Here is a 255767-nt window from a genome sequence, read left to right on the forward strand (position 1 = left end):
GAGAATATTTGCTTCTTATTTGTGTTTTCTTTGTGCTAAATTACGAACTAATTTCTAATTGTGTCTTCCAAGACATTATTTCATTTTTATCTATTTTAATGTAGATGGTTTTCATGTATTCTAAATGTTGGCTGTGGAATTGTTTTTGTGTTTTTATATAAAATTTGTGAGGCAAGAACTGAACTATTTTTATCTTTTTATGAATCTTATCTGCATATCTTTAAAGACTATGCATATCAAAGGTCAGTAATACCGAGATTACACATGCACAGCCTTGTCATAACCCTCATAAACCATTGTGCATATTTTAGTCTGATAAACATAAAAGGTCCGATTCACTATAGGCAGTTTTTCAAAAAAAGAAAAGAATGCCATAATGTTTCAGAACCAAACAAGAACCTTCTCTAAACAGCTACCTCTTTAATAGCATGTTTAATAACCCGTAAACTAGATTCCTGAATAGGTCCTATAAACTATTCTTATATAAGCCTTTGTTTTGAGAGGTAGAAATGTAGCATAAATGGTGCTAAATATTTTATGAAGACTTTTCCTTTGAATCATATGAATGAAGAACAGATTTTTGCTTGTACATGTTTCTGTGATTTACTGTACATTGCGTTTTCTCAGACTTTCGCAGAGCTGCAGTATATGTGTCCAAACTGGCTGGTTTCTTTATTTCATGTTGAAGGAGGTTAATGAGCACTCCCCCTGCTCCTGTCCAAACTTACCTTTCATACAGTAAAGGGGTCAGAAGAGGCCCGGTGAGGAACTCGCTGGGAGAGTGGGCCGTTTCACTGAATGATTTTAGTAGAAAAGGATCAGATTTAGCAAAGTGCAACTCCCGCCTAAATAAAACCCACCCAACCCCAACACACAGTCAACTGTGTGTCCTCATTCAGGACTCCCAGCCACCCTCAGCTAGTGACATGACCCAGGCCTGACATGGCAGCATTCTTAGAACTGTCTGTATCCCAGACAAGACAAATACCTTTATTGGCTGATTCATTGAAAACCCTAAGATGACACCTTTTAATTAATATCAGTCCATGGGTACAAGGTATATTATTCTTCATTATGTGGTAGAATAATACTTGTCTGCAGTCAATTTGGAGAGAAAATTGACTATTATGTGGAAAACCCACACTATGGAGAAGACTCAGAGTACTGTCCAGTTACATTTTCTCTTTGTTGTAATCTTAGTATTAAGGAAGAGATAACATCTAACTGTGAATGTCAGAAACAGTAATATGTTCTAGATTTATGGAACATACCCTTGATAACCTTGTCTTTATTAGGGCTGAGCTGATGTCAGGTGCATGCCATATAGAGTCATGTTTTCCAGAATCTGCTTTCTCATCGTACTGTGAACTTGTTAGCTTTCCCTCTTTAAAACACACACACACACACATTTGTATTGCTGTCTTTATGTGGACTTTTCTCTTGACTTTCATTCCATTTTTAATTTACTATTCTGTACTCCATTGAACAAATCTCCACAAAGACTGAAAGCCGATCTAAAACAAATATTTTGGGGATTTATAGATAAGAACACTTACAAACAAGATTAGGTCATTCAGCATATTTGGCCTGTTTCACAGTAGTTAATTTATTCTAGGACCTCATCTAGGTCTTTCTTGAAAGAAGCCAGGGTATCGACTTCAACGACGTGACTAGGCCGTTTGTTTCAGATTCCCTAACCATGTGGTGAAAGCCGTGCCTCTTGTTTCAGGTTTAAAAGCACTTTGTTTCCACTTGTCCTCTGGTTTGTGTTTCACTGTTCCTTCTGAAGAAATTTGCTGGTTGCGAGTCACCTTGTTGGATTGTCCCTACATTGTCGTTTGTTTTTGTGGGGACATTTTCTCATCTTATTTCTCATTTTGGTTTGGATTTTAAATGTGCCCACACATTTGCAATGTGCATTTCTGAAGCAAAGAGTGTTTTTGACCTTAAAGTCACCCTGAGTTCATGGGTATTGGATCCATGACATGGCCTTCTGACCCTGAGGCACTCACCCTCTGCTTTGCCCCGACTTGCTTCTCCTGCAGCCTCCTGGAGACCATCAAGCTGAGGGCCATAATCCAGAAAGAATTTTCTGCTCCTCGATTTTCACCACACTGATATGGAGAGGTAAAAACAGACTGCTGGTGGATGGTATGGAATCAAAAATCTCTCAAATTGGCCTATGAAGGACTCGCATAGTGCTCTGCAAATTTCCCACGTCAGTTTCTCATGCGGAGAAAAAAAGCTGGAAAACAGGATGAATGGTGTGTGTAACCAGTGCAGCTGGGACCTGTACATACACCTGCATTAAGCACAATTGCTGTTAACAACAACCATTTCCACTGTTAATTTATATTGTCTTCGTAAAACTAAAGCTCATTACATAGTGCAGTAGTACAGTACCTTTTCATATACAGTATCTCTATTTGAGTGCGAGAACATCTTCCTGTAAATATGGCTGCAGTAGTGGGCTTCTGTTAAGGGGTGAATGGTGGAAAATAAGCAAGAAAGGGGGCCACTTGGTTTACCTGTTAGGGAGTTAGTGGTTTAATCTTTGAAGGATTGTCTCATTTAACCCTTTTTCAAGAAAACATCTTCAACCTCATATTCTGGAGACTCCCACAATCCTATGTGTAAAACAGTGTCTACTGTTCTTAAATGTCTTGAGGAATTAAGAAATTTTAAACTACTCTTCTTTAATCTTTCTTGCTTCTAGGCAAATAATTAAACTGTTCACCTTTGTGCGTCTGCAAGCATCACGAGGATATGTGCTAATTCAGTATGACTAACATGAGCACAACACCTTATGAAACGTTGGCCACATATCCTCATTTCTTAAGCCGTGCTCTAAAACGTATCATATATAAAATGGTTTGTCCGTTAACCCAGCTCAAGAACATTGTGTGTTAACATTTGTTTAGGATATTGCTCTGTGTGTTGTCTACACCGAACTTTGTTTGTTTGTCACACTGTATAAAAGGACTAACTTTATAACCGTTCGGAGAGACCGGCTGGTGCAGGCTGCTCTCCCGTATGCATATGAAATAAACGGCTCTTCTTTCACAGACAGCAGGATGCTGTCATTTATATGACACAACAATCTCTAAGCTTAATTCTCACTTATGTCCTTGGGTCCCTGTGTTGCCACTGATCTTGAAGACAGCCCTTGAGCTGATGTGGTTTATACCCGTAAGGAGTTTGAATCAAGGTGCCCAAAACTGAACAGTGTATTTGAAGTGAGATACTGTATAACAAATGTATTGCAAAATCTTAACTCGACTTTAGCATGACTTCATGTAAATGCTGCACTTGTAAAAATATATCCAAAAATTTCAATGTTCTTTTTTATTGCTTCTCTCACTGTCTACATGAGGGTAATGTAGAGTTTCCATAAACTTTTCATTCTTTCATGTATGATTGTGGAGTAAAATTAACTTGATAGCAGCGAATAAAGATATATTTAATTCTGCAGTGCATTTATGCATGAATGTGCATGAATTTGATAGCCCGGGTGGCTGTAGTGTTGCGGCTTTGTAAAGGGATTTTTGAATATGCGTTAGGACATTGTGTGTTTTTTGTTTAGAACATCTTAGCAGTTTCTCTGCTACAGGTAGGGGTGGCCAGTCTTGGAGGGCCAGTGTGTCTGCAGGTTTTCATTCCAACTTAGCTCAATCAGTTCATTGTTGACCTAATAGTACTTATTTTTTAACAGCTTCTCCCAACTCTTCCAGGTGGTGGTGCGTTGAAGAGACCTCGAAAACCTACGGATACGGCGCCCCCTGTGGGAGCAGAATTACCTCTCTGGCTAAGTGTGAATTCTAATATTTTTCCCGACTATATTCCAAATGCTTTCTATTGAACACAATTATTAATTAATTATCTCTAGGCTTTTTTTTTCTCTCCAGCTGACTACTGCTTTCACTTTTTCTGCCTCAGAATTAAAGTCTGTTTATAAATTTCCAAAGTCATGTGCAAGGGAAAAAAAGCCGTTACTCCCAGTGACTTTGAGAAATATCAGGCTCAAATGTTTCATTAGAAGTCGAACTGTCAGAAAAAGAAGAATTTAAATTTCATCTGGTATTTTTTTTTGCCTCCTGGGAGAGTCACTCAAAGGGCTGTCCGAGAAAGAGTCACAGGCAAGCTGGTCTTGGAGGGCCAATGACCCTTTAGGATCCGCATGAACGTTGGAACTTCTCTCTCCACCAGCCCTACTGCTCTGTTAATAGGTCACCCATTAATCCTGAAGGAAGGCCGGTCTACACAGAAACATTGACACGCCATCAAAATAAAAAGCCCAGCAGAATCCAGATCCTCTCTCTTCTGCCCCTGCTTCCTGCAAGCCGTCAGCCATGGGTAAAGGCTACTACATCAGCAAGACCCTGGGCATCGCTGGGATTGTGATTGGTGCCGGGGCTGTGGCCACCATCATCGCCCTGTCTGTAGTCTACTCTCAGGAGAAAGCCAAGAATGTGGAGAGTGCCAGGCCCACTGACAGTGTCACCACAACCACCGCTAAGGCAACAGTGACTACCACCACTAAGCCAGCAGTGACTACCACCACTAAGCCAGCAGTGACTACCACCGCTACGCCAACAACCACTGCCCAACCCCAGAACCCGTGGAACAGATACCGGCTGCCTGACACCCTGGCTCCCGTGCACTATGATTTGACCATCTGGCCTCGACTCAAGCCTGACACGAATGGCATGTACATCTTCACAGGGAGCTCCTCTGTCATCTTCAAGTGTCTCAAGGCTACAGACCTGATTCTCATTCACAGCAACAAGCTCAACCTGACCTTATCGAACGGGTTTCATGCAAAGCTGGAAGGCAACGGTGGCTCAAATGCACCACCACTGCAACACACCTGGCTGGAGGTGAAGACCCAGTATCTCGTGGTTCAGCTCCAAAACAGCCTTGAAGCTGGGAAGTCATACAAACTCATCACTGATTTTCAAGGCGAGCTGGCAGATGACTTAGCAGGCTTCTACCGCAGCGTATATACGGAGGAGGATGGAACTCAGAAGTAAGCGAACGTTTTTTGTATTCATTAGGACATGTTTTTAAAGCTTTGTTTTGCATGAGAACGACACTTCCACTTTGTATACCTAACATTTTTTTTTTACAGATTTTAATTGCAGTCTAAACTCTAGTAGATCTAATACTAAGCAAATCGAGCTTGCAGCTTCTCTGGGAGACACATGCTCACAGATCGATTCACAGATTAGGTTAACGGTTTTATGTGGAGCCCTGGAGTGCAGAAAAGATGAATTGGCCATTTGGTTACAGAACATGACCACTTGTGGGGATAGATGCTGAAGAACAGCTCCCTCACAGTCTATTTGCACACTCTTAAAGATAGCAGCATAGCGTAAATGTCTCGTGTTTGTATTCTGATCCAAATGTTGTGTTTCATTTAAAGTCACAAATGGTTTTGCTGCAGAGCAATAGGTAGTGGGCACTTTTTTCCTAGAAAGCATTTCTTTTGTCCCACATATTATCAAGACTCATCAGAATGCTTCTGTTGGGACTTTCTGAAGGATTGTTAATGCAATGGGGAGAAGGTCGGGATTTCTCTGCTGAGTGAATCAGTATCATGCAGTTCAGTGGAAAAGCAGTCAAAATAACCTGAAAGTAAGGTGTTGGTTGCCAGCACATATTGTATGTGCTTCCCCATCTGAAAGACTTCTTAACAGATCCAATTTGCTTTTTCCTGTCTGACATAGCTACAGGCAGCAAAAGGCATATCTTATTTTACTGTCCGCCAGATTCATCGGGTATTAAACACCTACAAATCAAAAAGGTCAGCACTTTTTTAGAGTTAAGGCACTGCTTATGTGTAATCTAACCTTTTATTAGTAACCATTCAACTACTCATTAATAGTCCTACTAGGTTCATCACACCCTGCTGACATTCTGTTAATCTGTCACGGGTAATGTAAAAAGATATTAATAGAATTTTAAGCATCTAAGCTCAATTGTTACCCTCATTCTTTTCCCCGATTTCAAACAAGCATCATCTTAGTTGTCTAAACTGCCCAAATTTAAGCGGGAGCATTAAAGGCCTTTGGTAGCATTAGCTGAGACTGTGGTTAAATTTCATGTTAAGTCTTTATCCTTATAGTCACCTCAGCTAACCATGGTTAATCACAATAAAATCGGTTAAATAGTCTATAATTAACATCAGATGTGTGCCCACCACCTCAGAATTAAAAAAAAAGAACTATAAATTGAATACACCACAATGAAAATTGTTGTTTTTTTTCTTTTCTTAGAGTGGTCGCCACTACTCAAATGCAGGCAGCAGACGCTAGAAAAGCCTTCCCCTGCTTTGATGAGCCTGCCATGAAAGCCACCTTCAACATCACAGTGATTCACGACCGCGGTACTGTGGCTCTGTCCAATAGTTTGGACTATGGTGAGTGTGCTGCATGGGCCTCATAAAGCAGGCCTTTGTTGACTTAGAATCAACAATTACTTTTTACGACCTGTACACAGCTGGATGAATGCCCACTTAGTTTAAATAGGAGCCTGGGATGATTGCTGTTACTCAGAATCGCCAGCTGTGTGTTATTTGAACGTGTCTGCTCATAGCGCCGAACCCTGTGACCGCACCGGGGAGATTGTGAAGTGTAGGCGGACTCCTCCGATTTGCCCACCTTCCAGCCACACATCTTGTCACATGGCCCTGTAGCGGCAGATTAGTGCTGCCTGGAGGGGAGTGTCCCCCCCCCCCCCCCCACGATAGCACTGTGTGCATGAAGCACCCTGGAGGTCAGAGGGGTCACCGTGCTGGTGTAGCTGTGATCCCAGGGAGCCCCCGTCCAGCGAATCCCTCCCAGCCTTCAGCGGTGCCGAGCTGGTCACACTCCACTGTCTGGGGACCGCAGTCACAGCCCAGGATCGAGCTCTGAGCTTTTGACCTGGGCCTGACAGAAGTTATTGTGAGTGGCTGCCGGTAGACTCAAGCCCTGCACGTTCAGTCAGCCGGCATGTCCAAATTCCAGAGAATAACAAATCAAAAAGTCTTGTATTTGTCCAAAGTTTACAAAGATGCTGTGTCACTCTCTACTGTTTCTTGTGTTTTCAGAGGTGAAGGATGATGTCGTCGATAGTGTGTCTGTAACCGTCACTAAGTTTAAAACCACAGAGAAAATGTCAACATACCTTTTGGCCTTCATAGTCAGTGACTTTGGACAGATTAATAACACAATCCAGGATGTTTTGGTAATATATGATTAATAATACATAACATTTCTTTTTTTTTTTAACCCTCTGATCTTCACATGGAAAAGCAGGAGAAAGAGACATATCCTGGAAGCCTAGTGTAAATGTGCATATATTTGAATGTATGCCTTAAAACCAAAAATCAGTTTACAAAGTATAACACACAATCACTAAAGGTGTGTTTACTGTATGTTACAGTATTAGACCCACAGTGATCCATCTTTGAGAATACAGGAAAGGTCACCAATGAGAGGGGGGAAATTTAGGAGTCTGAATAAGCTATCCAGTCATATTGTGGGAGCTGATATCTCCTCTTCTTTCAGGAAGCATCTGGATGTGATCCTTGAAATGATCAGTTACTAACTACCAAATGGGTTAGATGGGCCAAATGGCTTTCTCTCATTTTGTAACCTTTCTTATGTTCTTATTTGGCCTGTCAAGATAATTCAGTTTGTCAGCCTCTGCTTCCTGCTTTTTAAACTGTCACATGACCAATTGTCTTTCAGCAACTGGTCAGGTGACTGAAGGCAGCAGCTCCCCACATCCTTCTGGGTAACTTAGTCGAATCATGTGCTGCTGTCTGGTCTGAACCTGTTATACCATCACAAGGCTTAAGCAGTATTTTGTATTTTCAGTTGAATCTCAGTACACCCAATTGAATTTATTTCAGCATATTGTACCTTACAGTTGTACAGACATCTAAACTGTGTTTATGAAAGCTATTTCTTTCTGTGTGGATATGGTTGGTGTCCATTAATAAAGACAGATGTTGCAATTATGTTTCATTTTCCTAAGGAAATCCTTTCCTCTTTACACCACTTCTGGAAATCTCATCTTAATTTCAGACTTTAGTTTGGAAAGTAGCTTGGGAACAAGTTTGTCAAGTAGCAGGAACTCTATTGACAATGTGCTTTTTTCCTTCTCAGGTTCGAATCTGGGCTCGCAAGAAAGCTATTGAAGACAAACAAGGAGACTATGCCTTGAATGTGACAGGCCCAATTCTGAACTTCTTTGAAACATATTACAATGTAACATACCCCCTACCAAAATCAGGTTAGTCTATATACATTTGAAAAGGTCCCACTTGAATTGTGTTGTGAAAGTTGTGGAGTGTTGCCAAAGAGAGATGAAAAGGCTGATTTTCTTAGTTTTTGGGTGCTTGGAACATTTAACATAGACACAATTAAAACTCACTAAACGAATGTAACAAGATCATGCGATGTGCTGCTTAACTGCTTTAATCATTTGATTTTTTTATTAAGCTTGGCAGATATACTTTATTTCAACTTATGTGTCTACTTTTAAAAACTGATAAGCTAGTGTTGGGTTAATTTGAACTCCTCTCACTTAATGCAGTGGATCATTAACATCACATCATCTTTGTCATAAAGGACGACAAAGCAAAAGTAAATCAAAAGCTTTTGCACTGTTTCTATTTCGGATTGCTTTTTTAAAGGCTTTGCGACGGGTATTAATGTAGTTATTGCGTCCTGGGTGGGATGATCATCTGCAAAGTGTTCATTGCTGAACTCCCTTTCTCCTCCAGACCAGATAGCTCTTCCCGACTTCAATGCTGGAGCGATGGAAAACTGGGGCCTGATAACCTACAGAGAAACCGCACTTTTGTATGATGATTCTTTCTCCTCCAATGGGAACAAAGAGAGAGTCGCGACTGTCATTGCCCATGAACTGGCACACATGGTAACACAAGGAGAACTACAGCATGTTTCTGTTTCCTTCTGTTTATTGTGTTTCTCAGTCCTATCTCTCCCTTCTTTCGTTCACCTGTGGGTTTGTGTCCTTGCAGTGGTTTGGAAACCTGGTCACCCTGAAGTGGTGGAACGACCTCTGGCTGAACGAAGGCTTTGCCTCCTATGTGGAATATCTGGGAGCAGATTTTGCTGAGCCTGACTGGAATATTGTATGTATAGGAATGTGCAGATCAACAAGAGGAACTTCAGATCTTTTTGCTTCAATCCCATATTTGCTCCACTTTTTATGATTTCCAGGTTGCACTCAGGCCAAGTTAGGCTTGGGGGTAAACCAAGTTTGAGTTGCATGAAACCATTATATTTACTTTGAGAGAATCTGGAGCAAATGTGTCTTTGCAGCAGAAGGTTCTGAATATAGCTATGGATTTTTTTAAAGATGATTTCAGCTACTCTTGCCTTTTCAAAACTGACTTAAAGATTGTGACACAGTGAATAGTTTGACACTTTCTCTCTTTTCAGTATATACTGTATTTTGACATACAGTGAGATTCTGCTGTTTTTATAATGACACGATTTATCAAATAAGAATTTCTGATCAACCTTTTGTGATTCTCATCAATGTATACAAAATTGATTCACAGCTCAGAACAATTGATATTTCTGGAGGTGGTGTGAACGAGCAAAATAGAAGACTATATTGAAAAAGAGAAAAAAAGTGTTTGTCACATGAAACATTTTCAAAATGCTTTCACTTTCTGCAATTAATCTGAAATTGCCAATAGGAGATAACATTTTTATACTGTTGATCGGTCTGTGCTTCATCAATGGCTGATTGATTATACCTCTGTTTAATTTGTAGTAATATCTAGGACTCTGTTACATGAACTTTCTTTCAGATCGTTTTTATGGATGTAGAGTTTTGGTACAATATGAATCAAACAGATCGCTGTGTGCTCTAGGTGAAAACGCCCAGCATGTGTGACTGTCCCTGTGTCTGTCCTTCACAGAAAGACCTGATTGTCCTGAACGATGTGCACAGGGTGTTTGCGGTGGACGCTCTGGCTTCCTCTCACCCTCTCTCCTCAACGGAAGACGAGATCCAAACGCCGGCGCAAATCAGCGAGCTTTTCGATTCCATCTCTTACAGCAAGGTACAGCAGTCCTCCTGCAGCAGCATGCTCTGAACACAGAGCCAGCAGATGAAGCCAAGCATGTTGAGACTCGCAGTTTGTGTAGGAGGAGGCGGGGAGCCAGGCAGTGACAGGTGATTCCTGTAGTAAGAGTAGAGTTAATCTGCTCTTCCCATCATCTGAGGTACAAAGGGAAGAATGGCAGGTTTGCAGGGTTTCTCTTGAAATGTACTCTGGAGCCATCCACCACTTTTCCTTCTGTGAGCCCCACACCCCCCCACAGGAGAATGAGTATCCACTGGGGGAGCAACAGCCTGTGGGGCAGTGTGGTGACTAAAACCTGTGACCTTCCAACCCTTGGACCCCGGGTTCGAGTTTGGACTAGGTCAACTTCCGTGGGGAGTTTGTCACCCTGGGTTTTCTCCAAGTGCTCCAAAGACATGCTGCCTTGATGGGTTATTTGTTGTCTCTTAACTGTCCTTTTGTATTCGTAGACGTTCAAGTAGGCAGCTGTGTCAGCATGCATAGGCTACAAAGGAACAAGTGAATGTTTTTTCCATGCTAGAAAGAAAAGAGACACATCATTTCGGCCGTGGAGTGGAGCCTTCTTCAGATGTGACACCTGAAGAAGGCTCCACAACTGCAATGTTGTGTCCCTTTTATTTTAACTTGTTCCTGTTCAAGCTACCTTGTACCTTGGGCTTTCGGGATAGTGATGCAGCTCTCTTTCACCTCACTGCCGATTCATAAGAGCCTGAGATGTCGCAGAATACACAGAGGATTCCCTACCTAACTCTAATTTACTGGCTGTTGCATCCTGGACTCAGTGTGTGGACTTTAGTCTGAGCTCTAAAGATGCCTACAGTGGTTGAAACAAGTGGAAATTCACAGACTTTCAGATTTGGAAGCAATGTTGCTTTGTGCTTATTTTCTGTCTTCCTCCATCACAAAGTGCCGTGAAAGAAAATGTGATGTGTTCCACAATGACATACTGTAGCTGTGCTCAGGGCATTGGGACTAACATGGGCTCCCACTTGCTAGGAATACTGCTGGATTTAATGCTTTGCTCTCGTTCTTCCCTACAGGGGGCTTCAGTGCTGCGGATGCTGTCCGATTTCCTGACAGAAGGCGTGTTTGTCAAAGGGATTAACGTGAGTCTGAGCACAGTCATGCCTCACAAATACTTATACTATATGTATCGGTTAATGTATTGCTTCCTATTACACTGTAAATTGGAAGCAGTCTTTTCATTAACACATAAAAGACATCAAAGATCACACTTGATCTGTAGGGATTAGCTAGAGCATTACAGTACACTAGCAAATATTTGGTCATTAAGACACGGCACGAGCTACCACACATATTTTTCCTGCACAGAACATGTGGACCTTTCTGTGATCTGCTCTGTTACAGATATTTTTTTTTAATAATGTAAAATGCCAATTAAATAATTGAAGACAAAGTCTGCCATCTAGACTTGATCACAAGGCCAGTGAATGAGCTGTCCTCTTCTACAGTGAAGCTGTAGTAACTAGTTTTAGAGTTACACTACACTCCCCTTTTTAGCCCTGTATTGTGTCCTGAATGATGTAATAAACATATTTTTATGATGTAATTTCATGAAATAAGCCACTTCTCTAAACTACTCCACTGCTGTGAAATAAACAACCTTTTCTTTGCAGGCATACCTGACTCATTTTTCATTTAATAACACAGTATATACAGACCTCTGGGATCACTTGGAAACAGTAAGTTAGTTTTTCAGTTCCGCAAAATGATTGTGTTGGCTTATTTTGTCACTATACAGTTGAGTACTTCATAGTACAGTGTACACACTGTATGTGCAAGGTCTTTCCAAGAACTTAAAGTACATTTTGATCATTTCAGTCCTGGGGAGGGGCAAACAAGCACAATGAGTCTAGTGATATTTTTGAATGCCAGAGAATTTAATATATTTGTAGTTTTTTGTGGAAAACTTTGAATGTGCAGATTTCGATGTCTGCACTCAGAGCAGGAAAAATCATTCTAAATGTTTATTGATAAACTATAGTAAATAAACATTCAATCCAATGTTCATCCTGTGGTGTATATATTAAAATGCAATGTTGACATTCTGTATGTGCATGACTGTAATTAAGGAATTGTTTCTTTTATGATTGTTATAAACTGGTTTCAACCTAAACTATGAGTGGGAAATGCTCCATTTAAAAGATCACATGTTATAACAGCCAAGGAGATTAATGGACCGGTTTCTGTAAAGAAAGTGAAACACTGTCTTGTCATTTGCAAGGCCGTGGACAACAAATCTTCATTGCCAGCTACTGTAGAACAAATCATGAACCGCTGGGTTCTTCAGATGGGCTTCCCAGTTGTTACCATTGATACCACATCTGGACAGATATCCCAGAAACACTTCCTTCTGGACCCTGACTCAGTTGTCAACAGAACATCAATATACAAGTAAGCTAGCTGAGGAAACTTGGACAGGTGGGAGTGTGCATGTGGGTTTTCTTAAAACTATGAGGCTGTCAGTGCTAAGGCTGGGGAATTTAAAACAAATGACAAATGTCTGAGTGGTATTTAGGCACCATTTTAGTGTAGGGCTGATAGAAATGTAGGCTTCTACGCTCTGGGTTCCATTGAAATTCTTTTACTAGTTTTTGAACTGGAATGTGGCTCTGATCAAACATTACCCACCCACCTCTCCTAGATCGCTTTTCCTCTGTCTGTATCCTAGTCTGATCTTATCCATCCCTCCGTGATTAATCAGGCAGCACTAATCAAATTGGCACAATCTTCCATAGTATGATGAAGAAAAGGCTTACATCAGTCCCTATGAAAAATACCACAATGTGTCATTACTGTTATATCGAGAAGTATCAAAAGTATTCATATATCTGAAGGTGAGCTAGGCAGGGACTGCATGCAGTGGTGTTCAATTGTGTTTTAATTGGAAACTCATTTGTGTTCCCAGTTACATATGGTACATCCCTATGAGCTGGATGAAGAGTGGAGAAATACAGACTAGATACTGGCTGCTCAATTCCTCAAGTAAGGAGTCCCACATGCATGTTGTTGATAGCAGGTAAATGATAAGGTGACTGACACCTGCTATGGTGATTTGTAGGAAAATGTCCTCAGCAGAAGGGGCTGTTGAATTTTGTTGTGATAAAAGTGACTTGATCTCTGCTCCAACAATACACGCTCTTAAGTACCATACTGTGACTGTACAATGGCTACAAAGGTAGGAAAAGACTAAATCAAATATTCCAAAAATATTTTATGTAGTGGTATCATAACATATTGCTAATAAATGCCCCCAGATTGGCACATTTTATTATTTAATACAGGGACAGTTCTGCAGAAAGTGGGTGGGGTGCAGTTTTTGTTTTTCTGTGGAAAAGAGGAAGGTTTCATTGGGATCATACAGTTCTGATATTAATAGGCAAAAATTTTGTCTTTCCTTGCTGTGCCCCAAAGCAGGGAAATATTTGTGAAGAGCAATAAAAAAAATAATGTGAGAAAATGACAGCAGACTTAAGCGCCTGACCGCCTTACCCACAGTGATCTGGTGTTTACAGAGTGGAGGCAGAGGGAGCGGAGTGGATATTCAGATTTTTCTTTGTCTCTTCATTGACTTCTGTCCACACAGACACCAATCAAAACATGATAATGAGCAACACAGACTGGTTGCTTGCCAACATCAATGTAACTGGATACTTCAGGGTGAACTATGATGAGAACAACTGGAACAAACTCCTCAGGCAGCTGGAAGTTAATCATGAGGTAAATCCTGGTGTTCTGGTTAAAATCTGTGCCACGCAGACGACGCACCTGTGCCCAGGTGTGTGTAGTCCTTGGAGACTGTGCAGGAGTTTAGCAGAAGTGGACGTCCTACAACCAGTTCTGAGTTGTTCAAAAGCACCTTGTTGAAGTGGTTGCCTGGCCTTGATGGCTTAGCTGTGTGATCCCTCCTTGGGTCTTAGATACTCCGCAAGACAGATCATCTTGTAGCTGGAGTGGCGATCATGGGCCACTAGGTGTCACTGTTTCAAATGAGTGCCGCCACGTGGTGGCTGGAGACACTGTGCTGTAGGTCAGTGATGGACAGTCCTGGTCCTGGAGGGCTGGGGGCACTGCAGGTGTTTTAGGTACTTTCAAAGCAGCAGCACCTAAAGAGCTGGAAGAGGATGTGAAATTGGTCTGTTTAAGCCAAATCTTGGCCAGTAATTAAGTTGAAGTAGTTCAGGTGGGGAGCTGCGTCAGCATGCGTAGGCTGCAAAAGAACAAGTAATATGTTTATTCCATGCTGAAAAGAGAAGAAAGAAAACACAACATTTCAGCCATGGAGCCTTCTCACACCTGAATAAGGCTCCATGGCCGAAACGTTGTGTTTTCTTTCTTCTCTTTTCAGCATGGAATAAACCCATTACTTGTTCCTTTGCAATAATTAAGTTCTCAACTGATAGAGTTGAGCAGGAAAAAAAGCCTGCAGACACACTAGTGTGTACACTAGAACTGGAATTGCCCACCCTTGCTGTAGGAGCTGCTGTCCTTTGCATGTGTTGTTAAACCAACGTTCTTATTGCTGGTCACTCAAAATCCCACAGTAGTGTTCTCAGGAGCCTTGTTATACAAGTCAGTGTGCTGGCAGCATAAACTGTAGCAATCTGTTGCCTATGACATCATTGTGGGGGATTTCACCAGTTACACCAAGCAACTCGCATTCAGTACAAATTGGCTTTAATCTAAGCAATTTTGAGAACTGTCTCTCATGAGAATATACAAAACCAATGCACCAGAGGGATTGTCTTTTTCTCTTTACTCTTCACCTTAGCAAGTCAAGCAGTTGCCATTTATAGCTAAGCTAGGTGGGTGCATATAAAATACTGTATATGAGTCAGATGGATTCCTCTTTTTTTAACATTTCCCATTCAATATCGCCACTATAATTCACTACCATGTCAGTAAAAGTTTATGTGACTGCTAACCTTGCAGTGCAGTACTTTTTATCTTGAGTCCAGGTGACAGTAGTTTCTGTAGTGACGCTCTTGCTGTTGGGCTCAGAGTCATGTGACACACTTCAGTTCTCTGATTGGATATTGCTCAGCCCTCGTTGTTAGGAGTAGGATCTGCTCTGACCAGCACATTGCCAGGAGGCCAGTAGAACAGTAACAAGAGGCTGCTGGAGGTGTTAAACGAGGTAGTCTTACCAGGATACTGTCACAAGGGTTAAAAGATGCCAGGACACTGCCTGATGTAATGAGGTCTTAAGGCTGGGGTTGTTGACCTAGGTGTTTGCTTCAGGCTTGTTCAAGTCAGTCCTCGTTCTGACAGATTAAGGACTGCTACAGCATGGTATTCTTGAAACAGACATGCTGGAGACATGAACTCACAACAGATGTCAGCCTGTGCCCTCAAGCTGCTGAGAGTGGGCACAGATCTATACACTTGGTGGATGCTAATGAATTACTGTATTGGATGTATGACTTCTTATTTATACTGTAACTTTTAAACCATTAAAACTTTTTTTTTATTTGTAGAACATCCCAGTTATTAACAGAGCTCAACTGGTGGATGATGCATTTAATCTGGCAAGGTGAGTATAGTGGCTTTGAAACACAGACATTCCTGAGAAGAGTCATTCTAATGTGTTCGAGCTTGCTCATCTTATCTTTATCAGCCAGTACACAGTGATAAGGACTGTGCTCAATTTAATTTGAATGGGTTTGTAGTATATCTGTAGCTAATGGTATCCCACTGCAGGAAGCCAGATTCTTTTTCACAGATAATTCATCCCTGCTCCCCTTGAGCTTTTCCTGTAGATTCATCTTAAAGCAGTTAAAAAAGTCTAAGAAGATTACTCAGAGCTCAATTAATTTGGGGCTTGGCTGGTAGCCATAGAATCAGAAGTTGAAGGGTTATTCCATGACCAGGACAGAGGCTGACCAGTGTTATTCAGAGGTCTCATGTTAGAGATAAGCCCTTATTTTCCACTATGAGCAAACCGCCCACTCCAGTGTAAATGAATGAGATTTAAAAAAAAATCAGTTTAAAACATTTTGTTACACGCACACAATTCGGAAAATTCATTTGTGTCTCTTTCAATACTGGGCTCGCAGCTATGAGTCCAGCAAGAGCCCGGGAACCTACAGGTGTGACAGAGTGCCCAGAGAGCCAGGAAGCCTGCAGGTGTGACAGAGCACCCGGAGAGCCCGGGAGCCTGCAATTGTGACAGAGCGCCCAGAGAGCCCGGGAATTCTGTTCACAGTGGTTAGGGACATAACCCAGACTCGAATCTGCGATCGTAGAGCTCGGTCTTTATCACCTGAGAAACTCAGGAGGCCCAAGATAGACCGTTTTCAGAGTTTTGGGGGACTAATTTCAGCTTAGTACCTTTGAGATCCAGTTTTTTTTGCCATTGGGTGTGTGGATCTCTAGTAACTTATTAACTGGCACCCAAATGCTCACAAATCACTTTTTTAATTTTTCATTTTTATTAAAAGGGCAAAAATTAGATCCACAGTGTCAGCGTTGAGTACAACCAAATATCTCTCCAACGAGACAGAGTACATGCCCTGGCAGTCGGCCATCGATAACCTGGGTTACTTCTTCCTCATGTTCGACCGCACCGAGGTGAACGGACCAATGCAGGTTAGTACCAGTGGCTGGAATTGCAGTTTGTAAAGCCCACACTAAGGTCCTGGACCCGAGGAGCTTCCCGACCTTCCAGGATCAGTATGTTGATGCTGATTGGAGCAGTAACATGTTGCACTTTCTTGTTCTCATACTATTTCAATAATGTTGTTCTCTTTACACTCTGTTTCACCAGTTTCCAAAATAAGGATCTTATGTACTTACAGAGGTATTTCAGCAGTGTTTGGATTGAAATACAACTGATAATACATTTATCACTACTCCAATAATTACTGCCTGTTATTACCCCTATTATTACCGTGATAACTGTAGAAGCCACTACTGCTGGTGTTATTGCGTTTACCACAGCTATTGGTTGTATCCCTACTATTGTTACTAGTAGAAGTGATAATAGGAAGAATACGTTTTCAGTTGTTGTCTTTATTTCTGCTTTGTAGGCCTACCTCAAAAAACAAGTTTCCCCGCTATTTAAATACTTTGAAAATATCACTTTCAATTGGACAGTCATCCCTGAAGGACACACTGAACAGTAAGTATTTCTGTAGTTCCATGGTCAGCTTTGTAGATCACACACACAAGCTGATGCCGGATTCTGTATTGATTCGGTTCTTTCAAGGAAGTGATTAAAAGTGCAGGTACATGAAAACACTAACCTATTTAATGGCAAATTAAAAAAAAAATCTGTAACTGGTAGCAGTAACTGGAAAATCACCATGGTTCTATGAAAATAGTGGGTATTTTAAGAAGATAAGGAGTTAAATATGTCTCACATTACAAATAGTAATTTGCTGTTAATGATGTCCTTTTCAGCATGACTGCTATTCATTTTCTGGTATTAGATGTTTTCTAGAGATGAGAGACAAAAAGATTTAATTTAATAATAAGTGGCACCAAAAGAAGACTGCCAGTTTTCCTTTGTTCAACTCAATGAGCCTTGAAATAAACATTATCCACCTATATATCTTTCCTCATTGAATGATGTGTTCTCCCATTCTTCTAGTTTAAGTTATTTGACATTAGTCTGATCTAGGTAGCTGGGTAGCTGTGTCAGCATGCGTAGGCTGCAAAGCAACAAGCAATAGGTTTATTCCATGCTGAAAAGAGAAGAGAGAAAACGTTTTGGCTGTGGAGCCTTCTTCAGGTGTGAAGAAGAAGGCTCCACCCAAAGAAGACTCCACAGCCGAAACGTTGTGTTTCTTTTCTTCTCTTTTCAGCATGGAATAAACCTTTATTTGTTCCTTATTAGTCTGATCTGCTCCTTAGGACTGAAAACACACCTTTACCCTTCAAGCTGTCTTTGTACTGATACTCCATGTTATTGAGGTCTAAGAACATAAGGACTCTGTCAAGCACTGGTTGGCTGTAGTTACTTTTCAAGGATCTTGCTAATTTTCCAAGCCAAGTTGTTGAAACAGATACCCTGTTTTTCTTCCATTAAAAACTGGATGAGATTCTTGGATCAATAATTTACTAACTACCAGATGGCTTCTCAGTAGTAACAATTCTTATGTTTAAGGTAACACAAGGTTTCACTACACCAACGTCTGGGTAGCTTGTACCAGAGTTCCACAAACCTCACTGCTCTTGTTTGGACCAAATTTAGGGTAGCAATATCATTTTGTAATGTGGCAACCAAAATTGTAAACAATATTGTAAATGAAGCCCTACTAATATTTGAATAATTTCCCTTTACAGTCTTTTACTGTATCCGTTTGTCATCACTAGTTCTTTTCTTTGTCCAAGGTACAACCAGGTGAATGCCATCAAAGTTGCATGCAGCAATGGGCACAAGGAGTGTCAGGAGCTGGCAACCAAATTGTATGGGGAGTGGATGGCCAACCCTCAAGTCAACCCGTGAGTTACTGCCCTCACCTAGTTCTAGATCTCACTTCTCAGCACATCGCAGGATCGAGTGGAAAGACTTGAGTCACAACCAGGATTTTATTTCCTTAGAAATGATGCTAGCTCTATATCTAATACCAGCATATTTATAAACAAGAGGGGGTCATTTCACCCGTCTTGCTTATTTAAATGTTGGTTCATCTAAATATCTCATCCTTACGATTCCTAAAAGAACCCATGATCAGCTGCAGTAACATAGAAGGGTAGCGTGTTACACACACACACCACCTTTTGTGTAAAGATATGGCTCCTCACAATTTCCACATGTGCTCTTGGGGTTTTGTGTTTCATTGCTGACCATTGAATAATCCAGAGGGTAGACTTTGTCAAATTTATCATGGCTTTCAATGCTTGTGCCGTTCCATCTTAATCTCCATTCTGTACAGGATAAGCTTTAAAAATTAGTATGACTGAATCCCTTGAATTATTTGTACCCCAATACCAAATTTAATGTATTTGTTTTTGGTCTTCTGTTTGTGCTTCTCAAGTAAGAGCTACCCAAAGCAAGCCTTTGGACGTGTGCAATACTTGAGAGGCAGAAAAAGAAAGGAGACAAAAGACAATGGTTTCCCATGCATGGCCCCAAGAAAGTCAAGATATGCACAAGCGGAGTTTGTCACAGTCACAAATGTGAGGGATCTCAGGTGCACTGAATTTGGTGGAATAGGCCTTTTCTGTTTTTTAAAATATGAGGTCCGTGTTCTGAACTATGACACTATTTTCATCAGGATCCACCCAAATCTAAGGACATCGGTGTACTGCAGCGCCATAGCCACTGGAGGGACTGAGGAATGGAACTTTGGCTGGAGGATGTTCACTAGTTCCACCATTGCTACAGAAACGGACAAGCTGCGGGCGGCGCTGGCTTGCAGTAAGCAGCCCTGGCTGTTGAACAGGTGAGGCAGCATCCTCTTGAACACCCAGCTGAACCAGACAAGGTGTGGGCTGTAATTGCAATGGTGCAGGACAAGTTTATACACTGCTCCTGTGCACAAACACAATCCCCTTTCCCAGTCACAAATACATTCTGCATATTTTACAGTTGCATGTTTTTAGATTTTTGCCTTAATTTTTTTCAGTGTTATTCTTAAAGTGGGAAACAAATATCAAACCTCAGAGGAAACGCTTTTCTTCTTGCTCAATGACTTCTCTGACACCGTTACCAAGGCAACATCATGATTTTGATTGATCATTTCTGAATGAATCCTTGTTAGTTTTTCACCTTTTGCTCTTTTGTCCCTGTGTCTGAGGTGTCTCCGCCAGCAGCAGTATCTCTTGTTTGTGTGTGCCCTTTGACTCTTTGACTCCTGAATGCCAGATTCATTTTTCTTGGTTTCCCTTGGTTTGATGTAGGTATCTGGAATACACCTTGGACTCCCAGAAAATCAGAAAGCAGGATGCCACTTCTACCATTGTCTATGTTGCCAACAACGTGGTGGGTCAGTCTTTGGCCTGGGACTTTATCAGAGCACATTGGTCATTCATATTCACCCAGTAAGTTAGACCTCCTTGTGAATTTCTGCACGTCTTCCCTCTAAGTGTAGATTTGACCTGTGACCTGATTTTTCCTAAAAGCCATGCTTTCTCTACAAGCAGAGCTGTATACTAGACAGGTATCACTGCTATCTAAGAGCAGTTGCAGTGACTTATGTGTGTGTGAATATTAATGACCTCTTTCTTCAATCACAATGCTACAGAAGACAGAACTATCTTACAGCCTCTCTTTCTGCCATTTTGCACATGTACAGTTGTCACAGTTCTCAGTCACAGACAGCAGTTTGGCCCTTACACACCCTGTAGAGATTGAACTGTGCTAGAAGAGCATTTAAGGTGACAGCTGTGCTTTGCCCCTTTCACAGGTATGGAGGTGGATCATTCTCGTTCTCAAACCTCATAAGTGGGGTGACTAAGAGGTTTTCAACAGAGTTTGAGCTCAGACAGGTAAGCACTTTCAAAATCGTCCCATGCACAATTACCATTCTTATAGTGAGGATTCTGACTTAGAGCATTCAGGTTCGGTCATAACCCCCAAACTGGCTGCTTCTCAACATCGGCCCCTCAGCCAAGCACAGACGGTGCAGTTCCTCTCGCACTGAGCAGGATTAGTGCTGCAACAACACTTCACAAGTTTGGTCAAGCTTACCTGTCTCACATGGCTGGGGCTCTCGGGACCCTCATGTCACTCTCAGCCCAAGGTCTTTGAAAAGGGCTTGTGTCAGGAATTTGTTCTTCGATTCTTCCAGCCTCCTTCCTCTAGAAAACTATGTTCCAGACCTTTTCACTGGGACACGTCAGTGAAGTCAGGAGCAGCAGACTCTAAAGAACATGGGAAATGTTACAAACATTAGGAGGCCATTTGGCCCAGATAACACATTTATTACATTCTTACATAAGCATAAGCCTAGGAAGCTGAGTGAGAAGGAACTCTGCACACAAAAACCTATTCATTTACTGCAGGAAATAACTTATTATTAATTTTTGCATGCTCATTCCATCCCCAAAATGATTTTGAAACTAATAATGCAATGCAACATTTCCTAGAGGCGAAATTTGTGTGGGTTTCATCTTAGGTTCGTTAAGGCTGTATTTCCTGCTAAGGGTTACAGTGAGATGGAGCCGAAACATAGGGTGCTAAGCAGGCCTGGAGGCACACAGTACGGACACAGGTCTTGTGTGCTGTGTACAGTGAGAGAAAGAGCAATTCTTTGGTAGGAAGGATGTGGGTGTTGTGTGCTCCTGCTGAAAGTGATGTCACTCAAGGCAACACTATGAGACGATTAAGCAAACGAGCAGCAGAGGATATTAACACAATAAAGAGAAGAGAGTGGTTGATGTTAATATTTGATTTATGACACAGTAAGTCAGTCATCAATTATGTTTCCCGCATTTGAAATTGTTCCTGGGTTTGGAAAGACTTTCTGGTCTAAATAGTTTGATTTTGTACGCGCTGCCCATGGGAAGAGCAGAAGGAAGGGGGTTTGGCAGCGGTGGTGGGGCGTGGGGCGTGGGGCTCGTGGCCTATGCGCCGTGGCAGGAGCAGAAGGCTCTGCCCCCGCTGTCTGACCCGCCTGTGTCACTCCACAGCTGGAGCAGTTCCAGAAGGACAATGCGGACGTGGGCTTCGGCTCAGGCACTCGGGCCCTGGAGCAGGCGAAAGAGAGAACCCGCGCCAACATCAAGTGGGTGAAAGAAAACAAAGACGCGGTGCTGAAGTGGTTCACCGAAGCATCTGCGTGAGCGCCTGATTCCCGGAGAACAGTGAGGAAGGGCGTCCATGGGAAACGGGAACAAACTGGCCTGGTTTGCAAGAGGTTTCGGCAGTTTAAAGCACTGTGCGGAAGGGGTGGTTTTCTTCATTACCCTGCTTGGCTGTGCTTAAAAGCCCAGTTGCACCACTGTTGCCTGGAGACTGGGAGAAACTAACTCCAGCCAAAGACCGTCTCAAATTACTCCCTCTGAAAGCCACACCAAAGTCAAGAGACTCAACCCCAACTTCAGAAACACAGCCCCTGTATAAACCCTGTCTTTCATAATCTAGGCGAGAAGAAACAATTCCAATTTCCCAATCATCTCATCCATCGCAATGGCTGACAACCCCACCCATTACATAACCTATAATTTCACTCCCTTCACTCCCTCTTTGCTGAACCACCTTGTACACTGTGTTAATAATTGTACATATCTGAAGAAACACCTGCTTATTGGAATGTATTTCTCTACCTTAATGTGAAGATTGTTTTTAAATACTTCTTAATTGTTAACCAGAAGTTATGTGAATACATCTTGCACTGAACCCAGAAGTTCAGTTAAAAGGGCACTAAACTCCAAAATATTATTTTTCTCAAGGTAGAAGTTTTATAGCTGGCAAACTGAACTCTAGATTTATTTTTGTATTAATCTTTAAATAATTACTTCAAGATACTGTACATTGATGTGAAAGATAAGGATTTGTGCTGAGTGACTCCTACCGCAATTTGTTAAATTTGTTAAATTTGTTAAATCCTACCGCAATTTGTTAAATTAAATTCAATTATGCATATCCAATCATTTTCAGTCTGCTGGTGTTGAGCATCTTGACTTCAGTAATACACAGTTCTTCTTAGAGATATTAAACAAAAAATGATTGTTATGTTCAGACATACAAGTTTTACTGGAACTACATTCAATACTTCCCAGACGGGCACTATATTTGGGAAGACTCCTTCCATTTATTTTTGTGTTTGGACATCTTCTATGGAGAACTATGAAATGTGTCTGTATATGAATCAATTTTGAAATTCTCCTGCTATTTCCCTGGCATTGAATTTTTTGAGAGGATATGTTTTCTTGTGCACTCCTGGGTGTGAGTTGAAAAACAAAGAATTAAAATGTTAGCTGCTTGAAACAATCTTGTTAAAAAATAACAGGCCGGCTAAGCACGACCAAAATAAAACTAAACTGTAAAAATAAATCTTTCCAATTTTTAAAATGATATTGTTGCTTTTAGATGTTTTGTAAGTGTCTGCTATAGTTCAATTCCTGGGCTAAAAGCACTAAATGACCAAGTCATAAAATGTTTTATATACTCTCCCATAAGCGTTATCTGATTTCAGTCCATAAAAGATGGAATGCAAGTTCACAGTTGTTAAACTTGATTGCAAGATAAAGATGAAGTGTTCTGTTTCATCCATTTTCTAACAGCTTTATCCAGTACAGGGTCATGAGGGAGCTGGTGCCAGTCCCAGCAAACAATGGGCACAAGGCAGGGTACACCTTGGCTGGGACACCAGTCCATCACAGGGCACACACAGACACAGACTCGCACACTCACACCAGGGCCAGTTTTCCCAGAAGCCAATTAACTTGTAAGACTGTGGAAGAAACCCATGTGAACGCAGGAAGAACATACAGACTCCATGCAGGTATCACCCCAGGAATTCAACCCACGAATATTCCCCGCTGCATACGTGCAGTTTCAATGGCATGGCAAAGTTCCCCTCTTCATGTTGCAATGAAAACTGGATTTTGCCTGTGAAATTCTAATAGGATTTAAAAAATATAATAAATTCAATAGGATTCGTCACTTCAATATGTACATGTAAAGCATTTGCAGTGTATTCATGATCTTACTTTGCCTTGGAATATGGGATTTCAATCTTAAATGTATTAAATCAATGCACAGGGTTCTCGCTCAAATTTGGGGCCACATGCTGAGTAATAAGACTGTCCAATCTAAAACATTTCCGCCAGGGCCTGCGGTGTGAAATCACACTTTTACAGGCCACCTTCAGACATCAAAGTGCGGGAGAGCAGCTGCAAGGGAAGGCGTTTCAGAGGAAGCTCTTTCCCAGGCCAGAGAGTGTGACATTTCACTGGCCTGGTTTCATGTCTGTGTATGTAGGGCATTTACTGGGGCAGCAGGGTGACTGTCACCTCAGGGGTAGCCTCACCTCTGGAGTAGACCGTTCCAGTCTCACGCCAGAAATGGAGGTTGTGTGCTCCATTGGTGTAAGGTTCACAGAAGCCTTCCCAGTTTTGATCAGATATACTGCAAGCTGTTAACATAAACAGAATTGAAGCAACAAAACAAAGCCGTGTCATCTCTGAGATGTAACCTACCCAGAGCGGATACACGTTGCCTTGGATGTCACACTGCTGAGAGCGCTATATCTACCCGATTCTCTATCAACAACCCAAAGTCGCTTGAAGTTGGCTTTCAATAAAAACAACATAGATGAGAAAAAATACCCACTGTTGTCAACAGAGAAAATTGCTGTATTGTATTGTATTGAACCAGGGGTCCCGAACTCTAAGTCCTCTTCTCTAGAAAGTCATAGATTTAACCATTGAATCATTATTTTATGTCATTATTTAATGTTGGTAGATATATAAAGATGTAAAGATTTATTTATTATAATCAATTAAGCAGGTCATGTGTTAAATGCACTAATTGAGATTATTTGGAAGTAAACTGAATACCGTTCAGTCCTCAAAGAGATAATTACTAGCTTAATAATAATTATTTGCATTTATACAGGGCTTTTCATTCCAAAGGATCCCAAGTAATAGAGAATTTAGGACTTAGCATAGGATTGTTAATGACCATGTAGCCAAGACCTCATTTTAACAGCTTATCTGAAGGTGAGCACCTCCTATAGCTCTGTGTTCCTATCCATGCGCTTTGGCTTGGATAGTCTGTTCCAGAGGGGAGTCTACCAGCACCACTAATGGCAGTAAAATGGTTTTCCTGAGAAGTCTCACCCTTGAATGGGTGAATGCTCGACAACTTAACTTTAAAATAACTGTACCTGTTGCCGAAATGCAAGCACTTCTACACTGGCTTCTCTCATCCAACCCACACTCACACTTCTGTGGGTGTCTTATATACCCTTTTGTGCAAGGTCAAGGTGCACTTTCAGCCCTATGCACATGTGTACAGACCACTGGTGCTGTTCTTCATTTCTGCAGACGGTTGCTGATGACCACTGGTGGCCAGTATTCTGGAGCTGCAGCCTTGCCTTCCTGTACAAACTCAGTGTAGGGTAATGGGGGCAATGGTCAAGTGAGCTGTAAACTCACAGTGCTCGTTTGCATGTGCGTGTGTATGTGCACAGATTTTGCATGTGTGACACACTATGGAGGATTATTTATTATCTAAGTGCATTAAGGCCTATTTACCAGCACCAGAGTCAATTTGTGTACTGATGTTAGTCCTGTCTAGAGTGAATGAATATCTAAAGAGTGTTCTTGCTGAGCTAATAGGCTTTGTTTGTTTACAAAAGCCTGAAATAAAAGGGGCTTAAGTGTCAATTAGTTTGCAGTTCTGCCTACTTGATCTTTTGCAAGCTAGGAGGAATTTAGAGCCTTTATTTGAAGTGTGATGGCTCCAATTTGCACATCCCTGTCAGGGTGACTGTTTTTTTTTATGTCTCACTAGGACTGCCACTTGGTCAAAGCAATAAGCAGAGCCTGCTAGTGCTGTGAGTGTCCTTGGTCAGGGGCTGTTGCTATGAAAATTGTTTAAAGACAGGAGTGGTAAGGGTTGAAATATCGTTCAGACAAATCTGTGGTGTTGTCTGAAGATTTTAATTCATAGTAATTTGTGGTTAAAACATGCCCCCGTATTTTGATTTGACTGTTGTAATGTGCTGTGATAGAGAATGATATCAACAGAGTGATAAAGCGTGCCCTGTAGTGACTTGGGAAACTGCAGTGCTGAGGCCCCAGGCGATGGCTGTTCAGATTCACTAAATTAGATAGACTGGACAGTCTAATCACCCAGCATGTGGTCCCAATTTTGAATGAAGACTGTGTGCATTGATTTAATGAGCGTGAGATTAAAATCTCATTTTCTAAAATATAATTTAATCTTCAGTAAAACTATGGATGCACAGTGAGTACTTTGCGAGTGAATTTTGTTGTTTTCAACTCTTATTTTGGCAATAGCGCCTAACAATGGAGGAAAAAAAATCTGACGCATCGTCTGAAGGATTTTACCCCAGCGAAGTGAAATGTAAACAAAACATAACGAATTGGTATGACTTGCTTATACTTATGAAATTGTAGCCAACAATAGTGGAAAAGTAAAAGGGTACAGTGTCAAAGCTAATATTTTAAGAACACAATAAAATTGAGAGCTCTAGATGTGAGTAAATTTGGGGAAGAGAAAATAATATTCTTTCATGTATTCAATGTATCATTTGTTATTTAAATATTATTTTGAACTAATGGAAGAAAAGTGAGACTTGTAGAAGATCAATTTGTGGTTGTAAACCTTTGTGTTAAATCCCACACAGTAAATGTATTTTAATGTAAGGAATTGCAAGCCAACCACGATATAGTACAGGTTTCAATTATTTTATTTTTTAATCATCCTTAGTAATAAAATAAATAAACTTTAAATACAAGACAATAAATACATAAATAAAGTACTTTGGGATTCATTTCACAGCTGGAAGTGTCTCACAGTTCGTACCCAGGCTGTTTCTAAAGGAAGGTGTTGCTGCTGTGTGCTTCACAGTGCATGTGCAAAGTCTTAGTTCTCAAAGACTGCAGGCTCCAGGTAGCAACAGCTGCTGTGGTGCTGACCAGTAATCTGCAGACAGGCCCTTGGTCAGGCTGTAATGACCACTGGAAGGCTGCAAAGAAAGAGCAGAGAAAATGTTAATTCATAATGCCTCACAACAAGAGCACGGTCATTATAAGGAGGAGTTCATAATCAGAGTTGTTTCTATGCAAACTTTATGTTTTCTTCAATCTTTAAACGTTGCAAATGTGTAAAATTGTCTTTCTCAATATTACTTTTGTCTAGATTAGGGATATTTATGTTTTTCTCATGCTGAAACCTGTTTATTTGCCTCGTTCTCTTCTATGTACAAATGATTTTAAAACTATATGCCGGAGATATCCCATCTAAATTTATTGAAGGCTAATTTAAATATTATATATGAATATTCTAGTGAATTCATTCATTTAAGACACTGGATGGCATTGCTTAGATTGCAGCTGTGCACAGATGTGCATTTTATTCTTAATGCATATATATATTGTGGTCACATACCTGCCATGACTGCATTGTGCTTGAAGGCTCAGCTGATGTCACTGGAAATTGAGAATTCATATGAACATGCTCTGCCTGAAATATGGCATCAGAGTCCTCCTGGATGCTGATCTGCATGTTGTCCTGTGGAACAGAGGGAGACAGGGATACATCTTTCTGGGTTCTCTGGGCCAGCGCCTCCTCGCTGAGCCCCAGCTGCGCCGACAGGTGGGAGATGTAGCGGATGGTGAGGCGCAGGGTCTCGATCTTGGTCAGGGTCTGTCCCGCCGGAGCCACTGAAGGGGGCAGGTAGGTCCTGAGGTTGTGAAGGGCCTTGGTCAGGTCTCTCATCCTCAGTTTCTCTCTCTCGCTGGCGCTCTGGCGTTTCTTCCCAGGATACTTTGACCTGGATCTCCTCTTGGCCTGGACAGGGTCGGGACTCTGTGCCGGGGCAGCAGTGGTGCTCAGGAGGAGCTGGAGGTCTCTGGGCTCCTGCCTCGCTGCAGGCTGCGGAGGTGGGGGAGAGAAACAGCAGGAGTCGATGGAGGAGGCCGGGGACAGGCTGCCGGTAGCGCTGTAGTAGCCCGAGTCCGACACGGAGCAGATTTGCTCCAGCAGAGCATCGCAGCCGAAGAGTGGCTCGTCCACGTGGAGCAGGAGCTGGGAGAGAGAGGCGTCCATGTCTGCAGGTTTTCTTCTGGAGGAAAGGTTGTGTCACTGGCAGTGCGGCGAGTTCACTGAGGAAGGCTGTGCTGCTCCTCCATTTATCCTGGACAGCAAGGTGTGAGGTCACACCTTCACCGGCCTCATCAGGACATCAAAGCCCCAGAGGGGTGAACGCGGAGAAGGCAGGGGGTCTCTGGCACAGAGGGTCTGGGAATCGGTCTGTTCTTCCACTTCACCCACAGGAGAAAGGGGTACTCACCAAATCAGAATGAGCGAAAAAGCATAACAATAAAATAAATAGAAATGTGATTCTCATTTTCAAATTCCTTTCAGTTTCATAGTATGGAATATTTAAAATATACTACCCCACCCCCCAAGACCATGCAGAATCAATATTCTCTTGAAGGTAATAAAACAACTCAACTTTCCGTTCTGCGCTCACAGGGATAACTTTTTGTGATATTCAATCGAAAATGGAAATGAAGAATGAAAAATACTCAGATGGTATCATTGATATTGATATGTAAGAATAAACAGATCAGTCAAGTGAGTAGGCAGTGTACAGTAGGTACTTTCAGCCAGTATCACCACTCAGCTCCCTGCCTTTCTTGTTCAATTTCCTGATATTACACGCATTAGGACATTTCTCATGGGATTAAAATTAGCTTGTACTACTATACTTTTGGGTTTATTATATATTTATAGAAGACCCATTTATTCATGCTTATTATTTATATATACAGTACTCTTTTAAAAAAAAAGTCTTCATTAAAACCTTGCAAATATAGGACTTTAAAATAATTTAAGACTGAATAATTAAATAATAATTAACGTATTCGTTTTTTTAAACACTGAAAAGCAAGGTTACCTGTATGCAGAAGCATTCGTTTACACTACTAATCTAGGTAACACAAACTGTGCTCCATCAAATACAATGATGGACAGCGTAGTATGACCATGGGGAGATCGAACACTTCGCGGTTTTTATTTCACAACAGCAATGGTGTGTTTCCATTACACACTCGTTGCCAACCATTCCTCTGGTGTGGAATGTAAAACGTTCATAGCCAGGTACGAATGGCTCCCTGATGAGCACTTTAAAGCTTCCTGCGTGTGTCAAATAGGAAATTAGACGGCCGCGCTTTGATCACCGGGTCGGATGTTCGCGTTGACCTAGAGACAGAGACAGTCGCTGTGTGAGGGGTATTACAGCCGATCACAGCTGCAATCCGCAAACAGACTTGGCATCCTGAGGGCCACCGAGTGCTAGCTACAGAAAAGCAGTCTACCGTGCGCATCTAAGTCATACGGAAAAGGCATCACTGTGTCCGCAGGAACACGTTTTTAAGAAACACGCCAGAAACACAGAAACCAAGAAGTCAAAGCTTCACAAAGCTACATATCGCATTAAATGAAAAAAAATAAAGAAATCAATTCACGCTCACTCTGCAAAAAAGTTTAACTTTATATAATATTTAAACTTGAACTAATTTAAATTTCAGATACATTTCCAAACGCACGGAATGCCGTGCTTCAAACTAACCAAATCAAAATACTGCGTAATTGTTATCTGTTGACACTCAGTACCATTTTTGACATATGCAGAATTTGTCAACAATCAACAATGTTCTGTATTTTCTGTGGTTCGTTTTCATCATTTTAAAGTAAAATAGGTTTCCTAGTTTCTACACTTTTATTAAGAAAAACAATAGCTGTCAAAATGACGATTTCTTTACTCCATTTTTGTTCGTATTGAGATTACTGAAATAGACGTGCGCTGAGACTCACACGGTACACTGCTCCGCTGCCCCGATTCTCTCCGTGTTTCATACCCCGGTGTCGCGAATCCTGCTGGAGCTAAAGCAGTGTTTCGTGTTTTGCGTTCTGTGAAGTATTGTTGCCGTTTTACAATCATGAAACAGTGGGATATTATACATAAACACGCAATAGCTTACTCCCATTTTAGGCTTAAGAAAAGGTGAAGATTAAACTAAATCATCATTGAAACTGATCATCAGTACTGGACCTATTAGAACTTAGCGAACAACATCTTTTCTTTCAACCAACGAGGAAGAAGATACATGATATAAAAATGTGTCACAGAAAGTTCCGAACCGGGGTAAGGACGGTGATCGCCTTAGTGATTTGAGAAGAGGAGCGTGATAGTTACCGCTGAGGAACAGACAATATACAGTATATTTGGTGTTTTAAACCAGTTTTTATCATAAAACTGTATGCTTAACCTCAAGCATACACCACTTTTAAAACCAAACATGAAAATGTTATGTAGAGAAAAAGCCGGGACAAAATTACTAGAATAAAGAAATTCATTTATATTAAGATAAGTTATTTTCTCCTTTGTTGGCAGGGTATAGAGTACGCACGTGTTTATGTTGGGTTTTTTTTTACCTCAAAGGGCTACCATCTTCTAAGGGGGTGAGTTTACCGTAATTGATTTTTAATTGTGTCTATTATAGGAGCAATTGAGCACTAATTTCCCTGTTTGAACTCTGGACTTGCAATTACTCTAGAGTGGGCAGTGCGCTCACATGGAGCAGTCTGGACGGTGTTTATTGGGGAATACACAATTTGTATTTTACATTCACAGTCATCAATACAAAATACACTATACAGTATACAGTATGTATAATGTGTAGAGTATATAAAATACATCAATTAGAGAAATAAAGTAATTATATGGCATAATTCTGAAAGGAATAGAGATTAGTACAGTACTGTAGCCCTACATTGTTTATTGTGTAAATCTCTGTCTGCTAGTGCCCTTTTCATGCTTGTGTAGTCAGTGAATGGATTTGCCAAGAGTACTACTCTTCCTTAAAGTACTGTGTGCCATCGAGCTGGACTGTGGTGCTCAGATCTAGAAAATATGCCGATATGTGCTAGGATAGCAAAGCCCAAAAAACATGTCTCTATAGCTTGTTCCATACTCCTACCACCCTTTGTATAAAGTCGTGCCCCCTGTCCTCAGTTTTAAAAGCATTTTCCCAGAGCTTCCCTTTGTGTTTCACTGTTGATTATGAAGAAGTCCAGTGGGTTGACTGTCAGTGCCTTTGGAGATTTTAAATACTTGATTCACTGAATCAAGTCCCCTTATAGTATTCTCTTTTCAAGACTAAACATCCTATCATTTGTCATATATATCACATATACAATTGGATCATATCTAATAGTCATATATTAAAATTGTACCATTTATACAAATAGAGTTGTCTGCAAGCTTCTGTACTGTACCAGAATTTAGATCATTTATAAAAAATCAGGAAGAGTACTAGTTGCAGTAGTTTAGTAACCTTTTGAAAAAAATTAATATGTCATATGACATACTTTGTTTGTATCCATTATGTCTGTTCCCCTTTAAAGACCTTTAACATGTTGGTTAAGCAACATCCACCTTTTATAAATCCAGGTGACTATATCACTTAGAATCATATTGCTTTGCATTTCGTTTTTGTTTCCAAAACCTTGCACTTCCAAGTTCTAACATTTCACCAGAGTTCATTTTACCTGATACGATTAAAGCAAATTTCTACCTTAGAGCGTAGATTCCATTCAGCTTAGGTCGTGAAACATCCCAAAAACGTTTAAGACATTTAATGGTTGAGATATGTTAGATGAAAATAATCAAATCCGACAAAGCTGAAACTGTAGAATATTGGGGATTTGCGCTGTGTCAGCCCTTTGTTGGTGAAACGTGAGCCCATGAAGCTGTGATTAGACGCTGGGGTTTGGGGCAACAGGAGCTCAGGAAAGGGGGAGCTGGGTCTGTTTGTGCTCCCTGCGATTTTCTAGGCTCTCTGATCTAATATCTGTTTCCTGCCGATGTCAGGAGTCACACCTCTGGAGGATGTGTTTGTACAAGTGCCCCAGGTGCCAACTCAGCAAGCCCGAATCAACCGTTCAGCTGCGTGCAGCCGTTTGAGTTGTTTGTTAAGGAAGGATCGTGAATGCTAAATGACACAAATCCCTAGCAGAAGGGTTTTTTTATCTCCAAAAATACAGGACTGCAGTTAAAATAAGTTACGACACAAAATAGACATATCTGCTGTGCTGTTTTGACTAATGCACTATGTGCTATGCGGACAAAAAGAAAACGTTTTGATGTGATTTGAGTGAAAACAAAAACTTATTTATCCTAGTCGGGGCTGCTTTGCTAAATTGACAAGGCATATATTGCATACAGTACTGTATGTGTGTATAATACAGATAATTCTATGACTTGCGATTTAGTGGCAACATTTGCAGAGGGAAAAATAATATCTAAAGATAAAAGCACATTCATAAGACGGTGAATCTAGTTGTCAGATTTACCAGTGTGAAAAAGATAACTGTTATAAAATGACAGAACTAAAAAAGACACTTGTTTCTGGCAGAGTTTCGTGTGTTTAAAGCTTCACGGCGTGATAAAAAAGAACCGCTGACTTTGCAAATAGTCCAGAAAAAAAGGCTGGTTTTAATAAGTGAAGTTATGAAGTCATTAAACCATTTTGCGCTGTAGCTCACTTAAACATTTTCTGTTCTTTGGGTGCGCTGTGAGAAGAGAAAGAAAGATTTGTCTGTCGGAATGTTTTCGCTTGTGTTTGAAAGCAAAATAACACGCCGGTAGTGGTAGTGGGACAAACCGGGATTTGAGCTGCAGCTCGTCTGGGTGAGAGAAGGACGACCAGCCAGGGGGACGCGCTCCTTCTCTGGCTGCATGAGAGATGAGGCAGGTCGGGCTGCACGGCCGGAGAGGAGCAGGGGGAGGGATATTTCAAATATTTATTTCTAACTAGGCAGGGGGAACTGGTCGAGACTAGCGTTTGACACTCTCCGGAGCCTGTGACTCCAAATAGTGAATAAAGCCGTGCATGAAAAAAAGAGATTAAGGAAAAGCAAAAATATAAATGCTATGTTAAAGACAAGTATTCAGAATATACTTTTTATTATATAATACAATATATACATGATATTTAGTATACTTAGAAAAATAAATAAAGAAGCAGACAATTTATAATAAATAGGAATGATTGTGGTACCATGTATCACACGGTGTTCATTTTAAAAAGCTAATAAATTAGACATAACAATTCATAAACAAATGACGTTTTTGAAGGTTGAGGCTCCAATACACTTCATTTTCAATTAGAATTTCAAACAGTTTTCATAAGAAGAACGTGGTGTCCGGCTGGGTGTCGATATAGCCTGTGTCATTGTAGATCTGGAACATAAACAACAAAGGAACGTTAACGAAATGCGGCGCTTTGCATACACAACATTATGGGCTGATGTAAAAACTAGCCAATTTTAAAATTAAAATTTCTCTAGACCTCAGCAACATTTTGAAAAACATTTTTTTTCTAATGATTTACAACAGTTTAATGTTTTACGTCTCCTTCAGCACTGAAGTATATTGCTACAACTATTATTTTTTTCAACTTTGACTAATAAGTCCCCAGTAGCTTTAAAAAAAAACATATTCCAGTAAATAAAATGTGTATTATTAAATACGTGTTGTGGTATGTAATATTGTATCATGAACATGGTGGCATCTTTAACATAAATGTTTGCAATCGTTACTTAGAAGATTCTTCACATACCTGATATGACGGCATGTCTTGAAAGCAGAGGGCTGACAAGGGTGAGCCTGTGTCCATGTCGAGTTTGCTATTCAGGCCTGTGGACTCAGGTATGCAGAACTGCTGCATATTGTCTTGGGGAGACCTCTGTGCTTCCTCTGGCACCCAGTGTGCTGGCATGGAGCTGTACTGGTAGCACCCGGGGAAGGCTGGGGCAGTGAGGCACCCTGGGGTGTCCAGCTCCCCTCTCTGGGCCAGCCCCTCCTCGCTGAGCCCCAGCTGCGCCGACAGGTGGGAGATGTAGCGGATGGTGAGGCGCAGGGTCTCGATCTTGGTCAGGGTCTGTCCCGCCGGAGCCACTGAAGGGGGCAGGTAGGTCCTGAGGTTGTGAAGGGCCTTGGTCAGGTCTCTCATCCTCAGCTTCTCTCTCTCGCTGGCGCTCTGGCGTTTCTTCCCAGGATACTTTGACCTGGATCTCCTCTTGGCCTGGACAGGGTCGGGACTCTGTGCCGGGGCAGCAGTGGTGCTCAGGAGGAGCTGGAGGTCTCTGGGCTCCTGCCTCGCTGCAGACTGCGGAGGTGGGGGAGAGAAACAGCAGGAGTCGATGGAGGAGGCCGGGGACAGGCTGCCGGTAGCGCTGTAGTAGCCCGAGTCCGACACGGAGCAGATTTGCTCCAGCAGAGCATCGCAGCCGAAGAGTGGCTCGTCCCCGTGGAGCAGGAGCTGGGAGAGAGAGGCGTCCATGTCTGCAGGTTTTCTTCTGGAGGAAAGGTTGTGTCACTGGCAGTGCGGCGAGTTCACTGAGGAAGGCTGTGCTGCTCCTCCATTTATCCTGGACAGCAAGGTGTGAGGTCACACCTTCACCGGCCTCATCAGGACATCAAAGCCCCAGAGGGGTGAACGCGGAGAAGGCAGGGGGTCTCTGGGAAAGACTGCTTTAGCCAGGGTGCGAGACGACAGCTACCATGAGGAAACGAAGACAGGGTTATGACAAGAAATCTGCAGAGGTGGAGATTCAGATAGCTTTGAGCAGCTTTATACGTCCTCCTTATTTTTTATATTAAATAATCAAAAAAATATTATTTACAACCGAAGAAGTCTCCACAACCAAAATGCTGGGTTTCTTTCTTCTCTTTTCAGCATGTAATAAAGTTTTACTTGTTCCTAAATAATATAATGTATAGTAACATAATAATGCTAAACCAAGCTCAAGATATTTAAGACATTTACATGTATCCTTTTGCTGCTCCAGTAATTGTATCACTCCAATTTTAATACTCGTCCCCTGTCAACGCCTTGTATTTCCTGTTGGTACCCTGAGACTCCTGTCCGTACCCTGGGTCTCCTGTCGGTACATTGTGTATCCTCTCTGTTTTTGCCTCTGTTGTCTGTGTATCTCTTGGGCAGAATTTCTATCTTTCTCCCCCTTTTCCACGCAGGTTAAGATATTTTGTAGTTTTGCTGCAGATCCTTGCCCCAAGTCTCCTGGTGTCCATCTCCCAGGATTCCTTGTGCTGGGGAGAGCTGAGACTTGGCGCGTCGCCGGGCGCTCTCTGCCATGTGCTGTGTCGCACTGACTCTCCTTCATATCGTGCAGATGGCATCCCGGAAAAGCCACTGATTTGGTTTGTTTTTGTCTTATGTTTTATGGATAGCATTTTTGCAATTGTATTACAACTCAGGTCTTTTGTAAATCAATTTGTTTTATATAGTGAAATCCAGTCACACATAATGAGTTATAAGTTAGTAAATAATAAGAAGCTAGCATGCCAGTAATAAGGAACTAATGGTGGAGCAGTGGTGGTTGTATTGTGTGGTGATTATACGTTAAACTGTCGTATTTTTAAATTAAGAAGTTCTGTTCTCAAAATAAAACACAGAAGTTAATGATGTAAACTATTTTTGAGGAGAAATATATATGTAATGCAGGTCAGGAAAGGTACTGTATCAATATTTTGTTAACCCCTGAAATGATCTCGCATGCTTCACACACGAACACCACAGTCTGAAGTCACACTTGTGGAGATGAAGTGTGCCGTCTGTGACGTGTGAAGAGCTCTCACTTGCCAGTGTTTAGACAAGTGCCTCAGCCTCAGTGTTGTCTTGGGAAACACAGAGAGGGGCTTCAAGTGACTTCATTACACTGGTGATGCTCCAGTAAGCCTGTTTCCAGTAAGCCTGTGAAATGTGTAATTCACCGAATGTCAGTTTTCTGTGTTAATACAGATGTGGCACCACAGTCTTTAATATTATGTCCAAAACCTGTTATTATAGACTAATGTATCTAGAATTGGGAATCCGGGATTTTTATGCAAAAGTATATGCATAACACTACACTACTACTGTTACACTACTGTTAACATTTCCGTTCTGCTGGAAGAGCATGCTTTTGTGGAATGAAAGTAGCCAAGGCTCTTTATTTTGATCATGCTGGAAAACATTTCCTAAATAGAATTAGGAAATATTTGAAATAATGTTTACAGCCCTTTTAATGCTTTAGATCTGTCATAGTAGTGTAAGCGTCGCAATATTACATTTAATTTTAATATTTGCCTTGCAATAATGCATTTACTTTTGCAGTGTTTCTGTGTATATAAAGACCTTGCATCTCTTAATTTGCAAGCTGTAAGTAGGAATAGGATGCTAAATGTCCTGTAGCATGTAGCATGGGGGGGTTTCAGAAACATTTAGAAGGAAGAAAAGCGCTGTAGTGAATGATGTGTGAATGTAGTGCAGTGGAATAGATTGGCCTCATTGTGTGAAAGATCAGGCTGTGAGCCTGCGATTTCCTGGTTGAAGGAGCTGGAAGAAGGTGCTCATGGTGATCCAAGATCAAGGGCAGGAGACACTACGCGTTGGAAGGTCGTCTGGAACTCTCTCTTTAAATGTCCCATCTCAGGATTTATTTGTTGGCAGGTATGTTTCAAACAGCAGTACACCTTCACATCCGGGAGTCAAGGTGTTAAAGCAGAGCAGACATTTCAGTGCGAATTCCTTTAGCAGCCTGATGTTTCCTGTAAGGGTTAAACTCAGGGTGGTATCTCTAATTCTAGCCAATCACTTTTTAAAAACCAGGTTTAAAAATATCATCTAGGAAAAGTAACAAGAAATAGTAAATAATATTGAATTCTGAACTTTCCTGCTCTCTGGCCTCTTCTGTTTAATGTCTCCCTAGTTCTTCTCATCCCTGGTGTTTTGATCTTTCATACACTGGTTGATTAAACTTAGAGCAGTGACTGGAGGGACACTGGAGGTGTGTCTGCAGGTTTTCTAGGTCTCTTTACAGCAGTAGCAGCTGAAGAGCTGGGAGAAGTGGTTAAATTGCCTTAGTTAAGCCAGTAAAGAGCCAACTGAGATTGTTAGGAGACAGATTAGACGTCCAGACAGAGTTGCTCTCCAGGAACAGGACTGGACACCTCTGGTTTAATTTGTCTCATAGGCCACTGCATGAGGTCTAGTCAGTGACCATTTAACATCCAGATGAAGATTGCTTCCAATCCTCTCTGCCACCTCTGTATTTGGTATGTACCTAGTACCTACACATCAAAGCATTGTGGAAGCATGGTACAAACTACCTAGCCATGTTGTTGAAGCTGATACCCTGGTTTCTGCTGATGAGATTGTTGATCCCCATGCCTTAACTTTCAGGCATGGCATCTGCTAGCAGGTCCAACAGCAGCGGAAAATCTATTTTATGGGGCTGGGTGGAACATCAGATTCCACTAAAACGAATCGGGTTTCATACATTTACAGAGGTTGTTCTCCTAGAAAAAAGTACATTTCCCACTATTTGTGCTAGAGCAAAAATAAGAAGATATGATTATTGTATTGAATTTTAACAGAAATGCTGTCCGTGTAATTTTAGTCCTGAAATATTTACCCTTTTCATAGCAAAAATTGTTTTTTAATTCCACAGGAGGTGGAGAAACCTGAATAGTATATTGCTCAAGAGATCTTGCCCGTCAAGATAATATTTTGACTAAAATCAAAACGTTTTTGTGATCTTAGCTGTTTTGTTTTTGGAGGTGCTATGTAGCACCTCTGTCATCCAAAACAGAGGCAGCGGGTTACACAGGGGTTGGGGTAGGTCAGTAGGTAATGTTCCCACAGAAGAGAGTGTGATATTTTACCCCTGATTCTAAGCAGTGGAGATCAACAGTAATGGAACTTAACCTTCCGTGGTTGTTTAACAGTAGTCTGATCCCACACGTTGAATCTTGCTTTTTTAAGGAGAAATATCATGGTTACCATGAGGTAGCATGATGTCTGCTTAAATGTTAAATATTATTTGATCAATTTCACAACAACCCTTAGAAATGTCTGCTAGAAAGTAAAACTGGAAATGTTTTCCCCCAAAATCATGCAGACTGTTTTCCTTACCCATGCTGTTTCATGTTTTACAATATCATACTGAAGATGACAAATTGATCTGTAGTAAAAAAAACGTTGCAAATTTTATATATAAAAATCTAGCTTTTAGAAAATGATTTGTCTTTTGATGATTACAGTAAGACGCCCAAAGGTTTTTCATCATCACTATCATCACTGTCATTCTTTTTCTTATTATTCCTTATTATTATTATTATTATTATTATTATTATTATTATTATTATTATTATTCCTGGAAGGGTACGGAAATGTATAGTTTATAGTTTGATTTGAATGTCTATGCTGCAGGACAGCACAAGAAAGATAAAAGTAATGTCAACTTTGATTTCTGTCCTCTGCAAATGGCATAACATAAAATAAAACTTTTTTTCTTCAAAGCCATCCTTGATGTAAGCTTATTTTAAGTTTAAGAGTTTTCAAACCTATTAAAGATTTTAATAAAAAGTCTGGTGCTTTGCTTCCTGGAGTGCATTTTGTGACAGAAGATACAGCCTTGTCTCAAAGAACAGGGTGTTGGCCTGGAGCAGACACCTTGGTGTCTGATACTTCAAGTTATCCTTGGCTGATACTTAAGTAAAAATAAACTACATTGTCACTCAAATCTTTGAATAACCAACATGAAGGTCAATAAATGATAGAAGTACAGATGTGGAAATAGTTAAACAGGCTGCTTTTAATAAAAATATATTATTTTCATTACTCATTTTTCGTTTTTCCCTAGAAGGGTGTGAAGTGACACCTCCGTGTTGCAATCCCTTGTTTTTTAAGGGGTGGGGGCGAAGGTCAATCGGTAATGTTCCCATGAGACAGTTTATTACTTCATGGAAGGGCTTCTGGGAAGGAAACATCCCAGGTGTTGATTCTCTTTTTATGGCAAAGGAAAGTTCAGTTTTGAGAATTAAAAAAGCAAAGAGAATATATTTTCTCTTTTTTTAACTAGTCTATTCAATTTATTTTTGTTGACACCTTTACTTTTCATTAGAATTGAAAGCTACTGTATCACAGTATTACACTTCAAATGTTCAGGTCTGTACTAAATATTGAGAATGTTTACTGTAAGGGAAACTATCTTTTTAATGATAATGAGCCCGTATTTTAAATAATTGGAATCACATTTATTTTGTGCACCAATAAAACTGTCATTGAGGCAGATTTCTTCAGTGAAATATGCTCTGGCTTAATGGTACTTCACAGGAAAGTGCCAGATTTTCACTTTGTCCCCTGTCACTTTAGATGCTTGAAGAGGAAGCTCTCATTAAATGTCTAATGTATCTGTCTCTACAGGTTTTATACAGCCTTTTAGAACAGCGAGGGGGGTCACCTGGCTGCAGAGAAACTGTGCATCTTGAAAACAGAAAAGGATTTTAAAGTTGCTCTGAACGGAAAGTAACCATTAGCTTTAAATATTTATTTTCCCATTAAACATTTATTTGAAATCTTAGTCAGCATTTAAAAAAGGCCTGAAGGTGGTCTGCTGTTCTTGGACTGATGGATGTCCAACTGTGCCAGTTTAATTTAGAGAATGAAGGAGATGTTTTTAATTTAGAATTAGAAAAAAATATATTAAAGAAAACTATTTTTTGAAGAAGGTGGCACAATGGCATGGTGGCCTTTGCTCTTGGCTTCTGGGTTTAATTCCAAGCTGAGAAGTCTTCTGTGTGGAGCTCGCATGTTCACTACCATGCTTACTTGTAATTTATACAAGTGCTCTGGTTTCTTCCACTCTCCAAAGACAATGCTGTCTAGGTTAAGTGGCTAATCTCCAGATAGTGTTCATCTGTGTGCTTGTGTGTGTATCCTGCCATGGCCTGGAGTCCTGTCCAAGGTCTAGCACCTCCTTGTGTCCTGTGCTACAGGTTTTCATGAGGAATAAACAGCTTCCTGACCATGGATGGAAGTGTGGGAAAATGTTCATTTTAAGGCATCCATTTAACCAAAGTTTAGTACTTATTAATTTCTGATCTAGAAGTTCAAAAGCGTGTTCTGTTTGAACATAGTTGTTCATGAGTCTGGTGTCCTCCTTAATAACAGAAGAGGCTTGCACTGAGTATTTGGTTGCAAAAAATTGAGATTAGGAAATGTACAGATTTTAATTTAAGAAATCTAAAATAAATTTCTGTGAATAACAAAAATAAAAGTTGGAAAAGTTTTAAGCTACAGGTATTCAGGGCATGAAAATGTGACAAACGGGAGTCTGGCAGTGATATAAAGTCTCTAGACTTAAGTTTTGTTTGCATCCAAGAGATCCAGATCCAGTTAGATGGACACAAGGTTTTTGATTATTTTACTAGACCCTTATTTTACTAATTTAAAAGACCTGCATCTTTATCAGTGTCTTAAAGGTTTTCTATCAGGCTCTTGTCAATACTTCATCAGTGTATTACACTTTCCATTTGCACATCAAATACAGTCCACACACTGATAAAACAAGCATTTATCTTTCCTTACATTTCTAACACTGCAGTGTTTCTGTTTGCTCGCATATCTAGCTTCTAACACATTAGTGGATTATTGAGATAAGGGAAGATAAAGTCAGGTCTTTTAAAGGGATCATTTTCTCCAGACAGTTAGGTGTCAATGAACCGTCTTCATTCGCCTGGTGATCATTAACGAATCGGCTTTGTTTACCTCCAGCACTTCATACAGCACTGTGAGAAATGAGGGCAAAGCGATTTGCAGTGTCCTGAAGTCATTGTCAGATGTGTCCTAAAACTAGAGAAAGCAAGCAGCTGAGTAAAGTACATTTCAAGGAAAAAAGAGACATTATCCCCCTTTTCAGCTGAATTTTGTAGGTGACCTGTTTTGTTTTATTTATTAACATGGAATAAACAATATTATACAGAACTTTGTTAAAAAAGCTGTACTTTACAGTTTTTGAGCTTTCCTATGTAGGGCAGTGACCACAATCTTTTGTAACAGCGTTCATTGGTGTGTTTGTGCCAAGGACATAGAGAGCTGAAGTCTTCTTATTGGAAAAAAAAATTAAACATTTCTGAGAAGATGATCACATTGTTTTGAAAATGAAAACAACATATTCCACATGTTATGGAAGCATACAAAAGGAGCCTAAAGCACTCTTATGTTAACATCCTGCAAGAGACAACTTAATTGTTTTTGTCTTTATAGAGACTTAGCACCGTGATAAATGCTTTATGACTATGGTCCTCAGTATCATGTTAAACCCAGTGGTGGGACTTTGGACTTCAGTGAGAGAATATGTTTTTTATAACTAGTGGTTAATACACAACCTTGGTGTTGTATTCCAGCCTGGTAAATCATTGAAAATGAGGAGTAGTGGTTAGGGCTCTGGAGTCTGATCAGGAGGAGCAGGGTTCAGATCCTGGCAGTGATGCTGTTATTACACTCCTGGGCAGGGCACTTGACTTGGAATGGTTCAGGCAGTGCACTGCTGAATGATCGAGTCTCCAGACTGTATAGGTCTGTGCCAGTATGTAGTACACTTTAAAAACAGAACATGATAAAATACCAGAGTGAGATCACCGATGACACCAATTGCAACACATAGAGACACTTTAAACCTTGTTAAATACCTTGTCGTCATGTCCAGTGTACCCACTGTTTCAGCTTTCATCCAAGGTGATGTGATGCTCTGAGTCACACAGCCTGAAAGCTCTTTGTTACAGGTTCACGTCTCTGCTGGTTGCTGTACTTGTGCACCACCATGGAGTAGACTGTGCATCAGATAATACAGACAGGGAGATCCATGCACATCTCCTCAGAGCCTTCCTCTGTTTGAAAGATTTCTTACATGTACAGTACATTCTATCCAGAGATTGAATCATCAAGATTGTCCCGTGAGATAGACTGCTCCTGACCTTGTGTGTTACATCAACCTCTCTAAAAACACTTTATAATTTAGTTTTTATTATGCCGTTTGTCTTTTTCTTGCTTTATATATTTTTGGCAGAATACGTTTTCAGAAATAACGATAAAAGACTTGCAGATAACAAACTTATTACTGGCTTCTCTTCACCACTTAGCCGACCTGTTATCCTAGATGGACTAATATTAACAACACTTTTGGAGTTTGGGATACTCCGTTTTATTTGTTTTATATAATTAGTATTATTGTTCAAAATGGACTGGATGTTTTTACGTTAGGATAATGCACCACTTACCGTCTTGTCTCTAAACTGTGACATGGCCTTGCTGCCTTTCGCATTGCATTAGCATGTCGGTGTGAAGTTCTGTTATCAAGCCAAGGGCAAGAGTGCAATTAAGAGTGTAAAGACCTGAACTGACCACCTTTCCACTCGCGATCACTCCTTTCCGCAGTCGCGCCGGGGCGCTGCAGCTCTTGGCCAGTAGAGGCCCCTGTTTTACTTCTAGTCAGAAATATAAAACTATAAAGCATATACTCGTCCCAAGTTAGAGCGCTTTCTCGGAGGAGGAATTATGTTTGTCTTCCGCTAATACTATTGAATAGGGCTTACGTTGTGTTTTATTGTATGAGGTAAAGTATTTTTTTATTTTGAAATGAAAGCTTTATATAACAGAAACATATTAAACGCACTCAGTAAATCACATAGACAATTATTATACTGTAAATCAGAAGAGAGACGAAGTGTAAAGTTAAATGTTTAACTTTAAGGTAGTACTGAGGCGTCTAGGCAAGTCCATAGATCCTAAAGAAAGCTTTTTAAGTGCCATGGAATTGTTCCTTGGTCATATGTATATATTTTTGTGTTTGTAGCTTTGTTTTTCAACCTGTAAAAAAAATATTTCGATAATAGTAAAAAAAAAACATTCTGGTGATCTTTTTAATATATAATTTATTTCAATATTTACATGAGAGATATTTGATATAAAATATATTATTTTCAGTGTAAATAAATTACAGTTGCTTAGCTTCCATAAATGAGAAAGAAATATACATCTTTACAGCAGTATATATCTGTTATAATTATCTTTCAAACAAGCTGTTGATGAATAAAGTTATTTTCCTTGTTCTTTTTAAGTTCATGAATGTAAAACTTGCTGGCACTTCCGAGCCTGAGGGTATAAAAGTCTTGTCCAGAGTGCTTTAAATCCAGAACTCCTGGGGCAGAATTTGACCACAGAAGTCTTCGCTGTACACCTACAAACAGAAGAAAGAGCACAGTTTCATTAGAAATGCAACTCATTCAATTGCATTAATTTCACACACAAATAATCTTCTCGAAATGCATCTGTTTTTGAGAGCTTTACCTGGCATGTATTTAATTTTGTGTCCCATTTTACATGCATTTCCTGTGTTAAAAAATGCATTGACAAGAATTTGGCTAAAAGTCACCAAAAAATCAGAACCTGTAATTCTGAAATCCCTAACCTTGCTGGTTGATTGTTGGAAGAGAGTGTAATCGTACCTGACATGACTGTGTTGTGTCTCCAAAGTGTGATGACTGCAGCAGAGAGTCTGTGCTTGAGTTCAGCATCTCTTCTCGATCAGAGCTGCCCAGCATGGAGCTGAACTCACAGGACCCCAGGCCTGTTTCCTGCACTGGGTGGGCAGCTGTGGAGGTGTACTGGCACTGTCCTGGCATGGGTTCTGGCGCCCAGTGTGCCGGTATGGAGCTGTACTGGTAGCACCCGTGGAAGGCTGGGGCAGTGAGGCACCCTGGGGTGTCCAGCTCCCCTCTCTGGGCCAGCGCCTCCTCGCTGAGCCCCAGCTGCGCCGACAGGTGGGAGATGTAGCGGATGGTGAGGCGCAGGGTCTCGATCTTGGTCAGGGTCTGTCCCGCCGGAGCCACTGAAGGGGGCAGGTAGGTCCTGAGGTTGTGAAGGGCCTTGGTCAGGTCTCTCATTCTCAGTTTCTCTTTCTCGCTGGCGCTCTGCCTCTGCCTGCTGGGGTCCTTTGACCGGGTCTTTCTCAGCGGCTGCACAGAGAACAGCCTCTCCTCGCCAGACAGAGGGGACTTCGAAGCCTGCAGTCCACGCGGGCACACAGAGTGGGCACCCCTGGCAGAGCCACAGGGCTGGAAGGAGGGAGAAAAGCTAAAGTCCATGGAAGAGGCTGGGGAGACAGTCTCTGGAGAGGAGAGACTGTACAATTCGGAATCGGAGCTTGGACAGTTCCACTGGTACTGTGTCCTGTAGTTCATCTGGGCAGAAGAGATGTCCATGTTGCCTCTTGTGCTTCAGTCTGGGGAATGTGACAGTTCTGCTTGCTGCCCTGGCTGCCTGGTCTTTATGTAGTGGCTGGAGGTGTGAAGTGACACCTCTGCAAGCTTTCTCAGGCCATCAAAGTCTCAGAGCCCAGGACAGGGCACAACATGGGCTCCCTGGGAAAACCTGACCCCAGGATGCAAGTGTGACTTTTTACTCCCATGCAAAACTGTAAACATTTTCTCATTCTGTGTTCGCTATTTCCAGCTGCAGACTAATCTATTTTACATCAGTTTCTTCCGAATCCCATCACAAATACACGTGCTACAATTTTAAGAGGTTTATTCAGGTTCTCCTTCGTCCCTTTCATGCACTGATCTCGTCTTCTCACTTTCTTATGGGAGAATCATGTAGCTGTTTCAGTGAGTGAAAAGCAGTTCAGTCATGAGTTTTTTACACAATCGAGTTAGATAAATACGCCATCACAAAATCTGGTCAATTGTATTTGATTTATAAATTTAAGATATTTTGCACATATAAGTGATATACAGTATTTATTATATTGTGTATATTAGAATGTATTTATAACCAGGGTTACTTTAGATAAATTATGATGTTTTGTCTTGAAGAAATGCTGAGAATAGAATTCCTTTTCAAGATGTTTAAGATCCTTTTAATATGTTTCAAGCACTGATGCTTGACACAGTATCTGCTTTACTGCTTTCTGTGGGTTTCTGAATTTAGTCACAAAACACTTTAAAAAGCTGAATTATTTTAACCACCATATTTGTTAACAGTGACTTGCTTTTTTAACCAGAGCTGCTACTTAAGGTTAATGGGCCAGGAAGAAACAGAGGAGTGCTTTGCAACTTGCTTCTCATTTAAAAGGTAATTACTGAGAAAGACGAGCAATTCTAACAAAAAACATTTTTATGAAATAGCCTAGTCAGTCTCCTAATGAATTAATATGAGTATTCCAAGCACAGAATACTGTGATGCATAAAAGTTGAATGATCTCTGTTATCCCAATTACACTTGTGGCGTGAAGTGCAATTATTGTTTCTCACTGATGAGAGCCCAGTGGCGTCAGGGATGTGTTTCTCTAATTATGCTCATTAGAGGTGACAATTCACACGTCTGCTATGAGAAAATCATTCTGCATCTCAGTCCTAAGGCAGGAGCTGCCTTCCAGTAAGTCACCAGTGGAAAACTGACCACCAAGGCAGAGACTTTGACCTATTGACCATCTTGCTGCCAGGAGTTCACCACCTGAGAACGGAACTTAGAGGTTTTCTAGGTGTGATTCTGCCTGATCTGCTGTGCCGTGGGTTTGCTAGTGCAGAGGGCTGCCACACATCACCCAGGTGGGACCGAACTTGAGTGGAGGCCCAGAGCTTCAGAAATGGTTTTGTGACTGGGGCATCAATGACGTTTTTATCTCCAGGATGTTTTATCTTCTGAGTTGGGCGTGACTCCTGTCTCCAGTTTCTGTGTGGTGAGAACTTCGATGGGATGATGAGAGCCAAAGTCTGTGAGTTATACAGAGTTAATAAAGGTATTTTTTGTAAATATCTGTAATATGTCTGTAGATTTTATTTTATTTTTATTTTTTGTTTTGTTTTATGTTAATTTTATTTTTATTTGCTTTGGCAACACTGATTGTACCCATTGGTCATGCTAATAAAGCACCTTGAATTGAAAAATTGAATTGAATTAATAAAGGAATCACACAGCTGGCCCTAGTCACCCCTTTAGGTGTGCTGATTGAACTACGGAGGCGTTAGCCTTTTCACACAGGGACATGGGATGTTGGATGACTTAGTTTATTAAATAAATGAAACCAGCATCAGTCATCGGTCTTTATTTTTTCAACCCACATGAAGCTCTGAGAACGTGCAGTAGTGAAAATATGCAAAAAGTTAGACAATTCAAAAGGACTGCGATTACTTAGTATGCACTTATATCTGCATTGCTGCTTATAAGAATATGAGAATGGTTACAAACTGTCCTGATGAAGTCAGTAATCATAAACCCATGATCCTTTTTATTGATACTTCTCCAAATTCGGAAACATAGATTTCATATCATTCTTTACTTCAGTCCACCCCAGTGCACTTACATATAGGATCTGGAAATGTATTATTTAAGATTAGTGCAGTTTATACCTCATTTCCTTTTTCATCTAAAACTGTTTTGATAATAAAACTGTCAAGAAATGTCATGGTTTCATATCCCTTCATCAATTGTTCTTAAAGTATTAGTTTCGGATAATGTTCTGTGTCTGGTATAGTCCTCTACCTGTCCAGTCAGGCACTGGCACGTTGTGACTGACCCTCTGTTGGAGGAATGGACAAGGGACCATAGTGTTCTGTATGAAGAAAACTGCAGGGACTTGTTGTAGAGCAGGATTATTCATTATCTTTATTCTCAGTATATCTGAAAAAAAAAATCTTATGCTTTCAAATTGAACACAATAGTCTAAATGTGGTGTAACTAATGTAAAGCATAATAATAATAACAACCAGACCCAAGGATGCTGTAAAACCCCCCCAAAAACAGGAGGTAAAAACTACCGCTCTGACGATTCCCTTGGCCAAACCCCTGCTTCTCCCTTTCTGGCTCTGACGCAGTAAGGATCTGGTGCAGATTTTGACGCTGCACATTAACAGTATTGGAGATAAAACTGGCACCTCTCTGCCTGTCCTCCAGCCCCTTCTCTTACTGGAACTTTCAGAGGTGTCTGCAGCAAGAAACGCTAAGATCCCAGACTGCAGTGGTCTCAGAAGAAGACAAACAGAACAGTTCAAGCAGCAGAGTCACAGAGTGACTTTAAAACAAAGTTGACAGAAAAAACACACTAGGTATGAAATGATGTGACTCAAGATGTATTTGTACGGGAAACATTTTCAAGTGGACCCAAAATCACACATTTACAGCACACACGTGTATTTCTGAACGTAGCAATAACAATGTGAAACAAAGGTCACCTTGGGATCGATATGCAAATATTCTGCTGGGGTTTGGAGAAAAGCAAACATGATCATTTCAGCAGTCTAAAGTTGTTTATAACGATAAATGTTGTTATAAGAAATTAGGGCACTATTTTAAAATGTCTTGTGCTCACGATTGTTGTCTTATGACCATCGTTGTTGAGAGTCTCAAAGCGAACTTTATTTGGCTTACAGTGCAAAATAAAATAACTGGTTCTACAGAAGTCTCTGTTCTACATTTCATCCCTGTATACGAGAGATGCACATTCACATAATGTCTTAAATTTGTATCAATTACATCACTATTGGTTTGATTTTTCGTTGCTTAAATAATGAACAGTCAAGCATTCCTCAGCGATTCCCTTAAATGTCCTTTTGGCAATATCTCACAGTGCTGAGTTTACAGATTTTAACACAGAAAAACATTTTTATTCCAGTGAAGCTTTCAATGGGAGCTTTAATCTGCCACTTTGCCCACTGTCAGATATTTTTAAGGTTGTTTTAACAGAAGCTCCATTTTTAATCTGCAAAGAATACCGGATTTTGGTATTAATAATCAAGATTTTGTTGACTCAAGTCCATTTTGGGTTGAAATGTTATCCCACGTTAAAAAAGTCTTTTGACTTCAAGTATTGATTGACTTCTCAATAATTGTATGATCAGTGTATGTTGCAACATGTATGTGTTGCAGTGGAAGCCAGTTTCTTGGTGGTTAAAGGCCGCTCAAAGTGTTGAGATGTCGGGATCAACAGTGTTTTGTCACACATGCTCTCTGCTAAAGATGACATCCAAGTTGATGAAGCCAGTAACGCTACTAACTACTCAACAGCCCCCTCTCGTTTCCACCCTTTCTTATGTTCTTATCCTGCAGGCTTAAACCTGGAATTGATACTGAAACAGCGAATGAATATAAATGCCTTGGCACTATTATTGATGGTAAGTTATAACACCTAAAACATATTATTAATCTTCAGTGACCCCTCTCATCCACTCTTTTTAGAATATACTCTCAACCCTCTTGAAGGAGGTACCACGTCCCCTGTATAAAGACTAAGACTGTATTAATTTTCTTTATAACTAAAAGCATTAAATTGTTGAGTACTGAAAAAAATGTTTTCAGATAGGGATTATTGTTTTTAGACTTTTTTTAAGCTAATTGCCTATTTTTTTATCTTATAGTACTGGAAGAATTCTGATTGAAAAATGATGTTGTTAAATGTTGTTTTGTATTATTGTTGTATACGATATGTTTTTATGATTTTTTAAATGTATTTCCCCTTAGGGGCAATAAAGCTTAATTCAATTCAACTTTTAATGTAAGAACATTTATTTAGGTTCCACTGATGAGCACCAAACAGGAACAATAAAAACTGGAAACAGAATGCCGGCGTATGAAGTAAAACAGGGCAGGGCAAGCTTCACGAGATATTAGTAAGATATTACTATTACAGATTAACATTACAGTGTTCACTTTGAAAAAGAGAAGAAAAGTTTCAAATGAGAGCACTGGATTCCTTTTAGCCCATCTGCCTCATTTAGTAGTTAGTGGCTAATTAATCTAAGGATCTCTTTATCTAAAGAAGTGCCTCCTGTTCCCAATTTCAAAAATGCTCCTTAATTTCTATCCGTGTCCTCTGATTTGTTTTTCACTATTAATTCTGAAAAATATCCTTTCGGTTGACTTTTTTGGTGCCTTGGAGGATTCTGAATACTTGTCCCCTCAGCCCTGGAAAGGCCCAGTTCCTTCAGCTCGTCCGTGAACAACATGCCCAGAAGACCACATAGTATCTTGTTGCATCTGTCTGGACTGATCCCAGAGGATCAGTGAATTTTTTGAGATGTACAGAATTGTGCACAGTCTCCATTTGATGGCTTGCGAGCACATTATCCCTTGATTTAGATACTGCACTCGAATTAGAACATTGTTTTGTGGGCTGTCTGCCTCTCCTCCCGTCTGCCTGTCCCAGCAGTGAACTGTAGCACCAACATTCCTTGGGAAAATGCTAAAGGGATTAATGAGATTCCTTCACACTCCGGCCAGAGTACACAGTACCTCCTACTAGGTGTCCCTGCCTCACACTTCTGTGCTGGATTGTTTGCACAAGTGCCACACGGCTGTCGGGGAGGGACGTGTGGGGCTGGGAATCCGGTGATGAACCACTGTCCAAGCCAAGAAGCAGTTGAACATGCAGCCCACGGCAGCTTTCTTTCTCTATCAAGATTTTCCATTTTATTGCGTAGTGACGAGAGATTTAACCAACCAACACTTAACACTCTCATTCAGAGTAGTAGCTAGTAGTAGTAGTAGTAGTAATACTTTCAGAGCTTTGACAAAAATATTTTGAGGTCTCTTCAGTTGATATTAGCTTTACTTTCTCATGATTCAATCAATAGAAAACTATCAATTTCATATCTTTTAAAATATCATGTACCCAAAGTAATAAAACAACCCCAAAACAACCAAAACAGAAAAATATATTCTATATTATATATTAATATATTAAAGTCTAAACAGTGAGAAGGTTTTAAACCCAAATGTAATTATGTTGTTTCTTTTAATTGGTAATTGCTGCCAGAGACTCTTCTCCCCTAAGCCACAGCTGAAAAAATACCTTGAAGGTAATAATACAAATACAGTTAAGTATATTTTGATATTTTTATTTTGACTGTCACAAAACAAAACCAAAAAAAGAAAATGAAAGATAGTCGGCACCTGTCTCCATTTTCCAACACACAATCCAACACTTAATTAACATATAAAAACAAGAAAATAATATGGCCTTCCATACAACAGGACACACAGATTGATTAGCTTGAAATAATACACAAACACCTGTACTCATCAGCTCAGTCCTTGATGCTACAGTAAACACAGATTCCTGAGGAAGCTGTGTCTGGGAATACTGTACCTGCTCCCTTACAGAGCAGGCTCCTCTCCTGTGGCTCCAGTCACACTAAATGCCCATGTATTTGGGAGTAATCGTTTCTCCACCTCCCCAGAGTTGATCAAATCTAGTTCCATACTGTGTGAAAGGTTCACACTTCATTGTGGATATCAGTTAGAAAGAAACCAGAAAAGGGAATTTCTAAAAACTGCCTTAATGATTAATAAAGCAGAGAATGCATAAACTCATGATTCCAACACCAAATGCTTCTTAGTGGATTTTACAAACTGCTGTATATGTGGATATAGAGAAGTCCTTTATATTCATATTGAGATCTATATCATTTTCAAATTATATTCATTTTCAAATGTTTTCAGTGGTAGTGTTCGACAAAAGCGTTGGGTTTTTACTTCCTCGATAATTTATAGGACGTTCTCTTCACAACATACTCTTTTTTAAGATGACAAAAATAACAAATCAGAATAATGCACTTATAACCAACATGAATCAATGGTACACAATAATAGCCTTTATTATATAGCAGATCATTTTTTGTTAAACGGTAAAAGGTGAAAGACATGGAATACTCCAGTCCATAAGAGAGGGATTTCTGTATGCTTTACAGGTACTTTTCAATTAACAACTTATTAAACCCTATAACAAATGGTGATGTGACTTCTTTTTCAAACAATTTGTTCAATTAAGTATTTAAGGTCAGAGGATGACCTTCCCTTGAAAAGTGGGTTGACCTTGTCATTCACAGAATCGAGACAATAAAATTGGGATCTATTTCTTTTCCTCCACTCAAGTCGACTGTCAATTGAGCATATTGATGATCAGGGGCTTTCCTATCATTATTCCAATTATTATCTTAACATGAGAGGCCCATCCAGCCAATTATTATCTTAACATGAGAGGCCCATCCAGCCATTTCCTGACCAATTTTCCAACACAGGGTCGCAAGGGAGCCTATCCCAGCAAGCAACGGGTGCAAGAAGGGACACAGCCTGGATGGGACGCGAATCCATCGCAGGACACACACAGACACACTCACACCAGGACCATTTTTCCCAGTAGGCCAGTGAACTTACCAATATATCTCTCAGGTGGGAGAAAACTGGAGCACACAGTGAAAACCCGTGCAAACTGGGGGAGGACATGCAAACTCCCCACAGACAGCACCCCAGGTCCAGACTCAAACCCAGGACCCCAGTGCTAGGAGACAGCAAAGCTAACCACTGCGCCACCGTGTTATACACTTATTCCGTGGTTCCAAAGGGTTGTGTAAATCTGAAACAATCTACCCAGCTGTGTTGTTGAAGCTGATACGCTGGCCTCTTTCAAGAAACAGCTGCACGCAATCCCGGGTTCAATTAGCCAAACGAGCTGAATGGACTCCTCTCATCTGTGAGCTCCCCTACGCTCTTCTTGAGAACAGGGTCCACTGCCTGTGTTCTTATCATACAAGACAATTTGGTAACGGTTCCACAAGGACAATGTTTTCAGACTGAGTTTTACACACGTTCAAACTTTTTTAATGAAAAATCCCCTAGACTGTATATTAAAAGGTTTATCACCACAGAAGCTGAAAGGGTTTTTTTTTTGGTGTTTTAGCATGAAACTGGTTCCTAAAGGCAACTGCTGTAAGACTGAAGCAGAGTATGAAAGCTACCCCCAGATTAAGTAATTATTTAGTAAATTCAGAAATGGCTAATCTTTTACAATTTAACTTTGATGTATTTATTTACAGTGAAACATACAATAAATACAGCAGTAGAGACCATATTTTTTTGATTAATTATAGACATTGAAAAGGACATTTATAGACATTTTGTTGAGAGATACTTGCTGGAAATTACATGCATCCCACCTGTAAGCCATTTAAAGGTACAATTTGAAGCAGCTGAGAGTCTCTCCCTTATGCTTATTTCAGCACAGCTATCATCAATGTTAAGCAAAGATTTTCTCCTTAACATAGTTTTAGTTTTATGTACATTTTGTGTAATTTAATGTACATTTGATAGTTTCAGGATTCACAACTGTTGATATCACTTCATTTAAAACTATAAGAAAACCTTCACATTTCTGTGGTGGGGATCAGAGAACAACATCTAAAGAAAAAAGTAGATAAGAAATTAAAAATGGTACTGGTATCTGTTCTCATTGGCATACTATAGGAATGGCAAACTATTTGATGTAAGGGTAACTGCAGCAAATATACTACGTCAAAGACATTTAAAGACAAAAAAATGTAACCAATTTATGCAGAATGTTTGACACAAATTATTGCATCCATTCAAAAACAAACAGAAAATGTGAAATTTGAATGTTAGAAAAAAGCTTATAAGCTTATAAAAAGAACTTATAACTAAAATCAATCTGTTTTTAGGGTCATGGAGCTATGGAAGGACAGGATTTGCTTTATAATGGAGTTTGTAACCCAACGCATTAATGTCTAATGTCAAAATACAAAACTATACTGTTTTCCAGATCAGCACTCTACTAAAGATCCATAGGTAGATCTAATATATATGACCCTTCTCTTACACATAAGAGCGCATGTCATCTAAAAACACTGGAGAATTTGATTTCTCCCTTTGCTTCAGTAATTTGGATTCTGAAAGAAAGGGGTATTCTAATCCAGGTCTTGTCTCGTATTAGAAGGCCTTGCAAAATACCGAAGAATATCATTATACAGTTACAAGAACTGGCCACTAGAGGCCGTAATATGTTTGCCTTGCGAACTGAGCTGGAGTTCAAGGCTACCTCTGATTTCGCTTAATGCTCCTAAAGGACAAGCCTATATTCAAGGGGTTGATGATTATCCAGAAAAACTGGATGCAAATTCCGCATTACATATTGACCAAACCCAGAACCACGCCATGAAACAGCACTGTGGTACACGACTGCTTGTCGTGACTTCATCCAGGTAATGAGAGGAGCAGTTAGAATCACCAATTACAGAAGGATAGACTTATACAAAGTACAGCACTGTGTCGGACACACAAAACTTTAGATTTTGAAACATTCACTTTTCTACCGTATCTTATTTCACGTCTTAAAGTTACTAGACTAAACTTTAATTTTAAACATAAATGGTTCGATTTAAACCCTGGCTCATATCATCTCTGAATATAATGTAACTTTCTCCGTAACAGTTATATATATATACAGTATGACGATTTCCTGGTGTTTTCCATTTCCGCAGTTTTTTTGGTCGTGTTGAAACGCTAAAAAAATGAAATGAACAGACCAGCGGAGAGAGGAAGAGCGATAATACGCCGTCCTCTTTCACATTACTATTTTAGTTGGGTGACCGAGCTGTTTGTTTGTTTTTTTCAGCTGCTCTGGAGAGGAATGAAATGTCATGAAATGAGACGAAAAGCGAAACACAGGGCACCGCGGGCAGTAACGAGTCTCTGAATGTTATGGCAAAATCCTCGCAGGCCGTCCGCCTGCTCTCGCGTGATTTCCTCCTGCCGCCGCGCTCCGCCCCCTCGCTGCTCCTCAGCGCCGCCTTCTGTCCGGCGGGTGCGCTACATGAGGACCTGCTCGCGGGTCTCGGGCAGCTTGAGAGCCAGCAGGCCGCCGGCCACCAGCGCCGAGGAGGCCATGAGGATGGGGATGACCTTGGTGATCCCCACGAACGAGGCGAAGATGGAGCTCCCCAGGATGGCCGCAAACTTGCACAGGGCGTTCAGCACGCCGAAGGCTGTGGCTCTGCAGCACAGGAAGACACAGATACTGAGGACCTGCCCTGGAACTCCTCATATGGGAAAGACACCACATTTCTCAATAATACCTTATAACATATTGAATTATTCACAAGCATCGGGGATGACTGTTTTTTTTTTAAATCAAATATCTTGACCAGTGAGGTCCCTGCAGTGAAGCTCTTGTTAGCTAATCTAGCTTTCTGCACGTTGGGCGGGCACAAAATAGTTTTGCAAGTTGTGGTGATAAGGATTTTTTACTACTCTGTGAACCCCTGAATGGGATAAGCTCCAGCAGAGGCTCTGGTCGGTCAGGGTGAATATTCAGACTCACCTTTTATTAGTAGGGTACAGCTCCACTGTGATGACCTCAATGCCATTCCAGGCTGCCACACTGGTGCCACAGAAGAGGCACTGCCAGCCAATGATGGCAGACTCACTGCTGCCGAAGAACAGAAGGAAGGTGCAGACGGAGGAGATGAGCATGGAGCCCCCTGCAGGGAGAGAGGGACTGAGTCACTGGGGGGTCACTTCTCAGCTGATGCAGTCATGGACCCCCCATCGGGATGTTTTTCTTTCTCGGCGTGGTACTGCCACTGACCTTTCCCTATGTCATGAGTTTGGAACGCGCAAGTGCCTGTCGGCCCAGGTGGCCGATATAGCCCCGATTCCAGAGTGATGTCCCTGAGACACACGCTGGGGCAGCTTTCATCGATCAGCAGCAGACGGGCATGCTCCTGGCAGGCCACAGGGGCTGCTCTGTGCAGCAGGCGGAGGAGAGCCAGCCCGCACATTACATTGAGGGTTCCCCCCAGATGGGGAGATCCAATTACTACTGCGGCGTGTGACTCAAGCACCGCGAGAGGCCGATCTGCACGGCCCAAACGAGCATCGGCCTCACCGTATCAGAGGAGGGTGTGCCGAAATGTGTCTCTAAGTCCTGAACACTCTGTGAGAGCGCTGGGAATCGGCAGTGTAAGGTCATACATCATGAACTTGTTAAACTGCAAATACAAGCCTTTCTGTTGAATTTAATTCTTCTTTGGTGTGTACTGGACCTGGCATCTGCAGACTGATTCCCTGCTTGTGTGTTTACAAGATTCAATCACTCTATTCCTTTTACCCCGTTTCAAAAACGATGACTTTTTTGTTATCATGATTTGCATCTGAAAAGCAGCACCAATGTGAATTCTTTGTATTGTCTGGGACAGCGATTCCCAAACCAGTGCTCCTGGGAATCCTCACTCCTCCTGGCTTTTGTTCCAGCCAGGCTTGATTAAATCCTTAACTGAACTAGCAAATTACTCAACAGAGGCTTCAGAGGCTTTCTTTCTATGCAGAAGCTGTGGATCTTTAGTTACTTCTAAAACACAATAGTTAAAAGACAACAAACACATTTAAGAATGAAGAACAGTGAAAGAGGTAACATTAATCCTGTTATATGGTGTGGGACATGTTCAGAGCTCAGCTGGAGTGAATACTAGCAGGTATATGGTATGGGATATACAGTGCCTTGCGAAAGTATTCGGCCCCCTTGAACTTTTCAACCTTTTGCCACATTTCAGGCTTCAAACATAAAGATATAAATTTTTTATTTTATGTGAAGAATCACCAACAAGTGGGACACAGTTGTGAAGTGGAACGAAATCTATTGGATTTTTGAAACTTTTTTAACTAATAAAAAAATGAAAAGTGGGGCGTGCAAAATTATTCGGCCCCCTTGCGTTAATACTTTGTAGAGCCACCTTTTGCTGCGATTACAGCTGCAAGTCGCTTGGGGTATGTCTCTATCAGTTTTGCACATCGAGAGACTGAAATTCTTGCCCATTCTTCCTTGCAAAACAGCTCGAGCTCAGTGAGGTTGGATGGAGAGCGTTTGTGAACAGCAGTTTTCAGCTCTTTCCACAGATTCTCGATTGGATTCAGGTCTGGACTTTGACTTGGCCATTCAAACACCTGGATACGTTTATTTGTGAACCATTCCTTTGTAGATTTTGCTGTATGTTTGGGATCATTGTCTTGTTGGAAGATAAATCTCCGTCCCAGTTTCAGGTCTTTTGCAGACTCCAACAGGTTTTCATCCAGAATGGTCCTGTATTTGGCTGCATCCATCTTCCCCTCAATTTTAACCATCTTCCCTGTCCCTGCTGAAGAAAAGCAGGCCCAAACCATGATGCTGCCACCACCATGTTTGACAGTGGGGATGGTGTGTTGAGGGTGATGAGCTGTGTTGCTTTTACGCCAAACATATCGTTTTGCATTGTGGCCAAAAAGTTCGATTTTGGTTTCATCTGACCAGAGCACCTTCTTCCACATGTTTGGGGTGTCTCCCAGGTGGCTTGTGGCAAACTTTAGACGAGACTTTTTATGGATATCTTTGAGAAATGGCTTTCTTCTTGCCACTCTTCCATAAAGGCCAGATTTGTGCAGTGTAAGACTGATTGTTGTCCTATGGACAGACTCTCCCACCTCAGCTGTAGTTCTCTGCAGTTCATCCAGAGTGATCATGGGCCTCTTGGCTGCATCTCTGATCAGTCTTCTCCTTGTCTGAGCTGAAAGTTTAGAGGGACGGCCAGGTCTTGGTAGATTTGCAGTGGTCTGATACTCCTTCCATTTCAAGATGATCGCTTGCACAGTGCTCCTTGGGATGTTTGAAGCTTGGGAAATCTTTTTGTATCCAAATCCGGCTTTAAACTTCTCCACAACAGTATTACGGACCTGCCTGGTGTGTTCCTTGGTCTTCATGATGCTCTCTGCGCTTTCAACAGAACCTTGAGACTATCACAGAGCAGGTGCATTTATACAGAGACTTGATTACACACAGGTGGATTCTATTTATCACCATCAGTCATTTAGGACAACATTGGATCATTCAGAGATCCTCGCTGAACTTCTGGAGTGAGTTTGCTGCACTGAAAGTAAAGGGGCCGAATAATTTTGCACGCCCCACTTTTCATTTTTTTATTAGTTAAAAAAGTTTCAAAAATCCAATAGATTTCGTTCCACTTCACAATTGTGTCCCACTTGTTGGTGATTCTTCACATAAAATAAAAAATGTATATCTTTATGTTTGAAGCCTGAAATGTGGCAAAAGGTTGAAAAGTTCAAGGGGGCCGAATACTTTCGCAAGGCACTGTACTGTATGCTCTAGGATAAACTGAGAAATCTCAGACAGATTGATTTCAACACGAATAGCCACCCGCAGGCAATAGTAAACCCAAAATTTCAAGAGGGTGTTTGTTTTAAAAAAGGGGGGGTCGTTTCAGCAGTTGATTTTTCTATTTTGCTGGAGGCTTATTTACATGCTGATTCCACACTAACCTATCATCTTTATCCTCCCTATCTTGTCCATGAAGAGCGCCGATATGATGTTGCCTGGGAGCACAGCCAGACTTCCCAGAAAGCTGACCAGGTAGATGAGGACGTCATTTTCTTCTTCATAGTCCAGGTGGCAGCCTTGCTTTGGGTGCAGGAACGTAGTGTTCACCATCTTGCAGTCAATGAACTTTTCCTTATTCAGGTCTGTAGGAAAGACACCAGGCACACCAAATTGAGGTGCACTGCAGAGTCTGATTTTAATTAACACTATCAAACATTTAAAGACTGTAATGAACAGAAAATGATCCATGCCTGGAATCTTTCTAGACTTTGAACCAGAATTTGAATGTCGATTTTTAAGCGAATGAAATCCTAAAAAAAAATAAACTTAACAGGTTTTCAGTTTGTATTTGTGTTCAGTAGCACTAATTAATAATCAATTTCCTCTTTTATTCCAATTTTATTTATTTTATTTCAACATAGTTCAATTTCACCAACTTGGAAAAAGTCGAGTTAAACTTACGATCATTTTAGCAGCTAACACTAACTTTTCATTCCTCTATAATGTAGACACTCCTCTGAGCGCTCCTACCTGTATTGTAGAACACATTGTTTATAAGGGTGCAGTTCTTAAAGAAAGTATCTGTAGATCTGATGTCTTCAAAGAAACACTCTTCAAACAAAGAATCCTCAAAGGTGACCGACTTCATCTCTATTTTAGTGAACCTGGAGAAAGCGAATACAAATTCTCTTACTGTGACTTCATATAATCACAGAAATCAAAGAGGATTCCTTGTGTTACACCTGACAGACCTAAACTAACATACACAAGAAAAGCACAGCATCTGTTTCTTTTCCTTGGAGGAACGTACAGATATATGAGAATATACAACAGATGACAGGGAGAGAGAATAGTCTTCAAAGGAATAGAATTAAATTAACTGTAGGAATTATGAAAAGGGGTTTTGAATTACTTTCAGTATATTCTTTCAACTAACGTTAAAGCTAAATGTAATTCACTTTTTTCCTCCTGGCCTCTGCAGTTCTATATGTCTGTCTCAGAATATGATTAAATAAATCAAATTTAGTAGCGCTGGAAAAGGAGTAGACAGTAGCACAAAGCAGTCTGTGGGCAGAGCTTAACCGTGGGCAGGATCAGAGAAACATCGTGCAACATACTTGTCATTGAAGTACTCTCCTTCGCGGTGGATCTGGTTCTCCAGGGAGAAGTTGAAGGTGAAGTGCTCCACGCGTTCGCGACGGATGACCTTCACCTTGGACTCATACTCCTCATTCTGCAGGTACTTAATCATGTCTGGGAACCACACGGTTAACCCATAGTAACTGAAACACAAGGGCAGTGTCTGCTGTTAGGGCTCTAACGGGCCTTTGCTGGGTTATTTCACTGCCAGGAGCACTTGAAAGAGCATGTTTTTCCTGTGTCCTATGACACAAAGAGATATTCAATCTTATTTGCTGTACATTTGCACTGTTCTACTGGAAAAAGCAGAGAAGCAGTGCCACAGGTGTCTCTTTGGCACGACTGGGACTGTTTTCCTGGCCCAGCTCCCTCTCTGAAGGAGCTCTGTGGTTGGGCTGCCGGGGTGTGGGGAGGTGCACCCCCTTGTGATTGCACTTCAGTGTGAGATCGGAAGCCCAGCTGGGGTCCTGCTTGTGATGGAAGACACTATATGGGTGTAAGTTGCTGTGATTTCACACTTATGATAACAGCAGCTCATTCCTTGACAAAAGCAGTATCTTAATATGCACTTAATATTCAGACACTCAATAAGCCACCAAACATGCAAGCAGGCTTCCGGAGGTCTGCAGCTGGGCACCCCCACTCTGTCCCTTACTGGAGAGAGCAGCAGCCTCGCCTGGGGGAGACCCATGTTGAAATTAACCATCCGTCTCACAAAGCCGGGTGTTTTTAGGAACTGTGTTTTTTTACAAGAAAGCCTGAAAAGTAAATTTACCTGAAGGCCATCGTGAACCAAATGATCGCCATAAATAAAGTATTGAGGCGTAGCTGGGGTGAGAACAGGGACAGCACGTTCTGCAGCACCTGGGGGTCATGAGAGCACAAGTCATCAGGCCACAACAGACATGACTACCTCTTACACAACACTGACTACTTTCAGCCTCACTGAGAGAGAGAATCTCAGGCACATTAGCTTACCCTGCTTCTCTGAAAGGTGTTCAGCCCTTTCGGCTGCATGAGGTCCTGGAATTGCTTAGCTTGATGCTATGGAATTATATCCCTTCTTTTGAGTTTTTAAAACATTTGAAGTATAAACATTATAAAAACAAATCTGTATTTCATAAACAATATATAGCATTAACCTCAGGGTATTTGAACATTTCCATATTCCTCAGCTTTCTTTGATATTTTAAAAACTGACAATCATCCGGTCTGTTCTCAGAACTCTAGCAGCCCCTCTCATTGTTCGATCTTTCGGCTCTGTTAATGTTGACAGATTGTTAGCAGACCTGTTTGATCACAGTCATGATTCGGACCATCCACCGCTGGTACCAGGTCCCTGTGGAGCTCTGAATCTCAATGAACTCATCGTCCTGCTTGGGTGTCTTAATATGAGAGACCTCAGAGAAATCAGAGGAAAACATGGAGAATTAGAAAGAGAAAAGCGAATGCTTTCAGAGCACTACAGAGCTGTCGCCTTTCATTCTCCAGCTTTTTATTAATGCTGGATCTTCTGCTGTGCGGAAACAGGCATACCTCCTGATACACCTAGACAGTGGATCTCAGGATTACCCACAAGGCTTTTGCTATTTCTGAACTTCATTAAAAAAATGGTCTTACGGGACACATTTCCTACACAATAACTACACAACAGTGCAGAAAATGTAATATATTCTAAATGCAATTTACCAGTGTAATGCCATATTTTCAACATTTTTCCTATCCTGTGCACAGCAAATGCACTAGAAGGTTAACAATCAGAACTTTGCTGTCTCCATACCCTGACTGAATGATGACGTAAATACACACATTGATTTCTTTTAATAAAATAGACATTGCTTAGCATTGCCCTGGTGGTATAGATTTAGAAATCTTGTAATAGAGGTATGACACCATGATGGTGTAGCACAATTTGACTTCTACAAGTCATAATTTGCTATTGGCAGGAAACATTGATGAGACAGCAAAAAATGTCATTATAGTAAAGCATAAGTACCGAAAATGTAGTTTAATTTAATAGTCAAGTCCATAACTAACACCAAGGTCTACTCACTGTGAAAACCTTCTCTGGCTCCCCCTTTGCTCTCATGTTTGTGTCATGAACCTGCTTCAGAATCATCCACGCCTCATCGTGTTTTGCATTCTGACAGGAAGACGAAAAAGTACAGATAGAAATGCAGCACATGAGGGAGGGACTGGGTAGCGGCTTATCAGAAGTGCACTGCAGGCCAGGTCACTGCCTGTTCTGTCAGGGGAAGAAAACTATAGTTTATCGGACGCTTTTACAGTGCCTGTGTCCAGAGGATTCAGCCTTCTAGAGTCTAGTCCGATATACTGGGTGTGCTGTCAGTATTGCCTGGGTAGCGCCTGGTGCTACTGGCTGGCCCAGACAAATGGAAGGAGAGTGGGGAGAGTGTTTTAGCAGTGGGAGGGATGAGGGATGGCAATGGCGCCTGCTCACCTGCGTTGCCACTTACCTCCAGAAGAAACCGCGGGCTCTCGGGCATGAAGGTGAGCCCGATGAGCGAGGCTATGGCGGGCAGAGCACAGACCAGCACAAAGACGCGCCAGCTGTGGAAATGGTATTCTGTGCCCATGCTGAAGCCCCAGCCTGGAACACAAGCAACACTTAGAGTTAAAGCCGCAGCCAGCCTGTGTCCCCGGAAGAGCCCAGGCAGATGCTTTTCCAAGGTCATGAAAATGATTCGGGAAAAAATAATTATTCCAATAGCCAACTTGATGTTGATTTATATATGCTGTGACAATCGGAGTCTCTGATTATTGCTACCAGACTGTTTGGGCTTGTTTTCTGCTCTTAAAGTGAAAAGAAGTTTCTCTCTTAGAAGATGAGCGTTTTTTTAACACACATGCAGGGGGTGATTTTTATAGGTGATCTATAAGACGATGCAAAAGGCAATTAACTGAATCTCAAATCTCGATTCTTCTTTAAACAGCTGTTTTCAGGTTTGGAAGGGTGTGTCTCACTTTTCAACTGCTCCAATAAAGAAGAAACACAATAAGTTTCACAACAAAGATAGGAGCTTTCTTTGCTACACCCCTTTATACACAGATCTACTGAGATCATTAAAAACACCTGTGACTATCTAACCCAGGGCAAGAGATCAGTCAACCAATTACTATTTCTCATGGGTTTCTGGGAGTTTTAGTTTCAGCAGTCATAGCTACAACTCTGAAGGACTACAAATTCTTCTGACAAAGTTTACAAGGAGTACCTCCCTGGGCACATAATTTACAGTACCTCTTCTACCACCTTGCCCCAGTCTCCATAGCATTTTACAATTGACGTTCATTACTGGAAAAAAAGCCTTTAAGAACTTTGAAGGAAAGGGAGTCAACTTTATTTCAGCCCAAATTATTTATACCCATCTTTGTGTGAATGGGCATTCTGTATAAAGACTATGCTGGGACTAGGGACTCAAGCCCTTAAAAGCTTTTTGGAAATGAGACGGTGACTGAAAAAAAGGACTTGGTTCAGTCAGTTCAGCTTAATTCACTTTGTACTTAGTTCAATTATGCAATTAGGATCAGAGATGAAATGAAGATCTGATGAAATGCCATGGAAGAAAGCAATGCTTTTGAATTTAGATTTACAGAGAGGAACATTTCATCATTGGCAGGACATTCAGCAGAAGGGTAAGAGACAGTTCTGAAGAGCTGTGAGATGGTGCTGGGGTCGACATGCGGGATCATTTCTTTTCTAGTAGCAGTACCATAGTGAGGGATGATGCCCCAGGCCATAGAGGAAGCATAAATGCCACCAATCATCCAGAACATGCAGAGCCAGCTAAGGTGCTCCCCTCTCTTCTCCCTGGACAGGAATTCTGAGAAGTAGGCATAAACAATAGGGATGGAGCCTCCGATCCTGAGGAGAAACACAGAACAGTCCCTCTAGAATCCTTGTTCAGAACACTCTACCCACGCTTCCAAAAGCTAGCCGAAGATCCGAATGAGAGGTATGGTTGTCTATTTCATTACCCATCTTAATGCAGAGTAACTTTTTGATTTATGAGGAACATACATACTGTACTCCGCACATCCTTTTGTGATGTATTTTTAATTACACTAAAAAAAAAGAATACCTCCAAGTGACTAATTTTGGAACTGTGGTCAAATGTCAGTTTAGTTTTAGGGTCCACATGGAGCTTGTTTTCAGTATTGACAAATGGGAAGGAAACTGCTGTTAAGGCTTTTGAAAATAGTGCTTACATTCCAGCCAAAATTTGACCATTTTATTTTGTTTCTTCTGTGTGCTTACTGGTCCTTCACTATAAAGCTCCTGAAAGTTTCCTGTATTTTTGACAATTCAAAGTCCCTACTGAGTGACATTAGTCCATCTGGAGGCCATATGTTTTTTGTTTTTCATTTAGTAATGTTGTTTATTTTATTTGTTGCTGTTCTGCTCTCAAGAACAAAACCTGCTGCTCATGTGTTTCTTTATTTCAGAAGTGGGACATATCATTGCTCAAACACACAAAAACTGAGTGTATTATTCCAGGCTCCTGGCAGGAACTGGTACTCTTGGGTGGAAGACGATTAAGTTATTCAAATTAACACCCATTTAAAAGCAAAAACACAGGCTCAAAGTGTTCGATAGAACAGAAAGCATGTGTCCTCGTTTCAAGAAAGACAATCACAGAAATTATAACATTTTAATATGGTGTTAAATAAGACCCTATAAATATTATTCTAATTTTCTCCAACGCTAGGAGATGTTTTAAAACACCATTAAGAATGATCTGTGTGAGCAGCTTAAAAAAACTGCAATAGCTTTGCATCCTGTGCCACTACAACAGTGTCTCTGCATGACGAAGGAATGGAATGATTCTCTTGCATGATATTCTGGAGAACAGTCCTCACGCACACAAGATGCCCAGTGTCTCTCACCCAATGCCAGAGAAAAGCCGGAAGAAGAGGAAGAGGTCGTATCCCTGGACGAAGGAGGAGAGGAAGGCAAAGATGGAGTTGATGGCCAGTGCAATAATCAGACACCTCTTGCGGCCCATCTTGTCTGCCAGTCCGCCCCATATGAAAGCTCCCAGCATCATCCCCAGGTACACAATCAGACCTGCAGGGCAAAGTCACATCCTAGTCAGCTTTGCACTGTGCCACATGCTAAATTAATTAATTAATTCTGGAAACAAATCAGTTTGTTATTTTTATTATGATATTAAAAGATTCAAAATAACCTTTTCCTATCCAGTAGTGCTACATGGAGTGTATAACAGAAATTTGTAACGAAAGTTAGATTCTAATCTCACCTCTTTCTTCTCTCCTATGTCGTATATATTGATTGTATATACACTATATTGCCTTCTGGACTTCCCTTTGAACGTCTCTCTCACACCCCTCCCGTCACCCCGTCCATACCCCTGCAGCAGCTCCCTGGCTCATTCCTCACAGACATGAGGGGGTTTAAGTCAGCCTCATCCTTAAAGTCAGGCTGCCGTTCTCTCAGCTACAGTCGGTGAATCCCACAATAACCTTTAATACATTTGTCCCTCAATCACATTTTTGAGGATATAACCAAACTACAGCATACAATGTCTACAGTAAGAGAGGAACATTTGTTCTTGTCTTTTTTTATGCTCCACAAAAGATTTTAGGATTTATAACTTTTTATATACCTTTTCAGAATTACTAGTCTAACCTCTCCGTCTCAATGAAATTAATTCTCATGTTTTTTTTTATTTTTCTGTCAGATTGACATCTATTCCTACAATACTGTGGTTCTTAATTAATTACATCAGGGATCTTCAGTGCTCATTCTGATTGGCAAGAGTGTCATCAGGATTTCTTGGTTTCTTTTAAGCAGCACCTCTGAAGAGCTGGTAGTAGTGGTTAGTAATTAATTACCTAATTGAGTCACCTGTTAGTAACTAATTTAATAAGCAATGATGCTATAATGAAGATTTTAGCTTAGTTATAAGCTTTAGAAAAAGACTGACAAATTTCAAAACTGCCCAAATGTCGCCATTTTTTGCATAGTTTATTAATGGAAGATATATGAAGTTCACTCTTTTTTCCTTTAGGTGCTTCATTCTTTTGAGATCCAAAACAGTCTCAGTCAGATTAGATTGGATTTTCAGTGGAGCCCAGCTTGGTGGGTTTGAATCTGAACTGCAGGGACATGATATCCTGGTCTGAGAAATTGTTAGCAGCCTTCACCAGGTCTAGCACACTGAAAGTGGGCAGTGGGTGAACAAATACACAATGTCTCACCCCCTGCAGTGTGAAACTGAATCTTTGTGAAGCATTTGGTGGATTCAGAAGGCTTGCTTTGCTTTGTTGAGACTGTTTTATTAATTGTTGTTCTTTACTGATCCACTAGAGGGCACAAGTTGAGAATCCTTCATTTGTTGCTACATTCCTCCTTTCTGTTTTCTCTCTAGTGTAAACAAATCACACTATGTAACTTGTTTTCTACACTGAATAAGCCTTTCCTGACCTTTGCACCAAAACCAGACTTTGTACTGTGTAAGGATGTACTTCTTTGTTAAAGAGAATTACATGGTTTAGGATAAGAAGTCATGTAGAGAAATCATTACAGAGCTTGGCTCCATTTCTGACCTTTCCTTAGCCCTGAGAGATATGCTCTACATCTGCAGCCTGTGCAAAATGAACCCATCAGGCTCTCTTACCAAAGGGGAATAACAGCCAGATGCTAACAGGCAGGAAAGTGATGTGTATGGATAATTAAAAATAATCAAATATATTAAGCAGTAGGAAAGGATACTCTTTCCATTATATTCTGGAAAATAATGGCAAAGTGGTTTTATTTTTAAATACCATTTTATAGAGCTCTGCTCCTGCAAAGAGATCAATAACTTTCCCAATGGTAAGATGTCAGACAAGTCTCATCTTTACAGCTGAACCTAGGGAGACAGGCCAGCAGAGGGCTCACTGAAATCTCTAAAGTGCAGGGAGAGGAGGATGAAATGTCATTATTCATAAGGTTTATAGATTGAATTGTTGACATGCATGGGATTTCTAAATGACATTTACACATGAAAATGAAAGCAGCTTCCTGCACAAACTCACTGAAAATAATAAATTGGATGACGTGATGTTGTTCCCAGGCAGTCTGCATGAATAATACATAGACACTGAAGCCTGAGTTCAACTCCAAACCAACGAGTAGCAGTTAGCACGTATCCCCGTTACCATACCCTGAACAGTGCCTCAGTTTATTGAGACATATTATTTTATCAAATGAAGGCCAAGAAAAAAACTGTAAAAAGTGCCTTTTAGCTGACAGATTGCACTAGAAAAGTGAACAACAATCCTGGAAATGTCTTATTGTGAATTTATTGTAAAGTATCACTCATTGTGATCTTACTTTTGTAACCTACTGCGCCATGGTGGAAGAGTATATTATGTGTGTATATTTGTATGCATGTGTTTACAGAAAACATCAGTTAATTACTAAAGAAACCGCTCAATCCTTGAGAAGGGATGGGCATTAGACAACATACTGTAGCCCATCAACAGACCAGTGCAATGTCTCATTTGGAAACATGCTGTTGTTTTGATGACATACAGGTTGGGATACTAATGTGGTTCTGAATTTGCAAGATTTAGTTGTATGATCAGGACTAATACTAGATTTGGTCCATTGTGCTGGAAAAAGTCTTCTATGAGGTGCGTTTACATTTGGGAACCCAGTCTAAAAATAACATTCTGGGTTGGCACATTAAAATTAGTTAAATACTACCAAAGTCAAAAGGTACAGATGGTAATAATGCTGGTGTAATAGCAATGAGAGGGCAAGATTATTAATGGTACAGCTGGACTGTGTGAGTAGGTTGCTTCAAGGTGTACTTTAATACAGCTCAGGCTCATGCTTAGATTTTGCTGTTGTGCAATAAAGCCAAGCTGGAATTGTACAAAAGATTAAATGTCTATCTATTATGTCTCTTGAATATAGTGGTTATAGTGGAATGTAGTGGTTTCAGAATACCTGTTTTACTCTGTATAATTCTTTGTTTGTAATATTGTTTAGAACTTAAAAATGGTTAAAGGTTTCCTAATTTTTTATGGGAAAATAAATAAACATTACCAAGTATTCCAAAATACTGTAGGGTGATGCTCCAAGATTTTTGCTTCAAGCTTTCACACAATATTTTACATACATTTATGTTATTTTAAATTTACTCAGTTTATGTCTGATACATATTTTCTGTAAACATATTTTCTAAAGTTGTATTTGTATTTAAATTAATCAGATGAAGTTGCAGAGAATACGTTCGTATACATCCTTTCATGGAAATAAGTTATAGTGGCTTCATTTTTCTAACTGCATCGTTTGTACTATACTTTCTGGGCGTTGGTCACTGGCCTTGTCTTGTGTTCAATTTCCATTATGAGACATCTGAAAACATATTTATATGAAATGGAATTTGATTTATTTAGATTATGCATTTGTGAAACATTTGATCCTACATTTAAAACCAAAAGAATCTCAGTTCTTTCAATAAAACTTCAATAGTTTGACTTACTGTCCATCAAAGAACATATTCCCCAATCTAAATAATGAATTATAACATTTTTTGCTTTATGACAGAAGCACAACTTAGTTATCGCAATGTAAATGATAGATTTTAAGAATTTGACCAATATTAAAATCTTTTTTTCTCCCAAGATTGACTGCTTTTTGTAATTGCATATCGTCTCAGCGTGTTTCGACGTCTCTGACTCAGCAGCAAATAAATCCAGTATTTCCATAGAAAGTTCTTCAACATGTCTGCTTAGTCTGGAAATGACATTTTCCACAGTTTGTGTCACAGCAGCACATGCAGACCCTGTTCGAAATGATGGGTCGGTTTGCAGGATTAAAGACAGAGATCCCTGCGTGACCAGGCCTTGCATGACCAAGCTCTCTGTGACCTGGAAGCTGGCATCCTGTGCCAAAGCATGGCACTACTGCAGATGGCTCAATCGTCAGGGAGCCTGGCACAAAGATGATGGCAGCGCAGGGACAGGCCCTGTTTCACGCCAGCAGCATATGGAGGTGAGTTCCGATTGCTCTGTAAGCAAAGCTGGGCCTCCTCCTGCTGCTGCTGTCTCTGTGATGCTACGCACTGCTCTGATTGGAACCACAGGCGCCATCTTCGACCCCCCACATCACAAATAACAGAACTATGACCGCAGAAGAAAAACACCAACAAAACAGGTCCAAGGTGGAGAGAGTTGGGAATTTAACATTCTGTTATTCTGTTTGTTTTTTTTGTGTAGTAGTATTTGTCTGGAGGGGTAGGAGAGGGAAATACAGTATCTGAATTTAAATAGCTGTCATTCTGCTTGAAATGTTTTGGAACAAGTCAAGTAATGACCGTTTCTGATCAGAATGTCAGGCTTCACGGTTCTGTGAAGCTTCACTCCAGGTGCAAGATGAAGTTAAAGCACTACAGAGTTTTTTTTTCTTCAAATATATTACAGTTAAGGGTATGGGAATAGGTATTTCTGATTGGGTTAAATTAGTAAACTAAAAGGATTAAAATACTGTGTCCGTTCTCCTTTTGAAAGTTTTCTATCAGTAATATTTAGAACATCTAAGCATAAACAGCAAATGAATGTTAAGTAAATCCCATGCGAGTTCTTTACAGGACTTTGTAATATAGACACCTGGTTCAATCCTGTTCTGAGAGACATTATTTAAATGAGTCCACAGTGATGTAAAGATATGAGACAGATTACTTTGTTCCATTACAGTATTTTAAATGCATTCTGTACTTGATACGAGCCAGCCATGGAAATCAGTGTGAAGGACAAGGTTTATGTATTCTGGAAGCAAGGTCGGGAGAGGAATATCCATTTCAGAGCCACCTGCTGACTCAGCCTTCCATGAGTGCAGCTGAAAAACACAGAAGTGCTGCATTCTCTTCTCCGCTGGGAGGAGAGGGGGGCGGATCTTTGATTTATGAGCTCAGTCTCTGTTTTGAATTCTGAAATACTTCATGGTACAAACGGGACAAAATATTTTGAGTATTTCTTAAAAAGCAGATGAAACAGAAGACAAGTGAAAGGTTGAAATGAGGAGCTAGATGTAATTTGTATCATTGCAAGAAAGAAAATTGTTCTACTAACTGTGAATTTGTCCTACAGCTTTGCTGCCCATATTTCTGAGCTGCTTACAGATATTGTATGTATATACAACATGTATGAAATGATGAAGCCCTTTCCTTTAAATGGGATTATGAAAATCAAGCTTTTTTTCCTTCAAGAGGCAATTCAAAGATTTGTTTACTCTTAATGCACGGTTCTGACATTTCACGTGCGTTTCACACACATCTGGGGACCAGACAGTCATTCGCACTGCTGACTCATGAGAGGATCTGTTATCAGCAGCAGGTTCTATTCCTGACCTGGTCCTTATCAGACGCGAGTGCTGTGTTGGTGCCTTGGCCCTCTCTTGATGAATCAGTATTCTGCACATCCACACTCTGTTTGATTAGTTGGTATGCAGCAGGCTTGCCTTTGCTCAATAAAGCAGTATCTTCATCTACATCTACATCAGCAAACCTCCTGTAGTTCTGCAAGGAAAGCATCATCAATCTTTCACCCTCTTCACAAGCAGGAATGTATCGATGTAAGGCTGAATTTGAAAAAGCAGCTAGACTCATCATGCCATCAATTACACCATTAGCTAATCTGACTGTATACGTTTTTAATTTAAAGTTTGCCAACATACTTGCTAGCACTGAGAAGCTGAATGGTAGAGGCTTTTTAAATAAATTTTATTGAAGTTTGGGAAAACAAGAAAAATGCTATTACACTCCATTAAAATATATTCTTGAACTACTCTGTACAGTAGGATATGCCTGGTAAATTCCATCCAAACTTAACACAGATGACTGAATTATTAGAAGCATTTGCTTAGAATTATTAGGGAAATTAGTCTCCACATGCATAATTATTTTAGTTACACTAAATCTTTGCAGCTACCAACTTTGAAATGGGCTATGACCATTGTCCTTTGATTCTGAAATGAGAGAATCGCATTTTTGCCACTGAATTAAAAAACTACACAAAGTGCAGTTCGCTACTCCACTCTTGCCTATTGACAGAAACAGGACGTTCTTCACTGCATGAGAACTCTTTCAAGTTCTCACTGCTTAGCCAGACTCTGACTGTGCTTGGCTCATTATTTAGCTCTCAGTACATATCAAACAGTTTGATGCCAAATAATTAAAAGAACGACAGATTTTATTACGTCTTTACTGAAGTCAGTAAAATAACTCCTCACAGAGAGAACAAGTAAACAAAGATGCTCTAAGAATGATCAAAGCATCAGTTAAGAGTTATATTTTTTAAAAATGTTAAATGACGAGTTATAAAAAAAATAAGGGGGCTTCAGTGATTCAATGGCACCAGTTCAACCATTGAATACCAGTGGGTTTAAATGTTTAAAATGGGAAGCTGTACTCTAAGTGTGAGCAATCATCTATCATAAAAAATAACCCCATGTCTTTAACTGTGGATGGTTTTGAGACAACATAGCATATGCCTGGATCAGTGCATTGCCTTACTTTGAAATATGCTGTTGTTTTGGTGACATACTGGTGGAAATCCTATGTGGTTTTTCTCATTAAAATTAAATCATAATGCATAATTATTTTCTTATGAAAATGCAGTACTGACACTCAAAACTCTGTTCAAGTTCTCTGACACTGAAGCACATTGAAACAAGGGCAGAGAGGTCAGGTACAAAAACTACCGGGAACTCTTCATTCCTGTGTTAACCTCTCTAACATCTCTCTAAAATAGGCAGGCTTGTTTATTGTCTCATATTGGTCTGTAACCAAATATGACTTACCATGAAATACTTTGCTATGTCTTCACTTATACTTTAGATTCACTTCAATGAACTGCAACAACAGAAACTAACGCCCTCCGAACAGCACTGCTGTGTAACTGAGGACTCACCCAGCATCCCTTTGTTAGCGTTGGACAAGCACATGTCCTTCTCCGCGCTGGGTAGCACGAATCCCACCACGAAACACTCCACTCCGTCCGCCATGAGGGCCAGGCCTGCCACGAAGAACAGGGTCCACTGGAATCGCCCGTGGCCGCACTCCTCGATGATGGCCTCGTACTGGTGTGCCAGCTGCTCCTCGTCCTGCATCTTCCCCACCGCCCCGTCGCTCACCTCCTGCGCCTGCACAGCCGCCCGCGCTGCCCTATCGCGGGCCTTGATCTCGTCGGGGTGCGGGATGCCCTGGTACTCCCCTTCGTACACCTCGTCGTCCTCGTCGTGCCCCTCGGTGACATCGCTGGCCGCATCCTCGTCCTGGGCCGAGTATTCGTTGCCGCGGTAATAGCCGTCCGGGTCGGCCCGGCCTTCCTCAAAGGTGGAGTAGGTGTTGCTGCCCCCCTGAGGGCCCTGGTAGAAATTGCTGTGGTACGGGTCGTCCATGCTTACACAGTGAGCGCCACACAGGAAGAGCTGTCCGAGTTACGCCTTGGTGCTGCTTCCAGCGATGTTGGCACAGCCCTTCGGTCCCAGGCTGGCCTTGTTTTCGGCTGGTGCTATCAGGGTTCTTACGTTCCCACGATCGGTGGAAAGCCAGGAATGACAAGGAGATGAGAAGGAGGTGAGGTTTGTTCTAGGCTCTTTCCTGCAAGATAGCAGTGTGTGCTCCTTCCTGGGTAAGGCCTCAATAGTTACAGTAGGACTCTTCTACCTCGTTTTGGTCTTCTCTGCACAAGGCAACATTCTGCATCTGAAACGGAACATATTTGTGTGTTACACATCCTCCTTTAAATATAACCGAATGTGCAGTGCATGCGGACAGGCATTAAATATTCAACACATACTCTGAAGCAACTTTCTGAGAATATGGCTATATATATATATCTTTCTGAGAATATATATACATTATATATATGCTTTTAGTGCAAAATACATGATTTAGGAGATCTTTTTCAGGGCACTGAGAAGTTTAGAAAAACAGAAGAATGAAAATTGTATTTCAGAATAGCTGGAAAATATTGCTGTCTTAAATATTACGAAACTGTGAGGTCTGAATTTACATTACATTAAATTAAATTAAGTGGTGATATCAATTATTACATTATATTATTAAGTAGCATTTTCTTGTTATTTTCCTTGTGTGGGTACTTTTTTAAAGATGAAAGACCATTCTTCCTTTCAAACTATTTCTAGGACTATAGTATATTCAGCAGTAAAAAATGAAAGTTCTTGATAATGCACATGATGTTAGCTGGAAATTCATATTAAAACCATGTTGTTTTGGCTGTAACCAAGTGGAAATCTCAATCACTTGTAAAATACCAGGGCTCTCAGAGAGTAACTAAACATATCTGACGTGGAAATGTGTTACCAGCAATGTCTATACAATATTTGTCCTACTTAACATTAAAGTGCAATTATACAAATTGCATTGTTTTTTCTTGAAATATTACAACCTCCAAGTGCCCTGCATAATGGAGGTGTGATTTTCTACTTTATTGATAGAGGAAATATGTTGAAGTAGAAGTCAGAATTTGGGTTAATTGAATCAGCGTCTTAATTAGTCTAAAGAATCTTTTCTAGGTCCTTAATTAATTCAAAACTGGAGACCAGCTGCTAACAGCAATTTCCAGATCAGTAAACTCTTAATCCAGCACATGATGGTGTCACTGGATTGCGGTGGAGGAAATTATTGTCATGTACTGGCTTAGGAACTTAATCAGTTGCTTTATGTTTGTTTTTTATCATGCTCACATGTTGGCAATTGTGTGTTTCCATCTAGGGACTAACGTTAGTCTTGTTAAATTGTCATGAGGCTTGTAAAGATCAGTTTTTCTTTATTTTTCTATTACTCATGCATCTTTTTTTGCTTAGGAATCCTCCAGAGGGGAGTCCAGACTTTAAGCACGGCATGGATCGATACTTCTTGAATACCCTATAGCCAAATACCACATCAGCCTTCTTCTACCAAAGTAATTGAAAATGCACGCCGCTTTTGCACAATGCAAGATGCTCACACACCTGCCTCTGTGTTTGCACAGCAGAGCACAGACAGGAACACAACAAACAGGAAACACTAATCCATGTGACAGTGCGCTGGGAATTGGTCCGGTGTCTAATTTCAATTAGTGTGATTAATAGCATGCGTCCAAGCAGATTTGTAAAACTTGGAAACTTAAAAAAGCTCTTGTAAGTGTAGATATTGTTCTTGAAAGAAAATAATCAGTAAGTCATTATTAGGACCCCTCCACACTGAGATAGCAGAAAGCAATGGAAAATTGAATTAATTGTTATAATGGATACATTGCATTATTAAGTAATTACATAAGACATCATGAATAACAGAATAACACACTGTTGAGTTACAGTAGTTGCCATGTCACATTTTGGAGAATGAGAAGAAAATCATCAAGCATGTATAAAGGGAAATAGTGATGCCGATCAGTAATTTATGATTAATGTATCACAAAGAGTTGTTGTCTCCTGAGCATTCTTTTAATTAGTTGACAATTGATCCTCAAGAAATGCTAATGATAAATGGATCACTCCAGCGTAAAAAAGAACAGGTCAATAAAAGATGCTATAGAATACTGAGGGAAGTTAGTCCAGCACAGAAGACTGAGAGGAAGATAAAGATGGAAAGTAAATAAGAGCTGGGATTTGGACTGATTATTCTTCCAAGCTGATTCAGAACTTATCATGGGTTCTTAGTCTATAACCATATAACTGTACTGCTCCCTGTTACCCCTTTATTCCATAACCACTGAGGTGTTACACCATTAGCACTGATCTGGTGGTGGAAGCTTTTGCAAACTAATCTGAGTGCAGTATGTGGTACAAGAGGAACAGGAACACAGGAGGAGAGGCGATATGCTGTAGCTTCATGATGTGTGCTTTAATTAAGAGGGAGAGACCTCTACTAATTACTTTTGATTCTTTTTTGTTGTGGGAGTGTGGCCTGTGAAAGCCAGGAAGGAGGGAGAAATTGAGAGAAAATGATCACAGTTCAATATTGCTTCTGTCAGACTGACAAAGATAGCAGAATAGTAAAATACATTAACATCACAGAAGCGACTGGAAACATAATAAAAGAAGACATTGAATATTAAACTATGATAAAAATAAATGTGATAAAAATAAATGTTGTGGTGTATGTAATAAAGGTAGCTTCCATTTGTTCTTTAAAATATAAATATTTACCAAAATGACACCTTGGTGTACAAAATGAACTGCCTACTGCAATGACAAAAGGACAAACCCAATTCTGACTCATATATTTTTTAACTGTCTCTTGAATCAATCTTATTTTCAGAGTTTTTAAACAATTAAAACTGAAGGAACAATTCCCATGGTGAGACATTAATGCCTTGTAAAACTTCATCCTGTGTGTATTATGGTTCCCTTTACATCTAGGATTAAATATTAGCATTCCTAGCCATTTAATGGGATCAGCAGAGCCTGAACAAATCTTCCGGCTAATCCATAAGAGCACACTTGGCATCTTCACAGCTCTGAGCAAGGAAGAATCAAAGCTTGTACACCATACAAGAGTGCCTTTATCCATGGTAACATGCAAAATCTTTCTCAATTCACCAAATTCAATTTGTCCTACTCCTAGTGGTTCTGGTTATCAGTTCTGAATGAAGGAGCTTTTCAAAAGCTTAGAACTGAAGTAGTGACATTATACTCAAATGTTTGAATAAGAATGTTTGTTCTGAAAAACAAAACTGCCTTTCTGACTATCTGTGCCTCAACTGGTTTATATTGAAGTGCATATTTGTTATTTAAAAAAAATGAATAAAGAACAATGACAAGTAAATATTTCAATGGAAAGCATACCAATAATTCCATGATTTAAAGCAGGTGGACTCTTAGAGTAAGTTATTGAATCTGTGGTGTACTGTATAAGCAGGATTCAGTCTTATTACCACTACAGTTATCAACACTCTTTGGGTTCTGGGAAGGGCCTAACAAAAAGCATGAAAGGATGACCTGCATATATTGTATTTCAGTCCAATCCCTTTTCAGTACATATTCCTATGGAATAAATCTAAACAGTAATTAGGGAAATCAACACAACACATCAGACACTGGGAAATTATAAAATATTCACTGATAATGAGTAACAGTTGTAGCCATTGTCAGACTGACAAATCTAAATCACAATAGACTGTGTCTTTTAGGGGAAGTGACCCGGTTTGAGTGTGTGTGTGTTTGTGTCTGTGTGTGCCTGTGATGGACTGGTGTCCCATGTAGGCTGTGTCCTGCCTTACGCCCTTGGCTTGCCAGGATAGGTGACCCAGAGCTGGAGGAAGCAGGTAGAGAATGGATGGATGACTCTATTAAAGGAAGGAGGAATGTGAACCTGGTAAAGCTGTAATAGTGGAGATCTTCAAAGGATATTTAGCTCTGAACTATAAAAGTATTCCTATGTATTGACTTTTCTTGTGTATTCAAAATCATATTCATAGGCTAGTACCAGAAGTATTATTGAACTGTGTTTGGAAAGAAAAGAGCACTTTAGCACTAGAGGTGGACTCTGATTCATTGGCATCTTTCAAAAATGTTGGGATGAGTCGATGATCCAGCTGTACAATAGCAAGGGACAGATAACCTCTTCTGGGTTGTTGCCTTGCCTTATGTTTCACATAAGTGTGTCACAGAGGCTGAGTTACTCAATAAAATATTGAATTTGACTTAAAAACCTAGAAGAAAGTGACATCACAGACTTTCACCTGATATGAACCCAGTGTCATCATTAAATTCTACTGGAAATGCGTTAAAAACCCTTTAAAGTATTCTCTGACTTCTTGTTTTCTAACGGATTTGCTTTGCTTTTGTCCTCCTTTTCAAAGGCAATGGTAGTGCATTTCAGCTTATGAGTTGCAAAATTGTCATGATGGCCTCCTGTTCATATGTTTAATAAGAAGCTGATTATGCACAGTCCTTATTTATTCTTTTGATCTCTTTATCTGGCTCTAGATCAACACTTTGAGGAATCGGATAAATGATTTTGTTTCATTTGTGCATCTTAAAAGGCACTAGGTATGGGTGACCTAATCTGCATCTGCATATGCATATATGCAGACAAGAATCGTTTAACCAGCAGAAGGACAAGATGGACAGTATGTTCACATCCTCTAATAATTGTTCTGCTTCATAACTGGCTTTGATTGTAGTTTGCTCCTTGTGTTATCTTGCTATTTAATAATTCCTATCACTATTCTGTATATTTTAAGAAACATATTATTTATCATTACAATTATTCCCAGTTAGTTTTGGTTTCTATTGTGTTTTGTACTTTTAAATCCAGGACGTCGAATTCTGATGATAATAATGGCTTCCTTAAGATATTACAAGTTAAAATTTGTATTAAAATTTTCAGTTCTCGTGTGGCTATGAAAGAATCACTTGAGCATAGATAATTAAAGCACATCAGAGCTCAAAGTCAAACTCTCATTACAAGGTCTGCAGGAGGCTTTCATTCCTCTCAAGTGCAGGTGGGGAGCTGTGGGCAGGTGTGAGACACAAGGCTGATGGTTTGAATCTGAGGAGTTAACCATGCTGCCCTGCGCTCAGTCCATGCAAAACCTTTCCTATATTCCTACCTCAACTTCCCTGGGTGCTGTCCAGTCTAGCTCAGTCAGCATTTACTCCAGGTGATGGAAGTACACTGATCAAATCATCAATGAAGTAGCAGAGGTTTAGTCCTTGTGTTACCAAGTGTTACTTGTTAATGCTTCATTCCCATCACAACCGTATACTTTAAGATACTTCTCATTAATTATGATCATTTTTCCAAATGACTTCTGGTTTGCATCGAATTTTGCACTTGCAGCTCCAGGAAGTCATGTGCCTCGGCTGAGCCAAGCTCTTCTCAGGTATTGACACTTTCACCTGCTGTGCATGATGAGACCTGGTCCCTTAACCAATCCCGCGGGATCTGTTTTTCTCCCTGAAAGCTCATTTATGACTCTTCAATGGGGTTGTGTCACCCAATATGTTACCATATTTGCAACACGGCTCATCTTGTAAAAGAAGGTGCAGAGAGTTGGCGAATGTCAAGGTTGAAATATTCTGCTAATAAGAGACAGGGACCAGATGTCTCTCCTGATGTGCGATTTCCCTTCCTCGGCCATCTAATTAACAGCTCTGATTTCATTTTACTTCTGCCTTGAGCTACATTTCTGAGTCATTACTGGAATACATCCACGTACCCAGTCATTTCTAATGAGCACTCATTGAAGTGTCAGATTAATAAGGTTTTAAACAAATAACGAAGTTAAATAAAAACAGGTATTTCTCATTTACAGCACTGGTTCCCTGATTCTCATTTCACATGAATTATTATTGTGACTACATGGCAAAGACACGAGAGGGACAGAGCCAGGCGCTTATATGAAACATAACATGTGGAATTTAATGAACATTAACTTTAATATTTTTCAAATAGATATGACCACTTCCAGCTGAGCTTTACCTTAAACCTGTGTCCGCTGTAAATACACATTCATGTTTAAAAAGCTCTTGAATGAGGGAGAGCAGGTGCCCCAGGCAGTGGGGCTGCTGATATCCTTTGGGTTTGCCTGCCGATCATTACAAATGCATGGTTTGGGCCTCCTGAAGCATTGCTTTCTCAGTGAAAGCCATAAGAAAGCAATGGGCAGAGTAAAACCCATTTGTAATTTGTCACAGGGCTTATTTCAGAGCTGTAAGCCTCAGACCATTGTTACTTTGTCTTTCATTTGTTAAATTAATGTCTGTCCATCAGTATCATAGTTTGGCATCTTACCAGTCTGACATAAAGGAACAAGTAATAGGTTTATTCCATGCTGAAAAAAAGAAGAAAGAGAACACAACGTTTCGGCCGTGGAGCCTTCTTCAGGTGTGACATAAAGACTGAAAGTGATTTTATTCTTTTAGCTGCCTATGTTTTGGAATAAGAACATTTCCCACCCTCTGCTTCAAAGCACAGATGTAATTCCATGAGGGAATCCTTTTAAACAAACACCCACACATTCTTTTATAGCATTTGGATGGCCTTCATGTCCCGTTTAATTAGTTGAATAAACTAAATTATGTTTATTTAAAACAAAAAAAAGATGTCCGAGTTTTACTCAGAAGGAAGGAATAATTCAGGATGATCTATCGTCTTTAAATAAAAAATGAATTAAATAGTAATAAGTAATAATTTTATACCAGAGCTATATGTTTTTTTGTGTGCTATAGATTCCTGCTGCCTGCTTGTAAGCAAAGGACAGCTGAAGGTCATAGATTCCATATGGATTGTTCCCAGGGAATCACTCAGCACCACGGACAGCTCCTCCTAATTCCTTGTACTCCGCAAGCCCTGGCTCAGCAGCAAGCTGGGCTATTCAGAGCTGCTGTGAGGGGAAGCAGCCGGGCGTTGACTGCGTTATTCAGCTAAAGCCTGGCTTGCTTTCGGTTTGTGTGAATGGAAACAGACATGTCCCACTTTGGAAGGCATTCTAAAGAGGTTTTCCTAAACCTCGCAAAGACCTACATTAGTTTTAGTGAAACGCAAAAGCCGGTGAGAAAGAAGAATTTACAGACCGTGGCAAGTGGAGGTAACAGACCAGAAGGTGTGTGTGTGACTGTTCTGACTTGCCTGAGCAGAATACCTGAGGATAAACCGATTCAAAATCCCCAAAAGCAAAAAGGAGCAGGCTTCCAAGAACATAACGCTGTCGGGATTAACTCTGGACCTCTAAGGGGAATTCTAATACCAGAAAGGCTGCTTCAAGTCTCTTTCAGGCCAATGTGTGTTTCTATTCAGTATGTTCCATAATGAATTCCAGTTTAGCTGGCTGCCCATCTCCGTAATAGATTGTCAGTTTGAAAATCCCCAGAGAAGCTAGTCCATGCTATGCCTTCAAGCCTTATTATGTCCAGGAAGAGGTTTTCCAGTGAACACAGACAGCAAAGGCGTCATTGCCAGCCTCTAGGACGACAGAAGGAAAGCTGTGAATGCAGTCTGAAGCAGTTTGCTTTGATGGGCTGGTGTAAGGACAATGGAACAACTTTTCTTTCTCAGCTAATATCAACATGATTGCATGCTCAATACAAGTGGAGCTAACCTCAGCACTGACACAATGCTGATACTGTTAGCCAAAATCTTTATGCTTTAATTTTTGTGTTACGATAGCCAGTTCCAAAATATGATTATTACTGTACATTGAAGTGTTCTTTTTTCAAAGGCAATGCTTACCAAATATTATCATCAGCACACTAGCATTATGACCGAATACACAGAAAAATAAAATTGAGTATTTTAAGTTGCAAATGCTTTTATTTACTAATTTATGATGACATTCAATTACATTTTTTTTACCGCTTCTACCATTTTAAAATATCCGAGGAACCTTGTGAATTTACCTCCAGGTAAAACAGATACAGATACAGATACTAATTAAGGTGGGTAGCTGCGTCAGCATGCGTAGGCTGCAAAGGAACAAGTAATAGGTTTATTCCATGCTGAAAAAAAGAAGAAAGAGAACACAACGTTTCGGCCGTGGAGCCTTCTTCAGGTGTCAAACGCTGAAACGTTGTGTTCTCTTTCTTCTTTTTTTCAGCATAGAATAAACCTATTACTTGTTCCTTTACTGTTCTAATTTGTGCTTATATCAGTGACGAGCAACATTTTTTGAGCTGTTTAATCCTGAGTTTTGGTAGACTGACAGTAGATATGAAACAGCTTCACCACAAAAACAAGGCAGGGTATACTCATTGAAACGAATGAGTGATGTGTTACTGTGTTATAAGAAATTACATAATTGCAAGAAGGAACATTCTCCAAAAAGTTTACCAGAAGCTAAAAATATGCACATGTGAAAATGGTAAGAAGTGACTAAACCAAGACTTGCGAAGGAGGTGGTGAGCAAACCAGAGGCTAAATCTGCAAATAAAAACTCCCATGTGCCGTTTCTGCAGCTGATAATGTAACAGGGGGCTGCAGTTCGTAAAATGTTATGCAGTTTCAGGATGTGCAATAGGACGTTTTGAAATATTTGTATGACATCTTTTGCAGTATTTCCAGGTGCATTTGCTTTGCTTCATTGTAATAATAGCCCTTTTATGATTTTGGATGCACTTTAAGGTGGGAAGATTATGGAAATTGCTTCTGTATCCGACGAAATCAATCTTGCATTAGAAACAGCAGCCACTTAGCCACATTTGCAGTGCTACATTAAACCTTAATAACTGCTCGGTTCTATTATTAGAACAATGATGGATGATGTTCTCAAATACTCACAGGAAAGAAAATCTTGCTGAAAACAAGTCAACGTTCAACATAACTGTGAGCCAGCCAGAGCAATGAGTTAAATGTGGAAAGAATTTCCAAGTACAGTAGAATTTGTAACATTTCCAACCTCCACCCCCGTAGCAAAATTTAGACTTTGGCTAGGAACTGAACAAGTTGTTGAAAATTATATATGAGCCAGAGTCGGTTGTGCTCTTCCTGCAGATTGGAAAGACAAGAGGTGGTTTTCATCTCTTTCATCAGGATGTTACATGCCAACCAGATACGAGGTACGATTTTTTTCCTAATTCTGGAATTCAGTCAATTTTAATATTTGTGAACGATGCCCCGTGGTACTGTACTTCTGGGGTCAGGAAGACTTAATGTTGTAACCCCCCAGAGATCAACAGCTCTCCTGACTTATGGAGAAGAAGAAGCAGATGGAGAATTCTTTTCATTGGAGTTTTAGAAACATTTTCACAGCACAAGATAAAGAATCCGAGGAAGGCTTGGGAAGTGAAAAGACAATATGTTCAGGCCTCTGAAGTTTTATTCAAGTGTTGACAAGCCAAAGATTTAAATGTAGGTTCTCCTGCCTGCTTTGAAAACATCTGATGCTCATTATTTTAAATGAACCTTGACAGGATTCAGACTGAAAGAAAAAGAAAAAAGACCCATTTGTTGCTTTGAACAAGCTCCATTTTAAATGTGTTAACTCTATTTCCGAAGTGACAGTGTTTCATTTGAGTGTGGGTCTTCATATGACCTGAATTTCACCAAATCAGGCACGTACTGAGGACCTTGTCATCCTCATTATATCATCCATCAGGTAGGATGCAGAACCTGGCCTGTCTGTGATAAAGTGTGGCACTTTAGAAAACCTAGTTCTACAGCAGCCAATAAGCAACTACATGAACCCAGTTTTCTAAATATTCAAACCAAACTACATTACAAAAATAGTGATGTACTGTAAGACCAACAGTTTTTAATTTAAGTAAAAAGTTTGATTGCCATTTGCAATTGATTAATATGTATTTACCGCAAACGGACAGGGTGCAGGTTCATACAGTTCAGTTTTATTTTTTGGCAATAAAAAAAATCAAAAACGGTTTACTGGTAGAGAAGATTATGTTGTGTAAAGCTGACATTTTCATCTTAATTGCTTGCTGACATTTCCAGTCTAATAGCTGACTTTCTGGGCAGCTTTGATTGCAAGACCTGTCCCATTATTCTTTATAAAACCTTTATACAACCTTCAGTGTCCTTTTCTGAAAGACCACACAGTCTATTTTTTCTTCATTGAGTAACACAGGCAGGTAAACTATGTCTATACTGTATCTTACAATGTCGTTTTGGAGAATCACACCATTATGTTCCATTTCATTAAGTATTTATTTACAATAGTTTTTTTTTCTATATTTGATAAAATAAAGAACAATGTATGCATTTTATTTTCCCTTTTGGAATCCCTCATCTCAAGTCCTCACTGCTACAACACTCATTTGTCCTATGAAATGTAGAATCATAGGGGACTCATGTGGGGCCCTTGGTGCCCAGGAGAGACCACATGGACTGGGGACTGGTGTGGCCCTTCCCCTCAGTTCACAGTGCCACTGTTGCACAGCAGGAGAAAGCTACCCTGACAAGCTCCTGCCCCTTCAGCCCTTGGCAGCGCTGGGCCGTTTGAGAAATACTGGGAAAATTCCCCTGCCATGGTCAAGACTCAAACTGCTGATGTGTACACTACAGGACTCGAACTGTGCAATGAACAAAGGTCTTTAATGGTTGAGTCTTTTAATTGGTTATATTTAAAAAAAATTCACTTCAGTGTTCTACAGTATCTGGCAAACTGTAGCTGGCAAACTACAATGGTGGGAACACTTATTTGAGGCAATTGCTGAGCTGTGTTGGTGCTGTTGGAAAAAAGTGACCTGAATCTGAACTTCCATAAATGTGCTCTGTTAGTGTGCAAGGTCGATTGTTATATGCTCTAATAATACAAGTGTTTTTGAATGCATGAAGCTCTGAGATTTGAGAACCGTTTAAATAGATTCAAATAGATCCATAGCAAAAAAAGTCTATAATGACAAAAAGTAACGCTGTCTTTTCCAGCCTGCAGACTGCTGAGTCCCAGGTGGCCAGCCTGAAAGACCAGGAATGTGCTAATTATCTTTCTAGCTCTGTTCGTATATCCACAGTGTATCCCTGGCAACTCTCGTGAAGTTATCCCTTCCTTCTATGAGCCTCTGTTTCTAGACTTGTATCCACATTCCTGAAAACTGTTATTTCTGTGAAAGCCCTGGCAAATCTTTCCAGTACTCAGAAATGTCTTCCCTGACTAAGACCACGATATGTTTTACTGTCAACATGGTGCTAGTTCATCCATTCATCCATCCATTTTCTAATCTCTGCTTCCAATGCAGGGTCATGGGGGGGCTGGAGCCTTTCCTGGCAAGTAACGGGTGAGAGGCAGGATATAGCCTGGGATGCCAGTCCACACACACACACGCCAGTATGTCTTTGGGCTGTGGGAGGAGACTGGAGCAGCAGGACGAAACCTGCACGAACACGGGGGCACCATGCAAACTCCACACAGAGGAGGCCCGGGAATTGAACCCGGGCCTGCGAGCTAGCAATGCTAGCCACTGCATCACCATGCCATCCAGGTGCCTGTTCATATGAAGATAAATTCTGGGTAAACACAGAAACATGCAACATCTATAAAGACAGCATAAGCCCACAGCTTATAACAGTGTTCATGCTGTTAATTCAAAAGGAAGACTATTCCCCAGGTGAGTTTTATATAATTAGTTACATTTGGAGTGACATTTTGTAGTTGTTTGGAGAAAAACTGAAAGAAACTGTCTTGATCTGCCCTGTGAAATGTTGAGTCACTTTCAGGTATTAAACTGTTCCTCTTGTAACAATTTACCATTGAACCATAACTAAACAATAATACCATTAGTCTATGCAGTCTATGCATTTAATACTTTCATGGAAATTTAAAAAGCACAGATATTTTTTTCATTAATTAAGCATGAAATTATTTGAACTAGTGAAGAAAAATGAAACCCTCTGGACACAGGGAATTTGTATTAATGAGACCCTATGTATTCTGAATGGCTAGCCAGATTAATAGAAGCAAATCCAAATAAAGACAGCAAAAGCAGAGGTTTTCCACCTACAATCTAGCTTAATCAATTATATGTTTTATGCATGCTGTACAGCTTTTTGGCCCACTGTTGTGTATTTTCTATTCGGTTTCATATTGAACACTGAAAATTGAAAATTCTTACATAAAGGTTAAGCAGATCAGTTTGGAGAGACACGTCACAGACGAAAATCCTGACCAGTGAAGTTTATTGAGCCTTTTCAGCACTGATGCCTTAGGAAGAGTCTCCCATTCAGCACTATGCACCTCATTGAGAGTTTCCTCATTCGCAGGGACCTCTGTCAAGTGAATCAAAGACAGAATACTGACAGGTTTCGTTACTATTGGGTGTGTGAGTACATATTCTTGCAAATGTTTCCTACATAGCAATAAAATAACATTTTAATTTATAGAGCTTCTGCTTCGATTAATCATGCTCAATTCAGAATTGCATTTAAATCAAATTCCATCAAGAGTAACAACATTTTTCGACTGCAATAAAAAACTACCCTTTATACAGGTGGATTCTGGAACTACACCAAAGCCATCATTCTGTATTTTAAGATTAGCATGAGCATCGCTTGCTCACATTTAAGTGAAGGAAATTGCATATTCATTGGTGTGGGTATTTCTGTACATGCACATGGTGCCCATGTCCCTCTCCCTTAGCCCTGGTAATGCAGGTTTCCTTTCATCTGTGGGTAATCCATGCTCCACACAGGCCCAGGCAAGACCTCATTAGAGCACGCTGATGCCTGCCTTCGTCATGATTTTAATCCACCAGAGCAGAGTGATGGGATTGTAGATTGAAATATCCATCAGCCCTGTTCACAATCCCCTGGGGGGATGTCAGTGTCTCTAGCACAGACAAAGCTTGCCATTAGGGATCTCGAAGGGTTGTTTTTGTTACAAAACAAAACCCTGTGTCTGTTGGAACAGGCCTTGCAGTGTATGGCAGTGCACCAAAGTGAGGCTAATGGTAATGATCAGATACTGTTCTAGCATAGCTGGCATTGCTTGAAAAGGAGAAAGAAATCATACTTGAACTACAAATTAGTTGTAGATTCTTTTAAATAAGAACAATGGAATAAATGCTCTAACCATTGTTTATTCCCAATATTTATACTACAGCCTGCTCAGTAAAGTGTTGGGCCCAGTTGAAAGATTTACTGAGGTAGACTTGCCAGCTGAATGTAGTCCTCAGTAGAATGTTTGAAAGACAACAGTTGTTTGCTATGCATATTCCTCTTGTGGACTTGGCTGGAGATAGTCAGGTTTGTCTTCTAATCTGATTAGCCTATCAGGGTCTGATTCATGGTCAGATCACTATGCCGTTTTCGTGTTCTTGTCATTCTGTTAATGAAACACACAGATGGCAAACTATGTAAATTGCTTTGTGGAAATTGTGGTAAGTGTGGACACGGCTAGTCTTTACTGATGACTTTTGGATTATTTAGCAGTTCAACTGCATCTATTATACTGCACCATTTCCTTTTGTAAAAATGGCATGTCATTTATTAAGGGAGGTCTGAGTATTGCAACAACTGTATCTGGGTTATTTATGTTCAGTCCCTGGGTGCTTTAGTCCTGGGACAAGGCGCTGCAGTTTTACAAAGAAGAATCTGGGTCATCGTTCACTAATGTTTTCTAAACCCGTTTTGTTCAGGCCTCCCATATGCTTACAAAGGTGCTTAGAATTCTGTATATACTGTAATAAATAGAATTCTCTCTAAGTACTATTTATAGACTACAGGAAAACAAAATATCAAGTTGATGTGTAAATCTTAATTTATAATGAGTTACGATATGCATCTAAAACAAAACAAATACATTTACGTTAGAAATTGACTTCTGTTTGTTTAAGCCTGAATGTGTGCCTATGATGTCGTAGAAATGTTTGGTTAATATTGTAAGGGATGTCTGTGTCCAGTTCTTTCCATTTCAGTTTAGACAGTTATTTTTGTCACTACAACTTTTATTGTTTTCTGTTGTCAAGAGTTAAAAAATGTCTTTTGTGTTTCACCAACATTTCTAATTCCAGATGTTCTTTATCATTGGATAGAAGATAACATTTCTAGGACTGTTTTAACTAAAGCACATTTTTCAAAGCTCCTATAAATTTCTATCACCCACAAAATATCAATATTTGTCAATATAATAATTGTTCTGTGCATTATATGTAATGCTTTAGGTGGATTACAATATCACACTCTTTAACCTGAAAAAGACAGACATAACAGCTTTTCCTCCTCTAAAACTGTTCCTGTAAAACGTCCCTTTAAACTCCTTCCTCTAATGAAAAACACAATAGGGTGTCAAGAGCAAGTCTGGAACAAATCCAAAAGATGTGTACTGGCATGGTTGAAACCCTGCAGTTTGAACGTGGTAATAAAGCTGACGTACCTGTAGTTTTAAAACATCATTGTACAGCTGCATAGTAAAGGTGAACACTAATTGCAGTTTGTGTCCATCAGATGAAGTAGCCTTATTGAATACATTAACCCTGAATTGCAAGAGATGAAGTCACACTTTACCTTGAGAGCCTGCTTGGCTTGAAAGCTTGAGCTAACAATACAAGAAACGTGGTGCCTGCAAACAAGATAGCCCTTTATCACTCTGCTCTCCTCCTCCTTTACTGAGCTGTCATCTGGTGCTGTGCTGCAGGGGTAATCTACAGTAGCACGATTGCCTCTGAGAATATGGCATCAGCATTAACCCCCCAAGGGAAGGCAGCAGTGGTGCTCATCTCACATCTCCATCCTGCTGCCTGTGACCATGATCAGAGTACAGTAAAGTTTGCCACAGTCCTGCTATGGACACAAGAACTCACAGCGGTTTCAGTCATCGTTAGCCTGGCAGTGGGCCTTTTTATGCAAAGTCTAAAGCAACAGCAACAGGACTCAGTGGCACTGTGCATGTTACAGAAGTGTTGTCATTCCACAAAAAATTGGTCTACTTAAATATGCTGTCTTAATGTGAAAATCCCATTCTACCAAACTGTTATTGCTCCTAATCATAAAGAAAAAAACTCTTTGTTTTTTTTCCCTTCTATGACAACCAGGAGGTGTCTAAGTAACGTCTGCACAGCCTCCTGCCTGTTCAAAAGAAAGATTATGGTGACGAAGAGCACTCATCTTCATGGGTTCGGCAGACAGAGCAGGGGCTGTTTATTCTGTGCTGAGAGCACAGAAATCTGCAGAAATCCCCCGTCGTCATAACAGATGAGAGCTCCATTTTAATCCTCCCTAATACTGCGGAAATTTCATTCTGTCCACTGCCCAGAGCTCGATTACTGTTTCAGGAAAGAAAATCATGATTCCCTGTCAGCATATCCTTCCATTTTTTTCTAAGGGCTGATAAAGGGTCGCTGTGTACTGCTCCTGGGGCTTAATAATGGTGATAAAATCAGACAGAAGAGAATGACGACCAGGATCCTGGTTTTTATTGCCTGTGATGAAAACAAAGTTATTGTCACTCCCAATGGGCTGGCAAAATCATTCTCTGGTCCTTAGAGTGGGTTAAAGAGATTTTCCTTAAAACAATTATATCAGACGCTTCACTATGTTTTTTTCTGTTTAACTATTAAAAACTCACGTCTTTTATGTGCTGCCTGATTACCACATGGTGCAAATTGGCTGAGGAGTAGATAGTTCACAGAGACGGATTGCTGCAAACTGTGCTTTAGTAATACCTGTGCACGTGCAGGGGTTGGAATTACTCTACGTTATTAGAATGCTGGTTACACAACAATGCAGCAAGAAGAATAGAATATTTGCCTTGAAAATAAATATTAAATGGAATATCATTATTAAATAAGTCTTATAATCTAATTGTATCAGGAAATATATTGTAAAAAAGTACTTTGAAATTTGGACTTCATTCTGAAGCAGAACAATTTCTTGCCTAAAGGTATCATTAATGTTGCTAAATGTCCTAATTACTATTGAAACTAGAATAAGCAGATTTAAACATCTGGTACGTCAGAATGAAATTTTACGCTTATGTGAAGTCAGTAAAGAAACCTATTTTATACAGAGAGCAACATTTTAAGAAATGTACACAAAATCTGAGAAGAAACTGAGCATTGCACAAAACAATGTGGTTATACAACACATACAAACATATACAAGCCCACTCATCATTACATTTATAGTTACAGCTCTGAGTCATAGATAACTTCAGTACATCAGTTACTATGAAATACTACACTGATTTCTAGAACTGTGGTTTTATCTTATTAAAGAATCAAAAAAGTCAACAGAAAGTTTATATACTGTTTATTTCTGATCAAAGTACCTTGCCCTCTGGCTTCTTAGTAAACCCAGATTTGCATACTCTGGGCATTCTGTCACTTGGATTAAGTGAACTCTTGCCATCTCCATTCCATTCAAATCACAGCCCAGGATGTATTTAAACTGAATACACTGTACTGTGCACACTCCTGTGAAGCTTATCCATTAAACATCACAGTGGGATCAAAATCAGCAGACAAGTAAAACCATCACTGCACTTTAAAACCTGCCGCTCTATGAGTCTGGTTGTGTGTTGAGGATTTTTATTCATGATGTCATGAAAACAACCATATATATTAAAATTTTTATTTTAGTAAGATTTTCCAGTATGTGTATTTATTATATGCAAAATATTTCATTCAAAATAAATGTGGGACATTTATTATTCTGCTAAAGCTGCAAAAGTGAATCTCCTTCCTCTAATGAAAATTTGGTGTTGACAAAAGACCAACAGAATCCCACCAAAACTTGTTGCACGTTCTTAGCGTGACTTTCACAGAGGCCATTCAGCCTGTCTTGTCTGCCTCTTTGTTGACTATGAGTACGTACTGTACAGTATGTGTATATCCAGATAGCTCATTTACTAGAATGCTGCAGTAGAAACAAATTGATTCATTTGTCATGCACTTATTAACATGGTCATCACTATTCAAGTGCTTTGAATCAACTTGCTACAAAGGGTTCTAGGACAAATAAAAGTTGATTGATTGAATTGTTTTGGAATCCATTCCCTGCTAGGCACAATCTTCTAACCTGCCTGGCCAGAGAGGTGAGTCCTGCCTAATTCCTTTTATATAAGAAGGCCTCCCTCCTACTGTATGTTAGAATTGGCTCTACTGTTAATTGGCCATTTACTGTATATAATGTTCTCCACTTTGTGTACAGTGGTTGAGGGAGTCTGCCTCTAGACCTCAAGAAGTGTAAAGTGAAAATCTGCCCGAGCACATCAAAAGCTTTATCTCCCTTTGCATCTGGGAATAGAAAAATGGGAGTGGAACAGTTTGGAAGTCTGCTGCTCTCCTCAGGAAAACACAGTTAGCGTGTTCACATTTTTAGAAATATTACTAGAAATGTTGCAAGGCATAACAGCTCTGTTTTAAATGTGAAATTTAAACTTGTTTTATTGACTGTAAGATTAAAAGTGGGCAACATGATGGCACAGTGCTCAGCATTGCTGTCTCGCACAGCTGGGGTCCAGGGTTCAATTCTGGGCCTGGGGTGCTGTCTGTGTGGAGTTTGCATGGTCTCCCCCTGTTCTCTGGGTTTTCTTTGGGCGCACTGGTTTCCTCCCATGGTCCAAAGACATACATGGTAAGTTAACTGGCTTCTGGGAAAAGTGGTCCTGATGTGAGTGAGTGTGTGTGTGTGTGTGTTCCCTGTGATGGACAGGTGTTTTCCCTGCCTTGCACCATTGCTTGCTGGGACAGGCTCCCCCTCCTGAATTGAATGAAGCGGTTCGAAAGTGGATGGGTAGATAGAAGGCTGAAAGCTTCTCCCTTTAGAAAAATCCTGATTATGAGTAGGAAGGCATGCTAACTTTTAGCAGACCCTTTTCTTATTTAACCAAGGAGTAGAGACAGGGTCAAAAAATCATAAACCTGCTGGCTACTTCTTAGGAGCATTTTTCTGTATTTCCAGACAGTTCATTCTGGCTCTGTTGATTTTCTTTCAGAAGGAATGATACAGATTCAAAATAAGAAATATGTAAGGTCACCCCTTGAAAAAGATTAGATGGTCATGGTAATAATTGTGTGTTTGGCTGTGATAAAATCCAATCTGAAGTACTAATCACATCGCTGTGGTAGTTCGCAGATAGATATAAATCGAGCCATCCAGTTTCACGGTTTCACTATTCACTTTCATTTCCCACTGTAGGAGCTCTGCCATGACACATGCTACAAATAATCAAGAGCATACCACCGCAGCCAGAGATAAATACAAACTGAAATAACTGCTAAATAGAAGGGGTCAGCCACTCAGCCACTGAGCAAAACTCTCTTTGATGCAACATGCCAGAGGACACTGAGCACACATTACGTTTTTAATTATTGTTTCTTTCTCTCAGCTCTGTTTTAACAATAGGGGTATAAACATTGGAACAAATGCAGAGATCAATATGAATTCACACAGCATGATAATGAACTGCTGATTTTAGAAATACAGGAAGTATACTGTGCTGTAGCTAGCTTCGAAAACAAAGCCAAACTACAGTATACAGGTACATCTCCCAGTAACAGCTGGACAATAGAATGTTGTATGGATGTGAAGGCTGAATCTGAAAGATGTAAATCAGGACCCATAAGAACATATTTGTCTCCCTTCCTGTGTTTTGTCACGGTTGAGTGGTATTCAAGAAGGTACCTATCATTCAAAGTATATTAGTCATATTGACCGTCTCTGGGGTTGCGCAGACACCTGCATCATTACAGAGTCCACTAACTGAACGCAACAACTGCTTATTGGAATTGCAGTATTTACTGGATATCTAAAAATGAGTGAGTTTATCCATTCCCTCATGGCAGTTAATTTTGGAAATAATTTCATCTAAGAGAGAGAGGTTGATTTTCAGCCTTATCAAATTAAATACATTTTGCACAGAGGCAACAGATTTTTTTTAACAGATGTGCTTGCTTTGAGTCTGTCTTGTAGATGAAGGGTGTAGCACATTAATAATCGCATAGATTAAAATGGGTGTACAGCAGGGTCATTCATTGCTTATATACAGCAATCAAAAGGCAGTCTCATACTCCAATCCAGGTATTTGCTGCACTTTTTGTTTCAGAAACTTTTTAATGCACATAACATTTGTAAAAAATAATACCAAGATGGGAATGGTCTTTTGCACACACAATCATTTTTAATGCTTCCCTGTATCCTTGTTTTATAAAAATGTTTAGTTCACTATATAATGCAGAAATGACCAGATAAAATATTCTTGCGAATACAAATTAATAAAAAACGTTTTGATTATACTCTTGGGGGAGTGAGGGGTGACTATAAAATTGTATTTCATGTTATTAATGCAATTGTAAACTGATGCATTCCCAGTCAGTCTGTACCCCACACCTGTCTCACACTGTCAAAATGTATTTATCAGAAACAGTTCAAAAGTAACATTACAGGAGGCCATATTAGAACTGAATGTCAGTTTTTTAATGTCTTAAAATCTGTTTATATGTCATAAACAGGCCTGAATGGTACTGCCTGTTGTGGAGGAACGTGCTGTCCAGCCATGATGCTGAAGACATCTTCAAAATGTGGTTGGTCATGGTCTACAGATCAATAACCTACTAGAAACAAAATGAACAGGATATGCTGCCTGCCCTCCTCTCATTTATATCCACTCCAATGGTCTAAAAACCGTAAACTTTAAAGTGGTTAAAACTGTGAATGCCCCAAACTCTCACATAACAAATTATAAAGCCTTTTATTTTGTAGAGTGATCTTGTTCTCCTGTACTTGCTTGTTTGGTTTAAATGTTTGAAAGAGTACCATTCAATTTGAAATGCTTTAGCCTCTATTACTGTAGTGGTTTGCAGAGTGTACCTGAACCTTCTTATCCCCGACACAATTATCAGGATAATGGGAGTCTGTCCATTTCTCTGGTAATTTCCTCTGTAAAGAATTCCAAATTCATTAGGAATAACAACATCCAAGAATCAGAGGCTTTGTGAATGTTTGCTGATTATTTAAGAATAAAAAGTTTTGGCTTAACCTGCTTGGTTCAGAGGCAGGCTGGCTGCAGGGCGAGGAGGCTCAAACGCCATTCAGAGAGAGGTTTTAACCAAGGAGAAGCTGCAGAAGTGAAGATGTGGTGGAGGTGAGATGAATGCAGCAAAAATTGAAGAACAGGTGTAAGCAAGAGAGAGATATATATGAAAGTCGGTAATGATTTAAAACATATGGGTGGGATTGGCTTTGTCTTTTGTTATCTCTTCCGAACTTCAGTTAAGGACTACCATTTACTGCAGCCTTTACATTGTGCTGAAGAGGGAAGGCAGACATTGATGGCTGTAGGATGGCTGCTGACTGGGTTGCAAGTTGGACGCCTGACAGACCTGGGGCAGAGATGGCATCAGGAGCAGCCGGGACCAAGAGGAAGGAAACTGTGGCTCTTTTGGATGCTGGGGATGGTGGCAGGAGGAATGGCAGACATTAAAAACTGTAGGACGCCTTCTAATTGAACCCTTGGAATTGGTAGGATGCCAGACAGACTGGGGGGGGGGGGGGCAGTAATGGGAAATGCTTAAGAGAAGCTGGTGGGGAATTGCTTTAAAAAGGACATATTTTCTTTCCTTTTATCTTAGGTTGTCTTCTTGTTCAGTTGAAAAAGGCATGGAGAGACACTTATACACCTTTTCTTTTACTTCTGTTTTTCTGGTTCGTTTAGTTTAAACATTTTTGTTCTGTTTAATCAGAAGGAGCACTGTCCACAAAAAGGTAAGAAGTGTGTGCAAGAGTTAAATGTAGCCTAAGCAATGCTTGTGATTCAAAACATCGGGGTGTAATTGGCTGTCTATTTAGCAGTGTATAAATATGAACCAGTTTAGTAACAGCACAACAGATTGGCACTGGTAGATTACCACAGTTGTTCTTAACCAAGACAAAAAGGAGAACTTTCTGAAAGAGCTTTAAAAACAAGTTTCTATCTGTTCAAGTAAGTTTATTACTTGTATTAGTTTTTGCAGACACATTAGGAAAGAGGCCTAACTCTGCTTGTGACAACATGTTTTGTTCACCTTTTTTTAGCCCTGTCTTCATTTTAGCCCTTTGTTTTGAAGTTGGTATTTTAAAAATTCCAGTTAATATTCCTTTGTAGTCTGCAGGTTGACACTTTAGTGACAGCAGAGTCCACTTGAGGCTCTGTACTATCGAAGTCTTGGTGATTAATAATAAGCAGGCCACTGAAGCTGTCAGGAAGTTGACACTCGTTACTTGTTATGTATAATATGTAATATAATTGTCTGTTCTTTAGTCCCTGGACATAATGTCATCCTCTCCAAAGAGAAGACTATGAGCTGGTAGTTTTTATGATGACAGACATATAGGACAGCGCCTGACCTACCAAACCCTCTGTATCCAGAACAAGACACTATTGTGTGATTTGCGTTTTCCAATGAGAACCAGACTTGAGGTTTAAGAGTGCTGTGCTTTAGCTGTGCCTCTGTAGTTCTTGGTTAAGTGAATTCAGCCCTGGCAGCTGTGGACTTTACTCACTGTTGCCTGTTTGTCTTTCTGGGTCTTTGGAAAGCCAGGAACACTAGTGTCAGTCATTCATACATACGCAAGGGATTCTTATCTTTGTTTCATGAAGTGTTTATCTGTCTCGGCTGTTTATTAAGCTCTGGATTCAAACCTTTACTGGATTTAAAATATAAAATGACCCCAGGTTTTTAGAAGATCTCATTTTGGATTCTTTTGTGTATTTGCTATTTTTTGTTTTCCCCTAATCCATTTGTCTTTTTTTTTGTCATTTTATTTCTTATAAAGCCTGAGCTACAGTATACAGCAGTGGAAGACTGTGCCAAGTATTCTAAAAAAAAAACACTATTTTAATATGGATGAATAACTAGGGAATTCAAAATATCAGGTACTACATTCTGCTGACCCTTAGACAGGCAGCTTATTTTTTCCTATTTCTCCTTGATACACTGGCAGTACTACTGGACAATTGCTGGGGTATCTTTTTTCATTTGAATTTACCTCCCAGCACTAGAAATGGGGCGGGTGTGCAGAAGGCAGTTCTTTTGTATCTCACATTCAATGGGATACTTAAGAAACTCTTTCTCCTGCAGTGGAGCACTCTACAGTGCAAAGACAGACAGAATAAAGCTTAATGCTGCACACATCGCCAGATAATCAGACTTTAAAGATGTCCGCAAACTACAGAGTACAGAGTTTTCAGAGAGAGCAACTGTGGCTTAAAGAGTAAAACATTTAAATGTGTTTTCTGTCAAATTACTTCACTTGTTTTTATTTCTTCACAAACTAGAATGCTGCAAAGAAAATGCCCTGTTTAAAGGATTGAATTTTTTTTTCATATTGTTGTCAGAGAAAGTCTCATGAGTAAGTTCAGTGGTCTGTGTGTATAACGCAGTGTGTTTCTATGGCATCAAAACTATTCTGTAGCTGAAGAGTACACATTTACTGCGAGTGCCAACAGAATAGCATAGATCAGCCCTAAAACAATCAACTGTAGAAGAGTAAATTACTGATGCAGTGATTTAAGGCAGAAGTCTTTTAAAGACTTGCATGGTCAGAAAATAGCAGCCTATTGAAGTATGGTGGTGATGTCATTTCACAATCCACATAGCTTTTATTAGAATGCTGCAAAATAAAGTGTGGATTCAGGTTTTTTGAACATGGCATAATCTCAGATTTCTGTGGTGATTTGACCCTTTGCTAGCACACCTGACATTATTGTGCAAATGACAGTTTGTGTGTGAGATTTGTTTTTTTTTCCAGAAAAGGGGACTAATAAGTAGTTTAAAGTTTAAAGTAACAAATTTGGTGGCATTTAAATGTAATTTAGATCACCCCTAAAACATCCACTCTTATTCATTTCCAGAATTCAAAGTGCAATGTCCTATTTCCTATTGTACTGTATATTTGAATATACTGTACATACCTTTGTGTTATTTTTTTCCTTCACAGGGGATAATACAATTCCATCACAGGTGATATGTTCAGAATATGAGGTGGTTTTATTTCCCTCACAATTCTTTTACATCTGACAGCTGTTGCTGGTAGCTTTTTCAATCAATACTTTGCTTAACAATCAATTCCCCTGTTGCTCCAATATTATTATTGGAAACACGTCTTCCAATTTCATGACAGTTTAAGATTTTTAACTGGAAAATAAGCAGGGAACTTTAAATGTAATTCTTTCCACTAGATTTTCCAGTATTAAATTAACAAACCAAATGAGAATTTTTCAAACACCATGACTGAGTGTATAAAAAGGATAAACTGATGAACTGCCAATATCAACATTTCCAGCATAGCAGTGTCATGTCGGAGTTGCCTAATGAGTGTCACTGATCTGTACACATGGAAACCTATATGTTTGTCAGAAGACTGAACAGCGATCCTATAGTGTGAGGGCAGGACCATCTCTTGGAGAAAATTTAGGAGTGTTTCCAAGGCCTGATCTGAAAGAACTGATCTACTGTCCTTTGGACAGCGCCTTTACATGGTTCCATAAAATTGCTGCTGCTTGCTCTTTAAAGTAATAGAACACTCCATCTTTGCTGAGACAGCAGGACAAAAGAACTTCTTTCTTCAAAGAGCTTTTTCTTTGTTCCTCCATCAACCGCAGTACTCCAAAGACTGAAACAAAATAACACTTCAGGGGTGAAAGGAATTGTTCTGCTTGTCTTTACTGTGGATTCTACCATTTCCAGTGCTCTGTGTAAATGTTAGTTAACAGACACTTCCAGAAATACCACAGTGTACGTGAACATACTGTAGTGCTATTAAAATGTCCAGGTCTGTGCTTCTGATGCAGACACCTGGTTTCTTGCTGGAGATGCATGTTTGTTTTGAGGTAACTGAGATGTAAGCAGTTCATTTCAGCTGCGACAATGAAAGTGAAAATGGCCCAAAGTGGCTGTTTATTTAGACTGGAAATTTGATTAACTTTGACTCAATAGTTAGAAAAAAAGGTCCTAGGAGGAAAGTGGCTACAAGTGAAATTAAACATTTTAAATACTATTATCCACCTCTGTGTGATGCTTCAGTCACGTGCTCAGCCCCACCTGGTGCACTGTTCTTCTGCGACCCCCCGTCAGAACGAACTGCTTTCCCATGCTGGGTGGGAGGATTTGTTCACATCTGCACCCACAAATCAATGTAATTGAAAATGTGATGATAAACGTGAGAAGCGGCATTGTACCACCCTCCTCCCCAAGGCACTATAGTTGTCTGTTTAGATCATCAAGTGATTCCATGGCAAAAAAGTAGTGTTTTATGTTTAGCAACATAGAATTAAACAATTATTTAATAATTAGTGATTGATGGCAGTTTCAGTAATTTTAAAATACTCCTGAAGCATTTCCTCATTGTGGCATTCAGGTATGTGACATGTTCCTCCTGAATTTATGTACTCTGACATCACATGCAGTAAACGTGCTGTGAGACCAATAAATAAAAATGAAATGCAGTTATAAACAGAATAGCAGACCTGTCAAAGCAGAATTTACTGCATGAACAAAATCGATGAAGAGTATGTATAACTCAGGAATGAGTGACTTTCTGATTTTGGATGGATAACTTGTAATATAAATCCTAATTGATGACTGGGCAAAATACTCTTTTTTTTCGGTTATTTTTCCTGGTGCAGTAGACATTCCACCAAAGGCTGACCTTCAGACATTAGATTCAAAGTGCTACTTCTGGTACAGGTAGCAGTACTGTCTTACTCACTCATACACTGTATCCACCACGTCATTTGGTTCTTATCAGAATAGTTAATATTTTCTGGTAGAGCTTATTTAAATAGGAATTGCATTGAACATTTACTGTATAAATGAGGTTATTCTTAGTAAAGCCAATATTTGATTTAAAGCTCATTTAACAAAAGAGAATGTGAGGGATTCTCTTTTTTAATAGCTTTTCTTTGATGTATCCCTCTATCTTTGTTTTTACAATTGCAGTATTTGCTCACAAATGTATTACTGATCTTTGCTCTTCTTGTACATCATACTTCATTTTTTAAATAAGCCTAGATCTGTCATTAAATTTTCTTGTTTACTGTAGATTTAGAAGGAAGAACTTTAAAACTGAAAATATATTGGATGGAATCCGTTTCATCCAAATATATGTTATTCTCTTATTTCAATTTTAATAATTTTTTTAGGTTACTTGCTTTGTCCATGCAGTACTGACCTGCAATCTGGCTAAGTGATGTATTTTCAGATAAAGGTGCTATGAATAGATACTTTAAAAGACTGATGATTGCTTTAATGATTGATTACAATGTGTTTAGAATAGGAAGGATAAAGAAACAGGATTTCTCAGCAGAAAACGAGTTTAAAAGGAAGGTTTAGAAGGGTTACTCTACTATCCAGGTTGACACAGTCCCCTAACCTCTCTATACGGCTATGATTATAGGATTTCCCATTTGTAGAGCAAAGACAAAATAACACAGCTATTGACTGAATCTAACAAAAAATGTATCATGAAAAATATGTCTGTATGCAAGATAAGTCTGTGTTTCTGTTAGTCTTTTAAAGTTTTTGAGTGTTAAAGATTCTGTATACTGGAGCTGTCAAGCTGTTCCAGTGCTGATCTTTGGTGTGACCAGCTCTTTAATGATGTGACTGATATAGCCTACCGGACAGTTAATTAGTTGGTTGTGCCAAAGAGGGTTAGACTAGAAGCTCTTGGTATTTGTCTATCCTTCAAAGTAAAGTCTTCAAATATTTTAGTGTATTCCAAATGTGGATCCCCATTCTATGTTCTGTGAAGATTGCACTAGTCCCAACAGCACCGCGTCACAAGCCGAGTATTCTGTCTCTGAGGGACGATCGGACTGTAATCACACTGCTGTCCCTGGGTCGCCTGCCTTGGCTGGCTTTGCAGAGAGAGCAAGGAGCACTGAACCACCTCTCCCAGCTGGTGTCTCTGCAATGCAATGGGCTGCAAGGAGTCCAGCAAGCAATAGGGACTATGGCCACTGAGTTTACACTTCAGCATTTCAGCGATGTACAAGCAAGCCTAGATTAACAACCAAATTGCAGTACAAAGTGCATTAATATTTTGCATCTATGAGAGATTTGTTACACATAAATAATGCATGGCCTCTATCTCACCACAGATGCAGTTAAAACTCCCCCCACTCCCTGCATTGCACATGAAAGAAGGAGTCCAGTGTAGCACAGCAATATAATCTGCATTTCAACTCATCAGCAGAATTCCCTGACAAGAGAAGTACACATTTTTGGATTTTGCCAAATGTTATATGTTCATTTAAATAATAAGGCTCAATTTCTTGTCATACATAGTGGCTGACCAACCCCTGGGCAGAAGTGTTTCTGAATCTCAGCCTCTATAACTTTCCTGTCAATGTGCATCGAAACTCTTCAAATCCTGCACTAGCATTCCGTTATATTATTCCAATTCCTCGAAGAAAATTAGTCCATATTGCCCTACCCTTCACAAGACTGAAGGATTGTTTAATTTATCATTTTAAAATCTTTCTTATTTGAATGTAAACTAAGATGTTATTATCATCCTTTAGAAATACTTGTTAAAGACTATGAAAAGCATAGAAATCTACTCTGTTTTAGCTGCTAAAAAATGGTTAATGATCAGAAACTGAGGGAGTAAGATTAATTGGTCCTGTTTAATATTTTAAAAACTTAAGGATGCAATTCAAAGACAATCCTCTTTCGAAAACAAAACACGTTCCTCTAAAGGCAGTTAACTAATAAAAGACACTCAAAACCACCTCGTACACAAGAAACCAGTTGGCAAACAGCAACGGAGATGTCAGGATAGTTTACAAAAGCTTGCAAAGAATAAGCAAACATCAAAACAACCAACCAGAGAAATGATGTTCTTACCGGCATTGGCATTCCCCTGGTGCCAATCTTTTTCCTCTCCAAACACAGAGAAGGCTGGTGGCTGGCTGGGGGCTGGGGGTCCAGAGAGAGATGCAGACAGTCGGCCGTGTGAGTTACTCCAGCAGCCAGCTAAGCTGCAAAGCAGGAGATTAGGATCCAACCTTTCGGTCCTCCCAGCTCATCCCGGGAGGAGCTCGGAGCCTCTGTGTGCCAGTGGAAATGGTAGAGTCCATCCGAGCTTACTAGCAACAAGCTCTTGCAGCGGGAGGGGCTGCGGGAGGCGCGAGTGCGTGTGTGAATGGGAGAGTGGAAGAGGGAGGCAGCCTGCGAGGAAGTGAGAGCAGAACAGATGGGAGGGGGTGGGGTGGGTTTTTTTTTGGGGGGGGGGGGGTGCTGCCTAATAAGACAGATGTGTTGACTTTTAGGCAAAACAGGAAATTGAAGAGGCTCAACACTCAACACGAGAGAAGAGAGCTCACCTCAGGGCTGGTGTGCTTTTGCAAGAGTCTGCCCTAGGGGACCTGAAGCCACGCAGCGCAGGTGAATATCAGCTGACACCTTGTGCTGTGTGCTGTGTGCTGTGTGCTGTGTGCTGTGTGCTGTTTCTGTGCAGTGTGGCGCAGAAGAAGAAAAGGGAATCCTACAGTAAACAGGAGGGATCCACCCTTTCACTTTATACTCTGAAAGCCAGAAACAGCTGGGAATGCAAAGGCACCACTTATCACAATGTTTCACCTTCTCAGACCCATAGAAGTTCTACAGTTTCTAATGCATCTCAGTCCTTCAAAGCACCAAGCGCACATTCATTGATGGGCAATTACAGCAAGAAGGGCAATAGCCAGTAAAACCATCTTTTGCAAAGCAAAAGCACAATGAAAAAGCCTCAACCTCTGGATTTACTTTAAAACTTTTATTCTTAAATTGAAACCTCTTTCAGAACACTTCATGCCCTCTATAGTTCCCCTAATCAAAACCTCCAGATGCTGCTGTGCGTAAGTGCTCTCTGTTTTCTGCATGACGTTACTTCATGCGCATATTACTGGTCAGTGGCAAAGCTGATCTTATCCATATGTGAGATCTCTTCTGTGTTAAGATCTCGCACAGTAAAATAGAATTACAGTACAGCTCGCACTCTTCTCCACTGGAGAGAGAGAGCTGCAGACCCATCGCAGAGGCTGCCATGCGGTGAGCTTCGTCTCGTCCACTTCTTGATGTGGCAAGACTGCGCTGCCACGCTTGTTTCTCCTCTCGCTAGAGCCTGCTGCCCACGCAGTGCCGCGTCGCGCTGCTCGGGCACCAGGGCTGCTCTCTTCCCCGGGAGAGGGGGGGAGGGGGCGGATTCGCTTGCCACTCTTCGGGACGCCGGATTGGTGAGGTGTGACGGAGAGGGGGTCTGGGAATGGCTCACAGTACAGGGAGAAAACCTCGCTCCGGAAAACTGGTGGCAAAAAAGCACATGAAAGCATTGAGGGAGGCTGAAATCTATGATTGAATATGTTTTTGATGTTTACTTCTGCAATCTGTTGAGGTATTCTGTTGCCTCTGCTAACTATGTCCTCATGGTACTGTATCTCTGCTCCACAAGTAACCTGGATTTAAAAAAGTATCCCTGTTCCCAAATGCAAAGATGAATTGCATCTGAATATATTTGGAGGATTAGTAGGCTAATTAAGGAAGCCAATGCTTTTTACTCATCAAGTGCTTTCCATTGGAGTTTTAGATTCAGCAATAAAGTGTTAAGTCATTCAGATGTTTTCTTTCAACTGTGTGATGCAAATGGCTGTACAAAGCAAGCACATCACTGAAGCTCTCAGGCTTTGTAATCCCAGTTCGTGCTTTCTATAATCCAGATTTTTTAGAAACAGTCATTGAGGACTGTCTGCTTCAGATGGTGCATATAATTATTGTCCCATTGGTTTTCTTATAGTCTTAGTATTGTTTTTGTCTCACAGGCGTAGCCCATTGCCTGCTTTACCTGTTGTTAACAGATTCGGCGGGGGTTTTGTTATTTATTGACTCAGATGAATTAGCAAGTTCCTGACAGGCTCTGTCAGAGTGGTGGTGCTTCTCTCATGACTGGTAGAAAGCGAGGAACATATGTCAGCCCGCCTGAGTTAAAAATTGACATATGGGCTGGAGAGACACCGTAATTGTCCATTCGTAATCTACATTGAATGTCACCTTTAATAAATGACACTTTCAGCATCCACGTGACCAGTTGGCTCCATTTCAATGCAAGAGGTCGGCTGTTAACATTGCCCTTCAGTCAATATTTCCTGTATTAGGTCTGGCCTTTTGGTATCTGACACAGAGAAACTGCGATTCTTTTCTCATGGATCAACTGATGTAAGGTTGCAAATAACCTAGACTCCACACCACTGCCTTGAAGGTTACTTATTGCAAACTGATTTTTAATATTTTTATTTTTTGTGTTTTTTATGAACGTTGCTCTGCTTATAATGCATGCCATTAAAGGCATTTAAGTTTAAATTGACTGACAAAGCAGACATGCTCTCATTTGATTGAAGACATTCAAGTGCTTTCCCTTTCTGCAAGAAATGAACCTTTACCTCTTCCTTTTTATTCCCTTATTTGTTCCAAAACACACAAATTCTCTTTGAATTTTCCCTCTGTCTTCTGAATTTACATTGTGTTCTGCGAATACTATGCTTTGAAAACTACGACTGGTAAATATTATCCTGTGCTCTGAAACTGCCCTGTGTGTTTGAGAATCTACCTGGCGTACTGAAGCTGTTGGGAAAACAAGAACTAGCCTGAAATCACACCTGAGTGATTTTAGTTCCTGGTTTTGAAAGGCTAACAAAGTTGTGAACACTTTCTCAGTTAATCAATACCAAGAAAGCTGAGGTGGACACCCTCTCTTGATCTGAAAAAAAATACGTCTACAATCCCCTCATCACACCCCAAACTCAGCCATTTGGTGTGGCCTGGTACGGCGTATCATCTGGGAGAGTAGATGTCTTGCACAGAGGCAAAGCCCCCTAATCCCAAGGCCAGATAATTCTAGCGCAAAGAGGATTAGCTCCGCCCCAGCAGAGCCATCGCCTAAATATAGATCAAACACTTTTCTCTACACTCCAGCTCTGCCCCCCCGTCCACCAAGCCAAGTCTCCCATTCACACACTTTAATGTCCGCAATAAATATTTTATGAACACAGGCCTTGCCAAGCAGGACTGGAGGGAAATAAACAAAGCTAATTGACACACCAGGTTTCGCCTGGGTGGCTTGTTAAATAGGTTTAAATGTCTCTTAATAGCTCGTTCGTCCAAACCAGGGGCCAAGGCTTGTGAGGTTCCTCCTCTGCTGCTCTGCTTCCCTCCCGGAAATGGCACAGCAATGTTCACTGTGTTCACTGCGTTCATACGGTGCAACACAGCTCTGAGGCTATACCTAGTCTAAGGCCTTCAGAAAGGTTGGATGGTTTTTGAAGAAGTTGGATGTCTCTCTCTCAATATGTGGAGCACCCAAGCACAGACAGAAGGCTCAGCGTGACCTGAAACTCATGGTCTACTCAGAGGCTGCTCAGAGAGGTGGAGCCCAGGAGCCAGGAGCATGGGGCAGGAAGGCACGAGAATGTAGGGATTATCACAGATCCCTTGAAACCACCCAGCAGGGTGGCAGCTGACCAGAGTCCAGGCGTGTTGTGTCATGCGGTGGGCTAGCCTGCCCTCTAGGGCACCTTACAGTACTGATGCTGCTGTGCTTCTACTGGAGCTGGTCAGGAAAAATGCCACAAAAGTTGTAAACAAGTCATAATATACCTGAGTACATTTTGTTTCCAAGGTCAGGTTGCTTAACAGACATTATTTTACATTTCAATTTTAGTAGTTCTGAATTTTTTTGATTGATCTCTGCCAGATCAACTTCTCCTGTATACAGGTCCACTTTTTCAAGTGTTAAACACACTGCTTGTAAAATGATTAATCCATCTGTTGTACAAAATGGTGAGCGACCCTTTCATGAAGTATTTTCTGCCCTGTTCACACCCAATTTCTGATGTGTAATTGCAGGAAAGCTCTGCTTAGTAGGGACATGAATCATAATATCTCATAATTTACTGTGTCTGGAAAAATACTGAAGCAGTGATCATCCTTGAAATTAGGTATAGTGCATGCATAATTTCCATGTGCTGTTCTGTATTTTCGTACAATTTAAGCAATTCATACATGTTGTAACAAATTACAGCAGGTATTTACCTGTAGCCCCAAATTCAGAACAGTTCAATGTGTGCATGTATAGCTGATGATGTATTTATGTCTCTTTCTCTTTCCTTGACTCTGGTGCTGTACAGTAACCTGGTGCATGAGGACTTGCTTGTGTGAGTTCCAGTTGAAAGGACAGGCCTGGCTCTAATCCTCCCAGGCGTGCCGTGTGGTGATCTGGTGAACGGAGAGGGGGCAGCAGTCCTGTGACCTCAGCAAATCCCCCCTGGCAGATTGGACAAGCAGCCTCTCCCATTAATCTCCGCTGGTCTCCTTGCACACCACTCATCCGCTCTGGCAGAAGTGATCACTCCAACTGGGGAGCTGGGGGAGGGGCGGACAGGCCTTTCTTTCTATTAACTGCCTCGTCCATCGGCTTGCCCAGCAAGTTCTAGTCACCTCTGCATGTCACAGAGGAGCCGGACACCACTCACCAGGGCCCTTGTGCTCAGAGTGACTCCAGCGTTGCACGTCTTCGGGGATTAAAGCTATTCTTGAAATGGTCCTTTTAACATTTCCCTGATTGTTTCCCGAAATTCTATTCCAACATTTGAAAACCTGTCCAAGGCTGGGATGCTCTTTTAATTCAATCAATTCTTAAAATATGAATGAAATGTAGAAAAAGTCTGTTTCTTTAACTTGTTTCTTCTGTTGCACTGAAAACTAAATATAATAATAAGGTGATCCATTAACTGACCAAATGGAAAGTTAAATCCCATACAAACACATTTTCTTTTATGTTATTCTTGAAGATTTAATAAGGAGAAAAAATAAATAAATACCTGCCTGTCAGATAAAGGCACCTTCTACATAAATGCACTGATATATCTGAACATCATTAATCTAATTCTATTGCTTATATATTGAGCATTAAAATAACAAAAAATAAATGCAGGAGATAGCTGTTGATGCCCCATAAACTATTACATATATGTTTAAAATCATGCAAAATGGTCAATTGTATACCTCTTCACACAGGACAGAGTTGGACTACAGATATACTTCCTTTTATATTTAAATTTGAAATACATATTTGGATATTTTGCTTTCTAGTCTCCCTGCACTGAACAGTGAGAAATTTCATTGTGCAAGTATTATTTCATAGACGTGCCTTTTAATCTCTTCTTTGTCAAGATATAATAAACGTTTGACAGTAACTTAAGACTACCAGTTCTTCTATGATAGTTATAAGGAGCCACAATGGCTCCCATCTTGTCAATTGTGACTGGCTGTACTACACTGTAGTCCACTCCATCCTCACACCACCCAAAAAAACCCAGTGGAATTACACAGGTTTCCCACAGTACCTCATTTGCCTGCTCTTTTTTGTGACAATTAAACTACCTGTGTCCGAGCTGCTCATTTCAATATGAGCGCTGTGCTGCTACTAATTGTTATGACCTGGTGCTATCAGGCAGTTATTGCCCTAGAAATACGTCAGGCATGCTGAAAGACAATCGCTGTGCGTGGGAGAAATGACACAGTCCTTATGGAACAACCTAGCAACTAGGGAAGTGGCCAGGTGCAGAGTGTGGAGGGGTGGCCCATTGTCCTGTCCTTTACACAGCTGCGGGGGTGGAACTGTGATGACTAACAGACTGCACACAGCACCTGCCGGCCCAGTGCAGACGCTGACGCGCCAGGCCTCCTGCATCTAGGCACACGGCCCCAGCCTCATTCCCTTTCTGGGTTAGGGGGGGTTAATACCCGTTAGTGCAGAGCAGCAGTCATAAAGTCTATCCAGGGAAAATGGATGGCATTTTAAGTGCTTCTTCAAAGAGAGAGATGGGATTGTAAAGTAGTTTATTTTGACTCTTCTTTGCAGGCTGATCAAGCTCCCTTTTAGTAAACATTTACACCAGGCTGCTCGCTTGAGTGTTCATGGTTTAGAGGTAAATCAACTATTGTATTTCCATTTTATAATGTGGCAATTGCTGATTCATTTTTTTTATTACTGTGTACTCAAAACGTCTGGAATGATCAACTATTTCAAGATAATTTCATTGACATTTTCAGTGCCGAGACACACTCCCCTGGCAATCCTACCTGTAGAGCCATGTGCCAGGACGTTAGCGCCTACTGAGGGTGCCGGCATTTCCAGCTGACATCACTCCAAGTGCCTGGAAGACACAGGTTCCGCAATGTGCTGGATGGGTGAAGAGTCAAAATAAACTACTTTACAATCCCATCTCTCTCTTTGAGAACAGCGATCTCTCAGGGACCGTGTATTCTGCAGTTACTATTAATAATAATCATCATCATCATCATAATCTTATTGTTGTTGTTACTGTTGCATTTGCAGTTGAAGTAGGCCTTATTTATGTATAAAATATTTCCTAACTATTTAGGATCCAATAACTATGGAATTAATTATGTTTTAGCTTTGTATACTATTGTTAAAATAATTGTACTTTTCGTTAACAGCAATGAACATACATACATTTGCACAATTAAATAATTATAATTTAGACTTGCAGCTGAGACACGGGGGGGTTGTATAACTGTCCCTAGAAATTATTTTCAAAATTCCAGTCTTCCAGGCTCACTCACGGTCAGATACTTTGAAAACAACCCTGTGGACTTCCTGCTCCCCACTGCCCTGTCACGATTGTAGTCCCTCCCCCTTAAGGGCGCTCCGGCTCGTTCACTTTTTAGTTGATTTTGTGCACCTGCTCCCTGTTCCAGCCCACCTTTAAAAGCCAGACGCTCACGCTGTTCCGGGCTCTGTATTGGAACACGGACGCCCGGAGGCTTCCCTAAAACGGAGTCGCCCTACTTCCGCGGCTCGGGTGGTATTCGCCTCCTAGGTGTCCTGAATTAGCCCGAGCCCGAGCCCGAGCCCGAGCCCGGGACTTGGAGCGTCTGGTTCCGTTCCTCCTTTCTCCACCCCCCCGGTCCGGCTTTTAACTTTTTCTTCGTCTTGGATTTATCACCCGGCTCTGGACCTTCGCTTGACTGGACTTCCTTTTGGACTGTTCGCCTGAACCACGCCCCCCGGAGCGCTTTCGTCACGCCCCCCCGGTTCCTCGTCTCCCCCCTGTGAGTGTTCACTCCCTTCCGGATTCTGTCCTCTGCACAGGGTCCTGAAGGACGCTCCGTAACATGTCCTTCATTTATAACTCTTATCGCTGCTTTTTTCCTAGTTATAAACAAAAGCAAGAAATTGCCTTTGGCCATATGATTCTCCGCACACGTTACCCATTCCTCTGCAGCGTGGGAAGGGGCTCACTTTAATTTGCTACAGTAGGTAGTTCTTCAGCAGCTATTAAGGATTCAGCAAGTGATGTGTAACAAGCAGGTGCTGCAAGTACTACAGGCTGTGAGCTATAAATTATTGCATACATCCATTAACCTTTAATTATGGCTGCACCAAAACTGTACTAGAAGGGGACTGTTTTAAAAGGACATTAGGAAAAGACGGGACAAATCCTAGTGGACTCTATGCATGGATTTCATCATTTAACATACTGTACTGCTTATTAAAACACAAGCACAGGGGATTTATGTTTGTATATATTTGAGCTTCTGCATCAATGCTGAGTTTACATGCATTGAAGGAATCCATGTCAAATCAATTCTGAGCTTGTAGGCTCCTGATACAGTGCATCATGGTTTTTTGGCGATCTTTAACACTGTAATGGGAAGGAATGGCTTATTCTGACAGACACTTTTGTTTAAAACCCAGTTAAAGGGATTATCTTCTTCTGCACAAATGATAGCGAACAACAGCATAAAGTCTTAGCACTTCAATTTGTACCATTAATTTGACTCATGATCATTTATTGAAGTTGAATTAATTTAACAAACAACTGATAATACAATGAAACCTCCTATTAAGATGTCTGGGGACCTGTTTGTATGCAAAAGAGCTCAGTGAAAAGACAGAGCTGTCTTGCTTAGCTTTGCTAATATCATTCATATTTTAGTGTTATTCCCCATGCCTGATGCTCACCTAGAGGGATATATTTCTGGTACTGGCTCTGGAAATGTCACAGGTCAATCCCACAGCAATGCCACTCAAGACAGAATTCAGAAACAAAAACTTTCACCAAGCTTTGGAGTCACCAATGCGGTCTGTCGAAGCGTGGTTGAAGAAAGGGGGGACGTGTGGGGATGCTCTGTAGATTAGGACTCTCCGAGTTGTACATGAAGTATGTTTTTTCTATAGTTTGAAACAAAAGAATTTGAGTTGCAAAACAGATCTCTGCCAATTGAATTAAAATTGTATTCCATAGTTTGTTTTGCAGATTATGAGAACATGTGGTTCATACACAGAGCTCTTAAGGAAAGTTTGTGCCTTGGTGTTTCAAGGCATCAGCCTGCAATCCAGTGAGAACAGTTTTTCTGAAAAAACAAAACTATCATTTAAGCACACAGTCATCAGAACTCCAAAGCTTTTTTGAAAATGTTTAACAATGAATACAGAATCTGCTTTACCTTCGTTATCATCATATAGGATATATTCCCCACTAGTGTATCTCCTTTGGTGTTGAAGGTCTGCGTGATGTAGGGAGAAGAGGGAGCTGGAGTTTCTTGATGCAGTCAAGGCAGGGACTGAATGATAACGAGGTAGCGTAGGGCTTCCTCAAATACCAAGGAGCGCTGATTCCGTGCATATGTCTTGTCAGCCGCGCTCTGCCCACGTACAAGCCGAAACCAGCAGACTCAGCACAATCGACAGGCTCTGTGCCGTGTTATTGACTCCCAGCGCTGGAGACGGCGCTTTCCGGAGCTCTCTGCACGGCTCGCACCACACTGCAGCTGGGACACTTCCTGACGCCTGCCAGAGCCAGGCATGCAGATCTCCAGCCTCAGACTGAGAGACAAATGAGATGTCAGTTGGACACGATTAGGTAAGAGCAGAAAGCTGCGACGGCTTTAGAGCTGGAAAGGAACAAAACAGAGTTAATTTGCAGCACAAAATTAACTTCTTCCTGCTCCTGGAGAGATAGATTGATTAATCAGTTAATACTGATACTTCTGTACTTCTGCACGGGGCCTGGGATTGTACTGCAGTATTCTGACTGCAGCATGTTGTTCAAGAACACAACAACAGAAAACCTCCCAGGGTTTGAACCCACCATCTGGGCCATCAGGAGGCCTCACCCCTCCTCTGTGCAGTGTCCTGATTGAACATATACTGTGCCAGCTGCTGTAAAACTGCACGGCCACCTTTTTCCATCGAATGTGTTTCAAAGTCATAACTGATCATCGTAGTTGAAAGACAGATGTGGAAGCTGAGCCTCTGTCATCCAACTCTCCGGTCTATAGCAATCCTGTTGGTGGTGACAGCTAGCCATTCACATGCCGATAACAGCAGCAGGCGCAGTGCCATGCGCCCTGAATGACTCCCTTTCACCGTGTCCCAGATCAACTAGAACTGATTACAGAGCAGGAGGCAACAGATCAACAAATGATCTTAGTACTCATGAGAGGTATTTCAATCGATACCTGTGTCAGTTTACAGCCTTTGGGAGTATGACGTTATGGTTTGGTTGTGAGTCTTCAGCAGTTTCTAAGCACTGTGCAGGGTCATACTCAAGAGAATAGAGACACTGCCATCTACTGTCTCATGTTAATACAGCACTGCTTTACTTCGAAAATGACCCAGACCCTTTCAGATCATCAGGAAACCAACTTTTGAGTTTCAATAGCAGTATGTGTTTGACCATAAAGCCTAGTACCGATACACATTAAATATATATGCACCTGTATACGCACAAATTTACCATTAGGAATATATTTGATACTATAAATTACAATGTCTACTGCCAATTCTTGTTGAATAACCTGTTTCCTAAATAACACTAGATGCAGAACTAATTGTCTTTAAAACCCTTAGGCACATATAAATATAATACATATGATAAGTAGGAAGAATATAATCATAATAAATAATCATAGCTACCTTTCCCATCACACATGATGAATAATTCACGTGAATTATTTCAAAGTTAGACTCAAACGTTAGGGCTGCATGTTAGTAGTTTGACAAATTCAGTAAGGTAATACTTCCTCAAAATAACACTTAATGGTCTTTTAGATAATATTTTGCAGCACATTTAGCTGTCTTTTTTCAATGTTAAGGACAAAAGGCACTATTCCCTGTAATTACAGCCTCATTTGTATTGTTTTTCTCTTTAAATTTAATCTAAAGAATTAAATCTATAGATTCAAATTAATACCACATAACACATCTTGTAGGAGTATGCCCCAGTGAATTCTCTATGTAACAGAACAGAATGTAACCCTAACTAAACAGAACAAGGTGAAGTCTTTAGTGTTCTTTCCTCACTGATACTTAATTTATTAACAGTTCTTTCCCAAATGCAAATAAATCAGTAACTATACAGTATTAGAGATAAAATAAGTGAAGTATGGGTTAGGCCCATGGTTAGGTTTAAATTGTGTTAGAGTATTGTGTATTGTATTGCACCTTAAAGGGGAACTGCAAAGCTACTTTTATAATTCAAATCTAGAAAGAATCAGCACTGACCACAACGAAAGTAAACTGTACACATTGATGTGGAAAAGCTCCAATGGACATCGCAAAATAGGTGAAATTTCCAGGTCTGCGCGGTGCCATACTGCCGTCATTGTGATTCAGAACGAGGCAACAACACTATTGGTGAGGTGAAGCGGCTCTATTACATTGCAAACAAGCAGGCTTGTGAATCAATCTCTTTTACTCCAATAGAAATACTGCTCTCGACTTCGGGACGGTTTTGCCAACAAATAACTCTTTTCTGGGGCGAAATGTCTGCTGCACAACCTGTACTTATTCGCTCGTACATCACAGTACATTAGCCATTATAGTGATGGGGACACTATACTGTAAACAGGCGCCGTCCTTCAGATGAGATGTAAAACTGAGGTCCTGACTCTCTGTGGTCATTAAAAATCCCAGGGCATTTCTCTAAAAGAGTAGGGGTGTAACCCCGGTGTCCTGGCCAAATTTCCCAATGGCCCTTCCCAATCATAGCCTCCTAATAATCCCCCTCTATGAATTGGCTACATTACTCTTCTCTCCTCCCCACTGATAGCTGATGTGTGGTGAGCATTCTGGCGCACTATGGCTGCCGTCGCATCATCCAGGTGGGGCTGCACATTGGTGGTGGTGGAGGGGATCCCCATTACCTGTAAATGAGTGGAGTGTCCAGAAAAGCGCTATATAAGTATAAGCAATTATTATTATTTTATTATTATTATTATTTTTATGGAAACTAATGAGCAGTACGGGCTGCTTCACATCACAATTCGCGAAAACTCTTATTCTCATCCTTAAGAACATGTTGATCATACAGCTCTTTCACAAAGTTCTTTGTGCTTAATTTGACAAATTCTGAGATACGGTCATCTAATTCATTTTGTAGGTGAGGTTTAATGAATGGTCTGAGAAATTGGGACTGCAATTCCCCTTTAAAGCTGCTCAGTTTCCTTGGTGAGATGGGCTTTACTTAGGTTCACCACGATTTCTAGGCTGTAATCTGTGTCTCCGTTTACTGGAAAACGTCTTCCCGCCTCGGCCTGAATTTCCAGCTCGGTAGACGGTGTTCTTGCGTTTGCTGTAGTAGGTGAGGGAATCCTTCATTCAAGTCTGGGAAGGAAGTAAACTGCTGTCTGGAGCACACCCAGAGCTGTGGTGTGCTGTCCTCCTGTTCCTCTCTCAGCTTAGCTTCCATGTTCCACAGCCAAGGAGGCCAGAAGCAAGGCTCTGGGGTCGAGCATTGACGGAGCGCAGGTTCAGAGGTCTAACAGAATGAAGGAACAAGTCTTGCAGCAGGCTGGCAGAACTAGACAGCCTACCATATGAAGAAAAACACAGCTTTATTTTCAGCACAAGGAACTCCAGAAATGTTTTTTTTTATTTCAAATTATTTTATGGTGTGTTTTTAAAGATGGTCAGCGAAAAAGAGGAGATGGAGATTGATATGGATACTAGTTACACACTGATCGGGGCTCACAGTCCAGAATTCTGCTACACATAAGATCACAGCCACTGGCCATTCAGCAGATCACATCATGTGCTAATTTACTTTTCAATGTTCCTTTATATATTGTAACACGTTGTGAAAGCAGTTAAAAGTCACAGGGCTAAATCAAGTGCAGTCAAGTGCAAATTCTCCTGTTCGACGTTGTAATCTCAGGTTCTGCCATTTCAGTGTGCCAGTCTCACACCTGGGTTTGGGAGGAAGTATGAAGGACGACAAGACTTCAGACAGTTTCTTCCTGGTTTCTTTCTTTACAAAACCGCCTCTTTCCTCACAGCCACAGAAATGTTTTCTGCACAATGTTTTCTTTTTCTCAAGGGTTGCAGTATTTTTCTATATGATTAAACAGGAGACACGACCCTGCATTCTTCTCAGTCACCAAAAGCACTTTCTCACAGACTTTCTAATGAGCTGTGCAGTCGATGATGCTCATCAGAAAAGAATCTGATCCATTGAGTTGCTCAGTTGTCAGTACATTTTATGATGCAAAACCTTTTTATGGCAATTTTCCATCCACAGTACCAAGAAATTCCAGTAAATGTACTTATATATAGCATTTTTGTGGTTACAGTTCCACTTGTGTGTGATTTCTCCATCTATATTTCATCTTACAGTACAAAATGTATAGCAGTGTTGAAATTCCTTCACCTCTCTGCTCCCTTCTAATGCCTATAAAATCTACCACAGCTCTTGTTCATAGTCCCATCGTGCTCATTTACTATTCAATACGCTCATTCTACTGTAGGGACCGTCAGTATTTTGGAAACAGCAGCATGGAACATATTTCAGTTTTAGACATTAAATACAAAATCCAAAGCTTAATGAGATAGAGATAGAACGGGAAGTGTATTACGGGAGTAATGAGCAATAAATCTGTTATATATTATTTATCTTCATAAAGTTTTTTTCACAATTATTAAAAGTTTCCTTTCTTTGTTCAGAGTATTTGTTCAGAATGTTCTTTTCACATAAATAATGTCCAGAATGCCAATACTGAGTGTCCAGTGTCTTTCTAGAGTGACAAATAATTACTTCATTTCGTGTTTTACACTGCTGCTGACTTGTTTATGTGTCAGAAGCACACAGAGGTACAACACCACATTTCAGGACATTCTGGCTATGCTCTGAGGGATGAGCAACTCGTGAAGTGAGAGGATATGTCAGCCATAATTTTCGTTTGGGCGTGGGGATGCCAGACTTCTCTGAAGGATCTCTGACAGGACTATGGAGTGCTTGGTCGAACAATACAGTCAACTCATGACCTGCGAGAGACATGATTGGGCCCAAAACGCAAGCCAGCAATTCAGTCAAGCTGAATGTATTTAATGTCCCCTGATATAAATAATAGTTTTGGGAACTGACAATTATTTTTCCTAGCTTTCCAAACCACAGTCACCCACTGTTAATCATCTTAGCTTGCTGTCGTATCCCTTGCACAGTTTCTGTTGGGGGAAATGCTTTTCTATAGAGCACTACAGAGCCATGAGACATTGCAGACTGCGTCAGCTCCTCTACCCCTGTCAGGCTTCAATCCCTTTACTAGCGGGCTCTGGGCACACATGGCTCTGCTCCTTGGACAGGAGATATCCCCAGCACCCCAAAACACCTGGTTCTCGTCTGGGGAAGACTTCTCCTCCAACATCACTGCTGTGAATGGCTCAGCAACACAAGTCTCTGTTTTGCAATTTGTTACGTCATGGAACCTATATTGTAAGGTGAGACTGATACAGTGACATCACCGCAATGGGAAGAATGGTGACTTTTTAGCGTAGGTGCTGTGTGAGTCTGCTGTGCAGCTCAGGCACAGGATCGAATTCCATCTGGGAGCAAACTGCACTCCACGCTGGCATTGATGAGGCCAGTGCTGTGGTTCTTACTACCAGCGTTGCAAGTCCGCAGGTAGTGGGCATGAGCTCCAGGAGGCTCTACAGACTGCTTAAGCAAGCTTTTCTGTTCCTGCAAAAAGCCAAATGCATCACAGGACACAGCCTTCACATGACTGTCCATTCAGTAGCTGAGCATACACAAGCTTTTGCAATCCATCTACTGGTGTGACAGGTTAGTTGTTGTTTGTTTGATTTTATTCTCAACACCTGTGCAAGAAGGGTGGCTGTGTTGGAACTTGAGGTCACAAGGTCACGCTCTATGGCTCATATAGTCCTTGAGGATGAGCGAACTGACACACACATCTACCTTCAAACATATCGTATTCAAACATTTTGGGATCCTGATACATAAGTAGATGAAAGGGGAACTGCAGTCCCAATTTCTCAGACCAGTTATTAAATCTCAATAACAAAATAAATTCATTGGCAGTGTGGGAAAAAAAATGACAAATCTCAAATTAAGCACAATATCATCCATTTTGTGAAAGTACTGTGATTCACCATGTTATCCCAAGCCCCTGGTCTCACCTCGGGCAAAAGCGAGAGTTTGCATGAATGGCGATGTAAGTGGCCCTTTGCGCTGTAAAGATTAACGTCACGCAATGTATGAGAGAACAAGTACAGTTGTGCAGCGGACAATTCACCTAAGAAATGTTCCAACATGATCTGCTTGCAGTTAAAGATAAAAGTACAAAATTATCTGGGAGTCAAGAACAATATTTTTATTAGACTAATAGAGATGTATGCACAAACCAGCATGTTTACAATGCACAGTAATAGGGCTGCTTCACCTAACCAGAAGTTCTGTTTCCTCATCCTGAATCGCAAAATATGGTGCTGTCATAGCAGTAAATGTCTTCTATTTTGTGATGTAAATCGGAGGTTTTCCAAGTTAATGCGTATATTTTGCTTTTAGTGTGGTTTGAAATGCACTCATCAATGCCGATTGTTTCTAACCCCAAAATATAAAAATAATGTTGCAGATCCCCTTTAAATGGTATATATGATCCATAAACATATAAGCTCCAGCATAAGTGCTATCTTACCTCAAAGTTCGCATACATTATGATGCATTCTGCATATTTGTTGGATGCTAATGAAATGCCATCTTATTTTAAGGCATGTGTGTTAGCACACATCTCATACTTTAAGACAAAACTTATTGTGGTTGATGAATGTGGTCCTTAATCATGCATGCCTCATCCCTCGATAACATGAAAGTCTTATGTAAATTAGGCCTAAATACTTTTTCCCGTGTACAGAGTTTTACAATTATTTTATAGAAAAAAATAAAATTACTTGGGCCACAAGTACAATGAAATGCAAACACACTCATTTCTTATTAAGAGTTGTCTAGCTTGTAGGCAGTACAGTTCATTTGGACAGAATTTTTTAATTACTTTTGTTTTGCACTCTGTGAAAGGAAAGCTGAGGGTAATGACGCACAGTGAGTTAGACGAAGGAAAGAGAGGCTCTTTTGACTTGCAGCCCTCAGCAACTCAACATGCGACAAACCAGTTCACAAATTTGTATCTCCCTGTTTTATACATTTTAGGTCAGCATCGTTGCAGACTTACTTTAAACCCCTTTGGGATTAGACTAATAACTCTTTGGTTAAATATAGAGCTCTGGTATTTCGCTCTTTCAACAGCAGCCGTTAGTGCCTGTTGTTTTTGGCAGGATCACTGGTACATAGCTGAAGTTCCTTTTGTCTTTATTCTGATGTACCGGCTTACTTGGTCAGGAGCTGCCTAATAGCTTTTAACACAACATGCCTGTCTGTGGCACTCAGTGTGAGAGATCTGAAATGTGTAAACTATTCAGAAGTTAATGCTTTTTCTTATATAATTAGCTGCTTTAACTTGAACCTAATAGTTGAATTAGTATTTGTTTCTAAAAACTAGCAAATCCTTGCAAGACACTGGCATTTCTTTAATGTAAGACTTACTTCAAAGGCCTTTCAGCGTTTTTAGATCGTACTTTTTAAAATTTGTGTGTAGTTCGGCAATTTCATACATTTCCTCTATAATTTCCCGTGGAACTGTGTTGTCTTGTATATGCACCAGGAAACTACCATAAAGAAATCACAAAGTTTTTCAATGCATTTTGGAAGGCTGTTTATTATTATTTTGTTATTAGTGTTTTTTTAGCTGCCTGCTATCAGTCTGGCTGGTATTATTGAAATAGACAACTCTGCAAAAGTATATCTAATACCTAATATTTTACCCTGATTGGGCTGTTTTTAAAGTGCTAATTTTAAAGTTATTGACCTGTATTGTGTCCACTGATCTTCAGCTGCCTCTCTGTACATCTTCTGCTCCTACAGAAGCTCTCTTGTAGCAGCACGAAGCCTGTTATGTACCTCTTTGTGCCATGCTTGATACCCCGTTCTTTTCCCTTTGGCAACAGGAATTTGTTGCAGGCCGCTAACATGACATTAAAATTCCCTTCACGTCTTTCTTAACACATGAGGCTCAATTGGCATTTGAAATGTGTTTTAAAGCAGCTCAGCGTGACAGAAACTGGAGACGTTTTCACTGCTTCATCCTATTTATTTAACCTCAGAACTGATCAGAAAACGGGGGGGAGGGGGGGGTGCTCATTTGTTGCCTAGAAAAATATTCTTGTTTTTCACAGATGACTGCTGGGCATGAAAACCCTTGACACATTATAGAGACAGAGCCAGGAGGGACTGGAGAGCCCTCCTCTCAGGACCACTTCGGCGTGGTGAAAAGAGCTCTTAACTGAGTGAGCACTTGCATGGGCATTATTTGGGAAAAGTGGGAGCTGGCACTCAGCATTGCAGGGTGAAGATTCCAGACACTGCAGTTCTATACTGTTCTTGGGATACAATACCATTTTTTCATTTTCCTTTTGCCTTGGTCATTAGAATGTAGTCTTAATGCAAAGATGGTGGCTCTGTCTTCTCCTCCCTCTTACCAAGTGGCTCCCTAGAAAACGAAAAACACTAAGCCTTTTCTTATGAACGTCACCGGGTTGATGTAAGTGGATCGGTCTTAACTTTAATTGGCCGGTGAATCTCTTCAATAGGTCAGTGGCAATCTCACATGTAAGCTTGCATGCTTGTGCTCACTTTCTGTTGTGTGTGCAGGAGAAGGAAGAATCAAAGTGAAGGAGCAGGGTTTTGGTAGAATTACCACGTGGGGGTGTCTTAGGGTTGTCTGGCAGCAGCATTCTCTGGCAGGTCTGACTTTTAAGCATGTGCCATTTCTCTTTTCTGGAGAAATGTGGCTGCCCTCTCCTCCCCCTTACAGCTTGTATTACTTGTTTGATTGAAAATATTTGAAATGTGTATTAGTCATCTGCCTTATTTAGAATCTAAAAATAACGTATTGATTGTAGTAGCAGACACTATGTACTACAGTAAAAATGCAGCACCTTTGCTATTGCTGTACCAACCATGTCATAGGCCAGCTGTCACCTGGGTGCCCTCCCCTGCAGGAGCTTGACCGACACAGCAAAGTTAATGTCTGCCAGTAGTGAACTAGCATCCCTAAAAACAGCGACACCTGCTGGGCACCTGCAGGCTTGCAGAGAGAAGCACCACTTGTAACAAGTTGTAGAGCTTCTCAGAAGAAGGTGTCTGCATGTCCCATTCTCTCCTACTGTAGGTAAGGTGGTACAGCAATCGCAGCCACAAAGCCAAGCCATGTACAATTGGGTTGTAATTGTAAAAATATACGTAAAACTCCCTCTAGACCTTTAAAACTTTTTTGTCGTTTTAAAAAATATTTTATATAGTTATTTTTCATCTCCTATCCTTCATTGAAAAGAAATCTTCAATAGTGTATCATAAGCAGTTCTTTATACTGTTTGTGCTGTAGGGGTAATCTGAGATGCTGATTAATTTGAAGACCCAGCTCATACTGTATACAGTCCTGTTTCATACTCAGTGCTAAGCACTGAAGGCGATAGGCCCTGCAATAAAGTTTTGTAATTGTCAGTTTGACATGATGAGATGAGATTGGTATCCTTTTATAACAGCTTCACCACATTAACTGGAACCAAAATCAGGCCTTTTCTGTCTCTGAAGTCATGATCTCTAAGGCGAAAATCCAAGAGGCTCCTAAACACCAATTTGATCAGTTTCTGCTCAGTCCCATGGTCCTGAGAACCACACACACCATACAGCCCGCGCAGCTCAAGGAAGCAGAATGGTGCTCTTCCTGTTGCACAAGCCTGATTACAGAGCCTGAGATCCGCTGAGCCTCTGCATCTCAAGAGCACAGGAAACACATGGTGCAGTTCAAAGAGGATAAAAACAACATTTCATGTGGTGTCTCTTAATCGGTTCAGATGGGCAGCCTCTGCAAGCCGACGGAGAAGTCTCGGGCTCAGCGTGGCCCATGCCAGATTGCTCCGACAGCTCATCTGACTGCTCCTGTCGTCAGCATTTTTTTCGTCTAGTCCTGCGGCCGTAATTAAAACCTGGCCTGCAAAGGGTCTCCCACACTCCAGCCAGCCTGGGGTCTGCGCTCTGCCGTGAGGGCGATCCCACAGCACGAACAGCAACACCAAGTCTGGCAGATGGGACTCAGATGCAGCTGCTGGAAAGGAAAAACACAAACCACATGGTTCTTGTTATCCCGAGCAGTTAAAGGGAATATTTATTATCTGCTCAATCAGGGGACGCATGATTCTTTGTAGCCAGGTGGCCTGAAGGATAAACACACAAGTCTTATAACCATCCATTGCTCTGAAATTAGTTTGAGCAGGAGGGAAAAAAAATAGCAAGTTTGTACTTGGCATGTGTCTGCGCAGTGTTGCATAACACTGCACATTTGATGTTGAGAATGACAGAAAACATTCATGAGGAGATGGGTTTCCATGTCAGCAGGTAACCAGGTACCCCAGGAAATCAGATGTCTGACCAGCTAGTTTCCTCACAGAACTCTTTGGCTCCCCCAGACAGTAAAAAGCTGTGTTTTGCAGCCTCCATGAAGGTGCTCCTGTGATATTGGAGCCTGGAAGCTGTAGCATGTTGCTGAATGTAAACAGATAAGATTAAGAGCTCTTCAGCGTTCATTCACTTTTTTTTTTGGATTCCATGTATCGCAGCCAGAAAGTTGTTGTTTAAAGACTGGAAGAACCCCAGATGCCTGTGTTTCTTCAACACTCTGCTGCACTGTCTGCTTCCTGTAGATTTTGAATTCCTGTGAAGGACCTGAAGAATCGAGGCGTATTTCACCTTTTTTCCACTGTATGGTGCCAACTGGTTGTTTATTGAAATGACATAATCTACACTAGATAACAATACACATCCTCTTGTACACACAGGAGGAGGACAGCTGTCTGTAATAAGGTTGTTTACACAAGTGGGAAGATGAAACTCAGTTTCCACATTGACATCACCTCAGATGGTGAGTGGCACAAAAATTAAAAAAGGCCCATTTTGTTACGTGTATTTCCTTTTTTTGAGTGCATGCTGATGCAGCCATCTACTCAAACCTGTTTAATCAGTATGTGAAGATCTTTCATGGTTGAATGATATGCCTGGTAATGGAGAGACATAATAGTTCTAAACTTACTTTAGCTGCAAAAATCAAATACATCTTTTAACTTTTAGATAGAATTGTGGTGGAATACGTTGGCTTTGTATTGTATCAAGTGGTCCAATTTTGTAAATACACTAAACGAAGAAAAGGTCAATGCATTACCCCTATAGTCCGCCAGAGGACACTGAAGTAACCGCAAGAGATTTTCAATTTTACTCGCACGCATACAAGGTATTGTTTTAACGAAGAGTTAATGCGTGCGTCCGTGAATTTTAAGAAATAAATGCAAAAATGAAGCATGTTTATGATGGGCTTATATACGAATATCTTGCGTACTGAACGTTTATTGGTTGATAATGCATATTTTAAAATTGGTTTATTCATTCTAACCTGTATTATAAGACAGTATACTGTTCTGTTTATTTGACAGTTTGATGTAGGTTTCAATGTCCTGTTTCCTAACCCTATTTTTAAGTTTTCCTGATACCAGAATGTCTGGCACGTCCGATGGTCGATACAGCTCCCAGTGAATTCAGTTCTTCCACAAGAACACTTCTAACACTGTAAAGCTCTGCACAAAGAAGGCGGCACGCACGCGGCAGCGTTTGTATAATAAGGTAATGACGCCTCAGACTTCATGCAGCTGTAATTAGCGCATCTCAGTCTTTCATCACAGTGTACGGAGCTTGGCTAAAGCCTGGCGTTTCCCGTAATAGCAATTACGTTTAAAGACAGTGATTTGCTAAAGAGGGTAGATTACTATTTTGTGAACACTCCACCCTTTCATAAAACCAGGTAGCTTGTTGAACAGCGTGTATAACCGTATATTAATATAGTTGGTCATGTCAAGAGATGGCATTCTCAGAATTTTAGCATTCAACGCTGAGAAGCATGTTTGAAAGCAAAGCCTTTGCTTTTTAAATAAACGTTATAGATGTCAATTTTCTTTCTATTTGAAAGATTCGTGAAATACACAATAAACAATAATAGAATTGTCTTTAGGAACTAGTACCACTTTGCTTTTTTAAAGGTTATACATATATTTTTATTATTGTTCCGATAGTGAAACTAGTATAACACTACTACAAATGCTGAAAATGTTATTCATCTTTCTATATACGACTAAATTATTTTTAACGGCCATAAAATAGCTTTTTAAATAGTGTTATACAGGTATGGATGGTATTTAATCAACGGGCAAAGCTGCTCATTTAAACTTTCGCAGATTTACTGGAAGACTTGATTGTACACTGGTTTGTTACCTTTGGCAACGGTATTTACTGCCTCGTAGTCTTAGGAAAGTCGACAAAGTACAGAGTTAAAGTGACTAAATAAACAACAGAGAAGTAAACACATTTTGAGGGATAAAAAAAATGAACAACAACAGCTTCTATCTTTTCATAAATTGCAAAACGGGTAATTACCTTGCTGATAATCATACAGTGAAGAAGGTCGGATTGACAGCCCGTCTGACCAATGAAAGTCGCTGTCCGTCGCAGCCGGTCTCCGAGCCTCTAAGCTGGCAGGGCCCGCCCACCGAAGCATGCTCCGTGCCGCGCAGCACACAAGAACAGTGGGAGCTGCAGAGTAACTAGTGGTCGTTTTCCCTTTAAAATCTATTCATTTTCTGCTGTATTTCCAGGTGGAGTTTTGTTGTTGATCTTTTAATGCACATTGAAGGCGTAGTCTTGGAGGATTAATTTTCCACACGTACACCGGCCAGCAACGGGGTTGGAAGAGCGAAGAGAAGTTGTTGGAAACAATGTAGGTTTGTCCTTGCTAACTTGTAGCTGGATCAGGGCAGGCTATGCTCCTTAAAGGAGAACACGCGAACTGAACATCACGAAGTTCGAGGTAAGAGGCATCTCAATTATTTGCGTGAAATCAACGTTTTAATAACTAATCGCGTGTTTAAAACGATGTTTTAAGGACCTCTTGACACTTGTTGAATGTTGGTAAAATGCTAAGTCTGAAATCAAAATACTATTTTATTTTCTGAGGCTGACGAAAGAAAGTTATTCATTGTACTCTGCGACTTCTGGTTTTATGAATGTTCTTACTGTCATTACCATTTTAGCGCTGTTCGAGGACATGATAATCTTGGTCATGCTTGATGTTTTTTAAACGACCAGTTGCAATTTTCTTAATTTCCGTAACACAAATTCACATTTGTGTTACGTACGCGTCTGCAGGGGCTTTGTGTGATAATTTCATTTAAAGTCTGAGCTTTCCTGTAGCCGGAGTGCGTAAGCATGCTCGTAAATGGTTGCAGTTTAATTTCGATTTATTAGCAGCGCTTATGTTCGTATGAAAATGGGGAAATGGAAGTAATCAGTTGAAACTTTTTAACGGACGCTTTTGTGTGTATGATACTGATAAAAGTTGATCTCCAGAGACATAACGGGAGTTTACTGCAAAACGGTACGATGTATTTAGCGCTTATTTGAAGGTCTACATGTGAAATGTTGTCTTGGAAAACCACTCAGGTCTTGGTATTAAATATTAGTGTCAAGAACGTTGTTGGTGACTCCAGTATTGATTATGTTGTGTTAGTTCTTTCAGTCCAACTCGTCGTGCAGTTATTTCAGAGGTTGTTTTTACCAATTTCAAATTTTAAGCTTAAGTACTTAATATGATCATGAAGTTAAAGCATGTTACATAAACTTACACCTTCTTGTCCCCTCGCTTCGCTGAGCCCTGCCTCATCCGCAGCGCACGGATTACTGAATCTAGGCCATACAGCCCCCTCGGCATCTCCAAAAAGTTTGGAGAACTGGACGCCAGCCGGTTGGAAAGAGCAGCTAGGAAGACGGGACAGTGTAACTTCGCTGTTTCTTGTGGCAGCCTTCACAGTGCGGTAGAACCAGATTTAATTTGTCGCGAATCACAAATAAACACTTCTGAGTCACGATGGGCTTGCGCGACGAGCCCAGATGTGACAGGAGGGGAGAAAGTCTCACCCAGCTCAGTACGAAGTCAGACCTTCCAGGGAGGCATTGTCGGAGCGTGAGTGTTTGAGCAATGACCGAGCCCATTATCACGAACAAGATAGCGTGAGTAATGCACTTCACCTCATTTACTGCGAGTGTTACTCCCCGACTCGCATCTTTTCATCGGCATAAAAATGGCTGAAGAGCTTCCCAGTTAACTGGTGCCCATCAGGGGTCAGTCAGGTGGGCAGTTTTGATGGTCGGCAGGACGGCCCGGATTCTAGTTCATCTTACGAAGAGCTAAAGCACCTTTACTTTTATTGGATGAGAACTTTTTGGTAAATTAAAATCTTTTTTTTGGATAGATTTTGTAGTTCATCTTTTTTCCCCAGCTCTCATTGAATGCCAATTAGGCGTTAATGACCAACTGGTAAAGAAAGTCTCTTGCAGTGAGCTCTGGTAATTTGGGTCAAAACATTTTGGTCTGTCATCTTTAAACCATTCTTTTACCAGTCAAATGCAATTGTGCTTTTTGAGGAAGTTCAAGTTACAGGTTCATGCACTGTTAAATGCAATGAGCAGTTCATGATGTGGTTTCAAGGGTAACGTTAACTTTTTATTCTTGTCATTTCAAGAGCAGCATGTAAAACAGACTGTTTTCTCATAATCTCTAGCCTAATTGGGATGTTTATCAATTTGAGGGTTAAATCAGTGCTCTGTTTTGTAAAAGCTAGCTATCTCAAAGAGGTTTTGGTGCTCTTATTTTTTTTTTGCATGATTATTGAAGATCATTCTGCATGTCCTGAAGTTTGTTTCCTGTGATGCAGATACTACATTCTTAGCATGTGACTCAGATTTGACCTGGACTGCAGACAGTATAACACTTACTAGGAGGTGTAAAAAAAGGTGTGAAAAATCTAACGTACTGTTGATTTCTAAAGGCCCAGGTGGATATCGTGATTTTTCTGAAGTGGTTAGAAAATGCTGCCTCACCCTCAGCCTTTTGCTCTGAGGTGCAGAAATTCTCGACACATAATCAAGGCTGAATTAGCGTCATGGTAAAAGGCAGAAAAAACCGCTTCAGACCTGTTTAGCCTCTTGTATGGAGAGAACACAGCTGTGTGCACGTGCGGCTCAGATCCTGTCCTCTTTCTGTGGGTCTGGGTGGAGGGCAGAGTGGTCTGTCGAGGCTCTGCTCCCAGCACACCTGACTGCATGATCAAAAGCAGACGACCTGTCAGAATCCTGTTTTCCCCAATTAAACCAGTAGTCAGCATTTAACATTGGTTTTGCCAGAGGAATGATCAAAAAATCAAGCTTTTCCAACCTGTTATTGAAAAGAACCCAACTTAATTTTGCAGGGCACAATTTTAGCAATGTTGAACTGTCTGCATATTCAATATTAATATACAAATTGAACATTATATCTAATCAACTACAAATTCTGTGGGTCACATACTGTAATCCAGGACATGTGCCTTTGCTTATCTCCGTATGTGCATTTTAACTTGCATTTTCCAGACATTGCAGTCCAATGGCTTCAGACAAGGATGTGAAAATTGTTTTCCGTTAAGAGAGGTTTTTGCTTTCCTGTTTAAAATCTTTAGATTTGATACCTAGTTCCCTGTATGTTATTGGGGTACTTTTAAAGCGAGTATGCATTCAGAATTACGGAGATCTGTGCGTCAGTCTGAATTTTGTATCTGCTAGTCAAAAAGGTGAGATTTTTTTTAATAGAAATGTTTATATTTTGTATATAGTTAATACCTGTAGACAAGCCTGTGAAGCTTGCCATCTCTTCTTATCAAAAATGAATTGTTCACAGGCATGGTTTTATCAAGCGGGTTGCCATTACACACATCCTGAAGGAGAGAGGGACGTATAACCCATTCTGTTCCGGCTCACAAATGGAGTCTTGCATGTTCAGCCCTTCAGCTCTCCTTTACCCCTAAAGGGCTTAACCGTCCACAACAAGGACACATACTGGTTTGGAAGAAACAAGAGATGTGATTATTGATTTTACTTTTCTACACTCCAAGCTGATGGAGGCTGCCTTTGTACGGGAGATTCTGGCCTTGGGTGCCACAAGCCAGTGCTCTCACTAGGGTGGTCATATCCTTGGAGTGTGAATATGGAGGCGGTTTCTTTGTGAGGTGGACTAGAGAATGCAATGCTGACTCTTGTCTGTTTTATCATGATTAACTAGAGAGTGGGAGGGCTGTCTGATCATACAGAATTCCCTTAAGGAAGTTGCAGAAGGGTGGTGATGTGGTTCCGGCAATTGTCAGTGAGATCTGAGCTCGCAATGGGTAACGTGAGGATTTCTATTGAAGGGCAAGGCGCTGAGTTAAGATAAGATCACTTTATTGGCCCTATACAAGTTCTTGTACTAGGAATTCATCTTTCTGCATACCCCAGCTTGCTCTCCATAAGTCACAAAGACACACAAATGGGAAGAGAGAAGCTTAGGGTCAGAGCGAAGGCTCGGCCATTTATACAGCGCCCCTGGAGCAGCTGGGGTTAAGGGCCTAGCTCGGGCCCAACAGAGTAGGATTCCTCTGCTGGCTGCGGGATACGAACCAGCAACCTTCCAGCCACAGGCGTAGATCCTTAGCAACAGTGCCACCACTCCGCCCTAATAAATGATGGTAGACCAGCAGAGGTAGCTGCCCAACCCAAAGGCTGGGCATCAGTCTGAGCAGTAGTGATCAAGTGTTCTCGTGAATTACAGGGTGTGATCTGCTCAAGGTGCAGATCCTGTCAGACAAGCCCCAGGTTGGCAAACACAAGGGAGTTTCTTGGTTATTCTAGCTGTGATGACTTGTTTCTTTGTGTGCCTAACCTTGAGCCTGTTGTGAGTAGAACTGGGAGGGCTGGGATTCCTAGGCCTTGCTTTGCTGGCACTGTTTCTCAGACCTTTCTGCTCTTACTCTTTCACATCTGTCTTGAGTCCCAGTTTATAAGCCCGACTATAAGGCATTACCTATGGCATTCTTCCTTGGAAACCAAACATTACTTTTGCATTTACTTCCAGGTTTTTTAGAAGTGTGAATGAAAATTTTAATGCAGCTCTGTTTGTGACAGGTTTTTAAAATAGCCCATTCACTTGTTTACATTTCTCTATATTTCCTCCTGAACTTCCTGTTTTAAATTGAAATTGCCCTAGGATTAGCTCTACTGCCTGATGAGATTTGACAGGCCTGCCTCAAGCTTATTCCCCAAGTTGATTTTCAGGTTATTGTGCGCGTAGTTCTTCAAACCCACAGGCTATAACAATCCTGTCCGGTCATTTGTACGTCTGTTGACACTGGGGAAGACGAGTTCCTATATATTATGATTTTTACCACTTATGTTGTAGCCACAACTGTAGTCTGAAGATTGAAGTGCCTTTTTATTTGTTCAGAATGTGTACTTTCCCCTCAAGATGACCAGTGTCATTTATAGCTTTGTGTTTTAAGATAAAGGCATGTGCTACTGTGGGGCACGAGCACAATTTTCCGTTTGTGTCAGATGAGGGATAAGGTTAAATTTAACAGTTGAGAACTTGCCACTTGCGGCACATAACTGTTTGGCACAGCTGGGTTTGTGTCCACTCGTGTAGTTAGGCAGTTGTGTGGTAATTGGACGGTTGTGGGTTCAAATCCCAGGAGAGACACTTCAGTTGTGCCCTTGAACACGGTACCTCACTGAGATTGCCCCGGTGAAATGCCCTGCTGTATACGTGGGCACCAATATAAGCACTGACCTGAGAAATCAAATCTTCTGCCTCTGGCATGGCATCCCGGTGAGCCCAGAGGAAGCAAGTAGAATTACATATTGGGAGTGTATAAAATGAAAAGTAATTCAGTCCAAGTTTTTATAAATCTGTTTGCTCTCTCTCTCTATATATATATTAGATGACTTACCTTTTAATTGTGTAGCACCCAATTTGCAATCGACAAATTAAGACGGGGCTTTCCGTGGGAGACTCCTGTACCTGCCCGGGGGAGAGTCAGGGCGCCCACCTGTGGGTTCACCTGTTGGACTCTGCACAAGCTCCAGGCGCCGCTACGCAGAGCGCACTGGAGTCACGGATGTCAAGCTGACCTTGGCTTGCAGGCTCCGGGACAGATAACAGCAGTCTGTTTCCCACGGAGCGGTCAGGACCCTGCCTGTTTAAGTCCACTGCTGCCCTGCTGGTTTCTGTCTGCTGGGGTACTGGCCACACATACCGGCGCTGCACTTGTCCCGAGAGCTGAGCCTCTCAGCGGGTGTCTTTCACAGCCAAGTCACTGTAGAAAAGCTGCACAGTCATCAGCTCCGTACGAACGTGAGCTTCTCTCTCGTTTCGTATCTTGTAATTCATCTCCGCTTTAACAGCCATTACTGTTTTGTTTCTTGACTTTATTCCTGCAAATAAGCAACATTTCAGTGCCAGGATTAGCTTTACCCTAAAACTCAGCCTTTGTGGGTTGTTAAATCATGAAAACACCAAAAATTGCATATGCAGTTTGAAGTAGCCTTATTCTGTGGAAAATCCTCCAGGTATAAAAATGAAACAATATCCATCTATATTTTAGGTTTGTCACCACTCGTGTTTTATCACCTGTTCATTTTGCATGATTTCCCGATTAACTCCGCCCACTCTGATCTGGTAAACTAATTTGGTTCACAGCTGGGTGCTAATGAAAATCAACCCAAGCCATTAGGTTGGAGCGTGGCCTGTTCTGGAAAGTCATCATGGGATGTGTATCTTTTTGTTTTTGGTTGTATCTCAGCGATGGTAGAAAGGCAGCTCTGCGGCCTGTCAGGATTTATAGGGTTAACCTTCTTCTGCACAGAATAAGCAGGACACTGGCGACTGCAAAATCCAACACAAACCCAGGAGCGATCAGTCTACGGTACCCAGCTCATTTCCAGGGATTGTTTCGTTTGTTTTTGGAAAATGGCTCTGACGCAGTCTCTGGTGTTTGATGGTGAGTTAGCAGGCATGTTTGAAAATGGGCAAAGAAGCGTTGTTTGTCATGGAAAAAAAATTTGTTCTAGCAAAGCTGCAGCAGGTAAAAAAAAAAAAAAACTTGGAAATCAGGGAACACAACAGTTTATTTTGGCCTTTCATTTCTTTCGAACGTTTTGCTCCTCCTTATGGAGTGAAAATCAAGTCATTTAGTAGCTTCTTAGCCTTTTCTTGTGGCCACAATTGTGTAGACTCCTGCTTTTCCTGTTTTAGTCGGCACTCAGACTTGAGAATTGTTTTCCAGTGTCTAATGTTCTTACTTAGTCAAAAATTAGACTTCTTGCAACTTCCTTTAATGATTTCATCCCAAAGAAACTGTGGTTCAACACTTAAAATGTAACAGACATTTTCTCTAAACACACATGCTTTAAGAATGAGGCATTCTTTGTGTATTTTTATTTGTAATGTCAGGCAGCCAGCTTTTCCTCCTAAATTTGATGCAGAAATGTTGTTGTGTACCATAGCTTCCTTAGCATTCCTTTTGTTTTGCTTTCAAGTTGTCTATAATTGGGACATTCGTCATGTATTTTTCTCTCCTTTTTGTTTTTGTTTCTCCTCCCTTAATACAGTTGCATTCTCCTCGGTTTTCCTGTGTTAAATGGAACAAGAATGCACTGCTTTTTCCCTTCAGAAATACCTTTGGTAAAAGAGGATTTGACTCTCAGTTGCTAGCTCTAGGAGGACAGTTTTAATACCTGCTGCTCTGAAGACTGAGAGCAGGTTTTAGGCATTTGTCCTGAACCCTAGTTTGTATCTTCTTTTGATTTCATGCATTTACTGTTTCTTTGCTGCTACTAAGCAGCCACACATAGCTCTTCTTAGTTAGTCATGGTTGATAAATTCTTTTTTTCTTCTTATGAATTTTGAAAACGTCTTTTGTAAGTTTTGTGTCTGAACTTTTCAGGTCGCATGTGAAACTAAAGAACATTAAGAAGCCTTGACAGAAATTGGGAAGTCTGCTTGGGGTAAGATTTTCTTTTTTTAAATTTAGCCAAAGACATCTGGATTGGATTGTTTTGCCTGACCAAAAGGTTTTAATTACTTCAAAGCAAGAAATGATTTAAGTTCTAGAATTTTCTAAAATTCCCTACATACTTACCAACTTTAGTTTTTGTGAAGCTCTTTAAGAGAGTTTGCCAAGATGAGCCACTATAGCCCTTGACTTTGTAATATATTACAGCACACTAGTTCTTAGTGTACATCGTTTTTTGTATATTTGGTGATATAAGTTGCAGTGAACACTCAATTAGGTTCCCAGGCAATCCTGAGAATGTAGAACTGCAATCTCTACCCTTAATTCCGGTTTATTTTCTCTTTTTTAGCTTTGAATGTAGGTACATGTGTAGTTTTAATGATAATGTGTGTCTGGACAGTTTCCTGTGAGCAGTTGGACCTGCAGTGGTCTTTAGTTGACGTGAAGAATGGCTATTTGTTTTGCATTAATTCAGGATTAATCGTACATCTTTGGGAGCCTGGATGAATCAGTACAGCATCCTTTCCATAGCACTTTAAAGAGAGAATCTATGAGTAAGATGTACAAGGCCTTTCTGAGCTCATTCAGCTACAGCAACTTCATGGTCTTCTCTTATCTGTCTGGAAGAAAGATTTGGAGAAACATTGGATTTTGTAGAGGTGAACCAGTTTTCTTACCTCAGTCTTGTATTGCTCTCAAGCTTGGCACTGTGATGAAGGCCTTCTGATCTCATGAGATCTGGCATGGACTGCACACACTTGCACTCACACACCATGTTAATACATGCCAGGAGTCCTACTGCAGTGTGCGCTGCATCACTCCTCGCACACTCTGTGGAACTTGTGTAGGACTGTGCCGCTGCTTGTGCTGGTTTTCATCTGGTCCTGTCTGCTGTCGTGGCTCGGGCTTGGTCTCGGACTGCCCTGGCACAGGTGGTTCGGGTTAGCCCTGTTCTTGCATGGGCTTTTCTGTGTAGCAAGTTTTCATTTTTATTCCAAGCAGAGATGGGCTTACATAGTAGTATAGATACATATATTTAAAAAAAATACTGGAATTTTCTTTTTGAAAATACAATTTAAATGAAAAAGTACAGCATTTGTTGATCATTTTTGAGTCTTTCGTGATCTTGTTGATAGTCCCTAGACCTTCCACAGGCAGAACAGGGGCATTGGAGACTCAGGAATGTGACTCCTTGGATGAAAGCTACTCGATAATATAACTTTAAGGTATTTGTAAAGAGAACTTGCTTAATTTGTGTGTCTTCTTTGAGCTGAACCCGTTTAATTTTTTGGACAAGTAAAATACGAAGGGCTTTTATTGAGAAAGTGCAAAAAGACTAGGCAATGGAAATACAGCACTGTAGAAACACCTCTGCTTTGCTCTTTCAAAAGAAGACACTAAACCACTAAACTTAGCTGTTTGGTAGCCATGACTTTTAGAAGGTTTATAGAAAGATCAGCAAAGTAGTATGTCAATTTTAAGCAAACTGAGATGGTCACGTTATTTTCTGGCTTCTTATTAGAAGTTTCTTGAAAAAGGGGTTTCTAGGAGATGTGGAATAAAATTCCAATATAGTATATGATATTATTCAATTTCAGATGTGCAACATTTTGTCTGCCACATAATGTTTACAGTTCTTGGTTTTAGGTGAGATATTGAAATAGCCCATAAATGGTGTGCATGTTCCATGTTTCAGTGGTGAGCTGAGTGTTTACTCCGTCAAGTCACTCCTAGAGCTTTTCTTGGTGTTTGTAATTCCTGTAAACTACTAACACACAAGGGGAAAGAGCCCTGTGAAAGACATATTTCACATGTCTGCCAGCTGCAAAATTACATACTTAAACATCTTCACAGTGATCACTTTCAATTTACCAGCCTCTGATAGTGTGACATCCTTTTGTCAATGATGCCTTAAAACTGGGATGAAAGAACTGGCTTCGCTATGCTTCACCAGAGTTTTAAAACACAGCTGGCTTATATTAGTATAAAGCTGAAGACAAATTTATGTTTGACAGTTCTACTGAAAACCAGTAAAAAGAAAAGCTTCATATTAAGCTAAAAAGCCATGTGAGTTTGGAGAGCAACTACAAACAAGAACTGTTTTCAGCCATGATAGTTTGTGTTTGTTGATATATAATCAAGCATAATTATCTGATCTGCTCTACTGCACTTAATGAATGAAAGTCAAAAGCTATCAAGTGGCAGTAGCATTGATTGATAATACAGTGCAAAACAGAGGCTTAATGCTTGGGGTGTGGTCACATTATGGTCATTATGGTCTTTGGTATTACTTATCTGAATAAGTGGTAAGGGTTAAAGTCATGGTTTTAATTTGGCTGGATCAAATTAACAACAAAGTGTCTTCTGAGCAGGTTTTGCTGTGGTGACCTCACAGTTATTGCATAGGGACAGCCCCATTAAAGGCATAGGCGTCTTCAGCAGAAGGACTTCTGGATTGTGGGTTTTGCCCTCCTTTGGGGGCACACTGAATTCACCCCTTTTACAGCAGAGACTTCACCAGAGCCATGTTTAGGAGGTAAAATGTTTGTAAGATGTCTTGCACACTTGTATTATAGAAATGCAGAGCAATTTTTTTGTTTTATTTTCTGAATCTATTAGTGAGTATATGTAGCTTGATGTTAAGTTTGAAATAAGCCACCATTTAAAAGCTGTTTTTTTCTGTTTCCTAAGGAGAAGGACTCCAGCAGCCCGGGGGCTGGTCATGCAGGTGTTTTTGTATATTATTATTTCAGAATGGTTGCTTGGGATGTGAAGACCACAAAGTGTGAAACGATGGGCTTAAGTATTATTCCTGCTTAAAAAGAATGAAAATGTGAGCAAATCGGCTGGGAGGAGGAAGTCATGAAGTAACGCGAGATGTATTTCCAACAAATTTCCTGTCTTCGACATGTGAAAGTGGCTTCGGATGGGACTCTGGTGCTCTTCGTGTTGTGGCCTTGGAGCCAGCTGCAGGGTTCAGGCGCTGAATCAGTCGGCCAGTCCTGAGCCTGTGCAAAGGCTGAATTTCAGATAAAAGAAGAGCCGATCTGTATGGTGTGACTGTAGTTCCTCTTCCGTCGTTAGGTCTTTCAAAAGGAGAATTGAAACTGTGCATCGGATATCAATTAGAAAAAAGAACAGTGGATCCTTCTTGAAATAATTTCTTGGCAGTTTACCCCATCAGGAGAAAATCTTAAATAATCCCATTCATTGATAATTGTTGATTCATGTGTTGGTGGTAGAACAATTGTTCTTTAGTTGAAATGTTTGTTCCCGTTCTATTTTGGTATTTGGAATCACTGACTGTTTGCCATCCTGTTTTTCTTGTCCAGGTATTTATGTAGAGAAGGCTGCCAGGAGAATAGTCCTGTAGTACTGAGCAATGAAACACTGCATTCGTCATCCTTCAGGCTGCTGCACTGTAGTGCCTCTCTGGGTTCTTTCTTTTCTAGAAAAGTAGCCCTGTGTTGGTGTGTCCAGAAATAAGGGTAACTGTGACAGGAATTTTGTCTCATTGCTGACCTCTCAGTGGTCCAAGTTTTTGTGCAGTATGTATAGGCATTGTCCAAGGCAGCTTGTGGTTCAACTGAAGGGGTTAATAGTGTTTTGTGTGATGTGTCCAACAGGATTCTGCCTTCTCGTGCAAAGATCCTCTAGGTTTCAACCTGTGCTGAACAATACATTCTGCTGTACGACAAAAGGTGTTATAGCAAGTGGATTTCTCAGTTTTTTGTGTAGTAAGTCAGTTTTCTTTGTTAACATGATTTTAGCATTAAATAAGACTAAAAGTCTTTGACAGGCAGTGAAGTAAACCGGTTGTCTATGAGGTAAATGCCTGAGGGCACAAGGCTTAACTGGAAACCTGTTGTGGCCTTGTTTGTCACAGACTAGTTTCATTTAAGGCCAAGGAACTGGGTGAGCTGCCAGTGAAGCTGAAAATCCGAAGTCAGAGCAAAGTCTTGCCCAGAGTTTGTGAGCATTGGGCTATGGAGTCATTAATCAAGAACTTCACAGGCTCGCCAAGATGAGCACTGAAACTGTTGACTTGTCTTTGTGTTACCCACGAAGATGAATATTTTAGGAAACTATCCCTGAAAGAAAAATGGTTGGGCTTATAAGCATTTTCACATGACCTGCATTGTAAAACTGTAGATTCTACGTAAAGCCGCCTTTCTGTGCACAGATGTTAGTTGTGAAATCTTTCATATGTAGAGCGCGTGAGGTGTGTGTTGTATGAGATCAGCTCTATACGTGCAGCAGAGGGCATCAGGAGTGATGGTGTGAAAGGGGGGAATTGTGCAGCGAGCGAATTGTTTCTCCATCTTTTGTTCCATGTGCAGGGCTTGTTTTCTTAGCTGCTGTACTGCAGGGCGGCAGTAGGGAGGAGGGGGGCTGAGGAATGTGGCCACAGTCGGCGTGCCATCAGCGAGGCGGTCGATGACCGTGGGGTTATCGGGGGCTGCAGTGGGGGTCGAAGACAGGTTATCTTTCAGCGCTGCTCGTAATTTCACTGTGTCGGCCCAAACGGGATTTTGTTTCGGCTTCAAGAGCTGCAAGCTGTCACTACCCTTTTCTAAAAAAAGAAGTGTTTGGGCAAACTGGCCACCCCTTCCCCCCTCCGAATGAGCCCAGAAGCGCGCTGGCAGAGATGGATGTGTGGGGCCGTGGAGCTGGGAGCAGCTGAAGGTGTCTGGGAGGAGGTGTTGCCGAGCGTTGCTGAAGGAGTGGGGCTGGTTTAGTGCTCTGTACTGTGCCATGTTGAAACATTTGTCTACTTAGCAGTCTGAGTTACATCCTAATGACAGTTGGATCTCAAAAAATGTCTGCTATGGAGGCTTAGCGTGTTATGAGCACAAGAATTTAAAGCCAGAAATAAACTGCCTAATTTCTTCCTGATGTTTTAAAAAATGCTCAAATTACAGAATTTGAGGTTGGTTAGCCGATAATGCATATTTTATAGTGACAGTATAGTACGGTGTCTGTGTTTTGATAAGGGAGAGTGCTTTAAGAGATATTTCAACTAAAATCATAATACAGTAGGATATAGGGAGAGAAAAGCCTTCTTATAGTTACAGAGACACTAGTGTAGAACAGAGCATTATTCTGTTTTTCCTCATCCACCTCTAGAACCAAGCGGTGTGCCACTGCCTGTGTAACTGGTGTCCCAGACTAGCGCTGTATTGCTTATGAAAACCACATTCAACAAGTCTCTGGCAGACCTTCCTGTGAAATTTCCCAAGTCCACTGGGCTTTGCTGTTGTGGTTCAGTCAGTGTTTGTTTGCTCACAATGGTGCTTTAAGTTCTGTCTCTGAAACCTGAAAATGCGAGCTTGTGGGGAAATGACCATGCATTTTGGCCACATTTAATTGTAGCCCCTTTCTGTAATTGGATGCTTGATCTCCTTGCACTGTGTGCTGCTATAACCACTTTGTTTGGCATCAGTGTGTCTTGTGTTTTAGCCAGTATAATAATCCTGAAAATTGTAGTGTAATCCTTGAGCTGAATATTTAGGCTGTAGGAGAGTTTTTGGTTGATGCAATGCTGTACAATAATGGTCAGTTCAGGTCAAGCCATTGTTTTTTTTTCCTCTGACAAATACTTGAAATTTGTAGTCAGTTTTTTGGGATCTTTTAAACAAATAGCTTAGCCATGCATTTGCTTGGTTTGGGGTATTTGAAGCATTTTTGCTTTTTCCATGGTTTTACACTTCTGGTTACACAGGTTTTAGAAACTCTTGAAGCTAATGAAACAAAACATAGCGCCATCCGTCCTGCCTGTGGACACCAGAGCTGGTTTATGTCCAGACATGCGCACCTGTCAGCAGGAGAGTTCAAGGACATGGTGCTGTGCTTGCAAGGGCCAGTCTAACCGGGAGGCTGTGGGATGAAGCTGAGTGTCTCGCCTCCAGGGGAGAGCTTGCCTGTCTGGTCCCTGCGCGGATTCCCAAGCCCGCCAGGCTAAGCAGTGTATCTCGTTTTCAGCACATGTGGGTGAAGCCCTCCTGCCTGGGGGAGGGGTTTCGTTCCGTCTGACCCATGGGCCGAGCTGAAGCCGGGCACCATCCCCCCCTCCCCCTCGGCTCACTGTACAGCTCCACTCCCCCTCCTGTCAGCCGCGGAGCTTTGTACACGCAGCCCAGACTCTCCTCATGGCGACTTTTAGAGGAGGTAGGACTGGTCTCGGCTGTAGGAGATCTGCGTCCCTGCTGCAGTGACGTGCAGGTGCAGCCTGCTCTGTGTGTAAGCAGTTTACACAACTGTGCAACGTGGCAGCAAAAAGAGCACTAGAAATGAAATATGGTGTTCCTCGTAGATTCTTGTGCTTCATCTAAGAATCATCCCTTCAGCGTGGTGTTGTGGAAAGTACACTGTGTTGTGGCCCTGTTGTGCAAGTAAGCTTTATTCCATTCGATTTACTTCACTGACCCTGCCAGTTGTCACCAGTCTAAGCTAAATATATCCATGTGGTCAGAAATGCTAGTGTAGATCCATCCTAGTCCAGCAGTCCGTTGTACCCGTTATTAATGATCAAATGGCTGCTCTGTGGAAAAACATACTTACAGTAAATTAAGTTTCGCCTTATTCTTTTATGCCTCATTTTAAATGCTTAAAGGAAATACTGTGTTTACTGGTAGTACTCTTTGATTAGTGACCATTAATTCCAAAAAATTAAAAATGCTCACTTTTTACATGTGGGACAGACAATGTTGGGTAAAGTTACCGTGAAGAATTAAATTGACTGAATTCCTCCACTTTCTGCATCTGTTAGAAGTTTGATTGGGCAACCTGCTGATCCAAGGAAAGCATGTTCTCCCTAAAATATATTGTAATTTTCCTGTTCCTTCCTGGAGGAGTATTTATGCTCACGCTGTGGTGTGTTGGAGAAGTGGCTTCAGGTTTTAGACACATTTGAAGTCTGAAAATGACTCCTGTGGAATGGTTGATGTGACCATGCAAAGCCTTACAACTGCAGAATGTTGAAGTTCCAGTGACGCTCTGATCCGTTATTTCTTCTCTGCCAGTTTGGTAGAGCAAATGCAGCTGTTGACTTAGTGGAGAGTGATGCATGTCTTGTGGGGGCTTTTCTTAGGTGTAACTGAGTTTCCCACATTGAGCCATTCATGGTTGCAGGGTTCTCTGTGTGAAATCAGATAGGAACTGGTACGGGCATGGGCTCTTCATTTCACCTTTTATAAGATCACTTTTTTAGCCATATACATTTTCTTGCATTGGGAATTCATCTTTTCGCATACCCCAGGTTGTTCTCCATGAGACACAGACACGGAAAGAAGCTTGGGGTCAGAGTGCAGGGTTAGCCATTGTACAGCGCCCCTGGAGCAGCTGGGGCTAAGGGCGTCGCTCCGGGGCCCAACGGAGTGGGATTCCTCTGCCGGCCACGGGATTTGAACCGGCAACCCTCCGGCCCCAGGCACAGATCCTTAGCTAGAGAGCCACCACTCCGCCCCCCACCTGTCACCCTGGCAGCCGATAGCTGTGCAGGCTTGATGGGCGTTCTCTCACCGGCGTGCCCCAGCGAGCGAGTGATCGATGCGCTGTAAGGGTACGTGGTTCAGAAGGGGCTGTAGGGTGATGGGCGTATTCACATCAGAAGAGGGAGACGCGGGAGAGCACTTACAGGTGTGTTTCTGACGCACTGATGCTCTCTGGATCAGTATAAGCCAGAGCTGGAGTGACATGGTGTCCTCTTTGCAAACTTGACAGTATGCAATATGAACCACTGAATATGAAATATGAAGGCACGTGGGGAAACTGATATGCAAGTCTTACAATCTAAATTTTCCATAGAGCAGCCTGAGTATTTCACACCTGGTCACTTCCAAAACTAGGTTGTTGCATTTTCTGTGTTGGTTTGAAATCGAAAGGGATCTTTGCCTCCTGCTAGGAGGGGAAATATGTATGATCCTGCTGGTCTTCACAGGGTTAAAACATGGTAAATCTGGAGCCCCCCAGTGAATCAGGTATCTTGACCCATGACCCCAGATGGCTTGACAGTGCTTTTCAGAAGAACTTTACCCTCCTACAGATTCTCGATCCTGTTCTTGCCCATACTAAGTAAGGAGCTGCAAAGTTCTGTTAATTTAACAATTGATAACTTTTATTAATTTGGTAACTGAGAAAACAGCTCAGCCTTCTAACATACAGGAGAACAATAAGGAAACAAAATGGTCAGGACTGCAAATCTGTCCTTTTGATCCCTTTCTGACTGAGCTGCCGGAAGTCAAGTGGAAGTCAATGTCATATGCTGGATATTTCAGGCTTGATAATGTATTCTGGATAAATTTGCCTCATCTGAACATATTTGTCATTGATTTGTCAGGCTGTCATGACCATGTTCTGAAGATGTTGATAATTGTTCATGTGTACTGTCCATGAAACAGGTTCAGGGTGATTCCAGGTAAAAGAACATGCTGAAATGGCAATCATGGAACACAGTTACAAGTGTGGAGGCTTCATAGAAAGTCTTTATTCATCCTCAATAAAATTGGATGGCTATGTTTTCCAGACCTCTTCTTAAAGAATGGACATTTTTTTGTATCCTAGAAAAAAAGAATTGACAGGGAATAAAAGAAATTGAAACACCTTTTGTTGGAACAGTAGTATGACTTTGAATTCTCTTGTCTACAGCCACATTTCATCACGGGTTTCCTTGCTGTGAAGGAGGCCTGTAATCACAGAACTCCAGTTTCACTTCTGATACCTAACCCATCAGCTGGTACTAACCTGGACGTTGTTGATAACTGAAGTAAGAGTGCCCCACCTCATCCGTACATTGCTCACAGGTGTGGAGGGCGAGCAGTGTGTTTTCAAGACGGGCAGTTCCTCCAAAACAAATTAGACAAGGATTTGGCATAAATCGTCTGATACCCATGGCAAATAACTATCTGTGTTTTTTTTGCTGACACCATTCTAAATAAATATGAGCCCTTACAATGTTACTGTAGGTACTATATGTTAATCTGTGTGAAATATGAGCTTGCATTGCAACATTTATTAGTTAGCAGCGCACGAGGATGTTTTTGTGTGTGCTCCACACTGGGTTTGCACATCAATTAGCTGAGCTCAAATGCTGCAATGTTCAGCTGGTGTGATAGTTGATGTTCTCTGTGATTACTTGCTCTGTTATTTTTTACTGCTGTTAGAAGAGCACTCTCCAGTCATTGAGGGATAGAAAAGCTTTGAGAACCTTTCAGGTTTTTTTGCATTCTCTGCTGATCCCAGTGCAAACCTTTTTTTCAGCCTCTTGCAACTTTCCAGCCCTTTTCCCTTTTCTGCCAATGTCTTGCTTGTCCGTGCAGAGCCCTGCTGTTGACGGTGAGCGCCCTGAGGATCTCTTGACAGAGATATCCCCAAGCTGTTTTCTGTTTTGTTGGTATGGAGACGGAGCTTTGAAAACTGGAAACCAGCTGATAGGCTGTGCGCACCAGGATGTGAAGCAGCAGAAACCGCAGGCCATGAAAAGGCTGCTCTGGCACAGATAAAAACTGTCGGCAGGCTGATTAATTCTCAGCTCCTGCTTACTGATGCAGGGTTTAACCAGTTCTAGGTGGGGTGAAAACAAACCTATACTGCCATCTCAACCTGCTGACTCCATTGTTGGATGGGGTACTGTTTCCAAGGGTGTTGGCACTTCTGAGTCATGTAACATAGGGCAGAGCAACTCCCCTGTCCAGCACTGCTGATAAAGGCAGCAATACACTCAGGTCCTCTTCAACAGCAATGGCACAAACACCGTGAAAGGTACACATTTTTAATGCAAGTCAGTGCAGTCTATTTTGAGTAAAGGTTTGATCTGTATTGCTTTTTTGCTTGTTAAAAAACTGATCTTCACAGCATATAGTACAATGGAGAACATTATTCAACCTCCAAGTATAATATGCATCATCTGAATTTGGAAATAACCAGTGCAATGATCAGTCCTGTATTATCTTTCCTTGAAATCATAGGCAAACCTGTGATATTTATTTAAAGCATGCAAGTGACATTGCTAGTATGTCCTCTTTATCCTCCTATGGTGAGAAATACACTAGGGATTGAGATAATTTTGTGTTTGTGGTTAGTCCAGAATCTGCGTGTATGTTATTCATGCATTATTTCTTGTTTATGTAGAAGCATGCACAGTCAAACTCCTATGTAATATGGATGGAAATGCTTTGGCATACATCCACTGTAATGACTAAATGTCTGGTTCTCTGTCAGCAATCTAACTTGTAGGAAAAGTCATGTAGAATAATAATTAACCATAGGGTGGCTTGGTTGCACCGAGAGAACAAACAAGAATCTTCATAGGTTTGTAAAAGACACACCGGTTTCCCATTTGAGCTTCATGCTAATCCAGTCAAAATGTCAGCATACGTTAAATTATTAGAGGATTCTGAAAGCAAGAGGACATATGCCTTAAAAGTTTACGCTTTACTTCTTTTGAATTCTGAATCTTCTTTTCAAAGGTATCAAAAGTTTATATTTACCAGACCTTTTCAGGTTTTATGAGGTGTTTTGGAAGGGAAAGGACTGAACTTCATAAAGCAATTTATTATGAATGCCGTCTGATTCAGAGTGAAGGAAAATCAGTTAATTAGAAAGGACTTTAATCCATCGCACCTAATCCTGTTTTGACCACTATTTTCATTCTTGTGGCAGCATCATTGGCCTAGTTTTCTCGTGGTCCAGTCTTGCAATTCTGGCCGATTGATGCTAAATGAATCTCACTGTGAAAATTGTTTTGCATGCTGAGTGTGATGTCCTTTCCCTACACCAACTGAAAACTGTTGATTTATAGCCTCACCGACATTGGCAGAACACTCATCATGCCACAAGCCATGTTATGTATGATTTTGCTAAGAGTAGCCGGCAGCTTAACAACAATCCATTACAATTTAATAGACATTGGGAGTGAATGAAAATGAGTGGAATAATAAGTGCCAGGAGTCGTGTGAACTCACTCACAGGAAGCTCATGTGTTTAGAATAAAGCAAACCTTCTCTTGGCTTTTAATCAATAATGTAAATGGATGCGATTCTTAGCTGTTTTCAAATCCTCTCTTCTCTGAATGGTGAGTGTGGTGCCTTTCTACAGGTCTGTCAGGACCTGTCAGGTGCTCATGTGAAGGAAGGGGTGGGCTGACTTCTTAAAGAGCTTCAGGTTTCAGTGTGGTGAGGGACTGGCAGGGGGGAAAAGACCAGGCACCCTGCACAGTCCTCTTGAAGGGAATCTTCAAGTATTCAGCTCCAGGTTTAATTATTTCAAATGTGATATAAGCGATGACTTTGAGGAAGGTCTTCCCATAGTCTGTTGTGTTCCTTTTCAAAAATGTAGCTCTAATAATAATGTAAATGAAAACAATTTTTGATGATGTGTTGTTTGTAAGAGATCTTGGAATGTTCCTGCAGAGATTTCCATATTGGCGAATTCATATCTTATTCCCTGACTCGAGAGGAAGGTGGCTGTAATTCTGGTCTCTCTCAAGATCATATAAAAATAGCTGACCTCTTTCAACATAGTTAATTCTATAGTCATAGTGTAACAGGAAGCACCTGGTCAATGGCTATGGTGTGTTGAAATTTTTAAAATTGCTACAGATCCCTGAGGCCTTTAGGGTAGTCGATATTTAAAATTACAGATTGCAGTTGGTAAATTTAAAGTGTTTTACAAAAACATTCCAGCTCAGATGCTGGGAGTCTTTTGTTTCCATGTGAATTTGGGGTTTGGTCGTTCAGGAACCTAATTCCTGCACAGTGGTCTTGGCAATATCTTAGGAGCAGCTTCCGTTTCAGGTGGGAGGAAGTCTATTTAATGTCTGCGGGTGTTGTGTATAGGCCAGAGTGGCTTTTGTCAGACATGGTGTGAAGGAAGGCATTTATTTGCAGACAGCATTGTCGTTCTGAATTTAAATGCTTGGTTTATGCATAAGCTATGGTCTCATTCAGACTAGTCAACATCCTACAGATGAAATCAGCTTCCTTTCCCTTGATGTCTTTTACAGCTCCGCTGGTTTCTGGAGTCTTGTGCTACTTCCTTCAGCCCCCCCGGTCCGAGGCCGTGTCTGATGGGCCAAGGGACAGCGTGCATGTTTCATGTGGCCAGTTCCAAGGTGAACCGCAGGTTTTGTAATGTCGTATTTGAACGTGAGGTGTCAATGAGAGAGGAGTTTTTAGTCTGGCCCCATTTTTTTTGCTGGGTTCAAAGTAATGACCCAAATGTCCTACTCATGTGTTTCTTAAAGAACCCCACTGTGACAAGGGGCTGATGTTCTGATTGCGAGAACAAGCTTATGGGTGCCTGAGCAAAGAATCTCTACCGTTCAAGCGTCTTTTTCCCTGAAGAGTGTCGGGACCCCGGCTTTGTGTATGAGAGCTGTCATTGTGACATGCTTAAAATGCGCTTGCAGTCAAGAGCTCAAATCTCTCTCGCCTGAGGACTCCTGGGCTATATTTACCTAAGGTCAAAATATTTTGTTGAGTACGTGAGAAGGCAAATCAGGTGTTAACCATGTGAATCAGGATTATTTATTTTTACTGTGCCTTAGGGCATCTCTTTGATTGGTCTTCGACAAAAAAAACACACACACTGCTGTTATTTCAGCCCTGCAGTTTGCTGCCTCTGTAGAGCAGACCGCTGTGGTGGTAGTGTTCATGGTTTTCTGGCCTGCTGTCTGCTCTTGAACTTTGCTGCCAGTTGTGAAGTCTGTTCCCACAGAGGTTTTGCGATAACCCCTATGAGCTCCCATCACTTCAGTAACCAGCAGGCTTTTCTACCAACTTGTGGGCAGCTGAGGCCATAAATAAGTGCCTTTTGTTTTAGTTCCTTTATAACAAGTTAGACCTAGTGTGTATAACTGAGATTACAGTTATGTGTTTATTTAAACCCACAATTTTATGTAAACAGGACACTGGACATATGAACGAGTCCTGCAACACGAATATCTCAGTTTTAAGAAAAGCGTCACTCAGCACCCTCTCTTCAGAGTAGCTGCAGTGCTGTGTGTGTGTTCCAGCCTCTGGTCGCCTTACGATCTGGAATCTCCTTCATGACGTAAAGAAACACGAGGATCTGTGTCCCAAGTAGTCATCACTGCATCTCCACGAAAGCAATTATAAATGCTGATGAAAAGGCTTTCTGTTTGAGAAATGTAGAGGTGGCCAGGAGTCCATTGTTACTGGAATATACACTTACATAATCGGGATGGGATGTTTGTTAAGAGGAGTTTATTTGCAGTGTCTTAGGAAGAATCTTAGCATTTTTTTCATTTTGGTAAGACTTGATTAGGAAATCTGTATATTTCAGTATCTTGTGCCTACATACATTTGTTGTCTCAAAGCATATAGGTTAATGGAAAATTGGTTTACTCTTGCCAGGCCATTGCTAACAGTTTGAGGTTATGACCTGGAAGATATCCCAAGCAGATATACTGCAGGTCAGACCCTGTTTGATTATCTGGTGGCTCTGAGAATGCAGCTGATGGCTGATGGCTAGATATGTCTTGTACTATACCTGCCGTTATCTAAAGTATTATAACTGAAGAATGTCCTAGGGAGGATTTGGATATTACAGTAGCATGCGGGATAGTGTATGTTGCTGTTCCAGGGGCAGTGCCAGACTTGCACAGCAGCTCGAGACATGCAAATACAGACTCTGCCTGTTGTTCGCTTGCTTGACAGCCACTCTGCACTGTTCTGCACATTATACTCAAAGCCTCACATCGATGTAGGATTTTGAAATTGTTACGAGGAAGAGCTCTAAGATACGTATAGCAAATGTGTGGAATGTGCTGATGAATTGCTGGTTTGTCGATGGCAGGTAATCCTTAATGGTGCACAAAGCAGTATCCTGTCAATGGGAGATTTCAGATTCAGATGCCATTTATAAGTTTCACTACTTAGTTCTTCGAACAAAAGTAAGTCCACAGCCCGACTGACCTACATTAAGACCATTTATCTAAACCTTTAAGGTTTGGCTTGACACTATCCTTTTTTATTTGACTTGTATGTATTTGCATAAAGTGGAGACTGTCGTGAAGTCGGGGGGTCTGTTCACAAGCCCTGCCCTGCCGAGCGGCTTGGCCCATGGCCTCTGACGCACTGCGACGGTAACCCTGCCGCGCGGGGCGTGCCGACCGCTCGAAGGCTGACCCCGAGACGTGCGAGCAGCAGCGTTTTTTCATCTCCTGCAGGGCTGACCGGGGAACTGGTCTGCTCGCGCTCAGTGGGCCAGAGTCTGGCGGAGCTCTGCAGAGAGGCCTGGAGGCACAGACAGCTTACGACAAGAGGATGAGATCAGCGAGTATAATTAGAGCCAGCTGATTATCCTTTTCCCTCATCCTCACTAATTCTAACTGTACCCTATTTATTGAGGAAAGAACAAGGAAATTGTACCAGGAACCGAGAGCACGACCTGCCCTTGTCTCACCCCTCTTCTGTCTTATTGATGCCATATAGCAGCACATACCCAGCGCACAAGATTTCACTACCACTTCCTGTATTCTGTCACTCTTCAATAGAGGCTTTGTCAGGTTCATGTTATTTTTTTGGTTTTGTCTGTGTGGGAGAGTCAGCCAAGGAATGTTAACAGACCTCCTCCACTAAATGCAGTGGCAGTGTGATAGAGGCCAAGCTGCCTGTTCTCCAAGCGGGATGTGAGAAGCTCTGTCACTCGGGAGGTGCATCTTGCGGCCTGGGTAGTTTTTTACACTATGAAATTATGATTATTATTATGATTATTATTATGTGTTCATGTCTAACCTTGGAGCCATGCAACTGGTCGTTATGGCAATAAAGGATTGAACCTGAACTTGAACTTTACTTCATTCATTAAGTATCACTTCAGAGTTATCGGTTATGTCCTTAAGTAATGGAAGCAGATCGGTCTGGAGCTAGATATGCTGAACTGGATGGCTTTCTATAAAAAGTTGGCACCCGTCATCTAAAAACATGGTTGTCACGTTATTGGGGCAGAGTACAGAAAATCCTGTGAGTTGAGCTGCTGGGTATCTGATTTTGTATGAAGGGTACAGTGGACCAAGGTGTGACAGATCTGTGGACTTTAAAAATGCACTTCACGTCTTTACTCTCTGCTAGCATGATGGTAAAAATGCTTTTGTTTTCGTTTGCAAGTTATTTTTGACCAAGTCACACCCTTCTGTCCACGTGCAGCTCCTGGCTTCTGGCTTGGTGCTGCAGTTTGTCCTGCGTGCTGAGAGGCAGCAGGTGGCAAAGGTCTGGAACAGAAAGGGACTGTATTTCGCTAATTGGCTCAGGCAGGGAGCAACGTGCGTGCCTTCAGCAGCCTATAGCCAAATTGCCAGTGACAGCACTGATAGCTTCTTCATACCCCCTGGTAACTCAACAGGAGAATGTCTCTGGAACCGGCTGCAACACGAAACAGCTGGTGTAATTGAACTAAGGAAGACATGTTCCCCTTTTCTTGTAAAAAAAAAAAAAAAGTTGTTGGCAGATTTTGAGTAAAAGTGGATTTGCATGGAAATGCAATTATGTACCAAGTCTGAAGTATTTCACCTGGTATTTGAATTTACGTGTTACGTGCATTGAGTCGCATAAAAATATTTTGAATGTGTTCTAAATATTTTTCAACTTGAATTCACCTGTGTGACTTGTTTATCATGTTGAAGCGGTCGGTTCTACTTGTGCCCACTGTCTTGCAGTCCGCTCAATCCACAACCTGACAATGATCTCGTCCTCCTTTGAAGTGCAGCAGAAAAAAATAAGGTTTTGGACCTTTTTTTTTTAAATGCCTTTATGAGAGAGGCACGTCATGCCCATTATGCAATTCAAGTTTATCGGATGCTACCATCAAAATGAGTAAAAGCCAAATTAGTGATAATATGGCTGTTATGTGTGCTACTGATCTAAATGGACTGATAATTGATCATTTGTTTAGAGATTGCAGAGGGTCCAGAAACACTTTACAAATAGGATTGGACCCGCGCTGTCTTTGTGGTTCAGCATTCAGCTGGGCATCATGCACCAGCCTTTCAATGCAAGGAACCACACTATACAGTAGATCAGGTGGAGAAGTGGGCAATTACTTCATCTGGTTAAGGTTTACCTATATATTTGCTGGATTTTGCAGTCCCAGAGTGGGGGTTGACAGCTACTCCAGTGTTAACATGCCAGTGATAACAGTGCTCTGGAATTGCATTGCATTTAGCATTTTTAGTGGAGCCATTATTTGGGCTTGTATTTTTCAATTGACAATACTAAATCGGGAAGTCACTGGAGTTCAATGCATTTGATTTCAAGTCTGGAATTTTAGTCCAGTTAATGGCTTGTGTCAAAGTGGAGTGTTTTAATTACTTTTTATGGTGGTGATAAAGACTTATGTTTACAATTAATTTAGTTTGGATGATGCTTATTGACAGGGCCAGAGTTTAATCAGCTGAATATCTGAAATGTGAGCTGTACATGAAGTTAAAAATGAAGCTGTTCAAGGCATTTCATCATCATCATCATCATCATCATCATAATTAATGATAATATTTATTATGTTATAATTTTCAAGGAAAAGGTGATGGTTTATAATTTAGCTCAATCCTCCTACATTACATTGTTGTTTTTTAGGTACCAAGATTATTATTATTTTTTATCCTGTGAAGTTCATGTAGTGCTGCCATTTGCCAAGTGAGTGCAAGACAAACCTTGAATGCGGTGTTAGATCAGCAACCTGCTGTACAGACTGGAGCTTGCACCGATCCTGCAGTTTGTATTTGCTGGGTTGACCTTGTGCAGCGTCTTTATCTTTTAGCTGGTCTTGGTGACCATCAGTGTATGCACACAGGAACAGTAGACATGCTCTCACTGTCTAATGTCAGGTAAGCAGTAAGCTTGCATGCCTGCTGCTCGCAGTGGAGCTCAGTCTGTGTCCAGAACCAAGGGGAAGAGGTGCAGGGCTGCAGTGCGTCTCGCTTGGCTTGGTTTACCATTTTAAAATAAACCAGTGCAGATGTGGCGCGCTGTATGACATGGCCTGACAGGATACAGCTGCTTCTGCATACAGGCTGCACCTCAGTGTGCATGAAATGGGACTGTAGATTTTAAATTGACAAGATCAAGGAAGATGATCAACCCAACAGCCTTTATATTAATTTATTTTCACACTGTATCCTAAACTATACCTAGAACAACTTAATTACAGTTGCTAGCATGAATGAATGTTGAACAAGCCTGTTATGAAAAGGTATCATTGACAAAGTATGCTTTAAAAAAACAATTATAGTGAATTACCTTGTTTCAAATGCAGCATGCTAAACATGTCTGCAACTGTACATCTGTGTCTATATTATGTACATTTTAATGTTTATCCAATTGTCGTCTTAGTTTTCTCCAGAGTATATAGAATCTGTTTTTCAAAAAAAATGAAATCTGAATGCAGAAGAAGCAGTTTTTGTGGGTTCTAAATGTTGTCTTAATGACTGCAGTACATTATTAGACAATTCTGACTTTTACAAGCCTTTACAGTGACAGAGGTGTGCTTTCCCAAAACTGTTTGTTGAAGCTATGCTTTATCTTTTATAGGAACAACTGAACGAAAGGCTTGATTTTGCTATATACTGTATAGTTTTAAAGTGGGCAGTACAGTTGGCTCACAGCATATAAGTGCAGGGTTCAATTCTAGCTTGAGGTGCCTTGTCTCTGTGTCCACAAGGGTTTTCTCCATGGGCTAGTTGGTGTCTTTAAAGTGTTCCTGTGCGTGTGTACCCTTTAATGGACTCGTGTCCTGTCTGAGGTGGAGTAGGGCCCTGCGCTCTGTGATTCTGGGATAGACTGTGTTGGTCTGACGCTTGCCAGGAATTAGAGGCTTTCTGATTTTGGATACAGGGGTCATTTAATGCCTTTTTATCTATGGAATTTGGGTATTTTTGATATGACTGCATTGTGATTTCTGCTGATCAAAGACAAAGTTGTGGACGAGCTAATTTTCCAAGTGCTGCTGCTTGCAGTAAACTCTGTTGGGTTGTAGGCCGGCTACAGTTCATCTGTGAAAGTACTGCGTATGCCCTACCCAGTAAGAGATTTTTATTTTAGGCGTCCTTGTCTGCAGCACAGCAACATGTGTTTATGACAGACATCTCTTTCGCATGACTCCTGCAAACCGCAGGGGGACAATCTGCTTTGGAAAGAAAAAACAAGAAATACACCTAAATGACACTCTTTAAGCTCTGGGCTTGTGTTGGTGGTGTTGGTGTTTAACTACATTTCTGCAGAGGTTGACTTTTTCCAAATAAATCTCCCAGTTGTTATTCTGAGGAATCTAGGCCTTGTTGCGTGCTAGTGGAGGTGAGGAGCTGGGGTTTGGAAGGTGTGTGCAGCACTGTGGGGAGTCACTGGGAGACTGGAGGCATGAGAAAAGCAAGGAAGGCTTCTAGCCTGCAATATTGCAGTAGGGATCGACATCTCTTTTGGTTGCTGCTCATTTACCACTTCAGCAGCCGAAACCGCTCGGTCTTTTGAAGTGAACCACTGCAGAGCTTTTCACCAAGGGGTTATTGGTAACGATCAAAAAGTAAATGTTATAGTGTAACATCAGAAGTAAGATTCGAGTTTTCAGATGCACTGTAATTATACCCAGCCTAAGTGAACTGTAGTGCCCGTAATACAGCTGTTTGTTTGCTTTAAAAAAGATTATTACGTGATTAATCCGGAAGGACTGGGCTGCTGGAACTCGTAATAACAGTTATTAAGCTCAGTTTGCTGGTTTAATGGCTTGACTGAACTCAGCTCGGAGTTGCCATGGTGTTTAACAAGGACAGGACAAGAGAAGGCTCTGTTTGCAGACTCCTTCATTGCTGGACACATCGGATGATAAGATCACTTTATTGGTCATATTCAATTTCTTGTATTAGGAATTTGTCTTTTCGCAGACCCCAGCTTGCTCTCCATGAGACACACAGACACACAGATGGGGAGAGAGAAGCTGGGGGTCAGAGCGCAGGGTCAGCCCCTGGAGCAGTTGGGGTTAAGGGCCTTGCTCAGGGGCCCAATGGAGTAGGATTCCTCTGCCGGCTGCGGGATACGAACCAGCAACCTTCCAGCCACAGGCGCAGATCCTGAGCCACAGAGCCACAACAATGCAGATGTGACCTTGCTCAGCAAAGCTGGACCTTTCAGGGGTGAAATGTTAATCAGCACTCTTGAGTGACAGTAAAATGTATAGTAGTGTTCATGCTTTGAGTCGATAGAACTGAATTTTTAATGCATCATACACATTATGCTGATTGTATTTTCTTTTTGTCATTTCAGTGTCCAGTGTCATGAAACTTAATCCACAGCAAGCTCCATTATATGTAAGTATAGATTTCTTTTTCTGTATATTTTTCATAAACTTTCATTTTATTGTGGTTGGTTTTACTCTGTTTACTCCTTAGCCTTGTTAGATCCTTTAAGGAACCAAATATTCTGTATATCTTTGTGTTGGGCCTTTTTATGGCTCCTTTTTTTATGTCTCCTTTCATTCAGTTGTGCCTGTAATTGAGATGCAGAAGCTAGCAGGGGCTTTTAATATTAAAGTTAAAAGTCTTGTCCTGTTCTTGAAGAGTCAGCTTTTGTCCTATGTACAGCTCAAATACTACAGTGGGGAAAAAGAAAGCCCTTGTTCAAAAACACAGATTCTCTCCAAGGCAGAGAGAAACCAACTTGTAAATACCTTATAGCTTTTCAAGAGGTAGCATTTATCCTGGTTGCACAGATACTGCAATAAATATTTACTCTTTGCTTCCTGCATCCCATCCTTCACACATTTAATTTAATTTATGAGGTCATGATGTACCCATGAGTGAAAGGGCTGCCTGCCTGAATAAGAAAAGACTGTTATTAGATTTGTCTGAAGACAGTGCCGACAGGCTTTTAAAGAGGGCTGAGGCACTATAGATGTTATGAAGCAAATGCAGAGGCATCTCCTGTGTTAGAAACAGCCTCTCTCTGCTCTGACAACGTTGGGTTTGAATAGAACCTCTGAGAATTAGATCCAAGTTGTATCTAACCCAAATGTGATCTCAGTTAATCTCCTGTCCCCTGAAGACCACCATATCTTTCATCCCACTGTTCCAGTCCCTGCTCAGAAGGATCATACTGCAGGAACGTGGTCTTTTACCCAAATACCAGCTGTCTGCTTCTGGACCTGTTGCAATTGGTCCCTCTTCAGTGTGGTGTGTTAAATCTACTGTAAAATGCTTTTCCTTAATCCAGAGTAGCTCACTGTGACTTATTAAAGTACTCTTGAGACAACCCAGGGGTAGGATTCTTGGCATTAATTGATTATACATCTGAGGTACACATTTTATTGCTCTTGTTTAATGGGTAGATTTTAAACGTTCAACTAGAAATCAGCTAGGCTGTTAGTCAGGCACTTGCCTGTATACACATAAGAAGGGGGTTATGGGAGTTTTAGAAATGTGACGGGCGCAGTGGGCGGCTATGACGCAATCAAGCACGATTTCAATCTATTGAATTGCCTCAGAGCTTGACCAGGACGAGGGAAGGGCTGTCCTTATGACCCGGGTTTACAGTGAATGAAGAAAATGAGGAACGGGGAACTGTAGCTGGTCAATCCGGTGCCTTGATAGCGGTGCAGTGTAGTTGGGCTCACCAGGCGGTGATGCGCAGACACACTCTCTTTGAAAGGGGAGAAAGGGTGGGGACAGAGCCGGGTGTGCGGGCAAGGTCTGATTTCACAAGCCAGCCTCCCTGTATCTCCAAAGCCAAGAGAGGGTGCCAGCTGTGCAGATGCACCCCAGTTTGGGTCTGCAGAAGAAAACAAAAACAGATTTAATATGCAGTGCAAGCCCACAGATGCACAGGAAATTCACAAGGCGTTCAGACACTGAGCAATTATACTTTTTCAAAGCAAATAGGTATTTACATTGCAGCGTGCCCTGCAGCAGTGGCTTTTGATGTTTCCTGCAAGAAGCCTCTTTTCATAGTTTTTAAATGTTAGAGAACTCTCGAAAGCTATCATACCTGAGCAATTAAAAGATATACACGGTACACTACAGACGTGGGATTTACTGCAGGCAATAATAGCAGTTTATGTTTTTTAACTACATGACAACAGAATTAGGGTGTTCCTGAGGCCTTTCCGTTAGTGGTATTCCCTCACAGCTCTTGGGTCCTGGGTTCGATTACGGACTAGGGTGTCTTCTGTGTGGGGCTCTCCTGATCTCCCTCTGTGTGCATTAGTTTCAATTGGGTGCTCCAGTTTCCTCCTGCCTCCCAAAGATATGCTCCTTAGGTTAGCTGGTGTCTCTGAATGGTACCTGTGTGCTTGTGTATGTAGAGTGGATGTGTGCGTCCTGTGATGGACTGGCATCCCACCTCGAGTCCTGTTTTCTGGGATATGCTTTGGGGTGTTGTGATTCTTACTAGGAATAAGTGGCTTCCTGACTGCGCAGATGGATGACTGGTCATTGTCTTCATCAATATGTAAACCTCGGCAGACCTTTTCAGGTGTTGCTGCTTTTTTACAGATCAGTGGTGTACATGAGCACTACATTTGGAAAAGTGAAATATGTAGATTTAAAAAGCGTGAAACGCTTGAAAACTTGTGCTGTTTGTGAAATCATCCACATTACTGTTGCGAGATGAATATCTCATTGAGCTAATAGAATAAGGGGCTATGCCATGCTCCAAGAGAGAGATTGCGTCTGTGGAGGTAGTGGATAGGAGCCCAATGGGATAAATGACTGGTCTTTAGGCACTGAGAATCTTCCAGTTGCGTGGAAGTGTTCAAAATTCTAAAGAAACGTTAACACAGGTGACAAAGAGAAATACAATTTTAGAGCATTCAGGGCAGAAAGCAGTCTCCAAAACCCCCTAACTCTGTTGTTGGAGCTGACAGCCTCTTTAAGAAACAATCTAATAGGGTTCTTAGATCATCAAGCTATGAGCAAGAGGGCTAAGTAGTCACATCCCTTTTGTAATATTCCCTGTGATCTGTATTATCATTCCTTAAGCAAAAAGCTTGATATATTTATTATATATATATATGATGTGTGTGTGTGTGTGTATATATATATACTGTATATATGAGGAAGCTGGTGACTAAAAAATTGCATAGGTCATAAAGTATGCTTTTGCCTTGCTTTCATGAGTCTGTAATAATGTGCAGTTTCCCTGACTCATAGTGGAAAACAATTAAAGGAAATAAGTCCTCATCCACTGTATTTAAAATGGTAGCTTGAGTTTAAAAAATGAGGAATTTCATGCTAAAACACACATCGGTGTTGTATATTTAGAAAACCTTTTAATTCGCTTTACAGTCTGCTTCCTGTGCCCCATGTGTGTGGATTTTCTCTTGCTGAGCATGTGCAAGTCAAGTCGTTGCGCAATGCTGATGTGGGCTTTCATTGTCATAAGCAGTTCTTCACCACAGCTTGTTTATATTTGCACATGTGTTTCTGTTTTGCTTTTCTTTTCCTGTCTGATCTCTGTAAAATGACGACTTACAGCCGTGCCAAAAAAGATGATATTGAAGGGACTATTGCTTTTTATGTCAAGCAAATGATAGACTACACAATAAACTCAGGTGGAGTTTTATATTGAACAAAAATAGCATGACGAAAATGAAGCTGTTTCCTTTACACTTGTGGAAGGGACACTTTCAGCTGGTGTCTGCTGGGCTAATCCCATAGGAGTTTGAGTGGACACCTGTAGAAGGTTCAACAGCTGAAACATTGCATGTTTTTTTCTGCTTTGCAGTGTGACATTAACCTCTTCTTGTTCCTTTTAATCCCATAGCACTCTGCCTCTGTAATATGATCTCTGTGAGCTCCGAGCTGGCATTCAGAGCTTTGGAAGGGGTGTGAAGAGGAGGGATGTTGTCGGCATTCTACATTCCAAGCTCTGCCCAGTGCCACATCCCTTCTGTATTATAGCTTCATCTCCTGGGGCCTTTGTGCTCTACATATACAGCGTTCTGTGCTCTGGAGTGTTCAAGTGAGGCTCTTACACACAGAAACTGACTACCCACTTAGATGTGTGTGTGTGTATGACGCTAACACCAATAATACTAAGGTTGACTGGAGACCTTTTCAAAATATTATTGTGTAGCTTCTTTCATTCACCAATCATTGCTCGGAAACTTTGATATGACTTTGCTAGAAATACTTAACTAGTATAGTTTTTGCATCTCACTTCTGTATATTTTAGAAAAACGACCCTGTTGACCCTTCAGCCTCTCTGTATAAGGTGGTGGCTGAGCTCCATGTGGCAAGTCTTGTTTATTCCTTTTGAAAGATCTCTACTCGATCACATGATCCTGTGAGCTGGGCAGCAGCTCCGCTCGGACAAACAGTCAGGATGCGCCTCACGACAGTGGTTATGGTGGCTTGTTGTACTCGGACAACCCTCAGACAGGTCATGGAGGAATAAATTGCCAGGGTGTTGAATCAGTTGGAGAAAACATGCTCTCCCACAAGTTCTTAAAGTTTGCGTACTGAGGGGGATGATATTGTAGGCGGTGTGCTGAGGCTTAAGGCTGACCTTGGAGGCTGCCCTTGAAGATTGCTGGGCTGTGTGAGTGACTGTGTGCAGCTGTCCCTGCAGAAAGAAGCTTGGAGCACATGCACAGCACACATTCCTGCAATTGTGAGGACCTTCCTTTGACACCCAGTCTATTTTTATTTAGTTCTCCCTGCTCTGCCGGACTGAAAACTGACATAGAGGTAGAATTAGACCCCAAATGTCCCTTTTACCTTTTAAAATTTTGACCTTTTTAAACAAAGGAGTTTTTAAAAAAACGTTTTCATTGTTTTCTGTCAAAAATCACGGATTTAGTAAGGGTGGTCTGCTACTTATGTTTTTGCTGGAGGTAAAAGAAAATGGCTTTTCCTGCACTGAGTAGCTCCTGGGTAGAGACTCACCATTGCACCTCGTGTTCCTCGTGTCACAGAGCAGGGGTTTACAGCACAGGTCCTGGAGAGCCCCCGTGTCTTTCGATTTCTATTGCACCTGAGCTCTTAATCAGTGAGGATTATCGATCTCTGTTATTGAGCTTTTTGTCTGATTTAGACCCTTTTGACCTGTTTCTGCACTTTGTCTTCAGTTTCAGAAATCCTCTACCCCAGGTTTGTTGTTGTGAAGACATTTAGCAAACAGACATGACTTCATTTTTTTTCTTCACCTTGTTTATTAAGTGGTTGTTGCCTTATTTCTTTCTGTATGACTCTTAATAGGTTACCAGTTAATGCCAAACAGATGGGAGTGTATCCCAATTCCATTCTGCACACCTGAATGACAGGAATTGTCAATTTCAGAAATTAGACTACCAGCCCCTAACAATTCTTAAGTCACAGAATATGATGATGCAAGCCATGATGTGCCTCAGTAAAACATGATTCATCCCTGATTGGTCAAATAACAGAGAGGATTTTACCTTTTGTGTCTAAATGTAACTCGTTTGGCATTTACAGAATCCTGACAATTGAAGAGCACCTCCTAACATCATGCTGCCCAGTAATTCCACACCACTTCTGTGCTTGTGGTGAAATCGGACTACTGCATGCACGTCTCTCAGGGCCTGTTCAGTCCACATGGCCAGGCTCTAGGTCCTGCTGCTTGTCTGCTACGTCTTCAGTTCGGTGTTCCATCCTGTTGCTTTGTTCAAGAGAGCATTGAGTTCTTTTATCTTCACAATGTTTCGTAAAGTTGTTGGCAGTAGGTTTCATTAAAATTGTTTCTAGTACAGGGGCTTCCTATATTGTGCCCCGGAGGGCTACATTCCAGCTGATGGTAATGAGTCTCTTTAAGCCAGTTACCAGGAAAAAAGCCCACTTGAACAGGTCGAGTTGGAACGAGGATGCGGAGAGCTGTGGTTCTCTAGGACCTAGTGTTGGACACTCTTGCTCCAAAGTTACGTGACCCGTCTGTTGTTTTTACTTCACAAAGGATTCTAGAGTTGATAGTTATTGATCTCTGAATTGCAGATCACTTGAAGTTGCACTTTTAAACTTGCTCTGCTGGCAACAGTTTTGTTTAGCTCATGGATAGGATAAGTAGTTTCTAAAAAAACAGATAAAAGGCAGATTGGAAAGTGTACTCAGACAAGGGTAACCTGCCAGAATCTCTTTCCTTCCACTTTTCCGTCTTGGATTGGTTAATTAATATCAGAGCCAATGATAATGCTGTGTTAAATGAAACAAGTAAAAATTGTTTTCCAAAAATGACATCCCATGGCCTCCTTGTCCTCTGTAGGGGTAAGCATGAGGGACTCTTGTAGTTAATGAATACTTGGTGTCGGGGAGCCAACCTGTAACATGTCTCTTTGTTCTGTAAAGCCAACTTGTTTTGACATCTAGTGCCACACAAGGGTATCACTGGCCCCAGTGTTTAACCCCATTATCTCCCTAATTGAGTTAGTGGTGTTGCTGTCGGAGCTCCAATTAGATGCCCAGATCAGCACATCTGCATTAACAGAGCCGCTTGTTTACTGAAAGCTGGGTTCTCGGGTCAGCTCTTCTGCAGACCTCCTCCCAAAGGTGTGGTGACAGGGTCGGTTTTCTGCCGGGAGGAGAATGATTGATGTTCCTGAACTTCAAAAAAGGGTCCTCAACTTTTTATTGTGTAGGACTTATGTATAAGGAAGTGCAGATTTTAAATGACTCTCGGGGCGATTGCTAAGACTCCCATTGCTCCGCACTTTGAGCCTTTTCAAGTTTCAAGAGCTTCTGACTAATTCATAGGAGCCGCTGCTAGGGCAGGGGTAGTTCATTCTTGTTACTCTGCATCAAGTACATTTCCATACTTGCTGCTCTGCAGTGGTTGCAGTCATTTGTTAAAATTAAGTACGCTGTAGCTGTCTTTTGCATCATCTGAACTTTTACCAGAGTAAGCAGTTCAGAAACCCACAGATACCACAGAATGGAACTCATGCTCATTTCCTTTACTGCATTTAACTGTATCACTAAGTGACTATATAAAATCGTGGAGTGAGTGTTTTTTTTGTCAATTAAACCTTAAGTAATGTCGTAAATGTTAAAATTGCATGCTATCTATGTAAATAGCAACCTCTTAAACATTAAAGGGAATCAGTTTGTGGTCCACTCACAAACTGTAGAGTGTCTTGTTGTCCTAGCTGTCTAACGGCTGTGGTAGGACTACTTATTTCAGAATGTTATTTTAATTGAGCCACCTTCAGTTTCAATTAGCGGGCATATCCATTCGGACCAGTTGTAATCCATCGGTGAACCAGCTGTCCAGTGTTTGCTGAAAGAGGATGTGGCTTTTGTAAACGGTGCAAATCAAACCGAATTCTTAGAATCAGATCTGTGGGAATCGTATCCGTCCTGGGGGGCATACATGTATAAGGCTGGTGCAGTCTGCCTATTTCACTGCTCTTTGTCTGGTCGATTGTGCGATCTTGTTGTTTCACAGGGGCTGCACTGGGAGGAGCACTTTTGTTGGCAGGAGCTCTCAGCTGGATTGGGTCATTTCTTCCCCTAGTGACTCTTGGGTCATGTCACATTAGATAAGGCAGGAATTATTTTAAGATCTATAGAAAAAACAAGAGCCCTGCTCAGGTCTGGATTGAACTGGCCCTTAAATAAACTATAAATAATTGTAGCCAAAGCAGGAAGCATAGCTGTCTTGTATCTTATCTGTTTCCTTTCAGGCTTCATTATTTGTAGCTATTGCATTGGATCATGTCTTGGTTAGCATTTCTGTGAACCCATTGCATAAATCAGGTTAAATTCAATTGTGACCTTATATACTGTACAGTATGCTGAGTGCTGTCACATCTATACAGCCTTGACAAGGAAGGAGTGAGAAAATACAATGTTCTCAGAAGAGCAGGTGCAAACACTTGGCCTGAAGTCAACAGTCATGTGTTAGAGGTTGAGTTATATATATGCTTTTATGAAAACAGATCACTGCTTTTTGTGTGCTCATTTAACAAGGAAAGTTTCACAACATATGTAGGCAGATATGAATGTTATTGTTAACATTTATATTGCTAAATTGAAGGGTTTTCAAATCGACTTAGTATGGAAATAACTAATAACTATAATCGAGTATACTCTATTTTTACAGCTTATGAATGACTTATTATAGTAATTGACATTAACACTGCAGTGTTGAAACTGTGACAAATACTTTACACAAGATACTTATTTGATTGCAGTCTGGATGGAGTGTTCTCTTCAGCGCTAATGGATGATCGAGTGCCTTGTGTCTTGATGTTCTCTGGAGCATGCTTTTACAGCGACAGCTCATATAAGGACTTACAATAGTTCCATCCACCTGTTTTGTTTTTTTTGTATTTAGATTGGATCTCTCGGGGAAACAAGACCCAGGTTACTGATTTGGTTTCTAGTTTAATGGCTCAATACGGGCACCTCCAGCTCTAAACCCCACAGGTTTTAGAGGTAATCTTTAAATTGCTTTTGGGAATTACTTGTGATCAGTCGCAGGTGATTTGGTGTCTTCAGCCCTCAAAGACAAGAATTTCTCTTAATACCTAATTTGCTGAATTAACAGATGGCACTCCAGGACTGCTGTTGGAGACCCCAATCCAAGAATGACATGTCCATTTTATAAAGGATCATGTGGGAGTCGGCTTCAGTCCCGCAACGGCAGTATTGATCCAGAGTCCTACAGGGCTCTGTGGGAAGAAGTGCCTCCTGTTAGCAACTAAATCTTGAATTTTTCAGTTTAATGTCCATTTCAAAACGCTCGTGTTACTGTATGAGGTCAGATTCTGCTGTATTCAACACCATCGGTACACCTGTTCATAAAATGCTATGGATAAATTCTCCAGAGAAACAAAGACTGCATTCTTCATTTTGCAAATTGGAATCTTTCCAAAGCACAAAAATACAGGATGAAGTTCTGATTTTCCGGTTCCTTTCTGTGCTTTGCAGCTCCCAGCAGTTTAGAGCCGGGGTTCCCAGTCCTGGTCCTAGAGGCCCACGATCCTGCTGGCTTTCGTTCCAGCCCGGCTTAAATACCTAAATCAAAGCCTATTTTTACTTATGAAATACAGTCATTAAAAAGGTAATGCCAAATGGAAGAGCTGAAAACAGTCGAACAGTCCCTATTAATTCTATTATTAAATCAATTAATACTTCAGTTGTGTAACTGAGAGCTTGGCTGGGTCATAAGCCAGCAGGTGTGTGGGTCTCCCCTGGGTTAGAGCCTGCAGGTTCTTTGGGAATTGTTTGTCTGCTCTTGCATAACAAATTAATACAGACTGTGCTTATTGTACGTTTTATGAGTTCTGCAACTAGAGGCATTGTGCGGAGCCACCCCAAAACAGTCAAAGGCAGCCCTTTTAAGACACTCCTGCAGCACTGTTTAATGGCTGAGATCAGATCACTATGCTGAAAGGTTGAAAAGGTCGCTGTGATTACACAGCGGGAGGGAAGGTAAAAATGGATACAAGATAGGCTGCAGGTCCTCGTGCCTCATGTGACTGAGCTAGACTCTAAGTAAGCTCTTATTGGATCTGACAGCAGTACATTCCCACATAGGATAGGAAAGAAGCCCATATGTCCCCTGTGTGATACCAGAGTCTGACAAAGGCATTTACACATTCACTGTGCTTTGGCAGGTGTACTCGTGAAGCACGTTAATACCATATGATATTCAAAACAGATGTATTGGGGGAGCAAAACAATGAAGTGGGTGTAATCTGTAAAAGCCATTAACTATAATCATGGCTGGGGAGTTAACAGGTCTTTAATGACTCAAAATATCAATTTACAAAGCATATTGTCTGACATGAAGAACCTACAAGCTGAAAACAACAGGATTCTGCTCTGGGTGTGTTTCACAGGTCTGTGGTTTGGGTGAATGGATACACCCCAGCATCTTGTCTGAACTGAAGTCTCAAGTCACTGCTTCTGCTTTTCTTAGAAATGTCATAATTTAATGCTACTTCAAACGTTTTTTATATCAGGTGGGTAGCTGCGTCAGCATGCGTAGGCTGCAAAGGAACAAGTAATAGGTTTATTCCATGCTGAAAAAAAGAAGAGAGAAAAAACACAACGTTTCGGCCATGGAGCCTTCTTCACACACCTGAAGAAGGCTCCACGGCCGAAACGTTGTGTTTTTTCTCTCTCCTTTTTTTCAGCATGGAATAAACCTATTACTTATTTTTTTATATTATACTTTAACAAATTGTTTAGTAGTACTAATAGTAATGTAGTAATAGTGGTGAAAAGAGAAGAAAGGAAACGCAGCGTGTCACACCTGAAGAAGGCTCCGCAGCTGAAACGTTTCCTTTCTTCTGTTTTGAGCATGGAATAAACCTTTACTTGTTCCTATTCTATATTCATGTCCGGGAAAGAAACTATTTGCAAATTGTGAAGTGTTATGGTGCAGCAGTCATTGTTACCTCCCGTTTGAATGGGTGGAGTGTTTGTCTTTCGTGTTAGTAATTAAAAAGGTAAATAAGATTTGTAATAATTGTAAGCTGAGGTGAGGGTTAATGGCAGATGTGCTCTATTAGAGAACATGCAAGGGTGAAACATGCATTTGGAAATGGGCATGTTTGTTGGTGTGATATGTTTATGCTGAGTTCCCAAAGTGCTGCAGGTAGAGTCCAGGCTGACTGTTGTGCGAGAGTGAGCTCTAGGTCCGTGCGCCCCTGTCAGTCTGCCTTTGGTATGCGAGAGACGTTCTCCGTGTGTGATTCCGGGGACTGGGAACTGAGTTCCGGGACACGGCAAAGGGTCTTCAGAGCCCTGCTGCTCTCTTATTTTACCCCTCTCCTTCCTTCCCTGCAGGGTGAATGTCTCCTTACTGTGCAGCTGTGTGACGAAGACCGATTTGACGATGAGGAAGATGTAGAGTTTTACCTGCTCTTCGCTGGCACCTCTCAGAGACACCTCACCAGCACACGGAGGGTCGACCATGTCACTCTCCACGCTGTCTGCCCTGGTAAGCCATAGGAACGACGAGCACTCTTGCATCAGACACGGCCCTCAAACCCCGGCACTGCTAGCAGAACAGGGTAAAGGTCTCATTCCTTAATACCTCATTCTCGGGGGGTCTCCAGCTCCCCCACCCTCAGTTTCACTGGGGTCACAGTCCAGACGTGTGTACCTCTATTTGGATGTGCGAAGAGCATCGATCATTACCACTGAAGAGCTTAAGAAACCAGTGCAGCGTGGGATTGTGCAGCACTGGTTGCAGACTGTAAAATGTTGCTCCAAAGAGTATTATTCCATCAGGAACCCTGAGTGTTGTTTCAACAATACATCACAGGTCATATTTTTTCTAAAAAGTCTATGAAGTGGCTTAGGAAAGAAAAACAATATTGCTCTCAGATGGGTTTTGCCATCTGTTGCTGTATACTTGAATGCTTTTGGTTTTATCTAATTCATGTGGCGCATATGTTACACGTTTGGACTCTGATGGTGTTTAATGGGTGTTATCTTAGTGTAAAATATATTCCACACATCTCAGAAACACATTGGGGTGATCTTAACACACAAGCAGGTGCTTCCAGTGTCTCTCATTCTCTGTGGGCAAAATGCCCCTCTCATTAATTAATGGCGGTTTTCCTTGTAGGGAAAATAAAAACAGAGAGTATGTCTTATTCAGAAAGTGGGTAAGTGCACATCCCGCTGTCAGCTCGGTTGTTTGGGTATGGTTCACACTCTTTCACTGTTCTTAATCTATTTCATGACAGCTTTGAACACTAATCGTGAGCCGAAGATGTTTATCCTCTGAATGATCAGGAATGATGCCAATTTTTCTTTATACAAGTTTAACTGCAGCTCTTAAGCAGAAAGTGCACATTGCTTTACCTTGGATAGGCCTTGAATGTTTACACAGCGGTGAGAATGGATTTTGCCCCTGCTGATCTGACCACAGCCTTGACATCATAGCTGTCACCATGCTATCAGTGTGACTTCCAAACAGCAGAACTTTCTCAGTGGGTTCACTCTGAGAAGAGTAGAACACTGTTGCAGAGACGGCAAAGCATTCATTAAAACTTCTTAAAATGCAAATAACATTGTCCTCTAAGAGCTATTAAACAGCCAAACCCATTTCCTTAGGTTTAATCTGCCTAAAAGTAGGCTTAATATTTTCTGCAACAGTACATATTACAATTTTATGCATTTAAGAACATTTATTTAAGGCATTTATTTTTGCCATTACCAGAATAGAAGAATAAAGAATACCTTAAAAGTTAGTTGGTACATGAGGTAATGAGGAAAAGCAGCATTTCAGACCCTGTGTTGGTATTAATGATTCACCAAGAAGGTCAAGGTTATTGTAAGAGTATTAAGTCCATAATGGGATGGGGTTATACATCAACAGGTTGCAAAATGAGCCATGAGAAAGTTCTCTAGAGTGGAACTTCAGAGACCAGTGTAGAGGGGGTAAGTTTCATTAGTCATCCTGTGCATTCCTGTAATGATCTGAAGGGACAGCATTCTCATGCCCTGTAGCAATAATTCAGAAGATAAAGCACATTTGATTTATAAATAATTGTACTGAGTCAGAGAAATTGCCATCCACGTATATAAAGCAAATATAATTTAACGAGAGTATATTTATAAAGGCTCACTGCTGGAAAGGGATTTAATAAAATATAAATCGTGATTCTATATTGGAATACATAATTACAGTTGGATTGCCATGAAAAAACACCCTTTTTGGTCTGGGTCTGCAGTGCTAGTTTGCAGATCACTGGGCTAGGTTCTCTGATTGTTGGCAGGGTTTAGCCCATAGTCCCTCACATAAGTCCCTTATAAATGAGAACTGTGCTGTTCATGAAATCATTAGGACTAAGACCCAACTAGGGCTTGAATCACTCCTCACTTTTGTTTGTCACACTTGTAGCAAAACCTTGGAGGTTGCTAAGTTGTCTTTATCAACAGGAACTAAACACTGCTATTTTTACACATGGTTAAGGGAGCATAGAATTGCATTTCTCACAATGGTCGTGGACTCCTAAATCATTTGGAAAGTCTCACGTGTGTCAAGTCCCTTGTAGATGCTATTGTTTTTACAGCTAAAATGACTCAATGGAAAAAATCTAATGGGCTCTGTGGATTCCACCTGTATTTCCCTGTGGTTGTGTTTTCCATGATTTTGATGGATTTATACATAGCCTTTGTCAGAATAAATTATTAAAATACTGAAAAATAGCTTTACATTGGTGGGTCACTAGGGGACAAACAAAAAAAATAATTATCGTGCATTTATTTTCTTATTCCCACTTAATTATTCAGTTATAGAACTGGAGAAGTCTCTGTAAATTAATGTACTGAGTATAATAGGCTTGTAGCAAAAATGCCACCTGGATATCAAAGACTTGCTCATTTGTTCAATAGAAATGCTTTTATTTTTTTGAAGCACAGAGGGTCTGTCCAAAAACCTGATATCGTCAACAGTGTAATACAGCTGACAGACTGAGTATTTACCCAGGAAGCTAAATGATTTATATTTCAACTGATTGTGTTTCTCTGCTGAAAAATTACACGTGCTTAAGGAAGCAGAAGTAAAATGTCACCAGCGCCGTCGTTTAAGGCCTTGGACTTGACCACCTCTTTGAGGCTAACCAAACTGTGGAAATGTGCTTGGCTGTCATATTTATATACTCTGACCACAGCACTGAACAAGGCTGTTGAGTTTACAGCAGTGAGCAGTGAACCTCGTTTTAATAAGTAACCCCCCTTTAACGTAGCAAGAACATTTCTTAGTCATCACATACATTTCAGTTTTCTTACAGTATGTGGAAAGTTATGTAGTCTGACAGTTTATGAGAATTTACTGTTTGATCTGTAACAATACACCCTTCATATTTCACAATGGTTTTAAAACTAGTCATTTATTTACAGAACTCAATTCCTGTCTACTACTAGAGGTATTTTAAAGAGAAACTGATCTGTGATTGCAGCCTCTTAAATGAATGTAGTTTTACTTGGTTATTGTACACATGGTGTACAAAGACTTCAGCACAGGGGTTTCACACTTACAAGGTTGAGTTTATATCACTTATACATTAACCAAAACAAAAGAATGGGTTGGCATATATTTTTATTTAATTGTTTTCCCATTTTTCTTCCACAGTTCTTTTGCCAAGTAGGTGTGCCCTGAACTTTACACACGTAACACAATAGAAAAGACAAAAACTAAAAGTTCCTTTATTATCTGCTGTTGAAGCTATTCATAGACAATGTTTAATGTTTGGCCTGTGTGCATCTTAGCTACCAGGGTCACTGGTGTAAATCTGAAAGGAGCACGTCAGGAAATAAAGTTCAGTTTATCCTGCTAAGTGGACTGTTACCGCTCACAGCTTTGCCTCTTCTCTGTTAATTTCCTTAGCTTTTAATGTAGCTGTCTGTACAAATAACTCTGCCAGTAGTCTGTGTTCTAAAAGGGCTTTTGATGGAAAATTTAAAACTTTAAAATGTTCTTGTTTTTTATGGAAAAACTTTTATTGTGCCTTAGGGGAATTTTTTATGGGCACAGCTCTTCTGTGCATTTATGCATATAAATACATAAGAAAATATTAAACATCATTTCTATTGCACGTGCATAACTCATTGCATCATAGTCACGATATATTGCACATACACAGTTTGTGCAGCATTATAGAGCATAATTGGTTTATACTGACCCAGGTGCATTTACCCTTGCCATTTATTTCTGTTAATGATTTTAATAGGTAAGGGAACAAATGATTTGTATTTGTTTGATCTGTATTTGGGAACCCTAAAACGTTTGCTAGAAGAAAGAAGTTTATATTCAGAATTAAGAGTATGAAAAGGATAGTTTTTTTCTGCCGTTCTAATCATGGATTGTTCAAAACATTGTCTACAAGAGGGAGTACTGCTTCACTGCTGCAATTAGATAGCAAGATGATAGTGTCTGTGCAGGACATGTGGTCCTCTGATTTATAAGCTTTCTAATGAAATACAAACTTCTTTTCCATACAACCACAGTAACTGTTTGCTAATATACAGTCAAGTCCACTTTAAACATCCTCCTCAGACTAAGAAGGGTTTTTCCAGAAAGGTTTTCCCGAATACCCAGAAAATAAGCTCCTGTGTTAATGATAGCCACCCTCTGACAGTAATGGGGCTCGGCTGATGTGTACCTTGAAGACGAGATCTACTGGGTTATGCTTCTCTGTTGGAATTGTTTTTAAATCAAGGAGACCAGGTGTGTGTTGTCTTAATTTGCGAAGTAGGTTTCTTTACAAGGGCACTGTACTAACACTGACGGCTCTCGGCTCCCTGCTTTTCCCATCCCTGCCCACTTTAGTTACAGGACCATATTCTGGCCACCTTGTGCATCATGTGATATTGCAAGAGGTTGCAGAGGTAGTTAAAAAAATACAGAAGTAGTGCTTGTTTTAAAAGTAATTACATAGAACGAACTATTCTGATTCATAAGCACTACTTTATAGGCTGCTTTGCGCTTGCTTCAGTGTGGTTGGATTTCACATATACAGGAGCAGCTCTGAATTGCTCACCCTGTACAGCACTCCTCTCCCAGGGGTCTACGCTGGTTCAAGCCCGGGATTGTTATCGTTCACTTGTAGTTGCTCACTGCTTTGCTTTATTTTAGGGACTAATCCAGTTCCAGTTGTGGAAATGATTCATTATGCAATGCAAATACTGTATACTTGTCCATGTGAAAGGAGTGCTGAAAACTATCCAGAGCAAATAAGAAGCATGCTCAGTGGGTTCCCCAGGTCCCAGAGTGGGAAGAGCTGCGAGCAGTGCTGTGCCGTGGGTCTGACCGCTGTCTGTGTCTGTCTGTCCCCCCAGCTCATGGGTGCTGCGAGGCCGTGCTGGTCACGCTGTGCTCGGCCAGGCCGGGCCGCCCCGTGGGCTCTGTGGCGCAGGAGCGCTTCCTGTTCGTGCAGGACCTGGCTTTCGACGTGGCCCAGTTCCTGGTGAGCTCGGCCGGCCGGCCCGCCGCCCTGGAGGACGCCCGGCTGCTGGACGAGTTTCCCATCCCGCCGGCGGAGAGCGAGCGTCTGGACGGGAGCGTGGCGCTGGCGATGAGGCACATGGCCCTGCCCGAGGGCTGGAGCGTGCTGGGGGCCGGCGAGGGCAGCGGTGAGCTCAGGCCGTGGGGGGTTTCTCCACTCGGGGGGGGGCATGTTGGTGGCTGCAGGACAGCAGAGGGGCGGAAAGAAAGCTTTAACCCTGCACTCAGTAAAAAGTCTGAACGTGAGCCCGAACAGAATTCTTTATTTATACTGAGGCATATTAAGCTTCCTTCTACTATTCGTGTGTCTTGGATTTTTTTTTTTATATATCAGTTTATGGTGATTTACTTTGAAAGAAAAGCACAATTGAGGATTTTGCATAGCGGATGGGTAAACTCTTGCAGATTTTGAAGTAGAGCCACCTTTGCATTTGTTTTCTTTTCAGATTTGGTGCTTACCTTCTGTAGCTATAAAAGCTCCATCCTGGACTAGTAATTCATTAGTGCTCCAATTTAGCTCATAACTGTGTATTGAAATGGTTGCTTCTCCCTTACCATCCAGCTTTCTCTTCCTGAGAAAATGTATTAAGCAGGTTAATCAGCTTCCTGGGGATATTCACCGTATTGAGAGAGGCATGTCTTATGCCCTGATTTGCTGGGTGAATTAGGTTGCCTGCTTTGGAGAAGTAGTGTTTCATGCAGTTATAAAGGCTTTATAGCCGCTGAGAAGGCTGCTGATGTCATGCAAATTTCTCTTGCAGAGTGAAAGTGTTGAGTTAACGATTGTGGAAAAATTTGCATTACTCGATATTGGGTTGTGAATTAATTTCAGAAAATTTCCTTAGTTTACTGAGCTGCAGGAATGTTTTCAAGTACTGTACACTTTTTTTATAGGTTCAGGAATTTATGTAAAAATTACTGCACTGGAAAAGCAAACCATTGATCGTTGTTGATAGTTCTCAAAAGTGGTGTTTCCAGAAACCTAGCTGCAGTTATATGCGAGTTGAGGTGTGAAATATTTTTAAAATCCAAAATGAGGTTTTCACGATAAAAAAGTGGAGATTGCCTCAGTCTTCAAGTCAATCCAGTCTAGATGCATCCTCCACAGCATGGTGATCTCTTGCTAGTTTAATTGAAATGCAGCAATTTTGTTTTTATCCAGAGACCCTTGTAAAACCGCTGGTATAATTTTACCAGACAGGGCTTTCAACTCTATAATTAACACTGCATTAGGTATTTAGTCTTTATCTGGTGATCCATTAACTCTAATTAGATGTAGTTAAACAAAATGTTCATGGATGTTTCATCAGTATGAGGACAACATAATGCAAATTACTATACAGAGTTTATATGATATAAACAGATGTCAAGCTTACAATATTATCCTGCTATTAAGTGATGACATGTTTATTCACAGCCATTATTAATCCACGTTACAAGCCCTTTGCTTATTTTATAGCAAGGGTTATAAAGGGAGAGTCCAAGCGTCAGTGAATTGTCCTGTCTGAAAAGAAAGCTTATGCATTTTTCTGATATCCGACATCACTGGGCTCAGCAGGACATTACTGAACAATACTGAAATCCGAAGCAATAGCAGCAGCTCCTGCCTTTATTTCAGTGCCCTGGGTAGACGTGGGTCCTGGTTAGGAACCTATGTACATGTCACTGTCATCCTGTTGGTGCTGTTCTGGACTGTGACAACAGGGGGAAGCGATTTGGTGCAGAACTTGCAAGTTGTGCACATATGTCCACCCCTCCGTAAGCAGGGCATCCCAGGCGCCTGACATTCCTTGTAACAAGTAGCACAGATTCGGCGATGATTTTTGTTGGCTCCAGTTATAACTGTTTTTCTGCAGTTTTCTCTTTGCTTTTGGATCCATATTACAAGTATGGAATGCAATGTCTGATATTGCAAAGAAAAACATTCCCACCCAATTAAATATTTCACTTTCTGGCACTGGACATTTATGAGCCCTATTAAAAAAATACATTTTTCCTGGAACTTGATGTTTAAAGATAAATGGATGGACTGGTCACAGCTGAACTAATTCAATGCTTCATTTCAAGTGCAGCTTTTGTACAGCTCAGTGGATCAAGATGTTGTGAAGACAACATAAGAAAAACAAGTTTTCTTGTTGTGCTTCTAACAGTAAATGTGCTGTTAAAAGCAACCCATTAAGTGGGATTTTTAAAGATATTTAATTGCAAGACTATCAAAATTTAAACTGTGTAAAGAAAAGCAATTGCACTGAAACTGTCTAGAGGGATTTTGTCTTTTTTGTTTCTACTGGACACAGCTACATTTGCAATAACTGCCACTGATCTGGTCTGAGCATGCCTTTTAATGTCTTTGTGATGGAATTCTTGAAGCCCATACCATGGAAAACTGATTGCACAGTGTCCTGAGTTGCTGGTTCATTTTTTGGTGTCTCTGCAGTCTGATAGCTCAGGAAATGTGCAGGTGAAATTCCCTGATGGCTTTGAACTTGATGACAAGGCTATACAACTGTCTGAAGAATGACATTTGTTTACACAGCCGTCTTCGGTGGAAAGGTTTGTGTACTGGTTTGCAATACAGCAATTCCCAGCCTCCAGCCCCCTGCCTTATCTTTCTCTCTTTCCCTGCTCCCTCTCATGCTTTCCCATTATCCACGCCCTGAGGGCTGAGTGTGATTGTTTAATCCAGTTAGAGGTTTATAACCTGTAGCAGCAGAAAGGGAGGGGGTTCCACTCCGTTCACTGGCACCTGAGACCATTACGCAGACTCTGCTGTAATCCGACACATGCCTTTCAAAATTGGCACCTGAGGCTCTTGTCTGACAGACTGCTCCACAAAAAGTGCACCATGAAAGTGAAAATAAGGGAGCAGCTCACCACCAAACTCCCCATAAATCTGCTAATCATCAGTGATATTAAGTAATTATACACAGTTGATTGTTATCTGTTTAATGAGAGTTAAACAAGTTTTTCTGTTGAGCTGTACAGAATCCTCAGTGATAATGTATTGGACGGATGTGGTGCTCTTGGCTGAAGGAAACAGCTTTCTTTGGAATGAGAATTACCATTCATAGGCAGGCGAGGCCAGCTGAGATGCAATCTGGATAAAGACTGTTATCTGGCAGAGAAGTGAATGCTAATTGCAGTAGCATAACTGAATAATGCCTGTGGGACTCCTTGATAGATTTAAAAGGCTTATATGAACAAACAAATTCACCTTCATCCTGTGTTACTTTTGCACTGCTTCCTTGGGCAACAGAAGCTCCTGTAAAAAGAACAAACGTTCTTCATGTTTAGTTTTTAATCTCCAAAGACATTTTAATAAACATGATATCCTGGAAAGGTTCTTCATACACTTTTGGCTCACTCTATGAAATAAAAATAGACAAACAAGTTGCTATCTTTGCACACCGTGCCTAATGTACATTTTTGCCCAATTGGTGCTGGAATTCCACTGGCTGGTGTCTGTTCAAGCTTGAGTTCAGGGATAGTTCCAGCTGCCTGTGCTGGACCAGGGCACAGGATCCTGATGGGCTTATGTGCTTCTTAGTGAGGAGACGTTAAAGCAGTTGTAGAACGATTCATTTTTTACCCCCCTTTGTGAGGCAACAGGAGCTGGATGAATGTTGGATGGCTGGATGAGATCCTTAGATCATTATGCTACTGTCTACTACATGGGCCAAAAGGTCTCCTCTAATTTGTAACTCTGTTTTTTAGCCATTCTTAAATTTGTGTTCTGCTGTTTCAGATCATGGCAGATTTTATTATTCTTTTTTGCAAACTAATTTCACAGACTAATTTGATTTATTTGAAGTATGCCTCTGCTGTGCATTGTCTTCCTAGCATATTTCATTCCGCCTAGTCAGCTTTTTCATGGATAAAAAAGCATAATAAACAGGAACCTTGCCATTTTTTACTTCTAATTCTATTATTATCTTTACATGAATTGGGTTTGTGGAACGTTAAATCGAAAGTAAAATTAGACTTTTAGTAATAAATGTTTTTTTTAATCCGATAGCTCTTTTTAGTGGCTCTATCTTAGAGAAGGGCTGGGACTGCGGAAGAAAATGTATGTTCTAATGTGCTCTTCATCGAATGGGATTCTCCACTCATGCCTTTCTCTGTCTTTCTGTAGTGCTTTAACTACAGGAGGAAGGCTGGTTGGACATTGCAAGTTCAAAGTTCTGTACTTTATTGCCGTAACTCTTTGCATGAAATTTGCTTTGGTGAGCTCATACAATTCAAAACATACAATACAAATATGTAACTTAGAGCCCATAATATGGGGCCAGCAGGGGGCGCTCACGCTGCGGTCCATGTGGGTCCTAATGCCCCAGTATAGTGACGGGGACACTATACTGTAAACAGGTGCTGTACTTTGGATGAGACGTAAAACTGAGGTCCTGACACTCTGTGGTCATTAAAAATCCCAGGGTGTTTCTCGAAAAGAGTGGGGTGTAACCCCGGCGTCCTGGCCAAATTTCCCATTGGCCCTTACCAATCATGGCCTCCTAATAATCTCACTCTATGAATTGGCTACATAACTCTGGTCTCCTCCCCACTGATATCTGATGTGTGATGAGCGTTCTGGTGCACTATGCCTGCCGTCACATCATCCAGGTGGGGCTGCACATTGGTGGTGGTGGAGGAGAGTCCCCATTACCTGTAAAGCCCTTTGAGTGGAGTGTCCAGAAAAGTGCTATATAAGTGTAAGCAATTATTATTCATTATTATAATAAACATTATCCCTCTGACTCTTAAGCATGCCATTCTAGACACACGCCTGCAATGAGATAAATCACAGCGAGGCGAAACCTCATAAAATAACAATGAGCCATGCAAAAACTTCAGGATCCAAGTGCAGAGTTCCTGCATCTCGGAGCTCTGGGTGGGTGCTGTTACTGAACCTCGTGGTCCCTGTCTTGACGGACCTCAGCCGCCCAGCAGAGGAGAGAGAAGGAAACAGCTTGGGCAGGATCTTGAGAGCTTTGTGTTTCAGTCTGGAGAGGGAGAGTGAGTCCACAGAGGGAAGGAGCATCCTGCAGTGCTGGAGGTGATGTACACTGCCCTCTCTAGCTGCATCCTGTCCTGGGCAGAGGAGTTGCTACACCATACAGTGATGGAAGGTCAAAACACTCAATAACAGATGTAGAGTTTTGCCTCTGTCTGTTCATGTGCATCTGCTGACTGAACTCATATGACGGAGCATGCAATTTCACTTATATGAAGCATAGAGACCTTAACAGTACAATTCTGATGGAAAATCCTTGCAAATATCCATGAAGAGTGGAGTCACTGCTGACTTTAAACATGCAGAATAGCCAGACCTGTCAGTGAAAAGATGTTATTGCTGGTGCACAGTGGAGATAGCTTGCTAAATGGGCTTCTGTCTAGTAGAGATTAGAAAATGTATATGCTGATAGAGAGAACCTACATCAGCAGGTACCAATTGTTCATTGTGTCATTGATCAGCCATCAAAATGGCATCTTTTGTGCTTTTCCCTTTGTGTAAGAGAACAATTTCAGACCTGTTCTTGAATTCGGTGAGTTTCCATTTTAGCTTAAAATGCGCCGTGACATTGTTTTTGCATCTACTGAGGTAAATTGCCCTCTATGCTGTTAAGCTGCAGTAGTAGCCTCTAAAAGGGGTAGTTATTTGAAAGCTGGTTATTCCCTTATGCAGAACCATTTTCTTGATGGATTATTGTAAGGAAGCAGTGGGCAAAGTAGGAATGATCTGAAGTGTTGTGGATCAAGTTCTGTAATATTTTGAATTCTGGTTTTAACAATTCCATTTGCATTTGTTCCTGTGAAGAAACGTTAAAGTTTGGATTTTTAAGGGAAACGAAATTCTCGGGTTACCTGCTAATGGACTGGCCAGCTGTGCAATGCCTTCGCAAAGCCTGCTGTTTCCTGCAGCTGGCTGTGGCCCTGCTCTTGGCGATTGGTGTTGGCTGGCGGGGGGGCTGAGCTGGTTTTTAATACATGAATGGCTGGAGCCAGGCCCATAGTGAGACTTACTTCAGCGTTGCCATGCTTTGCTGCACACTGGAAGAACTTCAGCGCGGAGGGAACCTGGAATAAGAGATGTGTCCTTTCATAAAAGGCCAAAATTTTGGTTGAATAAAAAATTAATTGATGTAATACAATTTTCTGTGACCCTGTCTAAGAACTCAAATAAAATGCCTTAATTTGTTCATATTCTCTAATTACAAAGTTAGTATTATTTGTTATGAGAGGGACTCTCATAAAAAAACTGCTAGTTCTGCAGTTGTCAAAGCAGTTCTCTCAGCAGAAAGGGGCTCTTTCATTTTATCACACCTCTCGGTGGGTAGATTACATTCTATTTTGAATTTAGGCAAAGAACATTATATTGTGTTCAAACTAAGTAAATTTAAATGCTAAAATGTTTGAGTCTTCCAGTACTTGATGCTGCAGACTCTGAGGAGAGTAAGAACTAGAATTTCTCTCACTATTGAGTACTTGAAAACAACCACACAAATCCTGTCAAGAGATACAAATAAACTCGAAATAGAATGTCTTGTATCTATCTGAGGATAAACAGATCAATGGTAATTAGTGTTATGGCTGTGTTCCAAGCATTGGTGTTAATGGAGTTAAAAAAATCATTTTAGTTCTATCTTTTTTATAATCTTTGTGTGTACCTAAGAAAACGTTCAAACAAATGTCAGTGTAGCCGCTTTTTATGTGCCTAAATTGAGCTCCAGGTTCCCAGCAGTCCATTTAAACTTGAATTTTTATTCCTTGTGTTTCATTAGCAGGCTTTAACAATTCTCCAACTGTGTCTTGATCCTTGGAGGATAGTGCAAAGGGTCTGTTCAGCTTTTTAAGTACCTAAAATATAGGGATAATCCTCCACACTGAAAGGTCTCGCAGAAAGCTCTTAAAGATTTAATTACACGGACAGTAATTAGACTGTGGCTTTGAGAGTGCTAAAAACATCCTGTGGTAGCGTGCTCCTGGCGCACTCGTGAATGGCCTTCCCACAGCACAGCCGTGGCAGGAGGGGGGAGGGAGGGAGGGGCGATGACCGCTGTGTACTGCACCTTGTGCACATGTACCTCCGCACAGCAGCACACAGATCGGAGAGGACGCCGAACTCCTGCCTCGTCTGCCCCGATCGGGAGTTTGAGTTCCTCTGCGGGGGGCCCCCCTCCAGCCAGCGCTGCGGAGAGCGGGGTGTAGGATGCGCAGGCGCCCTCCTGACGGCTGCTCGTTTGCCCTTCCTCGCAGAGCCTTCGCCCCAGGAGACCCTGCTGCACTTCGCCGCCCGGCGCGGGCTCTGGCGGCTGGCCCTGTTCCTGCTCCAGCAGCCGGGTGGCAGAGCAGCCCTCAGGCTGCCCAACAGACAGGGCGCCACCCCAGTCGACGTGGCCCGGCAGAGAGGAAACTGCCGGGTGGAGGAGCTCCTGGCTCGGTAAGTTCTGGACTGGGCCCGCAGAGGGGCAGCCCCAGGGTCAGCTAGGCGTCTCTAGCCGCACGCGCTCATTGTGCGCACAGTTCTCACCTCTGCTGCTCAGCCCTGCTGTTTTCGAAAGCTTCTGGAAGCAAATCTTTGGGCAGATACTGGGAGGTGAGGTGTATGCCCAGCCAAACAAATACAAGTCTGGTTAGTGACGTTTTGTTTCACCATGTTTTTAATAGTGTGCAATTGATATTTTTGAGGGCCCTAAATAAGACCAGGCTTAGCAGCTAGCAAGTAAATGCAGCACATAGTTGTCTCACCTGTAAAAGTTTCCTATGAGTGCGGAATCCCATGTTTAGGTTAGGACCTTCTTTGGGAGGTGCTGTGCTGCAGAACTGTGAATTGGATTCTCTTACAGATTTTGTTAAGAATGGCTTTACTTGCTACTGAATATATACTTACTAAAGACATGGGCCAGTGACATTAGTAAAGGGTAAAGTAGGAGCAGCAAAATTTTAAAGAGGAGTTTATGGTGCTGGTATATACTTCGGTGGTGTATCTAATAATGCATGACGTTTTGACTTGCAACAGCATTTGGAAAAACACGAAATCCCTGTGCTATCTAGCTGCTCTTTAAATAGCCTAAAAAGCGAAGCAGTCATGACTTTCTCTTTTTTTTTCATAGCACAGTTCATGTTTTCGTTGTTGTTTTGGCAATGCCGAGCCAGCCTGTTGACATCGGTGTGAGACTGTTCCAAAATGAGATAAGCACAAATCGCACACAGAAGGGCACCATGGCATTGAGCTCTCCTTGTGTAAATATTTGGTTGAATTAGCTTTGAAACTTCTTTGTCGGGCTGTGGTTCTGAGTTCCCTGCACAGGGGCAGTTATTCCACCTGTATGCTGCTTTATTTTCCCAGGCGGTTTTTCCTCTGTTAATTTGAGTGGGCCAGTGCCCTGCTGTCTTTCCTCGGCTGCGTCTTTTTTCCAGTGCTGCTCTGAGCACAGCAGTGCTCTTTTAGATGGGCAGCTGTGGAAAACACAGCGTGTTGCCCCTGGGGTCCCTGGGGAGCCGTCCTTTGTTATTGACAGTTTCACTCTCCAGAGTGAAACAGCACCTTGCTGTGAGCTCTTCAGTACATCCTCTTGAGCTGTGATGCTAAAAAGGAATTTATTATTGGACCCTTATTTTGTGTGTTTCATTTCCCTCTTTCCTGCTGCATTACATCATTTAGACAAAAAAAGGCAACGTTGTCGGAGTAACTTTGCCACATCCCTTTAATCTACATTCAAGTTAAACACAATTTGGCAGAAACGTTGTCTAAAAGCATTGTCTATGGTGCTTCTCAAAGACAGCATTGCAGTTGCAGGCAACAGGCTGTCCTCTGCTGATTGTTCGAAAACGATGGTGAATTAATCACAGGGAGCAGTTTGCTGGCTGTTCAACGTGAGACAAGTGCATCTTTAGGCTCACGTGGTCTCTAAAAAGGCAGGCCACTGCTCTTCTCAGTTGGAGGTGGGGGGGGGGGGAATCTGATACCCGTAGGAGAGTCGCAAAACCTTGGATGGGCAGATCATGTGATCGGCACTTTCCTGGGTTTTGTTACATGCAAACACAAAACCAGGTTGTCTGCATGGGGCCTTACTCCCGTCTTCAGTCACAGTGGCATTGCAAGGTAAAATGCGATAGAAGATTCCTTTCAATTCTCTACGAAAGGTACATATTTAGATTTAGAAGATGAAAGAGAGAATGTGTTTTTTTATTGTTTTGTCATACTTTGTATTTAGGGTCTCCTAAAATATATGTATATGCTGTGTGGTCAGGTTTGTGCTGCTCAGAGGTTTTCTTTCTTTTAACATGGAGACTGGGGAGTTGATCACCTGTTACTGTGAATCGGACCAAAACATTAGTTTGCAGGTTGGGTAGAGTGTTGTGTATTTGTTCTGCAGATTTGAACAGTAGATGTTAGATGTTTAGAGGCAGGGTGTTTGAGTCAGTGTTATTTTCACATTACCCAGTCATGGATACAGGATTTTCTAAAATTTAAAAGATCGTGTGAAGATTAATATTTTTAAGAGGAATTAGTTAAAAAAAAACTTTTTCAAAAAACTTCAATTCTGTTGCTGTTTGGTATCTTTTAATTTTCCATGTTAAGAGGACCACAGTTTCTGCTGCCTTTCTTTGCCCATAACCTCTGCGTTTTATGCTCATGATGTCATGAGGGTTGCCATGGACACATTCTCAGGTCCTTCATCTGTTTTTTTTTTTTGTATGTCATTAAAAGTAATAAGACCTTTGAGGATTTGCAAAGCAGAATCCATTTCCTTGTGGTGACTAAGGGCTTACCAGTGACTTTCGTGTGTTTTTCTGTTTCGGTATCTTTCAAATGCAAGTTTCCAGAAATATCCCCGTGTTATTTCTGGGCTCGTTGTAGTCAGAGTTACCCGACTCCAGCTTTCAGTGTACGATTGCCCTGGTGTAGCACACCCAACTCTCTCCAGATTTATTTCCAGAAAGGTGTGTGCCATGTGAACATAGAGATGAGTTTGTTTTTGGAATTTGATTTTAGATGAAAATTGTTACGGGACATGTTAAATAAAGGTTTCAGTTAATAGACGACTCCTGTAGAGCTGTACGTTTTGCTCTCAACATTGCAAACGCATGGCGGTACCAGTTGTTGCCATGGTAAGAAGATCTCGGTGGCCAGTCGGGCAGCGTCGGACGAGGGCCGCGACGCGTCTTTGTGAGCGAGCAGTGCTGCCAGCCTGAGTGCTTGTCTCCGACAGGGACGCGGCGGCGCTGCAGGACTGCTGGACTGGGGGCTCCCAACTGGTCTTCTCGGGGGACTGCCAGGTGAAGCACCACCCGGGCCTGGGCACCTACACACTGACAGCGGGCGCGGCGCCAGGGAGCCAGCCTGCCAGCCTGGATGGGGACGTGGAGCGGCTGCGCGGGTTAATGCGCTCTCACCGGGCCGGGAAGGTGTGTCCCGGCGCCGCCTCATTCCGCCGGCTGCCCCGCTTCTCGGGATTGAAGAAGTTTTGCAATTGAAAAGCAGTTCAGCGGTCTGACATCGACCTTAAATTGTTCACTGGGGCCTCTGAATGTTTAGTTGAAAATGTTTGGAGGAGTGTCGCTATCACAGGTTGTGCTCCATCATGGTAGTTGGCAGATTTTGAAATGTTAGTGATGGATTCTTCCAATAAATTGCTAAAATAAAAAAATCCTTCTGTTATACATGCGCAAGACATAGTCTCTGATTGTTTTTATTTAACTTAAAGCCCTTTTCTACAATAATTCTACAAAAAGCTTGAATCAGTTAAAACTGTTTCATGAGTCTTTTTAATTCTGCTGATACTATAGAAATATCATGTTATTTAGCTTCAGGGAAGGATGTGCTTGCAGTCCAACCTGTACTAATGAGAAACCCATCATAAGCAATAGGAGTGTTTATTTTTGGTCAGGTCCTGAGAAGCACGAATGTGGGTGAAGCTGAATAGCTGATTGTTAAGTCATTTTATTTATATTTTCAGGATGCACTTTCATCTCATTCCTCATCTGTACTACTGAACACTGACCAGGAGCACAGTGGTATGTTGACTGGATCTGCTGAACAGGCAGAAGACCCAGACAACCGATCAGAACAACCAAGCGTAGAAGAGCTGTGGCGGGTCTCTCTCGGCACGTGTGTGCAGGAATGGGCTCCGCACTGTGCCGTTGAAGGAGACAAGGGAGTGGACAGCAGCCACACCAGCAAAGCTCTTCCCAGTGAGTGTGAGGCAGATACGGAACAAAATCTGGACGCTTCCCTTCAGAACAATGCTGATGATGAGGTCAGGGTGTGTCCCTGTGAAACTAGCAGTCAAGATTACCAGTGCAGAAAGGAAAAAGAGGTGGGGACTGCCTCTGCTTCTGTAGTGGACTCTAGGAAGGAGTCGGATAAAAGCAACACTGTACCGAGCCAGACAGAGAGCAAAAGCCCGACTTCCAATGAAGAGGCCTGTGGAAATCAAGAGGAAACTGACACAGCATTGCCTGTAATCAGTGCAGGACAGGACAGCCCATACAAAGCTGATAAAGAAAATCAGGAAGGAGAGCAAGCTGAAGAGGGCTTGTCAGAGAAAGTATCCCAGGCACTAATCGAAGATAAATCTCAGCCTGACAACAGCGAATCGTCATTAGGAGACAATATGGGGCAGACAAGATCTCAGGACCACTACGAAACGGCTGAAAGAGAGGTGGAAAAGTGCTCAGTAAAAGAAGAAAAGAGTGAGCCTGTTCAGGACCTAGAAAGGTCTAGTGGCGGTGAGGATTTAGGAGCAGCAATAGTCAAAGAATGGGAAAGTAAAACAGAGGATTCCGAAGACTGCTCTGTAACGCAGGAACTGTTCGACTCTGCTATTCCTGGGGAGAATACTCAGGAGGCTGGCTGTGGATTCTCAGCAGAGCCAGAAATAGGGATTGCTTCTTCGTGTACTGCAGCAAACGGTCCTGACTGTGGAGAAGGAGCATGTAAATCGGAGGCATGTGAATCTGAACAAATCCAGGAAACAGCTGCTGTGGATTATTTTAAAGAAAATGAGTGCAGTGGCAGTGAGGAGAATAACAATGAGACAGCAGAGCCTGAAAGAGGTGCAGGGGACTGTAGTACCTCCTGCCTAAAGTCTAGCATGGAGAAAGGAAATCTTGATGAACAGTCGAGCGGTAGTGTTGAAGCCGTATGTAGCTTGGGTTTTGATCTTCCAGAAAAGGACAATGAGGAAGACTGTCCTGGTAATACAGAGGGCATAAGTAGTTCTATGGTTTTGAATTCCACCTCTTCTGAGGTCTCCGCCGATGCTGTTAAACAGGACCCCTTCACTCTACAGCTGCTTGCGCCAGAAGCTCATGCCGCAGGTGAAGAACAGGGCAATTGTTCAATAGCCAGTCCAGCAGATGAGCCTGAGGAGCTACGCAGTGCGACTCTGGAGACTGTGGTGGAATTGGAAGAGCATGAACCACTGTCCAGTGAAAATGCCGCCACGTCCTCCTCTGCTCTGGGTGTCGATTCAGCTGCCGGAGCTGTGGAAGACGAGTCGAGCTTGAATCAAGGCGCCCAGCCAGCTGCAGGGGACGTGGGGGCTGCAGTGGCACTTTCCAGCGAGGAGGAGGAGGACTCGTTCCTGTCAGTGAGCAGCTCGACCGCTGAAAGTTTTTACTTGCCTGAAGAAGGGAAGGCCATGGAGCTGTCTGCCGAAGCGCTGCCTCCACAGGAAATAGGCAATATGGAAAATGGGGATATGGACATACTTAAAACATCTGAGGGGAATCTGTTGCATCCAGATTCTCTTTCCCCATCTGAGATTACCACTAGCCATTTAGTGGATATCGGAGGTGAGCCACCAGGATTGGTCGAGAAGGAACCTGAACACGACCCGTCATCCTGCGAGTATGGCTCATCAGAGCCAGACTTTGTGGCATCATGTGATTTGTCAGACTGTGGCGAACCCCAAACGATGGCTGAGAGCCAGTGTGAGCAAGCGAAGGAGAACAAGGAATCGGAATTTGCGTCCGAAAAACAGCAGGATGTGGAGAAGCAGATGTCCAGTTCGGCAAACGGACAGTGTGGTGAAGAGCCCCTGGATGGTGCAGTGCTCTTGGAAAGTCACGTCAGTGAATTCCCAGGAGAAAAGGAGGATGTTTTTCTAAATGAAGAAGATGAGCGCATGTCACCCACTGTATCTGTACAAGAAAATATCTGCACAGAAATCTCCAAACCTGAGTTAAACGCAGACCTTGAGGGCTTCTTAGCTTTTCTAGGAGCGGAGGAACGGGTTTCTGAGGAGAATGAATTAAGAAGTCTCCCGACTGTGTTGGAGGAGGATACTGAGGAAGTCACGGTGGAAGCCCTGAACTGTGATGTTGAGGAGGAGCAGGAGCAGGAGCAGGTTGATGAAAACAATTTTTCTGCGGACGGCTCTGACCTCACGAGTGCAGACAGTGGCATTGCACATGGCGACAGCTCTGAGTCAGCAGAAATTCACACACTGACCTCTGAGAAGGACTCTGTTCTTGAATCCCCAATAACCCCTTCCTGTTCCGAGAACTCGGACAGCACTAGCAGCCTCCTGGCAGGCCAGGACACAGCCGCCTCTGTAGATACAGTCAGCAGTTTGGCTCTGGATCTGGACAGCCTGGAAAGCGAGAGCAAAGCTGCAGGAGAAGACGCAAGAGGGAGGGCAGAAGGCGATTTGAGTGACATTGCTCAAACTGCTGGAGGCACTGGGGAAGCTGCTGGTCCTGGCGTTGAAGACTCACCCACCGTCCTGGAGAACGGTAAGGGAACTCGATTTAGTCACTTAATGATTTACATAAAAAAACGTTCTAGATGTGTAAACACTGTCTCGACGTATCGTATGTTTGAAAAATCTCTGAATCTCTGAACGGTCATAAATTAATCACTTTGGCTCTGGGGTTAAGACACGTTTTGGTGGTGTCACATCTCCCTTTTCTATTGTTAGCAGTCCACAAAACACCTCTGTGTAATCCAATGATAATTATTACATATAATGTTAATTCCCATATCTATCCCCCCCAAACCCCCCCCCCCCAAATCAACAACATTCACAAGGGTGTTCTGCTTTCCATGAAGCAATGATTGCTCCAGAGGGGGAGTGTCTGAAAGCTGCCTGTGGTCCTACAAGCCTGAAACGTGCTCCTCACAACCTCGCAGCGGCCTCGTTTTATCCTGCGCAGAAGTACTGCCAGTAATCCGCAGGTTCTTACATAAATCTTGCTGGACATGAGTCAATCACTCTCATCAGAATCATACAAAGCCGGTGGAACTGTAACACCCGGTGCTCTGTGTATAGACAGATCTCCTGAGTCTCTGCCACGCGGTGAGGCGAGCCACGTCAGTATGCTGAAGTTTTTAAAGCCAAAGCCAAAGGCCAAACTAGTTTGGAAATGGGGAGTCCCATCAGTTTCTCTCATTTCTGAGCACAGCAATTCAAGCCACATGTGGGCTGGCAATTTAGACTTTAAATTTAATTTGATAGTAATTAGATAAAGCAGTTCAATGAAACCTGGATTGAATCTATAAACTATGAAATGAAAACTATCTGAAGTTAGTCAGCACAAGAATAATCTGAGACATTCAAAAACAACAGAAGTATTAAAATTGGAGGAAGGATTAAAGTATTAGACAGGCGTTCTCTTCTTTCAAAATAGCTGTTTACAATTAAAATGCATTTACTAGTCATTACAGTGGAAGCTGTATTTTGCCCTCACTTTTGACAGTTTCACTGCATGATGATTGTTTTTGGTACATTGCTCAGTATTTATTTCTAATCCAGCTGTGCTTTCATTTTTTGCCATAAGGTCTAGCTTTTGAAGGGGCTTAGTCTTGCCTGCGTTAAAAAAGATAGGTAAGCGTATTACAATTAGACGAGGTATGAAACGGCTCCAGATAGCTGTCTTATCAATGTTCCTCTCTGTTAAAATGCCTCATTGTAGCTGAATTACTGCTTTGTGAATCCCGGTGTTTTATGAGGATAGTGTCACATGACTGGACAGTGTAGAAGCAGCCATTGTGTTCAGGGTTGGGTGAGGCTCAGCCAGGCTGATATTTCAGGGGAAGCCCAACCCTTTTGTGTCAAGGGACCCGTATCTCATTGTCTGGCTGACCTTTAACCCCTGAAGGTCAACATGAATGTGTGAACTACACTGCATAGTGCTTGACCTCCAGTCTCGCACAGGTATTGTCGGTAGCTGAAAGTTTGCTCATTTTCTGTACAGTGTGTATTGCTCTTTTAATGTCAAATTTGCCTTTGTCAAAGCATTTACTGTACCTTATTTTAGAAATTGCAAAAAAGGTCTTTAGAAAACAGCTTTTTTTCAGACCTCCAGTCCTCATCTGCCGGGTGTGCTTTAAGCTCCGATTTCATTCAGTGGTAAAACCTTTTCTCGGGTGACAATGTTTACTTATGTGACTTTCGTATACTGCTGTGACAGTAGCTTCTATCCTGCTAGATCCTGTTTTATTTTTCAAATGCAACAGACAAGAAGGTGAAAATCTAAATATCGGGTCTTCCGTCATGAAGAGGCCAGTGGGAACAGGCAGTGTGTAGCCTGGCAACAGCTGAAGCCATTAGCTCTTCAGGAAAGGCTGTCCTCAGTTTGAAATGTTCCTGCTGATGTCATTTCTTTGGTTGTGAGAAACTGATGGACAGGGGTACACCCTTTCCTTTTTTTGTCATGCAGGTTTGCGTAGTTCTGCTTAGATAATAGAGGAGGTGCTGTGTGCAGCTCCGTGTGAAATGAATACCAGTGTGCTTTCAGTGCTGCTGCGTCAAGTGCACTCTCTGGGGAAACAGCCTGGTCAGTTTGTTTATGTTCAGAAATGGGTTTCTATGAGAATCCGAGACTTGCTGAATAACAGCATTCTTGGTAATGTGTTCAGGACATAACACGCAGACAAAATTAAATCTTTTTATTTTGCCACACAGTGGTCTTAAAGTTGTTCTCACATTATAATTTGCAACCCACCCTTAACCCTGTAATGAGGGGATTTCATTGATAAACTGTGTGTGTTTCCCCGAGCTGTAATGACTTTAGTCTAAATGTGTGGGAGAATGTACTAAGTTTATCACACAGCACTTTGCATAATTAGATTATGTGCGACAAGAAAGAAATGTTATAACAGTTCAAAGAAAGTTAAGTGAAGTACGGAAAAGCAGACATTTAGAACCGTGAAACGATGTAGAGCTCCATTACTGTTCTGTATTAAGTAGCAGTGGATTCAGAGCAGTAAATTATAGAGCCTTGCCCGATAAATAGTGAATCACTTTGAACCAGCAGCACTGCCTGGTTCTCGCCATGCTGTTATTTAAATTGCGGAACAGATGGCTTTGTCCTGTGCTCATCAAGTCCAGGTAGAAAAGCAAAAGCAAGATAAAAGATACAAAGCAGCAAAGAGCAAATACAACAACATTGTAATAATAATAATAATAATGCTCGTATAGCAAGTGCAACATAAGCACAGCAATACCTCTGCCTCCTGGTCTACACCTGAGACATCTATGTCCTGACACGAGGATGTGCTTGGTTCACAAGGCCGGGCCTCTCCATACAGTGTGTGGTTTTTGTGCTTGGGGTTTTCTCAGTTGTCTTATTACTTTGTGAGGTTTGCTCATTCTAATATGGCCTATCTTTGTACCACTCTTATCATAGCTGTTTGATACTTCGATACAGGGATCAAGCGAACAAATTTGTGCTCTTAGATGAGAAATACTTGAGAAAGACCCCCGTCTGTGAAGGGCAGGCAAGTCCAGCTTCTCTGTCTTGACTACTTTTTCTTTTTCTCTCAACGCAGAGAGAGAGGTGAGGGAAGCAGTCGAAGATGAAGTGGATTTTCCGAGAGCTTCGCCTTTCAGTGCAGGGGAGGAGACCACAGGAGACAAAACAATGGTGAGTTCTGGCCCATTTCCTTCACCTTGGAGCTGACAGTGTGAAAACGAGACCCTTGTAAATATGTGCAGACAGTCTGTAAATCTGGGGGCTGTTGCAGATGCTTAATTAACCACGGAAGGGGAAACGGTTTTCTGCTTTTTTGTCTTGGTTGTTTAAAAGGTTTTCCTTTTTTGCTGCAAGGAAACTTACGTCAACCAAAGTTTCCTTTTTTAACTGAATTTAATCTTTTTCTTCAGAAAGGCTGGATTTTTTATCTCTGACCCCCTTTTTGCTTTGTCTGTTGAATTGGAGCAAGGGCAGAGGCAGCAGTTCAGCACCCAAAGCATGCTTCAAGATCCCGGCAGTGAAAGGAGTTCACTGTTGTCCTTTCACGTGGGGAGAGGAGGGTGACATCATGATGTTAAAGCAAACAGGAGAGAGGTCATGAGATTCCCCACCCATACCAGGGATAATGAGTGCTGGAAGTGCCTTATTAATTCCAGGATATATCCACACCAAAAGGGCAGTTGAATGATAGTTTTATAGTGTATGTTTCCTGTAGCAGGCAGTTTTACTCCAAATTCATTCCTTTCTCTGTGTTGTTACCACAGCCAGTCTAGTGGGACCTTCAGTCACCATGATTCTGAGGTGCATTAGACAGCGCACAGAATGCCTGGTTTTACTGTACTACCTCGAGACACCAGTCGTTCACTAGTGTTTAAATGAGTGAGCCTTACCTGACTAATGTGTCTGCGTTTTCTCATGATTGAATTGTTAGTGCAAAAAAGCTGCATTCAGAAATGGGTCAGCTGCCTTGTGTTGCAGTTGGAGATTTTTTTTTTTATCCTGTGAATAACAGAGAAATGTCTCATCTTGCTCAATGCCTTTTCTGCTATAGTGTTGTTAGCTTTCAAATGCCAAGAATCATACAGCTTTTTACAAGACACGTAAGAGAGAATGATCAACAGCAGCCTGTGGATAGATGATTCCACTAGCTTAAAAGATAAAACTATTTCATTGAGGTTTCAGGTGAAATGTTACAATTGTGAGGGTGTTTTTTCATTGCTGAAGACAAATGCGCTTCACTTGGGAAGTAGGTTTCAGCTAGAAATGAGAAATCGCCTATTTAATATCTTGTGATGCAGGCAGCTTGGGTGGGTAGTTGAAAAAGCATGTACTGTATAGCAATTTATGAAGCAACTCTATGCTCATTTTTCACAATATTATTATTGAATGTGAATATTTATAAATGCTCTGGTATATTTTTAAAGCACTGTACAGAGCATGTTACTTATTTAAAAAGTGGCCTGTTTACATTCAAGTAACACCTCTTTTCACTGTTCCAGTCTGCTGAAAAAGGGAAGTCGCAAAGACTGAATGATGTCACAATCTAAAGTTTCCATTTAGCAGCTCTGCGGCCCTTGCATTATCGTTCATCCGTTTGGTCAAAGCGATAAGTGTCAACTTTTCCTCCCCATTCTCTGTGGCATGTTAAGGTGGTGTTTTCAGTTCTTTTGCAGCATTGTGACTGCTACAGGGCTTTTAATCTGGTGCAAGTGTCCTTTTGATTTTTTTTTTTAGGATGCCACTGAATTGTATGAAGCCACCAACATATCAACTTCCATATTCTTGTAAATTCTACAGCTGTAAGGGTTTGCTCCTTTATTGCCAGTCCTTGGCTGATTTTAGCAATGCCTTTGCAGATGGTGTTGTAATGTTTTCAGCTTGCTCAGATTTCAATTTGTGGTATAAAATGTTCTATATGCATGTGAATCCGAAGTTTTTCTTTAGATTGAATGGTCATGGTTTTTGGTTCCAGTGTACCTCCTAACTCTGAATAACTGGGTTGTGTCCAGTACAGCTGGTTGTTAATCCAGCTTTGCTCAGCTGTTGTTCACCTACGTTCCCATATTGAAACTGGTTTGTTGCTTAGGGGAATACATTATTGCAAATCCCTGCAGGGATTAATTCCTAATTGTTTTTTCAGCAGGTTTTAACGTGCTTGCTTTGTGGGCCGCACTGAGATCTGAAAACAAGATCTTTTGTTGGCCAAGATATATGCATAGACTGTATGCGTAGTCAGGAGGTTTTCTGCTGAGATGGAACGGGTATGTTTGCATATTTATTTGTGTGCTGAATACAAGAGTAATCAAAATCAATGAAAACATAGATGTGTAGTGTGATGCTACTAGTGAATCACATCAGGTGGCTTTGCTTTCTGCTACCAGTAGAGGGGGGTCTAATGCTGATGACAGTACAGGCAGGACCTTCTGAATCACAGCACAGGCATAAAGGGTTATTGTGAATTTATGGAGTTAATTTAAACACACAACATAGAACCTACACCAAAGAATCAAACATGCTTACACTTCATCAGGTGAACTTGAGCATTTATACAAGATAATTATGACATTGATTTGCAATGTGATGCTGCTTCTCTGGAATTCCCTTGTGTTGGGACCTTAATAATTGCTTACACTTATATAGTGCTTTCTCTGGACACTCCACTTAAAGGGTTTTACAGGTAATGGGGATCCCCTCCACCACCAGTGTGCAGCCCTACCTGGATGATGTGACGGTAGCCATAGTGCGCCAGTACACTCCCCACACGCCAGCTCTCAGTGAGGAGGAGAGCAGAGTGATGAAGCCAGTTCAGAGATGGGGATTATTAGGAGGCCATGACTGGTAAAGGCCAGGGGGAAATTTGCCCAGGAGGCTGGGCTAAAACCTTTACTCTTCTTGAGAACTTCCCTGGGATTTTTAATAACCACAGAGAGTCCCTTGGTTTTGTCTCATCCGAAGGATGGCGCCTTTTTACAGCAGTGTCCCCGTCAGTATACTGGGGTATTAGGACCCACACTGACTGCAGGGTGAGCGCCCCCTGCTGGCCCCTCTAATACTTCTCCAAGCAGCAACCTTACTTTTTCCCAGGAGGTCTCTCATCCAGGTACTGGCCAGGCTCACACCTGCTAAACTTCAGTGAGTTGCAGGGTGATATGGCTGCTGGCAATATAATTATATCAAGGTGCTATTTAATTAGCTGTGAAGCCTTGCTGAACCTTCCTCAGGCGGTCCTCAGGCTGTGTTGGGCACTAGAAGTGACACCGTCTCCATGCAAAGGGACATCTAGGATGAATCCCTGACATTAGTGTTTGTTTGGGCACTTTCTCAAGCGCTCCTCTGTTCGTCATATAGCTGCACTCTCCTCCTCCTTCCTCACACCTGAAGAGGCCCAGCTGCCAGCACACTGCCTGTTCCTTCTGCTCCTCAGTGTAGAACTAGTCATTACTTGTCCCTTTACAGCTCCCCACTTCAATATCTAAATATTAGCTTAAATGCCCCTTTCAGACATGCTTGGGCTATTTATAGCTGTGAATTTCTCATGCAGAAGGAACTGGGGGGGGGGATCTTGAGTACAAAATTGCTTAGTGCTGAAAAATCTTGAATTGTTCTAAATTGTCACCAGTGTTTCAAGATTTTAGGGAAGTGGCAGTGGAGTCTGTACATATCTGCTAGGTTGTGCTCAGTCTTTCCATGACTATAACATGTTCAGTCCTGACGCAGGCGGCCAACATAGGCTGCTATATAAGTATCAAGAAGTCCTAATCACGGGAGCCTTCAAAATAAATCATATTATTGATTTATTTTTTGGTATCCTGTTGTATGAGTGTGTATCTGCATTTTTTGTTGAATCTTTCACTGAATCTGATGTAGTTTTCATTTGGCGATCCTGTATTGTCTGGTTTTTGGGTCCCTCAGGCACCCCCTGGCGTCTGATATGTAGTACAGCAGTTTTCAGGTCTTTTATCATAGCCTCTCCTAGTAGTCCTAGACTGTCCCGCACCTGAAGAAGGCTCCACAGCTGAAGCATTGTTTCTTTTCAGGGAATAAACCTTTACTGGTTCCTTCGCAGCCGACGCAAGCTGACGCAGCTGCCTACTCGTCCTTGACAGTTATTTGTTACTTCTGTCCCAGCTGTTTATATTATTATATTGTTTATTTAACACAACTTCACCTGGCCATTCTAGTTTTTAATCGCATCATTTCACCCATCATTAGAAAAGCCTCAAAAGATGTACTTTACATTTCTGATGTGTAACCCAAAGGACTTTCTACTGCACACTCCAACTGCACAAGGAGCCATTCTTTGAAGTGCACACAGTCTTGTTTCATTCAGGCAACAACAGGCTGGTCTAGCAAATCAACCAGCTCGGTCTGAGACCGTCGTTTTTTTTTCCCTCGTGAACGGCGTTGGACAGATGTGATGAAAACCACTGGAAGTAGTGTGATTCCCCCAGGATGGGTGTGCGTATTCTTGACAAGCGGTGGCTCTGGGTATCTGTTCATTTCGGCAAAGCTGATGACTGGGAACCACCGAGTTGATGAAAAGGCGACCAGAGGATGAAAGGCGTGCCTCTCGCCGCTCTGCTGCCCTCGTGCACGGCTTCTTTCTCAGCAGATCATTGCTCCTTCATTGCGAGCCGATGGGGGATCTGCTCCAGATCGAGCTACTGGGCGTGTCCTCCTCCAGTCGATCCAGGCTGGTTCTTAAAGCTCACCTGCCGCCACATGACCGCCTGGAAGCCAGCCGGCGTTTACCTGTGGAGCACCATTACGGTGCAGAAGCACATGGAGGGGGCTGGAAGAGGAAACAATACAGATCATTTCTGAAGCAAGAAGAATGTCACTGGATCCCACCCCCTGTGCTACACGCACTCGAGCACGGCGCTTGTAACAGGAGGCAGCCTGCTCGCAGTGGGCGAGCAGCCCTGTGTATGGGGAATACATGGGAAAGGGGACATGAGCACTTAAGCTAGTTTCCAGAGAAACCAGGAGGGTTGTAAGTTTTCCCAGTGTGTGTGGTTTAGGATGGGTGCCATCATGCTGCACAGTTTCTCAGAGAGGATGAGTGAATCATTGAGGTCTCTAGCAAGACGTAAAGCAGAGAAACAGAGAGGGCCTTCATTGCTGTGCTCCCAGGGTGGAGTTTGACAGTGCTACAAAGAACATTCATGCTTTTTGCTTCGAGTTTGGTGTTAGAAGTCTTAACACGGGGAAAGCCCAATAGAGAATCAAGATGTGAGAGGGTTTTAAGGGTTTCATTTTATCTGTCGAAGGTTCTTTCTGGTATTTCTCAGCTATTTAGAACTTAGACTGATGTTCTAATTGTAATTTGTCATTATTTTTTTATTTCCTGAGTGCCATGTGCCTATTGTGTGGGAGGGCGAGGTTTTTCCTGTTAAAAATAATCTAGCAAGGTTTAAGAAAAGTAATGAGAACCATTGTTTGCTATCAAAGATGTAATATTTCACAACAGTGTTTGCCGTATTTCTACAAATTATATTGGCAGTGTTCTTCTGTACATCTGAAGTATTTCAAGTGAATCCCCCTTAAAGTACTGAAGGTTAAGTTTGAAAATCAAGTGTAAATTTAGAAAAATAAAACTCCAGTTTTCTTTAAAAACCTTCTGTTTTGATATCCAACTCTATTGTGCTTGTTAAGTTAATACATCAGTAATGTAGACCCTTTGCTACAACAAGTCTTAACTCAGTATTTTTCATTTTTTTTTAGTAACTGTGTATTATTTTTAGAGTCTTCCTGAGTATTTGGTCTCTGGAAATAGCAACGTTTTTTTTTGTTAGCAACGGGCTCTTAGCAAAAGGAAACGTGGGACTGTTTGCACTGGGACAGGGCAGGGCGGGGGGCTCGGGGTGGGCCGAGTCTCAATAAAAACAGGAAGCCATGTGGCCGGTGTGTGTGCGTGTCGAGAGCATGTGTGTCTCTGTGTTGCGTGCTTTTAAGAGAGGAATGTTGAAGGAACGAAGCAGTTAGCCTGTCACAGTTCCAGAGCATGTGATAGACTATTTTACAGATTTAGTTAAACAACATGGAAAGAGTTTGTAATTATGCCTGGAAATCTGCATTTTTGTTAGTAGATTTGAACTATTTAACTAGTACAAAAGTTTAAATGGTACCAAACTATGTAACTGCACTTTGTGTGATGTTATTTTTTCCACTGCGTTTTTGGGAGTGAAATCCATTCTCAGTTAGTAGCAGCTAAGGACGTGCTTTTCATTGATACTGCATACTATTCAGGAATGTTTGGATCACAGTTAACAGAAAAAGAAAATGACCACAGAAGGTTTGTTTTCTCCCTGCAGATGTAAGATGTTAAACGAAATGCAGAAGAAAAGTGGCTTTGGTCAAAAAGCCAGGTCTTTTTTTTTTTTCAAACTGGCTAAACAGTTTGGCTCAGACTCATGTTTTCCAAAGTTTTAAATTACCTTCCATTCTGCTGCCTAACAATTTTAATTTGAGGGCCTTCTCATTGTATAATCACTTTTTTCCATTCTTACTATTGGGGGGAAAAAAACAGCCTAGGAACTCATGGTAGCATCTGCTTTGAGTTGCGGTGTTCAGATGAATCTTCCACTGCTTGTCGTGTGCAACAGGAACTGCCCAGCCAGGGCAAGTGAAAGCTGGCCATTTCTATTCAGCTTAAATGTCACACAAGATTTTTGCCCTTCTGCAACTTTAAGTTTTAACATTGAAAGAAAGAGTCCAAGAACAACCTTGTAAAGTACCGCTCTTTCTTGTTACACCTTGGCGCTGGTGATAAGCAGGGGTGATATTATAAAGGAGACTGCACTGATGCAATGTGAGGCTAACGTTTTGTAGGTTCACCTGAGGAGTATTAGACTGATTTTCTTCATCTGCGTAAGTTGCTACAACTATTCCAAAAGCGGTGAAAGAAAAATGTGTAGACGTATATAAACACCTAGGACTCACCAAGACCCACTATGCTCCTAGACTCGTGTACCTGAAGTAGCATTAGGTAGTCAAAGAGTTTGGAGTTTCTGAAACTGTTCATTTCGTTATTTTCTACGTACTCCTTATGAGAAATCAGACAAAGGTCTTAAGGAGACGTCAGGCTACACATTTGGTCTACTTTTACAAAAAGGGTAGCAAATATGTATTGGCTCTGGAGACTAAAAGTTTCAAGAAGTCATCCTGTTCGGAAATCTGTTTTACAAAACCTTTTAATACTTTTCTAAAAAGAACCATCTTTCAAAGCTGTGATTTTACCTTGAAAGTCTTTCACCTCCAAACAAGTAAAAAAAGGAGAGAGAAAGAAATCCCAGCCCAGCCATAAGTATCCTTCCATCAGAGTAGTAATCTTGCTTCCGGCATCGTCGCACGATGGCTGGTGAGGCCCGAGCCGAATGCGGCCGCTCTGTGTGTTGTCATTCGCCGAGCATCGGAGCGTTGTCACATGCACGGCTGCGTTATCAGTCTGTCGCACTGGATGGATTTTCCTGCTGCTCAGGAACTGAGCTCATAGCAGTGATTCACAGGGAGCCTGAGAGCGAGTATGTGTGACAGAGAGAGATGGAGAAAGGGGGAGTGTGTCCATGACAGGGAGGGAGAGAGAGAGAGGAAGAGGGAGAGCAAGAAGAGGGTTGGTTTTCCACACAGATGTGAAAAATTGAAAGCCGCTCATTTTTCCTAAGCTTTGCCGAGGACTCTACAAGCCTGGACTTAATGTTGGAATCTGCCGGGATTTTTTTGCTCTGCTACCACTTTATCTGGGAAAAATGTATGAACGACACAGGCGGAGGTACAGTTTGTGTGAGATTTCCAAAGGGGAGAGAGCTGTGGATGTTGTGTTGCTAAAGGTATGAATCTGCTCCTTGTCTCTGTCTGAGCTCTTCACTGTCTCTGGACTAAACTTTAGGCATCTTAACTTTTTAAAGCTTTGTTAATAGTAGAATTATGTGCAGTAACTTGCATTATTTTTGTTAGGTGAGATATTTACAAAGCCTTTCTTAGATCAGTCTTGGACAAAATTGAGCTACAGTAATTAAAACTTTTTAAGACTTTAAATCATGAGACTGACAATTCTTAAATATCTCATTTTAACATATGAGTTTTGACTTAGCTGTGTGAGGAGCTCAATGTGTTATTTTTCGGTGCTGCTCTGTAGCAGGGTGGTGAGCATCAGTACTTTGTCCTCGACTGTGCGGCCAGGGTGGAGTTTGTTGTTGCTAATAGGAGCCTGCCATCCCTTTTCAGATTTCCCCCTCTACAGAGCGTTTTCTTTATTAAATGATGTTTTTGCAATTGCCATCTTCTGTAGCTTACTTTAGCCAGGCGAAAAACTATCAATTTCTGATGCCAGCATTGACAACTTGACTACACTTAAAATGATTGGAATAACTGCCCACTGCTATCATGCTTTTAAACTGTTGAAATGGTTGTTCCCACATGTTATCTAGACAGACAGAAAGGAATTTTATTTAGAATATCTGCATCAAAAAGTTGAACCTGTAGAAGCACACTGTACAGGGAACCTGGTCTGCACACTAGTGTCATAGCTGCTGCTGAAATACATTACACCCTGCGTATTTCTTTTATAGTTCTTACTGAAATCTCATCTTTTTTTTCTGCATGGTTCTCAGCTGAAAAGAAATCACCTCTATTCAAAGCCAGTGAAAGAGCTGCGCTGGCGTCGGGTTTGATGTTATATTAGGGAATGACAAAGGGTGTTAATTAGACTAGCTGATAAGCAGTCATGGCAGTTTTTAGTTTGGCAGCCAGCCTTGGCGACAAACAGCTGCATCATAGTGAGGCCAGTGATGCTGGTTTTGGTTGTCACACACATTTGTTCCAAAAAACACTGAACAGCTAAAAATGCAAGAATTATCTAACCTCTTGCTGGTTTCCACAATTTTCCACTTGTTTTAAAATGTATTATTGAACTGTTATCTTTGACTAACACCAAGTTTGTGGCCCAGAACATTTTTCTGCACTCTTTTTCTGAACCTTGATACCTCTAACGCTTTGAGCATCGTTGCCTTCCTTGAAAAATAATTACCAGAATAATCGAGGCAATAATCGAGGTTTCTCGCTGTCTCGCTTGATGAAACTTCTTGGCAAGTCAAGAGGAGGTGAAAAGGAACTTTCAACGTGTATATCTGAAGCGTAAAGACAGTTACGGTGAATTGTACACCTTTCTGCCAAAGAACACGGAGTGTCTGTCCAAGAGGTGAATTTAAGTGCAATAAAACAGACCGGAGGATTGATGATAACCCAGAGGACTGTCTGGGGAGCGCTCCCTCTTTTGTTGCCTTCTTGGGGACTGTGAGAATGTGGATTCTGGCACTGCCAGGACTGAGGACTGGGCTTAAAATAGGCGCTTGCAACTGTGGCAAAACACAAGTTATTCAGCCACGACTGTGACATATCAGCAGCACTGTTCATCAGACAGTCTTTCTTCTCCCTCCCCGCCTTGCTCATATACGCGCTGCGAAATTGAAACTCGCTGGTCTGCAGTTTGCAGGTCCCGGTGTGGATGAGCCCAGTGGCGGTCTGGGAAACTTGCTCCATTCCTAACGGTTTCCTTTGGCTGTCGGCCTGGGTAGTCTGATGGAAATGGGCGGCCCGCCAAGTGACTTCACAGCACAGCACGCCTTTGAAATCCTAATTCTCACACTTGTACCAGGGTTTGAGTCCTGCAATGTTTTTAAGCCAAGAAAACAAACATTTCTTAAATGGTTTCTAGGACCCTAGCAACTGTAACATTCCTTGGGGAAACGGCGCCTATTTATAGTCAGTTAAAATTGATCGATAATTGCTTCTTTAGACATTTGTTTTTGTACATGTCTTTGTGCCCGCCTTGGCTCAGGGACCTGCCTTCTCCAGTCTTTCTAAGGTTGTGCTTTTTTTTACTGAAGTGATGCCAGGCATCGGTAAAAATACCTGACGTTCACCCTTTGCACATATATATACGGTTTGTTCTTGCCCTGCCCAGTTGTTTCTTTTGAGCTGGTGCACCGTTTGAAAAACTATTCAATTAATAATAGCAGTGGGTGGGGGGAGAGACGTCTGCTGGTTGTTCTCCATTCCAGTGTTGACTGGGAGCCCAGCGAGAGTCTGGCCTAGTTGTTTAGTCTCATTGCTTCCATCTTGATGTCTTTTCGCCAAGCATTTTCGGCAGGTCTCCCCACGCAGACCATCGCTAAAACAGCGCGGGGTGTCTGCCACTCTTCAGTCCCCCTGCTTCCATCTTTTTTTTTTTCATGGGAGAATCCTGGGAAGAACACTAAGAAAGTGCTGAACCTTGAGGATTTCGTTTGTATGACTTGACAAATAGATCATGTTTGTTTGCCTCAAACCCCTGCAGTTTAATGCTGAAAAGTATACATGCAGTGATCTTGAAAAGCAAATCACTTTTATGTATCTGCTGTGGATTTGCAGCAGACAGATAAGACATCCATTGCAGTGCAAATAGATAAATATTTTTTTTCAACCTGCAGATTTTTGGTTTTTAACCAAACTATATACTGTAATTATGTGACCCTTGCATGCTTTTGCATGTTAAGTGAAACATTTTTTCAGAATGTACCTCATGGAAATCTATTCAGATTGGCATCAGAATGAGGCTGTGATGATTTAAATGCAATGGAAGAAGTTTAAGACTAAAAGTATCCAGTTCAGTCCTTTGCAAGGCTAAATGAACATTTTCCATATCAGGGATGGTTTGAGATTCCCAGTAAGTGTAAAATGAGTGTAACCAGCCCTGTATCGAATCAGCTCTTGGCATCACTTGGTCACAGTTCACACCAGCTTGCATGTTTATCAGTGTCTTGGGAAAATGTGCAATATATTTGACAGTTGTTAATCTTTTCCCACAATGTTATAAACTGTCATCAAGTCAGAGTGATTTTAAGTATATTACCTCAAATAACTATACATTGTAGGATTAAAAGAACCTGAAATACATATCACATTTGTTCTTCTGCAGTACAGTTTAGATGGAATGTTTTGGCTTGTAAACTGAAATGGATCTAGCTGCTATAGTCTTTTCTGTTTCTTTGTTAAGTTTGAGTATTTGGTAAATGCTCGTTCTGTTTACAACCAGTGGAATCAAAAGTTAATTGCTTGGTTTTTCTTAACTCTATAGATACACCATCACGCTCTGTAGATCAGGCAATCTGGTAAGAAGTAAGAGATAATCTTTTCAGACTGTGGCATTTAGGTTCTCCATTTGTTCCTCACTGTTGGGTGTCTGTGTGATTACTGTGGTTTTCACAAATACAAAGACCATAACAGGCTCCTCAAAGGAAGAGCCAGGTGTTCACAGCTGACTTTTCTATACAATACGCAGACCTGTTTGTGTGCTATTTTGTGGAATTGGGGGGGAGCTTTTTTTTGGTCATTGAGTGGTTTTGCACTCCTTTAGGGAGAGCAGGTTGTAGCTGTGGCTGCAGTGTGATGTGTGACTGGGGTGCCTACCCACTCTCTGGGAAGATATTGGGGCCACTGTGCCGGACAACACAGACTGCTGTGTTCCCCATCCGCCCAGCATGCTTGCAGACACAGAGCCAGCTCAGTAGTACAGTGGGAAGGACCATGAATGCCTCCTTGTGTTGTGTTAATTGCTTTAAAACTGTACAGAGCCCTCCTTTGGACCCTCCAGGGGCATCTGGACAATTCACCACAGGCTGGGGAAATATTAACCGTTTTTATGCACATGAACACCGATCCTATCAATTAGTGTCCTATCAGGACGGGACTTGTTGGATAATTCCTCTTTTTTAAAGTTTTGTGTGAAGTGATTGGTACACTTAAGAACTAAAGGTCTTGCCAGACTTTTCACAATACCCTGAGGTCTTGATTGTTAAAAGTAAGTAAAATACTGTGCCAAGAAAAACACACCTCTTCCTGTAAAGGAAATTCCATATATATGTATTAGTGTGTATATCTATCAAATGTTTATGCACCTATAGAACAGAAATACTGACATACAGAATATACTGAGGATGTAATATCTTGCTTTGATTCAAAGTGGTGTTAATACAAAAGTTTTGCATATTGTTTAGATTTAAAATCCAGAATATACTTTATATATATATAGTATATAATCCATGATGGACTACTTTTATTTAAAAAAAGCTTTGTATGTTTAAAGCAAATGCTTAAAACTAACCTTTTCCTTGAGAAAGAGTCCAGCAGGTCTAGTTTGGTAGTGTAATGTTTTTTTCAGTCTCTTCTTGAATGATTGTTCCCCTGCTTTTCAGGGATAGTCTTAAAGTACCTGTGCCAGCTGTCTAGTTCTGTTATGATGTAATATTTTTTGCAGCAGGTTTGTTTCCGTGATTTTGTGAACATTTTCTTGTAGACCTTGGTAAGAAGAGGTGATGTAGGAAAAGTAATTTTTTTCCTTACCGCAAAGTGGAGTTGTGCAGGAGGGCAGACAGCCTAGTCCAAACTTCACGTTACTTTCACAGCTGTCGAAGCTGGTTTTGAGCTGCCTCTCATGAAGGAAGTCTTCTTGGCCTTCTTTCCGATGCTTCTGTCCAGCTGGGCTTTCGTATCTTGTACCCAGCCATGTTGTGTTGAATCGAGAAACGTCTTAAGATCGTAAGAGGAGCCTATAATAGCTAATTTGGTAGTTAGTCTTCATGTGCTGTTCGGAGGAAGATCTAGTCCTGAAACTCAAAGGAAATACCAGACAACAATAATAAGTTGTTAATACTTCATGCAAAAGGAAGAGAGAAAGACGCATCTCATTTGGTATTTAATAGCTAATTAATCAGAGGTTCTCATCCTGCATATTGGATGTTGGTGTCATGAGAGGGAGTCATTTCCAAAAAACTTTTGCTTCTGGATAATTTCCCTTTTTTTCCCCAAGAGGATGCACCGTTAAAATGTCTACAGGTTCTGCTGCAGGCAGGAGTGATGGCTACATTGACAGTCTCTTGGCATTCATTAGCAACAGTGCTGGCATTTGTCATTTATTCCCGTTTATGCATTTCCTATGTTTATACTGTAGTAGAGTAACAACAGACATTTCAATTGAGCGATACGCGGTCAGGCAGTCTGTCCAAAAAAAAATGCTTTCAGTGGAATACATGAAAATATACCTCTGTACTGCAATGCAATTAACAGTAAATGAATCTTAATAAATTCAAAAGACACTACTAGCGGAGCTCAGTGGGTCATTCCAGCACAAGTACTCTTTGCTCAGGTAAATTTGAGTGCTTTGAAGTATTCAACCCTTCCTTGCCCTAACTCTAAAATATCCCTACAGCTCTATGCCAGTGTACTTTATCTGGACACATGTCTTTGATAATCACGCCAAAATTGACACTGTGTGGACCATTATTTCAGCTTTAGATCTGAATGTTAACGTTTGCACATTCACTTCCAGCACAGAAATATCAGACTTGTGTACCTGCTGTATAGAGTCTCCCGTGTTATTTACACTAGGGTGGTGCTATTGGTGTAATTGCATTGGTTCGGCAGCTTTGCTACCTGAAAATAGTTTCCTGTAAAACCTGAATATTCTGACCTTTTGGTCTCATGAAGGAGACACGTGGATGCAGAAATGCCATTTTATTTCTGTTTCATCTTGCCAGCACTTCTGTGAAGGCAGATGACCTTTAAAAAGGCTCATGCTGCTTCTTTGTAACGGGTGTTGTAAAATGTTTGTTTTTCCACAGAAAATAACTTTTTTTGTTCATGTTATTGAGTTTTACCCTGCTTCAGTAGAAACTAGAGGTTGGACAGTGGTAGCTCTGCAATTGCACTGTAAGCAGAGCTGCGGGCAGGTTTTAATTGGCTCATTTCCTGCCTGGGAAACAACTTACAGACTTTTTTTTGTTGAGATCCAGAGTTTTCATTTTGATAGGAGTCGGCCCTTTAAGAACTGAAAGCACTGTGTGTTAAATTTGCAGCCCAGACTTTATTTAGCATGTAAGAATTCCAGATATGAAAGATACAGTTGCGTAATCTTAGAAAACTCTTAAATTAAACAAAGCTTAATATTTTTGTTGTTTTATTGCAGATTGGATCATTTTTTTTAATATTGCTGGATTAAGTCTGGTCAGTATAATTGAGCAGTGGCTGCAGATCTCTGTCTGTGGTCAACACGGGCATGACTGTCCCTGAGAACTAGACGAGAGAGTCTGACTCCAGCACCACAGCTGCAGGGGGGCAGGTTTCTGAATATTGACATGCAGAAGTGTGGGTTCGTGATCTGAGTAGTTGCAGCTGAGGGAAAGAAATTCTTCATTAATTCTTAATTTCTGTGATAGGCAGACACAATAACAAACATAGAATATGAAAATAACCTTTCCCCACATCCTCACCTACCCTTCTCTCAGTATCACCCTAAATTTCTATCTACCCCTGAAATAAGTTCAGGCCTGAAATTATTTTTTGTGAAGCTGTGAAGAGCCATATATTGTCATAAAAGTTATTTAATTTCTAGAACATGAACACAATCAATTTTGGAAGTAATTTAAAAATACTTTGGAAGAGAGTAATTGAAAACAGGTTGTTCTGGATTAATTGTGCATACTGGAAATGGTAATATTGCTTGAATATATATTGCAATAAATAGGTTAATGCCATGCTGAAAAAATGAAGAAAGAGAACACCACGGCATAATTTTTTCAGCATGGCATAAACCTATTACTTGTTCCTTTGCAGCCTACGCATGCTGACGCAGCTACCCACCTGAGCTACTATTGCAATAAATGTCAGTGTCTTGGATTGTTTTACTGTGTGGCTTTCTGGTGATGCATCTCAGTAGCAACATGCTTGAAAGCACTTCTAAAAAAACATGCTTTTGCATTTCTAAATCTTTTGAAAACTGCAGATGAGAACGCAGTCGACAGAAGCAGTGAGGTTTGAAAGCACACGTGGAAGCAGACAAGTCAGTACTGATGGATTGCTTCAGGGAGCTATCTGACCTTTCTGCCCTTTCGCGTACACATCCAGCTGTGCACTCTGTGGAATCGGCCCACGCCAGATGTTGGTGCCAAGAGCTGATGCCGAGCTCCGGGTCCACGAACAATCATAGCTTGTCCCAGAGCAGAATCGAGTCTCTGTAGACGGGCGTGTGTGATGTGAATGTTCATATCATGAGTTTTGGATAGAAAGCAGCAGCAGTATCTTTCTTGTGCGTGTAGGATAAATGTCACTAAATGAACCCAATCATATGAGCTGTGGGTGTAATGGTCTCTGATAATAATATTAGGGGAAGGATTCTCCAAGACCGAGCTCGGCATGGGCGTGGGTGGCTATTTGCTTAGCAACTGCAGGCAAATACTACTCTGGATTTCTGCAGACTTTCCCTCCTGGGTCTTAATCATTCACAAATTATTTTTTTTTATTTAGTCTGTATGTATCCTTATCTTGTTATCTTTGAGGTCTGCGAACTTTTCTGGATTTGTCTGGATAAGCCGCTTTTAACCTTTAAAGCCATGGCCATCACTTGTTTTGGAAAGGAAACTGTTAAACTGGCTGTAATTTACTTTTATTCCAACAATGGGGATGAAATTAACTTCTCAGTTTTCTTTGGTCGGATTTACTGGGAGATAGGCTGGCATAAGATGTATATATCATGCTACAATGAAGGAGTCTGAAATCTATTTCCCTTTCTGATGAAATTGAAACTGAAATATGATTGCTTATTTTATGTAAACTTAATCACTAGCTTTGTCAATTGACATTATAATCCTGCTGCAGCTTGACGTAACACGTGGTTTCCTGTGCAGCGTACACTCTTATTTCAGATGAAGTACAGCAAACCTAAGCTTCAAACCCTAAATAAGTGAAACTGTGTAAAATATCCTGAAATTTTTAATTTCATTGCTTGCTTAAAACAGTATACAGGATTATCATCCCGTATAATCTTAATTCCGTATTATGAATCTGTGAATGTATCATACAATAGATTTTTAAATTGCCTAAAAGCAGCAATCAATTAAAAACTATTAAATACTGGGTAATATAAAGAAAAGACTGATGGACAGTATAAATATTTTCTTTTAGGCGTTTTTGTCCTGCTTCTCAGTAAATGTCTTCAGTTAAGATAATAAAAGTGTGTATGCTTTGGATATGGCCGTCTCTGCAGAAGTCTTTTCATTACTTAGCTTTTCTGAGCCAGTTTTTAACGGCCGTCTTTTCCAAGCAGCTTTCTGCAAAAGTCAATCAAATCTGGTGTTTACATGCAGACAATTTATCGTCTGCTCTGGATTCCATGTGCATGGAGTGGTAAATCCTGTCACATAAAAAAAAAACAAAGCAGTTTCATCAAAAGCTGTTGCACCATATGTGGCCTTAGGCATTTCGATTTCGAATTCTTGTGCTTCTATGACATTACTGTTCAAAATACATGGATTCTGGGTCTTTCTTTTACATATGCGTGACTGCTTTCTGTGGCTCGGTGGGCACAAGAGAACAAACATACTTTATTCTTCCATTTCAGGAACAGCAGATCTTAATTCTCTACAATAGAGCTACAAGTTATTCCAGTAATTTAAAACTTCAGTAAATTGCCCTATTTTTAGTCAATTCCAAAAATGTACTGCCTGAATGATCACACACAGATGTCTTTGTTGTATATGTGTATATGAATATGCATTGCATGTATGTGCGTATATGAATGTGTGTAAATACTGTACTTTATATATATACACACACACTTTTTGTAGAAATTTATTGAGAGATGTTCTATAAGTATGTATATTACACATTCAGAATCTGCTTTGCCAGATAGCAAATAAACAACATTAGTTGACAAATAATACAGGCCATGAAACTTGGCTTCAGTTAAGGGAATAGAGCTTGAAGCAGCACGCCCTTCAGTCCGAAGTTTCGGTTGTCTGCAGCGTGGCTTGTTGTGTAAAATGTCTAACCTCGAGACGGTCATCAGTGTGCGCCCTTACAGAAGTCTTCAAGGGGAGGTGTAGAGGCAGCAGCGGGCGCCTGTCTGTTCTAATCTGTTCCTCTTTCCCCTCTCAGATTCATCGAGACGAGGACAAACTCTGCTCTGGCCCTTGCACTGACCCTGGTCTGCTGGACCGCAAACAGAGTCCCCAATCAACAGGTAAGAGAAGGAGCAGTCCATTTCTTACAAAAGACACTGGCCAAGAAAATGACATTGAATTTCAGGTTAAAATATGTATTAAATAGGTTGGAGTGTGCGTCTTGAACATGACAGTATTCTTTACGGTCTGTGCTTTCTGTACTTCCTCATCTGCCTTAGCCTGTGTCTAATGCATAGTGAATCGGGAGAGATTTCTGTGCGTGAAACCTCAAATCTGAGTTTGTCTGAAGAACTCTCTTCTCGAGCAGGTTCGGCTTTTATCAAAAATGAACATTTGATTGCAGGTGGTTGTCTATAAATTGCTTAAGGACAAAGGAGTTGCAACCACCTGATAAAATAATTACATTTAATAATTACATACGTCTTGTGTAACCTTTATTTTGACTCAGAGATGTAAACATCTTTTAGCACTCAACATATCCATTAAATACCCAAACCTAATGGAAAAGACAACATCTAAGAAGGCAATCAAAACAGCAAAATGAAACAAACACACTAGTCAGATAAATACATAGTAGGCAAATGGGTTTCCAGACTGTCTCACACATTGTTTTTATATGTTTTCTTCCTTTGTGTTAAAAGGGAATAGGACATAGAGGAGAAATAGTGTTAAAGAGCATTTCTAAAAGAAAACTCTGTAGAGGTGCACAAAAGCTTGCTATTCTCCTCAATAATGAAGATAGTCCATTGAGAAAACTACCATTAGCTGCTGTATTCTGCTCACTAAGCAAGGAGGTTAATTTACAAACCGTGTTTCCGATTTGTGAGAAGAGAAAACGGAGGCTGAAACAAAGGGGACTTTTGTGAGACAGGAGACCTGCAGCAGCTCTGTCCCGAGAACATGGGTGAGCGCTTGCCAAAACAGAACTACATTGTGCCAGAGTTCAAAAATGGAAACCGGGAGGCATCCAACGCCAAGTTCCTCGACGAGGAGGACGGCGCTGCTGTGTGCGTGTTCAAAGTGAAGAGAGCGCTCTCTTCTCCTGCTGCAGCCGAGACGAGAAGGTCCACAGAGCTCGGCCAGACCTGCCCCCCTGAGAGTATACACCCTGCTTCGAACAAATGTTTTTCTATCCTGATCTTTCTCAAACATCTCAAATTAGATGTGCTTTTTAAAACACAATTTGGAATTCCTGCTGGTTTTCCACTTGTTTCTGCCATATTTGGTGTATGCCGATGTCCTCAGAGCACTGAGGCCGCTCTGGACTGCACAGGGACAAGGAGAGCCGCTCATTCTCTGTACAGGAGAGCTGCACTGAGCGGAAGGGAGTGTGCTGTTCCTCCCTGAAACTGACATCAAAGCATGCTTGCGGGCACCGGCAGGTCCTGGGAGTGACCCTCGCCTCATGGAAACCCTGACTGATGCACTCGGCCCACCCTATGACGGTCTGACCCGTGTTCCTGGTGCAGTCTTACCAGGGAAGCATCGGATCTTTTCCCAAACCTCTGGGAAATGAAAAGCAGTGCTAGAGTCCCGGTGATGATGGCAGTGATCCTGGTCTGAACAGTCCTTCATGGCGATGCGAGTGTGAACAGCCTCTGGCAGGGCAAAGCTGGGGTTTTCACAGCAATAGAGGGCCGTGCAGCTGTGTGTTTGGGCACAACTGTTAAACCTCGCACTGCCTCGTCACTTTTCCTGCTTGGCTGTTAGTGAGCGAAGCCTGAGAGAAGCAGAGTGTTCACATGGCTTTCTCATGGTGCCTTGCTAATTAAATTATATCAGCGGGGTCTCTTGCTCAATTCTGTGAGCAATCATCATGCTCCTGACAGGCCTATTGTCTGTATAACAGTATAACAGTGTAAAGACAGAATCGGCTGGTCTTAATACAGCCGTAATGTGCCAGTAGTGGAATTTATTAAGACATGGATGTGTCTATAACTAAACTTGAAAAGTGGTGTAATGTAGGGTTTAAAAATAATGTGAACAAAACATAAAAATGTTGCTGTTATTTTGGACCTTAACACACCATGGAACAACAGCTGCCGATTTACATATCATGCAATTCATGTGGTGTCCAGTCTAGACAGTTTTATTATTTTAGCTTTCTGAACAGGAAACTTCATTGGGACAAGCTCATCTTTCTTCCCAAAATGTTTTTTTCTACCCTTTTGTATATTTTTATCAAGTGGCCACTCTCTTTTGTGTTCTAAATTCTTTGATAGGGATATAAAATAAGTTTGGGGGTGTCAGGGATTGTCCACAAAGAGAGACTTGTTTGATTGGAAGACCTGCGAGTCTGTTATCATTGCCTGTCTGACAGCTGTGTCATCCATTGTTCCCATGAGTGTGTCCAGGGACACATGGTGATCTTGTCCCAGATCTCTCCAGATGTTCTTGTTGGGATTGAGTAATGCTGCCAATATATTCCATAAGGATGGAAAGAGCTTTTTAAGAAGTAAATAAGTATCTTCCCTTTTAAGACAAAAGTTGCCACTATTAATGGAGCTCTGTATTCAGTCCTTGTATCTTATAGAAAATTGTAATTTCTTTTAGCAATCCTGAAAAGTGGAAAATGGACCTGAATCTGTATCTTTTATTCCCAGCTGTGTTGATTGTTTTGACATTTTTCAGTAGAGCTATTGTGGTGAGCATCCTGCCCAAGTTGTGCCAGTTTATAGAAAGTACAAAACTAAAGGTAAACATTTTAAATAGGAGCCCTGATAGTTCAAGAGAGCTAGTTTTGTTAATTTTTGTTTTATAATGTTGCAGGTGGCGCGAAGTCGTTGCACTGAATTGGGGGGTGGAGTTGATGCGTGATTTGTGATTTCAGCTCTCACCAGTGCAGATTGCTGAACAAGCGCCTTCATAAGGACTACTGTGCTCCTTGTATTACACCAAGGAGAGCTGGATTTTTTTTGTTGAAGAAGGTTACCTGGGTATCGCGTTTCTACAGTAATTTACTGTGGTGTGTCACCTCTCCCCTCTCTTTGTTCCAGAATCTCCTCAGTCTCCTGAAGACCGTGCCGTGTCCCCAGCAAGGCAGGAATCAGGAAGTGATGCCGATGGGTTTTCCGGCCCTGACCATTGTGATGACAATGTGGACAATGTGTTTGGGAAGGTGAGGTTGTGGAACAAGCTGTAAAACCACTTTAAGAGGTGTGGTGGGGGTGCAGTTGGATAACTTCACTCCTACCGAGCTGCAGTGATGGCAGCGTCTTTCCATTCCCTCGATGATGATCTCAGATTTATTTGTCCTCCTGTGAGATCTCTAATCACGGAATATGACTATGCTACCACAGCATTTGTATTTAATTATCTCGAAAGCGTCTGTCCACAAAAAGTCTCTGCCTCGTTCGGCAAATTCCTATATTTTTCTACATGCTTCTCAAGAAAATAGAAGATCTTATCAAAAGAGCCTGTGCTTTAAAAGATCTGTTACCCTCATTAAGTGATTGATAAGTTTGTTATAAGGCCGTACCTCTCTTCCCAAAGAACAGTGCTGGTATATGAAGTGGAAGTTAGTATCTGTCATTTCCAGGCTCCCTGAGGTCTTTGCCAGGAGCTGCTCGTACATTAAAGCAACATTTGTGGCGGGAGGGGGCTGTGCTGAACCCTTTCCCATTGCTGAGCCGATGTCTTGTGACGTCAATGGGCTCTCTGAAGGGATTCTAGGCACACGGCAAAACAATGACCTCACCCCCCCAATCACCACTCCCTCCCCTCCCCCTTGCCTTAATGGAAGTCAGTTCTGGTGCATATGAATAGAAGGCTTTCATCACACTCCCTAACAAAACCCTCTGTGTCTCTGTAGTGACTTAGTTGCTCTCTGAAACTACAGCTGCACTGGACAGGAAAACGTCCTTTTGACTACAGCTTTTCTGTCCAAGTCTGAAGAGAAATCCTGCACAGTGGGTTTATATGCAGTAGTATTTTTAGTCCTCAGGTGTTTATTTATTTGAATAGGCTCTTTGAGGCTCTAATTTGTTTATGGCAGTCAAGCCAATACCTCATTTAAGTCTTCTGAAGTATTATTACATGAAGAATTGTTCTCCCCTTTCTGTGGTGGCTTTCCTTTATTTTTGACTTGAAGTCACTAACAATTTTAAAAGACATCTGAATTGTAAATATCGAAGATATAAAGGTTTGGAAAAAATGAAGCTATATATTTTCAAGTATCTGAGGTCAAGGACAAATGAAGGCTTGATTGCACCAGTAAACATTTTTTATTTGAAAGAACAGAAATGTCCAATAAGTTGTGATAGACTGAGGTCTATAGTGCATTGCGGTTCTGCTGGAAATATTAGCCACAGTTCCTAATGCTCCGTTAGGAGGAGCTAACTTTTGCTGTCAACTATTAGTTTTTTTTAATGACCTCATGCTGAGTCATGTGTTCTGGAAGCTGTTTTCCATGGTGCAAGACTCATAAAGTGTAGCATTATTATTATCTTGAAGCCACTGCATTCGTTATTTACCGCTTGGGATTGGCACAAGTTCATTAAATGAAAGCTGATAATATATTTTAATAGAAATGATCTAGTCTTGCTGCCATCTACAATTTCACAAAGGCTGCATTTCTACAAGTTATGTAACATTATTGGGCTGGAAAGCTTATTTCAGCTGGTCTTGCAGGAACAGCCTTCAAGCCTCAGTGAAAGCTGCACATGATTAAAATGAAGTATGATCTGAGGGGCGGAGAGAGGAGAGAGAACGGTACCTGATGACCAGGGGAATGCTGTCTGTTTCGTGTGATTACAGACAGCATTTTCTGGTACAAAGAATTCCTGGTTAGACAAGTACTCAGTGTACTCCTGTAGACCATAATCGTTTTTCTGACAGTTTTATCATACAAGGTACAAGAATGACGGGTCATTTGGCGGATTTTTAGAAAGTATTTTGGTGGATGTTTGCCTGTTACCCCTTCTTGCATGTAGGGGCAGCAACATCCTTGCTGTTACCGTAACATTAGTTGTTTGCGGGACAGGGTTGTTAGTCTTGTGCCCAACCTCCAACATGGAGGACCTGGCGCCCGACGTGGGGTTACGAACCCATGACCCTGAGATTGAGTCTCATGCTCCCCCAACAGAGCTAGCTGGGGCCTAGGAGTATTTGGAATCGGCTGCAATTATTTTTCGACCTCAAATCCCCCCCACTTTTTGGACTCGGTGATTTGTTTCTCAGCTGTCATTAACCGCCACGTGATGCGATACAGACACTGCAGGAGGGGCGGAGCAGATCAGGAATGCTGCACCTTCCAGTGGAGACAGTGCAGGCCGGCCAGCCCGAGGTGCGGTCTGGGCTGACTCCCCGTGTAGCGCAGCCTGAAACCGGCAGAGCCTGGGCTGGAGCCCGTCGGGAACCCCTCTGACTGAGTGTTTTCCCCCCCGTCGGTTCTACCGGCTCTGGACCTTGGGGTGGCCTCGCTCCTCGTGGCAGCGGTTCGACATTCGAGACGGCCCTCCGGCGTTGTTTCTGTGTTCCTAACGCGGCGGCGGTTGTTTGTGTGTCTCCCCCGCAGGGGGACGAGGCCTTGACGGGCGACAGCACCAGCGAGGCGTCGGTGTCCTGCTCCTCCACGGACGGGCCGCCCACCTCCACCCCGGAGCGGGGCCCGGAGGCCAGGAGCTGGGGCACGGAGGAGGGGCAGCGCGCGACCGGCGGCTGCGAGGCGGAGGAGGAGGAGAAGGACCGGCTCACCGAGGTGCCCGTGCGCTCGGCCCTCCTTCGCTCTTCCATCCGCTCCCTCTCCCCCTTCCGCCGCCACAGCTGGGGGCCCGGCAAGAACCTGGGGCCGGAGGCCGAGATGAGCCAGCGCAGGTGGGCCCCGCGCGGCCGCGTGCTTGCCCGCCGCCTCGCCTCTTCCCCTTCCTCTTGGTCCAGACAGCCCTTCTAGGAGCCGCCGTGCGCCCGGAACTTCCTGGCCTTTTCACTGGGCTGCGTAGCCGACGTGACTTGGGATTGAAGCAGGGGATTAAATAGCTCCTGATGTTTTTGGCTGATGTCACAAGATAAAGAAAAGTGCATTTTGCACTGCAGGTGTGATGGGTGATTTACTGACCTGATGAGGAATGTTGCTTTAGTAGTTTCCCACATACCAAATGCATAAACAATAAAGGCAGATTCCCCCCCTCCCCCCCACCACCACCACATTGTAATTTTTAGATCTTTTGTAATGAATATTCCCTAACCCTATCCTTTGGTCTGCCCTTGTTGTCTTGAACAAAGAGAAACGCTGGAGCCTTGAGTGTTCGGCACACAGAGGCAGGACCATGCTCCTGTAGTCGCCCAGCTCAGGTCTTATTAAAGCCAGGCATGTGCCTGTGGGAACGCTGTTCTCCCTGAGCCTTGCATGGGAGGCCCCAGGGCCCCGTGTGTGATGTGGTTTTCCTAATCAGCCTATTAGGGAAGGTTGAACTCTAGGCCACATAGTGCAGATTCACAGTCGATTCATTCCATTTCTTAATTAGCGGTGCAATTTAGGATTGTTTATTTAGTATCTGCCAGCATGGTTCTTTTTTCTTTTTGTAATTTAATTAGAAAAACTCTTCGCCATGAAGACCACCAGTAGTCTGGTGAATAAAAAATTTAAGGTCGTAATACTATTGCCCTTACACTATCTCTATGTCCACCACTGAAAGAGAATTCGATTTTTAACAGCATTTAAGACATTGCATCAGTATACTACTGTCTGCTGTATATTCACTGTTGTTGGGAAAATGCTTCTAGAGTTATGGATATCTTAATGCAAAGAGTTAAGAGTTTTGTACAGTACATGTGACAAAGTGGCCTGTATTCCCTGATGTTTTAGCACTGAGTATGGGAACTTCACCCTGCTTGGGAAAGCACTTATTTATGAAAAACTGCCTTTTCTGGTCTTTGTTTTAGGCATGTGACTGACTGAATCCCAATACATTATGATCACCCACACATTGCATTTTCTTTGGGCACTCGTTTTTGTGGATCCTGTTTATTTCAACTCAAAAATGTAACACAAGAGTGACAACAGTTCTCATTTTGAATACAGCAGGCTACATACTGTAATTTCATCGGAGCTAATGACTTTGATAGCTTAAAAGTGTCCCAGATCTCCAGCAAAGGTTCTTCACTCTTCTTTTACTCATCAAATTGTTGCCCAGTTACTAACAGCAGAGGAACCTCTGTGGTGTTTGAGGAACTGGTAAAGAGGCCGAGTGGGAAGTTGAACTCTCTTTCCCCATTGTACTCCATGAGAAGCAGCTCTCCTCGGCTGTTTGCTGCTAATCATGCCTCTGCACCCAGCTGTTAGGTCCCACTGAGTGCTGAGGAAACAGAGGAAGCAGTTTCAGAGATGTGAATCCATCTACAGTCCTGGTAGTTCTCAGAAGTCAAGTTCCTTTTTTGGGGAATCTCTGTTTGGTGGGAGAAAAAAAACAATTACGCTCCTCCTCTTAATCAGTCATCTGATCTTGACTTTTCATTTAATTCCTTTTGTTCCCGTTTTAATTTCATTTCCTTGCCTTTTTGTGAAATGGTGCAGTGCATCTTCAAGGAGTGTGTAGGTTAGATGAAGTGTCTGTATTCTCTATATATGTTTTCTCCATGCCTCAGGCAGCTGTGATGAGATGGGAAGGTGACATGTTTAATACTACATTTTCCTATAATTAGTAAGGAAACCTCATACTTGCTGGAATGACAGGAAACACAAAAATAAACAATGTGCACTTGTTAGCAGTGACACAAGTAAATGTTTGTTGGAGAAGCCTTTTCTACGGCTTGACTGAAATAGTTCATGTAGTGGCTGTAAGGTTTTAGAGACAAATCCTTCTCAATTTTAAAGGGCAAGAGCAGGAAAGTTCAATGACCATTTGTTTTGACGTTTTCTTGCATTGGGGAAAAGTAGGTTTGGAGAATTGGAGAAGACACTGCAGTTGTTCATAAAGCCCAGATAATTAATGTATTTATATTTGCTTATCAAACACCCTTATGGGGGTGGCTCAGCTTGTTTATAGATTTTTATATATGTAATATTTACATTGTTTAGGATTTATGTCCTTCGGGTTATATAGAACAACTGTGTTTTTCTAACATCTTGCAGGTATGCTGCACCCTTTTGACATTAGCACTTCTAATTCCTTCATCTGATCATTCTTCATCATTCATTTTCAGTTCATTAAGAAGTCTGGGGGATGTTGTTAAGAAGCCTCCAATTCATAGAAGAAGGTATTGCCACGATATTTTCACTTTCTTATTCTTATGAACAAAACTATTCTTTAATTGCATAAACTGCAGAAAGATGGTAACAAAGTTCACATACTCATTTACACCTTCCTAGAAGCCCACAGTGTTGCAAAATACACTTCAACCATCAGATGTGTTCACAATTTGCCGTAGGAAGTAAAATTCTAAATTTGCTTCATGAGATCCCAAGAAGTGAGGAAGTTGTTACTTGAAAGCTGTGTTAAAACCTTTCAGTTATAAAAAGCTTGTGGCTCTACTCTGCAAGAAGAGATGGAGGTTGCGAAGCACTTTACTGGAGTAAGTTAGCAGTGCTGCTGAACCTGCTGAACTGTGGGGTGACAGTCATGGAAACAGCCCATTTTGAAAACATCACAGCTTCCCGACAGGGTGAAAACCTTCTAAACTATTTGAAAAGACTTGGCACCTGGGCCATTCCTGGCTTAGGGCTTGGCCATTAATCACAAAGGAGAGAAACTCAGTGATGTTCCATCCCTTTCTCATTGGAATCATTCCACTAGTTCTCCTCATCCCATTAACTCCGTCCTTTCCTGTGTTGCTTCTCCTGATCCACCCCTGTCCGCTTGCCCCGCCAGTATGAGCTGGTGTCCCTCGGACGTCCCTCTCAGTCCTGCCGTGGATGAGATTAGTAACAGAAGGTAGGGTGTGTGACGTTGCCCTCCTCCAAAACAGACGGGCGAAGTGCACGGCTGAGCGCTGCGGCGGACAGGAAAGCTTTGGCATGGCCAGAACGTTGCATGGCTTCTGAGTGCTCTGTCTGTGCTCCTCCCCTGTCTCCGCACCTCGCCCGGCTGGCTGGCCTGGTAGACCTCAGAGAAGCAGAAACGCAGTGAGCACACACTTCCTGCTCATCAGACCATGGTTGTGCCTGCGTATTCTCTTTGCTCTGCTAAAAGTAATGAGACTTTGGATCTGTGGCTTTCTGGTTTTGAAGAAGCTGGTAGGAAGCCGTTAGAGATTTTCAAAGGAATCATTGAATTCATGAACATTTTGAAATGACTAATATACGCATCTGTGTTACTTATTCGGATGTGAGGTGAGTTATTTTTATGCTTTGACATTTAGTTTCCTCATTTCTTTTTGTTATCGTGGTTCAGCAGTTGAATACTTTCTTTTGCTAAAGTATTTTTCTGAATTAGGATACGATATAGATATGCAATGTGTTATCATTCTTTTTATGGGCCTGTGTGAAGTTCCTTGTTGAACAAGTGATTCAGCAGAAAGATCTCTGTAACACAGTGGTAAACAATATTATGAGAGTTATTGTAGTTTACTCAATGTTTTTAGTCGGGCTCAGTGTCTCTGTGCCAATATCCAAAGACACCAATGCGCGAGTTCCATTTGTGTCCTGTTTCTCTCCTGGGCTTGCCCCTGTCTTGTCCAGGTGTGCTGTGGGAATGGATGCTAGCTGCCCATGCTTGAGTGGCTGCTTGTGCCTTCTTAAACGTTTTTTCTTCTCTGCCAGCAAAAGAATCCCCTCTTTCTACGCCTGTCTTCTTAACTGCTCAGATCTAGGGAAACTGACAACACTGTGTTGTGTGTGACCAGTTGCAGGCATTTGTACAGTATATGTCCACAAAAGGTGCTTGTCATTGGCACATTGCTCTTTTCTGGGCAGAAATTAAGGAAAATCAAATGAGCAGGATAATGTCAGTTTCAAGTAACATTTCCATGAATCTGCCTTTGGTATTTCCCAAAACAAATCACGTCATCAGACCAGATCCAATAGGAGTCTTGTTTCATCGAGATTTTGTTTGAACGAATGCTGTATGTTTTGTTTGCTTTATTTGGGTTATCCCCAATCACAGGAAAACCTTATACTTGCATGGCCTTTGTTCTGTCACACTGTCTTTTTTTTTTTGTGGCTCTGTAGGGTGTCATAGCAAGAATGCTGCATGTGGAAAAGGTCCAGTTTTGGCTTGTCAGGCGCATGGGGAGGGGGGGCAGTGCACTGGATCTGTGGTTTCAACGTACACGTGGTATTTCCAGAACTGAAAAATTTCCCTCGATTTGTGTCTCGGAGCATGTTGTTTTTTTGGCGGAACTCAAACTTTTCCTTGTTTTTCGTGTTTGAGCTGCAACAGTTCCAGCCCTGCAGGGTCTCGGAAGCGCTCCGTCGCAGACCTGCGCGCTGACCCTGTTTTGTATTGTTGGTTGGTAGTTACAGTTTGGAGGGTCTGTCGGCTGACAGACAGCCCGGGAGGGAGTCTCCTCCGCAGGGCATCTCCCCCCGAGATGCCCGCCGGACTCCCCTCCCGGAGAACGAGGAAAGAGGCTCGCTGGTGTCCCTGACCGAGGAGGAGCAGGAGTCGGACCTGGGGGAGAACAGCAGCCTGGACAGCCAGGTAATCAGCATGGCCAGGCGTTAGTCTGACAGAATCGCTGAGGTTTTGGACCATAATTTAGCCCTTTGAAATGATTGCATCTGTCGGTGCTACATTAAATAGTTTATTGCTTATGACAACAATAACCATTTTGCAGTGGCTAATTGGGAACCATGGTGATGTTTCATTTTTTCTTTTAAAACAGAAATCGGAAAGCCTTCGCCCTTTGGGACACAGCTACACGTTGCCTCAACCTCTCACCAAATCAGTGTCTCTCCTGACTATCAGCCAAACTGGACTGGACAGTGAGTATCCTGGGGCAATGGCTACCTTTTCTTGTTCTCCTTCACACGGGTGCCCTGGCCCTGGGGGTCTTTAGTTTGTCCTGTGTTCTCTTGTGGTGACGTGCAGAGGAGCTGCAGAGTGAGATGAAGTGACTTGTCAATCACTGGGAGTTTTTGCAGCCAATTATTTTAAGACTTGTAATTCACATCTTCTCTTTGCACCAGCTGCCTGTGATGGTTCTCTTATCTTGACTTTGTTACATGAATATTTTCGGTCTCTGTAATGACAGTTTTGTGGCGTGTTGTAGAAAGCAGGCTTCACTGTGAATGGAGGGGTTCACTGCTGGCTTTTTTTACTTCCTCTGGAGGTTGGATCTCTTGGCTTCTCTTTTCTAATGGACTTTCTTATTCCCCTCGGGTGTTTTCATCAAGAGGTTTCGTCTCTAGAACTGAATGACGTTTTCAAGCGTAAAGCACCTGAAAGGGGTATATGGACCTGTAGTTAGACGAGGGGTGGTGGCTGTCCATGTCCCTGTGCTGTTTTAATGAGTACATGCTTTGATTTCTTTGTGCCCTTTACCGGAAACCCCAGCGCTCGGACGGAGTCGGCCAAAGAGACGAATCTCCTTCTCCTTCAACATCTCTCCACTCCTCCCCAAATCTAAAACTGTCTTTTCTATTGGCTCTTCATCCAGTGATGAGGAGGAGTCGGACAGTAAGTACGCTCACGCATTGCCCTCATGGCCGCACCCCACCCTGTTCAGTGTTCTGCACCCCTGTTGCTAAAGGACGTGACCTTACCCTCAAAATAAACCAGCCCTAATCTCCCAGAGCTAATGTGCCTGACCACTCGTGCATCTCCCTCCTAGAGGTGTGAAGGGGGATGTGGTAACTCCTGTTGTGGGAGAAAGTTTTGTTTGGCCAACAGCAGATCTCAACTGTTTTCCTTTCTTCAAAGCAAAAACTTCTTCCTTTTGCTGTTTATTGTATGATCCTCAAGTTCATTTTTGTATCTTTACTGGTACAGAACTGACTGAATTCTCCTTTCATTCGTGAGCTTTTTTCTTAAACTTTTTTTTTACTGTATTTAACCCTTTTCGAACCCAATTGAATTTTATTTATCAGAATGTGAAGAGAACTAATACAGTATTTTGTTCACAAGATAATGGTAGTAAGCTTGGTTTCTATATCTTGATAGTCTGAAGTTTTTGGCCTCCGATTCTCCAGAAACCTTTGGTGTTACTAACAACCTTACATAAACTCTGTTTTATTAAGCTTTTATAAAGCGCATGCTCTGTTTATTGGAATGCTACGTTCTGTCATTCTTGACACTTGTTGCCCCTTGATTGTCTTAATCTGGTCATTTTTTACTCATCCCTGTTCGTTGGTGCGTTACTGCTGCATGGCGTTTTTGTGGCTTGTTGTTCATGGTTTCTGTCAACAGGAAAGTAAAAATAATTGCTAATCTCGTCTTCAGGGAGCTTTTGTATGTCCAAAACTCCCAGTTAGGTAACTGAAGAACTGCTGTACAAGCTTGAATTCAGAGCTACCGGAACACTTAATATCAGTTTTAGGGTTATCAATGTTTTAGAAAAGAAGGGAAATTCTGCAAAATCTGCAAGCAGTCTTTCTATGCAGCCCATAATTAGAGGAGAATTACAGTGCTGATGTAGCTTGTACCCACTTTACAAATTTCCCGTTCGTATTACTGGAGAAGAAGAAGTGGTTTTAGTTTATTTTCTTGATGTTAGAGAGAGCAAAGGCAGAGAGAAACTGACAATATGTTTTCATCAAGTCTGCAGTTTGGTTAGGTTTGTCTTCTGTCTTCTTGGAGAGAGAGCTTGGCTACAACATGGTGACCCTTTTCCCCCCTTTTTAATCCCGCAGAGTGTTTTTTTTTTCTCCAAAATCCAAAATTTGGAGTTTTGCACTTCTTGGCCATCACTGAGTGTTCAGTCTGCCGACTGCCCCTTTAAAAAGGCTGCAGCCGAGAACAGAGACCTTGACAGGAATCCAGGCAGCCATCTGGAAAACCCATCCACTCCCCTTCTTTTTTTCCTCAAGATCTGGAACAGCCTCTGTGTAAATGGAGATGTTATTAAAATCGTGGGGAGACCAGAGTAATGTGCTCGGATAGTGCTTTTACACATAACTGCAGAGACCCAACAGCTGTTCATATCTGGAGGTTTTTGTGTTTTGATTTTTTTCCATTTGACTGGATCCCCGTGCTTTTAAAAAAAGGAGTCCTGGGACTCTTGCACGTCTTTTTTTTAAGCTCTCTCTATTGGTTATGATTTTAGTGTGTATCCTTGAGCCTTTCACACCCTTTCAAGTACAGATATTAGACTTAGCAGCTGCTAAACACCACATAGTTACATAGTTGCTGCGTGCATGTGAGGTCCTGATGCAAAGCAGCAAGAACAGAGAGACAGACCTCTGAACACTTTTGTTTGCTTGAAACACTGTGAGCTGAAAAGCTGTTCTAATGGAGCTGCTATATCTGTGGCTTTGCCCTGTTGGCAATGCTGTTGTCCTGTGAGCAGCAGGACACTTGTGGAACCCGTTGCAGGCCATGAATGGTCATTTGAGTAGGTGTGAGAGCATGATGGCACAGCAGAGGAGTGCTGGTGCACAAACCTAAAGATACAAAAACCTTCACATGTCCTGAAGCAAGGAGGGCAGTAGCAGGAGCTGCTCATCCTCAGGTTTGTGGTGCAGGGGAAGGTGGAGCCTTTTTTGTTGTAAGAATGTACAGTAGGTGATTGAGCTCCCCTAGTTTCAGAGAGAGCGTTGTTGTTTTTTAAAAAGCTCCAGCGCTGCATGTATTGATTGGCGTTTAACTGGAACCTGAAAAACTGGGGGGTTATGGTTCATCTTCACGAAGAAAAGCGGACAATCAAGGGGGAATCCCTCTGGGTGTGAAAACTGTGCAATAGTCCGTGCAGGTTACTGCTGTGCAAGAGCATTCTTTCTTTTTCAACGTGCAACGTGTATTTCTCACTCAAGTGCTGCACTGTGGCTATAAATTTGGAGTACTGTTTCTTTTAAGATTTTCATGTTATGCTGTTTTAATGGTGCTTGTGCATCACTGAGAACTTGGCAACCTCTTACTATATGAGTTTTAATGTATGTTTTAGTTGAGTTAAAATGAAACAATTCTTTATGCACAGAAAGAAAGATATGGGACATAAATAAAATGTGCCTAGATAACTAGACGAGGCCTTACAAGGCCTTGCACAAAGCGTTCATTTTTACATTTGGCCTTGAGTTTAACTTGTTTTATATATCTTTCCCATCCTACAGAAATTACCTTTTTTGTAGTATGAGTGTTACTTTAGTGTTGCTTCATGCCAATTTAATTAGATACCACATTTTTAAAAGAGCATGCAGTGTACATATTGACTGTCTTCTTTATAAGCAAATATCTTCTAATCTTCAGAGGCACCAAGGTAGATCCTTCTCCCATGTCCCTCCTGTCCAGTTCTGATCAGTTGTACGCAGGGGGTTAATGTTCACTGCTGTTCCTGCTTGTCACTGCCAGTTCCAGTATCTTAACTAATCCCCACTCTTTTCTCCTTCTAGACATAAAATCATCCACCAGCATGTCCAGCTCGTTGGGATACAGGTAATGGCCTTCTGACATGGTTCTCAACAGGACAGTGGTTAAAAGAGAATCAGTTGAATATGAAGTGTTTGGGGTGTACACTACAAGTTGTAGTATAAAAGCATTCAGGACCTAATTATACCTTACTTTTAGAAATGACTCATCTAGTTCTCAGAAGTACTAAAAACTATGTGTTACTATATGTGTTACCCTTGTGAATTTCTGAACAGAATCCAGAATAAATGTATTGTACATACAGCAGCAGCTTTCTCATGATCTGAGGATTACCCAGATATCAACTAGTTGGCTCTTGCCTCTCTTCTGGGATGGGCCCTGCTTTCTCTCAGGACCTGAACCCTGGTGCTTATAAGTAATTTTCTTCCTGGTTCTGTTGGACCTCAGAGATCCAATCCAGCAATTAAGATCCCCTGTGGGCCTAGTCAAACCCCACAGATCACAAACTATGGGCCATTCACAATTGGCCGACTGGAACTTATAGGTGCCGGTATATATTAATGTTGTATGTGAGTTTCACCATTGTCAGAAGAGTTTGGGTCACGGCTGAAAATGGGCTGCAAGGCTCAGTAGATGTAAGAGCACTTCAGCCCCTGACCCTCCATGCACTCGTGCAGTAAAGCTTGAATCTTTCATGCTGTGTTTGAAACACGATGTGTGAATCCCCTGGGCCGTGAGCAGGCTGCCATGCCTGCAGGGGGATGTGTGTTTTAAAAGGTCTGCTCAGTCTGTGGCTTGGGGCTTTCTCAACAGCGCTGGCGACGAGCACCTGTCTGCCAGCGCCTCACTGAAGGACGCAGACGGGAAGCCGGGGACGACGAAGGTGAGCCGGACCTTCAGCTACATCAAGAGCAAGATGTACAGCAGCAAGAAGACCAGGGTGAGTCGGGCAGCTCGTGAGCATCGCTGTATCGAAGACCTCTCAACAGTGCTGAGAACACACCTGATTCCTGAATTTCCCCAGGGATTAAAGATTGGGGCACTCATAAAGGAATGAAGCCACTAAACTATTATACACAAATAATATTGGGACATAGTTTTACTCTAATACTGTAAATAAGGCTGCATGGATATGGGGAGGAATATTTGGGACTTTTCTGGTCCTGAATTTGATGGTTTTTGAGGTTTTTTTTTATTTTATGGATGATTGTTGTCCCTTCCCAACCAGTCAGATTCCACTGGGTTCAGTTGGGCTTCAAGTTCTTTTGCCAGGTACCTGTGTCCAATGAGAGCTGCATCAATCCTCCATTCAATTCAAGTGGTGCAGTAGGCTATGTGGGACTCATGCTGTTATGTTACCCTGAACACAAAGCTGAAAGAGATTTTGTGCATGACCTAAACAAGGGGATGTGGAGGTGGTTGTATGTCCTCAATTTTGTGCATGGTGCTTTTTCACTGATGTGTTCTCTCTGACAAAGCTGCAGATCTTCATATGCTATGGTGTGTAACTCCAGTGTGCAGTTGGATAATGCATGTTTCTGTGGCCCTTTGTTTCTGTTCCACACTAGCATGAAATCCGTTTCTATTAGGAGTTTAAGTAGATACAGAGTGGTGAATTAATTGGTGCTAGCAAGTGTACAATATAGTCCCTGAAGTTATTAAAATAGTTACAAAGCTTTTAAAGTTTGCCATGTAGTGAAATCATCTCAGCCCTCCTCCCCCTCCCCCCCCAGCTCCTGAGGTTGAAGATAAAACGCACTCAGCTGATCACATCACATTAGGGGAAGTGCAACAGGAAGATCAGCCTTGCTGTGGTAGCTTCCTTTTCTGTTGGCTGGTGTTAAAGTGCTAGCTCTTTGGTAAATAGTACAAGAATTGCATGCTTGCTTTTTAAGCCTCTGTTAGCAGTCAAAGACACTTGTCAAAGAGGAGAGCTTTTTCATGTGTTAGCGGTGTGTGTGTGCATGGCCATGCAGTGGGAAGGAAATCCATGGCTTTGTCAGTGAGCCAACGTCAAGCTGCTAGTAGGTATTGGGGGTTGTTTGCAAGGAAACTTGGACAACATTTTGTTATTTGCAGATTTGTGACTTCGTTATGATGAGAAGTCTTTTAATTCCAATACTGAAGCTGACATTTAGAAAATGTTGTCTCCCGTTTAATGGACATTATTAATAAAGAGAAGTCAATAATTATGAATTACAGCAGCTAGAAGAGAAGAGTACTGTATAAAATAAGTCTATTCTTGCATAGTCATGAACTGTAGCACCCAGGAAAGAGCACAGCCAATTCCAGTGGATTCTGAAAAAAAAAACATTATACTGTGTTTCACTGAAGCCTGTTTGGTTTTGTGCTTGTAATAAAACTACAGAAATGGCACATATTCACTGTGTGGTGGGTGAGTGCACTGTGCCTTTAAGAAAGCTGGTGGAGAAAGTTTGATGGAAAGGACAAAAGAGCACCCTCTGCATCCAGTCTCTCACTTCCTCTGCCTGCCAGGCCAGCATAATGGAAGCGTGTGTGAGAGCACACTGAGCTCTGGTCCACGACTGGAGGGTCCTTTCTCCACACTGGCAGGGATGTTGTGTAGAAAGTGGACTGAAGTGCAGTACCGCACAGCTAGGCTGGTGGGGCTGAGAAGCCTGGAGGTAGGCGACTGGCACCTGAGCTCTTTCCCCTGGGCAGGATCTAGTTGTTTTTGGTCTGTGTGGTCTGCTGTATTTGAGTTCTTGTATGACGGAATGGTCTTTTATTAAATGCTTCTGTTGAGAACGTTTGGTTCTCTGTCTTTGGCAGACAAGGGGTTTCCTGTTTATTTGAAAAGTGAAGCAATCGCAGCTTCTTCCTCTGTCTTACTGATCTGTCACAGTTTTTCTAAATCTTATGAAAAAGGTTGTATTTATATGTACTGGTTGTAATAAAAGCAGTTGTTTCCCATTTAATGCGCTTTGCTATTCTTGTGTACAGGCAGGGGTTTCTGGTAGCATTGTTCTTTTGCAAACATGTTCAGCAGGTCTCGTCATCAGGACATCTTTTGGCATGTGACTCGTATTCTGTATTTAAATTTATCTTCTTGTGAATTAATCTTGTTACTTTGCTTTTTCTGCAAGCACTACAGCAATACAAACATGCTTTCAGCTGAATGTCACATTTCGTCCTGGGTTGCTACCTGTTTGGTAACATTAAAGAGGTACATTTCAAAAGAAACAATCACAATAGATGGGAAAGGAAACTCAATAATAGGGAACAGACTTAAAGCTGAATTGTTATTTTTGCCTGAATGAGGTGCCAGTGTCATGACAGAAGAATGCTTTACAGATTTCTGTCTTAAAAGGCAGATCTCTAAATTGTGACTGTTTAATGTATTAGTTTATCTTTCATCAGAAAGACAATTAGCACATTCTGTGTTCTGCAGAGTATAGGTGATGACTACCAAGGCAGCATGTTCCATATTTTACTTGCAATCGTGACGCACAGATCTCAGTGTTTTCACACTTCCTTTAGTCTTGATAAAGCACTTTCCGAACCCACTGTGTAAACAGTCTTCTGTTCTGAGCATGCGTGGTTCTTCTCACTTAGATTCAGATGGAGTAGTTATTTCTTAAATAACGCTATCACAGAAGATAGTTACAGAACATTGTCCCATGTGGGCCTCCTGTGAATCTATTAACTGTAGGCTTTATGTAAAGTTAAAAAAAAAAATCCTTCAATAGCTTTCTCTTTCAGAGTTAAGAGAATTAAAACGGAAATCTCAGTTGGTTATCTCCTTATTAGATGCTTAATGATTCTGGCTGCCAGCATAGGTAGATGGAGAATGAGTTTAAACACATTGTAATTACCCAAAGAGAGTGTGCAGGGCTTGTAGTAATTGGAGTTCTTATGGAAGCACTTGGCAGTCCTCCACCAGAATGATTGCTTGACCGCTCAGTGTGCAGCCTGGAGAAGGACTTGAGAGGAGATTAGTGATATAGCTGGGGATTGGATTTTTTCAGTTTTTTTTCCCAACACTGGCATTTTTTTTTTCCAATACAGGAAAAAGATAAAGAGAAGGCAAAAGAAAAAGAAAAAGAGGCCAAGGAGAAAGACAAGAAAACCCTCAATGGACACCTCTTCAGCCCTGTGACCGGTTTCTCAGCCCAGTGTTACCACTGCAACAAAGCTCCCAACACTAAGGAGGTCTACCACTGTGCAAGTAAGAAGCGAAGTGTTTACTGCTGCCATGCTACAGGCTCTTCCCCTGCAAGGAATCCTGATGTTGTTGCTTAAGGGTCTTTTTGCAAGCATAGTTGGTTTGCCTTAAGTGCGTTAGCAGTTTGCACCATGTCCTTTTAATAAAACACGCCATAAATCCCTCCATTTATGTGCACATTGTATCTGCTTATGCTGGTTAAGGAATAGAAATGCTTAGAGCTGCAGTGAAGCAAAGCCTCTTGTTTATTCTGAGCACACCTGTCTAGAAGTGGGAGATTGCTTTCATTGTAAACACTTCTCCAGACAACAGAGTTCCAGAATGGTTGCTCTAGGACTGTATAGGACTACCTTTCAGCGCTGTGACACTGTTTCAGAATTTATAAAGCCTCAAACGAACTGGCCACGTGAATGGTGTCACTCCTGCCTGAAGAGGTGGCATCACTCACAGTTTAAAGAGGGAGAACAGCAAATGTGTCCATCTACTGCTGCATCAGAGGTGTGCGTCGCAGAGCAGAACTATTTAAATCTCAGAAGCAAGAAGCAAAACTAGTAGCTACCGAAGAAATTAACTTGTCACCCTTCTTCTGAGATATAAGCACTATGCTGTACAGGAAAGAAACAGATCAAAACTATTTAGTCTAGCTTATTGCCCTCACCCCAGTATGCTGAAAGAAAAAAAATGTTACCAGTGGGACAAGTTTTCCATCTTGCGCTGTTATGTTCTGGTAGAGATGATGAAGGGTATAAGGCCATGGTGATGAGGTTTTGAGTAAGAGGAATCAGATAACTAGGAGAGCAGACAATAGCTCCTTATAAATGAATGTAAACCATTCTGATGGAATAAAACAAAAATGCAGCCACTGTCTTCTGTCCGAGTCTGTTTCTAGTTACTGTAGCCCTGTGGTATTTTTGTGTCCCCATAATCATTTAAAGTAGTGGTTGATTCTGTAATATTTTCATATCTAGCCACATTAACATTTGTAATACAGTCCATAGGAAAGGACGTTTAGATACAGAGCCTTACTGTGTTTACTCTGTGTGGCTGAAAATGTCTGTAGACGTAAATATCGGTAATAGTGCAAAATGATATTTACTCAAGGGAAAAGAGAAGAGGTATCTGAATTTGTTCCAGTTCTGTACTCTGTGCTTTCTTTGGTGTGATTTATAATTAGAAGGTATAATTAGTAAGGATCTCATTTATGTTCTGAAAAAAAATTCTGAACACTCTTCCGGTGTTTTAATTTCATGTGTCCTTTTACTATTTTCTGTATTTTGTCAGGTTTTGATGTAATTACCATAGATTGTTTTTCTATTGGTCAATAGCTACTTCCCAAGAGCAACTTCCCATAATCCTGATTTATTATTGTGAACTGGCAAGTCCTAGTTTTAGGACCTTTTTAAATTACTTTTGATCTCCTCTTTTCTATCTGTAGATTAATTAATTCCAGTTAAACTGAAAAGGTGCACTTTGGCTTTTTAAAGACTTCTCTAATGGCTTTTAAGGTATTGTGCTTTTGCTGGGCTTTACCTAAAGGGGATGTTGTGTGAAGGAGTTATTTCACAATGCAAAGGCTGTGCTCAAAAAAGGAAGGTTACAGTGTCTAAAAACTGCGACACATTATTACTTCATCACACAAACTGCGATGTCTGGGTGGTACAAAAGCAGCAGTCTAAAGAAAAAGAGAAATAAGTATAAGTCTGGCCTTACGTAGGATGTAGATTTCAGACATATCCCGTGCAGAAACTGATCTTTTCTTTATTAAGCAATGTCTTGGGACAGTGAAAGTATATGACGGCAAACTGTGAATGGGGCCCGCACTCTGTAGTTTCTGGGACATGCTAGGTCATTATGTGACCCCTTTATATACATTAACCTTGGTAGACAAGAGGTAGATAAACACATTGCAAGAACTTGTCATATTTGTGTTTGCTGTGAGGCTTTGGCAGTTCCTGGGCTTGACTTTCTTTGTCTCTATCGAATGTGATGAAAGTAAAATAAGGAAGATGATGGCAGTGGCTCATGCAGCAGAGGCATTAAAGCACTTCTGTTTGGATCCTTAGTTTGCATATATCACACCAGGACTATAGGCTTCATAAGACTATATACAGTCTACATGGATGAATTTGGAGAAGACTCCAAAATCTAAGAAATGCATTGTAGTTCTCATCTGGCCTACTTCCACCCATCTACAAGCTTAACAATTTGAACTGTTTAAAAGAAATCCAACCCAAGAGAAAGAATATAACAGTATTTGTGATTGTCTAAGCAATATGTGGGATTTGTCAGGAGTCTCTGCATTTTATTTCTTAAATAGAGGATGAGGCATCATTATTGTTATCCTTTAAGCAGAGAACACTTCTTTTTCAAATCCGTCTTCTTTTTAGTCATTCATTTTGACCAAGAACTTTGTGCGTAAAATGTCAGAAGTGGCCTGTGGCTTATCTCTGCACTGGTGGCTCTTGACCCAGATCTGCAGTGCCGGCCAGTTCAGAACCTCATCCTCTTCTAGCAAGACCACAGCAGCAGCTCTTCACCTTTGTGCTTCGGCAAAGAAGTAGGGGGTTAGTCAGACCTGCCATCTTTCCCTGCACAATTTCCTCCGACGTTGGGGGTGGGAGTGAAAGCTTGTCTAGGTCCCTTATGGGGCTTGAATCTTTGTTCCCAGGCCCAGCGAATCTGTTTTCTGTGATCTGTGACTCTGAGCAGCACAACAGCTTTCCAGTTTTATGCATCACTGTTCAGATGTAATATCCTACAGGCTATGGGATATCAGGCATTTTCTCCTTAATTATGAGCAGATTCTGATCCGTTCATAGGGAATTCTTTCATGTGTCACACACATCTTTCAGGCAAAGGCCATATCAGTTATGGGTGATTAATACATCAGTCAGGAAACATCCTTTAGATGGATGTAGCAGCTCGGCTGTATGTGTGGTGATCTTCTACATGTGGTATGCATGAGATAGAATACGTCGCATAGTAGAGCAAATAAGAACCATCCTAGAAATACCAGCTGTGTTTTGTCTGTTTAAATAGGCTTTCTGATTTTTGGAGGTAGAAGTATCAATGGCAAAGAGCAGCTTCCAGGAATGTGAGATTTGTGGTTCTACACAGGAGCCAGTGTGATGTAATAAAGCACCGGAGCCTTCAGATCCTTTCAGCTCTGCAGTGTTGAAGACACCATCGCATGTTGTGAAATACAGAAGAGGTGTAAATCCACTTTTAAAAAGTTTAACTGGCTTCTGCTTTAATTAGTAGTATTTAGAAATATACTGTACCCAAACCCTGAATAATGGGGCAGTGGATTGGAGCAGTGTTGAAAGTTCAGGACTTGTAATGGGAATATTGTTGGAGACACTGCTGATGTAGCCTTGATCAAAGTATTTCTCTTGGATTCCTCTAGAAATAAGACTCAGCTCCATTTGCTGTTGTTGTTGTTGTTGTTTTTAATGTCTCTCAGTATAGCACTTGATCAATACATTGACAAAGTTATAAAGATGTGCAATTATTATTATTTTTCCCAGCCGGGAGATTTTTATCGTTTCCTCAGGCTTTACATAACTCAATAACTGTGTGTGACTGAAAGCAAATGTGTGATTTGAGCTCGAGTGCACATCGTTTTAGATATTAATCAATTGTTAGTCATGGGCTAGCAGGGTTGTGCTGTTTCTTGTACCCCTTCATGACATTAATACAGTATTTTTGTGGGGAACACCCTACCAATAGTTCAAAAAAGATAATTTGGCTCTTTTCTGTTGATTTCTTGATAAAACAATCTGCCAATTTAATCTGTTCTTCAGCTAGTTTGCGAAAGTATTGCCCTTTTCTTTTTTACCATTTTGTTCTGAAAGATGAGGTAATGACTTTATTGTTTGTAAAAATGGTTCCTGGTAGTACTTAATTTCAGAGGATATATTCCAATATTAATGCCGTTTTGATAGCTCTCTTTGGTTCACTTATCAGCTTCATGCTACTCTGTTCTCGGGCTTCAGCAGCAGCGAACCTCAATGAGAATTGGTGGAGAAAATCAGCCAGTGTCACCTCATTCACACTGGCTCACCGTCTGATCTCCGTTCCAAATGTCTGAGAGCTCTGAAACAAGGTGACCCTGTTGTGAGGATTGCCTTTTTTATTTTTGTTTTTGGTGGAGTTTCCTGGCTGGCTTCAAAGTAGAGTCATCCATATGAAGTCAGATTTACTTTTTGCCCAGAATATACAGCAAATGGTAAAGAGAAGGGAATCTTAAAATAGCCTCCCACACCTTTTTAACCACATAGCTATTATGTTTTAGTTATTTTATTTTAGAGAAGAGAAGAGAAAAAAATAAGAGAATTTGCATTGGGACACATCAGTGTGTTCCACCACATGTAAATAAGAAATGTGTATTTTGGAAACAAAGGTTTTGTATTTGGAGGCGATTTTAGCATGTGGGGAGTAGAGACGAGATTTATGTGAAGACATAGGTTAAGTCATTTTAATAAAGAGAGAACTTTTTTCCTGCAAATGTAAAAATAATTACATTCTATATCCTTACATGAATGAAAACTGCAGTCTCATCCAACATTATCTACATGGTGAACCCAGACCTGCTTTTCAGGATGCCGTCTTGACACTAACAAAGTTCAGAATTTGAGGAAAATTACATGTGTAAGTCATCATTCTACCAGTGTAGGTCAGTAATTGACCCGGAGTTATGTTGCACCTGTACATAACCGTCATGTGACATGATGACTAACAGTGTGCGACTTCACAGTCGATAAACTATCTGCTTCACCTCGAAGTCTGCATCATTCTGGCCCATGTTTTGAAGACTGTCTTGTGATAAGGCACAGTCGGAGTGATTGCAGCCAGATTGTAGAGCATTGTGAGGGAACTGCTAGAGCTTTCCTGAGATAAGGGACAGCCAGTGTTGTACTGTGTACAGACTCCTGTCTCTTTCTCAGCTACCCAGTGATAAAGAGGAAGAGAAACGCCCTCCTCCAGTCTTTGTCTGGGAAGATCCCATTTTATGAGGAACCGAAAGTTGGGGAACCCAATGAAAAATGTGTTCAAGTAGCCCCTGGTCCAACTTGGTCAAGTCAGGTGGTCTTCGCCGGAGTCCAGTATTCTGGCCATGTGTGTGCTGTGTGCATAATGCACATCTTCTGCAGGCTTTGTTTTGGTTGGGCCGTTATCGATCTGTTTAGCTCACTGTAATAGCAATTGTGACATACCCCGCATACCCCTACTGTGCCAAGTATGAAAAGACATCACTACACACCCTGCTGTTTAGTCTCACTTCAGCCATTAATAACTAAAGCTGGAGTTTCCGACACGGATTGTTTTCTTGCATCGCTCTATTGTATGAAGCTTGTGGGGGCGGGCATGTAGGGAAGTGCATAGATGAGTGTTGTGTAACTGCAGGATTTCTGTGCCCTTTCGTATTGCAATGATCACCACTTACAACACAACACCATACACAAAACGGAGCAGGCACAAACGCAGCAGCCTGTGGGGAGCTTGGACTTGTACATCATGTACTGTACTCATGCAGATGGTGATACTTACTGTACACTACAGGTGCAGAAGCGGTATGGAATAATTGTACTGTGCCAGCTGTTTGAGGCTACACATTTTAATATTTATATCTTTCAAGCTATCTGTATTGACAGACTAAAAACATCAACAGTATTACAGCAATTGTAGCATTGTTTTCTGCATTGACACAAGAATGAGTGCTCCAGACCTCGAGTGTTCACTGTACAATTCAGAGAGGTCAGATGACTGCTTTCTAACCCTTGACCTTTCCAGCTGCCATAGTCTCACACACCCCCTGGATTCCCAGCCTGAGTCAGTAGAGTTGTGGGTGTGAGGCCCAGACTCTTGGTGCTCAGTACACAAGATACTACTCTGATTAAAGATTCCCTGGTATTATGGCTATTTTATGACCCATTCAGAATAAAAAGGGATCCTGTTCCTTTAACTGGGTGTGTCTGTTGTAACTATGTTCAGTAAATAAGACATTTTTTCCTTCATGTGGTCGAAGGTTATTCATACTGGAAAGGCTGTTAAAGGTAAGATATTCAGAGAAATTAGTAAGAACATAGTTCCATCTCTATGGGTAAAGTAATGCAGCTCTTACTACGGTTGCAAGAGATGTTTCTACTTGAGATTAAACAGATTATGTGTTACAGTACTTTCATGTTGGTGTAGTGACACTTTAGTCCAGTTTTTACTGAATGCTATCTAGCTTGGGTGAAGTGGCAGTTATTACAGGAAAGGTACCAACTGTAAATGACTTGAAAATGGTATGTGTAGTACATTTTCTTTTCAGACTAAAGTTTTTAACTTATTAAAATATCTCTAAAAGTTGTGACAAGTGTGTTGACGTAGTGGTGTGTGTAATATCATGAAGAATATCGTAAGTATGGTTGTGGGAGTCATCATTCTTGTGTTGACTAAACTAATCTTAGATAGGGATTATACATACATACAGTGCTGTGTTTTAGATTAGGCTAATATACATCAAGAAAGTTTTTTTTATTATAGCTGAACCAAGAGGATGTTTGTTTTTCAGAAATGTAGCCTCCCTAGGTTAGATAACCATGGTGCTGACAGCATTACAGTGCTCTGGAGTGGAATAAAAACTCATAGCTCTGTTAGAGGAGACAGTCACAAGGAAACCTGGGAGAATCAGAACATATCTTGAAGTATGTGGGCTTATAGCCCGAGACAAGAGGCTGAACTTTGTTGCATTATGGGGGGGTTTATTTTTTATATTTCAACTAATCTTTTGTCCCCAGGTCTTTTTACCTATTTTATAAAGGATTTTGAGGGATATCTGCATTCTGTTGATTAGTGCTTTCTTTAAAAAATATTGCTGTACTTTTCCATGTGTCAACCCTGTGCTGATGTGTATTTCTTTGCTCTTTAGCCTGCAACGCGTATGTCCACAAGGGCTGTAGGGAAAACCTTCCCAGCTGCACCAAGGTCAAAGTGAAGGTAAGGCCCTTCAACTGTTGTGTTGTCCGTTCAACAACGGAGATAATGGACACAGAACTTAAATATTATGTATATTCTCTTATATTGATATGTTTTTGTGCCTGGGAGCTTGTTAAGGCTCTTTGTGTATCGGTAAAACTGACTTCCAGTTGTCAAAAACAGTGCATTCTGTGTAGACGAAAAATGTGAGTTACTGAAAAGCAGAAATAAGGGCAGTTTAAATGGTGTAATTTATGAAGCTGATTTTTTAAAATCCCTTACCTCATTTTTAGCAGATGCCTCAGAAGGTATCTACAAATCATTATTAAGATGTCTGTTCTGTGGATAGATTGTAAGTTATGATTACTGCTTAAAACCACAGCTTATTGCTGTGGCCTTTTCTGAGTATTGTGATGTTGATCAGTTAAACACCCCAGCTCGAGCAGTGTGCCCATGTGTTGTGCCCTTTCTGTTTCCAGCACCAGAAGCAACAATTTGCAGTGCCCGACAGCGCTTCCATGCCCGCCGTCACGATGAGACATAAATGTAAGCTGCTGCCTGGTCCTGCCCGTGCGCTTTCTGAAGCTCGTCGTGTTAACTCTCCGAGATGTGCCCCGCTGGGCCTTATCGCCTCTCCTCTGCCGTGTTCCACAGCCTCCTTGCCGCGGGAGCGGCCGCGGTCGGCAGTCTTCATCCCGGATGACCACTCCCTGCTGGCCCCCAGGAGGCACACCAGCCTGATGCCCTTCCACAGCAGCAACCTGTCCAAGAGCATCTCCATCAGCAACATCGCCGGGTAAGAACGGGGCCCTGCCCCTCCTTCTGTGGGCTCATCGCAGTGCCTGTGCTTCCAAAACGGCAGCAATAGGAAATGGGCACATGTAGTAGACTGAAGATTAGAATACTTTCCCCCCCTTAACACTTTGATTTGCCTCCTGCCAAGAGTTTGTGCTGAGCTTATGGGAGGTCTTGAGTAAACTGGGATACCAGTGTGATTTTCTAGCTTGTTTTCTTGCCTCGCCCCAGCTCTGCCTATGATGAGATACCACTGAAAGGGATGAAGTTCCTGTCCCAGTCGACCGACTCCCTGCACAAGCCCAGCAAGGTCAACGAGTCCACCGAGTCCCTGGCTGACGAAGGTGAGATTCCCCCGCAGTGATGTGGAGCATCCTGGGGCTAAAGTTGTTTTATTGTGGCTCTGTACGTCAGAACAGCATGGCATTAAAGTGAGCTCCCCAACACGCACATCTGAACCAAGCTTTAGTGCAGAAGATGAAGAGTGTGTTTGTGTGAGCTGAATTTTGTGTTTGCTACTTTGCTGCAGCATTATTAAGTTTAGGATGGGGCTTTTTATTTGAATAATGTCAAGCTTTGCTGGTCTCCATAATATAACATTTCCTGCCTTATCTCATATTTTCTTGCATCATTCCCATAGTGGTGTGTCCTAGGAGTACGTCTGACAAGGCTGAGGAATGTAGGGCTTGAAGGATTAAAATATTTAACACACATTTTCTGTGGATTGTTATAAAGTAGGAGGAAAAAAATCTTCCCTCTTTGACTTCTTCTCTTCTGCACTCTCTGACATGTATACAATTCATCAACCTACACTGTGTGCTAGTTTTACAAAAGTATAAACAAGGAAGGTGGAATGTACTGGGTTATTCATCTTTAAACGTCTTATTCTAGTCATTCTCTGATGTGGTGCTTTCTTGGAGTTAATATTCAATCTGTTAGAAAGTACAATATGGAGGAGTTTTAAAGCCTCGTGTCCTTTGTTCCTGAGAGCATGTTGTGTTTTATAGGCTATTTTTTTGGACCTGTAAAAGGTGGGGGTTTAGCAGTTGCTAACAACTGTTAAGTCTGGCTGTATCTCTAAGCCTCGGACAATTCCACTGTTTATCAGCAGAACTTTTCAGAATGCGTATGTCTTGGGTCAGACTATCTTCTACTGAGAAAAAGAGGATAATCCTGGTCTTTAGTAGGGTTTATCAAATAAAGCTCTCCTTGTTAAATGTAAATAACTGTAATCGTTAAAGTGTTGAATCAGAATTCCTATGATCCTGTTGGGTAATGGGCAGCTAGCTGGTCAGCTGTCATTGGCTACAGGCTTGGTTCCTCCCCAGGCTACATGCTGTTGTCTGTTCCAGGAACAGAGATGATGGACAGCCAGCTGATGGGGGAGTTTGAACCGGACACCAAGGACCTGGAGGCCGACTCGTGGAGCATGATTGTGGACAAAAAGCTGGTGAAGCAGCTCAAGAAGGACATGATCAAACGGCAGGATGTCATCTATGGTAAGGGCAGCTGCTGTTCAGAGCTTCCAAAAGAACTGCAGATGGTGTACTAATGTGCACTAGGTACAGTACCTTACCTTTTTCACCTAGGTGAGGAAAGACAAGTTAAACAAAAAAGATTCTCAATGCTTTCCAGGGGCAGGAGCCTTTGGGAACAAAGGGCTGAAAGTGTGGCTTGGTTCACATGACCAAGTATAACACATCCAACTTAATGAAGAGCAGACTTGTTGGATGGTATACTGCAGGTGTGATGCCTGGTGCTGACCGATCTTGCTTTCTGCCCTGTCTGCCTGTAGAGTTGATCCAGACAGAGATGCACCACGTTCGGACGCTGAAGATCATGGCAGATGTGTACAGCAAAGGGCTCTGTAAAGAGCTGCAACAGGAAACGAACACAGAGCGGATATTCCCTGTGTTGGACGATCTTGTGGACATTCACACGCAGTTCTTCAGCCGCGTCCTGGAGAGGAAGAGGGAGTCTCAGCAGGAGTCCCGCACGGAGGGGAAGGATGGAGGATTTGTCATTAGAAAAATAGGAGATATTCTTGTCAACCAGGTAAGGACAGGGGAGTACCACGTTACGACTGGCTGTCTGTTCTGTTTGAAGACAGAAGCTGGATTAAGACAAAGGTGTTTATTTGGACTGGATATTCGGATTGCGTGGAGGCATTCTCGACTACAGCAGCTTCTGGTCTGCCAGGTTATCTGTATTATTAGTGGGGATCGTCTCCTTCACTCCTCCATCTGACAGTTGATTTTGGTGTATGTGCTGTGAGCTTGCGCTGCAGAGAGGCAGATGGCGGCTCATGTGTGAGTGCGGCCTGCGCTTCTCCTGTAGGGGCAGGGAACTTGCAGTACTGAGCGGATCTGATTCACAGTCGGAGGAAATGGAAAAAGTGTATACTTCCTAGTGAAAAGAAGACACTGTATGTGTTTGTTGCAACAAGCCTTGGATGTATTTTAATGTCTTGCTAGCATTCATGTGAGAATGATCTGCTTAAATTAGTGTTCCACAGTTTACAGGTTCCAGTGCTGAGCGCATGAAGAAAATATATGGCAAATTCTGCAGCCGACACAATGAGGCAGTGAACTATTATAAGGAGTGTTGTGCCAAAGATAAACGCTTCCAGGCATTTGTTACGGTAATGTGAATATGTATTTATTAAATGTCTTATGATTTACGTTTTCTTACTGTTCTCTTTTATTGTTGTTATTTACATTTGTTTTCTAGCCAGAAGGCAACACTGAAATTAGTATCTCACACATCACAGAGTAACTGACACGAAAATTGTAAATTGGTGCCAAATTGTTTTTAAAATATATGATTAGTACCATGAGAACAAAGATAAAAGATCACTCTCACTCAGATAAACAAGACAATCACCGTCTGCTGTTAATTAAACTTAAGAGTTTCTCTTTAATACCAGCCAAATCTGTCAAATGCCATATAGGCTTGATGTTGAAAATGACACAAATGTCGAATTGTTTTTTCTAAATTTTTCATGCTTAGGTTGTTGGGTTAATCTATTTAAAGAAAACTTTATCATAAAAAGGCAACATTTTTTCTTTTCTCTTTTTAGAAAAAAATGTCTTTACCAATTGTTCGAAGACTGGGCATTCCTGAATGTATATTACTAGTAACACAACGGATAACGAAGTATCCAGTGCTACTGCAGAGGATACTACAGCACACCAAAGGTGAGGCTCTCCTACAGAATGGGGTCACTGCATCTGATTGACATATCAGATTTCAGTAACTTATCTTGGCTGGGCCTGGTGAGTACTGGAATAGGAGACCTTTAAGTAAGACAAGGTTGCTGCTGTATTTGGTGCTGCTGGACCACCGGTGCTGGGTCTTCAATCTGGAACACACTATTGTGGAAGGTGCCGTCCTTTGGATTAGATGTCAAAACAAAGTCCTGACTACTTAGTTGTTGAAGCCCCATTGGCACCGTTTATAACAATAGAGGTGTTAAGCCTGGTGTCCTTTCTGGTCTTGTAAAATCTGGCCATTATAAATTTCCCATTAAATGACATTGGAGAAGCAGTTGTCACCCCTCCCCCCGATCTGCTGTGCAGAGTGGCTGCTGTGCGTCACCCAGTTGGTGGTACACTCCAGCGGAGGATGGATGTGGGTGTAGTGGGTTGCCTCCTGTGTGTGAAGCATTTTTGAATCCTTTGAAACCAGAAGTTCTATATAAATTCTTCTTCTTATTTGGTTCCTGGTAGCTGTGAATGATGGGACATTGGTTCTTTGCCAGGAGCGGCTGCCAGCGGTTTGAGACTTATCTCACAGCCAAGCCACCACCTTTGGTTATAGAGTTTATAGGCTCTTGAGTTTTTTGCTTCGCTAAGGCCACTCATAGTAAACCTTTGGTAAAATACCAGTTTCTTTCCACTGTATTGCCTGTATTGTGAAAAGCCAATTGACCCCCATAAATGGAAATTCCGTAAGTCTGCCGTGAGCTTTGCAGAATTCTGCATATCTTGGGACGTGGATTGAACCCGTTACTCCAGGGTGTACATGAGCCGCCCCGCCCCGCCAGGCCGCCATCAGCACGTTAAGCTGCGCCTCTGTCTGTCGGTGCAGAGAACGAAGAAGACCACGCAGACCTGTCGCGGGCGCTGACGCTGGTGAAGGAGGTGATCGCGGCCGTGGACAGCAAGGTCAACGAGCACGAGAAGAAGAAACGGCTGAAGGAGATTTACAGTCGGACGGACAGCAAGTCCATCATGAGGATGAAGAGCGGCCAGATGTTTGCCCGGGAAGACCTCCTGCGCAGGAAACTGATCCACGACGGGCCACTACAGCTCAAGAACAATGCCGGGAGGCTGAAGGGTGAGAGAGACCAGCCTGTGCTTCACACGCCGCCCCGCCTGTCCCCATTCGTGTGCTGGACTCTTTCTTTGCTGTGCCCAAAGTTGAAGGTGGTTTGTTTTTTTCTCAATATAGAGGTGTCTTTCATGGTGTGGGTTTTGATTCAATTTCTCTTTGTTTCTCTGTAGATGTCCAGGCGCTGCTCTTTGCAGGTGTCTTCGTGTTCCTTCAAGAAAAAGATCAGAAATATGTATTTGCTTCATTGGTATGTTTCACATTATTCTGTGCCCTGAACTGAAGAAGCAGCTAGTAGCTTTTCATAATTGAGAATTACAACACACATCCTTTCTAGGCTATTGCTAGTGCATTGCATAATTATCACTGCCACGCAATGCTGTTTTAGATTCTGGTTTTAATAAAACAATGTAATGTTGGCATAGTAAAGTGCTTGGCAGATCTGAGGCATGTGATCCATTAGTTACACAAGATGTTGTTTTCCATGCTTTCACCAAAGAGTCTAACCATTTTAATGACTGAATTGAATTCTCCTAAAGCCATTTCCATAAAGTGTCTGTGGAAGTGAAAGCAGTATTATGAGTTTCCTTGTTGCATGATCTGCATGTCTGTGTGTATTATGATGGGCCTATAGTAGAATCTTTGGCAGATAGGCTTAAAAGGGAGATAGAGGACAAATCATTCAGGTCATTAATAAATGTGATCTATAGATTACAATCCTCAGCCATAAAGCATCCCTCTTGTCTTACAAATTAGGTAGGGGGTGTGTGGAAGGGGGTGTATCAGTTGACAGCTCTTAGAGCAAAAACCATGTTAGTGCAAGAATACATCCAGTTTATCTGAACTGCTTATCTTCTTCAAATAAATTCATACAGGTTTTTTTGGGGGGATAGGTCTGCAATGTAGCAGTTTTCACAGCTTTAACTCTAGAAACACTTCTATTTCTGGCACTATTGTCTAAATAAAACATGTTTAACTATAAGTTATTGATTAGGTGGTTGGCAGAAATGGATGGACTTGTGTGCTCTACGGCTCTCCTCTGTGGGCAAGTGTGTCCTTCTGCTCGGTGACGTGAGCCCAGTCCTCCATGTCGCGGCTTGGGCTTCACCTCTCTCCCCCTGTGTGCTGCAGGACCAGCGCGCCACGGTGATCTCGCTGCAGAAGCTGATCGTGCGGGAGGTGGCGAATGAAGAGAAGGGCCTCTTCCTCATCACCGCGGGCAGCGAGAAGCCCGAGATGGTGGAAGTCCATGCCAGCTCTAAGGAGGAGCGCAACGCCTGGATGCAGCTGATCCAGGACGCCATGCATTCCATGTGAGTCGCTGGTGGGCGGCTGACCTCTGACCCTCAGGGAGACAGAGGGCGGAGATGCCACTTTAACAGCTGCTTGCTCTGATGCACAAACCGTGCTTGAAATCTGTAGGTTTTGATTAGTCCATACTTACGAACATCCATCATTTGGAAGTTACAGGAGTGCCATGTAGTGCTTTCCAGTGTGGACTCAATGCAAACTATATGGTTTAAAATGTTGAAGTGCTATGTTAGATGAGGGCTAAACTTCTAAAGTGCTGCAAGTGAAAATGTAGTGTGCAATATACAGCACATCTGTATATTATCTAGCCACTTCTTCCAAGTCAGGGTCACTAGGGACCTGGAGCCCATAATAACAAATAACGGGCACAAGGCAGGGTACGCTCTGGATAGGATGCCAATCCATCTCAGGATTGGCCTCCAAGGTGACCCACCCGCCCACAAGGCATGTATTAGTGTATGTGAATTAAGTGAACGGTAAACCATGAGAATCTTACAAGTTAGAGGAAATACCTGTTATTCCATGTGTATTATTAGTGTCATACCATGATAAAGTAGTTGATGCATATCAATATGGAGGTGATTATCACACATTTTCTTTGGGACAGCTTTGGGACTCGATGCATTCACTGTCAGACAGTCTACAAGTATAAAGTGTTCAGTACAATGGTGAATCTACCCAGGAGCAATCATTCTTCCAGGATCTCCCCAGGTGTAACCTGGAAAATTGTCTCAAAAGTCACAAAGAGCCCCATTTTATGTTCTGCAGGCCTCTCTCACTTTGGCTATTGGTCAGTATTCTTGCCTCAACCATCAGAAAAAGAATTAAAGGGAGTTTTCATGGGCGGATAGCCAGGAAGAAACCATCGCTCTCTAAAATAAACATTGCTGGCCATCTCTAATTTGCCAAAGATCACCTGAACAATCCACAAGAGTAGTAGAAGAATGTTTTCCGAACAAACGAGTCAAAACTTTGAGATACATTTCATCCCAACCATCTGGCACGGTGGTAGGCACGTCATGGTTTGGAGCTCCTTTCTTGTCTGTGTAGGATGGCTTGTCATCCTTGATGGAACCATGAATTTGGCACCATAGCAGCAAACTTTGGATCTGAAAATGTCATGGCCAGCTATTCGTCAGCTGAGCTGAAAGTGGGTCATGAAACAGGATGCAGATCTATAAGAGAATGGCTGAGGGAGACATAATTTCATGTTTATGATTGGCAAAGTCAAAGTCCCAATTTAAAACCCCTCTGACTCATATGGCAGGACCTGAGGTGAGCTGGTCTTTAAGGAAGAAGTATCACAATTCCTAAAAGACATCACAATTAGATGAATCAACTAGTTGAACACATTTATGCTCAAGGATGTGCTGCCAATTACTAAACCTGAAGGGTTCACATAGTCAAACATGGATATTTTCTGGTGGATCATTTTGTTAAAAAAAGTTTATTAAGACTTTTTTGGAGATTTTGATTGTGTTTACTTATACTATATATGCAAATACAGTCCAACCTAGAAATTGCGCACTTGTTTTGGCACTGTACACTGTAGAATACATCATTCCTGCCATTTGGTTTGAATGTTGATCAAAGTTTTACTCTGCAGGGAGAAGGATGATGATGAAGGAATTCCAAGTGAAACTGAAGAGGATAAGAGGATCTTGGAAACAAAAGCAAGAGAGATGAGAGGTAAGAAAAATGGCCATTCTAATACCAGAATAACTAGCATAGAAATGTTTAAAAGATGTGTAGATTTTATTTGTAGAATCTTAGATATTTGCAAGTTCATTTTTCTTGAGACCTTGTACAATCCTGAAAAAATGCAGACTATTAATGTCACAGTAATGGAACCTGACAAGGTTGGAAGCTTTTTAAAGAATCGTTTTTATTTTTGAGATCAGATTAGTTTTTCCAGTATAAGTAGGATTTGTTTTTTAAAAAAAAAACTTTGAGAAAAAATTATAGTTCTGTCTCCATCTATAAATTTTACCTTTTAAGGATATTGTAAATGGTGGTTTGTGTTACTGGCGTAACCAAACTCCTCAGAATACATCATTCAGATTTATCAATATGACCTCTTCGAATTGTGAGCCGAGCTTTGTTTTCCTTCTGGAGGTATTCTGAAGTCCCCTTGCGGACGTGATCTCTGACACATTGTGCTTTGTTTAAACTGCAGTTTCATGTGCAGAATTTAGAAAGTCCCTTTTACCTAAATGTTCAGAACAGTTATCGGTTTTGCGCCCTAGACTGCCGATTCGTTTCTTTGTATCAGTTTTTATAGCTGGCAGCTTTGACTTGGGTAATTAACTCTTAAGAAATCCAAATTTGGATGAGATTGTAACGAGGTCTATTAATTGCATTATAGCAAAAAAATGAGTGAATTTAAGGCTGACTGTAAACATGTATTAAGAGTTGTTTTTGGAAGGTTTTTTAAACAGTTTCCTTGAGATATCATATAACAGAGTTACATTGAATTGGGGAAAGGAGAAGGACACGGACGAGTGAAGCGATTCCCTCCCCTCGTCCCCGGGCCCCGCCAGGATCGAGCTCCGTCTCTCTGAGGCTGCGCTTGTCTCCGCAGAGCTGCTGCGGCAGAAGGACGGGCAGATCGCGACGCTGCTGGAGGAGAAGGTCCGGCTCTTCCGGGACATGTGTGAGGGCGGCCGGCCCGAGGAGGGCGCCCCCGGCGCCGTGACCCGCACGCTCTTCAGAGCCAGCAGCGACGACGTGCCCAAGGGCGAGTCCATCATGAAGGACGCGCTGAAGGAAGGTCTGTGCCAGCTGACGCCATCTGCTCTTTCGGGGGCAAGCTTCACAACCAGCAGACAGAAAAGTACAGCACTAGGAGACATTACTCAGCGCATTTTATTCCTCAGCTGCTCAGAAAGTTTCATTAGAAGTCTCAAAGCACTAAATAATTTGAGTATTGAAAACAGTGTTGATTCTCAATAGGTCACTTGTCTGTACTAAGATGAGTATGTATATTACTCTGTGAAAAATGAGTAAATACTAGCCGGGTGCTAAATATACCTGATTTCTTGTATTGTATAGCCTAGAAGAGCCAGCTGTTTGCCTGTATCCTTCTTAGCCATAACATTCTGCCCACAGACACAGACCTGTAATGCTCAAAGTGGTCAATACGCAAACAACTCAAACACACTTGGGCAGGAATGTAGAGCTGCGGCCACTGGTTCCTTGCTTATAATGTAATTAGAATCAGTGTACCTTTAGTGTGGAATAGATCTACTAGATCAAATCGAAGACCGTTTTCAGCCAATCACATTTCTTCATGAGGTCAAATAAATGTACTTCCTGTATTGCATCATCTCTTGCTTTTGTTCCTCGAAAGCATTCACTGGATGTGGCAGACTTCGCCTGATGGGGGAGATTGAGCACTCTCATCAAAGCCTTTTTGTGATTAAAGGAGTCATGTGTTTAAAGTCTGCAGTGTCATGCAGATGTGAATGCAATCTAATGTGTCCGCTGATCTCTCTTTCAGTGGAGACGTTGCAGACGCTTGTCAGTGGAAGTCTGGGTGGGGCGGTGGGGCAGCAGGTGTCCAGTAATTTGGAAGCGGAGGGCAGTGTGGGGCCTGTGTTGCTGCCTCGAAGGGCAGAAACCTTCGGGGGCTTCGACAGTCACCAGATGAATGCTTCCAAAAGTAAGATTACGCCTCTTGGTTTTTTTTATGGAGACAGACTGCAATTCTTTCAGATCAGACTAAATTAAATGGTCTGCTTGCTATATAGACTTGCCTCAGCGCTGCGTTAATTCTGAGAAATATTTATTTTAGATGGGGAGAAGGATGAGGGAGAGGAGTCGCCTGATCTTCGCAGGACTGAATCAGACAGTGTGTTAAAGAAGGTAGTAAGCTCTGCTCAGACTTTTCTACTGTGCTCTGAACAGCCATCCAAATTTAGAGTAGACTCGTTCTCTACTTTCAATAGACCTGTCTGGAGACAAAGGCTTTGGAAAACCATAAATGGGCTACACTGTCACATTAAGAAGGCTATTGAGTTTTGTATTGATTTAGTATTTATTCTTGCACTCTTTCCTCTTTGAAAGTGAGGTGCATTAACAATGCAAGCACCACAAGAATTCAGTAAATGTATGAAAATGAATAAGTATTCATTAAGGACAACAAATACCCCTTGATGTGTTTGAGACATGTAGTTTAATGCCCGTAATTACAGCTGCTGATTTATTTCCAGCAGGTGGGATCAGATTCCTTTCTTGTTATTAGAGGCTTTTGGCTGGTAGCCTTCCCTTCAACATCCATAATCCTTCAGCTGCGCTGTGTTTGTTTTCCACAGGGCGGGAATGCGAACTTGCTGCTGCTGCTCAAAAGAAACAGCGAGGTTGGTGTTTCCACTTTGGGAGCTGTGTGGGTTTAACTGGGATCACAGTGCTTTCAGTATCTATGGGGGGGCTAGTGAACTCCGATCCTGCACAAAGCCTGCAGCAAAGATTGCGCTCTTCTCCCTGTGGCCCTTTCGAAGAGTAACACTTCCGTGTGATATCTGTCATGAATTAAAATAAAACGCATGATCTTAAAATGTGATATGCATTGTATTTTTTCCTTTTGCAGTAAGGTGGTGTTTTGTTCTCTTCTATAGCAGGTCCTCCACAGCGTCACACACCTTCATGAGCTGCTCAGTGTATTGCAGGTAATGCTGGGAAGATGTTACTCTTTCTTTGGGTTCGACTCTAGAGCACAGTGCAGAATCTCTTGATGCATTTTAACTGTTCTCCGGGATCATGATGGTATATGTTAACAGTCAATTTCCAGTAGCTTAAATTGTGCACTTCCTAATTTGTAGGAATTAGTTTGATACTTTCTTTTCAAATATTGTAAATTGACCTTGATACTCTCCTTGTGCCATTGTGTGCTGTATAACCATTGCATGATTGTGCTGTCTGGGCTGTGCTCTGGGTGAGAGCCTGTATTACTCAGTGGCGACCCCTGCTGGAGGCAGGGCTGTCTGGATGAGAGCCTGTATTACTCAGTGTCGACCCCTGCTGGAGGCAGGGCTGTCTGGGTGAGAGCCTGTATTACTCAGTGGCGACCCCTGCTGGAGGCAGGGCTGTCTGGGTGAGAGCCTGTATTACTCAGTGGCGACCCCTGCTGGAGGCAGGGCTGTCTGGGTGAGAGCCTGTATTACTCAGTGGCGACCCCTGCTGGAGGCAGGGCTGTCTGGGTGAGAGCCTGTATTACTCAGTGGCGACCCCTGCTGGAGGCAGGGCTGTCTGGGTGAGAGCCTGTATTACTCAGTGGCGACCCCTGCTGGAGGCAGGGCTGTCTGGGTGAGAGCCTGTATTACTCAGTGGCGACCCCTGCTGGAGGCAGGGCTGTCTGGGTGAGAGCCTGTATTACTCAGTGGCGACCCCTGCTGGAGGCAGGGCTGTCTGGGTGAGAGCCTGTATTACTCAGTGGCGACCCCTGCTGGAGGCAGCTGGGCCTAGGCAATTGTTCCCCAGACAGGGAGTAATGCTCGTGTTCATGTCTCGCAGGCCGTCGTGGTCCAGCAGGACACCTTCATCGAGGACCAGCGGCAGGCCCTGAGTGAGCGCCCCGCCTCGCGGCCCTCCTCACGCCCCAACTCCCTCATCGAGCAGGAGAAGCAGCGCAGCCTGGAGAAGCAGCGGCAGGAGCTGGCCAACCTGCAGCGGCAGCAGGCGGCGCACGCCGAGGAGCGGCGGCGGCGGGAGCGCGAGTGGGGCGCGCGCGAGCGGGAGCTGGCACAGCGCGAGGCCCACCTGCAGCGCCTGGACGAGGAGGCGCAGCGCGGCCGCCGCGAGCTGGAGCAGGACCGCGAGGAGCTGCGCGGCCGCAAGGACGAGTACCAGCGGGATTTGGAGCGGCTGAGGGCGGCCCAGCGGCAGCTGGACCGGGACCGCGAGCAGGTCCGCAGGGACCTGGAGAGGATCGAGCAGCTGAAGCAGACGGAGGTGAGAGCCGGCTCCTCGCAGCCCAGGCCTCAGTGCACAAGTGTGCACCTCGGTGTGCGTGTCACTGTAGGAATATCTGCACATGACCGGCCTTGTACACTCACAGTGTGTGATCCAGAATGTGTGGCACGTGTGTAACACGTATAACATTAGACCAATATCCTTCCTGAACTGATGTGCCTAATCCCACGCAGATGTTTTCATATGCATCTTAAATTGCTCCATTAAATAGATATGCACAAAATTTGTAATTAAGATCACTTTATTGGCCATATACAATTTCTTGTATCGGGAATCAGGAACTTTTCACGTACCCCAACTTGCTCTCAATGAGACACACAGACAGGGAGAGAAGCTTGGGGTCAGAGCACAGGGTCAGCTATTTATACGGTACCCCTGGAGCAGCAGTTAGTGTTAAGGGCCTTGCTCAGTGGCCCAACGAAGTAGGATTCCTCTGCCGGCCGCAGGATTCGAACCAGCAACCTTCCAGCCACAGGCGCAGATCCTGAACCACAGAGCCGCCTAATATCAATGAGGAAAACTAAAGCAAACAGCAAGTAGCCGCAGATTCTGTGCGGTACATGTCAGTGCATCCTGCCTAGTACATAAGAAAAGCATTCAAAAAGTTATTTTGTTTTGCTGGAATTTTAGGACAAAAGGAAACACAGGACGCCCTCCAGCACTTCGGACGAGTCCCTGAAGTTCCACAGCACCAGCTCCCTGGACCGGGACCCTGTGGAGTGCGAGCTGTCCTCATCGCCCAGGACGGACTCGCTGACCAGGACGGACTCCAAGCAGAAGGGGAAGAACTTGAACCCCTTCGCCTTCAACCAGAGCCTCAAGGCCCAGGGCAGCGAGGGGCAGAACCAGATCCCGGGCCGCCTGCTGCAGCTGGCCCGCTCCAAGGACAAGAAGGACAAGAAAGACAAGAAGAAGAAGAAGGGCAAAGGGCAGCTCTCCCCAGCGGCGGGTACGTGGCGTATAGATCACCTGCCCATGGGCACTCGCAGTGTTGTATCGTTTTAGGACAAGAAATCCTTACTAAACATTTAGAATCATAGGAAGGACCAGAAGTCAAAGTTTTCAGTGGTACTGGGACTGCTTCGTGGCACGTGAGCATTGCAGTCCCCTGCTGCAGGCCTGCGCTTGGCTCCATTGGCAGGGTGGCAGGAGCTGTCGGGGAAAGGGATGGGGTCGAGGTCACTGACGTTCAAGAATAAAAGCCATACGAAATGTTAGATGTGATTTTTGCTCTTACTTGGGTGATGACAAGAAGCGAATTAAAGTCGATGTGCGTTTTTGCAAGTGAACTCACCTGCTGATCAAGTGGTAAAGGGCCTTAGCTGCCTCTGTGCTGACCAGCCATTGTCTTCCGCAGATCTGCCGCACACCCCTGTCTCTGAAGCTCCAGCAGAGGGGGAGATCTTCTGTTGACCTGCTGCTGCATCCTCCACTATCATATGGTGCTCTGCTCCCCTGGCATCTGTACCAGCATATCATGGGGTCCAGCCGGTGCTGCCAGCAGCCAGTGCCACCCTCACCCCTCCTCCTCCTCCACAGCTAAGATCTGGGTTCGAGGGAACAGAGGACAGCAGTGGACCCTGCTACACCCTTGCCTGACACCGATGCACAGTCACCCCAGTTCACTGGGATTGCATTAAGAAGTGTGGAGCGCTCCATTTCAGTACTTTCTGCAGAGTGTTTGCTCACAGTTAATAAGCTTGTTCACATGAGAAAACTAGTGGCCTAGCAGATAAACATTAGTCTCGTCGGAAATAGTTATTGTGTAAGCAAAGCTAGTGTGTGTCGCACTGTAACAAAATCATTGAGTCAGCGGTCTTCTTTCTCTGGAAAGTATTGAAGGTCCACATCATTGAGTACTGGATAATCATTTCAAATAGTTTTAAAAATAGGTTTCCACTGAGGTTTGTGTCAATGTTAACAGCAGTACCAGTGATTGCTAACAGTATAGCATATTTAAGGTAGAACCATCAGTGAAAATTGTTTCACAGCATGTGATTCACAAATTGAGAAGCTATTTCTTAGAGCCACGTTTCAAGGATACAATTTCTAATAACGATGCCATTAGAAAGAGCAGGTTTTCCTGAATGGAGAAAAGGACATTTCTCTGCGTTTTTGTATAGCAACCTAATAGGCGCAGTGTAGTGTTTCCAATACTCAGTAATACTGTAGCATTCTGTGTTTAATGGATCAATGTGACTTACCATCAGGTGATAAAGGAAATGACACAATCTGTCCTTTAGTTTAAGAAAAAAAGTGAAACTGAACAAAGCAAAAGCTGGTAGTGGAGTCCCATTTAATTAGTTTAATTAGGCACAGTAAGGTGTTCTGGGGAGCCTGCGGTAAAACTGTGCTTAACAAGCAGAGTGTGGGCTGGGGATGTCTGTTTCCCTGGAGCAAGGTTCCCCAACCTGAGGTGGAACTAAATGATTCCAGCCAGGAGAAAGAAGTGCTGGTTTAGACGCTGCACACTGGTGTATCCCTGATGGGCTTTCTTCTTTCAGGCAGAATTTCCTCCTTAGGAAAAAGTCTGTTGGGGCTGCAGGACTGCAGAGAGTCCAGCTAGATCCTGTCCTGTCTGGAGTGCTGAACACTGTTTCCTGTTATTGCTGTTAAAATGTTCATATTCAGACAAGTTAGTTGTGTAGTTTCTTACAGTTAACTTTTGAATGTAATGTATATTTTAAGAAGAAAGTGGAAGATAGAGGACCATTAAGATGTATTTAATTTTAGGTGGATTTTTTTCCCATCATATGGTGAGGATGAGAGACATTTTAAAGATTTATTTTTTGCAATCATCTCAATGCAAATTTATCATGGTTTGATGCTGCAGAGCACTTTAAAAGTACACTCTGTTACAAGTGATGCTACTTCTTGCTTTAAAATGAACGACAATCAATTCCACTTTTTCTTCCACATTTTGTATCTTTGAAGTGGTGTCTTCTCTGATGTTCAGTACGTAGTTTCGTTGTATATTTAAAGTACTGAAAAGTGTGAATTTTGTTTGGCTGATAGTTCAGTCTTCTGAAATATTAATCTTAGTAACTGAAGGTGCCTCGTTTAAAAATGTGAAGGACTGCCTCCTTCAGATGTTTTGGCACTCAATTGTTTTTTTTCCTTCTACTACTATTCCAGGTAGTATTTGCAATACTCTGTTCTACCACATGGTGAAGCTCATGCTCTTGAAAAAGGAGGGCTCTTGCCATGCTCCAGTTTAATGGACGGATAAGAAGACTTTTTTTGTGGGGGGGAGGCAAAAGACTTAAAAAAACTTAATAGAATTAAAAAAACTAGATATGATCCAAACAAAATTCATGCTTTCCTTTTTGTGGGAGCTTTTTCCTGATCTGCTGATTGTTTTCCACAACTAAAGGGCTAGAAACAGAGGAGCCGGTCCTGCTGCATCAGGGCCCGTTGAGCAGTGCTCCATGTGAACCCAGCACTGGGTCTTCTTGCCTGCTGGTCAGGTGTCAGACTCGGAGGAAAGACAGGAGATACCAATTCGTGTTTACAGGGAGAACCAAATGGCATTCTTGAATCGGATCTGATGATGGATGTGAAACCTGTATTTTTACAAAGCTAAAGTCCCTTTTATCTCATTTTTAAGCCTTTTGTTTTTTTCTTATTTGATCAGCCCCAAAGCTCCCTTTCATCTGTTTTTGTTTCTCCCAGTGCTATGCTAAAAGCGTTGATGTCCCTGGAGTTTTTGTTTTGGTTAATTTATTATTTTTTAATTAACATCTCCCCATACATTCTTTTTGGTATTTCAGCATTCATAAGAAGTTAAATTGGTGAACATTTCAGTGACTAACTTAAACCCCCTTCTCAGCTGCACTAGTGGCTGAGATTTTAAACAACAAGCACATATTTGGACAGCAAAAGAGTGCACCCATAAAATCATTTTATTATTATAATTATTTGCGTCAGTGTCTCGTTTAAAATGTGGTGCTAAATATGAATCAGGTTGATAACTTGCCTTGGTTAATACATGCTTGCGCTGCCTTACTTCAACCACAGGAGGGCGCTGTGGTAAGCTCCCAATGTCAGCTCCAACGATACTGGGTCGGAAAGGGAAGCTTTGTAATTTTTTAGAAATGTACTTAACGAATGTTCACCCCATATCTGCATGAAAATGATCACTTTCTAATGCTGGTGGCATGACTGAATAATATAACAAAAAATTACAGTACACGTTTTTCAAAGAGTGACTTCTTTTATTCTGGTAAATGTTCATTATGCGAACAGAAATACCACTGAGTTTGCCTTAACTGGATCCTGACTTTCATTTGCATACATTTATTTTGAGATTTTTTTCCCCCCCTTTTCTCTTCAGGGACAATCTTTAAAGAAAGCCCACCAGAAAAAAAAATGTTTAATACAAAAATTTAAAAGTGAGTTTAGCAGTACTTTGTGATGCGCAGTTGTATAGGTTAAAGAAGGACCTTGTATAGCCTTGTACTAATCATGAAATGCACTAGAAATTAATTGACCATCTTCTCAGGAGGACTCATAATAGGTTTTATACCTCTGTTTTGAAAGTAAATAAAGATTTGCTTGTACTAAAGGTACATTTTATTTTCATGCTGAATTCTTTGTAAAAAAAAAAGGGCAAACAACTTATGTAAATATTAAATGTAAAAATTGAATTGTTAAAGTTCGCATCTTTTTTGTGTGAAAGATTCATTTCAGCTTTTTGTAATGAGGCTTTATTTATCTGTTTTTTCCAGTTACGGAGGTATAAAAAGTGTAAATTATCCCCCCACAATAAATAACTATTATTGTAAGAACACACTGATGGATGTACTGTATTTTGATGTTGTTTTCCACAATGCTTCATGTTTTTAACAGGCTCTGCCTGGTAGCAACTTGTCTGCTGATATGATCTCCATGAAAGGATTCAGGCACTGCTAATTACTGTATGTAATATCACTTCTCCTGGCCAGGATCCCCACATTATTTGCAATGCAGCCATGCACCTTTCTTTTTACAGGCTCCTGAAAGGACCAAACTGCATCCAGACAGGTGACCCTTTGACCTCTGACACAGCCAACCTTATTACACAGAAAAAAGACCTGCTCCATAAAGACAGTGAATGACAGTGCCTCCCTTTAGTTTGGTCCTATCCACAAACCCAAATAAGGTGGATTGTTTTTTTTTTTTTCTCCGGTTAAGTCTGAGACACTTTCAAAATGATTGGCTTTTTTGAACTGGGATTGATTCGTTTCTGCCCTGCGCCTCTCACTTGGTGTATCTGACCTGTTAATGAGTGGATAGCTTTCATTTCAAAACGTAATGGATGAAAGTATTTAGAAAATACTCATTACACAGAAAAAAACAATACTCCCTGCGTGCACATTGTAATTGTACGCTTGTACATTTATAAAAATAGCATTGTCCATATGTCCTTGATAGCTCTATTTGGTTTTACATGGATATGTAACTGATTGTGCATGTTTTCATGGGGTCAGTTATTGAGAGCAAGATGGATCTTAAATTGATAACGGCTCCAGTAATAACTGTGCAGCGTTGCCAAAGTGGTGGGAGGGAGTGTTTTTCTATTATTTTAATGATTGTTAGATTTGTTAATGATTTTAGCTGACAAAATGCTGTTATTTACTGCAAAACGTAACCCTGGCTAAAGGATGAAGTCCAGTTCTCAGGGGTGGATTTCCAGTTTTGCATTCCTTTGATCAGAATTTGCAGTAATTATCAACAAACTGGTGTCTATGATTCTTGCTCTTTTTAATAAACACATATGAATTAACACGGCTATTAATGTGAAACACCAGCTTTTTGGGTCACGGCAGTAATCATGCTGCAGCAGCCAGAATTGTGCAGTGATTACTGCTACAAAAATGAGCACTTCCTGGCCATTCTATGGTGTCACGTCATATAATTAGCAGTAATGAATATTTCAGCTGTTTTTACTTTAAATATGCATGGTCTGTTTTATCCTGTGAGCTCCCACTCCATGCTCTGCCGATCCCATTCATTAAATATAACTGTACAATTCTTCTGTCTTTTTTCCCCTAAATCATTCAATTCTTTATTGACAAAGGATAGGAATCTTTCAGAGACTGGGAATGCACAATGGACTGGAAGCGATTGTTTTGTATGTGCAGAAGAGGAAGTGGGAGGCACATAACTGTAGTATGTGTCACTTATGAACACATTCCTCATGTCCTTGCATGTCGGTTCTCGTGGATTAATTCAGTCTGCAGGATTTCATTTTCTAATTGCTATATATAGTGTATATAGTGTTCCTCTAGGGTTCTAGTCCTGGCTTGCATGATGATTGGTAGGGGGTCCAGGGATCAGGCTTGGCTCTGGATCATCTGTCTGAACAGGGTGCTGGTTGGTCTCACTGGATTGACAAAGAAAGCTGGTCTGCACTTTAATATTATTGTTAATGTTGCTGATGATAATTCATTGCATTTATATTTCACTCTCATGCCAAAGAGACCCCACTGAAGTGCATCACAGCAGACTTGTTAAGTTATACCTTTGATTTTATGATCATAGCAATGTAGCATCATGACAATGTATTATTGTAAAATAAACACATGGCTTATTTTAAGTATTTTGTAACTCTTTCACTGTAAAATCACAGATAATCCTGACGGAAAGATACTTCAGCCTGAATTATATCTTATTGTTCTCTGCCCACGCTGGGGTTTATCTAACAAAGCCCAGCTATTGAACAGCAGTGAAAATAGCTGTGCATTCTGCTACCTGTTGAGTTCAAGCGTCAGCAGTTTAGATTGTACAACATAATGTTCTCCATTGACTGTGTTGGCCTTTCACTATTCTGCCTGCAAATTAAATTGGTAATTAATGAGTTTAACAAATTGGATAAAATTGAAAAAAAAGTAAATTTAATGGAAAAGAAACACCAGGCCAATCACCATGAATCATCACAGGACTCTTCAACACCAATATCACATCTTCCATTACATATTTTATTAATGGTTTCTAATGGGAATTTAGCTTCTGGCTCTTGCCATTTTATAATGATGATTTTAGTGGACAGCGATGTTACGGTCTTCGAGGTCCATCTCGGAGCTCAGAAGGTAAGCAAGGCTGGGTCTGGTCAGTACTGAAATGGGGTCCTCTGTGTGGAAACCATCCTACTGCTGTAAGTGCTGTAGGGTACCAGTAGGTGGGGCTCTTCCCCCTGGTCCAGAACCTCCCTATAATGCAAAGCCTGAGTGTTGTGACCAGGAATGCTCTGCTGTCGGAGAGGTCCTGGTTACTAAAGATAGAGCCTGGGTTTCAGGTCCCATTGCATTGTTCTTAAGAGTACAGTAGGTTTGTTACTCTCTGTGCCCTAAATCCCACACTGTGCCTGTACAACAGGACCTTCCTAAATCCACTTCATTCAATTGGTAAAGTGTTTATCCCCCCCCCATCTATATCCAAAGCTCTTGGCATTCCTTTGTGATGAGAAGCTTTGCTATAAATTCAATTTATTATCAATAATGTCTGGATTATGTTCCCAGGTGTATTCAAGATGAGGCAAACACATTTGTGTACGTAATTTAACTACCATCTCTTTGACCACCTCCTTGTCATTGCAGAACTTCTCAGCTCTTGTGGTCTTTTGGATGTTTTTTCTTTCTTCAACCTGTGCTCTTCCTAATTGATCGTCTATCCCTCTTCTGCTGAATGTGCTGATTCGAACCCCCCTTTCCCAAATTCTTCTCGTAAATGATAGCATTAGGGTTTATTGATCTCAGCGGAGAGGTATTACCATATCCCTTTCATTTTTAATATGGAGCGATGAGCTGATCAGGTTGTTTTAAAAATGTTTTTGTGCACAGAGAAGATATCCTGCACGTGTATTTCTGCTTCTTTTGTATCCCAAAGCTACTCTCATCCTACATAATAAGACAATCTTTTTTGTTAACATATCCGTATTTTACAAATATGCGGTTATCCCCAATCCTTTATTATCCTGTCCCAGAACAAATGAGACATCTAGATCTTCAAGGCCTGAATTCCTGAATAATTTGTGGTCACTTGTTAGCAAGGCCTGAAAACACAGGTGATCTGAGTTCCTATCCAAATTCAGTAATTAGTATACTTAAGTGTTTAGGATCAGAGGTGGAGGAAAAGCCCAGTGTCTTTCAGTGACTTGCCTAACTTTTTTACTTGGGCAAAATATGGCATTTGGGTTAACAGAGACTTTTCTTCTGTGAGGTCTGCTACATCTTGTGAAAGCTGGCTACATATTTATACTTATTTTTGCATGTAAGAGCATTTCCTGCTCATTTGCTGTACTAAAGAAGCTATTTACTTGTATAGAGACTGTCAAAGAGAGCAAAAATACCATGATTTAGATAATCGGCTGTTTAAGCCCCGAAGTTTATTCTTAATAACTTAAGAATTTAAACATCTGAGTCTACTTCATCCAAAGTGACTGTGGATGACTGTGCAAATGTGATTTATGCACTTCCTATGATTACAAGGCTGTCGACAGTTGTTTGGCAAATGCAGCATAGAAACTAATGCGATTCATAACCTAATACGATTAGAGACAAGAAAATCAATTAAAACTTCTAACATTTCCTTCCTAAAATATTCAGATTTTCTAATTTTATGGAAGTATTAAGTATTTCTTATATTTTTTGCTGCACAGGAGCACTGCAACATTATTATGTAAAGGATTTAATCCAGTTTTAAATGTATCAGATACTGTATGATCATTTTACTTATCAGACAAATATGGTGATTTTGTATGCTTCACTATTCTTGTATTAATAAAAATGTTTTTGAATAGCTATTTCTAGAGATTTTTTTTTTACTCAATTCAACTTGAAGACTTAATGCAAAGCACCTTGCATTTATATGAAATCATATGACTTAAGTTCAGTGTTTTGTTAACCAAAGGAGCAATTCTGCTCAAATTTGTTTTGTTACTGTTTTAAAAAATAAAATGCAAATATTGTTAAGTGAACTATGTGCCAAGTGAACAATTTTCATCAGATGTTCTGCAATTTCTTTGTGAATGAGTATATCACATCACCCTCCTGAAGACTTGTTTAACCTGGCCTGTAGCAGCCAAAGTTCTAGAGAACTATATAAGTTATACCCCAGAGTGCAAGGTCTATAGATTTTCAGATCTGTATCCTCTTTTTTAAAGTCCAGGATCTCAGTAGTACTTTTTGGCAGCTACTGCTATCATTATCAAAATGAACAATTATCTAGTCAATAATAGGATCAATTTACCACTGACGAGATTGTGAAAACAGCTGATTTATAATCAGAAGAGTCAGTGCAATCATAGCAATTTAATAATAATAACTGATAATAATAATCATCATCATCTTCTTTAAAACATGTACTGTAGTAATAATGCTAAAAATCCAAAATGTATGCAGAATTTTATTGAGTACATGTTCCCTGTTTTCCATTAAGCAACAGTATAATTTTTCAGTTGTTGTAAAGTGAAGGTCCCAGCAGCCAAAGAAAAAGAAAAAATCATGTGAAATCTGATGCAACCGATTGTCACTTTTGATGTTTTTTATATTAAGGTTGCTGGTACATTACATCTTGAGCCTTATTTCAGAAATAGGAAGTGAAGGGAAGGCAAGTCAATTGTCAATACTGTACCCAGTGACAGGTAAAATCGAGGTACAGCTCAGTGCGAACAGCCAGGCCCTGTGATGAAAGAAGCTTGCTGTCCATTAAAGATGCATGAATAAAGTCGGGGAAGCTGATCTGACAAAGAGCCCTTTTCAGACCCCGGCAAAGGCGGCAATAAAGATAATAGTTTGACCGTGAAGTAAAACTGCTTCTCACCACCCTGCAAAGACTGTCACTTCTATTTCCACAGCTCAGCCCAAAAGCTCTTTTCAGATGCAAATACATACGAAAACTTGGCCCTAGTTAGAAAGCACCAATTCATACATGCTCAGTGGTTGACTGGCAATTCTTTGCAAGCCCTGTGCCCTTTTTTTTTCCTCCAAAAGGCACAATGTTTAAGCCAATCAGTATCTGCTTTGCTGAGCTTCACAGGCTAATGCGCTGGAATGCGCTTGAGTGCCACCTTTAAATCTGGGAGGTGCAGAGCACTCAGCAATTGTGTTCCCATATTCTGATATCTTAATATTTTAAGTGCCAGCAGCTTCAATGCAACTTCAAGGCTGATACATTAATGGTTCATTTCTGCTTTGTAGAGGGGGCACTCTAGATCACAGCAGGGAGCTTCCAATTCGACAAGACAGTGTGTCATTTTTGCTGCATCTTTATTTTGGACTTTGTGGGGCGTTCTTCCTCTCTTGTAGGGAAGACTGCACATTCATATCCTTATTAGTCAATCATTTTACAAATATGTATAATCACTGCAACAGGCACAAGGACAGGGGTGCAATCAAAAGGCTGAAAAGATTGATTTCTGGATACAATCAAAGCTTTCTTTTTCCTTGAGTACCATCATAGAGGTATTGTGACTGAAATTGTTTGATTGTAAATGTTTGACTCGGAATGGTTTAAAAATATACATGTGGTTTCTACCACATGTCTAAGCAGTTTTAAGCAGACAGCCAGTGCTCAGTTACAACCACTCCTAATATTGTTTAATATGTACAGTGAAGGTCTTTTACACATGTGGTCCGTTATTCAGCAGACATTTGTATTCCCTTGATGGAAATATTAATCATTACGGAGTACAAATAGACTAACGTTTTCCATAGGTATTGCTAAAGGCACTAAAATGTTCTTGCCAGTCTGATAATGTGTACACTGTTAATTCTGCAAGCCCACTGCCTCTTTACTATAATTGCCTGCACTGTACTACATTATCTCCAGACATTGTTCCTATTGTGCTTGCTTTATAAGAGCTGGTTTACCACATAGCCAATGAGTGGCAATAAATATTGCTGAAAGCTATGGATAAAGTGCTGGTGAATATCTTGAGAGTTAAAAGAATGTCCAGTCCAGAAACACAGGAAAATTAACCCATCCAGTCTGTCAGGCAGGATTGATGTTTTCCATGCTGTTTGAACATATTGATGGGCTTGAGCTGTCAGTGGGATTGATCGATTATGCCAGTAAGGCTTGTTGTCTTGCAGATACAAGTAATTACCCTGTCTAATAAGGTGTGACTAATGAAGATGAGCATTAATTTTGGAAGGCTTTTTAGTGCTCAGCAATTGAAGTCTTCTTCCTCAGTCTTTGACAAGATCTTCCATAGATCTGCACACAGTGATATGCATATGGCCTAGACGCCTGTCTCTACACGCTAGACAATTGAGGAACTAAAATAAGTCCCTCCTGTTGTTGAAGGGTTAATTCCTACAACAGACATCAATATAGGCTCCCAGATATGTTCCATACTCAAAGCAATAAAGGTAATTCCACCTGTCAGAAATATGGCTCTGTTTCCAAACTGATTCCTGGGTTCCTTTTGTCATTATGTTTTCTGGATGTTTTATTTTACCTCAGGTTAGACCAATGGGCCACAGGTCTTGTACCATCTGTGCAAAGAGGACTATGAACCAGTGAAACAGTGATGCACACTTTAACGTCTCACCTCTCTGAAGCCTAATGAATTTCTGAGCGAATGGAAAAAAACTGAAAGCCATATACTGTAGATCTACTATAGATGAAGTTCTGCTTGTAGAGACGATGAAGAAAAATTACTCTGGGCACCCAGCCCTTTGCATTTCCTTACAAAGATATTGCTGATGGAATATTGAAACAGCACATTAATCTACAACTGTTTTAACAGAAACTTTCTATCAAGCTCTCTCTATGATATTGGCTTTAAAAAAAAAACTGTTAGCAACCATCTTTTAATGCCAGTGGGTCAGATTGAGCCTAAATGACACACATCACTACTATTTATCATAACAAAATAAATAGTTATTGACTTTAGTAGGTAGAAATGCTTTTAACTCTTCATCTGACCAGTGCTCCTCAATGAACACCAGTGAATATATTTGGAACAGAACTGTTTTATTTTGTGATTCCCCCAACTTTAAATTTGGAATTGCGTTAGTTCTTACCGATGCTGATTGAGTCCTTAGCCCTTGGCACTTATTTTCATTCTGCAGACCCAATGAAAAGATTTATCCATGTATGTCAAAACTCTTTGGGTGTTGCTAAAGGGGTTAGGGCTACAAACATCAGACAATGTCTACGCTATCCACAGTGGCTGTTTTTCTCTTTACAAATGGTGCAAATCTCTGAGCACACTCTACAGTTTTCAATGGCGATGAAGCCCTTCGAAACCCACGGTTTCTGTGCTGGTCAATGTAATCTTGTCTGCACTATTGCCGATGTTTCTTTTAACAGCTGCTGTAACCCTGGGTCCTTCTGTGCTGTGATGCCCCATTGTTTCCTATTATCATGGCCTCTCGCTTTCAGCTGGGAGCTACACAGTGACACAACCCTGGCCCCCACCCAAGCTCCATTCACACTCCGGCGCCTAGCAGGCAGAATCAGACAAAGTGGCCTGTGCTGTTTATGCATTCCAGTACCAGCTCCTCCACACAAAAATACTGCATGGTTCTCATGCCTGCGATGGCTTTGTGAAGCCTAGCCCTTCTCTTCTGAACCACTGCAGGCGGAGTCTGCTCTGGCCATTGCACACAGTACCGTGCTGTGATTCATTTAAATCTTGTGGACATAAGTTTAGGAAAGTGTGGAGCTGAAGAAGTACAGGTGCTTCTTTCTCATGGTGCTTTCAGCTTGGCTGCCTGTTTTTGGTTGTATTCTCTTTAATTACTGTGCACTGTGCCAGCAAGGGGAAGCACAGGAACATCTGCCTCAGCCCCGCGCCTCTGTCCCTGCTCAATGAGCAGCTGTGTTTACACTTCGTCTCTGCGGAGCCTCATCGGGAGGCTGCTGAGGCTGACGGACTTGTGCTGCCATTTCATGTGATTGCAGCGAGTCTCTGTGGCAAACATTCATTGACTCGGGATCTGCAGGAGCAATCAATCAGCCATTTATTTCCCTCCCTTGTTCCTGCCTCTTAAGTACTGTAAAGGTCATTGTCATGTCTTAAGTGGTGAATACAGTAAACAAGCTGTTCTTTTCCTTTCTCTGGAATAGTATTACTTTTTGCACATAGTAAAAAAAATTACAGTAAACTTTACATTATGTGACATTACAGTAAGGACTTCACTGTAGCATTTCTATGCACGGGTCTAGAAAATGCAAATTAACATATAAATGACTTCAAGAAGGCCACATGCATTTCCTTTTTCTGCTGTTGCTTGTACTTTTCATTAGCTGAGCACTGCACACACATTTCAGTCACGGGGGAATACGATCTGCGACACTGCGGCTGCAGCACTGTCATTCTGGGGGTTACCTTTTAAAATATTTGTTGTTCAGGCGGATGGGTAATCGTCTTATTAAAAATGCATGAGCTGAGATAAAGTCCTGAAACAAACCCAGCTCTGATCCCATCAAGCAGCCATGAATATCACAGATGAGTCATCCCAATCGGCCTCCTGACTCCAGACCCCCCCGGGACCTTTCGTGCTTCATCATTCATTTGCTGAATATTTCTCTGCCTAATGATGTTGCCTCTCACACTACTGCTGCCAGGCATGTGAAAGATGTACATCCCCCTGGCCTGTTCTGCCCTGAGTGAGCTCAGCACATTTTTGTTATTTTCCAGCGCTAGCATGAAACAAAAGCCCCACCATCAACAAAAACAGTGAGGCACCCCTGTTGGCCGGATGGGTATTGCCACTAAAAAGCTCAGTGACAAGAGAAAAACAAAAACTACTACTGATCCCTGCTTGGCTACAATTTTAAAGGGCTTTCAGAATTAACCTGCTTCCTTGAAGTCCTTAGCTCAAACAGGAGACAACCTCTACATTTTGCCGATGTAGATAAGATACTCACTTACCTGTCTTTTCTTGGTTTTATTATAAAGAAAAAAGGGAGGACCATCCTCATCCCAGACAGCCCCAACCCAGCAAGAGTTTTAGATGACTAAATCTAAATATGGGACAACTGGGTAAGTAGTCTGTCCATATGTGCAAAAAAAAGCTTATCTTATTGGACCAGAGGCCTCCTTCACAAAAAGTTATTGCAAAACATCACCTCAGATGCATGTTATAGAGAACAATATACTGTACATGAACTACTACTGTATAAGGTTCTTAAAGCATAAATACCCCTGAACACACTCACCTAATAAGACAATGGGCTCATCAGTATCTGGTGATCATGCACAATACGTACAAATGTGATATGAATGATTGCGGATTGATGTGCAGATGGTGTTGACTAAACTTGTTCCAACGGAGGGTGTTAGACAGCAGGGGTGGGCAGCAGGTGTAATGAAGCTGAGATTCATCACTGTGGCACTCCTGGTTAACATGACCAAACCCCCGAGAAAAAGGAGGGTCCCACAGCGTGAGATACTTTAAAAGCATCAGTGCAAAGAAAACCTTATCCTCTTCAGATACAGGCACAACACAAATACAGTAAGATCTCGGTCTTCTGATTCTCTCATTTTCAAGCTTCACTGACAATGTTTATCCTGTGCAGACTCCCCATATTCATAGATTTTGGTGGGTTGTAAACAGGTTCTTTTCTGAGTCACATTATTCTCACTGACAGCCTTCAAGGTACATTTTTGGTTGCAACAGATACAGAATTTGTTAATTTAAAAAATGTGTTGTTCAATACAGGAAAATATAATATTTCATGGCACATATTTTATATGGATTTTAAGAAACTCACTATTATTATATAAATCAATATTAGCAAAAAAATTACTTGGGGCATTTTCTTGCTTTACAGAACATTTTATTCTCTTAAGAACAGTTGCTTCAGATGATGTTTCTGTCCCATTCTTTACAGACAGTGTTGCCTGTGTAGGGTATACTCTGTTCCTTTTTGTCTCCTGTTGCTTTGCCATTTTAGTCTGATAGCCATGTTCCACAAACCTGGCTGTCACTTTCAAAGACAAACGAGAATACGATTTACTACAAAAGAAGATAAAGTCACGAAACACATTTTCTGTGTTTCTATTAAAGATCTGTCAATCACTGTCATAGCTTAGATGTTTGCTAGGTAAGATAAATGTGTTTCAACACAGCTCTGGCAGGTAATTTCAAATTTAAAGGGAACATTTTTAGCATAGTTCTGATCACCTGCTGACATCCAGTCCCTGAGACGCATAACATCTCTGAGCACTGGCTTCTGAACAGGTGGTCTGCAAGACACTGGGTGAGGGAGAGGTGACATACAGTAGTCTTAAAGACTGCATTGTTCTAATGTTGACAAGATGGTTATGCCTACAGTAAACAAGCTGAGAGAGGATTTTGTATCACAGCCTATTTTTAAAATATTGCATTTGTAGAAATTAGGTGTATGTTAGCCCCAATAATATACCATTTCAAGTGAAGCTGTATTTTTATATCTTAATTCTGATTGAAGGTTAACACAAGCCCATTGACAGTGTCTTTTGCAAATAAAAATCTGTATTTTATTTAGAAAAGGATTTGTGAAAACAAGTTTCCAAGGTGATGCTCTTAATTAAGATGTCAAGTGCATGGCCTTAATGAAGTTAGCTTATTGGTATAACATTCTGAGTGACCTCATGGCGTTGTGGCATGGAGGAGATTGATGGGACTACTGCTCCACACTGCTGTAGAAGATTAATTAAGATGATTTTTCCTGCCTTTTCCTTTACTAAGCATGTGGCTGCTTCAAATCAGTGCGCCAAAGTGGTAGGATAAAAGAAGCACCTCAATCTGCTTGATCAGCACGTAAGCTTATTTATGAGACAGCTTTTACGCTATTATTGAGCAATGAGTCATTAAGGAAGAGCTGCCACGATCAATGGCATTTGCCAACAGTGTGGGAGGTGACGGTGATTGAAGGGGTGAGAAGGGGTTGGCTGACAGGCAGACAGAGTTACTCATCTTTGCCCTGCCCTCTTTCCTTTTGTAAATCTCATGATTAGTTAGTTTGAGTTAGCTGTGGAAAAAGCAACCATTAGAAAATTTACCCCTGCCTTGTCTTACTTGAAGGCATCCAGGGATTACTACAGAGCCTTGTCAAAGTGCAGCATGAAGGTCCTGTTCCTGTCCTCTGATCCTGATTAACAGCTCTGCTGTGTTTCAGGGCACTTAACGTACAGTGCAGCGAGGCTCGGTACTGTATAAATGAACTTCATGTTGCCAACTTTAAACTTGTCTGTCTTCCAGGATGAACACTAGTGAACCTCACCCCACAAGGCATGAAATCCGTGTAAATGAAGGTCAAGACATTAGGATCCAGGCACAGGGGAAGAAACCCAAACACTTTCCAGACCCCGCAGGGAGGGGCACTGATCGAAACAGAGGCTATAAAGGGTATTTTAGCTCCATTAAACTTGAAAATGGTATTAGTACAGGAATGTGCATTTTTGAAAATCAGTGGTGACGTGTTATGCACATATCTCTGCCGCTTGTCAATCTGTCACTATATCTATTTGAGCACAGATATCCAGTCCTGCGCACCAATCCAGTAGGGTTCATAGCAAACAACAACTTTCTGAATACTGGGGACACATGCAAATTCCATCAATCAAAGAGCTTGTTTAATTAAGGGAATTCACCCCTGTTGCTGAAAAGATTGAGATGAAATGATCTGTAGATTAATCTAACAATTAATGACCAGTCAATGTTTCAAGGCAGTTTTGACCAGGCTTCTCACTGCGTGGTCCTTGAATTCGGGGTTCCTATGGAAGTGGTTTAGGGAAACCCAACGCTTTAATTGTTTAACGGACACTGCTAATAAGCACTTAAGGATGTGGATCTGAGTGGTGCACACTTTTCCCATGCAGCGGAATGCAAGGGCAGAAGGTTGAGCAGCTCTTCTCACGGTGTCTCTGTGAAGATCAGGATCCCAGTACATTAAGAGAATATACGAGTGCTTCTCACTCATTACTGGAGCTCGAGGACTGAGAGTCATAAAAAAAATCATTACACCATAAAACATCTAATTTAACAATACCTTCTGTAAAGGGTAGATTACTAACACAATCACATGGACAATAAACTGTTATTTAAGAATTTAAGAAGTAATTTCCTATAGGGTGATTGAAATGTAGTCTCTCTGTTCAACCCCACAAAAAATATCAGGTTAAAAGTATTAGAAATATGAATTTGCTCATATCTAAACCAATGGGATTCTGGCACACTGTAACTCCCTTTTAAGTTAATGTGTCTGGGCAGCTACAATGGGATCCCCTGCCTGTTATTAATGGAATTCCACAGATTCCTGGGAGTAACAGGATTATAGGTTGATGGCTGTTCGGCCAATCCCCCCAGCCCGAGCTCACCAGTTTGCAGAGAAAGACGGAGAGCCATGAGCTCTGCCTCAACAAATCCTTTACAAAGACACTCAGTTCTAAAGCCTCTTTTTTTCTAGGAGACTGGACTGTAAAGGTTTAAATCTGGTTTAGAGACAACAAAAACATACTGTATACTTTCACCCCAGAAAATAAATCATAATGGCCTTTGAATGTCATAATGCTTAATATTCATTTTCAAAAAATGAAATGTCTTGGAACAAGGAAACAAGTAAACCTTCTCTTTACTAGTAATCCTTTCGATACAAACAAGCAAGAAACAACATAGATATATTTAATGAGAAAAGCTCTTTACACTCCAGTCAGGAATCATGAACAGCCACTTCAGAACTTTGAGTTTTTTTATCCAGTAAATTGATCTTAACGGGTTTTGCTAAATGTATAGTGTTAAATCAAGGACCACAGTAAACTGCTGCTCTCTTTAGGCAAGAGTGCTACTGTATAACTGCTATTTCTTTTATTTGTAATTCAGTTCTCCCTTTGATGTCTATTTACACTAGCCAGGCTTATTCCTCCAAATCTGTAAGCATCTGCCACTCTGGGAGAGGGAGCCACGTTTCAGCACATCCTCTTCGAATACCCTTGACTTCTGCCAGATCGAGTCAGCGGTGGAGACTGAGCAAATCAAAAACACACAAGCAGAGCTCAAACTCCACATACCAGCTGGGGGCAGTTTGTAGATCAAGTGGCACCACTAATGGGACAAATCCATCCTTCTGTTGTTAGCATCGTGGGAGTCTTAGGCAGTTTTTTTGTGGGTCTTGACACAGGTTTGCATTGCTAACAGGGAGCATTGGGCTGGTTTTTGGGGGTCCCACCTCATTTATCTGAAAACATGATGGTAAATGAGTCCTAAATTGAAGTACCAGATATATGCCTCCCTAATTAGGAAGTGAACAAAGTGGGCTTAACGTTATGCAATATTCTGAAGTGGACAAATATTAGCATTTTGTTATAATAAAAACATGTAAATATTCATTTTTGTCAATTATATCAATTTTAAAAAGAAACATTTTTGGAATATACAGTGTACTCATATTATGGTATCTGCTATTTTAAGGTTATTGTTTTATGCCGGCACTAATCAAGTAGCCTTTCTTTTTAGAAAACTTGTATTACTGTCTAATCCTGTACAAAGGTTCTTGTCAGACAGTAACATTTACTGTTTGTAACCTGAATTAATTTTAGACAGATCATCCACTTTGCTGTGTAGTCCATATTCATTATTACATCAATGTTCCTCTTCAGTTTTTAATCGTGTCTACAAGCTATGAAAGAGTAGAAATATTTGAAGTCAAATTAGTCTTGGAGACCTGCCAGTTTTTGTCTTATTTTGTTCAGTTGTTTGAAGATCCTTGTTTACATGCCAACTGAGGTCTGAAAGCTCAGTATTTCACACTTTTGTGGGTAAGAAATATATAATCTTGTCCTTATGGTTTAATGGAGTTTAATAATCTATTCAGTACTGATCCATCTTGTAAGGCTCAAGTGATTATATTTTAAGTCCATGCTAAGCTGGAAGGAAACTGAAAACAATTTATCATCTCAGTGGGAGATCTGTATAAGCTGCAAATAGAAAATAGCTGTGTTCTGTATGATAAAAGGAGCAATTTCTGCATTATAAGAACCTTGAAAACCTTTGGTGTCATATTTCAGGATAGCAAAATATTACCAACTTGATTATTTACCAATCTAAGGGACATTGCATTTCCAGGATGTACATAACATTGAAATTTAAACATGACTTCTGTGTGGGGTTTGGGTACTGGATGGAGTTTAGAACTGATATGTGGGAGGAATGTTAGATCCTAATCTCGCACATGTCCACTCACCTACATATATATATGTCTCTCCCCAGGTCTTCCCTTCACGTATCTCTCTCGTATGCCCCGCCTCCACATCTACACCCTTGCAGCTGCTCCCTGGCTCATTCCTCATAGTAGTAAGGGGGTGACTACTATTTCCTCAGCTAGGAAAGTCCCACCAAATACTCTCTACATATTTCATCCCTCTATCGCATCCAGTAGGATCTAACCAAACTATTGAATTTTTGCTGGACTGTGCACTAAATTTAATGTTGACTTTTATATTATAGGGCTTCAAATGCATTTTAGCACTGAAACAGTATCTGATTAATGGCTTCACTGAGCATGTAATAAGAGTTCTTTGTAGATACAATATTTGGACGTTTGAGTTTCCATCACACACATACACACAAAACCATGGAGCCATGGGTCAGAGCTGTAAAAAATACCCATTACCAAATTAAAGACATGTGAACAGTCAGCAGTTACACTCAAGAGGCAATTATTAGAAATGGGCATGGAGTCACATGTGAAAATTAAACAGAGCAAAGGGGAGGCCATTAGCATTAAGCAGAGTAATGATTCTTTGTTCAAGTTCAAGTTTTTTCTGAGGTCAGATTACAGTTATTGGCAGGGTTCCTCTTAAGCAAGGCAGCCATGCCTGGTGTTGAGCATTTAATAGATTTGCACTGAATGCAAGCCACTCTTCGCTTGTCTTTACACTGGAAGGAAGTTCCACCTTCCCAGAAGTATGCTTCATGTTCTTACCTAGGCTGATGAGAAAACACAACATACTTCCTCTCATCACTCTAGATAGAGTTGCAGCTTTATTCCTCTTCCAAGTTTAAAGGTGCAGTTGACTGGGGCAAAACCTTAAGTGAGGACTTCTGTTCCACACTTGCGAACATGTTCAGAGTGATAGGGAGACATCTGCATGGCTTTGTTGCTTTTAAGGAACATTTCTGAAATTTACTTTTGAAATTTAATGTGTATAAAAGGTTATTTTTTGTTCCTTAATGTTGAATTTTCTCATTTGCAAAGCTGGGAGAAGAGCCCTATCCCATGAGAAGCTGTGCAAAGCTGACTCACACTGGGATTAATCAGTAGTGTCTTTCTCTTGGCTCCTGGAAAACAGTGCCCTGTGGGACTTTCGAGGCCCCTTGCTAGCCTGTGGCAGTATCACAGGAAGACATTCTTCTCCTGCAGTCAGCTCTGCAGAGCTCGACACGTCCAAGATGAAGAGCTCAATGGACAGACACTGCAGCTCCTCAGCCTCCCTGGGTGGATACAGCCTACAGATCGTGAGACATCACTACACAACTGGCAATTTCCAAACTGGGTGAAAAGCAAATAGTCCATTTTGAGGAGGTTACTCTGTTAAGCCTGACTGCAGCTAGCTTCCAGTTCACAGGATGAACACTGACTAGTGCAGCAGACAAGAGAAAAGGCTGATTCCACAGCTGACTGAACTTAAGCTTGATTTGGACTTTCTGGGTTTTCATATGAGCAGACCAAGCACATGCTAATGTCTGCAAGAGTGAGATCTTTTCTGCATGCAGCAGTGGACTACAACAAAACACCTTTTGAGACATTTAGCTTAATAAGCGATAGCTTTACGCACACTGTACATCTGACATTAAAACAACCAGCCTCCCGCACACAGAGATTCAGTCATTCAGTGTTCCTTGGCAAGAGGTATTAAACCATCTGCCATACTGTTACATTTTTACATTTATTAAATGGTACATTTTAGATTGATTAAACTGAAATGGGCAAATACACTGTGCTTCAGAATCTTACACGATATGTGGTTAAATCTGGTATCTGTGGTCATTCTTTACCCTCATACTGCACGTGTCACAGTAACTATTTTGCAGGCGCATGATAGAGATACTGCCGAAAGCTTCCTTGGAGAAAGACTGAAGTTGTATTATTTCTTTTGTTTGTTTTGTTAAGGACCCATTAAAGGAATTTCATAACTTTTGATAAGTATTAGAACTGTTTTGTAACATGTCTGAGAGCTGCCCAAGGAAAATGAAGCCTAACAACCCCAGTGCTCCCTGCTGCACGAGTGCTGAAGGGTGTTTCCTGGTCTGGGCGTTAAGTCATCGTACTGCATCGAGTTTTATATAGAGAGAAAATAACCAGGTCCAGGGCTAGTGTTACACACTAGTAAACCAGTGATTTGCAATTCCAGGTCTGGGGGGCAACAGAATCAGCTGGGGTTTCTCCCACATAATAACATAATGCCCATAATGACTTGTTCATGAGCTTATCTTGACCACTTCAAAACTTTTCTAAGAGCTTCGGCTGTTGATGATTTAAGGAGACCTAGAAAACCGTCTGGGTTCTGGCACTCAGGGACTGGACTTGTGCAACTAAGATTTAAACACTATTAATGTATAGTTTCAACAAAGGTTACCTTAACTATGACATTAACTTAGATGTGATGCACAACACATCTAAATTAATTAAAAGCTTGAGGGAAAATGAACTGAGTTCTAACATAAGCTACTCTGTGAACCCAACTATGGAGCAGTGTCAGTCATGGAGCCCTGGCACTGCGAATGCTGGTCCCTGTCGCTGTTAGCTGAAAAAAGGGTCACGTCTGCACCTGCTGCCGTGTCGGCGAGAAGCTGGCTGGAGTGAGCTGGAAGTGATCATGCACTGCATGGGGAGAAAATGGGGGTTGAGCACTTATGTAGCTCATTACATACTGTATGTTATTCATTTTTAAATTAATACAAAGACCAAAAAACGGACAAAGAAACATAGCCAGTGAAGGATAAGATAATTGGTACTTTTACTAAATGATGATTAAGAGCAAGCAATATACTTATTTAGAACAATGGAGCACTATTTCTGTCATTGAAAAAAAAAGGAACATTTTACACTGAGCTGTTAAACTCTCACAATGTGCTACAGGGATAACATGCATCTCCTTCGATTTCCATCTGTCTAGTACACAATGCACAACAACGGTTTATATTTGTGCCCAGGATATTACCAAAATCAGCAAAATCCAGCATGCACTTGGGCAGGAGGATAACATAAAATCTGGGTCAAATATTACACTGGTATAACCTGAGATGAAACAAATCTTTCTTGAAATATTAGTTTAAAAATGCTAAACTCACCCTAACTCCAAAATAGACATTCAAAAATGTATTCCTAATACAATTAAAGACCCGTTTTGTTCTCTGCAGAAAAGGAAGCTGTCATATAGTAATAAACATTGAGCAAATTTACAAACATCTTGTTCAAAATTAGATTCCCGTATTTCTTCTTTGCAGCAAAATCAAGACAGCTGCCATGCTTAGTGGCAGAATGTAACCTGCATATACAGCACTCCATGACAAAACAGAAACACTGGTCATGCATTTTGCAACCTAAATCCAGTGTCAAATGGGCATTAATGTCTGTACACAACAGCTGCCTGGCCAATGTGAAGAGATGGAGATGAGGTCATTAACCTCGCTCTTTAACAGAATAATACTGCTCCCTCTTCCCCTCCCTTATCCCAGGCAATCACACTTAACTCAGTACAAAAAGAAAAACTCCTGGCCTAGACCTTCATACTCAGTATAAACCTATAACACTGCTCAGTTTTACCCAACTGATCGCCTCCAATGAGTACTGCTTATAGCAGATCTTTCAGAACTTTTTTTTCCCCATCATGTACGACCAAACGCGCCGTATCAGCTGCAGTAAGCACAGCTCAGAAGGACTAAGGATAATCAAGCATCCTCTGGTTTTAAGGAGGAGCATTCCATGTTCATCTGATGAATCCAATAGATTTATGTTTAAACAGTCAAGACAGGAGGATGGAAGTTCTGCTCAGATGGTGTCTGGCCTCGCAGCTCTGACAAGTATTTCTGAAAACACTGGGGCTGTGGTGCAGCAGTCCTAGGCAAGCTGCACGGCCAGGGTGACACTTGCCCTTGAGTAACCAGCCAAGACAAGCAGACCAGGCTCAGGCCAGCACCATCCCGCCCTGGGGCTCACCTCTCACATCTGCCCAAGGGAGCTGTGGGCCAGGCTTTGTCCTTGGCTGTCTTTCATTCTCCTCCTCATCTGCAACCGTCTGGCGCAGCGCCATCACACAGCAGATTAGTCACAGGACTGGGAAGAAGGAAGATGAACTGAAATTGGACCAGCTTAGTAGTGTGAGGATGTGGACACACACATGCAACTATTATTATCTAGGAGAGGAAGATTGGTTTTTGCTGCCAGGAACAGCTGTGACTCTGCTTGGAGTGTTTGTTTTTGACCACTACTGTATTGAATGGCTGCCAGCCA

The 255767-nt window shown here is 41.6% G+C and overlaps 5 protein-coding genes and 2 long non-coding RNA genes across 20 annotated transcripts; 3 read left to right on the forward strand and 4 right to left on the reverse strand.

The window, feature by feature from the left end:
* Positions 1–4172: 4172 nt before the first annotated feature.
* On the forward strand, positions 4173–23099 carry LOC102691273 (aminopeptidase Ey). Its single transcript, XM_006628999.3, has 20 exons — positions 4173–5026; positions 6276–6418; positions 7091–7227; positions 8154–8280; positions 8774–8928; positions 9035–9148; positions 9947–10090; positions 11155–11220; positions 11752–11817; positions 12360–12529; positions 13044–13120; positions 13722–13855; positions 15613–15668; positions 16576–16723; positions 17164–17255; positions 18470–18580; positions 19357–19524; positions 19982–20122; positions 20488–20569; positions 21713–23099. Exons 1-20 carry the CDS (start codon positions 4350–4352, stop codon positions 21863–21865), a joined length of 2961 nt encoding a protein of 986 aa, XP_006629062.2. The 5' UTR covers positions 4173–4349; the 3' UTR covers positions 21866–23099.
* Positions 23100–26563: 3464 nt separating this feature from the next.
* On the reverse strand, positions 26564–28073 carry LOC102691472 (mesogenin-1-like). The gene is made up of 2 exons (XM_015343471.2): positions 27168–28073; positions 26564–26745 (listed from the first exon to the last, which is right to left on the reverse strand). The coding sequence occupies exons 1-2, from the start codon at positions 27825–27827 to the stop codon at positions 26650–26652; spliced, it is 756 nt and encodes a 251-aa protein (XP_015198957.2). The 5' UTR covers positions 27828–28073; the 3' UTR covers positions 26564–26649.
* A 4900-nt stretch (positions 28074–32973) lies between these two features.
* LOC102691671 (mesoderm posterior protein 2-like) lies at positions 32974–34165 on the reverse strand. Its single transcript, XM_006629001.3, has 2 exons — positions 33410–34165; positions 32974–33030 (listed from the first exon to the last, which is right to left on the reverse strand). The coding sequence occupies exons 1-2, from the start codon at positions 34130–34132 to the stop codon at positions 32974–32976; spliced, it is 780 nt and encodes a 259-aa protein (XP_006629064.2). The 5' UTR covers positions 34133–34165.
* Positions 34166–40597: 6432 nt separating this feature from the next.
* On the reverse strand, positions 40598–41994 carry LOC107076940 (uncharacterized). Its single transcript, XR_001478059.2, has 3 exons — positions 41917–41994; positions 41329–41526; positions 40598–41237 (listed from the first exon to the last, which is right to left on the reverse strand). It is a non-coding gene; the product is annotated as an uncharacterized lncRNA (long non-coding RNA).
* A 7520-nt stretch (positions 41995–49514) lies between these two features.
* LOC102685718 (synaptic vesicle glycoprotein 2B-like) lies at positions 49515–106017 on the reverse strand. Of its 4 annotated transcripts, XM_015343473.2 has the most exons (15): positions 105910–106017; positions 103519–103618; positions 97249–97382; positions 69933–70729; positions 62895–63075; positions 61721–61872; positions 60467–60600; positions 60043–60132; positions 59279–59389; positions 58765–58853; positions 57968–58132; positions 57381–57514; positions 56792–56992; positions 53805–53964; positions 49515–53477 (listed from the first exon to the last, which is right to left on the reverse strand). In XM_015343473.2, exons 4-15 carry the CDS (start codon positions 70420–70422, stop codon positions 53294–53296), a joined length of 2091 nt encoding a protein of 696 aa, XP_015198959.1. In that variant the 5' UTR covers positions 70423–70729; positions 97249–97382; positions 103519–103618; positions 105910–106017; the 3' UTR covers positions 49515–53293. The 4 variants fall into 4 exon arrangements, with proteins under 4 accessions (XP_015198959.1, XP_015198960.1, XP_015198961.1 ...); XM_015343474.2 differs by lacking the exon at positions 103519–103618 and having other exon boundaries at positions 105910–106012; XM_015343475.2 differs by lacking the exons at positions 97249–97382; positions 103519–103618 and having other exon boundaries at positions 105910–106002.
* LOC107076948 (uncharacterized) lies at positions 104304–110155 on the forward strand. 2 transcript variants are annotated; one of them, XR_001478068.2, is made up of 3 exons: positions 104304–104511; positions 106101–106325; positions 109164–110155. It is a non-coding gene; the product is annotated as an uncharacterized lncRNA (long non-coding RNA). The 2 variants fall into 2 exon arrangements; XR_001478067.2 differs by having other exon boundaries at positions 109635–110155.
* Positions 110156–118450: 8295 nt separating this feature from the next.
* Positions 118451–238914, forward strand: akap13 (A-kinase anchoring protein 13). 10 transcript variants are annotated; one of them, XM_069190658.1, is made up of 41 exons: positions 118451–118719; positions 125696–125756; positions 137766–137873; positions 145036–145079; positions 155514–155667; positions 160521–160814; positions 167938–168121; positions 170898–171093; positions 171645–174426; positions 177464–177558; positions 194356–194440; positions 197378–197499; positions 199897–200195; positions 202524–202577; positions 203189–203251; positions 204775–204958; positions 205143–205242; positions 205814–205936; positions 208804–208846; positions 209594–209720; positions 212810–212969; positions 219883–219950; positions 220409–220475; positions 220584–220725; positions 220956–221068; positions 222077–222223; positions 222520–222779; positions 223240–223365; positions 223804–223921; positions 224814–225062; positions 225230–225306; positions 226188–226369; positions 227974–228056; positions 228949–229137; positions 229867–230028; positions 230161–230231; positions 230681–230725; positions 230984–231034; positions 231879–232316; positions 232968–233286; positions 233695–238914. In XM_069190658.1, the coding sequence occupies exons 4-41, from the start codon at positions 145047–145049 to the stop codon at positions 233748–233750; spliced, it is 8061 nt and encodes a 2686-aa protein (XP_069046759.1). In that variant the 5' UTR covers positions 118451–118719; positions 125696–125756; positions 137766–137873; positions 145036–145046; the 3' UTR covers positions 233751–238914. The 10 variants fall into 10 exon arrangements, with proteins under 10 accessions (XP_069046759.1, XP_069046758.1, XP_069046762.1 ...); XM_069190657.1 differs by lacking the exon at positions 137766–137873; XM_069190661.1 differs by lacking the exon at positions 137766–137873 and having other exon boundaries at positions 230987–231034.
* The last annotated feature ends 16853 nt before the right edge of the window (positions 238915–255767 follow it).

Source organism: Lepisosteus oculatus, chromosome 5 (genome assembly GCF_040954835.1).
Source record: "Lepisosteus oculatus isolate fLepOcu1 chromosome 5, fLepOcu1.hap2, whole genome shotgun sequence".
Taxonomy (NCBI): domain Eukaryota; kingdom Metazoa; phylum Chordata; class Actinopteri; order Semionotiformes; family Lepisosteidae; genus Lepisosteus; species Lepisosteus oculatus.

What these genes read in the sequence shown, in the direction of transcription:
- LOC102691273 (XM_006628999.3), top strand. Translation starts at nt 4,350, where the DNA reads ATGGGTAAAGGCTACTACATCAGCAAGACCCTGGGCATCGCTGGGATT. An exon ending in GAGGAGGATGGAACTCAGAA is followed by an intron (nt 5,027 to 6,275) that starts GTAAGCGAACGT and finishes TTCTTTTCTTAG; the next exon opens with AGTGGTCGCCACTACTCAAA. An exon ending in ACACAATCCAGGATGTTTTG is followed by an intron (nt 7,228 to 8,153) that starts GTAATATATGAT and finishes TTTCCTTCTCAG; the next exon opens with GTTCGAATCTGGGCTCGCAA.
- LOC102691472 (XM_015343471.2), bottom strand. Translation starts at nt 27,827, where the DNA reads ATGGACGCCTCTCTCTCCCAGCTCCTGCTCCACGTGGACGAGCCACTC. An exon ending in GCACAATGCAGTCATGGCAG is followed by an intron (nt 26,746 to 27,167) that starts GTATGTGACCAC and finishes CTTTCTTTGCAG; the next exon opens with CCTTCCAGTGGTCATTACAG.
- LOC102691671 (XM_006629001.3), bottom strand. Translation starts at nt 34,132, where the DNA reads ATGGACGCCTCTCTCTCCCAGCTCCTGCTCCACGGGGACGAGCCACTC. An exon ending in AAGACATGCCGTCATATCAG is followed by an intron (nt 33,031 to 33,409) that starts GTATGTGAAGAA and finishes TTTATGTTCCAG; the next exon opens with ATCTACAATGACACAGGCTA.
- LOC102685718 (XM_015343473.2), bottom strand. Translation starts at nt 70,422, where the DNA reads ATGGACGACCCGTACCACAGCAATTTCTACCAGGGCCCTCAGGGGGGC. An exon ending in CGGCTTTTCTCTGGCATTGG is followed by an intron (nt 61,873 to 62,894) that starts GTGAGAGACACT and finishes GTTTCTCCTCAG; the next exon opens with GATCGGAGGCTCCATCCCTA. An exon ending in CTGTACCCTACTAATAAAAG is followed by an intron (nt 53,478 to 53,804) that starts GTGAGTCTGAAT and finishes CCTGTGCTGCAG; the next exon opens with AGCCACAGCCTTCGGCGTGC.
- akap13 (XM_069190658.1), top strand. Translation starts at nt 145,047, where the DNA reads ATGAAACTTAATCCACAGCAAGCTCCATTATAT. An exon ending in CACAGCAAGCTCCATTATAT is followed by an intron (nt 145,080 to 155,513) that starts GTAAGTATAGAT and finishes CCTTCCCTGCAG; the next exon opens with GGTGAATGTCTCCTTACTGT. An exon ending in ACGGCAGGATGTCATCTATG is followed by an intron (nt 222,224 to 222,519) that starts GTAAGGGCAGCT and finishes GTCTGCCTGTAG; the next exon opens with AGTTGATCCAGACAGAGATG.